Source organism: Rhinichthys klamathensis, unplaced genomic scaffold (genome assembly GCF_029890125.1).
Source record: "Rhinichthys klamathensis goyatoka isolate OS25496 unplaced genomic scaffold, OSU_Roscu_1.1 h1tg000281l_1, whole genome shotgun sequence".
Taxonomy (NCBI): Eukaryota; Metazoa; Chordata; class Actinopteri; order Cypriniformes; family Leuciscidae; genus Rhinichthys; species Rhinichthys klamathensis.
In genome coordinates, this window is record NW_026606800.1 from 5,459,181 (window position 1) to 5,744,538 (window position 285,358).

Consider the following 285,358-nt stretch of genomic DNA (forward strand, 5'->3'; position numbering starts at 1 on the left):
AGGAAAGGGGCAGGTAAAGGGCAGTCCACTCACCCCGGCCACAACCTTGATGCCATCCGGACGGCGCCTCAGAGGCACTAGAACATCTAGACACAGGAACAGTTTCTTCTTACAGACTATTTCCCTCTTGAAAAATGTCAGTGTTATGACGGTGGAAGGTGAACCCAGGCACAGACAGGATGCAGTGACACAAAGTTTATTATAGACAGAAAACAGAGAAAACAAAACCCACGAGGGGGCAAAACATGAACAGCAAAAGAAATAAGACTAGACTAGGACTGAAAAACTAGACCATAAACTAACTACAGAAACAGGATAAGTAATTCTCCAGACAAAACTCTCACAAGGTACTCACAGGTAAGTTTAACACGGGTAGAAATCACACTATGAGAAACAATGAACCGGCACAGGACAGCAAACACAAGGGGATCAAATAGGGAACACTAATGACGAGGACAGGTGAAACTGACTAGACAATAATGACGAGACGAGGATAACAAGGGGGCGGGGTCACGTAACAATACAACACAAGCACATGGCCGAACAGCCATGCGCTTGCACACAAAACATGATTCTGTCATGATCCTGCCTCACGACTAGGAAAAATCAAGGGCAAGAGGGCAGAATCATGACAGTCAGGGGGCGTGGACTTTTGTCTATCGATAACTTATTGGATTGTTGGATAGTTGCTATGATCTCAATCGAGTAGCAGGTTTTGATGAAAGATTACGAGGGCACATTCATTTATATAAAAAAAAAAGATGTGCACGGATAAATCATTTATAATAAATACTTCAATATTCCACAAATTTTGATTTCATGACGACTTTAATTTATATTGGGAGTAATAAATATATACTATTATTTGTGCTGTATGTTTCAGGAAACTTACACTAGAGCAGATCTACATGGCAACATTTACACATTAATAATTAAGTTATTAAACAGGATGCGTGTCTTTGGCTAATAATCCCAGGGTTTACCTGAAAGCAAATGTACGAACAGTGTGACATATCAAACATGATAACCGAGGATTCTGTTTACCCTGGCTTAAGAATGACCAAAGTTAACAATTTCAATTCTGAAAAGGCAATTTGTTTTTTTAGTAGAGCTAATGGAGTTTGACCCGTGATCTACAATACAAGAGTGACGTCTAGTGGTTACAACATTTGTTCACACAATACATAAACCTATTGAACCCAGATTTATTCTTTTGTACCCCCTAATAATAGGTAGTCTACAAATATTTTGTCTTGATAGGATATAACATAGGCCTATATATTATAATTTAACATATGAGTCGCAAATTTCTAGCATAAATAAATAAATATTTAGAAAAGGCCAAACGTTCGAGATGTGACTGGTCCATTGCATTTGCATCTGAAAAGCTTCGCACAAATGTTTTGTAACAACAGCACGAAACCATACGGTCAGAGAAGACAGACAGGGAGACAAGAGACGACAAGCTGAGCATTCCACTGGGTCACCGACAACAATCATTTAATATCTGGATGGATCGAGAGTTCCGCGGTGTGTTTATCGACACTGCTGCATAGTTTTATCTGTAAAATGCACCGGTAAGTGAAACGCTATTTCAACTGCCACAGTGGACGTTTACTTATATATGCGACGCAAATCTTAATGAATAGGCCTATTCTAACGATCAAGCCTTTATATAGCGGCAGTTCCAAGCCCAGGGTTATCATAAGTATGCTCAAAAACAATCAGATGTCTACATTTAACGTTAACGTTACTGTAACTAACAAATTTGCTTGTGGAGGACCGACCGTTCTAGTATTTTGTCACATAATGCTTTCCGTCATGACTAGTTCGAGTCTGAATCCTTTCCGCGAATCGATTCTTTCGATCAGTTTTTTTTGTTTGTTAACAAGTCCAAAACATCAAAGCATTAAGGCAATACAGATAAACATGCAAACAACAAAACAAAGAAGACAAAAAGATACACATACAGATGTGTTGCCTGGGTAATGTAATGTAATAGCTACATTTACACATTAAGAGGAAAAAAGGATGAATATATTGTTCACTGCTTTGGGATTTGCAGAGCTTTGGATAGTTTCCATATAGGCCTACTTGTCTAGATCATCTTTGAATAGAGAAAAAATTGGTTTAGAGCCAGTCAATTGTTGTTTATGTATGGCTAGTAGGAAACAAATTAATTATGTAGCCTAATATTTCCCTATATTCTCTTTTTTGAGTAGTCAAACAATACAAAGAAAACCTCTTTAAAACAGAATGAAAAGTCACTTACAAAATAAGATTGTATAAACATTAACAAATCTGACCAACATTTCTCTCTGTGTGTGAGTGCATTGCCAAAACAAGTGGATTATCATCTTCCTCAGAAGAGTGACAAAAGCAGCAATTAACTTCAATGTCCGACTCATATTTCCTAAGAAAGGCTTTGGTCGGCTAACATTTGTGAATTAATTAAAATGTTATTTCTTTTACTTTATTGATAATGAGGCAAAGACCATACTTTCTCCAAAAATTCTCTACAATATTATTCAAATATGGTATTACACAAGGAATTGTTATTATCTCTCTGGAAGAGAGCTCTTATTTTATAATTATTCTTTTGTCACTCTACAGAAAAGCATATATTGTGTCAGTTAGGTTCAAAGGGTAAGTAGGCCTACATGGCCATGGAAATGTCCCTTGCAAGAGTAAGACACTCCATAGGGAATGGCATTGGAAACAATGGCATATTCATTAGCAGTTATAGGAATTTTATATTTCTTTAAAAAAAATCTGAATAGTTATAAAATCATGCGAGTTAAAAACTAAAAGAAGTTTTTTGAACCAGCTGTCAAAGAAAAGTGATTTATTCTTGTAGAGAATATCCTTAGTTCCATAATTAATATATGTGTGGGGGAAAGTTGTGTTTGTGTATTAGGGACCAGGCCAAAAGCATCTGCTAATGGAAATTTAAAAAAGTTTGATATGGATCTTTGTAACATCCAGGCCACCAACTTTAGAGAAAATATAATTAGGGATAATTCCAAAGTGAAGAGGGATTATTAAGGAAATTTTAAGTCAATTAATTTTAAAGTGTTGTTTAAGGTAGTAAAATAAAATTAGTAGGCTACTGTTTTTCTAATAGGCCTAAAGTAATAATACAATTCTTTTATTTTTCCAAACAAAATTATTTAACATGCTTTCAAGCTTTTTTTAATGTTCCTTTATCAACTTCCAAGGAGAGATCTTCATGCAAGTCTCGACAATCTTTCAGCTTTAGAGAGTAAAATTCTTCGTCTTATATCGACAAGTCTCTCAGCTGAGCTAAGAATTGAGTTTCCTTTGGGTTTTCATTTTTAGGGTCGATATTTAGTTTAGCTAGCCTACATCTTGTTTGTTGGTCTTTATTAATTGTAATTCCTAAGAATGTAAGTTGTGTCATCATCAGCCAGCCCAGCTGGCGAATGATAGTTTGTCAATTGTAACTAACGTTACTAACCTATAGAAATATGCAGAGCTAAAAATTGAGAGGCAAGCAAGAATAAGCATGTCTAACTCCATGTGACAAAATGAATATTGGTGAATATAATAGCACCACTATTATTATTTCTATATAATATCCTGATGGCTCTACAAACTGATTTAGTTACTTACTTTTCGCGCCATCACTCAAATCATCGGTGCACTATTCAATCGTCGGTTCTGGTTCTCGGCTGACAGTAATTCATAGAAAAGATCCGACTCAAAAGAATGATTCATTCACGAGATTCGGACATGGCTGGTGACGTCATATTCAAACGCCATGATCGACACAGTCTCTGTGTGTGTTTGTTGTGTTAGCATGTTTTTGGGTTTCACTCAGCTCAGATGTTGCTAAAAAGAGTCGTTTTACGATAAGAGGACGTTACATGCCTCTACACACTAATTCTAATTATGTCAGACCAGGCATATCTCCAGAGTAAGTTCATATATGGATTATGAGTTTTGACTATGCCGATGACTATCAAAACAAAACGGCATGATACTATTATTATCTATTTGAACATTTTCAGGGTTTTAACAGACTAAATAATGAAATTATTAAATATATCATGGAATGTTTAAATAAATAAATACATTGAAATGTATATCATGTCGAAAATTAGGTCATTTTTAATTAATTTGTACATGTAGTTCATTGTGCTCATTTATTGATTGCAATTGCAGTTTAACTGTGGATTTTTTTATATAACTATTGTAACCACGGGTAAAAGCATGAGTGACTCTTGAGTTCCATGCTTAATTTCTAACTATGATATTAGAAAAAAAATGTAGCATAAACACATTTACAATACAAACCATAATTGCTATAGTAAAAAAAAATCTTAATAAAAATTCTTATTTATAATGATTCTACAATATTTCAGGCAAAGTTAGTGTAATTGTTTCATAGTAAAACCATGGTAAATATTTCTAAAAGTTTGCTCTGTGGTATAATGAATGAGGTTTTCTTTCCTCTTGCAGTCATCCCATGTTTGGCCGTTACCTGAGCACAGTGAGCTTTCCACCAGCTCAGACCGTTTACAACCACTGGAGACACTGGTATCAGCCTAGTTATTTATGGTGGACTCAACCACCTCACCGGCAGCATCCCTCTTCCTCCTTCAGCACTGTCAGACACCTCTCCAACAGGCCCCCGAGACCTCCGGATCCGTACAACTGGAGTTCCTGGAGGCGATCTGAAATATTGCCACACACTCAACCCAGACGAGGCCTTCACCTTTCTGCATTTCTGATGGACCGCTCTGATCGGGAGCCACCTCCAAAGAGGAGGAAGAGCGCGGATGGGAGGCCGGCAGTGGAAAGATCTCAACGCTCACCCGAATGTATACCTCCAAATGGCAGCAGGAGTCCAAAGGGAAGTCCTGAATGGCTACGAAGTGTAACCGGTATTACAGTGCCTCCTGGGAAATTTCCTTCGAGCCCAGAGAGGATTGCAGCCACACCAGGTGAATAATTTGGATGTTCCTTTTAATTCATATTGATGTATTGGTATGTAGTTGTGCATAAAAAGCCAAATCCACAATCTTTTCACTTCACAGAGTTGAAGAGACAATGGGAGGATCTTTCTCAACTTTGTAATGCTGCATCTGCGAAAGGAGGGAAACAAAAAGGGCCATTTGATTTTTCTGTGATGTCCTACAATATCCTCTCGCAAGACCTGCTCTGTGATAACACGTACCTTTACAGACACTGTGATCCTCCCGTTCTGGACTGGCGTCATAGGTTTTCCAACATCATCAAAGAGCTGGAACAACACAGTGCTGATGTGAGTGAATGGGCTTTTCTTGAAATAATCATTTGTCGAATATTGTCATTATTTCTCATTTCCACGTAAAACTTATTTAGGTAAAATTGCTGGATTAAATTTTCTGGCCTTTTGAGTTTAATACCTTACATTGTTACCAGTCACACATCACTGCTAAAATTCCATTCAGAACTGTCTGACTGGCTTGAACTCTTTGCCAGCAAATTTCTTACTTCAGAGTGTACAAACATTATACATTCTAGACTAGAGCCTTTCATATTATTGTTATGTAATGGTAGGGATACACAGATATTAAAATTACGGCTTATTTATATAATATAAATAAGCCGTTCATGTTATGACTGATAACGGTAAATGTCAGGTTGGATACATTGATTTGCTAAAGATTACATTTAGCAGAGTTAAAAAGACTAACTTTAAGTGAGTCTTAAATGCCTAACGATGCTTTGTTGTTATATTCAGTGGACAAGAATGGATGATTTTCTTAAAATATCTGCAATCACTTCTTTTCCTATAGATAATGTGCCTGCAGGAGGTGCAAGAGGACCACTATAAACAACAAATCAAACCCTCGCTAGAATCTTTAGGTACTTGCTTTACTTCCTTGATGACTCTTTATTTCTCTTTAGTTTTGTTTGTTTATTTTGTCTATTTTAATATTTTTTTAAATGTAATTTTTTTTGTGATGGCAAAGCTGATTATTAACATCGGCTACTATGCTGATTTGGTGCTCAAGAAACATTTCTCATTATTAACAAAATGGTAGTGATGCTTATATATATATATATATTTCAGGATTCTTTGATGAATAGATGATTAAAAAGAACAGCATTTATTTGAAAAAGTTTTTGGGATTCCAAATCGTGTGTAAACCTGGCAAGTTTTAGGGATTTTCAAATATTAAAACAAAGAAACATTATGATGATATTGTAAATAATGAAAAAAAAATTAGAACTAGATTGCAAAATAACATTTTCACAAGTGGACTCTTTTTAATCATACTGTATCAAATCAATAGTGAGGAATAGGACTTTTAACGCAGCAATTATCTGCCCTTAAAACAGGCTACCATTGTGAATACAAACGGAGAACGGGACTTAAGCCTGACGGATGTGCTGTGGTCTTCAAACGTGAGCGCTTCTCTTTGGTCTCCTGTCATCCTGTGGAGTATTTCCGGCGTGGCATCCCTCTCCTGGACCGTGATAACGTGGGCCTGATTGTTCTGCTGCGGCCCGTTGACCCTCATAGCTCTCTCACCAACGTCTGTGTGGCCAACACACATTTACTGTACAACCCTAGGCGCGGTGACATTAAACTGGCCCAGCTGGCTATGCTGCTGGCAGAGATAACCCGGGTGGCCCAGTTACCTGACAGCAGCGTTTGTCCTGTGCTGCTCTGTGGGGATTTTAACTCCATTCCCTGGTCTCCCCTGTATCGCTTTATTAAGGACAGCAGACTGGACTATGATGGCATAACTATTGGGAAGGTAGAGAATCTTGGGGCATTTCCTTGCTTTTTAACTTTTCAGATTATGCCTGCGTCCGAAATCGCATACTCTCTTGAGTAGGTACTTAATTTGAATAAGTAATTACTTCACAACCGCTAAAAAGTATGTTCCATATAGTATGAGTGTGTGTAGTATGAATGTTATCTGGACGTACTACATTCGCCATGATGTCATTATCATGTGACCCACCAGCGTCAGTTACGTCGCTTCACCTCCATTCATAATTCCCCTCCCATGGCATCATGGGATAGTAAAGTGTCCATCGTATGCGCACTTCAGAATCTCGCCAGAAGAAGTAGGTCATCCGGGTACTTTTTGTCTACTCTTTTATGAGTACTGTGAATTTGGACATATTTCTTTAGTCAAATACTGTTTTTTGCCTACTATATAGTAGGGAAGTATGCGATTTCGGATGCAGCCACAGTTTTGGCATCTCTTAAATTTCCTGACTTGATTTTGCAGGTGTCAGGACAGGAGGAGAACCCAAGAGGGCAGCGTATTCTAACTGTGCCAATTTGGCCCAAATGTCTGGGCATCTCTCAGCAGTGCCAGTACGAAAGCCAAACAACAGGTCACCTTTCAGCCCTTATTACATATCATATAATGTAAACAGATAATAATCATTTCTAAGAACATTTGAAAACTGTAACAACAAACATTATGTTCCACAGTGTATTTTAAGTGTTATTTCTAATAACCACTGTAAAAACAGTAATATTTTGAAATATTATTACTATTTTAAAAAGCTGTTTTCTATTAAAACAGCATTTATTTGGAATATAAATATTTTATAACAATGTAAATGGCTTAAGTGTGACTTTTGATCAATTTAATGCATCCTTGCTGGATAAGAGTATTTTTATGGGGATACCATTATGGGGATTTTTTTTTTTTTTTTCTGCTCTGTTATTAACAGTTACAGCAAATACAGTAACCCCCAAATATAGTTATGTCATAAATACAAATGTATGATTGTTATCAGATTAGATTCAAAATATCAAACAAAGTGGCATGTGAAAATAAATGATGCCAGACCTTTTCTTAAAAGACAAACATTTTAGTCATTTTTGAAGTGAATTTTAACTAGTTGGTGACATTGAAAAAGGATTTATAATGCATGTATTCTGTAATTTAGGGCAAAGTATGTTACTTCATCTGGTTTATTCTAGTGTCCAAATACATCCAAATATGTATCCAATATATCTATTGTTTTATCATTTAAACTTTAGGCAAATGCCATGCCACTTACTTTGAGATGCAAATACATACATTGGCTTAAGTGTCCAAATACTTTTTGGGGCCACTGTATGCACTTTGAAAGCAACTTTGACACTTAGTGTTACTATACATTACAGTGTAGTATAGTGTAATATTGATATTGGCATTCTGGAATAGCTTTAAATATGCAGCTGCTAACATTTAGATTGAATTATTTTCACAGATTCTGATTTGAAGGATTTGGAGCAAACAGAACTGGATGGGTAAATATAAATCCCAATATATCTCTACAGTGCCTTGCTTGATTTACTCATATAAACCCTTGCCCCTAGTTTCTGTAGCTCCTTTTGTGTTCCTTAGCTGTTGACGTTTTAAAATCTGACAGTCAGTGCTGTTCAGCAAATTTAAGGTGAAGAAATTTGACAGCTCCTGTGATGTCTTTTCTCAGTGTGTCGAACCTAAATGTTTTTAACAGTAATCGTTCTTCTCTCATGTGATCTGTTTAGTAGTTTCACCGAGCCCAGCATAGAGCACGGTTTAAACCTGACCTCTGCGTACTCCCACTATCTTAAAGAGAGCGGTCAATCTGAGATCACCACATGTCACTCACGTACAGCCATCACTGTCGATTACATCTTCTACTCCGCAGCTCTGGGGGATGTGATGGCTCAAGCAGGTTTGACCATTACATTACTATTCTCTTTCCTAGGAAAATACTCAATAGTTGTTGTTTAATGTAACATTTCATTCAGATGATTTATTACTACCCCTATTGCGTTTGCTGTCGCCACATGAATATGTATATCCTCAAAGTAGAAGCTGATGCCACTAGACTATCAATGTAAATGTTACATCACCACTCCTGTAGTCATGTGACCTGTGATGCTGCAGTTTGCTGCAGTGCAGTACAGTACATTCAACAGCAAAATTTCTGCTGCTGCTGCTGGTTACCAACTTACAAACATAGTGTTTTTTCCCCCCCTCACTTACCCAGAATGCAGTGTGCCACCAGAGAAGGGTCTGCAGCTGCTGGGCAGGTTAGCCCTGGTCGGGAAAGATGAACTCCATGAGGTTAATGGCCTTCCCAACCAGCATAACTCCTCTGACCACCTGCCGCTTTTGACACGCTTCCGTCTAAACCCTTGAGCTGATGGCTGACAGAACAAAAAGTGTTTGCGATGATCCTACAGCCTTTAAATCCTTTTGTGGCCAGAAGATAAATTGTTTAACAAACTCACAGTACAATGTAAATCGTTTTTTCACACCAGCAAAGAAATGATTCACAGATTCTCTTAAAGGAATAGTTCATCATTTACTCACCCTCAAGTTGTTTCAAACCTGTATGAATGTCTGTCTTTTGTTGAACATACTCATAGTATGGAAGTCAATGGGGTCCATCAACTGTCTGGTTACCGAATTTAAAAAAAAAAAAATCTTCCTTTGTGTTAAGCAGAAGAAAGAAATTCATACAGGTTTGGAACAATTTGAGTGAGAGTAAATGATGACAAAATTTTCATACCCGATACCTGATTTTTCCAGTTAAAGAGTACCATTTCTTTAATGTCTGTTAATGCAAGGGGTTTAAGAGACATGACAAAGAGGAAAAGTATTTTTTTATTTTGCAAGGGAAAGAAGTCTAATATAATTTTTTTGCAAGAAACGCATTCTAATGTCGATGATATTAGTTTCTGGAGTAAACAATGGGGAGATGAAGCTTACTTTAGCCACGGTTCTTCACGGTCAGCAGGTGTCGCCATCCTCCTAAATAATTTCAAAGGTCATATTGTGTCCCATAAGGCAGATGAGTTTGGTCACTGGCTCATTCTTATTATAAACGTTGATGGTCTGAATTGCATCTTAGTCAACCTTTATGGTTATAACATTAGAAGAGAAAACCGAAACCTACTGGAACAAATTGGCTTACATTTAGATAATCTTAAATTAACTCACTCAACTGATAACATCATAATTGGAGGTGATCTGAACCTAGTTCATGATGAATTTTTTGATAAATATCCTCGCAGACACTCTGCTAGTCACCCAAACACCATATTTACAAACTTTTGCGATAAACATAATTTGGTTGATACTTGGAGACACTTTAACCCAGAAATTTCTCAATACTCCTGGTTTAGCTCAAGTCACAATTTTAAATCCAGAATTGACCACTGGTTAATTACGAATAATTTACTGCTTTATAATATTAGCTCTAATATTTCTGCTGCACCACTAACGGATCATTGTGTTATTTTACTACAGATCAAACCCAATGATAACAATGTTTACTCACACACATATTGGAAGTTCAATTCTAGCCTGCTCAAAAATAATGACTACTGCCAGAAAATCAAACTGTTAATTAAAGAAATTGCCAATTCTGAGGAGCTAACAACTGCTACCAAAAAGTGGGAATTCCTAAAATATAAAATACGCCAATTTACTATCTCATTCAGTATAATAATTAAAAAAGATAATGAAAAACAAGAAGTAGACATTATTAATCAGTTAAATTTTTATTGCAATAGGCCAAACCAAACGGATGACGATAGACAGAAGATATTAAATCTCCAACCTAAATTGGATGAAATTTACAGTCGTAAGGCCCTAGGAGCCTTCATTAGATCAAGGGCTAAGTGGATTGAGGAGGGAGAAAAAAATTCAGCATATTTCTGTGGTCTGGAAAAAAGAAGACAGGGGAAAAATTGCATCAGATCCTTGATAGTTGATGATAATGAAGTCACAGATGAAAAATTGATCTCTTCAGAAATCTGGAATTTTTATAGCCAGCTTTACAGCTCTAAATTTTCTAATGTGGACTGTAAAAACTTTTTTCAGGAAATAGCACAACATATTCCCATAGTAGAGGATAGCTTCAAACAAACATGCGATAACCAAATAACAATTACGGAACTGGATGCAGTAATTGGTCGGCTCTCTCTTAACAAAGCTCCCGGTTCTGATGGTATCACAGGTGACTTTTACAGACATTTTTATGTAGATTTAAGAGACATGCTGCTACAAGTCTTTACTGAAATTTTTGAAACATGCGTGCTTCCACCAACAATGAGACATGGTGTTATCATCTCAATTCCAAAACCTGGGAAAGATCCCAGAATTATAGATAACAGAAGACCCATTACACTTAGAAATTCAGATTACAAACTCCTAACTTACATCTTCACTTATCGTCTTCGAACAGGAATATCAAACCTTATTGCAGACACACAGTCAGGGTTCTTAAAAGGGAGGTCAATCCATAACAATATAAGACTGGTAATGGACATAATTGAGTATAGAAGCCAAATAGAGGATGATGGTTTCCTTCTCTTTCTAGACTTCTATAAAGCATTTGACTCTGTGGAGCACCCATTTATTCTTTCGGTACTAGAACACTTTGGATTTGGAGTCAAATTCAGAGAGTTGGTTGGTGGATTATATAGAGATATTAATAGCTGTGTCCTATTACCTAGTGGTACCACCCCAAGCTTCAAGATTAATGTGGGTATTCCTCAAGGATGCCCCATCTCACCATACCTATTTATTTTAGCCACAGAAATGCTAGCAATTTATATTAAAAACTGTCATGATATTAAAAAACTTAATGTACTTGGCACAGACATAATAATCAGCCAACTAGCAGACGACACAACAATATTCTTAAAAGATAGATACCAAATCTCAACAACTATTGCCAAAATTGAAAAATTTTCCAAAGCCTCAGGCCTAACTTTAAATTTAAAAAAGTGTGAATTGATGGCAATACATGACACTTTACTGAAAGACATCTGTAATATTCCTATTAAATCCGAAATTAAATACCTGGGGATTTATCTAACCAAGGACCAAAAACAAAGCCAACTTCTGAATGTAGAAAGTAAAATTAAAGAATGTAAGTCACGACTAAATATATGGCTACAGAGGGACCTATCAATTCTAGGACGAATTTACCTAACTAAGATGGAATGTTTATCGAGATGTATTTACCCAGCCTATTCCAGTGCCATTCCAAACAAATTAATTAAATCTATCAACCAAATCAACCTAAACTTCGTTTGGAGAAACAGACCACATTATATGAAAAAAAGCAATATGGTTAAAGACACAAAGGATGGAGGACTAAAAGTTATTGATTTTGACTGCCTTAATGGAACCTTAAAAATAAATTGGTTAAAATCTTGGATCAAACACGGCAACTCCTTTTGGTATTGTATTCCAAATACTTTATTCAAGAAAATAGGAGGTTTAGATTTTCTGCTTAGAGCGGACTTTAATGTTGACAAATTACCTATATCCTTATCAGAGTTTCACAGACAAATACTCTTGTATTGGAAAATGTTGTACGTACACAACTTCTCACCCCACACGTCTGTACTATGGAACAACAGATATGTTCTGCACCGCAACAGATCTCTGTTTTTTGAAGATTGGTATGGGAGAAATATATGGTCCATAGCTGACTTAATGGATATCAATGGTCATTTCTTAAATTATGAACAATTTGGCATCAAACATAATTTCCAACCCTTAAAATCAGACTTCACTAAATTACACAGAGCGCTACCCCAACAATTTGTCTTTCTAATAAGAAACACTTTGGCATATTATCCAATACAACCACAATTGGCCTCACTATCAATTCAAGGGATCTGTATTCTAGATAAAAAATGTACTAACCACTTTATTAGAAATTGTTTTACTGAATACCTTTACCCTGAAAGGCAAAATAAAAATAACATCATTCAAAAATTTGATAAAGATTCAATTACTAAACTAAGAACAATGTATCTAACACTCCCTATACCCCCCAAAGTGAAAGAAACTCACTTTAAAGTAATGAACAACATTTATCCCTCCAAGGAATTACTGAGACTTCGCTTTGGTATAGATGATAACACTTGTACATTCTGTGAAAAGGGTGTTGAAACTACGGACCATGTGTTTTTCTCATGTAATGTAATACAGATATTTTGGTGTGATGTACATAAATGGATTAAGCAGCAGATATCTTCATTCCCAACCTTTATATCCAGAGACGACATTACATTTGGTTTGATTCTGCAAAGCAAGGATGTTGAGTTGTGTATTAATACAATTGTATGTCTAGCTAAATTCTTCATTCACAAGTGTAGAATTGTGAAATCATCTCCCAAATTTGTTGTTTTTTTAAATGAATTTAAACTGTATATAAAATCCTTAAAAACTCTGAAAGGTCCTAAAGCTCAAAAAATATATGATACCCTAAAACACTTCCCAACTGAGATAAATGGATGAAAAAGTCTGAATTTACCCCTTATGTCATGGATGTTTTATCTACATACTTATTATTTATTTATTTATTATTATTATTATTTTTTATTATTATTATTATTATTATTTTTTTAATGTTTTATTTTCCTTACCAATATCCTATTTTGTAATTGTCTACATTACATTCGTGTTGTATTAAGTGCTGCTCCCTCTGGCTATATTTTTCTTATATCCTATGTTGTAAAAAAGGAAGTTATGCAGCCATGTTTGTTTGTAAATCTTGATATTCAATAAAAAAAAAAAAAAAAAAAAAAAAAAAAAAAAAAAAAAGTCTGGCTACGCGAGACTACCCTGCACCCAGAGTCCCGCATTCTCAGACCCCTCGTTTTTCGAGACAGCGCCTCCTATCAAATTGTATCGGATAAACATGTGAAGAACATGTGAAGAACTTAAGCCAAAACGTGAGTAGGCTATCTTCAATTTTATTTAGCGAATCGTAGTAGCCTACTCGTTTGATTTATTTTTTAATAAAACTAATTTAGCTCATCGATACAACATATGAATAGTCCATTTAATATTTGTAAAGATAGTTTGTAACAAGATTTGAGCCGTTAATGTATGTTTTTTCGCCCTCTTCCCCCCGAAAATATTTTGATAGCTAACGTTAGCCTATAACCTTGGGCTTTTTGTAGATATGTCATAAATGCTGCAGTGATTTTCACTGCCCATTTTGTGCCCCCATATATTTCAAACCCACAAAGTTGTCCAAAGTTCAAAAACATCTCAAGGGACACTTCAACAGAGCAGTGCAACATGAAGGTAACATTTGCAAACATCTTTTTTCTTTTTCTTTTCTTTCTTTCTTTTTGAAACATCATAAGACATGTGCTATCGGGCCTATACTGTTGTAGGCTATTCCAGGGTACACCATACATCGATGGAGTCGCCCCTGCCGAACCCAGCAACATATCATTTTATGATTATGCAAAGCGACTTATAAATTAGTTTTTTAATGCAATTGAAGACGAAAAGTAAAGTCACGAACACAGTTTTTTCTTCCTTTTTTCTTTACAGCAAGATGATGTTTAGGTGATCATTAAATAAAGTACAGAATTGTTTATTATTGGTGTTTTGTCTATTCTGATTTGTTTTGCTTCGCATTCAAAATATCAAAAAAACAGATTTTGTAATGTTAGCATGGTAATGTTAATTAGACCATTATAGGTTGAACTGAAAGAAAAATTGGAATTTGAATAAAAAAAAATAAAAAAAACATTGTAGCAATATAATATCACATACTATTTTTCAGAAGATAGTTCAATCTGTAATTGTATCCCTTCCATCGCAATTAGTTATACACTATAATGAGTGTTATACGATCTTTCGAACAGCAGGAGGCGCTGTGTTCGAAAAACGAGGGGTCTGAGAATGCGGGACTCTCGGTGGGGGACTGTAGATGCAGGCTCCGAGTCTGCAGCTTCATAATATTGGACAGTAGACAGGCTGAATGAAAACACCTACATTTCTAGATCCAATCAGGTGCTAGTTGGGGAAAAAGCCACGCCCACCATTTTGCCTCATTTAGTATTCCGTTTCTCTCGGAAATACGTCACAACACTGGAGAAAAGTCGTTTGCAACTTCCGGTTCACGGGGACTTTAAAATCCAATTTTTGAAGACAGATTACTGCCATCTGGTGGGAGTAAAAAAATAAAAGCTTATGTAATGCCATGGTGTAACCACTAGATTCCTTTATAGCTTTATATAAAAAGGCTTATACATTCTCTAGTTGATTTTAGACATAAATACTTGTATTTATCAAGTTGTTGATTTGGATATATATTTAGATATTATCAAAGATTACTTTTTGCCATGGTTTAGTTTAGGTTTTTTTTTTAATGTTGATTTTAAGTGTCAGTTTTGCATTATTTCAGTCAAACCCGAACACAGAGAAAGACGTTTTGTTACACATCAAAATTCAATAAAAATGTAACAAAAATGAAAACGAATGCTTTATCAGAGCTTAATCAACCTGATTTTAACCTCCTATTTGAGTCTTCCGTCTCAATTTTGCCATATTGTTACAGCCACACCAGTTCATTTGTGTGTGTGTGTGTGTGTGTTTTGTACTTTTGATGTTTTAGAGTGTAAGCTCTTCCGTGCTGTCCATTTTTTAAAACTACATTGTGGCTGAATGGTAGATTTTACATGAAAAATAAATTTCTATTTTACTATTTTTGCATATTTCCCATTAATTTCCTATATGGGGGGTCATTTTTGACCGCGATCAAAACAAGTGCGATTATTTTTTTTACAATTTAGCTTGTTCTATTCAAGTCCATAATTTGTGTGTGTGTGTGTGGTCACATAGCGAGTTTTGTACCATTCCGATGAAGTAGCGATTTTTAAAATTTCAAAACTTATTTATTTTTTCGGTCCAAAATGGCGGAACAACACCTTAGGGTTAAGAAGACCTTACAAAAACAGACTTCTATGCTAAGTAAGGCATAATGCACATTCAGCCAATCATTATCACAAAATAAACCAGTTTATTATACGGCTACTCAACAAAATACATGGACATGAAATATTAGATTCAAATCATTTTGGAACCTTACCTGTAGGCTATATTATCTCAAAGATTCTGCTAAGGAAAAAACAATCGATTACAGCCATGCAAGTAATAAAATGAACAGTGCTATATTACAGTATTAATACTTATGTCTGATATTATTTTCAATACAATCAAAAACTGATTTATGGGAAGTCTATTCCTCACAGTCTCGCTTTCATACCTGTCATGGCGCTGCTCTGAATAAGGTCTATTCTAGAGATGCATAAATAAGCACAGAGAACCGTGAATCCGACTTCCAGAAAAACAGTTTTATTAAAACATGCTACAGAGGATTAATAAAATTACATGTTTCCTCGTGGGGAAATGGGAGGTGACTCAGAAACACAAATTTATGACAGAAAAAGAGTGCAAGCTCTGGTAAGACTTAGGAAAAATGTGTGTAAAACAATTGAGAGTCAATTGAATTTTATAAAGTCCTTATTTAGGCGGTACATTTAAGCTATATTACAGAAACATGAGGACAAGTTTGAGGTGAGGTCTTCAAAATAGAGAAAGTCACATCAGTAACATTCTTTGAAAAAAAAATATTTGTCAGTCATCAAAATTGATTGTATTTTCAGACAAGACTGCATTTAAGACATGGAAACAAAAATTCCACAAAGGCATTTGTAATTTCATGAATATTAATTTAACCTTTCTTCTTTTTTTTTTTTTGGCAATGCTTACCATCAAACATGTATCTTAATTGAGATTAATTCAGTTCATAATCATTGTGCTACAATAAAAGTCACTTTAATGTGCTCTTTCCTCATAAAAAAGTAAATGCTACAATACCGTAATTGGATTTTATAATATGGGTAAAATGTCTTAGCACCTTTAAGGGGAGATCATTGCATTTCCTTAAAATCAGAAACCCATTTTCAAACAACTAATACTTGTTTTTTTGTCTGCCATAAAAAGGTTTTCACTCACAATTTCACACGCATCTGATCAGTTACCAAACAAGTTATAAATGATAGAAATCTGTAACAATGTAATGTTCTTCCAATAAGCAGCAGACCGCTTCTCTCCCATAAAGGGTCTGAGCAGTTCAACATGATACATCTGATATGTCATTGAAACTCGTGACCTTTCATCTTCATGTGACTGAGAAGAAACCCTCAGCCTTAATGGGATAGGTCGCCCAAAAATGAAAATTTTGTCATCACTCACCCTTATGTTGTTCCAAACCTGTATGAGTTTCTTTCTTCTGTTGAACACAGATATTTTGTAAAAAGGATATTGGTAACCAGACAGTTGAAGGTAGCTATTGACTTCTTTAGTATTTTTTTTCCTACTATGGAAGTCAATGGGTGCCGTCAACAGTCTCGTTACCAACATCCTTCAAAATATCTTTTGTGTTCAACAGAAGAAAGAAACTCATACAGGTTTGGAACAACTTGAGGGCGAGTAAATGATGACAACATTTTCATATTTGGGTGAACTATCCCTTTAAGGATGAGTTTGACATATTCAGTGGTCTGGCACTTGTGTGGTTCAATAGCTTTAGATCGAAAGCTGGTACCAATTACAAGGCAGAATGAGCTATAATGTGGTAGTTTGGTCGACAGCACCCAATAAACAACGATCAGAGAGGAACGGCTCACACAACCCGAAAAATTTGTAACAATGGCATTGCTACAATTTTAAAAACAGGTCTGCTGTCAAGAAGGACGGATCCGCAGACCTTTTCCATGTGCATAGCTTATTCTCACGAGGTGGGAAAGTTTGAAGTGATATGCTGTTGATAAAGAGATGATATTTGGCGTATACTTGAATGAACATAGTAAAAGGTGATTTCTAATATAGTTAGAACTTACTTGAATGAGCCCCTAAAGGGACATGGTGATGAAAAAAAATTGAGATGGGAGGAAAAATTGTATTCAATGTTTTTGCATTCCCTCGCAAAACTTTTGTGCTCTCTGGCAAGTTTTGCATTCCCTCAAGAAACTTTGTGTTTTGACACAAAACTTTCACACCTGGCAAGTTTTTTTGCATTCGCTAATAAACTTTGCTAACTTCGCTAGCAAAACTTCGCTAACAAAACTTCGCTTACACTTTGTTGGCAAAAGCATCAAAATAGAGTTTGCATTCTCTTGCAAATGTTGCATTTCCCCCAAAAACTGCGTTCGTTCACTCACAAAACTTTTGTGCTCTATTGCAAGTTTTGCATTCCCTCAAGAAACTTTATAACTTTAACAGTCTCTTGCAAGTTTTTTTGCATTCCCTAATAAACTTTGCACTTCGCTAACTTCACTAGCAAAAGCATCAAAATATATTTTTTCTTCCCACTTCATATAATAATAATTCTATTTCAATGCTTTTGCATTCGCCCAAGAAACTTTCCCCTGGCAAAACTTTTGCGTTTGTGGCAAAAGTATTGTGTTCCCCCAAGAAACTTTGTGTTCGCTAACTAAAGCATTGAAATGTAGTGGTTTCCTCCCAGTTCATATTATTTCCATCACCAGTTTTGCGTTCGCTCACAGCAAAGTTTCTCAGGGGGTGGCGAACATTTTCTTTCGTTATTTTATTATTTTTAAAATATAATTTTTTCCCATCACCATGTTCCTTTAGGAGCTCCATAAGAACCCACGTATCTGCTTAACTTATATTCATTAGCCAAGCTGATAAGGCTTATAACTATGCGGCTGCAAAAAAAGAAATATATTTATTTTCCTAACAAAAGTGTTGAAATTCAAGGATTATTTGCAATGGATGGTTGCAACCTTCACACCTCTGAGAGATTTTGTTTAAAAAAATAAAATGAAATATCATACCAAAAAACACTGTACTGGTTAAACAACCGGTAAAAACAAGAAATATTTTTTTTTTTAAATAATACACAAATTTTTTTAACTATTTCTCGACAATTACAACCGTAATATTTTTATGAAAAAAAAAAAAAAAAAAAACAGTACAAAGCCTTCAATGTAAGTTAGCCTCAAACCTTCAGTCAATAAATCATGTCCATTCCATCCATATAACAGGAGTGTTTGTGACTGTGTGCAGGTAACAACAACAACAACAACAACAACAAAAAGAAGTAACTTGGATTGAATGCAGTTCATACTTGTGAGCAGAATGGGTAGCTCTCTGATGCTCTGGTCCCTTGCTTCCTTTCGCCTCTGGCAAAAAAAGCTTCTGTCTTCTCCTACAAAAGGGACAGTCAGTCTCCAAAACTACCACCACTACAGCACGAGGCACCGAGGTTTTCATCTCTCTGCCAAACACAATCCATTCACACTCCAGCTCTCACTGCTAGTGAAGATTCTGTCCGAAAATACCCCCCCCCCCCCCCCCAAACACACACATTTTCCATATACGCTTTAATATTTTTTTTTGTCTTCTAAAATGCTTGACGATTATTTGGGTAAAACATTCTTAAGCAAAGCTGATTTTGGTTCCTACTTAAAATTTCCACTAATAAAAATATGCTATGGCATGTTCTTTAAAAAAAAAAAATTGAATCTCTTTTAGGAGAAGGGCACCCAGGTTACCTCTAACACGGAAGTACAACTATAAATATGTTTAATATACTGTACAGTTGACAATGTGCATTAAATGGTGTTTAAGAACATGTTGGGTGGAGGGAGGACGTGTGAAGGATAAAGCTGTAGTGTCTCAGATGCGGATCTGGTAGCCGTCACTGAGAGTGCTGAGCTCTGCTGGCTTTCGGTCCAGTGCTGCTGGCCTGCAAATAAACATGTTTATGTTAGTTTCATTTGGGAGATTATTGTTGCATAATGACAAATATGGCGAACCTTTTGGATCAAGGATTAGTTGTTTTAGAGCAGTATCGACCACCTCTGTGAAAAAAGAGTGTAAAAGGCAAAAAAAATATCAAGATAAATATAAAAAATATGAAATGAATATACTTCTGTTTATCACTGATGTGTGAGTTGATGGATGTTTATATGTGAATAAAAGCCTAAATTAAATCTGTTCATCATATAAAGCAATAGTCTCTTCAGAAAATTTGGCCTAAACCACTCAATTTATAATTTATATGGATTCATTTTAAGGATCTCTTTATGAACTTTTTGAAGTGTCAGTTGTAGTTGTGTAGCTGTCTATGGAGGGACAGAAATCTCTCAGATTTCATCAAAAAGATCTTCATCTGTGTCCCGAAGATGAACGCATGATTACTCATCAATGTCACATGATCCTTCAGAAATTATTTTAATATGCTGATTTGGTGCATTTATTTGAAATAGAAATCGTTCTACTTTCATTATAAATGTCTTTACTGCATGTCACTTTTTATCAATTTAATACAAATGTATGTATTAATGTAATGTAAATGTATTAATTAAAAGAAAAATCTTACTGACCCCAAACGTTTGAAAAGTGGTCTGAAAACACTAAGTAATACAAATATTAAGGCCACAATCTTACATTAAAATCTTTTTGTCAGGCAAATTCATCCTTCCATTTGAAGATATAGTCCCTGACAAATAAACCTACATAGTTTGTTTTTACTATTGAGTAACTGACATAGACCAGCTAATTTCTTTTTTTTTCACCGACAACTGTCTTTCTAACACCAAAACGTGAATTGATACAAGTCGCCACCTTGGAATTGGGTTCTCTCTGCATTCTTTCTGAGCGGTTTTGAGATATTGAGCTTCAAAATGTTTACATTCCATTCAACTTTGTAAATAGAACCTCCAGCACAGCAGTAACTGGTCTATCACATTCTCTCTTCCACCATTCACTTTTATGCTACTACTCTTGTGAATTAATCAATAACCCTCCATGTTCTTTTAACTGATGCTGGTTATTTGAAGCAGGTGCTTCAGCGTCAGGCGATCAAATCGCACAGCAGTGACAAGACAGATCCTCTACAATTTACAAAAGGTATAAACTACCTTTCACAATTCCTTCCTTCATAACAGACTAAGAATGAATGTTTCTTACAGGCAAAAAAAAAAACACAAACAAATGTAAATTGATCAGTCATTGTAGTCACCACGACAACAATAGCCGCTAGTGACTAGTCAAAACAAACTTTTATAACTCAACCTTAAAGCACAAAGCTATATTTATTAGGCCAATATTCAAAATATATAATTATATAGCTTGTTTTTTCACAACGCACTACTTTTTTGACATGGAAACTGAAGAACATCACATTCTGAACAGTCCAAACTCTGCCACTCATGTACTAAGTCGGCATTGAAAGTTTTTGTCCTCATTTTATGTGGACATCTGAGGACGACTGAAAGGAGGAGACACTGTCTGTTCCGAGACAGAGGAGGCGGGGGTGAGCCTGTGGACAAGCGAACATCCTGTGTGTTAGAAATAGCCCTGAGTGGAGATAATGCACTTTGACAGGGAGGGGATTCAGGAAAAGGGCAGGAGCAGATCTGTTGTACCAGAGCTAAATTTAATTTTCCCCGTGGAATTTCCCGTTCACTCAACAGACTTGATGTGGAAAGTCTGGAGAGTATCTTACTTTCTGGGCATTTCATATCTTTATTGATTAGAGATAGACAGGAATAGTATATTATAGTATAGTATATTATACTGATAATATATATTCACTGTATCTATTTTGTAAATGCAAGTTACAGATCTTATTGTGAATGATTCATCAATGTATGTTTCTTATTTTATTTGACCTCATAATTTTTAATCAATGTCCGAATCGGATTTTCCAGTGAAAACGACAGACTTTTCTCTGAAGGCGTATTCCGCCCCTTTCTGATAATCGACTACAAGCTCACATTCAGATCTGCGTCCATACTGTTGCAGAGAACCAAGACTTCGCCCTACATATATTTTTTTGTTAATAATCTGTCTTAATGGAAAATGGAAGAAATTATGTCACTACTTCCATTTTATTGCAACATTTAAGAAATATTCAAATAATACCCAAAATTAAAATGCTCTCATTATTTACTCACCTTCATGTTGTTGCAAAGCCATAGACTGTTATTTCCTCCATAGAACAAAAAATATCTTGCCATACAGTACAATTAAAAACTTTTAGGAAATTTTGGTTTGTTCCGCAAACAAACTTAGCACATGGTTTCAGTAGACTTCATACAGACTACAATAAACAATATACATATATTATATATATATATATATATATATATATATATATATATATATATAGTCCCTTTCGAGTTCCGACAGCAGTGGTCACTATAGTTACTTGAAAAGAGTTACATGACGTTACATCTAAATGAGTTACAGAGAAAAGTTTACAGGAAAACAGTAAATAATTAAATAATAAATCTGATTAGAAAAAAACAAACATAATGGGACTTATTTTCCAAATAATATTTCAGATCCAATTTTTTTTTTTTTTTTACAATACAAGTTGCATGAGGATGATCATATTTGGAAGTCCGTGGCATCTAAAAGACACTGAACACCCCTGTCCTATTGAACAAAATACCCAGAATACAGGTTTGGAACAACATGAGGTTGAGTAAATAATGACAGAATATTCATTTTTGGGAGAACTATCCTTTTAAGAGGTGTATTTGTATTAGAGGTGTTGTATTTGTATAAGATGTTTCCTCTTGAGAGCTACAGGGACTGTCACATGCTGCAGGTTTTATCACAGTGGCAAAACTTCATAATCATCAACTGCAGAACTGAGGGGGTTCATTGGAGAGCAGATTCATTTTGTAACTTCATAATTCTTTTCACTGTAAGTGAATTAACAAACTCATCTGCCAAGAGATGCGTGTGCTGTGCAGTTCTTCTGTGTAATTGAGGGTGATGCTGACGTTAAATGGGTGGTGTGTTTCAGCAGCTGCCTGGCACACTAGTGTATGTGTGGGGCTCAGTAATTAACATCTCAGAGCATGTGACAGGAAGGTGCTATAGAACACAGCAAAAATAGCTTAGATCGGGAAGCCAGAGGGCCACAGATCTGCAGTCTAACCTTTGGTATAATTTCATGGCATGTCATCTGAGAGGTGCATTAGATTAGCTAAGTAATTACAGCATTGTAATACACAACAATCAAGAGTTCTTTTTTAGACAGGTCAACAGCAGCGCTTCAATGCATGCGATTAAACAAAACTCATGGGCTCAAGCTAGAACACAGACGTTGCTGTGGTATTTTTAAATTGCTTAACACAAACATAGCCTATGCTAGATGAGCATCTTTGACGATCATTATCTTTCATCATTTTAAGACTTTCACTTATTTGAGCACTTAAGTAAAAAACGTCTTGATTTAATTAATTTAATTTATGGTGTCAATCCTGAAAGGGTATATTTATACCAAATACAACAAAAACACCCAAATCTACATAACTGAAAATAGTACAGAGACTTGAATCAGAACATATTTTTTCTGAATCTGTTCACTCACATGAACCATCTTAGTGAACCGATTCACTTGAATCAACCGGACTTTCCATCACTTCATTATGATCATTTTAAATTAAGACGAACTGATTCACTAAAATGGAAGGTCGGATTCATTTTAGAGAATTGGTTCATCATAAATGGTCTCATAACTATTATAGAACTTATTCATATTTTGACTTAGCTTTTATTTATATATTTTTAGTTTTCAGTTTGTTTCGAACATTCATATTATTTTGTCATTTTTATTAGTTATTTGGAACCTATTTTTTTCTTTAAAGATTTATTTTTCTTTAAATTTTAGTTTTAGTAATTTTAGTACTTTAACTTCAACTTATTTCTTTTTTTCTTCTCATATTTATATTGTAACTAATTTTATTTCAATTACAGAAAAGGATTTTTAATGGTTTTAGTATTAGTTAACAATAACAACGCTGCTCATAACTCATAAGTATAGCACTGAAAAGTTGAATCAATGCTTCATATGACAGAAAGGACCGTTTAGAACGAACAGATTCACTAGAATGAATAAAACATTTTGTGTTAAATATGCAAGAGAAATGGTTCTACGAATCTACATGACCAACTTGACCCCGTTATGAAATCTGCTCGGGGGAATCACGCGGATTCCTATTGAAAATCCCGGAATTTGCCAGCGAAAATTTGCTGAAAAATGGTAAATGTGACCGCGCCATTAGATACTCCCCAACACACACAAACTAAAGCACACCGGCTTTAACATAATCCATTGCATCAGAGGATAAAGTTACATCATCAGACGCTGAGCTCTGAAACGCTAAAACACAACAGGACTTGCTGATTATCACTGTATGCTCATATGGAAGGATTATACATGGGTTCATTTGAGCGTGACATGTCAGTGAGGCCCGCATCCACCACAGCTGTTGCATTGGACTCACATCCTATTAGAGTGAGTGCCAACCCAGTGTAATGCCTGAAGGCAGTTGTACTGACAGGAGACAGGAGAGGGCCTTTAAAACGCCACTTTGCTTAAATAACTAGTCCAAACTCCCTGCTCTACATCTTTTTTCCACAGCTTAGGGATCCCTTTGTGTCTATGTCTTGCTAAAACAGCCACTTCTTTTTAGAGAGGAAGCTTTGCTATCTATCACTGTCACTTTTTATGACTCTGCTCCTAGTAGATACAGAGCACTGCCAATATTTCCCTAGGGCTGAAATAAGAGGAAAGGAATCTTATTTCCTCAATACCATAAACAAAAGCAGCCTGAGGTCTCCCTTGTAAGGTGATCAGCAGTGCTAAACGGGGTTTTCTGGTCCACTCAGCCTGATAAAAGAGTTTCTCCACTAGTACTTGTGCCGTGCTGCTATAGAGACATTAAAGTCAACTGCCTGGACGAGAGGAACAGGGTCGTGCTTTGGTAACATGAGACCCTGCCAACCGTGTGCTGCTAGAGGGAGATTAGCCAACGAATTACCACCAGCTGTTTCGCAGTGTCACCATCACAACTCTAATGAGAATGGACTGGGTTAAGGCATGAACATGAAACATGAGCAGACAATGTGTCGTCTTCAGTAACCTTAGTGACTGCAACAAAAACTTACGAAGTGTCTACAAATGTCAAGGAGTGTTCACACTGAATGCGATTTGAAGTGGAAAAGTGTCAAAATTACTTATTTTCAAAGAGGAGTTGGAATTCTGTTGTAAAATATACACTGGGAGAGAGCATGAAGAATCATTTCCACACATGAATAAAGATCTTGAGTCTTGACCAAAAAATGATGCACCTCTTGATGGAAATAAATGTTGTGATGTTATTTCCATCAAGACGTGCATACATTTTTGGTCAAGATCTTGTATTGACAACACATCCCAAAGACTTTCAATGAATTTAAGGTCTGGACTCAGTCAGAGGTGCCAATTCATGTGGGAAAATGATTCTTCAAGCTCCCTCCCAACTATTCTTTCACAATTTGATCCTGATCAATCTTGACAATGCCATCGTAGAATATGGCCATGGTGTGTCTTCCTACATGGTTGTTTAAGAAATGAAAAGCTACACACTCCATCAATTAGGGTTAGAAGAACTGTTGCCAAACATACAATAAGCTAGAAACATAATAATCACTGCAATAATGATCCAATCATAGACTCTTAAGCATTTGCCTATTTAAATCCAAACTGCGACTCTTTCTTTTTCTTTTCTTTTTTGCCGAGCAGTGTATATTTCTGTCATGACAACTCTTGGAGTGTTTGGCATGGTAATGGATATGACCGTGTTGATATGCTTGGTCTTGGCGGAATAGATCTTCTAGGCTGCTGCTGCAGAGCAAGTAAGGGACATGGTGTTGCTGTACAATATAGCGTACATGAATTAGACCGTTAGACCTGGTGTTTTTGAGCGGTGAGTGGATTCTGACTAATATTAAACACCTCTGAGAGCCACTGCGTTCAGGGATCAACAAACATGTCTGAGATTGGACACAGTGCAAAAACTAATGTTTATACTTGCTAGCGTGCTTTGCTGTTGATAATATTCGCTAACATTGCAATCTGAATTTGCTATAGGCTACATGCTTCAGCTGAACAGAAGTACTAAGAATTGCTGTAAGCTTTTGAAATATGCGAATACAAAAACCGAACCGAGAGTTCACATGCCAGTAATGTTTTGTCACTGTATCCTCATAGAAACTAGATTTTTTGCTTGCTGCTGCTGCTGCATACATAAACACCCAAAAAATGAAGATGACTAAAAATGTGTCAACATTTAATAAATGAACCCCAAAGTAATTACTTCTAAAGCTTCCATGGCCAGATGCAAGTCATGACGAGTCACTGCCGATAAACCACTAACAGCTTACGACTGCATTTTCTTGACAGAGACTTCTACCAAGTGACTTTTACACAAGTGGATGTATCTTCACAACATCAAAGTGTCCATTACTTACGATTTGTCTCTTCTGTGGACATGTTGGCGTCTTTGGGGACTGCTGGCTGATCGGCGGCGCGGTGATAAAGACTTGCCTCGGCTTCGTTCTTTGATTGGAGACTGAGCGCTGGACGACTTGAGGATCTGTAATAAAACCCAGTTGTTTTAAAACTTTCATAGATTTCATAGATTTTATGTTCATTGTTTTTATATTTGTGAATAAGCTAATATATTATGCAAGTGAAATTAAAAAGTCAAATTATATATAGCGGCATGAGGTAATAGGCCTACAGATCATTTTTATCTTCATGAAATTAGGATTTCAAGGCAATTAGAATGAAAAAAGGCCTCAAAATCTTCAAGGTGGTAAAAGGCAAGCTGAGAAACTAACAGATGAGGAATACTGTCTATCATCAACCCGACAGGGATCCGGTGCAAGAAAACGACAAATCTAGTCAGTTTATTAAACGGGTATGGCTTGAACTTTTTCACACCACAGGGAGCAAACGCTGAATCGCTCTCACTGTGTTTTCTCATTAGTGAGTGCAGCACAAATAAACCTAGCGTTATGAAAGACTCCATATATACGTTCATTAACTTGATGACGTTCATTAACTTCAATATGCTACTAGACAACCGATGTCCCGATCTCTCAGTCGCTCGATATATTGTGCTTTCCCCACATGAGCAGCACAAGCGATGAGAGGTAACTTGACATTGCAATGTTCTCAATTTGTTATAGTTGATTTTTAGAATGAGATTCATAATGAGTGACTCTATCGGCTCCATGCTGATGATGCCAGATGCTGGGTTTTCAGTACATCGAAGAAACTCTTTCAAGATGGATTACCAAGTCGATTTTGATTTCATGTTGTCTATGCACAAGCAGTTTCTGCAAACAGACATATATTTATGTCCTTGACAAAAAAAAAAAAAAATATATATATATATATATATATATATATATATATATATATATATATATATATATATATATATATAGAGAGAGAGAGAGAGAGAGAGAGAGAGAGAGAGAGAGAGAGAGAGAGAGAGAGAGAGAGAGAGAGAGAGAGAGAGAGAGAGAGAGAGAGAGAGAGAGAGAGAGAGAGAGAGAGAGAGAGAGAGAGAGAGAGAGAGAGAGAGATAGGAATATACATTCCTATCACGTCATGCTCTAAGATGTTCATATAGCTTAAACATTAAAGACTAATTGCAAAAACATTTAGGTTTTAAAAACGGTCCCACTTTTTTTTTTTACATCCATAAAAACATGTATTCCTTTCAAACATCCAGAGCGCAATTTCCACTCTCTGCTCACGCCATTCATGGAAACTATGTCACAGCTGACTGCGGTCAAGTCAAGGCCGCATCTGAGAAACTGGGAGCACATGACCTACTTTTTACTGTCTACAAGATAAACATGTCCCATTGTACACTCATACAGATGATCTCAAGCTAGTCCACAACTCTTCAAGAGACATCTAAGGACAAATATGAACTCTGCTGATCCAGTCATAACTGAACCAGGGTAAAACATAAATGTTTACTTTAAAAAAATACCAGTAGGCCTACAGGCAAGCGTGATTTTTTTTTTATTTTTTATGTGGCTCCACCTCCCACAGGAAGTCTGACCTTATTTAGTTCCCACTGAGTTAACTTAGTTTTTGAGATGGACATTAGCGTTGCAACCGAAATCGCGTACTGTCTGAGTAGGTAGGCTACTACATTTGAATTTACTTTGCGACTGTTAAAAAAGTATGCTCTATATAAAGTATGAATATGGGTAGTATGAATGAAATTCGGACGTACTATATCCGCCATGTTGTTACTGTTACGTGACCTACCAGCGTCAGTTGCGTCGCTTCACTTTCATTCATAAATCCCCTCCAACGGCCTGACGAGATAGTAAAGTGTCCATCGAATGCACACTTCTGAATCTTGGTTTCAATAAGTAGGTCATCCAGGGACTTTTCGCCCACTGTTTTTCAAATACTATATGTATTTGGACATACTACTATTTTGGCGTACTGTTTTTTGTATACTATATAGTAGGGAAGTATTCAATTTTGGATGCAGTGTAGGTCTCGGTTCCAAAACCTAAGATATGTCATTTTGGCAAAATTTAAGGCAGCATAAATATGAATATCAATAATATATTCATAAAATATCTCACTAAATATGCTTATAGAAAATATCAATAATATATTATAGTTACGATATTTTGATAAAAAATTAAAAATATTTTTTTTTAAATGAAACATGGGTAGATGGGTAAATCTTAGCCATGTTATTAACTATTAAATAAGTAATTTTAGTAACTAAAACTACTGTTAAGCTAAAACCATAAAAACATTTTCATTACTTAAAATAAAATAAACATTAACATTTAAATAAAATATAACTAAACGTATTTTATTTCAGCTAGTTGCAAGGCAACATTTCTCATTTTCTCTTAGTTTAAGCTGAAGTACTAAAATAACTAAAACTAAATAAACTGACAAAAAAATTTAAAACTATACATACATATTTAACTATATACAATAACTATGTAAAAAAAAAAAAAGAGAGAAAAAAACCCCCAAAATTACTACATTTTAACTGAAATTAAAATGAACACATAATACACAAATGTACACAAATTCAAAATAAACAAAAATATAAAAGTATATCAATGATACAAAAATAACATTTTATTGACTCACCTTCATCCTCATGTCACGGCCGTGTTTCTCCAGCTCTTTGCGCATGTCTTCATGGCCCTGCTTGCAGGCGTTGATCACCAGATAGTTCCACTCAATAGGCTGGAAAACGTGCGGATTATGGGGCACGTACAGGCCGATCTTGATCTTCTTCATGGTGTGCTGGTAGCGGCGGTATGAGTCCTCAAAGTCGAACACCAACTCGCTGAGCGTACGAAAGCTCAAAGATCTGTCCATAAGGTCAGCACGCCGACTCATACCCAGGGTGCCGTAGCGGCCGTTACAGTAAACGCCCAGCACCACGTGATGGAAGTGGTGTCCGGAGAACTGGGTCTTAAAGCTGATGGGGAACCGCTCCACAGAGGTCAGACCGTTCGTTAGGTAGCTAACGGGAATAGGGTCAAGGATTTTATTAACAGTACAGTTTCGTTAACGTTCATTTGTGATTGGTTTACTCAAGACAGGCTGGATACATTCAGAATAATTTTCGAGCCCAGAAAAAGCAGCTGCTTGAGAATGAGGTGATAATTAAATGCCAAATTGATTTTTATCTCTGTTAAAATTCAGGAGGATACCGAAGCGTTTCATGAAAAATACCAAATCCTCTCAACTTAATGTGAACTATTGATTTTTCAAATCTGATTTGTCTTTGTGCTTTCAGTAAGTTTGGTTACGGTCACACTTCCTGAAAATCAATCAGCTACTGTAGGTCAATAAAAAGCTGCAATCAGGCAATGAATTAACAATTCTTTTCATTTAAAACTCACTTAAGATATGTAACAGCTAAAATTTGCGTGTATATTCTCAGAACCGATACCCTGACTGAAAGCTTAAGCTTAATAGCGTTTATTCTTTTAAAATAACGTAAAGAGCTGCTTCCAACGTCATTTTTGGAAATTCAGAGTATAACCATTTGTGCTACAGACATAAACGAGAAAATGTCACATCCAATTATGCGTTTTGTTGAGAAGTGTTTTTTTTTAACAATCAGGTGAAATATGAGAAATAAACCTATAGATTTACAATTAGGCACTCAAATCATATCTAGCCACTCAGAACACTCTAGTAAATACGTAACAACTCGCTACCACACTGAATACCCTAGAAACTGCATAACAATGCCATAGCAACCACTCTAGCATTGTGGTGATGACCACTTTTGCAACAAGAACACCCTAGCACTGGCCTAGCAACCACTCAGAAATCACTAACAACCACATAACACTTTGAAGGCATTAGAAGTTGCATAGCAACACCCTGGCAACCACTCATAACACTCTAGCATGTTGGCAATGACTTCTGCATGTAAAAGCGCCAACAAGAACACCCTAGCAATACCCTAGCAACCATCCAGAACCTCCTAGCAACTACATAACACCCTCTGAAAGGCATTAGAAGCTACATGGGAACAACACTAGCAACCACATAACTCCCTCTAGAATTGTGGCAACAACATTTGCATAGGCAAGCACCAACAATAAAGTCAACTTTATTAATATAGTGCAATTTTTAGAAAGCATAAATAAATAAAACAGTGAAGGAAATTCTAGGTTTAATTGTGGTTGGGAAAAAAATATTTTGAACTATTTGTAAATAATATTATCATTAAAATATGCACACATGTACTTTTATTTGTATGCCTAATGTGTCAAAAATGTTAAATGTTTTTTGTCTTGTCACAGTCAGTTAGGAGTTACAGGAGTCAGCTTTATTTAAATAATGCCTTATACAATACAGATTTTTTTCAAAGCAGCTTTACAGTGCTAACAGGAAAATGATTAAATGATCCAAACAGTTCATTTTGGCTGTCCAGCAGCTCTTAAAAGAAAATAGTGTCATTGTTCAGCTGAAGTCATTTCAAGTGTTGATTTCAGTTCCTTTGTAAAGAAGATCAATTGTTAAACTAGTTCATTTTATCTATAAAGCAGTTCTGCAAAAAAAGGTCGAATAGTTTGCATCACTGGATTTTACTGTCAGTTGTTTAACATTTCACAAACAAAAACCTTCTGATTCCATGAAGTTGCGGGGACGCGATTGAAGCTGGTCAGCAGACACTCGGCTAGACTAGCCTTCCCCTCAGGCTTCCTTCTCTCAGCCTGATCTCTTCTGTAGTCTTATGTAAGCGATCAGTGTTCACTGCGGCATGGCAGGAGTCACCAGGCTGTGAGTCTATTTGCAGGGTTCACACCAGGATTCTTCTGCAACTAGGGACAAAAAAAAGACTACTTTTTGACCTTACTGACATCAATCACAACTGAGTGGTGTTTGTTTTAGGGTATCCATGATCTAATTTAAGAACTAGAGTACAAACAAACTGAAAAGAGATTGTCATGATTCCTGTTCTCCTTTCTGATGCTAATTTTGAATTCATGTGGCCTTGACATTGCTAAAATGAGGAAATGATGCTTTACAACCACTCTTTAAATGAATCATTATCGTCACACTTGTCAGTAAACAGTGTGCCTGTGTCGTTTTGCTGTTGGGTACGGCACAAGCAGCCAAGAGCACATACCGCAGATCTGTTGAACCATGTGTGTCTAACAACACAACGCAACGTCCTGGAACTGCTTCGATTTTTGCCATCTGCCTTTCAAAGACAATAACCAGCACAATATGCGTGTAGTCTATATAACACAACCATATTCATATATTAATCAAAGACTCCAGTGGTCCACAAAAAGAAAATCAGCTTCCTCAGAATAAAACTACAAAAAAAAGGTAGTTTTCACAATTCCACTCTTGGTTTTTTGCTTTTTTTTAAACTTGATTTCCATTAAAATATCTAAAAAAATCCTTTAAAAACATGAAATAAAATAAAACAAGATACATTCAAATTGTTACATTTTAATATACTTTTAATTTACTTTTGTTCAAATTTATCTCGTTTCAAGTTTTGTTTTGTTTTTTTAGATATTTTTATATGGTTCCAGTTTGATTATTATGTAAAGCAAAAATAAAAATTGCCTTAGGAATACTGTGCACTGATGAATCATATAAAAAAATCCAGAGACACTAAGAAAGCAAATAAATTAGATTTTGATCTCTTCAAAAGAAGGATTGTTAACTGTAGCCCTTTATTTAGTCGTATTTTGGTCGATTGAAAATGAACTCTAGGGAGGTTCGGTTGAGGTGAGAAAGCAATCTGACTCAATGGACCAACAAACTAAGAGGTATCATAATTCATAATGGAAAATGTGTTATATAAAAAGCAGCACTGTCTGATTCTGTGAGTTTTTGTGGTTGAAAACCAAAGAGAGATTACTATTATAAGTAATAAACTTATTACTTTAATAACATATTAAAATGTTTTGTAAATGCTTTTCTCCCTGAGATATATATATGAATGAATGAATTTATCAGTCAGAGCGGGAATAAAGGGTACATTTGTATAAGCGAGTGTTTGTCATGACAGCTACAGATACAGATAAAGCCACAATAAGTCCGTGGAGTGAACTTGTCAATCCATCTTGATGGATGACGCAGAGGAACGTAAACAGGTGAACTCTGACCAATAAGAGGACAGTTGTGCTAACATGTGGCTTGCATAAACACATTTTGGTACGCTTTGAAATGTTGCCTTTGTGAAAGTGATCCGAACCAAGAAGAAAACGTTGTAACAAAATGTCCCTGTTTCGGAACAAAGCAAACGATCTACAGGTCTGAAAAGGCCCTTAAAGAAAATACAGGCCCATTCCATACGTTTTGTTCCTCTGCAGCTCTTTTTGAGTTTCGTTCTCTGTGAGTGTGCGTGTGTCTTTACACACACTCACAAAACCCCACACCAGTGTTACAATGAGAAGACACCAGAGGATCACATTACCCATCAGCAGGGCCATGTGATCCTCTCAGCAGCAGTGCCGTGAATTTCAACATTCTTATCTGCAAGGCACGCATTCTGAAACCTGCGGGGATTACTTCTGCTATAGGTCCCAAGAACACACAGTAAGAAGAATGCACTCATTTTGTCTTCATTTGAATATGCAGACAGACTTTTGACGACTTTACAAAACAAGACAATGAAACGGTATTCCAGTGCTCTAGTGTTTTCATATCATTATAAAGCAATTCATTTGTTGACTAGATGTCGCACTAATGGAGAACAGCAGTGTGTTTGCTGTCGAGGCTGAGAAGAACCTCAAGCGGTTAAAACTACGTGACAAAACCCAAATGTTTAATGTCACGATTGTTAGCATCTATTTGCATTAGTTTATATCCAGCTGGTTGCTTTTATGCATTCGTTATGCAGAGAAGTTGCATTTTTAAAGCTAGTGAGTCACGTTAGAAAACAAATTAATATGGTCATGCAGTCACAAATCAGAAACGCATTCGATTACAGTTCTTTTTTATCGTCACTGTTTTTTGCAGCGCTTCTTAGGGCTGTCACAAAAACAAGTGTTATTTTTCAAGACCCCCATTTCAGTGATATTTTATGTGTGGTATTTTTTTTAAAGAAATTGCTTACAGCAACTTTAACTTTACAACAACAATAGCCTCAGTGTTCTCTAAAACTCGAACACTCTTTGTCCGTTGTGATGTTCGAGTCCTTTGCGACTTTTTGAGAACTGCACCGAGAGCTCTGTAGATTAAAAGACGGGTTTTGTACACAAAGATACAAATCTCAAAGTGACGTAAACTGGAACCCTTCATCTTCCCGCTCAACACTACAAATCTGCACGGAGAGAAAGCAGATATTTGCAACTAATGAGCCATGAAGTGCTTAACTCAAAGTGAAGTCTACACTGAGGCTCCTGTGAAACATCACAATCTGCAAAGCAGATCTCCAGAATGTCTCTCTGCAACACTTGGCATTTGCGCGGACGATGATGACCTGCACCTTGTGTTAACCCCTGGCCTGAATTTGTTGAGATAACTGGCATTAATAGTTCCTGAAAGAACACACCCTCCCAGTGGCACTGAATGGCACAGCTGCATCCACTACATGGACAGGAAGCTGTGCCTGCCTTCAAGGAGAATCTACCACTAGTCCTAGTTTCCTAGCAACAGCTGAAAGTAAAAGCTTCGGGCTGAGTTGAGAGGGGGGATCATGAAGAAAGACAGTGATGTGAAGCACATTGCCTTTGATAGAGCGCTTCTTAGTCTTCCATCACAATTTGAGCAATTGAGATATCAAAACAACAATAAAATTAACAGCTAATTAACAGTGTTGCAAGTGCTCAATGGCAATAATTATTTTTATGAGTACTAAATTATAGTTTAGGGTAGGGCTGCATTGAAATTTCGACCACTGAAAATATATGCCGGCCCGCTCCTCAGCTTTCAGCGCTCAGGGTTCGCTCTCGCCATTATCACTGCGTGCTGCGGTGTGATGCTCTGCTCAATATTCCGCTCTATTTGATTGGATTGCATTTAAACATTTCTGTATCATTAAAATGATTGAATTTCATTAAAAAGCAATTTTGGTTTTCAGGCCAAGTGCATCCAGAATTTTCGGTTTCGGCCCAGAATTTTCATTTTGGTGCATCCCTAGTTTAGGGACTAAAAGACGTTCAAGACTAAAACAAAAAACAAACTTTTTTACATTTTCGAAGGAAAGTGCGACTACAAGCCAGTAGCGACAATGCAAGTGTATTATGAGTGTTAAAGTTGGCATGGAATGAAAATCCACCCTATCCGTTTTCTAAAGGCATGTTATTGATCTTATTGTGAATGACTAATCTATGCATGTTTCATTTAAAAAAAAATTCTTGACCTTGTAATTTTACCAGAAATAAGGTCAATTAGAGAATGCCTTTTGTCAATCACTGTTATTTTAGTATTATTTATATACAATTACAAATTTTCATATTTCTATTATTATTAATAATATACTATTTTTTTATTATTAATATACAATTTTTTAAATTATTATTATTTTATTATTCATAATATTAATATATTCTATACATACTATATATATATATATATTCATATAATTATACACAAAAATATGTATTAATATTTCTATTATTATTATTTTATTATTTATTACTATTATTACTATTTTCGTTTTTCTGTTTAGCTTTAATTTATTGGTTTTAGTAAACAAAAAATTCAGTTAAATTTTTCATATAATATTTATACTTTGTTTTATTTCAGCTTTTTTTTTCAATTAATGAAAGCCATTTTTATGTTTTTTGCTAAAATAACCACACTGTTGTCAATAAAGATAAAGGATACATTCCAAGGATAACTGCTTCAAGGCATTTGATGGGAAGTGATTCTCGTATCATCTCTCTGGCAGTCTCCATCAACCTGAAAAGAATATATATATATACACAGGGTCAATGATTTCTTATTTAAAACAAATCTAAAAATTGCGTTCATGTTTGGATAAAAGCTATGCATTTTGTAAAAGAACATGCTAGCACTTTCTAAATGAATATCAAGAGAGTAAAATAAGTGTAAAATAAGAAGGAACAGGAAAAGACTAAAACAGGAAATACAGGGTAGACAGACAGGATGATGAAAATGCCTGAGCGATGGCATCACTTACCCACTCAGAGGTCTGGTTTTCTTAATCTCAAAAAACTGAGTTCCTGTGTGGTTGTATCTGTCAGACGTTAAGGAGCTATGTGAACTTTTATTTTCCTATTTTTTTTCATTGTGACTCATACATCTCAAAATGCACAGCTGCGACCAATGTCCTGTTGAACCCAACATCCTCATTACCCCTCACAGATCTCAATCTATTTGTGGGAAGAGAATCAGACACAGAGATATTAATCACAAACAATGATGAACATAAATATGCGCAAGAGCTGAAGTGATCTAACAATGGCTGCTCAAACCATAAAGTAAGTATCAGTGCATGTCTAAGTATCCGTGTGCCAGAAGTATGCAGGCCCGTGGCTAATATCACTCTACATTAAAGGCACTGACATTCCAAAAAGGCACTTTGAGTGACTCAAGCCAACTGAATAAATTACACGTAGCGAAAAAGCATAACTGACACTCCAAAGGAACGAGTACCAATGAATTCATAATGCATCCAGACCAGAAGAAGCAGAGTTTCCCAGAATGAATGGTTTGTGCAGGGAAAAGGATACTGCAGGTTTCTCATGTAGTTCTGGACGGCATGGAGCCAATCAGGCACTGACATTGATGGCTTAAAGTTTGGAACCAATGGCACAGGGTGCTATGAAAACAGAGAGGATTAGCAAATTGCATCCGTCATAGACAAAGCAATCCCAGAATGCACTGTGACAAGTTCTTTTTTTTTTCAAAGAAATTAATACTTTAATTCAGCGCGGATGCATTAAATTGATCAAAAGCGACAGTATTTTTAGCGGCAGACGTTTATAAGGTTACAAAAGATTTCTGTTTCAAATTAATGCTATTCATTTGAACTTTCTATTCATCAAAAAACCCTGAAAAAATATATCATGGTTTCCACAAGAATATTAAGCACCACAACTGTTTTCAACATTGATAATAAGAAATATTTCTTGAATGGAAAACAAATCAAAACAAAACGTTTCTGTTACACAGACACTACACTTGGCAGTAAGGGAAGGAGTGTAGAATAAAGAAATGGAGGGTGTCACTTATTTTTATCCAGCTAAAGTAAACTAGTCACAAGGTGACTTCCGGATTGCCCTTTCTTCTCAGATTCTGATGTCTCTCAATGGCATGAAAAGTCCTTATCAGAAACAGTGTCTCATTGATCATTTGCACCCTTACAATGACACTTCTAACTGCAAAGGGGCAGCGAAGAGAATTAGCAAAGAACAAAGATCGTCCTCTCGCACACAAGCCCCCATTCATAAGAAAAGAAGCCATTTATGAAAGCTAGAAAAAAGGCTGTCCTCTATCTGAAACAGGCTCTTTACTGCAACACATTGACAGCATTAATCCAAGGCTTGTCCTAAAAAGGCAGGCAGAATTAAGCAAGTGTTGAAGTACAGCTGAGGTCACAGGAGGAAATGAGAAAGGGAATCATCTCCTGTTTCCTCTTTATCTCTCTCTCCCCTGCGTGAGAGAATGAGAGACTGTAGAAATAGTGTAGTATTGTCTGTTTCTGCCGACTTTTGAAGCTTTAAACACATGATAAATGTGTGGTCTAAATATTGAAACATACATAGCCTATATTTTCTTGTTTACGTTCATTATTATTGTAATGTTATGTGCTTTGAGACATTAGGTAATTTAATGCCATCTCTCGTCTTGGGACGCTTTGCAGATGCTGCTATGTGCTTTGCGTTCATGTCTTTTGGAGGAGGCATGGCTTTGGAGACGCTCTGAAGGGAGGGTAGGATCTTATGCTTTCAAAGCTAGCTCGCTATTGCTAGCTAGTCTGAAATTGCCTACCCTACCTTTAAGGAGAGTCTGTTTCGCACCGTACTTTTGACACATTAACCTACAAACTTCAAAATGCAGCTCTGAGTAAGCTAAAGGTATGATTAATTATTTTTTCATGTTAGAAGGCTAGCTAATAAATCGTAGTTAGTTGACTATTTCATTGTATTGTTATTGCTTGTCACCGGTTGCAGTTCAGGTTGTTCTAAAATGATGCATCTGTTACACGCGTTGCAATGAGTGTGTGTTTAGTAATGCTGGTATCATGGTAACTTGTCTGTATTCATGTTAAAACCACTGAAAGTGGTTAAGTGTTTAAATTCATTTTTGGACTGTTTTTATGTCAGGTGGTACAACCAAATAGTTGCATGTGCTGTAGTTGTACCACCTGACATGGAAAGTGTACCAACCTACACAGGCTACTTGAAATTAGCAGTTTTTACCAGTATTTGAGAGAGATCTACAAACCTTTGTACTCTGCCACAAGGATCAGTTGGGCTCTCAGATTATGTATTATCATTACTGTTATTACCTTGTCAATTCATAATGAAAGACCCATGTTTGCAGTTGTGCCACCCTGATACACAAATTGCTGGACAAAAGTTTTTCTATTATCTCAACAGCTTTAAAACTACTGATATTTACACAATTTGTTAAAATGATGCCATAGTATTTACTTTTTCATGTTTTTATTATTAAGACACCATTTTAATTAGTCTGTTCATTTGTTTGGACAGTTGCACAATCTGACATTTTGCAGGTTTAAGATAACAAAACATTAAATAATATGAATTATTTACATGTATGAAAAATGTATTAAAAATAAACAGGTTTATTAGATCAAAGTGATATATGTCATGAATTTATCAATTTATTTTTTTAAGGAAATAATGCACATGGACCCATTTATACACTCTCAGAAATAAAGGTACAAAAGCTGTCACTGGGGTGGTAGGTACCCAAGTTCCTCTAGTCAAAAGTACATAATGCCAAGTGTAGGCCTACATATAAATGGTACTAAAACCTTGTCCTAGTGACAGCTTTTGTACCATTTTTCTGAGAGTGTATGGTTGTTTAAAAGGCGTTTTTTCAAGGATATCGATGAGTCAAAATTTCAAATATGTTGCCCAAGGCAATTTTCCTTTTTGTTTTAGGTAGTAATTATTCAATGCTTGGCTATCTCTGCTTAGTAGCTTTTTGTTTCATAGTTGTAGTAGTGACAGGTTTGTTCACGGTCTGACAAATGTGTGAATAGGCCACATATGTTTTTCTAGCCGGGGATACTTTGTTTTATCGCCCCCATTTGTTACTTTAGACGTCCCCTCTTCGGTACTCCGCTGGCACCGGCTCTGGTACTGTGTCTAAAATCTGCCCCAATGGATTATGATAGCAGAATAACAATGCTGTCGTTCTGAGCAGAATGTCTTTTGAAAAACAGTCGTGCTTCCTGCAAACACACACCTTCTTTCTCAGCACTTAAATATAGAGGTGTTCAGAAACGCGAGGTGTGACAAACCTCATAAGAACTTACACCCTCAATACAATTATTCTGCTTGAAGACTCAAAGGGCAACTCAACATAGTACAAACATTTTTACACTATAAAAGTCAACATAATTATCTTTAAAATCAATTACTAAACTTCCTTTAGTTATGTTTAATTAATAATTCGTACCCTCTGCCAAATGACAGCTGAATTTGCACGCAAATACCAAGTTTAATTGGACACACACACACTTTTATGCCAACAACAAATGTTACGTGAAGCATCCTGGTTCGATTTGACATTCATTTTGCTTTCCTAACTATGCAAGATCATCATTGGTTGCATTTTATTATTTACACTACCATTCAAAATTTTGAGGTTAGTAATAGTATGGTATTTTAAAAATAGATTAATACTTTAATTTTTGATCAAATAACAGCCTTACCAAGTATACGAGACTTAAAAAACAAAACTTTAAATAGCATAGTGACCTTGTCAAGAGAACCATTCTGTATTGTCAGACAAAACACCAATAAAAACTGGAGTAAAAAGCATAGTGTACATTTAACATTATTTTCCAGTGTTCTCCAGACCAGTAACCCAGCAGTTGAGAACCACTGCTCAAAAAGATCTTATCACAGTGCCGGCGTCAGTTTAATTTACATTCAGTCTTTAAATTCAGTATCGATTTCCAAAAAGTGTATCTAAATGACACTCTGAATATTGATTCTGACCATTTGAATTCTCAGAGAGAGGTTTCATTTACGTCTACACTCTACTCCACAGGCTCAACTGGGTCTCTTCTACCCTGAAAGGAGGTCAGCAGCAATAAATAGGGCACAATCCACACTCACAGGGCCGTTAGCTGACCTCTGCCCACCCGTGGGACTGTACAGAAACTTGAAACTCACTAATCAAGCCACCCAGAACATTTGTCCGTCTAAGAGAACAGATGTGGACTCTTCAGTTGTTACATACAGAAACAAAGTCACTGCAGAGTACAAATTCAATTTGATAAAACAATTTTCATTCAAAAACATCTGTGCTGTTTCTATGATGACTCAAAGATGTGAAGGTCCAACTGCTAGACAAAACAACAGGAATTTTGCAGCTTATCCTTAATAACATTCTAGCAAATGGATTATATCAATAACCAAATCCAAAAGATGTTTTTATGTTTTATGTTTTCTATGCATACAGAAATGTAACCGTTCAAAAGTTTGGGGTCTGTAAAATGTTTTTATGTTTTTGAAAGGAGCCTCATCAAGGCTGCATTTATTTTATATTATTACAATTTATTCCTGTGATTTTTCCAGCAGCCATTACTCCAGTGTCACACAATCCTTCAGAAATCACTCTAATATGCTCAATAACAATTTCTTATTATCGTCAACGTTGAAACAGTTTGCTTGTGCTAGCTGCTGTATTTTTGTGCAAACTGTAATACAAAATAACAGGAATTACACAGATTACCCTAATAGCACTCCAATACCTAATAGCACTCCAGCTATCCAGACCCAGTATTATATCAAAAAACAAAGGCGCAAGATGCAAGATGTGCTATGAAATATAATAGGCTCTCTGAATACTCTATTTAGCTTTCAAACATTGTTTAACTGCATCAACATTGACACTGCTACCAGTATGTGCTTTGTTTACATAATAACTGCAGTGTCCTCAGATCCAAGGTTATCACTGGGAGACTCTGATTCTTTATCAATACAGTCATTTATGGGTTCAAAGCTAGGACATTCCCATGGACTGTCACTCCATTTAATGGATCTAACAGGAATGTCTGGCTCGTGTTGCAGTCGTTCAAGTGACTCCTGATCTGGCTGATCTAACGGATTCACTCCACGCACCTGTTCAACACTTGCTGGTGGGGAATGTCCCTAATAAATCACTTTAACATCTGGGGATCCGACTCAACGCTTTTGACCAATCAGGCGCCTATGTTCTGCACGCATCAGCACATATGAGAGTGTGGGATAGCACAATAGTGTTAACTAAAACAAAAGAGCAACTAAACACACATCTCGACCCTGCGAATACTGTCCGTCTGAGCACTGAGGATTAGTCTGTGATAAGACTCGCTTTATCCCCTCTGAGGTCCTTCATTTGCATGCCCTATGAAGCCTGATCAGCCCTGATTGGTTTATGTTTGGAGGTTAGAGCAACATTGTGGTAAAGGGACATGACAGCATCTTTAATCCGAATGAAATTCATACGACGTCCCATGGCATCATTCCTCATATCATGTGCATTAACAGAGGAATGTTTCTGCATAGTTGTCATTGGATCAGATCTTTGACTGGTTTTTAATTCAATTATGACCAGGGACAATGTAGCACAGTGTTGGAAAACACATGGATGAGTAAATCCGCTCACATGTCTCATAGCCTACACTTCCTCTGCTTGAAAACTGACTCACATGCATGCCAGTTTGTAAGAGGCTAAAACACTATTCCTGTAAATACGGCTTCATAAAGACCCGTTTGGAAGTTCAATAGTTTTACCAAAAGATTACTGTATGCATACACTACTTTCCAAAAGTACAGTAAAATGTTATGTTTTCTGAAAGAATCTTCCCATAATATGCTCACCAAGGCTACATTTATTTGATACGGTAAAAACAGTAATATTATTAAATATTATACCCTGTGATGCAGGAGCCATCCAGTCTTCAGTGTCACATGATCCTTCAGAAATCATTCTAATATGCTGATTGGTGCTAAAGAAATATTTATTATTAACATCAATGTTGAGAACAGTTGTGCGGCATTATATTTTTGTGGAAGCTTTTCAGGACTTTTTGATGAATAGAAAATTCAAAAGAACAGCATTTGCCATTTAGGCTACTTGAAATAGCAATATTTTGTAACATTGTAAATGCCATTACTGTCACTTTCACTTCTAGGCCTATTGAATGCTTACTTGCTGAATGGAACTATTAATTTATTTTAAAATCAAATCAAATAAAAACTCACTGACCCCAAACTTAAAATCACTTTTAAAAAAAGTACTGAGGTAATGAATTACTAAGAAAACTTTATAGCCTATATACCAAGGTAAAGATTTGTGTTTTATTCATGTACTATGTAAGCCTACTTCAAAGATGTCCAAAAACATGGTAGGCTAATACCAAGGTATGAACATTGTCCAGTTGAACATTTTTTAACTGACATCTGTACACACAGACACACACACACACAAAATGTTGCTCACTGTTACTCAAAACCTAGTAACTTGCCAAAATGCCAACCAAGAAATCATGTTTGGGCATTGCATTAAATGAGTTGCCTCATATCACATATCAGCATTTTGGGGATCATATTTTTTAGGTGCATACCAAGATCACAGAGATGAGCTTCCAAACAAGACAACATTTTAGGGTGTTATTAAGACAGCATTTCTATATGCTATACCAAAAATGCTTAGATAGGCAGCTTGCCAGGTTTTGAGACACAGACACTAGTCCACTACTTTCAACTTACTTTTGGGAGGTGTGTTGCATTTCGTATTCTATCCACCATCTCATGTCCATCAGGATGAACTTTGGTGACGTGCGACCACATTCTCTCCCAGGTGACATTATCTATGGGAAAGCCCGTCCTGTTCACGAAAAACGGGACCCCGCCGTCTTTCTCGTCTTCCTCACCGGACGACCGACCGGTGTTGTTTGCGGCAGTGGACGAGGAGGATTCCGCAGCGGGTCCCGTAGTGTGACAGTAGGTACTGGTGCTTTTGGACCGACCGTGTCTGCTGATCTTGGCAGTCGAGCCGCCGCTGGTGGCGTTTGGTCCGGTCATTGTTCAGAAGTCTTCCGACGGGGAGTTTCCCCTTGTTGTTCCCCAGATCAGTTATGATTATCCAGCATTCATGCACAAAGACATGTTGCGTCTCCAGCTTGCATATTAATGTGCCAAAACCACACAGTCGTGCTCAAGTATGACAATTCAGGTGGTTTAAAAAAGATCCAGATACAGAACAAATGGTCAGCGATACCATTTCTGTATCAAACTATGAGTGAATGTCATTGTAGGATAGATTAAAATCATAAATAGTCATATTCCCAGTAAGCCGCATACTGTAGTAGTTGGCGGTCAGCTCAGGGTGCCACAGAAACTACTTCATCCTTTCGCTCAAAAACACTGAGTCCTGCGGAAGGGGTCGCTGTCTGAATAATCCACGGTAGAATAAATCATCTAACGTCTGATTGTAAAGTATTAATGAATGATTTGTTTTTCTATGTAGGCGTGTGACCGCTTTCACTCACGGTCTCAACAAATGGTCACTCACTCTAGCGTTTTTGATACTGTTATTGTATCACCATAAACAACAGCCAATCAAGTTCTGGCGGCTTTTTTATTGGATGAAGCAACAAAGCGAGGCGGGTTCAAATCCATATAAGGAAAATAGATTAGCCTGTGATTGGCCACAATGGCGGAAATAGGCGTGAACCTTCGGTGTATTTCCAGCAGGGTTTTTTTTTTGTGAGCTTTTAAATTCTGCATTTAAAGTGATAGTGTATGTCAAACCCATAGACTGTAAAAAGGTCAAACCATTAAAAATATAGCCAATTATAACATTTTCAAACATTTAAAATTTATATTAAGGGTACTAAGCCTTTAACCGTCGCTATTTTTCGCGTCAAATTAAATAATTATTGCACTTTTCATTATTTATGTTAACAAACTGCCATCAACGCATGAAAGTACACTGTTATCGTTTTTATTAATATTTTGAATTAGTTTTTATATTTTTTATATTTTTTAGATTAGATTTTCATATTTTCTATTCTCATTTTAGTTTTAGTTAAAGTTTAGTAATTTTAGTAAAGTGTTTAAAAAAAATTTTTATTAGTCCTAATTTTTATTTCGGATTTTTTTGTTATTTTAGTAGGCAATATAAAGTTAAATGAAAATAAGAAATGTTTCCTTGGCAACTAGCTGAAATAAAATATTTTAAATTAAATTTTATTTCAAGTAGACTAATGACAATGTGTTTTTAAAGGCACACTGTGGAACTTTTCAACCTTTATAATATATTACCAAAACCCATTGAGATGGTACATCGACTTACAATAGGTTGAATGACACGTCTGCCGTAGCCTGAAGGTGTCTGTATCGCTTTTCCTAGCACTATGTAACTTCGGGGTTCGGGTAGGAACCAAGGGGGTAATCCATCGACCGGAAGTTGAAGCCGGCCGGGTGCCGCCATGTTGTAGCAGAACTTCACTTGCGTTAGCATTTCCATTGACTCCCATTCATTTTTGCGTCACTTTGACAGCGAATAACTTTACATCTGAGGCGTTTAAAGACTCCATTTGTCCATTATTTATTTCTAAAGAAACACGACAATGTATAAAGGGCTCCATTACCTTCTATGTTACATTATGGCCCCGTAGAAACAGATTTAGTAAAAATAGGCTAACGATTGCGTCATAACCACTCGACTCTCTGTCGCGCTGTACAGAAATGACCGTACAGACAGGAGGAGAAGCTCGCAGGCAATCGGGGGGACGTCCCGTCAAGGGAGAAGCCCATAGATAATGAGTCCATAAAAGCAACGGAATACTTACTCCTGCTCACTCACGCCAAAGAACTCTTTGCTCAAGTTCCCCGTCTCTGCAAGATTAACGTTGGCAGTTTTCACGCACAGCTACTAGAAGATTAACGTCTGTCAGACAGGTTGCTCACGTCATCAAGCTTAGTTTGAGTCGGTCTGAGTCTGCGCGTCAGGAACGGAAGTTCTCAAAAATCGCTAAAAGTGGGCTTCAACTGTCTCAACTGAGTTCCAATGAGATCGCTCTGTCCATTTCTTTTACTGTCTATGGTAGGAACCCGAGCACAAAAATAACTACAAAATTCGACCGCTTTACGGCATACGTCACTTCCCCCACCACTTCCTCAGATTCTGACGTGAGTGCTCAACTCGCGTTTGATTGCCGTCTGTATGTTTTCGTCATGGCCGAACCAACAGCTACAAGGAAGAAGGCAAAGGTTTTGTCAGAGGACACTAAAAAAAAGAAAAAGGCATAGTGACAAATGAAAAGCCAGGACGAGGATCACCATTGGTCCAGCGTTCGCTCGCTGGCGTGAGCTACAGGAGGAGGATGGGTGCCCGACCGATGCTAACGCTTGCCTGCACACAAATGCCGTTTCCAAGGTGACACAGATAAATCATATAAGCAGTGTAGTATTTTCTGGTATTCCGGCCACAGCCGATGGTGTTATGAGTGTAAAAAATGCCCACAGCCCATTGTTCATTTCTACACACAAACACAGCCCGTCACAGCTCGAACAAATAAAATCGACTCATGTCAAATGTACATTAAATGTAGTGAACGTTCCCACGACTCAGTGCCCACAAACACCACAGACAACATATCCCACGGTTTCTGTAAAACGAAACCAACACACATAAGTTACAGTCAGCTCAGGCCGACGGTGTTTTTAGTGCAGTAAATGTGCCCGGCCCGCCGTCCCGCGCCCACATTCACTCACAGACATGTTAGCACTAAGCCGCTCGCTCTCTCTCAGCAGACTGCTATAACAAGGGAATCGAGCGCGGCCAGGCTGCCCGCCTCAAACACTGCAAGCACACACAATCTAAAGACACGGGAAGCTGACCCACTGTCTATAGGCGGACCGGTTGACTGTTTGTTGACTTTTGCGACAGTGCTGCGGAGCTTGTGGCCTCTAGGGACGCTAGACGTGAAAGTTACAGGTCGAGCGCCACTAGTGGCCAAAAGTTCCGCAGTGTGCCTTTAAGGTTTTCGTTTTAGTTAACTAATAACCCTGACTCATAGTGTAGCTATATCAATAAAGAAGAGATCCCAATAGTGTCCAAAACATTTTTAAAGGGATATTTCACCCCAAAATGAAAATTCTGTCAGTAATTACTCACCCTCATGTTTTTCCAACCCCGTAAGACTTTCGTTCATCTTCTGACCACAAATTAAGATATTTTTTATTAAATCTGAGAGCTGGATCACTCCTCCATAGGCTTCTAAGGGATTGAAACTTGCCGGCCCAGAAAAGTTAAAGACATCGTTAAAATAGTCCGAGTGACTACAGTGGCTCAATCAAAGTTTATCAAGCGACGAGAATACTTTTTGTGCACAAAAAAAATAAAAAAAAATACCGACTTTATTCAACTATTCATTTCCTTCTCTGTGGGCTTAGAGTGAGTTCACATATAACAGTGCAGCGCTTCTGTGTTGTACGTCACACGCACCACACACATGACCAGCGTCGGCCAATAGTGAGCCTACGTGTGACGTACAACACAGAAGCGCTGCGCAGTTACACTACGTGAAATCTCGAGGCCCACAGAGAAGGAAATGAATAGTTGAATAAAGTCGGTATTTTTGTTTGTTTTTTGCGCACAAAAAGTTTGCTCATCACTTGATAAACTTAAGATTGAGCCACTGTAGTCACTCGGACTATTTTAACGATGTCTTTAATAACTTTTCTGGGCCGGCAAGTTTCAATCCCTTAGAAGCCTATGGAGGAGTGATCCAGCTCTCAGATTTAATCAAAAATCTTAATTTGTGTTCCGAAGATGAACGAAAGTCTTACGAAGTTGGAACAACATGAGGGTGAGTAATTACAGAATTTTCATTTTGGGGTGAACTATCCCTTTAAGGGACGGAGTTCATTTATAATTAATTTAATAAGAAAATAAAATATTTCATTACGGTTGTCTTCATATGTGCAGTATAAAGACAATTTTACATATGTGCTAATTGCATCAGTTTTAATAATTTTATATATAAAAATATTCTTATATTTTTTGTATATTTTTATTTTTATATATTTTGTATATTTCTAAATCCTGTTGTTATTTTTGTCTTCTTTGGGTAAAATTAGAAATTGTGCAGAAGATATCCCTACCATATCATTTAAAAAATTTGTTTTAGCTTCTGCTCTCCTTTCAATGTGAAGTTCAAAAGACAAAGAAAAAGTTGCAGTAAAACGTCTACATACTGGTTCTAAACTTTGCCAAATTATTTTGTGTCTCCATGCTGTTAATCAAGGAAAGCCCATAAAGGGATAGTTCATTCACTTCCATAGTATTTTTTTTTCTCCATACTATATGGAAGTCAATGTGGCCCATCAACTGTTTGGTTAACGACAAAAAAACATTATTTTGAGTTCAGCAGAAAAAAGAAATTCATACAGGTTTGAAACACCTTGAGGGTGAGTAAATGATGACAGAATTGTCATTTTGAAGTGAACTACTCCTTTAAGGTTAAAACCGGTTAAAACGCATTGATGAACGAAAAATGTCTTGTATGATCACTAGAGGGCGCTAGAGTTCTAAATGAAACATTTCTCAAATTAAAGGTCTGCATTTCATTCAACCCGAACGTGCTTACAGACTCAACTCAAACTTTGATTTGTAGATAATTTCAGGTTTATCTATTTTATTTTACTTTTTACACTTATTATTAATTGAAAACCACAATCTGTATGTTCGACTTAGTGATATCTGAATTCTGAAATAGTTGCTTTCTAAATCGTGCTTCAAGAAATCTTATTATAGTAGGAAGGGAGCGCTAAGAGGTCCGTGGAGAAAAACAGTTTAGAGAAAAATAGTGTAAAAAAATAGATTAAAAACACAAGATCGAAATAATCAACAGATTAAAATAGATAACTGATTAATCTAACAGTACATTACTATAATGAGTAGTACTCATTATAGGAAAACACGTGAAAATGTGACTTAATAGAAACTAAATATTTTCTGAATAATATTGTAGACATTTATAATAATATAATATTATATCACAATATAAATTGGGCCTTTGTAAAATAAATTATATAGATGCCTTTTAAAATTCAGGAGGGGGTCCCTTGCTAGAGAATGATCATATTTGTGGGTCTGTTGCATCAAAGACTGAAAACCGCTGTATTATGTAACATATTTGCAATAACAAACTGCATATTTTAATTTGAGGAATTTCATTTTTATTTTAAAACAGCAGTGATGGAAACATGAGCCACTTCCAGTCCTTTAAAGCTCAGTGTAATGCAAATGAGTTTTTTACTTTACAGTGAATTTCCCAGCATCATTTGTGACAATAATGTGAAACCCCAGTTTGCAGCTGCCTTCATTATCCAACAAGTAGAAACAGTAGAAATTCAAGCCAGAAATCTATAAATACGAAAACAATCCGGAAAAAGCCATCTTTCTAATAAATATGCATCAAAAGTAAAAAAGAAAATTAGTTAAAAGCAAGTAAACTTAGACTTATAAACCATTAAAATAATAGTGCTCTTTCTTCCACACTTCTGAGGAATGACATATTCATAAAACCTCACTCGTGTCAATATATCACATTCCTTTTTAAACATACCACATTCTTAACGTGGTACAAATGCTGAAAGGTTCATTTGTGCTCTCTGGAAAAGACTAAACAAGCCTTCTCCTAGTATCTGTATGTGTTACACAGGTCAAAAATGTTGCACTTACACATATTTGATTTTATCTTGCAATGACAGCATAAGCACTTGAAATGATTTCACAGTCTCATGATAGGCGATTTTGCTAAAGCACTTACATACAGTATACACTATCATTACATGTAGATATTCTACAATACAACAGCAGACTTTAGAAACGTCCCAGCAACACACAGTCAGACAGGTCCTTTGAGACGAAGCAAACCAACATATGCTGTTCCAGTCACACCAACGTGATTGTGCATTTAGGCCTTACAAGCCATGTTAAAATCCTAATATTTGGTCCACAATTCTTGAAACAATAAATAAATAAAATAATGCTTGCAATGCATGTATAATTAAGAGACAGATTGTATATACAATCAGCCTAGATTCACAGAAATTCATTTAAAGCATATTTGTGAACATTTATCAGTCCGTTTTCACTGAAAATTGTGCTATAACATCATTACATTACAGCAAAATAAGGAGATTTCAAGTCATCTCAGGAGAGTCTGTAATCTCTTGTGATTTTTGATGTGCTGTTGGAAACGTTTAAGACTTAAATTGAAGTCTCGTGAGGTAAGCTAGAGGACTCCAGCTTGACGTCACTGGACGCTTTATCAGAAGGCAGCTCAGTGGGAACCTTCAGGGGAGAGAAACACATGTTCAAATTAAGATCTCATTAAGACATGTCCACATAAAGACATTTTCATGTCCCTTAAGACGGCAATTAATTGATGAAATGGTTATCTTGAAAACCAGGATATCGAAGGCCAAATATACTACCAAACAAAGGTTTGAGATCTGTAAGATTTTTAAAATGTTATTTATTTATCTGATCTAAAATACAGTAAAACCAAATAAAATAATTATTTACCATAGTAATATATTTTAAAATATAATTAATTCCTGAATTTTCAGCATCATTACTCCAGTCTTCAGTGTCACACGATCCTTCACAAATCATTCTAATACCGTATGCTGATTTGCTGCTCAAGAAACATTTCTTATTATTATCAAATGTTGTGCTGCTTACCATTTTTGTGGTAAATCTGATTCATTTTTTACAGGATTATTTGATAAATAAAAAGTTCAAAAGAACAGCTTTTACTTCAAAACAGAAATCTTTTGTAACATTATAAATTAATGCACCATTGCTGAATAAAAGTATTAATTTCTTTACAATTATCTTTTTTTTTTTTTTGCTTTATTTTACATGTAAATACTATGTACTTATTATAGTAATTACAATAACTGAGTAATAACTGGGTAGTAACCTTATATTTCCCAGTACTTCATTAGTTAAGTACAAGCAAGTGCACGTACTGCAAAATAAACTGCCACCAAAAAATCTTATTGAGCCCAAACTTTTGAATGGTAGTGTTGTGTACATTGAAAAACAAAGAACAAAAAAATGCTGTGCCTTGTTTTATATCATAATATTTTTTCCAAAACAATACTAATACAAATAAATAAAAACATAAAAGGTAAAATAACACTTCTTGCCATTACATTTACTTTCAAACACGTCAGGCATAATCCTTGACCTCTCTGTACCTGTCAGGGTTCTGTCACTTCGGTCTGTTTATTCTCGGCTTTGGTGACAGAACTCTGACACTGCTATTGTCTTGTCTTGTCTTGTCATTGTCTTCTGTTCACTTCGGTCTAGTTTAGTTTCGGTTCCGTCTTGGGGGTTCGGACATTCATGCTCCGTGTGTTTGTATTGTATTCTGTTTCGTGTTCACTCGGGCCGTACGCACTTCTGTCTGTGTGTGGTGTTGTTTTCTGTGTAGCACAAGGTTCGTGTTTACATCAGCCATGTGCTTTCTCGTTGTGTTTTCGCACGGCTTGCTTGTCTGGTTCTTTGTGCCATGTGCTTTCATGTCTATTGTGTAACCCCACCCTTCTTGTTATCTGTTTATTGTTTCATTTGCCCCACCTTTTCTCCTTCATTATCTGCCTTGTTTGCTCCGTGTTTATTCTCATTGTGTCAGATCGTCCTGTTCCAGATCGTCCTGTTCCAGATTGTCCAGTGCCAGAATGTTCCCTCTCGTGTGTTTCTGTGCCTTGTTGTTGGTCAAGTCAAGTCAAGTCCTGCTGCCGGTCCTGTTTTCCCCCTCGGGGTAGTTTTTGTTTGTTTTTTTATTACATAAAAGACCATAAAATTCTGCATTCTTGAGTCCTTGACTCATACCTTACCTCAACCTTGACAGTACCAATGAATATTCACTTTGCATAGTTTGTTCTGTTTTCTCAGGCAAACATCTTTTTTATCCTAAAATGTTACTTTGATCTTGAGATATTTTCCACTTCACATTATCAAGATTTGAATGGTTGAGCCTCTGTGTTTGGCATATTTATTTTGCAAATGTGATGAATAGCATAAAAATGAGACTTACTGCTTGTCCTTTGTTTGTATTGCCCACATTGACGTTGTGTCTTTTGAGGTCTGATTTAATCAGAGCTGTAGGAACAACACAAAAGTTTCTTAATGCTGTCTACATACAATACTGATCAATAATAGGAAAGGCCTGTAAATAAGAAAAGTAACCTGTTAGAACAATGCCAAGGAGGATCCAAGCACACAAGAAAATGTTTCCGCTGAGTGGGCCGTAGTCTGTGGTCAGCTTCCCTTGTATGAGAGTAAATATGATGCCGAACACCTAAAAATTAAAGATAGAGTATTAGACAGAAATACTTCAATACCAATGACTTATTTAAGAATAATCTAGACCTGTTCTTCAGCATGTTGGAGATAAACCGAGTAAATGCGGAAGGACTAAGCTTATCAAATTAAATGTGGGTGTGTTCCACCAGGTTAATATCTAAATGTATTCCACTAGGATTCCACATTCCACCAGGCTGTTCAAACTGAAAGTGGTTACCAGGGTGTGCATGGAAAATTAGGGGTGTAATGGTTCTCTATAAACAAAATAGAAAGTACCGTTCTCCACCCAGGGTTCAGCACCCACTTGTTTATCTAAAATCTGATAATGCATACACATCTATAATATGTTATGTTTAAAATAAATAAAACAGACAAACAGAGTTAGGCTAATGTATGACTGTCGATGGATACACAGTCTGCCGTCCACTAAACTTTGTTTAATGCAACAGGACGACCACTAAACTAAACATGCCATATGCTTGAATATGACCAGTCATTTACGCCGTCATCACCCGGCTGTTGATAGCGCGCGAGCACAGGTGAGACCTGAACAGCACACATTGATATCTGTTGTTAAGCTAAACTCATTTAAGCCTTTATGCGCAACATTTAAACATTTAAACATTTTTGCGCATTCATGCGCAAAAATTCACAAATTCACACAAAATTTATGTCAATATACCCGTCTTGTCAAGTATTCTAGCAAACTTAGTAGGTTATATCTTAAGACTTAAGTTAACATTAACAGTCGAGAAAGACAATGCATTTGTTCAGTATCAGTGTCCTGGATCCATGCATTATGTCTAAAAGTAACAGCAGCCTTATATTCCTGCTGTCTGTATGTGTTTTTAATGTTAATCAAACAACAAAAGACAAGGAAATCATCTTTGTATCTTTGCTCTATTTATTTGTGCTGTTGCTTGTAGTTTGATCATTTGTTTTTATTTGACAGTAGTCCTTTTATCCCTGAACATAGCACATATCGAACCATACCGAAACCACAACCCTAAAACCGAACAGTGAGTAATTTGAATTAATGGTCAACTGAAAGCTTATTACAAGAATGAAACAAGTTGAGTGAGCAAGCCACACATACCTGTGCAAAAGCATTCAGAAGACCAGATGACGTTCCCTCAGACTCAGGGTATGTGATTTCAACACCGAATTCAAAGCCAATGGGAAGGTAACCAGTCATAAAAAACCTTTTGAAAAGAATAGTAGTAACATGAGTCAAATGTACCTGGATGGTAGAGAACAATTTTAATGGGAGAAGCTAGACAGCATGTACAAACAACAATGGGAAACCTAAAATATTAAAAACTAAATGTTTTTAATCACGATTAATTACAGAAAAAAAAAAAAAAAAAAACAGAATTAGTTCAGTTTTTTAATCGATTTAATCGACAGCACTAAAAAAAGATAAACAAACTATGCTTGGGAGAGAATAAAGGAATAGTGGTCTGTCTGGACTTCAGAAATACTTCTACTAATTTCAGAAGTTATAGTGACGGGCACAATAAGTTCAACTTTAATGGCAGGCTTACCCTAAGGCCCCAGCAGTAAAGAAGATAACAAGCAGATATCCAGCGTTCAGCGTGAATGTGAACACCACCATTCCAATAAAGGACAGCACGTAGACGATCAATGTTGTCAATCTAAAGGGTGAAAGGAACAATTCAAAACTTTTGACAAGCTGCTCGTCTCAAATCTTTTTTGTGTGGGGACAAAAGTTTTCCCCACGCAGATTTCGCAATGGGTTCAAGTTGGTCCGGTAAATTCGCTGTGTTGACCAACAGAAAGGTGCTTGGCTTGCAAGTGACTTCTGTGTGAGCTGTAATTCATACGTCGCTACACCAGGGTGTCTACAGATTTAACAAGTTAAATTTAAGACTTTGTAAGACCTTTTTAATGCCACTTTGAATGAAATTTAAGACCAAACCTGTGATGGAAATACACATTATATTACATACGTATATGTAATATTTAATGTTTAACCTAAGTCAGTGAAGTAATTTAATATTAACTACTTGTTTATTAAACTAAAATCAATGTTACATTTGCAATCGTGAGAATATTCAGCAAAATAGCTCCTGTAATGTTATGTTACTTAACTATATCATATGTAAATAAAAAACTCAACATTTTGAATTTTTACCTCAGTATGTTTCTTCTGTGATTTTTATTATGTGTGCTGTTATGCTCGTGTGCTCGTTTGTTTTGATTTCTCACAGAGACGGGCGAGTCTCAACAGCGATACCAGAAATACATTATCATTATCAATCGCTGTTTATGTAATAAAATCTGAATCATTCTTGCGATTCGATGCTTCACTGGTTATTTGACCGACATTGGGTCCGTCAGACTGGAGAAATTTTAGCGGTAATGTGACCAGAAATATTTAAGGTCCATCGAATCTGAATTTAAGACATTTTAATACTTTTTAAGGCCTTTTATTAGGAAAAGTTTATTTAAGACATTTTAAGACTTTTTAAGGACCCGCGGCCACCCTGTACACTATTGACAACAGAAAATGGACCTTTTTGCCCACAATATTTTTGTGAAAATGTGGCGGCACCTTAAATTAAAAATTAGAAAGAAAATAAATATACTCAACATAGTCAAAACAATTTATGGATTAGCAGCTGCTAATAATGAAAATCTGGTACTAATATGAGAGCAAGAGCTTAATGTTTCAAAGCCAATACATCAAAATGTTTTTAGACAAAGATTCCACTGGTTTAGCAGATATACATACTTGTAGGTTTTTGTACGATCCAACCAGACTCCACACAGTATTGAGCCGAACATTCCAGCCACCACCAAAGTCAAGCCGATTCTCCCTGTGTTAAGCTCTTCACCCTAAATAAAAAAATGATGGAAGGTTTAAAGGTGATTTTAACATTTCTATCACATTTAAACATGCTAGTGATACTGTCCTCCAGTGAGATTTGATCTCAGGATTTTGGTATAAAGAGCTCAAAAACCAAGTTCAATATGCCTCCAGTTTTTTAACCAGCAGCTGATTGCAACAACCCCCCCCCAAAACCCCTTCTTTGTTTTAGTTGTCAAAAATATTGATATTTCGATATGTATCGATACAGAAATATATGAAACGATTCCAATTCTCATTTTATGCAAGATCGATACACAGATCACTATCTGAATGAAGACTATCCAGTGTTATTTTACATTTGATTAACCTACTTTATTTAATTTTTGTAGCATTTCTTACCCGGATATTACTGTTAGACCCACCTGAAAAACATTTAATTTGGGTTTTTTTTGTTCTATTGTTATTATTTGTGCTATCGTTTGCAATTTGTTTATTTGTTCTTATTTTACTGACTGTTTACTTGCTTTTTTGTAAATTTAGTTCAAAGTTTCAAATAAAACCTCCCTGTGCAGTGTGAATGCTAGTGCAACAAAATCACCTAAATGAATTAATAGAACATTATGAGATAATAATACAAAATATCTATATGGTAGTATTTCCAGATTCCCTGTGGTATTGAGAATAGTCTAAATCAATATTTTTTAAGTTATCATATCGAAGTTAGAAATTTCAGTATCGTGACAACACTAATTTGTTTTATAATTATGGCTAATAATATTCTTAGCTCAAGACGTTTGTTGCAACCAGGCCCAGAATGTATTTTAGGCCTCATCTACTGCAACACTTTTGACTAAAGCCAGGTGCACACTGTACGATTTTGGCCACCATTTGGACGTCTGAGACAACTTTTTCCGAATCCTAAGATTCCTCTGATCCTAAGCCAATATCTGTAGTCTTTGATCACCGACAGCTGACTAATGACCATTACGATCAAATATTACCGCCAGTCTAAGCAGTCGAGTCACAGTCCTGCAGTGTGGCTTCTCCTACAACAACCAGCAAATCAAAAACCAATAGGAGTGCAGAACCTGATGATGCAATTAGTGTGACAACAACAAACCACCACTAGCTCCACATACTGTACATCTTATTTTTCCCTTTTAACAAATCTTGAATGTCGCGCACTGTGACATGGCTTACAGCGGGGATCATGTTTGTACAGTATGACAAGCAAAAATGGTAAAGGACTATTATAAATCGTACAGTGTGCATCTGTCTCAACTTTCATTAATTTGTCAGGGACACCTCTTTTTAAAAGATCTCATGACCAGATATGGAAGTGAAACTATAAACTTAAGCCTTGTGGGAAAGCCTGCAGAACAGATCAAACTTGGGAATGTACACAGAAGAGCTTGTCTTTTCATTTGGGCTCTGTCATGAGTAGCAGGCATGCATGAAAAGCAGCTAATGAACTGGACAATAAATCGGTGACCAGCAGCCCATTCCCGGCAAAGAGTACCGTGGTGCGCCTGAGACGGACCCAGAAAGACCCCTACACACATGCACATGGCATAGTCATGCTGCAGCGGTAAACACAGAGTTTATCAAATGTCACTTACCGGATAGTAAGTAATTATCATTTGATTGAGAAGTGTAGATACAGAGTAGAATGATCCGGTCATGATGCCTAAAAACATTATCAGATATTTTGAAAATTATGCTTTAAAAAAGGTATTGCTGAAGTGCAGAACTTTCTATATAATAAAACTGAAATTGTAGCATTAGAGAAGGTTGATTGATACTGTATAATTACACTATTAATTTAATAAGCCATACACAAGATAAAATGACAGAAATCATCTCATAATAAATGGTGTATGGTGCTCTATTAAAAGCACTGGGAAAATATTAAGATTAAATAAAAGAAACAGTGAAAGTAAAGTTAAAGTATTTAATGAAATATATCATATTTTAAAGAAAAATAAAATATAGCTTTTGAATTCCATGGAAGAAAGAAAGTCATACAGGTTTAAAACAACATACGTGTGAGTTAAGGCTTATTCACATCAAGGACAAAAACTATAAGGATAAGTATATAGTTCTAAAAATTAAAAGAATAGCAGAATCCAAACTACAACTATAACGATAACGGCATAGAGGAACAATATTGCTGGAATCACTATTTTTCCAGTTGATGAATGATAAAAACATTGACAGCCAATCAGAATCCATCCTGCCACCTCAAGCATTTAATGTGTCAGACCGCTTAGAAAAAACAGAATGATGTGGTGCGGTTATCGTATAATTACCGTTCTTGGTGTGAATGGCCTTAAATTATGACAGAATTTTCCATTTTTGTATTGAATAATTCTCACCATAGCTGATGAGGAGCAGAATGAAGGGCTTGCTCCTAAAGAGGTTTATGATTGATCGTTTGTATGAATAGTCTTCAGCTGGACCAGTGGAGAGAACAGCTTGGGCTTTGCTGGGTGGGAGTGGAGGGCTATCCTTAATGACTGAGAAAACAAGTGAGAATGAGACACACATGAACATGTAATTCTGATAATCAGATTACTAAACATGTGGTGAGGGATTAACATACAAGTATTAATTTTGATACTCTTTAAAATATGAATCATTGTTGCATACAACTCTCCTGCCCATGTTTATAAAACAGCCCTTTCCCATATTCTGATGACGGATGACACATCAATATATGCAAAGATAATTTGCAAGTTGTTCCAAGTGAACTAGTTGATTGTGTATTGTTAACCATAATGACAAAAGCATAGCATGGAGAAGAATGAATGAGAGAAGAATATTTTCCATGACCATGATTTGTTTCGACTACATGCATCAGTCGTATTATTATTTTTGTTTATGTTTATTTCTTTATCTCCTTTATCTTAAAAAGTGCTAAGAATGTGAAATGTATACGGATTCTTACCAAATATTGTTAGAAGGAAGAGCAGAGTTGAAACTCCAGCTGTTCCATAGAACATTATGCTGATGTTGTGGCCCATGAGATCTTTGTCGTCTACAGTGTTGGGAACCAGTACAGGGGGGAGCAGGAAACCTATGGCTACACCAAGCTGAATGGAAATAAGCAGACCATTAAGTCACCAAAAATAAGCACATAAAACAATAATAAAACACCACAACCTTTAAGAACAATAAATACAAAATGTTAAATATTTATAGCCTCACTTTAAATGAGTGTTTATATCACTGTGTATTTAAATACTACCTAACAAATATGTATGATGGTTACCATAGTTCCCGCCAAAATAATAATAACAACATATGGAAGTCAATAGGAAACGAAACTGTTTGGTTACTAACATTCTTCCAAATATATGGACCAACTTGTACTTGTTCAATGCATGAAAGCCCTTTTTAGAGCTACTTATGATCATTTTAGACATTCCAAAATGCACCTAAAACTGAATTTTCCAGCAGGTATTTTAGTGGAAACTATTGTAACCATGCCATTTTTGGTAAATGCTACAACATAAGGTGAAATTATTTAATAAAGCTGTCCTGAGGGAACCTATTCGTACTTTTAAATACCAAGGCAAGTGACATTCGTACTGTCATATCAATGTCGAGTAATATTTAACTAGATGTATCTCTAATGACATGTCATTTACAATTCACACCTGGTTGCCCAACACCGCTGTGGCACAAGCCGTGGAAACTTCTTTCGGGCCGAACCAAACCGACGCGATTCTGGAGGGGAGACCAAGGATGAACACCTGTGCCACAGAGCATATGATCTGTGCGGTCATGGTGACCCAGAACAGATTGGGCCCCACACTGGCGCACTTCACCCACGCACCCAGAGCATTCAACCCGGCCCCTAACAACGCAGTCATCCTCAGCCCCTTCTTATCTAACAGCCACGTCGCGGGGAAGATTAAAGGCACATAAGCGACCATATAGACCACGGAGAGCCCGTCAATCATAATGCTTGATACTTCATAATACTCCATGAAGATGTTCGTAATGATGCTGTACTGGATCCACTGAAAGGCGTTGACTAGCGAATAAAGGCTGAACACGGCGAGAACGGCGAACCGGCTCCAGTAGAGTCTCGTCTCGAGCGCATCGTTATTGTGCTCGGCGGGAAGCATCGCCTCTTTTTCATCCGGTGGTGGAAGCTCCTGTTCCAGCACCTTTGGATCCAATATTATATGGACCGATCCATTGGAAAGCTCCTTGTAGCCGCTGTCGTCGTCTGTATTTGCTTCCGTGACAATGCCGTCTGGTGTGTTGTCAAGCCTGTCAGGCAGAACATGCTGCTCTGGAAGAAACTCACCTGCCACCATTTCGGCAAAATTAACCCAGTCACTTAGATTTTAATTCATATCAAATCGTACTAGATGTGTAATTCTCTGACTAAACGTTTCCTGGGGCGGTAACGTTAAGTGCGTGACACAAAGAGACAGGGATGATGTCTTCGGAAGGTCCACTTGATAATAACGCAAATAAAACGCTGTAATTTAAGATGAATTGGCTGAATTGGGACCACGTTTCCTTTCACTACCGGCTTCAGCAGCATGTGAGAGATGATGATGATGATGATGGCGTGATCTGCGCATCCACTCCGGATTTGCTCCCTTTTATTCACTTACAGTAAGCGCAGAGAGTAAGCGGATTTATAGGCTTGGCAAGGACCAATGAGACAGCAGAAGGGGCGGGGCAAGCAGGCGAGCCTTTCTACTGACTACTACTCGCGTCAGGCTTCTCTTTCCCTCTTAATTTGCAAAACAAATTTCTTATTTTTTATAAATTACTTTTAATTCTAGATAAATATTTTAAAGGAAACCAAAAAAAAAAACGTTTTAAAAGTACGGACAGTATATAATTGTTCTTGTGGCAAATAAAATTGTATTTTTTCTATATTCATAAAATGTTTAATTTATTTAATAAGCACACTGTACACAAATTAATATATGTAAAGCCCTTTCATATGGTAAAATACGGTGAAATCTCTGTTCAAACTTGGCTGGTGAACCGAGTAAAATTAAATAAAGCGCGATGATATAAGAAAGAATTATTAATAACACATTTAGGCCTACTGAATTTGACGGTAGTTTTAATTTTGCTTTATAATGATTCTTTCTTAAGTCCGCACTTATATTTTATTCTAAGTGCTAAGTTGTGGCCTGCGTGGAAAACAAACAATTTTGAGTTATACATCTCATGTATACTGCTACACATATTTCTTATACTATATCAGTGAGATATGAATAGGCAGGCTATATATTGATAAAGATACATAGAAAATATTGTTTTTCTTGATATCAAACTTACATGTCTATTCAAACTGAATCATCCGCGACACAAAGCCAACAAAACACGACCTAAATTACAACGAATTCTGACATTTAGATTATTTTTTTAACTAATGGGTAGAAATTACATGCGTGGTTACCATGGTTACTTTCAAAACATTAACGACTGAACTGACTGTTTCGGCCACCGTAATTTCGACTTCATAGGTGTTTCGACTTAACAAGTAGCCTACTACATATAAGTAATACCATGTCGAAATCGAAGCAAGACCAACTGTACGAGTTGAATATGCAGAGAGAGACGTGGTGTTGCGTAGAGGCAACCAGCAGATCTTGGAATTTACCAGAAAGAAAGCACTTCCGTTGTCACCTCAGGAGAAGCTGTGAGTTCAGCGCGCTGCAGACTGCGAGTCCCGAGCAGAGGTGCTCCTGGATGGGCAGCAACAACAACACACATCCCGAGCGAAAGCATTTCGAAGACAGCTGTAAGATGAGCCTCAACTCTCTTTTAAATTTGTTGGGAAACTTATCAAATATACTTCAAATAGCATTATGGTAACATTTTGGTAACATCATGATAAAGTCAAATACGGTCTACTTTTTATCCTTCCAGATAATGCTCACCTGGTGTGAGGAACTGCAATCAACCACTGTGCAGAGCAAATGTTTTCCTCCAGATAGCAATAAACATGTATAATGAACCAATCTGGCAATAAAACATAGTGTTTTATTTTTTTTATTATTTAAACTATTTTACATATAAAAAACAATAATATTATTACAAAGTCATTGGCATACAATTAAAGGAAAAGTTCACCCCAAAAAATAAAATTTGTCATTTGCCCATCATGCTTATATCAAAACCTGTATGAATTTATTTGGAAAGAAACAGAAAAGAAAAACTTTTGAGTAATGTTTTAATGGGAAACATTTTTTCTCAAACCAAAACTGGCCAGAAAGATTTACTCACTAATCTAACATATCCTTGTATGATACTTTTACAGTGATTTTGCATCATTTTTTGAAGCTTAAAAGCTCCAGACTCCATTAATTTTAAGTGCATGGATAAAACCAATTGGTTTTTGAGTGAGCTCTTTATTTACTAAATTAAATAAGATAATATTAACTCTAGATTTTTAACCTCGGAAACAACCGAAGGGCATTTTGTGTTGTGACTTCCATTACTACACCTGGAGATATTCCCTTAACTTTTGCAATATATTCACAGCTGATCGTTATGTTTCCGGGTTCATTTCTAACCTAGAGCAGTAAAATGAAAAGAAAAAAACACAGGCAGTGAGGTTCAAAACATCTCAGTCATACAGAAAATCTGTTTACTATAACAGATTAGGACTTACATGATTGTCAAGCCCCAAGGCTGGAGAGTCTGTCTCAAGGCAAATGTGTTCCAGTGGAATCTGTCTGATTAATTTTGCTCTCTGCATTTAAAGTATAGTATATATATTAAAGAAAACAAAACTATTATGTCTTTCACATATACACTGTCACTGAAGCGGTACCCTTTAAAAGGGTACACCTTTGTACCTAAAGAGTGCATATTAGTACCTCAAAGGTACATATTATTACCTAAATGGTAGAACCCTTTTAAAGTAAATTTTTTCTGAGATTCTACAGTTAAATCATACATAGATTTTCAGTTCAAACTTCAAACATACATTCTGTGTACGGGGATGTGCGACGTGGAACAGGGTCATCTGAGATTCTTTAATATATGTTTCATGTCTTTATTGCATACTTATCATACTTATTTATGACTTTATGGCAGACGAGCAAAGTTATTAAAGGAGAATCCTTATCAAACCTGCTCGGTTTTGCTGACGGCAGGCGGAAAGGAGAAGGAGAATCCAGCCTGAACCCCTTCCATGGCAACCGATGGCTTCCCGGCAAAATTATGCAACAATGCTTGGCTAATCCCTGAAGACATAAAATCAGAATTATGCAAGAAATTGAGAAAGGTCACAGAGACACAATGATTTGCAAGCTGGTAGCTCTTACCTAGTTCTTTCATTGTGGCTATGGTAACCTTGGCTGCTGAGCGGGAATGTACATTCCTTCAAGACAAGAGTTAAGAGCGTCTAAGAGACTGCAAAATGAACTGTCAGTTCAGGATGTACAATTAATGTTGCTATGCCAGGGCTCCAGATTAACATTTGAGGGCAGTAGCACCGGTGCCACTAACTTCTACAGATGGTGGCACCTGATCTGGTAGCAGGAGTTTTTATCATGAAGGTAATTTAATCATAAAATTACTATTATTTTGCATTAATTAGTGCAGTAACTAATAATATTAAACATTTATTTCTTGGAAATGCACATTTGACAGTAAAGCACTGAGCTTGAGTTGAGATGCAGATAAAAATAATTTTTATCAACAAGTCACATGTAAAAAAAAAAAAAAAAACTTGTACTTACAGTGTACATCGTATGTACATGGGGAACAGGACAGTAAAATAAAGTTCTTCCGGAAAACTTTGAATATTTTTGGTAACACTTTATTTTAAGTGTCCTTGTTACAAATATTACATGTAGTTTCTATTGTAATTACTATAAACTAAACCTTAACCAAATCTAATTCTTACCATATACTGTAAGTACATGTAGTAGTTAATTAATATTACTCAGTACTTAAATGTATAATTACACTGTAACAAGGACCCCTTAAAATAAAGTGTAACCATGTTGTTTTTTGTTGTTGTTTTTTTATCACGTTAAAAATAACATTAAAGTTGAATTACATTTAGAGCTTTGAAGTGCTGGAAAAAGTGTGAAGCACTTGAAAAAGTGCCTGAATTTCACTCTCACGAACCCTGACATGAACAATGTACAAACTATTCAACTATTTCTGCCACAATACCATGGTTACAAATTAAATTGGTGATTTATGGACTGAAAAGCCTTCTATAACTCGTTTGTTCATGGAACAATGTTTCTTCTGGATTCCACATCAGCGCTGTTTGATCTGATATCTATGGTTTATAACAGAGAATTCTGCGCCGAATTTAAACGTTTCTCACTAGATCTCGCAGCAATATTATTAATACTGCGGCGAGAAGTGCGGTTTCGTTCTTTGTTTCATTTGATGTTTTCATATGCAACAGAAATTGCAGCTCTTATCAGTTAGGCAACATGGTAGTGGCACCAGTGCCACCTCTAACAACATTTAGTTGCACCAGCAAGAAAAAAGGTCGCAGTCTGGAGCCCTGTGTGCAAAGTAATGTGGCAAATCATGCAACATTTCTGGGCGGCTTGTATGGTTTCCTGTTACTCTCTAGTAAAAAGTAATATTGCCACTCACACGGGCAAATCCAGTTCTTTAGATATTTCAAGTTGTTTTGTAAAGACTTGTATCTGTTCATCACGCTCTTGATTAGTATTTGCATACCAGGGGGTAAAGTCAAGACCAATCTGTTGAGAAAAAAAAAATACTGGTAAGCATACAGTAGATCAAACAAGTAGTTGAACTAGAGAGACTCAAGATTCAAAGTCGACTTAAATGTGAGGCCCATCTCTACTAGTCTCGTACAAACAGTTTCATTATCCCTAGACCAGTGGTTCTCAATCTTTTTGACTCCAAGGCCCTCCATTATATACAACAATATTTGAAGGCCCCATGACTTTTCAAGTTTTAATGATTTACTGGATAAAGATTAAGGATATTGGGGGTTTTTTCCTGCAAATTTCTACCTGATAAAATATGTTAGAGCTTTTCACAACTAGAAAAATCTATTTTCAGTAAAACAAAACAACGTCCATGGTGTTACAAGATTTGACTCATTTACATGATTTTTTCCCCAGGTCTAGAAATCACACTTTTGAAACTAGGCTTGCTATGGGAATTAGATTTCTTCATAGAAAAAAAGAAACAGTTGTTGAGGACATTAATTAAAATAAGAAATATGTATTTAGTTTGTTTTTATATCTTGTGTATATTTACTTGTTTTGGCTTATTTTAATGCTAGTTCTGTCTTATTTTATAATAATTTTAAGTCATATTGAGGCCTCTTTGGAAGTCTCAACTTCTATGCTACAAGACTGTCCATTAAAAAGGTATAACAACTATGTAATTAAAGTAAGCTTAATGTTTTATTTTGGTTTGGTAAATGCTGGGTCAAATAATTCAGAATAATATTCAAATAATATTATAAAAAAATCCCCAATAGTGTCTGTCTAAAATAATTTTCCAAGACACTATCATACTCTACCTCTCCAACGGCAACAATATTATCTCTGTGCTTCTGGAACAAAGGAAGGAATGGCTCCAGGTCCTGTCAAAACAAAACTAATCTTGTTGCGCCAAAAGATCATAATATAGCACATGAAGCACAGTAAAACTATCTTTCTTTGTTATTTTTGTCATATTCACCTGAACCTTGACACTGTGTAAGTCTTTCCCTGACCCTTGAAGGGGATGAATGCCAAAACAAGGGAACACAAAACCAGGATAGCTATAAGAAAAACATTAAATATTAGTAAAGCTGCATGTGTCCGGTGCTCGTCCGGTAAGCATACTATAACTTAAGGTGATGATACACAGGGCAACTTTTTGAGCTGGGCAATGTTGTTGGGCAATCTTGCCGAGTGATTGTTGCTTGGGCACTTTCCCATTGAAAATGGGCAATAAATGAATATCTGGATAATTTATATCGGCCGTGGGCCCTGTGTCTCATCTGGTTGCCCGTTGAGGGCAATGTTGAAAGTTGCCCTGTGTATCATCACCTTTAGTCATTCTAAAGGCAACACGATGCTTTTGAGATTCAGGAAAGTGAGAACGTTCTCGTCCAAAGCTTTTGTTGACACATGAGAGGTTGTGTTCAACTTACGTTTTTGACAACTGAATAACTTTCTCAAACTCACTGGCTCCCTCTGTAACTGCCACAAGAGCTTTCACTCCAGTCTAAAATTACATTAAACAGAAGAGGTCATTGGTGCAACATTTGGATCTAGTTTATTATCAGTTTTTATTTATTTATTTTCAGAGGCTTGACAAAAGCTTACTTTTTTAGCTCTCAGAAGTACATCATCTATGTCCTGGGGAAAAACATGAAAATAACTAACTTCGGTAACTGTATCACTGTGAACTTGATACCTTTATCTGTATAGTAATGTACACAATGATACTGACGACATACATAGCCAGTTTACATAAAACACTATATGAAAACATTTGTCTTTGATTATTGTAACTTTTAGGACAAAAAGTGGCCTACTATAAGTACCTGTACCATGGCAGAATAATTAGATTAGTTGTAAACTACAGTCTGCTAGCTAAACCAGCTGAGACCAGCAAACCTGCTTAGTCTGGTTTAAGTGGGGTTTTTTTTATCTCTCAGTACGGTTGTAACACACATTTATAAAGAGGTGACAGATAAGACCATAAAGACCTTATTACTTTACGATAAGTCTTTCGCAATTAAATTTGATGACTCCATGAGTTTTCTTACCTGTGTAAACTCATTTGCTGAAAGGTGACAGTGGCAGTCAATGAACTCTCTAGCCATGATTTTAGTGTAGCCTCTATAAAATATTTTTCTCTTAAAAAAATAATCTTGTATTTAAACCACTCGTTGTTTTGGTTTTCATGATCACTATTAAAGGCATTTTCCCATCTGTCCGTGTGGCGTCTCTCTATTGCGTGAAGGGTGGAACGTTTCTTCCGCTGAATTGTTGTTCAGGGTTTGTTTCGTAGTAACACATTCTGCTTCCGTTTCCAGTGTTGTTATTTTGAAAAATAAGCGGCAGTCATGGAGGACGACCGTGCGAGTGGGGCGGATTCGAGAGTAAATGTCAAGTCGAAAAAAATTGTTCGTGATCAACTTGAAAAGTATAAAGACTTATTTAAAAAGTTGCTCGAATGCCAATGCCATATTTCTCAGGAAGATAAGGCCAAACTGTTGCAAGAAATGGTTGTGGTAAGTCTAGTAACATAAAAGATATGTCAGTTGGATTATTCTTGTCCATATCAAGTTTACCATGTATTTGTTTTGTTTTTTACTATAGTAACACCATCTGTTTTTCCTGTGGTATTTTTGTGGTAATCATAAGTTACTTATGACATCGACTTTTATTGCAACTGTGGCTGTAACTTAGTTATGCCTTTTTACTACAAATAAAACCAAAAAAACATGGTATTTGTAGTAAAACTGGTTATACAAATGGTAAGCAATCCGCCAAAAATATCATGGTTACTATACTTTTACTATAACAAAACTATGGTACATTTTTGTAATGGTAAATGTATTTAGACTAACGTTAATTAACTCAAAAGGGTTTTTCATCATCTTTGTTTGTTGTCATAGTCTTTGTTTCTTCTTCCATTCACCTTATTTGTCTCTTTTATCTTTTAGAATTTTGAGTTCACAGTACAAGAAAATATAGTTATTGGTGGCTTGTCATGGGACGAGGCGTCAGAGGAATATTGTGAAGGTAAGTTGCTGTCACAGTTTCAGAGAAATTATTTTGCAAACCAAGGCAACGACATAATGAACCCTTTTTTCATATAGATAATGAGAGCACTGTAAATGACATTCTGGATGAGAAGATAGTAGAGACCGCCTGCAAACGCAACTCTTACCCAAAACAAATACGCAAGCAGGTTGTGCGATCATTAAGAGCAGAGAGGAAACTTCTGGTGAGACATGCTGTTTTTCTTTTCATTTAAAACTCCATTACACAAATAATTATGAATTACGAAAGGTTATTAGAAGTCTGTGTGTACTGTGTATATAGGCTATACGCATAGATTTACAAACTTTTATGTTAGATGCGATTAATCGATTTGACAGCACTAATAGTCTATGATTGGATCATTATTGCAGTGATTATTATGCTTCTTGCATGCTGTATGTTTGGCAACAGTTCTTCTAACCCTAATTGATGAAGTGTGACAAATGTAGGGATGGGCAAAAAAATAAATGTTTCTATTAATCTATTAATTCTCAAAGGCCACGAATCGATTTTTATTTATGTTTGTTTTATCTTAAACATAAAATAACCTGATCCTGTTTGATCAAGGCATGCAACTGTTCTGACTTGTCCAATTTTCAGCATCGATTTTTCATCTTGCGTCAAAATCCTGTCTATACATTGTATGCATTTGAAATATAGAGTTGTACCTAAAATAAAAAGTTTAATATACAGGTTTGTGGTTCTTAATTTCTTTTTATTAATTAACCACTTGTAAACTTATGTTCACTGTTCTTTATATATATATATATATATATATATATATATATAAATATAGGATTTGTATTAAATCTATATTCACTGAGTCGAATCGAAATCTAATCGAATTGGAACATCTGAATCGATACCCAGCCCTACAAAAATGAAACATTTTATAAATGTTGTGATGTTATTTCCATCAATGAATTTATGGTCTGGGGACTCAGTCAGAGGTGCCAATTCATGTGTGAAAATGATTCTTCATGCTCCCAACCATTCTTTCACAATTTGATCCTGATGAATCTTGACATTGTCATCCTGGAATATAGCCTTGATGTGTCCTACATGGTTGTTTAAGAAATGAAAAGCTACATACTCCATCAATTAGGGTTAAAAGAACTGTTGCCAAACATATAACATGCTAGAAAGCAGAAACAATCATCACTGCAATAATGATCCAGTCATAGCATTTGCCTGTTTAAATCCAAACTGCGATGTTTCTAAGGAAAACATAATAAATTAATTAATCAATAATAACATTAGAAAATGACTATTAATTTTAATATGATTATATATTTTTATTATTTGTTCATTTTAAACTATTTGGGAACACCCATCATGCTGTAAATGAATTCTGTTAAAATGTTAGATGTTCCGCCTCTGGCCACTAGATGTCCTAATATATTCAAAAATGATCTATTGTGTTTGCTGTAACTCATGAGACACTGGGATAAAAAGTGCAATAAACTTTTAGCTTTTTCTGTGAACAGCTCAGCTTGATTTTTCTAGAAGACTGAATCCCCTGATGTTGCTGTGTGAATGTAGCTCATATGTCTGTACTGTTCATCCATTATTTTAGGGTTTGTATGAACAGGCAGTGAAGACACAAGAGATAAAGCCGGATCCAGCTCAAGGTGTGTGCCCCAATCCTTTTTTTTTTTTTTTTGCAAAAGTACATTGTGATAGAAACAGTGTTTTATCCAATATTAATAAATACCTGTTAAACATTGTATTCACAGACACTATCATCAGAAATGTTTCCGCTGCTGTACCTACAATGTTCAAACAAGCCAGTACGGTTATGAAGGTACAAATCAATGTTATTTACCTTTATACAGTTCTTCTGGATTGCATGTACATCTGAATTGCATGTTACTATGTGATTGTCTATTTAAACTCAAAAATCTTTAAGTATACTAACAAGCTGAAAATCTCAGTAATGGCTATAGACAAAAATACATTTGTATTAACATTCCCCATTTTCCTTCATTCTTTTCAGTCTCTGAAAAGTCTGAAGCAGGCAGCTGAGGGCTTGCGTCAAGTTCTCGACATGCAGACTTCAGCGGAGACGGTGGAAGTCTACAGAGAAGTGTTCGGCAGCTCAGTAGGAGATGTCTGTCCAGACCTTCACCACAGGCTTCCGTCCAGTATCAAAAGAGCTGCTTCTGATTCAGAATACAGTGCAGACTATATTCCTGCTCCAAAAATCATCCAAAAGACTGATGCAAAAGCAATTTAATGTGTATGTGTTTGTGCATTCGTGTGGAAATGGAGAAGGGCAGTATAGGAGTGCATTGACACCTGCTACTAAACAAGTGTTTTGTATGCTGATTCTTACCCATTTAATGTAAATAGATATTCTGGTCAGAAATACTTCATGCATGTAGTTTAGAAGAAAATAAGTGTTTCATCACTTTCTTTTTCCATTAAATCCAATAAATTACATTTTTAGAGAACTGTTGTGATGATGTGGTCCAGGTTCATACCACAAGGTGTTCTTGGTCTACCAGTGTTGGTTTCCAAATTAACTGGCATATTTATTTTATTATACACGTGGACTAATTGAAAGGGTCCCTCTATTGTATCCCTCGTGAACAAAGATGAAAATCTGACACTATATTTTTTTGTCTCATTTTGTCAAAAAGGGTGGAGGAACTTGACAAAATTGTAAAGTAAACGGATTGAAAAGAATATCGGGATTAATTTATATATCAAACCCATAATAGTGTCGTAACTTTGACCACAAGGTTAGTATGGCTAAATTAACTGTCAAACATGTTACCTTATAAGTCATATGCCACCGTAGGGTATTGACGTAACGTAAATGTAACTTATTTGATTAACCCCATAAAATGTTTTAATAATAAATTTAAAAAAGGCACCTTTTCAAAATGGTCATTTCGTGGAATGACCCAAAAGCGAAAACCGACAGAAGTTACTGTGGCGTCCTCGAGAGCACCACGTGACTTCAAAGAACATCCGCCGACGGCATTTGCAAGAAATCACTAAATGTCACTGTAGCACGTTGACTGACAGTTTAAAAATGTCTAACTTTGCGTTAATTAACACGGCCTCTTAATTTGCTGCTTTAATTTTCTATCCAGTTTAGTGGGCGTAAGTCTTCATTGTGCTCGTGCTCTCCTGCACCTGTCATGTCACTTTTCAATGCGACAAGTAACTTTACTCGAAATGATGCTCCAGCTTTACGGTTGTTTCGAAAGAGTGAGGTATGTTACTTTTTATGCTTGTTTCTTTTCTTTAAATTATTACAAACGCATAAACAATGTTATAAATGAATAAAAATGTAGCCTACATAATTTACAAACTACTATCTAACATGTTCATTCTCGTCGATGGATCAGTGCCACCATCCAAAATAATTTTATGGTTTACTAATACGTTAATCCTGTACAGTATTGCAAAATGTTCGAGAAACAACACAGCATAACTTCTACAAAATCTGATTATGATTCAGAGCTCTGATGATGATGAGAAAAGGTTGAAAAGAAGAGAAAAGAACCGAGTTGCTGCACAGAGAAGCCGTAAAAAACAAACCCAGAGAGCTGACGAGTTGCACGAGGTTTGTAACCTGCTTATAATATATAAGTTACTGTATAGAATGTAAAATATGTTGATTTCAGCATTTGTTTTTTTTCTTTCCGGTAAACTGCAGGATTAACAGGTTTTGCCCCATACAGACATGTTGACAATAAGTGGGCAGACATGGGAAGATACACCAAATGCACAGTGATGCGCATGTGATGATTGATGTGGTTTTTGACATACTGAAATTTTGTTTAACCAGGAGTACGAGTGTCTGGAACAGGAGAACAGCCTGCTGAGGAAGGAAGTCCAGCTTTTGATTGAGGAACAGCAATGCTTAACAGATGCCCTCAAAGCCCATGAGCCTTTATGCCCTGTCGTGAACTGTAGTATGACCCCCACAACAAGGTCCACAGGCACAGTGCCACCTGAGTTTATGTCTAGATAAAGACATTCACACCTGATGCTGCTCATGATGTCTGAATTTCCATTTAAGGATAAATTAAGTATCCTAAATGCAAGTGACTTGCGGCATGCAGTTTTTATGCTTTTTATTTTAAAGTATTAACCCGTGAGTTCAGTATGCAGTGTTTTCCGTTAACATGCAGTTGAATGATTAATTCACGCTCAAACATTCTCGTTTGCATTTTGATAGGTTCAGAATACAGATTTTCTGTAGTCGTATGTTACTTTTCCCATGGGGTTATGCCTCGCGTGAATAAATCCACCATATTTACTGTGATTGAGTCCATAACCACTAACTAAACCATCTGTTATACCACAGTTGATGGGCTGTGAATGAACGACATGCGAGAAGGGACTTCTGCTTTATGAGAGCGTATCCGACCAAAATACCTAAGGTCAGTTTCAAAAGTCTGTTACAGCAGTTTTGTTATTGCTGCACTATTAAAAATAACCACAACAGCTTAATTCAAATGTCAGTGTTACTATTCTGTCTTGCATATTCATGTTTTGCTGTGGTGATTGTAAGTATTAGAGGAATTATTTTATTTCAATAAAAAGGAATCACTCTGTTTATAAACTGTATGACGCAGATGCAGGTTGAAATCCAGTATTACTTGCGTAAATTGTAATAGTGATACAATTTCTATTAAAATGAGGTCACTGAATCAGAAAATGACCAAATGTGTAGTTTTTTTTTAACTTTTTTCTCATTTGTGTTGAAACCATATCTGGGGGTGGTTGCGGTAAGATGGTGGTCAGATTTTTTTCTTGTATGTATCACTTCCTCAAACTCCCATGGACTTACCTTCCTAACCAGTGCAGGGTACACACTTCTATATTTCTCTTCCAGTTTTCTCTTCTCTTCTGAAAAGTCCTAGAGTTTGGATCTGTTGACTTTCGTTTTAAAACGTTAAAGGCAAAAACTATTGTTTGAGAATGTAAAATATACTGTGAATATAAACACACTTCTGAGGCGCCTGGAGGAGCTACAGGTGCATCGAACCTTGATCTTATGGATTAATTGTTTTTTAAGGGACCGTCCACAACATGTAATGGTAAATGGCGAAAAGTCAGAGAATGTGGTTTTAAAATCTGGTCTCCCACAAGGATGTGTTTTATCCCCAATGCTTTTCTCTATTTATACAAACGAGATAACCTGTAATAGTGATAACCTGATGCTTATAAAATATGCAGATGATATGGCACTGGTGGGATGTGTGAAGGATATCCAATCACTGGACATTTATTTTGATTTTGTTGATTCTCTCACAGCCTGGATGGAGGAGAGTTCTTTGCAGCTTAATATTAACAAAACCAAGGAAATGTGTTGTGGGGCTAATAATGCAGGTATACTCTTTAAGCCTTTGATACTTAATGGAGAGGAAGTTGAGCAGGTGGGATCTTTTAAATACCTGGGTACAGAGATTGACTCCCAGTTTAAATTTGATAAGCACTCAGAAAATGTTTTTAAGAAGACGTATCAACGTCTAGGTTTATTGAGGAAATTGAGGAGTTTTAATGTTGAAAAGGACATTCTGATAGTGGTGTATAAATCACTTATCGAATCTGTGCTTACTTTCAACATTGTATCCTGGTTTAACTCTCTTTCTGTCAAAAGTAAAAATAGACTGTTAAGGATTGTAATTATGGCTGGTAAAATTATTGGTGAGAAACAAGTAACTCTGTCTGATCTTTACACTGCGGCAGTGAAAAGGAAAGCGTCTGTTATTGTGACAGACTCTACTCATCCCCTGCATAGTTCATTTAATGTACTTCCATCTGGTAGACGATATAAAGTACCTTTGGTGAAAAAGGCCAAGTATAAGAAGACTTTTATTCCGACTGCCATTGATATTTTAAATAGGAAATAGGGGAGCGGAGGGGAGGGGAGGGGAGGAGGGGGGAGGCGTGTCTTAAATAGTGTGGTTGTCTTTTGTATTGTACTGTTTGTTGAGCCCTTGTCTAAAGACAATTTTCTACCCCCCTGTGGGGATAGACAATAAAGCTTTTTTGAATTGAATTTTTGAATTTTTGAATTTGAATTGAAAAAACAAACAAACTTATAAAACAGAAAGTTTAAGTATTTGTTTGTTCATGACTATGCTAGTGCACATGGAATTGTTTAGCATGGGTAAACAATTGTCAACAATTGATGCATAGCCTCATGATACTGTTTGCAACGATAATTTTTTTAATTATTTTATACATGATGCATCACAAAATGGGTCATCTGGTATGTACAGTAGAGTAGAACCATATGAATGCAAATGGCAATGAAACTAACACCTCTATTAACTTTCTGGTCACAAAGTTCTGTATTCCTGGATTTGAACGTTTTACCTCTTCCCCAAAATATCAGAGAGTTTCAGTAACAATAGACAGAGCAAGTTCCGTATAAAAATGTCTAAAAACAAAAAAAATCTATATATATATATATATATATATATAAGTGGTTCTCAACCAGGGATTTGGGGACCACTGGGCCTCAGCAAACTTCCAAGGGTCCCAGTAAGTCTTACAATTATTTACATTTGGGAATGCACTGTAATTAAATCCTAGCAACAACTAATTGAAAGAGGAAAGATTCATATTGGTGAGAGAAAATAATAAATATTAATTTGTTTATTTTTATTGTTGTTGTTTATTTCTTTTCTTCTTCTTTTTTACTTCTCTATCTTGAATGTAGGGTGTGAGTTACTGATTTTACTGTTTTTCTGAATTGCTAAAACACATTTCTCAGAACCATCACCCACTTTCTCAAAACCGTAAACACAAAACCAAATCTTCAAACTACATTCAGAGAACCTCTGACTCTTCTGGCAAAATCAAATAATTGCCTCGAAAACATTTGATCTGCTTTCAGATCATACACACAGCGAGTCAATATTATAAACACTAATGATCATTCGTTAGACACTACATCAAAAAAATGGAGAGCACAGAATCCAGAATGCAGTTACAGAAAAAAAGTAGGCCTATATTGTAACAAAGTAAACAGATTTTGCAATTATGTAAAAAAAAGTATAATCCCAATTTACTGTAGTAAGGTAAATAAATAGTTTACTGTGAAAATAGAGTGACCCAATTGCAAAAGCCAAAAAGTTTGAAAAACTCTAAATTACAGTAAAAGCATGTTACAATACAATCAAAAGAGTTGTGCAACTGCAAAATCAAGGTCAATGAGAGATTCATTCTGCCTCAGCATCGCCTCTTCATGCTGGGTCCGGCCGGAGGACCTTGTCCACATCACAGACAATTTTGTCTCTTGCCAGGCAAAGGGAAACCCCCTCTGTGCCAGATCCAGCCTTGACAACATTCTCCAGCACACCTTGCTCTTTCTCGTCCTCGTCCTCACCCTCTTCCCATTCAACACTTCTTGCACGTACGCTTCCTCCTCTCCCTCTTATATTGTTTACATCCATTGTTGGTATCAACATTCAGTGCACTATTTTCTCTGAACTAATTTGTATTTTGTACAGTTGGTTTGGTCACATCTTTAGAAACACATGTGAACAATTTTGAGTCGTATGTAAACGATGGCAACTGTGTTGCAGTTGTGTTTAACTTTTGCCTGCCTGTGTTTAGCGTTTTGAAACATACTGTAGGCCTACGTGCATCACAGCGCAACACATGTTTTAGTGAGTGAAAATGTGTTTAGAGTTTTGCAAAAAGAGTGCATGAGATTTGCAAAGAGTGTCTTAACTACCTGAACTTGTTTAATGTTTTACAGAAAAGAGTGATTTATTCGACTTATTTGTTGAGAATTTGGTTCAGAGAATGGGATTTAGAGTTTTAGCAATTCAAAAAAACTGTAGGCCTATGTTAATTTGGAAGTTTGAGTAGGGGAGGGAGGGATTTAATATAAGACAATGTGTCGTTTTTTTTCCCTTCTCTTTTTGATTCAATGAATGTACAGTTGTGTTTTGTCTGGTTAATTACCAATAAAAAAAGATTAGGAATAAAATAATTTACATTTAGATAGGCTAATTATATTTAAAAAGCTAAAAAAAAACAGTAGATAGATAGATAGATAGATAGATAGATAGATAGATAGATAGATAGATAGATAGATAGATAGATAGATAGATAGATAGATAGATAGATAGATAGATAGATAGGCTATTATATTTAAAAAGCTAATAAACCCAGTATATTAGATAGATAGATAGATAGATAGATAGATAGATAGATAGATAGATAGATAGATAGATAGATAGATAGATAGATAGATAGATAGATAGATAGATAGATAGATAGATAGATAGATAGATAGATAGATGATAGATAGATAGGCTATTATATTTAAAAAGCTAATAAACCCAGTATATTAGATAGATAGATAGATAGATAGATAGATAGATAGATAGATAGATAGATAGATAGATAGATAGATAGATAGATAGATAGATAGATAGATAGATAGATAGATAGATAGATAGATAGATTGATTTTGTGGCCTATTACAATTCCTTGATTGCCATGCCCTCTAGTGGACACATTGTTAATGAACATGCATCAAAATTTTATTTTATCTAAATATTTTATTTAATCTACGTCTTTGATATAAATATACTGAAAAATAGATATAGTTTGTATATAATCAGTTGTTAATCAATATTTGCAACAAATGTATGTCTTCTACATCGTAAACGTTCAGGCTGCGTCGGAGCTGTAAATGTCTCCTTGTCACAGCACGAAATAGAAGGAAGTAGAAAAGATTATCAGAATCTGTTTTGCATTGCCTTTAAAGTGGACATGTTTTTAAATCTGAAAAGAGGCGAATGCAAATTCCCATTGTGAAATGGGAAATTAGGGGTGTGTCTTAATTCTGTTATGGTAACTTTTCCTTCCTTATCTGTAAGTTCCTGGTAGAGACTGCGGTGGTTGCCCTTGGAACTCGCATCTAAAAACTCTTGGAAGCCTTACAGGAACTTAAAGAAGAATGTGGACATTGAAGTTCCCATTGAACCCACGCTTCCTTGAGCACCCCCATAGTAAAAAGAAGGGACATTTCCATGTTACTGGGCAGGACGTGGTCTAGACTGTTCGATAAATGCATTCATTAATCTAGGAAAAGGAACTACAGGGTATGTGAGGGGTACTTTTAGTTTTTACCCTGAAGGAGTAAAGCTTTCCTGCTATCTTACAGGGTAAAAGCCTGTCAGTCATGAATGCATTACATCAAAACCTTAAAATCATTACAATCATGTTCAAAGGTTATAACACTGGTGTTTGAAATAGCATTACAACACCCTTTTTGACATCTTAAGATTCCATTGCAACAGTTTTAAATGGTTGCATCAGAATGTGAAGTTTCCGCTGATTGCATTTATTGCCAAGGGCTGTGACCATGTTTGTTCACATTCTGACAGGGCAAAGTGCACTTGCGTTACTGTGAAAGTCAGGTCATGGTGTTAGGAACCGGGGTCACTTCCAGCTCACTGTAAGATGTCAAAGGAATGCAATGTATTTTGTATTTAAATAGAAATAAACATTCACAAATAAAAATTAATTTCACATTCAAAATATTTATGTCCCATGTTATGCATTCCGTGAGGTGATCATTTAGTTCCAAAGGTGTATTCATACCTGGCTGAAGTATTTTAATTACAAATAGTGATTCATTTCAGTGCACTGATTGGGAAACAAATATGAACAAAGAGTGTTCGTTTCCTGGTGATGGTAATGCAGTGTTTCTTTATGGGCGCTGTATGTTTTCAGAAAAGAGGTGGAAGTTATTCAAGAGTAATTTCTGAGAGTTTATCATCACATGTCTGACATCAATCTGCATCAGCAATGATGAAGCAATGAGCAGCAGCTCAGACTTGATTGCCCCATAAATATGTTTTTCTACTTTAAGGGATGTGCACAAACATAAGAATGACTCGAGTTCAAACTAAACGAGCATATAGCAAATAAAAAGGCCAAAATCTATGGTTTTTATTGTGGATCACGGAAAGGGTGGAGTGCAAAGCAACGATGGCACGAAGGTTTTTAATTTAGGTTTTCAACAGATTATCTACGGCCATATATGATTTAATATTTAACTCACCTTTGACTCTGGCAGAGAACATCAACCTTGGGAGTCGGAACCTTGTTTTTATTTAGTTATTTAGTGCCATATTCGCATTATAGGGATAGTTCACTTTGAAATTAATTTTTGGTATGTTTTAGCTTACCTCAAGGGCATCCAAGACGTAGGTGTCTTTGTTTCCGCAGTAGTTTCAATTTTGATATTTTTAGGTCAAACCGTTCTTGTCTGTCAGTCATATAATGCAGGTCTATGGTCACCACCTCAAAGAGCATGCACAGAGAAGTCCAAATTAAACATGATTTAATGACTCGTAAATGTAAGTACACATTGATGGCCTAAGACACGAAACGAGCGGTTTGTGTGAGAAAACGAACAGTATTTTATATCGTTTTTACCTCTTGTAACCACAGCCACGTCCAAGTCATCTGAGGGCGCGGGCGCTTCGGTCTGCGCAAGCGCTGGAAGTGATCTCTCGCGCGGTTGTGAAAAAAATTCAACGTTGTCTGTTGATATATCGAAATCGTCTTCCATTGCGATTTCCTGTATATCTAAATATGTTTAGATCTTCACAGTGAAAGGTAACACTTCCGAAACCTCTGTGTAAACAATGAGTGACGTACACGCGCGAGAGATCACTTCCGGCGCTTTCCGGCGCTTGGGCAGACCGAAGCGCCAGCGCCCTCAGATCACTTGGACGTGGCTGTGGTTACAAGAGGTAAAAACGATATAAATACTGTTCGTTTTCTCACACAAACCGCTCGTTTCGTGTCTTAGGCCATCAATGTGTACTTACATTTACGAGTCATTAAATCATGTTTAATTTGGACTTCTCTGTGCATGCTCTTTGAGGTGGTGACCATAGACCTGCATTATATGACTGACAGACAAGAACGGTTTGACCTAAAAATATCAAAATTGAAACTACTGCGGAAACAAAGACACCTACATCTTGGATGCCCTTGGGGTAAGCTAAAACATACCAAAAATTAATTTCAAAGTGAACTATCCCTTTAAAGGCTATTATTGTTTTGTCAGTAGACAAAAAAAACTCTTATAATATAAAAAAAACCCAAGATCTTTTAATTTTATATTTGGTAGAAATTCTACATCATTGCCTGGTTACATCTTGTATTTGCTATTGATAATCAATGAAAGTTAGGCAGTTTCTGTTTGTCTGTGTACTTTTATCCCTATTAAAACCAGTCATGCTACGTAACTCCCTCTCAAAGAGAAATGTTTAAAAGGTACTTTTAGTTCCCGTACAACCACGTTTTTTTTTTTTCTTCTAGAAATTGTTTTTGAAAACGAACCAATTATTTAAAATTCTGAATAATTCCTGAATTTCCCCCCAAAAAGGGAGTTACCAAAACTCAGCCCTAGAGGGCTTTCCAGGGAATTACAGAAGACTTTTTCTAGAAGCCTTCCAATGCCATCATCATCTTTAATCAATTACAAATCATAATACGTGTTTGCCTTGTATTAAACTACCCACTTTAACAGAAATAATCATTTAAATCAGCAGAACATGCTGAATCATTGCTCTCTGGCTGCATGAACTTGATCACCTCAAGGGTTTACAGTCAGCACGTTTCTCAAGTTATACATGTGCGGACTTGCCCTTCAGCAAATATCTCAACACAACTGCTTTTTGAACACCTCAAGTACACTTAAAGTCACAAGGTGTTGCCTCTTCTGATGCAATCAGGTTGATTTAATCATATTTAATCACATTTGACCTCAATAAAACCAGCAAAGCATGACTCAAATGCAAGTGGTATCTTTTTTTATTAATAAAGTATCAAAAACAAACAACAGACAGTCAAAATGAAGCCATATTTTATATAAATATGCAATTGAATGTTACAGCCATATCTTCTCAATCATGACTTCTGGTAGCAAGTGCACTTGAACTCTTTGACGTGGACAGCAATGATGTGATGGATAAAACCTGGTTTAACCACAAATAGAAAGCATAGCTTTGTTTTCATTGCACATTTAATGTCAGTAGTACCACATTTTGTGGCATGCCTATTTGAACAAAAAAAAAAGGAAAAAAAAAAGGAAAAAGCTACCTGACGCCTGCGTCACTTAACCTTTCACTACATGACAGAACACACATTTAGACTATACTCAAAAACAAGAGGCAGAAGTTTGTGAAAAGATTAGGGAGTTTCTGTTTGGTAGAAATGGAGTGATTTAAAAAAAAAATTCTAACACCTTTCTGTAATATTAGGCAATGCAGTCACAGGGCCTGATCAGATGTCTTGTGGTATGTGTTTCTTCACTAACAACATGGCGTGACATTAAAAGTGCTAGACACATGACCCAGGAACATTACGTTGAATATTTCAAGCTTTACATTGAATATTTTAAGCTTCTTTTTTTCCTTTAGGATAAGCCTAGCTAACAATAATATTCTAAGAACGTTTTGCTAACATTCCCATTAAGTTACGAAAACGTTATTTCTGAATGTTCTCTGAAAATTTAAAACGTCCAATAAAAAAAAAAAATTCAAAGCATTTTTTGGTTATGCAAACGTTAAAGAAAACATTAAGGGAATGTTCGATTAAAACATTTTTGCAAACATTATGAGAATGTTACTTTTGAATGTTCTCTGATTGTTCTGAAACAAGTAGTAGCTAGTAATATTAAAAAAATATATATAACAGAAAAATATGTTGCATGAACAATGTATTAACGTTTTGAGAACATCATTAAAAACCACATAACTTTGAAGGAACATTCTATTAATGTTACTGGAAGAACGTTTGCTCATGACTTTAAGAGAACCTTGTCAGAACGTTCTGAGATTGTTCGCTGTTAGCTGGGAGTGTAGAGGTTTGTGCATCTAGACAATAACAACACACAGCTACAGTATACATCAGAAAATAAGTATGTCCTTGCTAAAAGCACAAAAACACTTTCTTTTTTTTTCTCCTTTTTTTTTTACAGTGGGCTGATAAATGCAGACCCTCCTGCTCACAGCATTGTAACAACAATATAGTCAGATGGTTGAGGTTATAGGCAGGCTTTCAGTGGTGAAGGGGTAGAGACTTCCTTGTAAGTGGTGTCTCAAAGTCCACTCCTCGTCGACTTCTCTGTTATTTTATCTGTTTTAGCATGAGTTTCCTGTAATATACATAGCCCAAGTCCTGAGAGATTAGTAGCAGCTTGAAATACTTCACATGGCATGTTATGTGGACACTTAACAAGACAGAGGCCACAGATAGCCTACATTTGTAACTAAACTAAACAACTTCATTCATCACCCTGTATGTCTGCCAAAAAAATGAAAAAGATACACACAAATCACTAGGTCTCCCCCCTCACTAGAATAGTACTTGCTGTCAAACCCACCGCCAGGGTTTAATTTAACCAACAAGCCGATAAATAAACGAAATCATGTTGTTCTAGCATCAACATGACATCAAGCTTTGGTGCATACAAAAAGCATATCATGTTAAACATACATTTACGAACACATTTAAATAAGAGAAAAACGCATCAGACGTCCTTCAACACTTTAGTGCTTTAACAGTCTCTTTCTTTCAGTGTACATCAGACCGACCTTGAGTGGCATCATGGCAGGCACCCGTGTTTAGTCCTTTATAACGTGGGTGAACCTTCCAATGTTCCTTGGCGAGGATTGCGGAGCCATTAGCTTCTTGCCTGGACAGTTTGTGATTCAGAGATGCCCACAGCTAGTTGGTATCGCGGTGTGTGTTGGTCCACTTATGGTTAGATTCAGACCCTGCAGGGTGGTCTCTTTGATTTGCTGGATGAAGAGCTTCCTTTCATCTTCAGGGGTCTGGCCGTTCTGAGCACGGACAATGCAGGTGGGCCTGTGCAGGTTGAGCATGTAAACTAGCTGCTGCTTTTGGTTCTTCAGCTCCTCAATCTGGGCTTTCAACTCGGCATTGATGGACTCCAACTTCTCGGACTCCTGAATCAAAAAACAAAAGCCATTCATTGAATACAAATGAGTGTAAAATGTTTGTAATATTTTAGAAATATATATATATATATATATACATTTTATATATATATATATATATATATAATTTAAATTATACATAATTTAATATATATATATATATATATATATATATATTAAATTATGTATAATTTAAATTATATATATATATATATATATTATTCAATTAATTAATTCATATTAATGTAATTAATATGATATATATACACACACATTTAGTAAATATATCTAAATATCTTCATATTAAATGTAATCAATTATATTAATAAATTATATAAATGTATTGTGTGTGTATATATATATATAACAATTATATTCAATTGATTAATATTAATGTAATCAATTATATTATTATATATATACAGTATATAAAGAGGAAATAAAGACTACCTTTTGTAAATGATCGGTTTTCTCCTTTTTCTTGTTTCGGCATTTTGCTGCTGCAACTTTGTTTCTTTCCCTCCTTCTTTTTCTTCGGTCACTCTCCTCTGGAGTGGCCTAAAATTATAATATTCATCACATACATTAAAAACATATGCCCACATTGTGTAATGAATATGGATTTTATGAAATATCTAATGATTCTGAATTCGATCCACAAGTGGATGAACAATGAATTGTGCAAGCATGGCTTTTCTACGTGTGTGTTACTCAATATAACCAATGTGAAATACAAGAAATTACATTCGTTTTAAATGCTATAACTGTAAATGAGTCATTCTTACCAGTCGCTTCATTACAGGTTGTTCAGTGGGTCGTTCGCTGTTCATACACGCTCGATCAGTGGTCAAGGTGCTCATGCCGTTGGACATGCGTTTGTTCTGGATGGCGTAGCGCAGCTCCTCTTTCACTAATGGAGTGAAGTTGGTGAAGTCGTCCAGTGTGAGAGAGCCTGGCGGGGAGAGGCAGGGAACCAAAGCCGATGCACTGATCTCCAAGGAACCCAAACCAGGATGCTGAAGCATCATTCCGAAATCTAAAACATATGAAGTAAGATTTAAGTCATGGTCTTAATCAGATAAGATCATATCATAAGTTTTTGTAGTCAGTTAGAAACTATCAACCCCCCACTCCCCTTCTCTATAAAATATTAGACTACCAACTTAACTGTAAAAAAGTTAGTTGGTAAAATAGTTAGAATGTAAAATTGCTACTGTAAAAACATATTGAATGATTAACTGTAAAAAAGTATTTTTTTTAATCAATACATGTAATTGCACTGTAAAATAGTGTACAAATGTATTATAGAAATAAAAAGTATGAATTTATATAACTGTATTAAATATATTTATACATTTATTATTTCAATATATTATTTACAATTGAAAAATATATTTAACAAGTCCATAAATACACCTTTAAAGTAAAATACTGTTATTATTTAATGAGAAAGGGTATTCCCAGACTCTCATGTTTAGTTCATTTTTTAGAATAACTTTAAGGCTATGGGTTACACTTAAGGTGCTTTGTGTTTGTAAATCTGTGCCATGTCTTATTATTATATTACATGGACACAGTTGCTACAGAGGCAAATTTTCATCAAAGTTAAATTCATTAAAGCCTTAAATTGTACCACATATTCTCATTCTCAGTACATTTACAATGGCAAACAGATTTGAATAGCTCAAGTTAGTAATTTAACACAATATAATTTAATGACATGTAGCCTACACATAGAAAGTGTAACATAATTATAGTAATACTTTTAACATCACATTATTTTTTAAAGGATTTCTTTTAAAGGTTCTGGCAACCACAGTTGTCAATATTTTACCGTATTTTTTACAGTCACGGTGACGTAGTACATTTAGCTTAGTCAATAACACACTTTTTTATGTTATCGCTTTATTCAAAAGTTATGCTACTACATTCAATTACCATACTCAAATGTAAAACGTATGCTCGAATTATATGCATAGCAGGTCTACAATCATAATCAGTATAATCTTGTAAAATCATCATCTTTAACTGTTTAATAAACTCTAATCCGGTGACACTGTAGCCGAAGTGTTGGTCGCTAATGTAAACAGTTATTGATGTAAATATTTTTCACAGTTGCCTATAAAGAATTTGCCAACAGAATATCATAAATCAGTTATTATACAAATATTACAACACGAGTTAGCGCAGTTCCGCACGTTTTGCAACTAGTCTTGAGAACAAGATCATTTAGATTATAAGATAAAAAAAAATGGAATTATATATAAATACATATAGCAAAATATAAGATAACGTTTTGAATAGCCTATAAAGTATTATAAACAATCGATTTACCCAAAAACACAATGATATTGAATTCAGTCACCGGCTGAGTTGATTTATTAGCTACAACCACAACATAGCCTCGACATTTTCCAGAGTGTGTTCTAGAACAGGTAAGTTACAACAAAACCCATAAATAACAAGAGAAAGAATGTTGTCACTCACCTTGTTTTGGCTGAATAAAACGCGCGTGTTGTGATGCTCTCCACCGGCTGGAGTGCTCTCGCTCTCAGCTGGTAAAGTTACTGTTGTCGCCCGGCTCGTTGCATCACCCCTTTTAATGGCTGGAGGACGTGAACTACTACTAGAGGCGGAGCGAGTGACGTCACCCTATTTATAGTATGTCTTTGCGATGATGCAATCAGGCAACCCTCTGCGCGCACCATAACTGGGCATGCTCAGCCCCCCGCCCTGTCTGTACAATGGAGTAATCGAAATCGTAGCAGGATGACATGTTAACCTAATGAGCAAATAAAGACATACCCGTATAATGACATGGGATCTCTGGTATGCTCTAATGTCATGTACTGAATAGTTATGAAAAAAAGACTTGGGAGAGGAGAGATTGACTGGCTTGGTCAGAATGAGACCAGAAAAGCCTTCTCACTCTGTTAAACACACTCTTTTTTGTCTGTTAATGGAGAATTGTATGAAGATGGAGAGTTGATCCCAAGGTCAGTGTATTGCTGTGTTTTATTTAGTCCATCCATCAATGAACATTTTGTTATCAAATAATATCATTTGGGTTTGCGGCAGTAAGCATGTGTTCACCATTTAACATGTTCGTGTTCAACCATTTAACTTGTACTAGTAATTTCTGTGGTTTATACATCATTTTTATGGGTTTTTTAGAGTTTGGTTCATGTTATTTTTCTTCATTAAATTCATAGATTGAAAAGGTGTAATTATCAGTGTAACTTTGGCACCACTTCGAATTTACAAAGAACAAACGTTTCAGTTTTAGTGAGTTGACATTTTACAGTGTGTTCAACTTTTAAAATATAATTCAAGGTTGTAAATAACCCTGGCTTTATCATGTTTTATTTTGATTGTTTTGAACCTCTTCTAATGTCCTGTTTTATCTGTGGGTTAATCAATGTTAAAGGGATAGTTTTGAATTTCTGTCTTCTGCTGAACACAAAAGAAGATATTTAGAAGAATATGGGTAACTAACACTTGATGGATCCCATTGACTTTAGTATGGGGGAAAATACTATGGAAGTCAATGGGACCCATCAACTGTTTGGTTACCGACATTCTTCGAAATATCTTCTTTTCATTTTGGGGTGAAATATCCATTTAAGCTAGTGGAAATGTTGTTTATGTTCCATTAAAGCGGCATTTAATTTTCATTGTTAATACAAATGTAGTTGTTTTAGAACAGATATGGATATTATTTATGTAATATTAGAATAAATGATAAAAAAAACAACAACAACATCTACAAAACATATGACTGAAGTAATCATATAAAGACAAAAGGTGGTGAAATAAACATTTGAGCTCATAGCTTTTGTCTGTTTATTTTGAGTTGTGGATGGATATTAAACGGAATCATTTTGGAGTGATTTTAGGGAGTGGGCAGTCTCTCTGCATTCCTCTCCTGGACGTGAAGCGCAGCTTTCTTGCTCTGGTTGGGTCATTACCCACCCCAGTACACGCTAGTGTTCTAGAAATTTCCAATGATCTCCTTTTACCAGTCCTGGTGCAATCACTAAAACACTCCCTTATTACATTCAATTGTGCTTGAACACAAAATAATGTTACCAAGGAGCTGTGTGTAAACCTGACACAAAGTAAAAACATGGCAATATTTATTTTTCCCAAGAGAAATTTTGACTGTCTGGCTCAAAAACTATTTTATCCGAATTAATGAATGTAATGAAGGAGTTATATGGACAGATAAGCATTTGAATAATTATAAATCTTTTTAAATCCAAACCAAATAGCATTATTATACGTTACCATTTTTTTTTTTTTTTTTTTTTTTTGAAAAAGAAGTTTGTCAGATTTAAAAACAATAAATGTACTGTTCAATATTAAGATAAACAGCATGTCCATATAATGCACTCTGTGGTTATTCTGCTAGACAGTGTGTGAACTTGAGGAGGAACTGACTTTATACATTCACTATCACCTTGACGCCAGTTGTTATAGAAAAGGGAAGTTAGTTCTGAGAAAATGTCTTGTATCAATTGTTTGCAGATGCATTTGATTTTATGTTGCCCAACGCATTATTAAACGTGGCTTATGTGTCCAAAAGTTTCTAAATAATTGTTGATGATATATGTCAGATAATTACAGACATAATATCGTATGAAATGTATTAATTTACAATGTAAAAAATTGATGTGTATTACATTTTTCAATTGATTTAAATTCTGAAGTACAATCAACTTAAATGTTTGCAATTTCAACTTAAATTACATTAAACTGACTTAAATAGTTGAATCTTGTATAACCTATATAAAAGTTGAAAATGGCTTAACTTTGATGAGTTAAAACAATGTAAAAACGTATGTTGAAATAACTTATTAATCAAATAATATTTTAGAGTGCAAGTTTAAATCAAAATCACAAAAACAACAGGTGCTGCTGAAACTAAAATGGTGCTTGTGATCAAATGTGTCCATAATTAAATATTTTAAAGAGTCACTCCACAATTTACAAATTATTGAGATAGATATTAAGATGAATTTTATACTAATATGCTGTTTAGCGGACATGTGTGGACTCCGAATGATCTATATCTAAAACCTTACACAGAGCTTAATATAGAAGTATTCACCATCTTATCATCTCGTTATCATATCTGGCAGGGCAGAGTCACGTAGTGCTTACGCTCCATCGTATAAAGTCAAACAGGTGTTTAAAGGCCATTTTGTGTCTGGGACATGGATACAGCTGTTATGATGTCAATATTGACCTGTTAGCTATTAATACACTGTGAAGTTTCAGGAGAAGGGATTTCACTCTTCCATCTGTTGTAACTTGTTAATTGTTGTCTTGTTGATCTCCAAAAATGTGAAAAGTTTGAGTAAAAGAAAAGGCATTTGTACAAATTGTGTTTCAGATAAAGGTCCTCGAACAATATTCAGACAGTTTCCTTTCCATTCTTCTTTAGGATGTGAAGAGCAATTTACAGTTATATGTCTTTCAGTTTTGTTTTTATGACACATCCTCAAACTATCTAGGTTATTGCAGGTCTGAGTTTAATCAGTTTTTTGATAAGAATTCTTATCAAAATTCCGTGTTAACACAGTCACGTTTTTAAAAGAAGTAATTGATATGTTTGCATGTATTTATTTCATTATTTAAAACATCATTAAACCACATTAGAATAACTTTGTGAACATTTTACATGTGGTTTATAAATATTATTATAATAATGTTGTATGTATCTTTCATTTAATAATGATTAAATATGATAATGTTGCATACATCTTTCATTTCACTTTACACAAAGTGTTTATCTATTCCATATATGGTAAAAACAAAAGTGATAGATAAACACTTTGTGTGAAGTGAAATGAAAGATATATGCAACATTATTAATATGATAATTATAATGATGTTGATTATAATGCTGATTGTTAAGATCTAAATACATTTGGATCTTCACAATCAGCATTATAATCATCATCATTATAATTAACATTTAAATATATAATATGTCCTAATTCATATCTAGTCTCTCTGTACCATTTATGTACTATTTTCTGCAATACAAAGAATTTTGAATTTATACTGTATGTATATATATATATATAAATATAAATATATAAATTTCTTCAGAATTGGAAGGAATTTCTCCTTCCAATTCGGTTCAAATGTACTTGCACATAAGTTTAAAACGCCCATTGGGGCATGATGAAAAACCAAGGCTTGTCGTTTTAAAGCAATATGACAATATTGCAATATTCAAACATTAATTACAATATTACAATACTCCTTTCCATTCAAAGTTTTTTTTTATGATGTAAAGAGCATCATAAAGACATTTACTTCCATTTATTTTTTTCCCCCTCCATACTATGGAAGTCTGTTTGGTTACCCATATTCTTCAAAATATCTTCTTTTGTGCTCAGCAGACGAAAGGGTAACGCTAGATTACAGCCCAGAAAGTACTGCGTAATTAAAGCAATTTTACAGCGTAACCTTCGGTAATTATAGTGTACCTATAATGTACTTACAATATAAGTATAAGGGAACAATATTTTAAGTTTGGGGATTAAAGGGGTAACAACCAGGAGAATAAAAAAAATATTTATACTGTAAGTATTATAGAACTAAGGGGTACTTATTCTATTATTATGATACAACAATCTTACATTTGGGATCAATTTAGCAAGAACATACACTGCGTACCTTTTTGAAATAATGGTGAACCAGTACATACTGTATAGGCTTTATAAATGCATAGATATACCCTGTAATTTTTAAAATGTAATCTTTTTAACAAAAGTGCACTGAAAACGAAAACTATTGCAACTTTTGCTTAAATATTGGGGAAAGATACTCTTGTTTCATGTAGCTTGTTACCCTCTTGTTCGATGTAGTTACAGGGTAAGTATGACATTGCGGGCCGTAAATTAAAGTGGTGCTTGTTACCCTCTTGTTCCATGTAGTTACAGGGTAACAATAAAAATGCATACACACAATCTGACTCGGAAACCTTTATTTATTATACAAGTAGGCTACCACTTACCCTGTAACCAGATGAAACAAGATATATTTCCCAGTATTTAAAAAAATTGCAATAGTCTTAGCGTTTCTTGCCTTGAAACATGTTAGCCCAACTTAAACGTCTGCACTTTTGCTATCAAAAAATAAATAAATAAAAGTATAAATGCATATGTACCCTGTAATTTAAAAAAAGTCTACAGTATGTATTGGTACACAATTATTACAAAAAGGTACGCAGTGTTCTCGCTAAATTGCTCCTAAGATTGTTGTATCATAATAGTAGAATACCCTTAGTTCTATAATACTTACAGTATAAATATTTTTTTTAATTCTCCTGGTTGTTACCCCTTTATTCCCCAAACTTTACATATTGTTCCCTTATACTTACATGCAAGTACTTTATAGGTACACTATATTTACCGAAAGTTACTCTGTAAATTCCTCTTAATTACACAGTTTCCGGGCTGTAATCTAAAGCGTTACCGACGAAAGCAATTCATACTGTAGGTTTGGACCAACTTGAGGGCGAGTAAATGATGACAGAATTTTCATTTTTGGAGAGGTTCAGACAAGAATATATTCAGGCCTTTAGTTTGTTCAAAATGTAACAGTCAGATTATTTTGATATTTCATATACTTTCATTTATTTATTTATTATTTATTTCTAACACCAGGTGATGTGGCCTTTATGTCACAGACACAGGTTAAGTGGTGCACAAAGCACTTTCATAAAAAGAAGCACAGAGTGTGCATTGTTTCTTTAACACTAGCCTACTCGAGTATTCTCGCCTGGGGAGAATACGTCACCCTTCCGGGAAGTTGAGACTACAGTAATCCTGAGACTGTCCGTTCGTTGTTTTCTAGGTTTGAAGGTGAGAAGTCAAATCATCCTTTTCCCAAAAACACCACGCGTTTGAAACGAAACGTATATTGCTGGAATAGAAAGGTCGGGATCGATATTTTGATTTGCACTTTCGGTCTGACACATCGCATTCCAGTCAAACGTTAGTCATCGAGAATGCCTGATGGTTTCTCTCTCTAGATGTTATTAAACTTACAAATCTAATGAACGAGTAGGGCCAACAGTATATATATATATATATATATATATATATATATATATATATATATATATATATATATATATATATATATATATATATATATATTAGTATACTATGTAGCACACGGTACAAGGTAAATGCATTTACAAACATAGTTAAGCTGAAAACAGTGGTAGCCTGGTATTATTGTCAACCACATATTATTAGGCAATTATTTAAATTAAGGTTTTACAATTTCAACAATAACTACGCTATTTTGGTGAAACTACACCTATATAGTATACCGTTTTTTTTATATAAAGGTTTAATGTATTTGCCTCACCCTTTAGATTTATACATCACCAGACTGCAGTTTCATAATAATATAATCAAAAATATCAAATGAATCCATATTGAAAAGTATCCGAATTGTTTTATGTTACATTGAAACTAAAATGAAATAGTTGTTTTCATATAACATTTATTTTTAATAATGTGGCAAGATGTGGTGATGCACATTGAACTCTGGTTTCGTTTTTGTTTATTCCAGAGCTAATAACAAATATTTACACGTAAATAAATGTAGTATTTGTGGACCAAACCCTATCAGTGATTCTCAACTGTGTCGTGACCCAAAAATTGGTCCCTGTGTTTGTTCTGTGTCACACTTTTGCTTATGTGTTGCTTATGCATGGCTATGGTCACTTTAAAAAATGTGTTATTTTTAGATTTGACATAGACATTGATTATATAAGTGTAGCGGATTAGTAGACGCACAATTTATTCCTGTGATCAAAGCAAAATTTTCAGCATCATTACTCCAGTGTTCAGTGTCACGTGATCATTCAGAAATCACTCTTATATCCTGATTTAGTGCTTAATTATGAACAATTATTATTGATGCTCAGAATTTTAAAAAAAGTTTAAAAGAACAGCATGTATGAGAAATAGATTTTTTTACATTATAAATGTCCTTACTGTCAATTGAATCAATTTAATGTGTCCTTTATGAATTAAGAGTATTCATTTCTTTTTTTTTTTTAAATAAAAGAACTTACCCCAAACTTTTAAATGATAAAGTATCACGGTTTCCACAGCACAGCTGTTTTTAACATTGATGATAATAATAAGAAATGCTTCTTGAGCACCAAATCAGCATATTAGAATGATTTCTGATAATGGACAACATCAAAAGGTAAATTGTATTAAATGACTCAACAGCAATGGGGCCAAAATATTCATAGCATCACTTGCTCAGTATAAATGTTGACACTGCTTTCTCTAAATAATGGTTTATATAGCTTTCCTTTTACATATGTGACATAGACAGCTGACTCATAGTTATTTATAAAGTCCCAGTTAACTCAGTGCTACCTTCACACCGCTCTAACCCTGCCACACGCACCAGAGCACTGTGTACATGTTTACACTGGCTGTGTCCATAGTGACGGACTCCCGCCCAAAGGACTTTCGTCGCAGACTGGCAAAGTAAGGAAAGCCAGGATTCCCATTCCGTCACGGGCCGTGACCTCATTTCTTACTCCACCAGGCCTCCTAGGTTTTGTTATTTCTGTCTTATGTGCAAACAGCATGTAGGATAGGAGCAAATACCTAAAGGTCATTCCCCACTGAACCATAAATGCCTTACGTAATTCATAAGGAAACCAAATTGAATCACGCTCAGAACGTAGTACATGTAGGCTAATGAAACACATTTAGCGCGGACTTCCTCTTTTTCACGGCCACTCGTTTTCCTTTCTTCGGTTTCTGGATTTCGTTCACAACGAAACTTCTTTGTATGGTAATGTAAACTACGCTCTACTATCTACTTCCTGCAGATGTGAAAGTAAAATGCTGCTCTACATATTAGGCCGTTCTGTGACTAAGGAAGTTTCTATGATTTTTGTTCTCATTCCACATCCAGTCAGCATCCGAGCAATACCTCAGGCAAACCTCATTTTCATCATTCATTTCCCATTCCTCACTTCTTCAATTTGCTGTAAATTCTAAGAACTGCGTTAATTGGGACTCTTGGCTTCTTACTGGCACATAGAATGTAACAGCCTATAATTTCTGGTATTTTATTTCAAGCAGGGAATTGAAACAACAGGCCTCCTATAAAAAAAAAAACACACACTGCACTTTAAGGACCACGTCATATTTAAGAAGTCATGTGACTGCCTGTAAAGGATCTTAGAGTGATATAAAATTGATACGGTGAGCACAGAGCTGCGAGAAAGGCTTTAGCCAATCAGCTTGCTAAGGTGAGGTGACATCATCTCACTGCTCTGTGGTGTGACTACAGAGCATTGCTGCATATAGGATTAATAGTTAATGATAATCCCTTGAGATCAGCCAATCAGAGCGAAGGAGAAGGACATGGTCAGGGCATGTCCACAACCATCAATTCAGTGCAGGACTGGAGCCAAATCACTACGTGTGATATCTACATAATAATAGTCTGTTATAAATATATACACTGTATATATATATATATATATATATATACACTGTATATATTTATATATATATATATATATATATATATATATATATATATATATTACTGTATATCTTAATCAAGTTTATACATGCTTATTTTTTAAAAGAGCTTCAGCAAAGGTGACATGATATCAAGGACAAAGATTTTGTTTTTAGATTTTAGATTTCAAACCATAATAATATTCTATATTGATTATTAATCAGCATTCAGCACATATTGTTTTCAAACCTGCTTATGTCATAAACCACAATTTGGTTGAATATTAACTCATGTGATGATGACTTCAGTGTTTTGGAGTCTGACATCAGGATGAGTCAGAGAGTAACAGGACTCTGGAAATGCAGGTAGAGGCAGATGAGTCATAATCTTAAAGACCAGCAGCAAAACAAAAACACCCTGTCCCAGCATTTCCTGATTATTATATCAAATAGAAATGCAAACGTATGTATGAATATGCACATTCACAATGTCTTTAACTGTTTATTTATTTTAATGATCAATTTATATAGCTTTTTTTCTATTCAGGTGCAGTGAGGTGACTGAATTAGAGGTACACTTTCCCTTTATTAAGGGGAGTTTTGCATTTTAAAATATGTTTAATATCATGTACACTCACATAGAACTCCATGTCATATGAGTAGTAACTTAATAGATGATTTATTATTTTACATTTTTACATGTTGCAATCACATGATGAATGAAAAGGGATTGTTGCTGCATTTAAGTTCAAGTGAGTTTATTTGGGGAAAAAACTATTGGGCAATTTCATATTTCTTTCCCCCTTAATTTACTGACAAACATATGAAGATTTTCATAACACTACTGCACCACAATGAAGTGCATAGATGTGTAAATTATGTTTTATCAAGGATTTATGGGAAGTTTGGTTGCAGAAGCCAAAGAGAGTCATGAGAGTCTGTAGAAATGCACGTTTTAAAAAACAGTTTGAAAATTGTAAAAAAAAAAAAAAAAAAAGATTGTATAGCTATATATATATATATATATATATATATATACGGTATATATAAGTAAATTAAAATGAGATTAAAATAAGCACATGAGTAAATAAATAAATTTATATATATATATATATATATATATATATAGCTATACAATCTTTTATTTTTATTTTTACAATTTTCAATATATATATATATAAGTAAATTAAAATTAGATTAAAATAAGCACATGAGTAAATAAATAAATTTATATATATGTATATATATATATATATATATATATATATATTAAAACTATATAGATGCCTTTTAAATTTTGTCCCATGCACAAGGATGATCATATTTAGGGGTCTTTGGCATCTAAAAATTGAAACCCACCACAGTTATAAACCAGTTAAATGTGTCATATTTCTCGACAATTTATGTTCTTTATTAACAATACGCAAAAAGCATACACATTGTAGCCTACTGTCAACATTCATTACTACAGTTTATACGACCATGGCTTTTTAAAAGATGAAGTGTGTAATTTCTGAACTGAATTGCAAAAATATCTGTTTTCAAACATATAAAACACTCGTCCCATTCTTTTATATTCTTTGTCTGGCACTGTAAAAAACAAAAAAATATTTGCCCAAATGTTATATAAATGTTTGAGTATTTTATTCACAAGACGAGACCAAAAACTTACAACCTTTTAGAGAGCACTGTAAAACCCATAAGTGAACCATAAATTGCTCAGTCCTGGAGTATTATGTAGGCTATCATAACAGATATGTTATTCAATCATTTAATGATTACAAGAAGATGTTTCCATTATATTCCTGGACTTGATGTAAACAGTTTCGGTAAAAAGGTCACGGGGCAGAACCAAAGACCCAAGTCATGTGATGAAGGGGAATTTCCTGTTTGCTGGTGCACAACAAAGAGCACGCTGAGCACAGCGAGTCATGTGACTGGAGGTTGTACATGTGCAGTGTGCAGTGGAAAACACCCACTAGTTATTCAGCACATTCAAGCGGCTTATGCAACAATGAGCCTATTTTGCTCTTTACTCTATATATAGCTCATCCCTTGTCAAACAAACTGTCAGAAGCACTAAACCAATGCAGTTTCAGTTGTCTAGCCCATAATCATTGGCGAATTGACGTCATACTTTTCATCACTACCTATTAGATCCTTTATTTAACTTGTCTGTAGGTATCGGTAGTGTATTAGCCACAAGCTGACCTACATAGCTGTCCAAATGATGCCTCAATCTGATGTAATGTACTTGTTTTCTCCAAATGCTTGTGGTCTGCACTGTTGACTGGTCCTTTCACAAGACAGCTGACCTCTGACATTACAGTCCACAAACTTATATAATGCAATTTACAATTTCAACCTGTAGTTAAACCAAAAATAAGATTTCTGTCATAATTTACTCAGCCTCATGTCATTCCAAACCTTTTTTCCGTGGAAGACAAAATAAGATTTTTATTTTTTTAATGTTGGTGACCATAGACAAAAAAACAAAAACATTTCCACAGAAGAAAGAAAGTCATACAGGTTTGAAACAACAAACTATTCCTTTAATTGCTTCAGGGTAATTATTGTTAACTAAAACTAAAACCGAAACTAAAATTATATAATAAAAACGTTAACAGATAACAAACTCTAACTGAAAAATATAATCAAATATTAAAGACTTGATGTCCTAAAATAACTAAAACTAAAATAAAAACGGCTAGACATATTTTAAAATGACAAAAACACAACAAAATGTCTAAAACTTTAAAATTAAATTGGAAAATATAAAAATGAAATCTGATTCAAAATATTAATAAAAACTATAGAAAGGATGCATTAAATTGATCAAAATTGCCAGTAAGGCTGTCCTTTTGAACTTTCTATCCATCAAAGTATTCTGGAAAAAAGTGTCAGTGAAAAAAACTGTTTCAAGGTTGATGATAAGAAATGTTTCTTGAGCAGCAAATCAGCACATTAAAATGATTTCTGAAGGATCATGAGTAATGTCTGCTGAAAATTCAGCTTTGCTGTCACATTTTAAAATAGCACTTAGTTTAAATTATTATAATCTTTCACAATATTACTGTTTTACTGTATTTTTGATCAAATAAACGCAACCTTGGTGAGAGAGACTCAGAGACATCTTCAAAGACATAACAAATAAATAATTGTTGCCTGACCCTAAACGTTTGCCCCTGGTGGTCTCACAGACAAGGCTTCAGCTAGTCCCAGACTTAAATGCATGTTTGAGCTGCATGTTTTAACTGTGAAAGCAACTTGCTAAGTTGTCTTAAAATATGTCAGAGCCATTGTTTCGTCTCGAGATGCAAACCACCAGTAATATATATATATTTTTTTTGTAAGGCACGTTTATAAAAGCAATGCTCTTCTGGCTGGACTTCCATCATGTGCAACTAAACCTCTACAAATGATCCAGAATGCTGCAGCTCGTCGGGTCTTCATCGAGCCCAAAAGGGCCCACGTCACTCCTCTGTTCATCTCTCTGCACTGGCTACCACTCGCTGCTCGCATCAAGTTCAAGGTGTTGACACTTGCTTACAGATTGACCACAGGATCAGCTCCCTCCTACTTCCACTCACTACTACAAGTCTACATCCCTACCAGAAGCCTACGATCAGTCAATGAGCGACGACACGTGGTACCATCACAGAGAGCCTCAAAATCACTCTCCAGAACATTCTCATTCACGGTACCATGCTGGTGGAATGATCTGCCCACCCTCATCCGGAATGCAGAATCCCTGACAGCATTCAAAAGACAACTGAAAACTCATCTCTTCCGTGAGCACTTAACATAAAAAAAAAAATTTCCTTTTCCTTTAAATCCTTGCTTACCTGGCTTATGCTACTCCGAGCAATGTCTGAACTTTGTATTTTGAGCACTTCTTGCGTTGTTTTTGTCTCTTCACGATGACTCGCTTGGTTTAGTCCTCAGTTGTAAGTCGCTTTGGCGTCTGCTAAATGACTAAATGTATGTAAATGTAAAAATGTAAATGTAAATGCCCTAATTGAACTAAGGCCTAATCCTGGCTTAATCTAAACCCTGTTTTTTCATATGTTTCATATGTAAATGAACAAATTCTTGATTTAGTGGCATACATTTATACAAATATGATAATGATATGAATTGACAAATAATAAAAAGATTGTGCAGTGTCATGATGTGAACAATTAGTTATTCTTTCTGAATGTATTCATTCATTTATTTCCATTACATGACGCAAGGAGTGGCATATACTCTCATCCAAAGCAGATTAAATGACAACATTTTTTTTTTGAGTGTATAAGGAAGCTGCTTAAAAAGGGTGGTGTTTTGTGCAAGAGCATTCGTCATATGCTTCCCTCAAGTTTAGGCACCTCATTGTGTCATATTACTTCATTTTTTCCTTTTTTATTTTTGTACTTTTACTGGTGAGAATGTTTTTTGTTAGACCACAATGTGACCTAATTGTTTAGTTGCTATGAGCTCAATTGTAGATATGTGCTGCCCTCTAGAGGAACCCGGGACATTTACTTAACATACGAGGAAGAGTAGTACAAAAACAACATTTATTTTACTGTAATATAGCAGCCTGTTGGGACAATTTCAATTTTTAAAAGCCAAACCAACATGCAGTAAATATTGTGTGTCATTCCAATGAATAGTTCCAGTATTATTACTCACATTATTTATTAACATTCATGGGTCATTTTACAAAAAGAATAATAGCATACTACAACCTGTAAAAATTTGCCAAACAGAAATGTCAGTCCAACAATTCCTTTATCAATTAGTAGAACTGTCAATACAAGTCAAAATACTCCCAAAATATGCATTTGTTAACCAGTACCAGTGCAAATATCATGCATTGATACTGTTGCAAAGGTGGGCATGACGGAGTTTTGATCCAGCATCTGCAACATCAGATTCAGAGATATATTAAACAAAATGTCCACAATTTACTCTTTGAAGTCCATACTGCAGATACTGCGTTCCAATTTTTTCGCTAGCCATGTTGTGATAAGTTATTAATGAGTTATATAATGAGAATGTTATGCTACAGGGATTAAAAAAATAAATAAAATGTACTACAGTTTATTAGCCTGTAAAAACCTTGGCATGCCTGGGACAAGGTTAAGGGGGTCACAACATACAGACAGGACAGCTAGCAGGTCATGAGCAGCTATCTGAACTCCATCACACCCTCGTCTCTCAGAACAGCTTCGAGTTCCTTTCCCCGGGTCGATGTTAGTGTGTGCACGGAGAACAATTCTGTGCTGCACAGCATGAGAGTTTCTTAAAAGTAGGTTTGTAAGGTGTTCGACTTTCACAAGTTCACATTTTTTCCTCAGTCTCGTGCTCACTTCTGAAGTTCCTGAGGGGTGCTGAACGTTTCGTACACGTTGGCGGCAAACTCTTTCACCTGGTCTATCAACAGGAGATCCTAAAACATGAAAGAAAACAATATACATTGGTGTGTGTGTGTGGGGGCAGCTTTTATGCCACATGGAAGTCAAAATGTGTCAATGCATATGAAGGTTCTCACCTGGACAAAGTGACTTGGTATTTCACTGCATATTGAATGTATCTGTCCGTTGATGATGGGAATGATTTTGGCTAGCGGTAGGCTTACATGCGATAGTCTGGAAGACAGGCATGAAAAGCAGGACTCATTATCTCTTTTTTAGAGAGATGTAAACTCGTAAACACATTTTGAAATGTGGCTTAATTGTGCAAATTTAACACTTTTTGGGGTAACTGTATATACCTTCTTGAATAAAAATAAATGCATGTACACTGACCGATCAGGTGTACTGGAGGGGGTGGTGTCTCCCTGGGGGGGTCGGAAAAACTCTGCCATGTTGTCTAAGAATCGGATAAAGCCTCTGCTCAAGCAAGTATGGAGTACAGTATTGAAGTCTGGACTGAAAAAAAAAGTTTAGATGTAATTAATACCCAGCTACAGAGCTCAATAATGTGCCTATGCTGAAGAGATCTGTTAAAGATGCACTGTTTAATTTTGAGCGGCATCTAGTGGTGAGGTTGTGAATTGCAACCTACAGAAGTTACGGTGGCCAACAGGAAAAGATGTCGTCGTCTGAGACAGCAGAGAGTAGCCATAGACAGTAAAAGAAATGGACACAGCGACCCCGTTGATTTCAACGGAGAGAGTTGAAGCCCAACATGGGCACTCACTTCCTGATAGCCAAGCATACTGCGCAGGCTCAAACTGAGCTTGACGACGTAGTTGTCACGTGAGCAACCGTTCTGACCTTCTAGTAGCTGTGCCGAGACAAATCTGAATTGAAATCTGAAACAAATCTGTTGTTGAAATATTTTGTCCCGTTGCTTTTATGAACTCTCTATCTATGGGCTTCTCCCTTGACTTTATGCCTCCATGTCCACCCGATTGCCTCATAGACAGTAAACGATTGCCTACGAGCTTCTACTTCTGTCTATACGGTAATTTCTCTACTGTGCGACAGAGCGTCCCGTGGTTATGACGCAATCGTTAGCCTATTTATACAAGAATGGCTTCTACGGGGCCATAACGTAAGATACAAAGCAATGGAGCCTTTTATACATTGTCGTGTTTCTTTAGAAATAAAAAATGGACAAATGGAGTCTTTGGACGCCTCAGATGTAAAGTTATTCGCTGTCAAAGTGACGCCAAAATGAATGGGAGTCAATGGGATGCTAACAGCAGGTGATAGCCAGCTACAATGGCGGCCCCCGGAGGCAGCTTCAACTTCCGGCTGATGGATTACCCCCTTGAGAGTAGCCAGTTAAGCAATGAGGTTTCTTTACAAAGATAAGTTAGGAAATTAGGTTTACTTAATTATTCCGAAAAACTGTTATTGCGGATATTATTGTTACTTGTTCATCATTGTGTCAGTGTTTTATTCACTGACTTTAGCTAGCTTCTTTGCACAAAGAACAACGTAGTGACGAAACGCGTTTGTCCGTTTAGGGCCACTGTAGAAACATGTCGGCGCATTTCAATGTAAGGGGACCCGCAGTGTATGTAGGTAGAAATGGCTTATTCTAAGGTAATAAAAACAACGGTTCATTATGTAAGTTTTTATACACCACAGAAACCATAGTTATGTATATGATATTACATTTGTCAACAGATCCTCCTAAATATTACACAATGCACCTTTATCCTATTCATTTCAACCAATTTAATCTCGTCTGCTTCATTTTTTTTCGTTTATCATAAATGCTCTTTGAATTCAGAACTGTGTTTCTTATAACTCATATAATACTGTATAAAATGAACTGAATGTGTAAAGGAGTTCAGTACAAAAATAAATCATGAGATTAATTGTGATTAATTACTTTAAACTTTTTAAAGTCCTAACCTTGTTATTTTTAACTATATAGGTTTATATCGGTGCCTTGATTTCCCTCACCTTTCAAGCATATCTCTGGTTTCATTCAGCAGCTTTATTGTTGTGACATCATTTTCTGTGAGACCACAGGCCTGGGATAGAAAAAAAAGAAAGAAAAAAAAGGAAAATAATTATATATATATATATATATATATATATATATATATATATACAGACAAAAAAAGAATAACTGATACTTATTATATATATTTATAAAATATTTAAATTATTTATATATATATATATATATAATATATATATGAGAAAAGGTAAAAAATGACAGTTCAAAAAGCTATGTTAACTCTATCATTTTTGTTTTTTATATAAATTAGCGCTGCATGATTCTAGACAAATTGAGAATCACATTTTTTGTTTAAAATAGAGATCATTATTCTGCCACAATTCTGAATAGACAACTAAACAAAATAACATGTAATTTACTAGAGGTTCTGACAAAATATCAAATATATATATATTTAATTAATATGAAAGAATTGTTACTTTTTTGTATAAATCAGTTTTGAATGATTGATTCAATGATTCACTCGTTTCATTACTGGATGAATCAGTGTTCTTGAAAGTCTCTTAAATTAATAATTCTATGACAAATACATTTTTTAACAGTCACTTGTCGCCACCTAGTGGCTTAATTATGTAATTGACAACATTTATCTGAAGCATCAAGTTACTTTAATTATTATTCTTTTTTATTGCTTCCGTTGACCAGTGTGTAGATTCGAACTGTAAACTTTTACCCCAGTACTTTTGTGATAATATGAATCACTGTAACAGAAATAATGATACTGTGTGGTTGGAAACACTGTTTCAGATTTGATTGTTCCGATCTGATCGTACTTGTCAAAGCTTTATTAGACAGAGCCGAATCGTTGTCTTTTAGGAATAAAATTGTGTCTGTTTGAATCGAGATTGTGATCTTTTAACGATTAATCGTGCAGCTCTAATACTAATAAATTATATAAATAATCATAATAAATGACTAATCATTCACAAATAAATGATATATTATATATATGTACCTGTGAGGCTAGCGTGTTCTCTTCATCAGGCATCATGTACCAGGAAAGACTTTTGTGTTTAGAGGAAGCACAGCCCTCCTCCACTAACTGTCTGATCTGAGTTAACTGTTGCTCCAACTCTTGTAGGGACAGACTCTGCTTCAGAGACACCCTGAGGAGACATGAACAGCATTTAGCAGAGGATAACTGACACGGCTCAAAGACACAAGTATGGGATGACTAGATTCATTCATCATCCAATCAAACACTCAGCGTACAGTCCGAGAACTTCCTGGACAGCTTTCTTCACCACAGTTATCAGTTCAATGAGCCCTGAAAAGACAGAAAAAAAGGAACATCGGTATAAACTATAGAGCATATGGCCTGTATGAACAGAGGATTAAACTATAATACAGATTAGACGCTCTTATACAGATCTGACATTGTCCTCACCTTCTCCAAGAAGGTGTTGGATACTTGATAGATATTGTTGTTGAACATCAGGAGGGGCGAAAGGGGTCTAAAGTAGCAGTATAAGAGAAATGTGGTAAAAATGGCACGCGATAACATAATAAAATGACGTTGCTTTGCCATTAAAACACCAAGCCCTGACATACCGTTCCATTCTTTGTCACAGAGTTGTCCAGGTAAAGGTAGCCACCAATTATGTTGAGCTGAACTCTGAGTAACACCACCAGCATGCAAGTGCTGTAAACCGCCACAATGCTGCGGGTAAAACCTGCAGGGCGGAGATCATTTCTGTTCATAACCCATTTGACTGCCATAATGTGATGTATTGGCAAACAGGACATTCAATAATAAATTGTAGGGTGGGAATTTATCTGATTGTGAGAAGAGGGTGTTCCAAATCAGAATCATCGAATCACAATTCAGCCAAAACAATCCCATAATTCTTTGGTCATTGCTCAACTTTTTCCAGTAATCCTCATGACATCAATGGAAAAGAAAATTTGTTATTTGTTTATTACATTTAGCAAAAAACATAAATAATAATAATTACACTGCCATTCAAAATTATGGGGTCGGTATAAGTTTTATTAATGTTTTTGTTCGAAAGAAGTCTTTATTTGTTTGATCGAAAATACAGTTAGAAAATATTGTGAAATGTTCTTACGATTTAAAATAACTGTTTGATATTTTAACATATATTAAAATGTAATTTATTCCTGTGATGGCAAAGCTGAATTTTCAGCAGCCATTGTTCCAGTCTTCAGTATATTGATAAATATTGCTGATTTATGCTGCGTTCACTCCATGCCATAATTACAAAATGAACGTGACGTTATATTTGGAGCAATTATTTGTTTTTATATGGCAACACCATCAACGACAATATGAATCTGCAGCGGTCAGGTGGTACATCGGTCACGTGGTTCAAGTCGAAGCTCTCCGAAAATTCCCAGTTTACAAGTTGGAATTACGATTTCTTCGAGGACATAAAGTCGTAATTCCTATAATTACGACATGGCATGAAGCACCGTTGGTGCTCAAGAAACAATACTTATTATTATCAATGTTGAAAACAGTTGTGCTGCTGAATATTTTTGTGGAAACCAAGATTATTATTTTTTCAGGATTCTTTGATGAACAGAAAATTCAAACCATTTATTTAAAATCGAATTTTTTTGTAATAATGTAAATGTGTTTACTGACACTTTTGATCAACTGTTGTGTTTTTTTCTTCAGAAAAAGCTACATTGAATTGCCATTACTCTTCTATATATTTAAACAACAAAAACTATAGTTATATCAATAAAATGATTAATAAATTACAGACATTTTTTTTTCTTAGGAATAAAGTACACACATCGATAGTTCACAATAAGATTAAAAATGAGCATTAACAAATAAATAGGGTCAATTTTGAGTTCATATTGAATACATCTAGAATACTATTACAGTAAAGAAACTTCTTGAACTCACTAATAATCTTTAGATCCTCCCAGATTTCAAGTTTATTGGCTGGCCTGTGTGGGAAGACATGATGACTTAATGTCAGTTATATTCTTTTATATTATAATGTAGATAATCATCTATAATTTCCATGAAGCATGACTCACTTGGTCTTCAGCAAAGCAGTGAGGCTCTCTGAGTTCAGGTGATGTATGATTGCCTCTCGGAGAGTGGGGAGCATTGATAACACTACAGATAAAAGACACAATTACATACATCAGGCAGAAGAAACATCACTTTCATGAACTGATCATGTAATTGTTTTATTTTACCGGTCATGTTACATGTCCTCTGGTTGCTTTCGAAATGAAACTGTCTCCGAGCTTGAGCGATGTATTCGGCTGCCTCTCGCTCCTGCATCTGCTGAATTTTTCTTTGTGCATATTTACCAAGTAGATAGACACCTGTGCATGAAGTATGAGGATACATTACAATATAATACACAAGAAAGTGATATGCAATATGCAAGATCTATTCAGTAATATAAAATCTTTCTTAAGGCAAAAAATACCAGGGTAAAGTCCATATCGATTTTGCTATGACTGTGCCAATAGAAAATCTAGGTGACAGGTGAGCTGAGATTAATTAGTTTAATGTGGAAATAAGAACTAATGCTTGGCAACACTGTAATAACATGCTAAACTATATACAAGATATTACAGATAAGTATTTTTATTCATCTATTAAAACAATAAATATTTAATGCACAGTCACTAGCTAAATATGTCTGAACTATAAGCATGCAGGTGGTCTAGTTGCCCACGTACCTCCAACAAAAACCCCAGTGAAGATGAATTTCCTCTTATGGCGTTTGATGAAATTCCATGTAGAACTCAACATTTTTAAACCAGACTTGCCACCACAAAAACCACAAACGAAAACCTAGATGCAAGAGCGTGTTTGGACGTAACTTACTAGCTAGCACAATGCTACATGGCAATAACTTCTCATGGTAGCAGCAAGCAGGCGAACTACACATAACAGATCGAGTCGATTGATCGATTATCCGCTCGATCCACCGCCCTGGAAGGTCCATCCAGTATTACGCTCCCCGTAAACACGTGCGCGTGTAAACAAAACACTACTTTCCCCCAGATTTGTGCTGCTTTTTTTGTACGGTTATTCTTTTTGTTGAGGATACTGATAGATATGCAAACAGATAGTTTTGATCCCGAGAAGAGTGAATTTCTGCAGCCATCAGAAAGTGAGATACAGACATGGATGTCAAAGGCGTTTGATATGGTAAAGACTCTCTAATGTTCACTGTTTCTCGTATTTACCATAAGTGTCATTTCCCCTCCAATACCTAGTAAAGTGTGTATGTAAGTGTATATTGTGTGTGTGTGTGTGTGTGACTGTGTGTATTAACTGTAGTTGCTGTGGTATTTTCATTGCCATAAATGTGTGTATGATAATGGTGAATTGTACTTTGGGTTGTTTTGAGAAAATAATATTAACATGTGACATATTAATATGACACATGAATTACTTTTAAAGGCAATTGAAGCCCTTGAGAATGGTGAGGTTCCAGTTGGCTGTTTGATGGTTTATAACAATGAGATTATTGGAAAAGGAAGAAATGAGGTGAATGAAACAAAAAATGTAAGTGACTTCACAATACGACTTCATTTAAATAATCATCATTTATTATTATTACATTTATTACGGTAACTGAAATGATGTCTAAGCTAACAATACTTAATCTAGCTGACTATAGCCCCTATGCTCCAGTATGTATCTCCAAATGATAATTGATCAATTTACAGGACAATCATATTTTTTGGATCTGTTAAGTTATTCAGAAATACATAAACAATGCGGTTCATATAGAGCATGATGTGAATACACCTCCTCTATGATGGACACGTTTAATTTCTGAATCTAAATTAATTGTGATATTTTTTTAAGGCTGAAAGGTGGTGTAATAGTTTACCGATTGTAAAAAATAAAAGTCTCATTAGAAGGCTTATATGATTCATGATTAAGATGTCTACACTCAAGGTGTAAGGAAAATATTTGAGTATGTTTCACTTTAGGGGTTGCATAATGTCAGTTTCTAAGAACATTACTTACGAACTATATTTTTAAAATAATTTCTACTTTTTGTCATCTTAAACAAACATCCTTATTTGCCATTGACCCATATATTATAGTTTATGTCAAGGCATTTTGATTAACGGTTCTTCCTAGTAAAGCTAAGTAAAGTTCTTCCTGCTTTGCCCAAGGCTACCCGGCATGCAGAAATGGTGGCACTGGATCAAGTGCTGGATTGGTGCCGTTTTAGAGAGAAGGACCCGAAGGAAGTGTGTGAACAGACTGTACTGTATGTGACAGTGGAGCCATGTATCATGTGTGCAGCTGCTCTGCGCCTGCTTTGTATCCTTTGAAGCCAAAATGTGGTTAATTATTATTTAAATGACATTTACACAAACACTACCATTTAAAAGTTTGGAGTGGCTAAGATTTTTTATGTTTTTGTAATGAAGACTCTCTTATGCTCACCAAGTCTGCATTTATTTGATCAGAAATACAGTACAATTTTGACTATTATTACAATTTAAAATAACAGTTTTCTATGTGAATATATTTTAAAATGTAATTTACTTCTATGATGGATTGTCAGCATTATTACTCTAGTCTTCAGTCTTCACGATTCTTCAGAAATTCTAATATGCTGCATGATTTGGTGCTCTTATTTTATTAATGTTGCAAATGTATTATTATTGTTAATGTTGAAAACATTTGTGCTCCGTATTATTTTTGTGGAAATCATTTTTTCTCTCTGATTCTTTAAAGTTCAAAAGCACCACATTTATTTGAAATAGAAATCGTGTGTAACGTTAGAAATGTCTTTACTGTCACTTTCAATCAATTTAAAGCATCCTTGCTGCATAAAACTATTAATTTTTAATTTCTTTTAAAATCCTACCAAACTTTTGAACTGTAGTGTAGATCTTTGTGTCAGTCACAGGCCTTCCTTTTATAAAACAATTACTATCAAAAGTAGATTTTGAAAGTGTTATTGTGTTTACCACAGGATTTTATTGTCTAGTATTCATGTCATCGCTAAAAGAATACCTTAACATTTAGACAGACTTTCCTCTTGTTGTATATGGGTGCAAAAATGAGCGGTTTGGAGGCTGTGGCTCCGTCCTGGACATCTCATCAGATCATTTACCACACACTGGAACTACATTTAAGGTAAAAGTATTCCCTCCAATTCCTATCCAGTTAAATATAAATTCCAGCTCATGCTCCAATTCAAAAGAAAGCCAGTTCCTTAAATTCTGAATTTTGCCCAACCGTTCTGTGTGGCTAGAATATTTTTCTTGTAGTAACTTCCACATTCCCTCGATTTTAGACCAGACCACATTGCATATTTTTGCTGTAGCACATGCTTATTTGCTTATTACAGTGCATCGCAGGCTATAGAGCGGAAGAGGCGGTTGAAATGCTCAAGACATTTTATAAACAAGAAAACCCAAATGGTAAGGGAAGTCTTTTTAATGTATGCATGTTAATTGTTAATCTCCATTGATGTTTTCATCGACATGTTTCTGAAACATGATGTTTTTTCTCCCGTTTGTTAGCTCCCAAACCTAAAGTGAGGAAAGATTTGGTTAGTCCACCAGGTGGCGCTGTAGTCATTCAGGCAAAACAAGGACCACAAGATTGAGGAGAGAGAAACAATTGGTCCTTTGAGCTGAAATGGAAAATATTTGAACATTCAGACGATTACATGACCTCGTATCTCAATGATTTTGCCATCTTTTTGAGATCATTGATTTAATCTACTTCTATTTGAGGAACCACATTGTCTCATTAGCCAGACCACATCGCTCGTAAACCTCCAGGCCTCTTCTTCTCTGTGGCTGGACGCTGTGAGTGTCTTCACAGCATGTGGAAGCATAAGACTAGGCCTGTTCTGCATTAAAGTGCAGGTTCTTCTCCAGCTCTTGCTCTCTATGTGTCCTTATATAACCCAGAACACTGGTTCTGAACTCTCCATGATCTCAGTCTTGGGCTCACTCGCAGATGCAGGGCAGACCCAGGTGGAGTTTCCACTTACTTCATTGCCAGAAACTTTAAAGGGATAGTTAAAAATGAATGTCTATCATTACTTTCTCACCCTACATTTTCTTCCATAGTGCAAAAAGGTGAATTTCATGAAGATTTTTTTTTTTTTTTATGAATACCAACCTAGTTTTTTTCAATATCTTTTAAAAGTGAATGAAGACGGAGGCTGTAAAAAATACAATAAAAGTATCATAAAGCATAGCTTTGTGTTGTCCTTTTGTGTTCCCTGGAAGATGGTTTGGTATGACATTAGGGTGAGTAAATAATGACTAAATCATTAATTTTGGGTGAAATATTCGAAGATCTTGATTCGGTTTGCCTGTAATTTATCTTTTTTTGTAATACCTCTCACACACTACCTTTCAAATACACTGAACCTTTGTTGCGTCCTCACCAGTGTTGTTTTAGTATTATTTCTATACTGTTATATTTTTTATTAATAATTTCAGTTAACCTTTTTTTATATTTTCAGCTTTCATTTTCTTTTTAGTTTGATTTTTTTGTTATGTGCTTTTGTCATTTGTATTAGTTTTTGTTTATTTCAAGATAGTAACTTTAGTGCGCCAACTTAAACTTATTTCAGTTAGTTGCCAAAGCAAATTTTCTAAAGTTGTTTTCATTTTATGTTTTCGTGAGTCAAAATGACCCGAAGCCCTAAAATTATACTTTTTTTGCCCAGAAAGCTTATATAATTTCATTTTTATAATATATTTCTCTATTTTTCTATTTATTTACCTTTAAATGACTAGATTTCTATCAATAAATAATATAATTTAAGCACATTTTTCACATTCTTTGAACTTAAATTCAAGTGCGACAAAATTCATACGGTCTTGGACCACTCCGATGAACACTCAATTTAAAAAAAAAAAATCTTCAGTTCAAAATGACCCGAGTGAGGTTAATTCCATAGTTAACAAAAAAAAGTTTTTAATAGTTTTAGTTAATAATAACCCTGATCTGCTCACTTCCACTCGTGAAAGTATTCATGTTATGTTGCATTTCTGGCTATTAAAGTATAGCGTATCTCTCATGAGGGGTATTATAATGGTTTCTAAACCCCACATTATTAAATTGCCATGTAATGTGTTATTAGTGGCTGGAAGTGGGTTTCTGTGGGTACGTATGTTTTGGAAGTAGATATGAGGTGTCTGAGATCTTAAGGTCTGTCATTTTTCAGGCCCTGTCGTCTTACATGGTTATGGGTTCTGCCGGCCATATCATAATATGAATTTGAAACATTTCAGTTGCTCTGTTATTGTCTTTGTAAGTAGAGAACCCATGGGTTTAATTGTTTAGTGACGAATGATCAGACATTGAGCTCACAGCTGGCTTTTTAATACGAATGTCCTATCTTGATGTTGAAATGACAGAAGCTGTCATTAATAAATAAAAATAATCATTTAGATTCATTGTGTAAGTAGTATGATCTTAGTAACCGATTCAAAACAACAGAGCGCTGCCGCACACCTGGTAAGCATTTGACAGGTGTTATGGCCTGGCAGTGTTACGCCATGAGTCAGTGCGAATAAAGAACATCGTAAAACAAGCTGCACCCACCTACGCGGCCCCTGTTCACATGGAACGAGAACGATATTTTGTCTCTAACTCTTTATCCATAGACGGTATTTCATAATGCTTCATTCATAGAGTGAATAGAACTTTTTTTTTTTTTTTTTTACAAACAAGCAAGCCCAACCCAGGGTGAGAAAAAGTAACGGAAAAGTAATGTAACGCGTTACTTTCCATAAAAAGTAACTCAATTAGTTTCTTTTTTAAGGGAGTAACATAATGTTGTAATGCATTACTTTTAAAAGTAACTTTACCAAACACTGCTGGTATATTTCATAATATATTTTCCAATGTTATTATTTAGAAAATTGAGGTGAAATTGTAGTTTTGTATATACCCACAGCGGTCTTAGGAAAGCTCACTGAGATGGTGAAGACACAAGGCGTTTTATTCTATAACCAATCAAGTATTATCTTTAAATATTAAGGGGTAATTTCATTATTATTTACAGAAGGAAAGGTTACATGAAAATTTGAGCCTTTCTTTCCAGTTCACTTTTTTCTTAGTCAACATGTATGGCCATTCGCAACATTTTTTCTTTTCTCTATCGACTTATTTATGAGAGAAACAAGATATTCATTGATAAAAAGAACATAGGATGAATTGAATTGTGAAAAGTTAGTGTTTCATATCCGAATAAAAAGCTGTTGGTTTACATTATCCAGTTGCATTACTGTGGCAGGCACAGTTTAACCTTAAATAACCATGAACTCTATTTTCACAGCATTTATTATTCCTGGATAATGTTTATTTCTATATACACCTCCATTCAAAAGTTTGTTTTTTTAAGATTTTTAAAATGCTCACTTGGGGTGGATTTATTTGATCAAAGTTAGATATTATATTATTTAAAACAATTCTATTTTTTTCCTATAATAGCAAAGCGGAATTTTCTGCATTATTACTCCAGACTTCAGTGTCACATGATCCTTCAGAAATATGATTTGCTGCTCAAGAAGCATTTCTTATACCATCAATGTTGAAAACAGTTGTGCTGCTTTATATTTTTGTGGAAATAATGATCATTTTTTTCAGGAATCTGATGAATACAATGTTCAATAGAACAGCATTTTTAGCATATTCTTTTTACAATATAAATGTCTTTACGGTCGTCTTTACTGAATAAAAGAATTTCTTTCAAAAAATAAAAATGCTGACCCCAAACCACAAATTGTAGTGTATGCTAAAACGTTTTTAACATTAATTAAATTAAAAGGATGTCACCTCAAAAAAAAAAAAATTCATACAACGACAATCCAGTTCGTTGCTGTTTTGGACCCCTTCTTTCATAAAAAACACTTTCATAAAAATTTCATCTTTTGTATTTCACAGATGTCAGTCATATAGGTTTGGAGCGACACACGAAGATGAGTGATGCCAGAAATATTCCTTTAATAACAAATAATAACCTATGTTAATTCTGTTAAAATTGTAAGTTTATGATACTTAATGCTTTAACCAATATCAAATTAAACTACATTAGAAAGTGTTACCAAAGTAACATGAGTGGTTCACAAGACCAGGATTAAGAAAGTAAACGAACCTTAGAGAATGTGATCCAAAGTGTTAAAAGTTGTAGTCATTTATAGATTTGTGAAGTCCAGGCCAGTTCATTTATCATTGAGCTGTCCTTCAAATGCATCCATTTGCACTGCACAAAATCAGCTGTATCACCTCATTTACATTTTTTTTTGTTAAGGTTGTTAATGCACATTAGGGAACCGTTCAGTTTGGTACTTCTACGTGCAGGAGAGGCAGTGTTAATGAGGAGACTGAAGTGTCTTGACGGAGAATTTAAGCACGCACACACTTTCACTCTCTCCACACGCTGCCAAACACACAGCGCCCAGACTAAATTGTCAACAAGACTGTTGTCAGGCAGACCTATCTGAATTTTAAGTGTAATATTTATGATGGATCATAATGAAGTTCAATTGCGATCTATTTTTTGACGATTCCTCCGAGAATAAAAATGATGCATGATAGGGTGTGAACATGAAACAGGAGAGTATTTTGACAGTTTTGTCTGAAAATTTAGATGTGATAATACAAGGTTTCTCATTATCGCTTTTCTTTGCTCCTCGCATATCCGCTTTTATCCCATGGCATTTCACTTTTCTGTTGCACCAAATTCTTTTTCTTGGCTGTTCGGGACACATTTTGGACTTTAAGTTGTAGCCTACTTTAAGGGGACGAGGTTCAGCAGGGCCTGGTTATTTGGACTTGTCCATCAAAAGGTGATTGTTATTCCTTGTCGAGCAAACTTTTTCCTCAGGCCTGAAATGTGTGTGTTTCTCATTAAAAGAATGTCCAGCTCTGCACAAAGGAATTGTTATGTTTGGGTAACATCTGTGTCTTAAAAGTCCAGGGCGAAAAGGCCAGAGAAAATATAGGACAAACATTAAATCATAAGTACAACAATTTTTTCCTCTGTAATTGAACGGTTGGCTCTACTTTTCCCACAGAATTGTGGTGCGTCTGTCTGTGTGTAAGGGGAGAAAGAAAATAGCTGAGTGAAGACTGTAGTTTTCATTTCACCATTCTTCTGCATCCACAGCTTCGGAAGAACATAAAAACGACTGTGAGAAAATGTGATTTTCAAAAGTTTTTTATTAATAAAAGAAGAAAATAAAACATATTAGAGAAGTAAACTAAAAAAAAGGCTGGTCTTATCCATGAGATATAAAGAATTTCGCCCCTTTAAGATTAAAAAAAGTTATTGAATTTGGAAGAAACACTTTACAATAAGGTTCCATTTGTTAACATGAACTAACATGAACAAAAATTAACAATTGTATTTTATTAACCTGTTACCTGTCGCACGTCTTGATTTTGCCAAGTTAGACATGATACTGGAACAACATTCCTGTCTGAAAATGTCATTCATAACCACCCATATCCCTAAAATCAGAGGGAAATGATAAGCGAATAACACTGATAGGAGCACCTAACCTGGTTGTAAGCCCAAACCAAACTGTAAACTTGTCCCTCAAATCTGATTGGTTGATTGGAATGTTGTTCCAGGATCAACAAAGATGTTCATCCAGAAACATGTTGCACGTGGTGAAATCTGATTCTGCATTACCTGTCACCCCCCTTTTTGAGCATAGATCTGAAAAGGTTGTAATTTATAAATGCTAAAAGAAGACACTTTACAGATTATTCCAGAAGTGAAATAAGCTTTTAAAAAAGCAGGGTTTCTGCAAGTCTTAAAAAGTCTTAATTTGCCCTTACACAAATGAAGGCCTTAAAATGGTCTTAAATCAGAGCAGGAAGTCATATTTCATAAAGTCATGGCATTAAATGTATGTTGCATACATTGCAAAAAATAAATAAGATATTTATAAGTTATTTTTGTCCAATACAAAAATATAAACATATAAACAAGTCTTGAAAAATGTAATAAAATTTAAGTGAGTTTATGCTTAAAACAAGAACAAATATCTGTCAAAACTTCTATAAGCAGATTTTTTTCTGAGCCCATTGGCAGATATTTGTTCTGGTTTTAGTCATACATTTCATTTTGATCAATTTCACAGAAAACAAGACTGAAGTAAATGTATCTTGTTTTAGGAATCTTTAGATATTTGTACTGGAAAAAAACGAGAAATACTGAAGGAAACATCAGAAGGTACAGTTTGTTCAGAAGGTACAGTAAAAGTTATTTCCATATTGTAGTGGTTTTAAGCAAAATGATTCAAGCTTCTTCTTTTTTTTTTATAAAAAAAAAAAAAGTAACAGATATTTATTGGTCGTTGTATTTTCAAATTCTATAGCATTTCTCCTTAAACAATTTAAATTTAGAGAACATAATTGATATATTTTGTTCCCTTCAATTTATTTATTAAATTTTCATTACTTGGTCTTACAAAGGTCTTAAATAAGTCTTAAATTTACCTTCATAAAATCTGCAGAAACCCTGAAAATTAAAGTGCAAAAAAGTTGCAATAAAGCACGCCAAGCGTTCTGCTAACAGGCAACTAACATTTACAAAAAATTTACAGTCAGCATGAAAGGGAAGTTGTGATCGTCGTTCCTTCCCTATAGTGACGTATATCTGAGTAAAAGGGAAAAAATGTGAGGCGGGACTTGATTTTGCCCATTGGAAATTGATTGGATGGTTGTGATTTGCTATTGCTGGGATCTCATGTGAGTGACAGGTTGTCCCGCCCTCGTGATAGAAAACACGTCACTGCATGAGGGAGAGGAAGTTATTTTAGAATGATGTGCACAAATAAATAATTTTTAATAAATACTGCAATATTGCATAAAAAAAACAAGAATTCATGGTGATCATATATTATATATTGCTTACTGTTCATCTAACCTATAATGTTAACAAATGAGGCCTTATTGTAAGACGTTATCAAATAGGGAAAGGCCTTTCCAACAAGCAAGTTTTCTCTTCTGACAATGTTTGGATTTCATGCGGCAATATCTGCTCAGCTTAATCTCAAAACTTCTATGGCTTCAGAATGACCACAAACAGCCCATGTGATCAAATTATCTTGTGCTCATTGTCGTTTGCCATATGCTAGTGTGAATATAAAAGTGTTGCTTATTTGTTTTACTGGGGCATATAATGACACAATCCCTCATAAATCATCCCTTGGTAAATAAATAATACCTGACATGAGTTCTATATGTAATGTGGTTTTTCGTAACATTGGCTTTGAACACACGAATAGAGCATGTGTATTCAGTGCTCACACAATGCTTGAGGTATTCTGAAATACGGTAACATTCATACCATAAATTAAATACATGAATTATTCAATTTAATGTTCAAGCCAATACAGGTATGTGCTTTATTTAATTAAGGGGCAGTAATGAGGATGAGATTTAAAAAATAGTTTGGAACAGAACGAGCCAGTGGTCTTCAGTCAGTTTTGGTCTTGTCTGATTCCAGAGTGCCTAGAAAAAAGAAAAAAAAAAGTTTTTTATATAGATATCATTAGGCATGTAACCACCATTAAAATCATGTGGTTTTCAATGGTTCTTTTTTTATTTTTATTTTTTATTGGTAACTTCACAACAAGGTTCAATTTAGAATTGGTTAATCTTCTTAACCAATCAATAATCAATAGGTCAATAATCTTTTTTTAATTAATACTTTTATTCAGCAATGATGCATTACATTGATCAAAAGTGACAGTAAAGACAATAAAAACTGTATATTTCAAATAAATAATGTTCTTTTGAACTTTGTATTTATTAAAGTATCCTGAAAAATGTATCATAGTTTAAGCAGCACAACTGTTTTCAACATTAATAATCAAAATAAATGTTTCTTGAGCAGCAAATCAGCATATTATAATGATTTCTGAAAGATCATATGACTGAAGACTGAAGTAATGATGCTGAAAATTCAGCTCTGCCATCACGGGAATAAATTAAAATATATTAAAATAGAATATTATTTTAAATTGTAATAATATTTCACAGTATCACTGTTTAACTATATTGATCAAATAAATACAGCCAATGACTTCTTACCGACCCCAAACTTTTTGAACAGTAGTGTACTTTTGTACTTTTTAAAATAAATATACCATTGTGCATTGTTAAATCATGTTAGTAAATAATACATTAGCTAATGTTAATTTATTCGACATGACATGTTAAAAATGTATTAGTATAATGTATGTAGAAATTAACCAAGATTAATAAATGTTATAGAAGTCCGACACCTAATGCATTCACTAATTATAACACATTGAACCTTATTATAAAGATTTGCCATTAAATGATCAAATTTAATTATTAAATTTCAATTAGTAATAATCATTATCAGTATGTGGTTACATTCTTCAGCATAATGCTGATAAAGCAGTAACTGTAGCCGATGCCATATACTAAGCATCACAAAATATTAGTATTCTCATCAATGGTTCCTTTAGTATTTGTCTTTAATATTTGAGCGTAATTGTTGCATACTGCAGTGACATATTCAAGATCTGTGATCTCTTGGCAAACGGTTGTGCATTTCAACAAGCTGTTCAAACCGTGAGTCAGAGTGAACAACAGCACACAGCATTAGTGACGGAAGTGTTCATGGTTAGTTTATCTGGAGGGGCTGTTGGACATTACAATATCGCTGCTTTAGACATAAGAGGGAGATCTTGTACTGAGGACAAAGGGACAAAGATCAGCTCCATAGGAGAGAGAGAGAGACTGTGTGTGTGTGTATGCATTGTGTGTGATTTGCAGGTCAGTGTCAAACAGGTGGGAGGAAGAGAAGCCTTCGCCGTCTGCTGCTCTCAGACTGCTCACGGGCTCTGTTCCCATCTGCTGTGCACTACACCCACGATGCACTGCTCTCAGTCTATAGCGTTAACAGGTGGAGGAGTGTGCGTGGGCGCATCAGGAAGCTAAGCGGGATGTATATGTACCTGAGGGGAAGTGTATAATGTTTCTAGCCGTTATCCCGGCGTGGGTTGGGGAGCAAGAATATTTGTAGCTAGACATCATAAACATTCAACTCACACATGTAGCCAGTCAATGCAATGGTGGAATACACAAAATCAGAAACACACAATCACTTAAAGGGGCCGTCCTGAAAATCATCTGTAATCGATATAAAACACACAAGCCAAATAGATTTTTCTATGGTGTTTTATTGTGCTTTTTTCCTTGCTCACTTTCTATGGACAAGAGCAGTGTAGACACCATCCTTTTGTGTCCCTAAATAAAGCTAAATAAAGTCATACAGGTTTGGAATGGAAGTCTTCTGCAAACACACAATACATTATTGTGAGGAAAAGACTGTAATTTAAGTTGTTATTTACTGAAAATCCTCTCCAGTAAGGCTGAGCCTCCATGGTATGAAAATATATATTGTGGGAACGCTATAAAGTGTCTATCATTAGAGATTATGAGTCAACACTTTAGTTTAGAGTCCATTCCTCACATAGTTGCTTTTTAGCATGCATATTACTGGGATATTGGCTGTTTTTTTAGTACTTATAAAGCACATGCCTTATTCTGCATGACCATATTTTACATCCCTTAATCCACCTAATAGCTAAACTTAACTACTAACTATTAATAAGCAGTAATTAGGAGTTTATTGAGGCAAACGTCGTAGTTAATAGTTAAAATTGGACCCTAAACTAAAGTGTGACCAATTTTGCTATATGGCTTATATCACAGTATGTAAATATATCCACGTAGCGCAGTGCTACTTTAAAGTTATAGACACTTTAGAGTGATAAACATGGAAGCTTGTTTTCACCACGGTAAAAAAAAAGAGGACATTGCGGATTTTTATCACGCAATTCGGACTTTATAACTTGCAATTGCAAGTTTATATCTCACAAATTTGAATTGCGAGATATAAACAAAAAAAAAGTTAGAACTGTAAGATAAAAAGTCACAATTACCTTTTTTTTCTGTGGCGAAAACAAGCATTCATACTTCCATTATTATCATCTATAAGATAAAAATACATATTGGCTTATCAGCAGTGGTTAAATTGGGCCGGGGCTCTCCGGGGCTCAGCCCCGGCACATAAGCCTGCTCGTTTGCAGTCAGTTGCCTACTGGAAATTATGTCACACACAATTTGATGAAAGTGATGCTTTTGAAAACATATTTCTGACAATAAATGAAAGATTTTTGAAATGGCATGTCTATTTTGTCTCGGCGGAGCTGAGATGAGAACAATCGGAACACGGCCGTATTTTTGTTCAGCTGCTTAATCTCGTTGTCAGTCGACCATGATCGCGCACCGCTCGCGCATGCGCATCTGACACGGATAAATGTACGCAGCAATAATGAATGTTCCTGGGAGACCGTGGTTGCGCGGGATGTGGATGTTCCAGAAATGTAAAAAAAAAAGTGCCCTGGCCTTGAATGACAAGGTAAGGAAAATAAGACTAAATCAAAATTAAATAACCAGGACTAGGTTGACCATGTGATTTTTCTCAGGAGATGTTTTGAGCATTTTACTTCAGATACCGGATTATCAGCAAACTGCCAAGAGAACTGCTAATTTAACGTTAGCTGGCTACTTAAAATAAACTAGCAATCTATTCAGTCAGCATATTTGTATTTGATCTGTGTGAATTACAGAAATATAAGACTTGCTAGACCTCGCCATCTCTGTTCGAAATCTGCAATTGCAGTTATTCGCGGAATTATCAACTTTACGTGGGTTGTGTAATGAGGCAACCACTGGAGCCAGAAATCAAAACTTTGCCTTTTTATGTGTGTGTGTGTGTGTGTGTTGTCGTAGTAAAGAGAGAGAATGGGAGAAGGAAGTTTGTATGAGGTGGACCTGGTCACCACAGACCCAAATCTTCTCAGCTGTTGCTACTGTCATATGCTGCACTGTCTCTCCATGTGGCACATTATGTTTGGCACATTGTATGGGTCACTCACTATATCATAACAAGGTAATACAACGTGTAATCAAGTGATGACTGATTAACAGTAATGTAAATGCTAAATGTCCTAATACCTGTTGCAAAGTAAATGCTCTTAACCTTGCAGTTTTTCACATATCATGTAATACTCAATTTCTCCATTTCTTTGCACAAAACTCTCCAGAAAGTGCTATTTAATGGTTTATTTTTCAACAAAAAAAATCCCTGGGGGGCATGCCCCCGGACCCCCCTAGGGAGAGCACCCCCACATAATAAATCCCAATTTAACCCCTGCTTATCAGTATCAGCCAGATTTTAATAATTAGCGCATTCTGTTCCTCACACAAAACCATCGTATAGCTTCATACGACTCATAAGAGCATGAATCATAAGGACAACTTTTATGGTGTGTTTTTGTGTGTGTGTGTGTGCGTGTTCCACAGTAGATACAGGTTTGGACTGACATGAGGGTGAATAAATGATTTTTAGGTGAACTATCGCTTTAACTTACTCTTTGAGGAATCCCAGATGTAGCTGTTCAGGATTTCTCCCAAGACGTAGTAGACATTGATCAGAGCGGTGAGGCAGATGAAGAAGAAAATTCTGGCCATGGGCCCGATGTGCTCCAGCAAAGGATAAACCCACACCCCCGTCACGCTGTGCACCCAGCACATCCTATGAGAGCGAGACAGAGAAAATCTGTTACCTTTGCACCCGTGATCTGTCTAATGTGTTTGTCCTTCTGTCTGCTAAAGCCAGCGTTTGCAAGGCTGCAGAAGCAGTCACCACACTGTCAATGTGTCTACCATTCATGTCTGTGAATGCTAGACACTGCTCTTTTTGTTACGATGGAGTGCTGCTTCAATCCTTTTTTTGTTGCTAGAGCAATTTGAATGCAGTCACATGGTTATAATCTACAGCCTGACAGTCCGTTTATGTAATGGATTGTGTCCGTTTAATCTACTCCTGCACTCATAACCTTAGCTTTAATATTTGATGAATATTAAAGAAGGCCCATCTACCTACTTTTCAAATGCCTTGTTTTCTCAGACTGTATCTGGAAGGTAATCCTCATGTAAAGCTGCCTATGGATTTAACAACTGCAGGCAAGTCTTATTCCCGGACTAAATAAAAAGCAATGCCTAATCAGCTTAATTTAGGGAAGGGAAATAAGACAGAGGTGTGTGCTGATAATCTTGTACTAAAGGTGATTTTGACAGACGCCTCCTACGTGCCGTCAGACTAGTTTAGTTTGGCTCCAAGCACTTTCTTAACATTGCTAATTAATCTGTTATATGCAAGACTAAATAAATCCTAGGCGGTTTATTTTCCAAAGGTTTCTGGGGCACTGAAACTGGGGTTGTATCTTTCCATGAATTGTGTACAAAACAGGGCTTGAAACTCTTAAAATATAGCCTCAGGAGGTCTGTTTTATTAACTGTTACCATTTATTAAATGTACAATTTTTTCCAACCCTGTTGCCAATTTGAGACTAATTGGGTCTAAATGTAAAAGTCCTGATTTATGTGATCTTGTTAATTTTTTTTGGCCAAAAAATGATGATTATATTATATACTGTGCATATAATGATTATGAATATGTATGATTCGTCTTATTTATTATGTATTAAATATAACAACCTTATATTATATTTATTAATCATAATGATTAATATTTATTATTATTGATGATGATAATATATTTATTAAAATATAAAATAACTATTAGCTATTATTCATCTTGTTTATAAATTTTTACATTTATTATTAAAACTGTTTCATATTAATATTATAACATATTATTAATAATAATATTAACAACAATAACAATTTAAATACACATTTTTTGTTTAGTGCTTTTCACAATACATGGGTGATTCTATAATTGCAGGTACATTTGGTGTCCAAAGTCATTATTTTTTCTGCTTTTTTAAATGGTTATATTTTACATTATTTTAATAATTTGTTACTCATTGTCATGGATCACAAGATGTTACATGCCATAACAATATACTATTTTCTGTAAAAAAGTGTCTTATAGCTGAAAATCATGATTTATAACGTAATATTTCATTTATTTTATTTATAAAAGCCCGAAATAGTCATTTTCCCTAATCCTAATTCTAGCCTAAAGCTAGTTAACCAACTGTTGGTTTGTAGTTATTGATAAACTTTAATGTTTTATAAGGGGAAAAACCATTTTACAGGGACACGTCTCCATTTTAAGTGGGGATACAGACATTTCATGCGTTTAAAACTACCTCCCTTTGCTAGGTTCATTTCATGTTAAATGATAGTTTACATGGGATTTGTGCCTCTAATGCTTTTACAATGTAATGTGAGACCAAAGTTTACCCTATTCATGGAAAGTGCCAGAATTCAAGCAAATTAATTACTGTGCAGAAAGACGTAAGGGAATGATTTGGAGGTCATGAAGATCAGGTGACCAGATGTAATCTATCTTTTGATTGACACTGTGCTAGAACAATGCAAAGTCAATTTCCCCTGATCATCGTACCTTCAGGGAGTCCTTTGTAAATTAACCCAGTGTGATATTAAAAATGACTGTGCTGGAAGGAGAGATTTACCACACAACATATCCCACAGCAAATGTGCACACCGCCAAGAGTCCACAGGACCTGCTGGGATATCGATGGTGTGTTGTTCTCATCTCAATTATGATGAAAGGAAGAACTGTTGTGTGCTGAAAAGGACATAAATACAGCACAGTTAGCTTTACAAATGATTCTAAAGCACAGAATCTCATCAAATTTCAATGCACTGGCTCTTGCAAAGACAAATTGTCTGGGAAGTTTTGAAATGTTCACTTTCTAAATGCCCTTTCACTGTAGATTGATAGTTTTTATATGCAGTATCTGTCTTTTCTCTGTTACTCTGATATGCTATATTGATTAGCTTATAAATAAGACATAAGTTTGAAGCTCTTAACAAATAACCACCTGCAATCAAACTGCAGCTCTATACAGAAAATAAGTCATTTCTAGGATACTCCATTACGTAGTTCCTTTAATAACGCCAACGGATTCTAAGATGGTTAATGCGAGAGGGCCAATGATAATCATTACAAACTCAATTGTTAAAATGTAATTTACAAGTGGAATGGGGTCACCTTTACATCCGAATGCTAATGAATCTGCACAGAATGAAACCCAAATCACAAAGTGTTGCAATAATCTGCTTAAATCATCTGATTTTAGTCAGATTTACTGAATCAATAGTTCTGTCTGTCACTGCGCCTGTATCGCATCTTGATCAAACCCAATTGACATCTTTTTCCAAACAATGGATAATTCTTTCTATTATTTTATGTTGCTTCACAAAAGCCTAGATCACAAACTCTTGTTGATGAGGACATTTACAGTACATAGCAGAATAGCAGAACTAAGCAAGTGGTGTATGGCAAAAAAAAAAAAAAGTCTATGACCATCTATGCAATAGAGCTGTCAAACAGCAATTTTTTTTCAGCCATCCCGACTAACTCGCCGTTCCACCCATCCGATCACCTGTGGACCAAGAATAGAACGGTTACACAACTTCAAGCAAATTGCTCATCAAATAAGATACAAGAAGTGAAAAGGAAGCTGGGTGTGGACTGAAGCCGAGTGTTTGACAAACAAGCTGACATGGTTTCATGCAGCTGAAAAGATGGAGGAATGCTAGGCGAGCCAGGCCTGGGCGGGAGCTTCTTTACCATGTGAGTGATGAGAATGGGTGAGCTATCATCATTATAACCATTACTACCATTATGCAAGCCAATACAAACATTTCAAGTCAAGGATGGTTTCATTTTTACGAGAGTGCTACCATGTGCATCGTGCATGAGACAATATGCAGACTGATTGCTAAAAGTTGAGATGATGACATAACATTTTACATTAGGTCAGTATTAAAGGCTAATCATTTTAAAACAGACGTTTATTGTGTCCTTAAACGGATAGTTCACTCAAAAATGAAAAGTCTGTCATAATTTACTCACACTCATGTCGTTCCAAACCCATTAGACACAAATTAAGATATTTTTAAGATATGTCTCTCCATTGAAAACTTAAAAGCTCCAAAGATGTTCATAAAGGCGTTGTAAAATTAATCCATTAGAGGTTTAAGTCTTGTGAAGAGGTATGATCGCTTTATATGATGAACAGATTTAAGGCTTTTATTTACATCTAGTGTTTAAGGCTTTTATTTACACTGTTTATAACAGTGATCGACTTATACATAGAGCACATCACATATGGTAAACAGAAACTCAATGTATGTATTGATCATTGCTGAAATGCACTCTTAAAAATAAAGGTTCTTTATAGGCATTGAAGAAGATATTTTAAAGAATGTTGGTAATCAAACAGGTGATGGTAGCCATTAACGATTGCCATTGCCAATGGCTACCGTCAACTGTTTGATTACCAACATTCTTTAAAATATCTTCTTTTGTGTTCACCAGAAGAAAGAAACTCATACAGGTTTGGAACAACTAGAGGGTGAGTAAATGATGACAGAATTTTAATTTTTGGTGAACTATCCCTTTAATGTTAGCTATCATGGGGTTCCTTTCATTGCATGTTCACTTCCACTGTTAGTCAGCAGATGGCAACCTTCTTACATGAAGACAGTCAAAAGTCTCGTTCCCTGCAGATTTGGCCTCATTCGACCCCACGTCTGTGCTGGAAACGCCATCCAAAAGAAAGACTTATGAGCCTTACCGAAATTACATGACATGTTGATATTCTGATATGCTTTTAACATGCCACCACAGCTCTTATTGAACCCGCTTTTGCAACACATAATCATATTTCCACACTAAATAAAAAGCAGACCACATTTACTGGGCTTTCCCTAGATATGAATGTGCCAACCCGCTTAAAACTGGGATGCTGGTTGTTTCAGTCCTTAGCGTGTTGACGTCTCATCAGATCGGCAGGTCTGAACTTGTCTTTGACAAGTGTCGGGAGTGAGATGTAGTCAGTGAGAAAGCAGCTTTTTTTGTGTGTGTGTGTGTGTGTGTGTGTGTGTGTGTGTGTGTGTGTGTGTGTGTGTGTGTGTGTGTGTGTGTGTGTGTGTGTGTGTGTGTGTGTGTGTGTGTGTGTCATCCTGTGACTGAACCCATGAGCTAGTTGCCAGTTATGAGTCACATTACTGCTAACCAAACAGATACTGTAATGTTCTAGAAAAGCAGCCACTGTCAATCAGAATTCATATACTGTAAGTTGGTTGATCAGCTCTGATTCACTTTGACTCAGTTTTCAGCATGTAGTGTAGTTGGTGTCTTCACCAGTGTTGCTCATGTTTACAGAGTATCATAAGCACCTCACTGTAAAAAATCAAGGCAGTGTGATGCATTTTGAGTCTTAATATCTGTTCTCAGTGTCGCTATTTTTTAAAAGTCTACCAGTTTAGGCTACTTGTTTCGACTAGTTTATCCAAGTTTAATTTGTTTGTTTGCTAAAGACAAAATGTCCCAAATAGCATATAAATGTATGTAAGTGTCAAAAAGTACTTTATGTATAGCACATATCAGTGGTCAAAAAAGATTTTCAAAATGATTCTTCTGTTACTTCCTCCTAAACCTAAGACCTGTTTGACGACTATCATCGTCATTGAGGTTTGTGTGTAAGTGTTGCGGTCTATGTGCATCCTTGTGCAACTTTAGCACCTAATGCCTTTGCTTTGCAATATGTTTTCTTTAGATTGTATATATATATATAGTGATGAAAAGTGTGAAATAAAATGTTTTTCTCCAAAGCACATTGGGAACAATTATTTGCCCCCTTTTATTAAATATTTTTTGTAACCTCCTTTTTCCAAGATAACACCTCTGAGTTTTCTCCTATAATGCCTGGTGAGTTTGGAGAACAACTGACAAGAGATCAGAGACCATTCCTCCATACAGAATCTCTACAGATCCTTCAGATTCCCAGATCCATGTTGGCACTTCTTCTCTTCAGTTCACTCCACTCATTTTCTATAGGGTTTAGGTCTGTGGACTGGGATGGTCATTGCAGATGCTTGGTTTTGTGCTCACTGCTCAGTGACCCATTTTTGTTTTGATTTTGATGTTTGTTTTTGGATCACTGTCCAGTTGGAAGATCCAAACATGGCCCGTTATAAGATTTCTAGCAGAGGTTGTCAGGTTTTGATTTTTTATCTGTTGGTATTTGATCGAATCCATGATGCCATGTATCTGAACAAGATGTCCAGGACCTCTTGCAGAAAATTAAAACCACAGCATTAAAGACACAGCAGAGTATTTCATTTTACACATGGGGGACTTTTTTATCCCTGTATGAACCAAACCCATATTAAGTGTTTGCTGGCAAAAACCTATTTTTTTTGTTTGGATCTTCCAACTGGACAGTGATCCAAAAACAAACATCAAAATCAAAACAAAAATGGGTCCCTGAGCACAAAACCAAGCATATGCAATGGCCATCCCAGTCCACAGACCTAAACCCTATAGAAAATGAGTGGGCTGAACTGAAGAGAAGAAGTGCCAACATGGATCTGGGAATCTGAAGGATGTGGAGAGATTCTGTATGGAGGAATGGTCTCTGATCTCTTGTCAGGTGTTCTCCAAACTCATCAGGCATTATAGGAGAAAACTCACAGATGTTATCTTGGAAAAAGGAGGTTGCAAAAAGTATTCAATAAAAGGGGGCAAATAATTGTTCCCAATGTGTTTTGGAGAAAACCATTTATTTCATAATCTGATTTTCCCCCCACTTTCAAATATTTTGCTTCAATAAAAGACCATCTTTGACCATATTTATCAAGGGGGCAAATAATTCTGACCAGCACTGTATATAGGGCTTGACATTAACTTTTTTGCTCACCCACTGTGGCAATATATATATATATATATATATATATATTTGTGTGTGTGTGTGTGTGTGTGTATCTATCTATATCTTTATATGAAGACTTCAGATGCAAAAACCTCTAAGTGCCATCTGAAATTTTCTGCATTTTTATCCAGCTCGTATATTAGGTTCAGTAATTTCACTTTAATAACAATTAATAGGTAATTGTCATTGCCATTAAAGTGAAATAACTGAACATAAACATACAAGCTTGATAAAAAATGATCATTCTAGAAGAAAATTTCAGATGGCACTTAGAGGCTTTTGTATCTGAAGTCTTCATATATATATATATATATATTAGTGCTATCAAGTCGATTAATTGCGATTAATCACATCTAACAGAAGACAAGAGGCTTAAGCCTTGTCAGTATAACCAGGCATAAAGATGGTTTTACAAACGTGTTGTGAGACCCCTGCATTCTGTTCCCCAACACATCCTGTGTGAATGAGTTTATGACTCATTTTGTGCTGTCTGCTCTCAGTAAGTCTGGTTTGACACGGTGCATTTAGTGGCTGCTAGTCTGACTGCAGGCTAAAAAGACATTAAGTTGGTACATGAGATGTTTATTGTATAAAGATTACTTTGTCATTAAGATTGATAATATAAAATAGCGTGCTAATTAAATTTTATATGTACATTCAAAGGATAATCAAGCTGTACACAATGTACTTACTTTTACCTTCTTCTTTTTTTTTTTTTTACCAGTGCAGTAATATTGGATACTCTCTCTAAACCTTTGTGTTCTCTATTCTTTTTGTGTGTGCATGTGTACGTCTTTCTTCACCATAATGATTTTTCCCTAATCGTTAATTGCCCTCAAATATTTACAAAACATGTTAGCGACAAGTTTGAAAGGTTCAGAAAACCTTTTCATCGGTTCCCAGAAGCAAGTCAGGGAGTCGAAGTTGGCACTTGGATAATAGATGGTTATTCTGTTCATTACGGTGATTATAGTCTAATTGCTATAATGCCAAACCTCTGCAGAAAAACAAAGAACGTATGCTTCTAGAGGTGTGGAGATGTGTCTCGGCACGCATGTAACATTGAAGTATTCTCGAAGGAGCTCATTCACCCACACACATTCCATCCAACAAATCACAGTGAGGGCTAATCATTAATGCCCCGCTATCAAAACTCCTCATGATCTGCTGGAATGGCTCTCAACCTCTCCAGGCTGATCCTGAGAGACTTGTGGCTGTACTTGAGCACTTGAGCAGGCAGCAGAGATTGCCGTGGGTTTTGAATCTGCATACCAATAAGTGAATTGTAACTAGCAAAAACATTTTTACACAAAGATGACAACAAAGAAGGCCAAAAATGTTTAATCGGACACAGTATGAGGCCTAACTTGTTAAGGATTTGCCATTGCTCTTTAGAGTTCTTTATAAAATTCACCCTAGTGGCTGATGCTTTTTCAAAACGTTTGTGTTAAGTATTAATATATTTTAAAATGTAATTTATTCCTGTGACGGCAAAGCTGAATTTTAAGAGTCGTCAGAGTCACAGAGTCGTTTTTGTCACTGCTTAATATTTTTGTGGAAACTGAGATACATTTTATTTCAGGATTTTTTGATTAATATAAAGTTCAAAAGTGGGTGGATGGATGGATGGATGGATGGAAGGACGGACGAACGGACGGAAGGCCCAGAGTGGCATGTTGTTACTAGTGTTATTATTTTTAAATTTAATAATGATTGTAATTAATGGGGTTTTTATTCCATGAATTAGATGTACATTTCAGGCATCTTCACTTTAATTAAAACCTATAGGTTAGATGAGTGAAATCATTCAATTTGCATTCATAGTGTTGCTATTATGACATGTTATCTTCAATTAAAATACGGGCAAATAAATATATAAATACTCATATGCCTATAAGTCTCAGAATAATTTTACCTTTCAGATAAATCTCTTTTACAGGGATTCTGCATTATCTGTCATTGGTTATTCAATTATTCAACTAAATTGCCAAAATTAATTTAGAATAGCTTAGTTGATTATGTACATTGTTCTTAAGGGGGGCATCTTCCCCCATGTTACTCTGTTATTAATGTTATTGGCTCCACATGACCTCTGGCATAAACCACACTACTATCGCTTCACTTTATTAGTTTCTTACTACTTGACTATCTTCATCATAAAACGTCTCTCACACTTTCCTTCACAGACCGAGCGCAGCCTTGCTTCTGGGAATAGTGTTCGGCTTGACCCCAGGACCCTATCTTCACATACATTGTGTCTGTTTCATTGGAAATTACCATAATCATAACCTCACATGCAATTATAAGTTGTGGTTATGGATGCATAACCTGCCAGATCTCAGAATAGACCAAATTTGGCCAATGTGGGAAAAGCGAGACTAAGAGAGATTATATCTGTGGGTGCAAAAAGCTAAAGCTCCAAGAACAGCCCTCTGCCTGCACGGTGATCGCACTTAATCCTTTGTGATCAATGATAAGCTATACTTTAATGCTCACTGACACTGATAGTTATTTCATGATATGGAGAGCTCCAGATGAATATGCTCATTGGCAGAACCTTTGCCCAAACCTCCCAGCTCCCGGAGTCTGTTAAGCAGCACAATTCCTTGGTTTTGTTTTCTGACAGTGGTGAGACGGCGTATGCGAGGATTTGATTCACAGCTGCGTCTTGGTTGGGAATCAACTCAACACTCTGTGGTCAAAGTGTCAAGGCTTCAGCTACTGCCATTAGCATTTGGCTCTGGTTTGCCATTTTGTACTTGAACCAAGGACATAGGTTGTCATGAGGGGTATAAATATATATCATGATGCATTGATTTGGTAATAAAAACTCAATGCATTGATTACGGAATTTAATAATCGATTATGATGACTATAATAATACCCTATGTTTTACAGACGCCGCCTCAGATTACTTTCACTGAGTTTGGGTTTCTGCATACCTTTTTATTCATACATGTCTGAATCCATTTGACCAAGCAGTTGTAGTTTTCTTTCTCAAATGTGATTTATTTATTTATTATGTTTATTCTGGAATATTTGCACTATATACTTAGAAATTTGCTGTAAATTGCCAGTAATATATAGTTATTAATTCTACAATGTAGCTTGAATTAGCGACACAATATTAACTTTTTTATTAGATTAACATAAAATTACACTACCATTCAAAAGTTTGGGGTTGGTGAGAATAGGCTGCATTTATTTGATCAAAAATACAGTAACTCAATAATATTGTAAAATATTGTTGCAATTTTAAATAAAATTTCTATTTTAATATATTTTAAAATGAAATGGATTCTTATGATGACAAAGCTGAATTTTCAGCATCATTACTCCATTCTTCAGTGTCACATGATCCTTCAGAAATCATTCTAATATGCTGATTTGCTGCTCAGGAAACATTTCTTATTATTATCAATTTTGAAAACAAGTGCAGCTTAATATTTCTTGAAAGTACAGAAAATGTTACTGTCCCTAAACGTTTGAACGGTAGAGTACATTTTTGGTGTATTATTTTGTCTACATTCGACTGCTTTGTGAGTATTTATATATTCAGCAGCATATTTTTGAAAATAATCATGAATCATTCAATAATCAAATGGGACTGAATCGGATTGAATGATTTTTCATGATGTATAAGGAAAACAATCGTAATCAAATTGAATCAGTGTCAACCATTTACATCCCCTTTTGTCATTACTAATCATTGCTGACAAAAAAAAAAAAAAAAGCATATAGGATATAGAAAATAAGCCAAAAAATGCTCTTCTTGGAAATCCAGAGTGATTATTATTTGTGTAAAGAAAGCAGACTTGTTCTTTTTGAAAAGACAAGACAAATATGATTAATGGGATGTCATAAATACACATACTACAGCTTGTTTGGTATTGTGGATAGAGTTACTTGTGGCAGATGAGCCAGTTGGTTTAGGGCCCATGATTCACTTTGCACTGCCGTCTTATCACAGACCAGCTTGCCCCGACCTGTCAAAGCATCAGAGCCCAGTGGAATCCGAACGGGAGATATGCGTGCTAACTGTGCAGCGGGCCGCCTGATAGAAGGCTCACAGAGGGTATAGTGTGACGGAGAGAATGCTCCCAAGGTCGGGTGTTGGGTTTCCCTGCTTAACCTCCCAGGCTGGTTGTGACATACTCCCCACGGTTCCCAGTCAACATGGGCTCACATGACCTCTTAGCCCTTCTCCCCTTGGCAGCGTGAATCCCCACTAAATACCTCCCTGAGCTGCACCGCAAACAGCCACTACCACAAGCAGAGCCTGTTTAGGTCCCCGCTCAGCTGGATGGGTATCAGTAGATTTGACCTGACGGTGCATTTTTTTCCCGCTTGAATGTGACCCAGACTTGTTTTATTTTAGCTTGTGTTTGTGGGCCCTTGTCTTAATTTAACATGGCAGCTCTCTTTCTCTGACCACCAGGCTAAGAAGCTCTTGGAGTCTTGTGGTTTTGGCAAGCGTGCCTGGACTGTCTGCGGAAAATCCCCTCCAACAAAACAGCACAACTCACTCAGAGGACCCTGAACTATAAGCAAGACAGGCCTTTTTCAAACACTCCCAGGATTGACTCCATATCCTCTCGTTCCAGTGAAAGTGTTGCATGCACTTCAGATTGATGCCGCTCGAGTGTCAAACACTCGCTCTCTGATAGCAGAACGAATGGTGAGATACAATTACAGATTGACAAAGGTAGTATTTTTATGATATGTAATCTATTATGTTATTATTATTTATTCAGTCTTAATTGTACAATTAATATCATTCATCACCAATAATCAATATGCATAAATGATTTATGCTTTAAATAAATGATAATTAGACTGCAAAATATATGAATGAGTTTATTATTATGAATCAACAATCACAGTTATTGTTATTTATTTAAAATATTAATAATACAATTATTAATAATAATATATTAATTTTAATATAATTGATAATCAATATGCAGAAATGATTTGTATTTGTTTTAAATAAATTAGCATGAAAAAATATGAGTATAAGTTTCTTCTTCTTCTTCTTCTTCTTAATATTACTTTCTATTAATTCATTTTCCAAACCGCTTTAACCTTTGCTGGGTCACAATGATTCTGGTGCCATATTATTATTATTAATAATAATAATAATAAACATAATCTCTGTGGTATTTTTTATTCAGTGTCTTACTTATTACAGTGTCTTATTATTCATAAATAATAATTATTATTAATATTTATTTATAATGCATGTTGTTATTTGTTGCAATTGAATGATTTAGATAAACAATAATTTAAAATGACCAATTAACATTTATTATTATTATTATTATTATTATTATTATTTATACAAAGTTGTTTTGCAATGTATGTTTTTCATCTTTGTTTTGGGGTATATAATTTTTAAGCTACATTTCTTTCTTGTAAATGAGAGTATTTATCAAAACAATAAATACATTATGTTACTTATAAATACTGTTGTTGTCACCTTGTCCATGATAACAGAACAACAAGCCAGAAAATAACAGAATTACAAGCCAGAAAACTATGAGCAAGTTTTGAGCAAGACCAAGTGCAGAAGACTCCAGCAGCGTAATGCGTGAGACTACTTTTCGATGTGAGGAATATGACGAGATTTCACAAGCTCATTATGCACTGCTGATCGCACTTCACTGGCAGCCTGCTATACCAAAACTGGTGTGAACACAGATGTTTCTATGCACAAATTAAAAGCAGGGGTTACTGTCGAATATACTCCAAGAATTCTGAGCTAGAGATGTTTTCCAGCTCCTCCAATGTCAAAACTTCTTTGCCAACTTTGTCAACAATGGGCAAGAAAGCAAACTAATGGCCGTCTTTCACTGGTTTGAGATGGGTAAATATTTTCCCAGTTGTTAAGGATGAGCTAGCGAGCCAGCTATGCACTCGTTTTAATGACGGGGTTTGGATGGAGGAACTTCACCTAGTAACTTTTCCAGGCTCAACATGGCAACTCAATCATGAGTGCAAGGGTGACATTGTACACCGCCATGCCTTGAAATATTAGCGTCCAGAAAAATGGACCGGCAATTATTGATCTTTATAAAGTAATCCGCCAGCACTTACGGAAACCAAAGGAAATAAATTAACAGAAAGCACTTCACAAGACTATTTGCCAGTAGAGAATCAATATCATTGAAAATAGTAGTATTTGCCTCTTTGCACCAGTTGTTTAACACTTTGGGTTTGTTCTGTGAAAACCCAATCTGTCTCTTGATCTTAGCACAATAACACATCTGTTTCCTCTGCTCCATCCATGTAAAACCAGTTCAGACCACATTGAATCCCATTGACTGTCAGCTGAAACCTCCCGGTTCACCCTGATGATACGCACATGCACAGCTAATAATTTGAAAGAATTCACCACTGACCTAAGTGTCTGCTTTTACTCAGAAAGGTCAAGGTCAAGCCAAAAATGTAAGTGCATGATATTTTTAGTTGGAGTAGGGCTACAATGTAAATATTTAAACATCCTTATAAGGCTATGTTTACACGGAAACGATCTGAAGAGAAAACGCAAAAGTGGCGCTGCGTTATCACTTTTTATTCTGCGTTTAGACGAGCGTTATGGGTGGGAAATCCGTGTGCATATGGTGACGCAAAAGTGTGTGAAATTCGATGTAGTATGCACTCCAGGCGGCTAGGTGGCAATGTGAAGCACAACACCAACACCAAGTCCGCGCCCTTGCGTACAACCTTCACTGTCTACAGAGACCATTTCTAGCAGACTTTTGCGTGGAGCGTTTTTAAGATTTCCACTCTGGAGGGTGGTTTCACTTTTTTTGCGTTTTTAAGCCCCAAAAACGCCTTCGCTGTGTAAACGAACGGCACATCCGACAAAATATTTTTACATTTTCACCCGGGAGCGTTCACGTGTAAACAGGGCCTAAGTCTTGTTTTCAGAGAAATCCATCTAAATAATAGTGTAATTTTTAATGCTTAAAAAAAGAAGGAACAAAAATATAATGGGGTAAGGAACAAAAATTAAACAAGTTTTATTTTTCTCACTGGCAAATTATTTATTTATTTTTTAAGCATAAATCTCACTAAAGTTACATTTATCTGAAAACAAGACTACGGCTATGCTCAGACTGCCTGCAAAAATCAGATTTTTTGCATATCTAGATTTTTTCCAGAAGTGTTTTTTAAAAGTCTGGATTGCAAAAAAAATTTAAAATCTGATTCAAAACTGTGTAGCCATTCTGGATTGCAGAAGAATAGGATGCATAAGAAGGCCCTGTCCCAGATGGCACCCAAAGCACTCACGGTATTCCTACGTGTCCACACTTTCGTGACGTAACTCAGCTTTGACTGTCGGGAAGAAGTCTGCTGCGGAGCTCGCTTCAGTGCGGGTTCGGCAAAAGTGCACAACGAGGGCGCATATCGACCGCAAAGGGGGCGCTTGGGAGCAACCTTCTTAAACCTAAAATGACAAATGGGACACACTACGGTCTCATGGACTTAACGCGCACACGGCAGCCATTGCAAGTCCACAAGACCTTAAGTGCATTGAAGTGTGCCATTTGGGAAAGTTCAACATTCTTACTCAAGCAATAAAAAAAAGAAACAGAAATATGATGTTTATCTAGTCATTTTTGCTTATTAGTATGGTTGAATTAGATAGCAGCAAAGACATTGGATAATAAAGTGAGATTAAATACATGAAGTATATTTGTGTTATTTTAATATTGATAAATAAGAATTTGTGCACATTTGTATGTTTAAAAGTTGTTCATATGTAAATAATTGACATTTTACTGCTGTCAATATGTCTATATTGAACGTTTCAGTGTGTATGAAAACGTAAGTAAATGTATGGTTGGTAGAACCACAACTTTACGTAGAAAATACACACAAAAACTCATGAGATCACATTGAACAATTTGTAAAAATAAATCATAATATGTTTTTTCCCTGTCTGCTTGATGAGAGGCAGTTGTGTTTTTGCGTTTGAACAGAACGCTGGATTCTGCTGGCAGTCTCTAGGGGAGATGATCTCTTGTTATGACAGGCTATTTTGGCTCAGTATATGCCTGGCACAGCTGCAGGGATGCTCTCTGGCAAGCGTGGATACACTGCTGGCATGATGGGCCTTTTTATTTCCCTGTGCCAAGAAGTGTGTGTTGGTTTGGTAGCTGCTCTTTGGCCTATCACATGACAGGATGCTGATCTAGGCTTAATTTGTCCCTCAACACTCTAATGCAGAGCACTGATCCTGCTTTAATTTGCTCTCCATCACGGCTTGCTTTAATTTAATCCATAACGCATTAGGACCTGACCATTGTAATCAGATATAATCAAATAGCATTTGCAAAAATCCAGCTTAAGAGCCCTTCAAAAAAAGCCTGTCAAAGCCCTTCGATGTTGCATGTCTTTTTGGTTTTCAGACAAAATGTAACAGGTCTGTGAAAACATCAGGATATTATATTAATTTGACTTCACTATGCTAGGTTACTTGCAACGCAGCCTCATTGCATAAGACCTTAGCACATTATGTCCTTAGTAAGTGGCTGGAGGCTTGCCAGACAAAACAACCAGATCCCTCCTGTCAATCTAGAGCTTTAGTGAGTGAGATGGTTGCCAAGCAAATAGATAACGCTAACACCACAGCACAATGACAGAGAAAACAAGAGCGGCAGCTCTTTAATGCGGAACAGCGTACATGGTTAAATCACAATGAGGGGAATTTACAGAGATGCTGTCATGTCAATAGAATGCTTTTTTAAAGTGTTCTAACAAGCATTCGTGACCAATACAGCATTTGCATTAACAGACACACTTGAGACGTACCACCCTTTTCACTGTTTCATTGTTGTTACGTTTTTTTTTTTTTTACTTTTTTTTTTTTTTTTTAATTGTAGGGCTGCCAAAGACGCTAATGCACTAGCTAGTATCATTTAAAACTCTGTAACAGCTTACTTTTTTCAGGACAGTATTATTGGTATTTAGTGGCATTTTCACATTAAAATAATGTATTAGTTATTTTTATTTGATATTAGATAGTATTGAAATAATAGTCGTTCATGTTTTCTGGTTTTGTATTTAGTTGCACTGTTTTTTATTATAGTACTACGTTTTTTTTAGGGCTGCCAAAGTTAATATGCAAGCTAAAATGTTTGTTCTAAAATGTTCTAGTATTATTGCAGTCTCGTGTAATGTAAGAGAGTTGTAAAGGTTTCAAGGTGTATCAAAAAGTTGTATCAAAAAGTAATATTGAAATAATTTCTTTGTTATTTTTATTATATTTTAGTTAGTCTTAAAGTAATTTTCTAGTTTCTTATTTAGTTGCACTTTTTTTTAGTGTTTCGTTTCTATTTTAGTCCTTAGTTAAAAAACATTTACGGCCGCCAAGGTTAATATGCTAATTTGTATCATTAAAAAAAAATGTTTGACACTGTGTTTTTTCAGCACAGTCTAGAATTATTGCTATAGAGTAGCATTTTCATATTTAATGTAGAGCTTTATAATCTATGTATTTAAAACTAATCCTGAAATGATGTATTAGTTATTTTTATTTTATTTTAGTTAGCATTTAAGTCATGTAAAGTTTTTTTTTTTCATTTATTTTTTTATTTCAGTTAAGAAAAAAAGTTTTCCCTCAGTTTGTTAACAATAATAATACTGACCTCTCCTTTGTGTTCAACAGTGCAACCAGTGACTGCACTACGCTCTTTGCAACAAAACTGAGACACTGTTTTTCTCTGCCAGCCTGATATAAGCGTGCGTCCTCCGGCGATGCATGAAAGAATCGTTCTATGGAAGATGACGGTGGCACTCTACTGTGGAAAATGCCACAAAAATGATGATTTATTTTGCTTCACTTTACTTCATTGCCTATGAGGAATGGCAAGCCATGGGACAAAGGCTTTTGCAGGGAAACCTCAATAGCCATAATGAAGGGGAGCCTTGTTTTAACATGTCATTAAAATGATTCTGCATCTTGCAGCATTCTGGGGAATTGCAGTCTGAGCTTGTACGCTACCAGTACCCAAGTTGGCAACGACCACCAGGTGGCAATCTGTCAACAGCCTGACTTATTTTTACATGAATGGAGACTAATACATTCAATAATACACATATGAATCAGGGTCTGGCCATTGCAAGTGATTACTAGCCTGCGTAAATTGTAATTTCTAGTTGTCAGGCAGCCATTTTGGTTGGTATACTTGGCCAGTTTAATAATTGTGGGTAGTTTTCATCCAGTTTATGCCAGAATAATATTGAATTTAGGTGTATTTTATCATCACTTACTCCATTGACTTGGTTTGGACAAAAACAGTAGAATTTTTTTGTTTTTTTGGGGGGGTTTCACAAAAGTCATACAGGTTTGGATTGACATGGAGGTGAGTAAATGATGAAAGATTTTACCAATATTTACCAAAGTACCAATATACATAATTTACAGTTAGATAAGGTAATAAGTGACAACTTGTCCAAGTGACTTGTCCCAGTACTAAAGCACTGTTTGCATTTTTTTGTAATTATTTTTTATAAAAGCGTAAAGTGTAACATCCTGAAAAATGTCTAATATGCTCTGACATCTGGTTCTTATCCCTGCGGTATCCTAAAGACGGTCTGGGTAATACCATGGTTAAGCAGAAACTAGTCTGTCTGAGGTTCCTCTGACAGTGGGAAACCAAACATGTTATTAGATGCAGAGAAAACACCACTGGAGTGCATCAGTTTAGCGCAGCCATGGACTGTGGCATTGATCGATTTCAATCACATGGATGCATTTCTCCTCTCTCTCTCGGAGGATGGATTCTTGTTACTGTAAATGGTGAAACACTTATCCCCACAGTCTAAACAGTGGGAGCATACAGTTAGAGACAATTTTCGGAGGAGAGCACTCTTCAAATTGGCCTGTGGGCACAGCTATTTTCAATTCTAAACAACATCCCACAAATCCAGAAGAAGGAATTGTTGAGAAATGCCACTGACAGGTTGAGACAATTAGAAAAAGAGAGAGGCTGTGAAGTCTGGTTCCTCCTCTCAGTGTGAGTTTTTCTTTACAGGCCAAGGGAAGCTGGAATTGCAACTGGAATTCATCCGTCCATCCGTCCGTCCGTCAGTCAGTCCGTCAGTCAGACAGTCAATCAATCAATCACATTTATTCATATAGCACATTTAAAAACAACACATTGGCCAAAATGCTTTACATACCAGGACCTAATGTAACGGACGTAGGTCAGAAAGAGCTGTGCACGTAAACCTCACTCCTCTGGCCTCAAGAGGCGCGTTAGCGTTTAGCGTCCTTGTTAGCGTGCCCGCCTCCCACACATGTTCGAGCGGTTCGAATCCCGCTCAGGGGTGCGTTTCCCGTACAACGATGTAACTCGCTGCTTAACTACCATAGTATGATGCACCATTGAAGAAATCAACTAGCTGGTCACAACTGTTTCCCGAAAAATTGTATTGTCGCAAAAAAAACAGTATTGTTGCAAATTGGTCGTTCAACCACGTTGGTGAATGATGTCACGCAGTTGGTGGAGTAGTAACTACTTTTAATGAATCTGTTTGAGATCGAATTAATGCTAGATGTTTTGCTATAAATTACGGACATGGCATCTGAGGACTACTTCTAATTTTTCTCAGTTAGTTTGGATTATTTCCATATTCAATCATAGGCTCGGTCTTACATACTAAAGCACGTACACACATGCATACTCTTCAAAAACGGTGCTTTAAATTTCTTGATAAACTAAAATACATAAATTACATTTGTAATTTGTAATTCTAAATAAAATATACAGATTGTACTGAATGTCAGCTTGCTTATTTTGCTAAAGATAAAGATTTATTGAGTCCAAATGTCATGCTAACAAGAAACTATGCGTCTAACGATAGCTCGAGAGCTGTCATTCCAAACACACAACTTTGTGATGCTGTTTGCGAGTGTTCGTTAGAACTATGGTTTCGGGAAACACCAACTCGTTGAACTATACTGATAACGACGGAAATTGCGACCATAGTTGGCTAACGATGCTTTTGGGAAACGCACCCCTGATATTGACGGAACTTGCGAATATAGTTGGCGAACGATGCTTTTGGGAAACGCACCCCTGATAACGACGGAACTTGCAAATATAGTTGGCGAACGATGCTTTTGGGAAACGCACCCCTGATAACGACGGAACTTGCAAATATAGTTGGCGAACGATGCTTTTGGGAAACGCACCCCTGATAACGACGGAACTTGCGAATATAGTTGGCGAACGATGCTTTTGGGAAACGCACCCCTGATAACGACGGAACTTGCAAATATAGTTGGCGAACGATGCTTTTGGGAAACGCACCCCTGATAACGACGGAACTTGCGAATATAGTTGGCGAACGATGCTTTTGGGAAACGCACCCCTGATAACGACGGAACTTGCGAATATAGTTGGCGAACGATGCTTTTGGGAAACGCACCCCTGATAACGACGGAACTTGCAAATATAGTTGGCGAACGATGCTTTTGGGAAACGCACCCCTGATAACGACGGAACTTGCGAATATAGTTGGCGAACGATGCTTTTGGGAAACGCACCCCTGATAACGACGGAACTTGCGAATATAGTTGGCGAACGATGCTTTTGGGAAACGCACCCCTGATAACGACGGAACTTGCAAATATAGTTGGCGAACGATGCTTTTGGGAAACACAACCCAGAACGGGTCGAGTTGGACTGGTTACATTTGGTGCCGTGACCGGGATGGGAGTGAGGTTTACACTACAATCTAGGATAATGAAACCAAGTATAAGACAAATACAAAATGACACAAAATTAAGTACAGTCGAATGCAAGTGAGAAAATACTTTTTCAATAAGCGATGAGCTGCAACAGAGAACCTCCTTTCGATTTTAGACGAGACTAGGGAATAGTTAACTGAAACCTTTGTACAGATCTTAATGGCCTAGAGGATCTATGTTGCTGAAGAAGTTAACTAATATAACTGGGTGCCAACTGACCTAAAATGGGATACTTGCATAAAAAATCCTGTTCTCTGTTGCAGCAATGGTTTTGAAACTGTTAGTCAGTCATAAATATTGATGACATTCTCTTTGAACTTACTGCATGATTAATTAGCAGAACGAAGTGCGTTCAAGGTCACGCTGTGGAAAACGAATTGCTGTGTATCGTATTTGTTTCCCTCGAACAATTAGCAGTGTGAATAAAAGAGCGACGGAGAACTTGGGGTTGTTTACCACAGGTAATCAGTCATAAAAGCCCCCGTGCACAATGACCTGTATCGTTTAAAAGCTACCGTGAACCTACCCGCTGAATTAAATATGAGGAAAGTTAACGCTAAGAGCTCAGACTGAGCAATACGTAGGCTAGTCCAGAAAATACCTTCACGTGGGAAGTCGGCCTCTCAGGTTCTTTTGTACTTTTATTTTGAGATGTGCAGAAGTGGTGTTTTTTCTAAGTAGGTGTAAGATGTTTATTTGTGGTACGCATTTGGAGCGAGTGGCTTTGAACGTGGGGGCTGCTCAGCGGGAGGCCACTGGCATTAACATTAGAGCAGCGCAACGCTCTTCTGACAGGCCTCTCTCTGCAGGCGGAGTAATCACAAAGCAGAGACAGGATTATTGTCACAGATACTTTGACGCAGGTAAACTGCCTCCCGATGATGCCATGAAAGTTTAGTAGTGGCCTCTTTAAGTCCTATTGAAGTGGCTCTGTTTTGATTGTTATCACCACATTATGAGTCTTGATAGGCTTGCCAAATATACAACAACGCTGTTGACAGCTTCAAAACAGGGAAAATGTCCTTTCCCTTGTCACTTGGGGGAAAGTATTGTTTTTTTGTTTTATCTTTTCATGTCACTTCCTGTCTGCACTTACAGAGGCAAAGTTTTTAAATTCTAGTGATGTGATTAATATTCACAAATTTTTGCATGTGTCTACATATATCTAGAGAGTCCCTGACAGTTTCAAAGGACTTTGTAGCTATGAGCTGTATGCACCCGCATAAATATAAATATGTCTAGTGTATTCAAATACAGTGACTTAAAAGGAGCAGTCACCCATCTCTATTATAGTCTGTTGTGGCCTAATTTCTAAGGAAGCCTATGCAAAGCAGCCTCTCTCTCTTTCAGTGCATCAAGGTGTAAATGATTCATAAATGCCCTGCAGTGGGGGTTTCACTGACAGGCACAGGTATAAATTAAAAATAGATTGATATATCCAAGTTTTTGATACCAATATGCCAAATCGATATTATATATTATTATATATTTGTGTTTTTTTGACACAATAACTAAATGATCATTAGACTACAACGATAAAAAAACATAATAATAATAATTATCATATAAATATTGTAATCTATTAATCATTTAGTTAATATTATAATTTTGTTGTTATAATTTATAATAGTTCAAATATCAATATACCGGTAATAATTTTAAGAATATTATTAAATTATTATCTATGCAAAGTTGTTTTGCAGTCTAAATGGTCTTCATTTTCTATGTTTTAATATTCTACATTTTATTGTTATAATATATGTTAGTTGACAAATTGTATAATTTTAAGAAAATTATTATTATTATCATTTTTATTATTATTTCTATTTATGAAAAAGTTGTTTTGCAGTCTAAATGGTCTTCATTTTTAAAAAGATTTGTAATATGTATGTTTTAATATTATAGGCCTAATTGTATTGTTATGATGTGAGTAAGTTAATAAATTGTACAATTAAGAAAATTATTATTATTTCTATTTATTTAAAGTTGTTTTGCAGTCTAAATGGGCTTCATTTAAAAAAAATTCTCACATTTATTTTTTGTATAATTTATGTAAGTTAATAATTGTATCATTTTAAGAAAAGTATTATTATTATTTATATTTCTGCAAAGTTGTTTTGCAGTCTAAATGGTGCTCATTTTTTAAATATTTATTTTTTCATGTGAATATCTGCAAAGAATATCTGTCACATTCATAATCTATCTCTAAAACAAATGTTTAGGCCACAGCTTTTGATTGTGCTTGATTCTGCCTGAAACAGTAACAAGGCTTAATCACTGTTTCTTTGTCAGAGCAGCCAGTGAACAGAAGGCAGTTGCCATGGCAGCATGGGTAAACAAACAAATGTGGTACCATGGAATGCTTCAAAATATTTACAATGGAGTAACCCTCTTTCAGTCGCAGGCGGGATAATCTGGAACGTTTTGCATAGCACAAATTGTTCTCAGCTGGAAGGTAGTTCTCTCCCCGTCCCGTGGGTCAACCCTCAGCAGCCCAACTGTACCGATCTCTGGCTGGAGAAAACCACTGACTAGCAGGAAAGAGCATTCTCTTCATTGAAAACACCCAATTAGCATTATCAGCTCAACCAATGATGTAAATTTGGGGTTGAACCATTGTTTTCCCTATCCTAACAATGTGATCATATAGCTTTTATGTTTGCATTTAGTTTTTATTATTTGCATTGCTTTTTCCCTGCTGTCTTTGACCAGAACAGACTCTCAACCCATTTCTGAGTCACAATCTACCAGTTGATAATCACTGATCTAACCTTAGGGAAGAATGAAGCAAAGAAATGTAAGTTTTTAGCACATACCTAACAACCAAACCTAAAAAAAGCATACTCTCTAATGTGTATTAATGACAAATGTTGAAAGGTTTAAAAACCCTGCGTAAAATCCAATTGCATTTGATTTCACAATGCCACTGCACATTAAAGATAGAGGCAATTTCTGATTAGGCTCAAAGGTTACATTCATTTTGATTAATAACCGAGACATGTTTCCCTAGCAACTGCTGCGTGTGTTGTCACTGGCCCCGGGCTATACCCAAGTCAACTGAATACATCCTGTGATTAGCGACGACTGAGACATCCAACCACGTTTCCAGTAATAGCCTCATTCTGAGCTGTATTTCCTATCAATCTATCAGAAGCCTCTAGGTCCCAAAACCTCTTTCGTCAAGGCCCCTTCAGCAGATTAAAGAAGGATTCAATATGGAAGCATTTAGGTTATTAAATATCTCTTGTGGAGACTCAAGAGACTAATTGCAGTGAAGTCTTTTCAGTTCTGTAGATCCTTTAATGATGCATTCATAACAATATGTTTATGTTAACATTCTTGCTCATTGATGCCAAGAGAGCCACATTTGCTATTTGCTTCTGAAATTACACACCAGACAATAATGCAGCCACACTTCAATTCAGAACACTCACCTGTCATAAAAACAAGACCTGCCACTTTTTGACCCCACCTTAGAGCTTTTGTTCCAGCTGATTGAAATGAACGATTGCACAACAACCGCCATTTTCACATCTGATGTCAATGTGGCCCAAGAGATTATAATAAAAAAAAAAGTGCTTTTTCATTTGTTCCTGTCTGGGAGTGAATTATATATACAGGCTTGCACTTTCTAGAAGAAAAAAAGCAATTGCCCACTCACCATGCCATGGTTTAGCCACTGTGGTATAAAGTTGTCCAGGAGTCTTGGGTAAACCAAATCTCTGTCATATAGGTAAAGAGCCCAGAACATAGTCACCACAAACTGCAAAACGAAAGGAAAGAAGAAACTGATAAATAATCATCAAATCAAAAAAAAAAAAAAACATATTCCGTTAGCAGATTGAGTTCATTTTATCACGATATAATTTTTACTTTTTATAGTAATTTTTTATAGCAATCCCTTAATATTAATGAGATGAGTAGACTAGATATGTGATATGACGATATGTGATATGAAGTATTTTTATATCATGATATATGATGTAGTTGTTTTTGCTGAAAGTTCACCCCAAAATTGTTTTATTTATTACTAGATTGTGTAGTACTACTTATTTTTGGATAATTCAGTGAACTAAATAGACTCTTCTTCTTGTTTTTTTTTAATCATGCTACAGATATATATATAAAACATATACTTATTTTCTGTCAATTTTATTTATAAAAAATAATATTAATGTGTATATATATATATATTATATTTGTATTTAATTTTTAATATTTATTATGAATAAAATGTGAATATACATACACCTGTGAATGCTGTTTTCTTTCTTTTCTTTTTAAATCATGCTGCAGATATAGTGTGGGATAAACAGTAAAGCAGTCTCTAATTCTACTGTCAATTTGCCAACACCACACAGCTCTGCTCCTAAACATGCTAAGTGGACATGTTTGTGATTATTCCTGAGCTCTATGGCCAAGAATCAACACTTCTAAAGCTCTTTCATATGACTCAATAGCATTATATGATTCAGCACAGGCTTTACAATAGAACTTGATTCTTGTATGTCAGGTGTCGTGTCAGCCATCTCAGGCATGGATTTTCTTGAAATGAGCTCAAAAAGGGAAACTGCAACTATATATTATCTTCAGAGGAACTTCATAACTTTTTAAGACCTCACTCCCCACAAAGACTTTAAATTGAGCCCATTCCTCGCCCCCAGATTCCCAGCAGGTCTTCGGGCAGACTGCCTAACTCCTGCCTCATGCCGGCACATCTCATTATGCTGAAAAGTCTAACTTGTCTAATATCCTCTTTCATTCCCCATCTACAGGACACAATCTCTGCGCAAAAACCTGACAAGCACTAAAACCAGCCATGAGAACAGCGAACCAACACACAGAGCTCATATTTTCATATCAGTAGTATACCATAATTAATCCCTGAGAGCTGACTTCTTCCTTGCTTTTATCCAGCACTTACTTGGAGCTACAGATGCTTTCTGTGAAAAAGGACAGTGTTAAGATGATGAGGGCATCACACACGCTGTTAAATAACAGGCACGTTGGTGTGGAGCGTGCAGGCCTTGTGAAAGAGCGTTTGAAGTCCAAGGCTCTCCGAGAAGGAATTTCACTTCCCCTGCTGTAATCCTGAACTGCTCAAACGTATTTGCATTAATAGGTCTCATTTATGGGCGTGACAGATTTCTGTTTGGTTTGGGTGTCTCCGATTATTTTGCAGGATTCTTGTTTCCAGTAAGGGCTTGGATGATGCTCACCGTACCCAAATAAACGGGCGGCACTGTGAGGATAGGCCTCGTGAAAGGATCTGTTGTGCTTTTGAAGCGTATTTCTAGTAAACGTTGGGCTTCATTTTGAAAGCGCAAGTTAAACAAGTTCACTGCCGGACAGGTGGTTTATTTGGATTTGCCCGTTCCATGCACTCTCATTGGACACTGTGGATGAACCACATAGCACACGGCAAACCTTCTCTATTATCCAGCCAACCTAGCTGGACTGGGAGACTTCATCCTGTGGCCTGACATACAGTATATACTAAGGTTGTTAGGCAGATGGAGCAGAATTCGGTCCCATTGTATCACACACGCCACTAATAGGTGTCACGAAATGACCTGGCTAAAGCTAACAAAGTATGCATATCACTCAAACACAGTAGAGCCCGTTTCTCAACGTCAACAGTAATGATGCTCATTGTGATGGCTGTAAGCTGAGCCTGCCCACTGCCCAGCTCTTACACCAAGGGCCAGGGCAAAGTCAAGCATCTATTTCGTCTTTGTATCATGGCAGTCTGGCTTCTAAGTTTTTTACAAGCTAACAAGGAAGCATCCTCTGTCTGCCATCTCGTTAAGCCCCGCTGAGAATCTGCAACCGCAAGTTCAGCAAATATCCACAGAATGATGCAACAGTCAAAGCTGCATGTCTATGTTGATTATATTTAAAATCGTATATTTAAAAATAAAAATATATTAAAATATATATTACATACACTGCCGGTGTCACAAAGTGTCATATGACCTTTCAGGAATCCTTCATATACAGTGAATGCTGTTGTTTTGAACTTTCCATTCTTCAAAGAACCCTGAAAAAATTAATCATGGTTTCCAGCAAAAAGCAGTTTTCAACATTGATAATAATAAGAGCCGTTATTAATAATTGAGCACCAATAATAATTGAGAATTGAGAAGCAAATCGGCATATAACAATGATTTCTGAAGTATCATGTGAGTAACAGCTTTTGAAAATTCAACTTTGCCATTACAAGAATAAATGACATTTTGAAATATAATAAAATAGAAAAAGTTATTTTAAATTCAGTAATAATATTTCACAATATTACTGTTTTTACTGTATTTCTGTATTTTTTGACCAAATAAATGCAGCCATTTAGACTTCCTATTCTAATTTTTTTTAAACGTGTAGAGTTTATTTTTAAATATAATATAAACACACACAGATGACCTTTAATAGAAACATAAAAATAAATCATTTAAAATTAACATTATTTTTAAATGTTTAGCAGAACCTCCCCTCAAAAACAGTATGATGCTCTAAAATGATGAAAAAAGTGCTGATTCAGTCTGGTCATCAGATACTTGCACACTTTTTTGCTTTATTTATATTAAGAGAAAAGTTATATTATTAGTGCTCCCTTGCAACGTAAGGAGATTGCTTGTGTCTCTTTCATTAAAATAAAATGAGCAGAGTCGATTTTCTTTGACACTGTCATTTGACATCTTAAACTCTTCACTAACATTGTGCCATGCAATATTAAAAGATCTTTAGCCAGCCAGAGACATTTGTGAGCCCAATTTAAATATTTTACATGTAATTATCTGATGGTCATCACGGACACACACACAAAACAGAAACAACACAGTGTTTCCTTCTCCACTTTGCAGGACGGGATTTTATTGCACAGCTGATTTTGTGGCAGTGTCAGCTAGATGACTGGGGATTTGCAAAGCAAATGAGATGTACATTTAAGACAATGTGTATTGGTGTCTGTATAGTCCCCTAATGCAAAGCAGCATGTGTTGATGTGTCCAGATATATAGTGGTATGTGGTAAGAGAATACAGATGCTGTCTGACCTGACCTGCAGGTTTATACCTTTTAAGGAATGCGATGATTCACAGTTTTGATGCTCTAAATACAGATCTAAAGGCAGTCACGTAGTGTTTATTCTGCCCTACAAAACACAGTAAATGTTTGAACTGAATTGCACATATGCTAATCCATAACTCTGGACAATGCTGTTGATTTTATGTAATATGTATCTTGTGTTTGTTATTATTTTTACATTTTGGGGTTAATAGGATTTTTTTTAAAGAAAAGTAATACTTTTATTCAACAAGAATTCTCTGGCACTAGTTTTGGATGAAGAGATGTGTTATCATTGTACAAGCAGGATGTGGCATTTGGTCATTGTCCCACCCCTTCTCCACTGTGATTCGACGGCTGGGTAAAAAGTGACAGTGATGAGCGCTGTGTTTTACCCAAAGTTGAACATTCTTCAACTTCAAAAAATGCCTCGTCCTGCTACTGGTGTTTTAAAAACACTGCGCTCCCATTGAAAACAATCGGGGAAAAATACACTAGCCTCGGGGAAAAAATGCTTTGGTGGACACACGGCCTAAAAGATGTTCTTTTGAACTTTCTATTCATTGAAGAGTCCTGAAAAAATGTATCATGGTTTCCACAGAAATATTAAGAGGTAAAACTGGTTTTCAACATTGATAATAATAAATGTTTGATGTTTGAATGATTTGATCACCAAATCAGCATATATTTAATAATGTATTAAATATATATATATATTTAAAAATGTATTGTAATAATTTCCCAATATTACTGTATTTTTGATCAAATACAGGCAGCCTTGGTGAGTATATGATACTTTTTTCAAAAACATTGAAAAATGTTACCGACCCCAAACGGTTGAAACAAAGTGGCATTGAAAATCGCTAAGTTGCAAAAATATTAAAACATTGGTCATGCATTTGCAGCAAGCAGTGTTTTACCTTTAGCACACTCTATAAATGTGCTCAATACACAACCCTCCTTTCTTAGATCCAGTGAAGGATTTCTTGAAACAAGTTTTGAACAGTGGCCTCTGTTTTCCTGTGGTTTCAGACATCTTAATGTCAATGACATGTGTGGGAGGGGAAGGGCAGCTTCAGACAAAGTATTGCATTCATGTTCCGTTACAGTACTGTTTTTTTCTTTCCCACACATTAACAATTGAACTTGATGGCTCAAAGAGTTTACAGGAGGTTCACACACTTTAAACTAACCACACCATAAGTCACTGCCAGCCAATTACTTTTTCTGATTTTCTTTTTACAAAAACTGCAATGTTTGCATATATGTACGGGCTTAAAAGCTGAAACATTTCCAAACTTTAGTTTAGAAAAAGCTAAAACGCTAGGCTAGATTGTTTTTGCACTGAAATAATCGGGATCACTGCATTATCTTACTTTGAAAATTGGCCCTATTGGTATTTCAATCCAATTTTCAGTGTTGATTCTAAGCATTGATGTTATCTGAACATCAACATATCCTTACTGAGCCAGCACCACTGCTCATAATCTCCAAATGTAGGTCTAACAAACACAAATAAAGTGTGTTTTTATGGATATACTCGGTCAGTTAGTGTACATATGCAAAATGAGAAATCTGATTGGTGATTTATACGTACCACACCAACGGGAAAGGCCAGAACAGCCATCATCCAGTCTCGTAAGCCAATCAGCTTCCTCAACTGTCTCTCTTGCTCCATACTGGCACTGCCTTTTGTTAAAAGGCTTGAGAGGTCCGTCAGGACACACACTCCAAAGAACACTGCCTGAATGACCTGAGATAGAGAATCATAAAATACTGGTTAGGAAAGCGACAGCGTAATGTAGTATACTTAAGAAAGGGGCAGATTTGTAAGGTGTAAAGAGTACCTAAAAAAACATAGTTAAGTAAAAGTAGAGATACCTTACAGCAAAAATGACTTCATTACAAGTTACAAGTCACCAATTCCAATACGACTTGAGTAAAAGTCTTGGGCCTGTCTTTACAGACAGGACTTAGATTGAGCCAGGATTAGGCCTTAGTTCAATTAGAACATTTAAGTAGCATTTATAAACGTGCCTTAGGAAAAAAAACATTACTGGTATGCATCTTGATTTTAACAGTACTTTTACTTGTACTGAATGTAGGCTCAAAGATACAATAGTCCTCAACATCTAAGAGACATGCCAATGAAAAATAAGAAATAGTTGATTTGTGAGGAGAGCAATCATATGTTTATTTGCTAAAATCAAAATCAAAATAAACACCTCAATATTGCAATAAATCAAGGTCGACAACAGCTTCTTAAAAGTCTACAAACACTCAAGTCTCAGTTAAGCTAAAAAAGGACATAAGTAAACCAATATCCTTCAAAAAGGTCTCTTCAATATAACAGATAAATTAAATATTAAGTAAAATTAAATATTCAAAGCCTACTTTCACTGGGTGTGCTGATTTCGGCCTCACCCCCGGCTGCAGCAATGTTCTCATCTCATATGTGAAACACCTGCGATTCAGTTACTACTCACTAATACACTCACATTCACATAAAGTAGCCGTGTTGACAAGTTTGGATGAGTAAGGGCTAAACGCACAAGATATAGTACATTCAATGCTCTGTAGATGGCAATATCACCACTTTTAGCTGAAATAAACTGCTGCAGAAAAAGTTAGGTGCCATGCGAAATGTAATGAGTAATTGCATTATGCCTGCTCCAAACTTGGGTATGACATTTGTGTAGACTGTTGTGATGATGTCACCCATTGAATCGTAGGCTACGACGCAAGTTAGAATAGAGGAATAAAAAGTCATGTGCTAGTGGTAAACAAATAGAGCAAGATGAATCACACTTTGGCAATTGTGGTTTTTATGTGCGTTGAAAAAAAGAGGAGGAAGCGAAAGAGGAGAATATGGACGCTTGAGGTAAGTAGTTTTAAGTTGTAGCACCATGTCGCATTGATCAATACGCCATTTCATGTTGCATTTTTAGTAGCTTGTCAGTAAACGTAGCTCGTAGCAGCAAACACACTGTGAGATGATCATGATACATTTATGACACTGTCAGAAAATGATCGCAGGCTGTCTTTGGTCGCAGGACCGTGACAACGGCTGTCTTTAAACCTCTCTCACTGTACGACGTATGACCACCGTTTAGGAGCCATGACCACAGAAATCACCACGATTGGTCATCTTTCATCTGGGACAGCCCAAAATCGTATATTTACCGGGCATAACTCATTACAAATGTATTGGAGTACATATACTTATTTAAAATTTTTAGCAGTGGTACTTGAGAACATTTTTCAAGTTTATCTTTACTTTTCCTTCACTATACATTCCAAAGCATAATATCGAACTTTTAACTCCACTACATTTCATAAAAACGTGTCATTTTAGTTCGGTTTGCAAATCTCAAAGAATAATTAATTTGTGAATTGGACCAATCCGATTGCATCTGTTCTTTACTCAACAACTCACTGAAATAAGAAGTCTTGATCAAAATGAGCCAAGAATGGCAGTTTGTAGAAAATTAACTTTTTATTTTGGTTTAAGGAAATGCAAACTGTATATTTAGAGGCCCTAACTGAGAAGAACAGGTAAAGCTTTTTTATAAATAAATAAATAAATACAATTTCCTTTTTTTTTGAAGGCCTCTCATTGACATACAAATCAAAGCTGTCTTTTAAAAGCAAAAGAGAAACTTGATGAAAGCCATGCATTCATCTTTGGTAGTCTGAAAATAGAATATGAGTATTTCTAAGTGCCATCATTTTTCAAGAGCAAACAAACTCACATCACAGAAAACAGAACAATATAAAGATATAGTTGACATGCTTTAAAATGTTACAATGCATGACAGGCCGCAAGAAAACTGGCATTGAAATGAATAATACACAACCTTTCCTCCATAACCTATTTCTCGTCTTAAGCTAATATGTCTTTTTTTAGTCCATTTTCCATTAGTGAACATTCGTGATGAGAGTGTTAGGAGATTGCTTTGACATTAATTTACGATGGAAAGACATTATGGAATTATGAGGGTTTCTTTATTATATCTCCTCCACAGATATCCAACATGCAAAAAAGTCTCCCATTAATACACTCTTTAATATTTCATTCCTCATTATCTTTCTGCTCCTAAATTTGTTTCCTGGTGTCTGAAGGCAGGAGAAACCCTGCTAAGGCTTCATATAAATGTTCGATTTGTCCAAAACCAATCTTTTATTGGAAAAGTCTTAAATCCCTATAACCAGCCCCCTAAAATGATCTATTTTTCTTACTCGACCCTAACTAATGCTTTCGATCTTTAGTTTAGCTGAGCTAAAAATGGACGTCGTTCCTTTTCTCACATTTTAAACACAGTTTTAAACAAAGCCTCGGTACCAGGACATGAAGCCAAAAGAAGCATAAAATCATTTATTAGCTATACAAAGCCTTCATTTCTGCTTATAAACAACCACAAGGATTCCTGGACTGAGCTTCAAGTCCCCATGAAATCTAGTGAATTGCTTGTTTGAGGCTGTGAATAATAATAATTGGGCTAGGAAACCTCACTTCTTATCAAACAACAGACTGCTAATATACTGCAGAAAGTAGCTTGCAAAACAGTCCTACTAGTCCTGCATTCACGTTAAAATAAATGTCATAAAACTATGCACTTGTATTTGTTCAGACGCTTATCCATTCAAATGCATCCTTTCAATTTATAATTAGTTGCAAAGGCATTTGCAACATAGCAACTGCTCTCATAAAAATATAGACTGCCTTTCATCACAGTAATGATACACTCAGAAAACCTGTGCATCTGTGCTAATTAAACTCTGCTAATTAATCCATGGGTATCTCATTGTCAGATCACTGAAAGCTTTCGGCCACACTTGACCAGACACTTTATGTTCAACACCAAGAGCTCAACTCTATGCCAGGCTCCTCGAGTGTCCTATAGTGACAATGGAAAGCCAAATCTAAACCCCTAAATTTAATAATTAATGAGGCCTGATGAAAACATAAATGGCTTAAATCAAAGTGGCACAGTTAGCACAATGGTAGTTAGAGTGTTAATAAATATAACAATGCCACACTGGAGTGTGGATATACAGTGCAAGTATTTGATCCAGACGTACTTGCATTTCTTGTGCCAAAATGAGATAATCTGCTTTTCTGAATGTGACATGTGTTTATCGTCTGTTCTAATATTAGTTTCACACAGCCAGGTTGATTGGTGCCAGAGGACCTTAAATGCTGTCATAATTAATCTTTACACTATAACACAAAGCAGCACAAACAATAAATCACTTCTTTATCTCTCTATGGTTGTGGTGTAAGTGAGTGTTCGGTGTTCACACAGTGAACATGCCTCCAATGAAAGAGTTGTTAAATTAATATAAGTGTCATTGTGTTATTAAAAGTATGAACATAATGTATTTTCAATGTATAAAACTATTTTATAGTGTACATGGAATTTGAACAGTAATGGTACATTAAAGTTGGGGGTCAGTAAGATTTTTTAAATGTTTTTCAAAGAAGTTTCTTCTGCAGGCTGCATTTATTTGATCAAAATAGGGTAAAAACAGCAATATTATGAAATATAGTTTATATATTTTAATTTTAGTGCAGTCACTAGAGAGCTAGAGAAAACATCATAACAAGTGTTATGAAACAGCATAAATTTTAAAAAGCTCCATCTACAATAATCCGAACACATCTGTACGTGAGATTATTCCCAGACAAGAAGGGGAAAAAAAACAGCAAACAGTGCACTCGAACAGATGTGCAAATGTGAAGTGTATAACAAAACAACTTTTATTGCTATTAAAAATCACTGTTCGAAAAAAGGGGGAGAAAATGGGCTGTTTATGTGGAAAACATGAGTCACTGGCTCACAGACTGTCATAACAGTCAATGTGTAGTATGTGTGTGTGTGTTCAGATGCTGGTGCAGACTGCCATAACAAAAGACAAGGTTGCTGCTATTTATACTTCAAAACTGTATGCATCCTTAAATTTGTACTCCTAATTGCTCAGAGAACAGATCATAATTCAGCACAGCCCTTCAAAATAATATTCATTATTAATGAGGACATGAGATATGAAAATCATGACATCATCGTTAGAGACTTAAAAAGTCATTAGGTCATGTGATTAACGTCTAATGATCAGTAAATATGACGTAAGACAATTTGTGGTGGCGTTTGTACTCCTTTTTGTAGGAACCTGGCATATTTCAGCATAACATGGGGCCTGTCTACGAATGTAATGCATTATGGAGATCTCACTCATACTGTATATATAATCAGGCACTGCATGGGAACGATGCACATGCACTTACCAAATCTATGAACGTAAGAAACTTCCAGCTACCGCCGTATGTTTGATGCGCGGGCATGTCTATGGCTTTGTAATTGCAGAGGATAGAAAAATAAGAGAGGAGTATCGCTACTCTGAGGATCTGTGATGGGATGAGCGCCATTTTCCTTCCCCCGTCGTATTTCCGTGTCAGGGAAATATCCTGTTGACAGAGGGATGCTGTTATTCGGTGGGGAGGAGGAGAGGGTCGCGCGGATCCGTGCGAGACGTTGGTGGAGGCGGCGGATGTGCGCGAGAGGTTGTTGCTATAGGAACAAGCATCGCTGCCTTGCATAGCAGCTCGTGCGTCGCTGTTCTTTGTGCTCGCGCATGCCCATTGTGTTTGTGTAGTAGAGGGTTTGGGGGGATTTGGTGTTTTTCGTTTGTCTCTCACTTGGCGAATCAATGTCTGGATTTATTTATTGGCCTAATATAGTGTAAAATATTTAGATGAAACGTATAGCTTACTATTTATTCAAGGTCATTTTTATGTCACATTTTATATAGCCTACTCTGTGACTATTTCGCAGGTTTGTTTTTATAAGCCTACTGTCAAAAATAAAATAAAATAAATTACACAAGTGATTGCAAATTTCCACCATTATTGGCTGAAATAAAAGATGGGCTTAATTTAATATATGGTGATCAAGTAAAATGGTCCTAGCTTTTAGTTAAAAACAAAATCAGAAAAATGTTTTTAAAAAACACTTATTACATTTTCAATATCAGGCATAGAAGTTATGAGAATAGGCCTATGTTTAATGTTTTTGAAAGAGGTCTTTTAGGTTTAAAGTCTGCCTTTATTTGATCAAAAATACAGAAAAAAAACGAATATTGTGAAAATTAGGCTATTACAATTTAAAATAATGTTTTTCTATTTTAATATACTTTAAAATATATATTTTTTTCTGTGATGCAAAGCTGAATCTTCATCAGCCATTACTCCAGTCTTCAGTTTCACATGATCATTCAGAAATCATTCTTATATACTGATTTGATACTCAGTTATTATCAATGTTGGAAACAATTGGGCTTCTTAATTTTTTTTTTTTATGACCTGTGATTCTTTTTTCAGGATCCATTGATGAATACAATTTTTTAAAGAACAGCATTTATTCAAAATAGAAATCTTTTCTAACAATATAAATCTTTACTATCATTTTTTAAAATCAATTTAACACATCCTTGCTGAATAATAGTATTGATTTTTTTCAAAAAAAGAAAGAAAAACAAATGCTAACCCCAAACTTTTGAAAGGTACTGTATATTGTACAAACAATTTATGTTTAGAATAAATGCTGTTCTTTAAAAAAATATATACATATATATTTGTCAAAGAATCCTGAAAAAAGTATCACAGATTATTAAAAACATATTAAGCAGCACAACATTCCAACATTGATAATAAATCGGCATATTAGAATGATTTCTGAAGGATTATGTGACTGAAGACCGACTCGGTTACTAACGTAACCTCGGTTCCCTGAGAGGAGGGAACGAGTATTGCGTAAGCTTACGCTATGGGAAAACTCCTTTTCTCGAGAAATATTGAAGTCTTTATGTAAAACGCATTGCAGCTGCACAGCATACAGCAATGAGCGAGGCAGCTCGGTCATTGGCTGTGCTGCGGCAACTTGCACGAACCAATGACGGGGCGACTCTGAACCCGCTTCCAATGAGCGTGCTTCGCGCCCACGCGCGTCAGAGCCCGCCAAGATGGGCGTGGCCAAGGGCTATATATTGGGCGCCCCGTCGTCTGAGTTCTTTAGGTTCAATCGACTGAAGCAAACTTTTTTTTTTTTTTTTTTTTTTTTTTTTTTTTTTTTTTTTTTTTTTTTTTTTTTTTTTTTATTATGCTTGAGAACAGTACAGAGATGACAAACATGGTATACAAATTTGTATCAGAATTACACAAATGTCACTACAAAATATAATATATAGAATGTCATCTGAACATACAAAATAGCAGTGCAAAACTAAGACAAATAAAAAAATTAAAAAGAAGAGATATGGAGAAGAAAGAAAAAAAAGAGAAAAAAATAAAAGTAATAACCATGAGGGTAAAACATCTTATACATCATTTAGTGTACACAAATTAAAGTCACTACAATTTGAAATAGTTTTAATTGCTTTCTTATTTACTGAGGATGAAATAGTGTTAAGATACATTTTAAATTCTTTCAAAAAAACAATAAAAATTGGTTTGTTATTGGTGAATTTACATTTATGAATGTAAAATTTGCCAATAAAATAAAGTAAATTAATAACAAAGCAGGCTTTTTTTTTATTGGGGTCAGACTCAAAGTATCCAAAAATAATGTCTTTAAAGGTTACTGATATATCTTGCTGGATATTATCTTTAATAAATATTTCAATATTTTTCCATAGTTGTTCAGTATAGAAACATGACCAAAATAAATGATAAATAGTTTCTGTGTGAACTTGACAAAATGAGCACCTTGTGTCAATATTACTTTTATATTTAATCATAAAATATTTAACAGGGTAGAATTTATTTATTATTTTGAAGGACACTTCTTTTACTTTATTGGTTAGAAAATATTTTTGTTGTAAGGACCAAATCTTTTTCCAATTTAAATTTTTAAATAAATTACTCCAATAAGAGATTACAGGAGAAACAGAAATTATATTTTCAAGAAAAAGGGATCTAACTTTATTATTTCTATCTCTTTTTCCTGAAAAACATATTTTACCTATTTGAGTATCAGTTGGCTCAGGAAAAGTAGCGATTATAGTAGGAGAGTGAATGCAGTTTTTAAAGAGGACACAGATTCCTGTTGGTATTGCTCCCATGACTGTGGCAAACTCTTTGGGGGTGACTGGCATATTGTATTCAGAAAGAAATTCAGTGTAAGTCATTAAAAAACCTTGGTTGTTAAATAGTTGACATACTAAAAGTAAGCCGCTATTAAACCATTTATCAAAAAATAAAGATCTATTTTTGTATAAAATATTTTGATTATTCCAAATAAAGAATTTATGGGGGGAGAAATTGTGTTTATATATTAAAGCCCATGCCAAAAGTACCTGTTGGTGGAAATTTGAAAGTTTGATGGGAATTTTAGATATGTTGTAATTGCACATTAATAAAAATCTTATACCCCCAAATTTTGAAAAAGCTTGTTGTGGGAAGATATTCCAGATGGAGTCTTGATTTTTTAAATACCGATGAAGCCAATTTATTTTAAAAGTATAATTTAAAGAGCTAAAATCAATCAAATTTAAACCACCTTTGTTATAATTGTTTAGAATAACCGATTTCTTCATATAGTGGTTCTTATTTTTCCAGACAAAATCTGTCAGATCTCTATCAATCAATTTACATGTAGACTTATCAACATAAAGAGATTGGGCCGCATAAGAGAGACGTGAAAGTCCCTCAGCCTTAGTGAGCAAAACTCTTCCTTTAATAGATAGATCCCTTTGAAGCCAGCAATTAAGTTTTTTCTTTGTTTTAGCAATAATCGGATTAAAGTTTGTTGCACATCTATTTTTATCTTTAGTTATTTCTATGCCAAGATATTGTACAGTACTTTTAACAGCTATGCCACATATTGAAGAAACATTACAATTTTTAATGGGTAATAATTCACATTTATCATTATTCAAACTTAGACCAGAAGCTCTAGAGAATGACTGAAGGATATTTAAGGCTACGGGGATTTGAGAGGAGTCTTCTAAAAACAACGCTGTGTCATCAGCTAATTGACTTATGATTAATTTTTTAGTTCCTACAGTGATGCCTTTTAGGTTGCTCCTTGTAATATGCAAATTAAGAAATTGCACTGCAATTAAAAATAAATAAGGGGACACTGGACAACCCTGTCGAACACCACGATTAAGGAAAAATCTGGGAGAGGTACCGTTTTTTAGTTTAATAGAACTATTTCCATTTACATATAACATTTTAACCATCTTACAGAAAAAATCACCAAATCCTATTTTTTTAAGAGCTTGAAATACAAAGCTGTGTTCTAAAGTATCAAAAGCTTTATAATAATCTAAGAAGAAAATTAAGCTGTCATTATTAATTATATCAGAATAATCTAAAATGTCTAATATTAATCTTATATTGTTAGATATGTGTCTATTTTGCATAAAGCCAGACTGTGCTTCGTCAATAATAGAATGTAATACTCCTTTTAATCTTTTGGCTAATACTAAAGCAATTATTTTATAATCATTGTTTAGTAACGTTATAGGACGCCAATTATCTATTAAATTAATATTTTTATTTGGTTTGGGAATTAAAGTGATCAGCCCTTGGCATAATGTAGGAGGGAGAGACGATTTGTTTATGCTTTCCTTAAAGACATTTAATAAGAAAGGAGCTATATTTTCACTGAATATATGATAGAATTCTGACGTTAGTCCGTCTGTACCAGGGGATTTGTTTATTTTTAAAGATTGAATTGCTTCATCAATTTCTTTTAAAGTAATGGGAGAATCGCAGAAGGCTTGATCAGCATTACCCAATTGATCAATGGAAGATAACGAATCAAAAAAAATATGAGCATGTTGCTTGCTAAATTTAGATGTGTATAAATCATGATAGAATTTGGCACAAAAATTAGCAATGACTCTTTGGTCTTCACAGAGAATTCCATCAATCATAAGCTTTTCAATCTGATTTTTTTTCATTTGTTGTCTTTCCAATCTGAAGTAGTAAGAAGAGTTTTGCTCACCTTCCTCAATCCATATTTTTCGTGATCTAATAAATGCCCCCTCAGCTTTTTGTTTATAAATCTCATCCAACGCATTTTGATGATGAGCAAGCTCAACCTTTTCAACATCAGATAGAACCAATTTAGATAGAAGATTTGAAATTTTACATATTATATTATTCTCATCACTGTTTTTCTTTTTAGCCAATTTGCTTCCAAAAGAACGTATGTATTTACCAATTTCAAATTTCACTAATTCCCAATTACTGCAAAAATTGTTTTCCTTATTTGCTTTTTCCCAATAACTAGTGATTATACATTTAATTGTATCATTTACTTCTTTATATTTAAGCAATGAATTGTTCAATTTCCAAAAGGAGGTAAATCTTTGCAAGTTAGCAGTATCTGAAAGAGGAATAAATATGGATATGCATTTGTGATCAGAGAGAGGCGATGGAGTAATATCAGAGGATGCATTATTTAGATCACTAGAGACAAGCCACATATCGATACGAGACTGGTTTGAAAGAGAATTGTTGCTCCATGTAAATTGTTTTTGAGAAGGATGAGTTTCTCTCCAACTGTCGAGTAAAGAAAATCTCTGCATAAACCTCTTTAAGTACAGACTTGAGTTATCTGGTGACTTTGGAGGCCATCTATCTAAGATGTTATCCAAAGCCACGTTAAAATCTCCTCCAAAAACTAAAAAAGAATTAGGATATTTAGTTAGTAATTTCAACACATGTTCTTCTATTTGATCAATAAGTTTTTCGTTGTCTTTTTGTTGATTAAAACCATAAATATTAACAATAATACCCGTTAAATTCGAAATATCCAGTACGAGACAGACATATCGACCACCTGGATCACAGTAAGAACATATAATCTTCCCATTAAAACGGTTTTTGAGAATACAAACACCAGCTGAGTTACTTGTTCCATGAGCCATCCACAAGTCGGATCCCCATTGAGATCTCCAAAAAACATAATCCTCTTTGGTTGAATGGCTTTCTTGCAAAAAACAAAAGTCAGATTTAAATTGTTTAAGAAACAGAAAAATTGCTTTCCTTTTTGTAATGTTTCTTAACCCTCTAGTATTAAAAGAAATTATAGAAAGAGACATAAAGTGAGAAAAAAAAACCTATAAGCTATAACCTATAGTCCTATAGAGCTAGATTTAACCGGTTTCTGAAAATGTGTTAAATATACACACAGAACGATGGGAACAGCAAACTCTATATATACTAGTACAAATCAGAATTTAGATTTCAATATTAACAACACAAGAATAATCTCTTTTCTTGTAGTAAAAATATAATTTCTACAGTGCAAATGAATGCAGTCTATAATAACATAACTAACAAGAGCTAACTTCCTTGTTTTTTTGGGGGGGTGGGTGGGTGGGGGGTTCTCTTTCTTTCTTTTTTTTTTTTTTTCTCCAACCCCCCCCCACCCCACCCCACCCCACCCCCACCCCACCCCCACCCCACACCCCACACCCACAAGGAGCGAGATTGAAAAGAACTAACTCCTGAGATTAGGATGCCTGTCAAAAAATTAAAATAAAATATAAAAAATATGCTATATCAATAGCATCGCAATCACATAACTGTATAAATTATAACTTAGGATGGCATTAGTATATTCGTTCAAAATATCAACTAGCCTAAATTATATTTTTCTTTCGCCTCTTTTCGTACTAAAAAAATAAAAAATAAGAACTTAAGGCAGGCAACAATCTCGAGGTTGAACAGACTCTCGTTAGCCCACTGTCTCAGTGCAAGTTACAATCTGGCATCATGTAACGTTAGATCCATATCAGCTAGGCTACATAAAGTTTCAGGCAGGAGGGAATATTTCGACTCCATCTACAAACGCCCTACCTCCAATAAAGTAAGCACGTTTGTTGTTTTGTCTTGCCTTTTCTACTACTGGCCACAGTTTGTTCCTCCTCTCTTTATCTGCAGGAGACAAATCCTCTGATATCTTCAATCCATTTTCCCTGAGAAACGTAGACTCCTTTGCTGCACGCCACACAGCGTCGCGATAGAAACGGGAGGCAAATTGAAAAATAATACCTCTTGGTTTATTCGGTTGCTTGCGACCAAGCCGGTGTACAGTATCTATGGCGTTCGGAAGTTTATCTTTGTCCTCTGGCAGGAGTTGCTGACACACCTGGATGACCTGTTGTCGAACATCTTCTTTCTCCTTCTCTGGGACTCCGTAGATTCTTAAATTCCATCGTCGCGAATAACTTTCCAGATGCGCTAGTCTTCTCTCTTGTTCAATGGTAGTCTGATCCACTTTGCCGACCTTGGACTCAACCGCGCCATACTTGAGTTTCAGACTGTTAACTTCCTCGCTCATGAATTCGATGGCTTCCTTGACACACGTGATTTGCTTGGTGTTTTCGTTTATTACCTCCTTCATGTTAGTAATCGCGCGTGTATTTTCTCCTATCATTTTTTCCAGGGAATCAGACCGAGTGTTTATTAATTGCGAGAGTGCACCAAGTTGTGAGAGAACGTTAGCCATGTCAGAACGCTCAGTCTTCCGTTGTTTGGCGGCAGGAGATTTGCTCGGCGTATTTAAAAGTGCAGGAAATTCCTCCTCGCACAACATGAATTCGTCAGAAATTGAATCCAGGTCTGTCTTGACATAATCATGTAGATTCACTGAATCGGGAACTTTGGAAACATGCAGCGTTTCACTATCGGCAACGTTAGCAGGAGTAGCAATCGCCTGCGGAGGGCTCTTGTTTTTTCTTTTTTCGGTTTTGCCCATTGTGTCACTCTCTAAAAGAGGGATGCTTATCAACTGATAGATATTAGAAGTTGAAAGAGATTGATAAAGTGTTTCTCTGACTGCACTAAAAGCCAATTATACAGTTTGAGTTTGCAGAGCACATCAACTTACATGTTGCTAGAGCGCCATCTTGAACCGCCCCCTCGACTGAAGCAAACTGACCAAGCACAAGCACGGCAGATTACGCAATACTCGTTCCCTCCTCTCAGGGAACCGAGGTTACGTTAGTAACCGAGTCGTTCCCTTTCGAGAGGTTCCTCCTATTGCGTAAGCTTACGCTATGGGAACGCCATGTAAAATGCCGTGCGTGCTGACTTCGCTCTATTAAGCCGGAGGCAGATGCCTGAGCCTTCGAGCAAAGTAATTATCCAACGAGCCAGCCGAAGGCGGGCTTTATAAAAGGACAACTTGGAACGGCCCGATGGGCGTCCAGAGACACACACACAAGCACATTTTCATGTACTGTTATGTATGAAAATTCCTCTACATCAGTCAAAGACGGATTCTATAAGGGAGGAGACAATGCTCAGCATGTACACACCTCAGCCTATGCATAGTTAGACCGACAGTATGTTAGAGTGCAATGAGGGGACCTGTAGGTTATAAAACCTGATAAATGTGGACGGTGAGGCCCAGCCTGCAGCCGCACAAATATCTTGAATGGGTATCCCACTCGACCACGCCCACGAGGAAGCCATGCCTCTCGTAGAGTGAGCTCTGATGCCCAAGGGGCACTGAAGGCCCTTGGCTTCATAAGCCAGCGCTATAGCATCAACTATCCAGCGCGATATTCTTTGCTTTGACACAGCCAGACCTTTAGTGCGGCCGCCAAAGCATACGAACAACTGCTCTGTCTGTCTGAACAGGGCAGAACGTTCCAAATATACTCTGAGTGCCCTGACCGGGCAGAGTAAATTGGCGTCACTTTCGTCTGCTGGGGACGATAGCGCGGCCAGAGATATCACCTGTGCTCTGAAGGGAGTAGAGAGCACCTTAGGAATATACCCGTGTTTTGGCCTGAGGACAACCCTGCTGTCGTTAGGTCCAAACTCCAGGCAGGTAGCGCTTGATGACAGCGCGTGCAGGTCGCCCACTCTCTTGACCGAGGCGAGAGCCAGCAAGAGAGCAGTTTTGAGCGAAAGCTGTTTAAGGTGCACAGTTCGGAGGGGTTCGAACGGGGCATGCTTAAGTGCGTCCAGGACCGTGGCCAGGTCCCAAATCGGCACCGAGGGGGGGCGTGGGGGATTCATCCTCCTGGCGCCCCTCAGGAAACGAACAACTAGGTAGTTTTTCCCTAGTGTGCGTCCTTCGACCGGCTCATGTGATGCTGCTATGGCAGCCACATATACTTTGAGCGTGGAGGGGGTGCGGCCTGCCTCCAACAGCTCTTGTAAGAAAACGAGCACACTCGGCACTTCGCATGTCTCAGGATTCAGGTTCCTGGATTTACACCAGTCACTGAACACCTTCCATTTCTGGGCATATAAGCGCCTCAGTGATGGTTCTCAATACTCCACTGGGGAGGTTCCCGGGAATCCGTTGAGGGGCCACGCATGGAGGGCCCACAGATCGGGGCGGGGATGGAGGATCATCCCGTTGGCCTGCCTGAGGAGATCTAGCCTCAGTGGAATCGGCCATGGGGCAGATTGCGTCATCTGCATCAGTTCTGGAAACCACGTCTGGTTCTTCCAGAGTGGGGCTACCAGGAGCACTGCACATTTTTCCTCCCTGATCCGACTGATGACCTGAGGTAGCATCGCGACCGGAGGGAAGGCATACAGCGGTCGGCTCGGCCAGACTTGGGCGAGCGCGTCTGTGCTCTTTGAAAAGAAGAGAGGGCAGTGCGCATTTTCCTTGGAGGCAAAGAGGTCGACCTCTGCTCTGCCAAAGGTTTGCCATAACCACTGAATCGTCAGGGGGTGGAGAGACCATTCTCCTGGGAGAACTTTGTCTCTGGACAGCATGTCCGCTCCCTGGTTCAGAACACCTGGCACATGCGCTGCTCTCAGCGAGCGCAGGTTGCGCTGGGACCATAGTAGGAGCTCCCTGGCCATCGAGTGCAGGGAGCTCGATCTGAGTCCACCCTGACGATTTATATGCGAGACTACCGTCATGTTGTCCGTTCGGACTAGGACGTGCTCGTCCTTCAGGTACGGGAGCAGGGCTCTGAGAGCCAAAGCGACCGCTTTCAATTCCAGACAGTTTATATGTAGGCGCTTCTCCGGGTTTGACCACAAGCCGGAGACAGGCCTGCCCTCATAAAGGGCCCCCCAACCTATTTTGGAGGCATCTGTCGTGATCATTTTTCTCCTTGTGTTCACGCCCAAACTCACGCCGGACTGATACCAGTCGACAGCTTTCCAGGGCGTCAGGGCTTTTATGCAGCGCCATGCGTGAGTGGGGACACGGCTCTTGAGCCAGCATTGGAGAGGACGCATGTGCAACAATCCTAGCTGGAGTACAGCTGATGCTGAGGCCATGAGACCGAGCATCCTCTGAAATCGCTTGACGGGGGCGCGAGCACCCGCTCTGTACGATGTTGCAAGGCGCCGAATAGTGAGCGCGCGCTCTGATGAGAGGCGTGCTGTCATCTGCACTGAGTCTAGCACTATTCCCAGAAAAGAAATATTCTGGCTGGGGGATAGCATGCTCTTTGCAAAATTGATTTTTAGACCTAGGCACTCTAGATGACTGATAATCCAAGACCTGTGTGTCACTAACTGGCTCTCTGATTGTGCTAGTATTAGCCAATCGTCGAGATAATTTAGTATTCGCACTCCCCGCTGTCTCAGGGGGGAAAGTGCTGCATCCATACATTTCGTAAATGTACGGGGTGCCAGTGACAGGCCGAATGGTAGTACTGTGTACTGGTATGACTGTCCCTCGAAAGCGAATCTCAGAAATGGCCTGTGATGAGGCGCTATTGGAATGTGAAAGTAAGCGTCTTTCAGATCCACTGACAGAAACCAATCCCCCGGGCGAACTTGCGCGAGGATATGCTTGGTTGTTAACATTCTGAACGAGCGAATCATTAAAGCTTTGTTCAGATGTCTGAGATCTAGGATGGGGCGGAGACCGCCATCCTTTTTCGGGACGAGAAAATAGCGGCTGTAAAAACCTGCCTCGCTCATAGAGGGGGGCACTGTTTCTATAGCGCCTTTCTCTATCAGTTTGAGCATCTCGGTGCGTAGAACATGTGAAACATCTTTTCTCACTTTCGTCTCTACCACTGCTGTGAAGCGGGGCGGTCTGCGAGCGAATTGGAGCGAGTAACTGTGTTTTATTATGTTCAAAACCCATTTCGGCATGTCGGGGATATTTTCCCAAGCTTTCGCTCGCACAGATATGGGCTGAATGCTGGCCGGGGGCGTGTCGCAGTGACGTATGGCTCCCGCCAGCGAATCGTTCTGTGTAAATACCGAGCTCACAGCTGTCAGCGGCGCGGGCGCGCGCTGAGCAGCTTTGTTGAATGCCGAGTGCAGGGGTGCGTGTGAGATTACAGGCACGCTCGCTGTAATGCTCACAGAGTGAGATGGGGAAATGTTTAACACTGTGTGTATAGTGCTTATGGGTGGGGGTGCATAGACTGTGGTAGGCACGCGCGCCACTTTCATAAAACTTCCCGCTCGTGGCGGGAGGTTTTTGGCCATATAAACAGTGTTTGTGAGATGGGGTGCGTGCATAACAGCGGGCACACGCGCTACTCTTATACAACTTCCCGCTTTTACTGGGGAAGTGTTTATAACTGTGGGAACAGTGCTTGTGTGTAGTGGTGCATACGTAACAGTTGGCACACAATCTTTATTTATGGGGCGTCCAGCCTGAGCTGGGAAAACATTTGGCACTGAGTTTACAGTTTTGATATGTGGGAATGCGCACTTTGGTGTGGACACGTGACCCTTTAATGACACAGGCAGAAAATAGCTCTTTATGTGATTTCTGTGTGTCGCCGTAAAAACGGCGTTTGTTTGCAGGTGGGCGAGCTGTGTGGCTGGCACATTGGCTGCTGTATAGACATTTCCAGCCGCCTGTGAGGGGACTGGGTAATGCTTTAAACGTTTTGGAGAGAACGGTCCGGCTCTTGCGAGACACGCGCTCTCCCTTTTCCTCCCTGTCGCTCGGGCGGCTGTTTCCTGTTGGCGGAGCGCGAGCGGCGTCGAAAATCCGTTTCAGGTTTGGGCTGAGAAACGGGGGGCGCCGTCTTAGCTCGCTGCTGCTGAGGCGGCCGTTGGCGGCTCTGCGATGAGCTAGATCGCTTGGGCAGGAAGTGACGCATAGCCTGTGAGTCCTTACGGGCTTCGGTGAAGCGCTCGGCGAACTCCTTCACCGCTGGTCCAAACAGGCCGCTTTGGGAGATAGGCGCGTCGAGAAATGACGCCTTATCTGCATCCTTCATTTCTGTTAGCGTCAGCCACAGATGGCGCTCAAGGACAGTCAGGTTAGCCATAGCACGGCCGATGGATTGGGCGGTGGCTTTTGTAGCTCGCAGCGCTATGTCAGTGGCGCTGCGTAGGTCCTTAAATGCCTCAGGATCGGGTCCAGACTCGTCCATACTGCGGAGAAGTTTGGCTTGAAATACCTGGAGGACAGCCATAGAGTGAAGCGCTGATGCAGCTTGGCCGGCGGCGGCGTATGCGCGACCGGCGAGAGCTGAAGTAGATCGGCAAGGCTTCGAGGGATGAGAAGCTTTAGCTTTCCATCCAGCGTTGGAGGGTGGACACAGATGATTGGCCACAGCTTCCTCGAGGGGCGGAGTCCCCTCATAGCCTCTTTCTTTTGCGCCGTCCACAGAGGAGAGCGACAAAGAAAAAGAAGGCTTCAGGCGAGCGGAGTGCGGGGCTTTCCACGACTTCGTGAGTTCGTCGTGAACTTCCGGGAAGAAGGGGGAGGGTCTTTGTCGAGGGGCCTGTCGGCGCCCCTGCAGGAACCACTCGTCCAGTCGGCTGCGGGCGGGTTCTTCCGGGGAAGACCAATCGAGCCCGAGGTCTTCCACGGCCTTAGAGAGAATGCGGACGATCTCAGAGTCCATGCTGGAGCCCGCGCTCGTGCCCGCTAATGTCGATGGCGCGGGGTCGAAGGACGAGCCCGGCCAATCGTCGGATGCAGCATTACAGGAAAAACTGTCATCCTTATCATCGTCATCCCCTGACGCGCCAAACGAGACGAGCCCCATCGCTCCGCTGGAGGGGTGCTGGTCCGCCTGTGTGAACTGGACTGGCGGCGGGGAGTCTTCGGCTGGTGGTGAAGCACGCGGGGATTGGCCCGGCGTGACATCACTGCAAACCGCGTGCTCCGGCGGCCTCTGTGAGCGGCGTTTTTTCTTTCGCGGCTCGACTAGAGGAGATGGCAGCACGGAAGAGGTGGGCTCTTTCGCGGTGAAAACGGCGAAGCGAGCGCGCAGCTCGGTGAGGCCCAGGGCGTCACACTCGGGACATCCGCCTCGAGTAAGGGCAGCCTCTGCGTGGTCCGCTCCCAAGCAGCGGGCGCAGATGATGTGACGATCCCCGTCCTGAAGAGGGCCTCGACACGAGGCGCAGGAAGGCATTTGAAACAACGCCTTGAGAAATTTGACTCTTTTAGAAAAAGTGTCGCGGGGGCGAACACTGATAGCTTTGAAAAAGGATATAGATGGTGCGCGCCGGATGGCTTAGCAGAAGGGCGATCGAAGGCGGCTGAAGGCGCCGGCGTCCTCGAAGCAGTCCTGCTGTAGGCTTGTCGACGGCGGCGGCGAAAAGACTCCAACAAATCCGGAGGATCCAGCGAAGAGAAGGTTCTTTGCTGAAAGAGATTAAATCTAAAGAACTCAGACGACGGGGCGCCCAATATATAGCCCTTGGCCACGCCCATCTTGGCGGGCTCTGGGCGCGAAGCACGCTCATTGGAAGCGGGTTCAGAGTCGCCCCGTCATTGGTTCGTGCAAGTTGCCGCAGCACAGCCAATGACCGAGCTGCCTCGCTCATTGCTGTATGCTGTGCAGCTGCAATGCGTTTTACATAAAGACTTCAATATTTCTCGAGAAAAGGAGTTTTCCCATAGCGTAAGCTTACGCAATAGGAGGAACCTCTCGAAAGGGAATGGAGTAATGGCTGATGAAAATTCAGCTTTGCATCACAGAAATAAATTATATTTTAAAGTATATTAAAATAGAAAACCATTATTTTAAATTGTAATAATATAATCATATTTTTCTGTATTTTTGATCAAATAAATGCAGGCTTGATGATGAGCATAAAAGACTTCTTTCAAAAACATTAAATATAGTAATGTTTCCAAATGACCGGTACTAACCCTTTCTCACCTAGCCATTTTGAACACTGTAACCTATAATTGCCCATTTGAGTCCATCACTGTTTAAGAGATGTCATACAGTAGCAGACACAAAAAAATTGCCCTCGTAAAACTTACATGATGATACAACAAGGCAGCCAAAGAGGTTTACAGTGGAAAATCCCTTGCCACAGACACACAAATGGTTCCCAGAACTAGCCATTAAGAGGATGGAGGAATGAGGATTAAAAAACGACTGCCTCCACTTAAAGCAGCATTGCAGGGGCCAGTGTGATTCCTGTGACCTGGACTATACGTTCTCGTCTAAGTTCATCCCTATACTATTTAAGACAGTTTAATGTTTTTTTTTTTTTTTTTAGATCAAGGGATAACCTGCATAAAATACACAATTTTATTCATCACATTTCAAATAGCGTTATGAAACTGGACAATTTCATGTTTGGACTTACTGTCACTCACATATTATCTCAGCCAAATCCACTTATTTTCAGCATGTTATTGCTTTTTTATATATATTTTAAGCACACCAGGTCACTGAAGATGATGTGTGTACATTACAATCCTATTTTTTTCCTCTGAAATATTCAAAACCTCATATTTATCTAACTCGACCTAAGCCCCATGAGCAAAATGAAAAAAATGCAAAGAAAATATAAGGCACACTGACTGCTGTGCAGGCTCTTCACCTACTGTGGGGTTTGATGGGGTCTGCCAGAGTGCAGGAGAGCTCCGCAGTGTGTGGTTAGCTGTGGGAGCGTCCAAGAGTTTCCAGAGCTGAGGAAGCTTGTTCACAGTGAGTGCACTTGAGTGAGATGTGTGTGGTTCTAGATGAGTGCGCCCACCAGCAACCCAAAACTTCATCTCATTCCGTTGGCCCCAAGCTCTCTGACATAGGAAGCTCAGATTTCATGTCCAAAATATGTGCAAGAGTAGATCTCATTGAAATGTGTTTATTAGCATGCCAAAAGTCTTGAAAACACAGATTATGTGGCCCATCTCACACTTGAAAAACATGCTTGCTAAGTAAATAAGGGTAGTGTACAGTTAGTCAGCCCAGCCAATCTATTTTATTTTGGTTTTGGTTTTCTTGGGGTTTATTTTGCGATAATGACTGGATGATTGTACATTATACGACTTCTCCTCAAATAAATAAATAAAATACACAAACATCAAATATAGATTTGAGTTGAAATTATATATTTTTACCTGTATATTATCTTGAGACTTCCACTAAGAAAAAACTCAGTTAATGTGCAGCCTAGCAACAAGACAAACAATATTACTGTAATTGTCTACCAAAGCCCTCTTCAGTGTTACTAATGAATAATCTATTTTTCAATACAATCAGTGAACATAAAATAACACAATTTGCGCTTGGATTAAACAAGAGTGTGCCTGCGGTGTGATGCAAGAGATATGAAAGTAGCACCGGTTCAGTTATTATAAGAGCGGTCTGAAAAAGCAAACAGAAGTCATTAGGCCATACATACACAAGTACGCGAGTGGTCCTACTCGACCCGCTCCGAGTGGGATTCGAACGGTCTCCGGCGTCCTATGGATTCTAAATGCCACAGCAACTAGCGCATCTTTTGAAGCAAGGGGAGTGAAGTTAACACACACCGCTCTAGCTAGTCTACGTCCTTTACACTCACCCCCCTAATCCTCACTCCCATCCGGGTCACGGCACCAAATCGACCCACTCCGAGCGGGATTCGAACCATGGTCTTTGGTGTGGAAGACGGGCGTGCTAACAAGGATGCTAAAGATTGTAGCCGCTAGCATCAGTCGCTAGTGTGCCTATTGAGGCCAGGGGAGTGAGGTTTACTTTACACCACAGCTCTTACTGGCCTACGTCCGTTACACTGGCATGCAGTTCGTAACCAAAAGCGAGTACAGTATGTGCTGGCTAAACGCTTGCGGCTACATTCGCATGCTCGCTTTAACTATGCTGCCTTGTACCGACAGACGGTTTCCCGATTCTAATTAAAAAAAGCTACTTCTGACAACACGGCAAATGGATGAGGACAGAATTATCATGAATGAGGTGATCTTTTTGGAACATTCTAGATCATTGAATGCCACAATTGACCAATCATGTGTCCCACAGAGCTGCGTAAAACTTTGTATTTTTCAAAGTAATGCAACACCAAACATGTGTATAATGAATTAATGAGGAAATACTGCCTTTTTTGAATGCAATTGAAAAAAACAAGCAGTGACTGTGGAGAGGCCTTCTGAGGTGAAGGAGTTGTGGCTTGTAAGGCTGGCCTACTCTGGTTTCTATATGTCTCTTTAGATTTTCTATTAACTTAAGAAAGTTCATAGCCTTGGTTATAGCCAATAAATGTGCAATGGCAACCATCATTCAGCCACATTTGAAAAGAGAGTTTAAGGCACTGAACCGCAAGTTTTAATGCAGTTCACAGGCGTCGCGTAGAGCAATATATCCGTCTTTTGGATACACTATCATCATGGTTGGAGTTGTGTGGGGAAAGTGATGTTAATCTCTTTCCCCCTTATCAATCTCTGGTCAGGTCTGCAACAAGATCCCATGTAATTAGGTTGAGTTGCCCTTACGTACGTATACCAGCATGACATTGTAGCAAAGTGCACTGTAGCAGACTATATCAGTGTCTCATTAAAATGTTGTTTTGTTTACAACAACATAATGCTATGGACTAAATACTGGAGTGGGCACTGATGTTTGGACTTGTTTGCCGACATCAAAGTCTGCTCAATCAATCTAATGAAGAGAGAGCGAACGCACACATCTGCTCGCTCACCCGCCTCCTATACCTTTGTCCTGGTTCTGCCAATTAGATGTCCCTTCTCAGAAACCTCCCACTCTAATCCCACGGATAATGAGGAAATATTATTCATTCATTACAATTGCTTCCAGATTCAAATTTGGTTTCATAACTGACCTATGGTTTATCAGAAAACTATTTGGAACAAGATTATGAGCTTTTTGGATGGAGGATGGCAGTCTCGGCGTCACATTGTGCACATTGAGGGCTCAAAGAGAATTTGAATTTGAATATAAATAAGTATTAAAATGGATTAAAATTCGATTGAGCAACACTGTTTTCAACTCTGATAATAAAAAGAACCAAAATAAGATATAAGAATTATTAAAATATGTTCAAATTAAATGCAGTTATTTTAAATTGTAATAACATTTCACAATATTACAGTTTTTACTTTATTTATGATTTTAAAAAAGGCCCTCTTTTTGAGTACAAGAAACTTCTTTCTTTTGGATATGTTAGATATGTTTGAAATGCCACCTATAGAAATTTGGGTAACGCATTAGATTACAGCCCGGAAAGTACTGCGTAATTAAAGCAATTTTACAGCGTAACCTTCGGTAATTATAGTGTACCTATAACGTACAATTACAATATAGCCTAAGTATAAGGGAACAATATTTTAAGTTTGGGGAATAAAGGGGTAACAACCAGGAGAATTAAACAATTATTTATATTGTAAGTATTATAGAACTAAGGGGTACTTATTCTACTATTATGATATAACAATCTTACATTTGTGATCAATTTAGCGAGAACATACACTGCGTTTTGAAATAATGGTGAACCAGTACATACTGTATAGGCTTTATAAATGCATAGATATGTACCCTGTAATTTTTAAAATGTAATCTTTTTAACAAAAGTGCACTGAAAACGAAAACTATTGCAACTTTTGCTTAAATATTGGGGAAAGATACTCTTGTTCCATGTATTACAGGGAAAGTGTGACATTGCGGGCTGTAAATTAAAGTGGTGCTTGTTACCCTCTTGTTCCATGTAGTTACAGAGTAAGAACAATAAAAATGCATACACAGAATATAATATCACTGACTCGGAAACCTTTATTTATTATACAAGCACCACTTACCCTGTAACCATATGAAACCAGATATATTTCCCAGTATTTAAAAAAATTGCAATAGTCTTAGCGTTTCTTGCCTTGAAACATGTTAGCCCAAACTTAAACGTCTGCACTTTTCCTATAAAAAAATAAATAAAATAAAAGTATAAATGCATAGATATGTAACCTGTAATTTTAAAAAAGCCTATACAGTATGTATTGGTACACAATTATTACAAAAAGGTACGCAGTGTATAGTTCTCGCTAAATTGCTCCCAAATGTAAGATTGTTGTATCATAATAGTAGAATAAGAACCCCTTCTATAATACTTACAGTATAATTATTTTTTTATTTCTCCTGGTTGTTACCCCTTTATTCCCCAAACTTTACATATTGTTCCCTTATACTTACATGCAAGTACTTTATAGGTACACTATAATTACCGAAAGTTACTCTGTAAATTCCTCTTAATTACACAGTACTTTCCGGGCTGTAATCTAAAGCGTTACCGAAATTTGTACGTCATCATAAAAAAAATTGTGGAACAAGTCGGAAGAACACTTTATTTCCCAGAATGCATCAGCTGTGTTGAATTTCTTTGAACAACAATTTAGAAAATTCCTCTTCCTGTTACTCCAATTCCAATTCAACTTCCTGTGATATGTTGCTAATTCAAATTCCCATTTATGATTTTGAAAAAGGTGCCAGTTCTTCGATTCTGATTTTCTCCACAACCCTGCAGGTCTGCATCCTGTATCTTCCCTCTTTCTCATGGCCCATTTGCTTGAGAATGAATGATGCATGTGGTGTGGTTTATGATGGTCCCTGGACTTCGAGATTTGAGTGTTGTTTACTGTGCCGGTGGCTTTCATCATCATCTTAACATGCAATAAATGATACGGTGTGTAGCCTATATAAAACGGTTACCAAAAGCAATGGGGTTTCCATAGTCACACCACACATTCCATATCATTACTGTTTATGGTCTACGGTCACAGTCTGTCCAAATATATTACACATACACACCTGCTGATGGAGAGGTGTGAAGGAAAAGACAGATGGTCGATGAGAGGTGTGCAAACACTGTACTTTCGCTGGTTTGGTGATGAAAGTGAGTAAAAAAGACAAACATCCAAAATGAAAGCCTAAGAGCTGGGCAAACAGAATTATGAGCTATAATAACATGCAGATGCTCTTGGATGTGATGACCGAATAAGAATAACTCACCTAACTCACCAAGTATTTCCATTACCTGTTCTCAACAGGTCACTCGCCAGTTTAGAAATAAAGCAAAAATGTTTTTTAAATGCATTTATTGGCTTTTATTTTAGGCCCCGGAAATCATTCAGGCCGTTAGACTGTTAACTGAAAGTGCGAATAAATCATTCAACTATTAAATGAAATGTTGGGTTGTCTGGGGAGAGAGATATTTATGATCTTGTGAACTCCTGTGTGGTTATATTATTGTCTTGTTTTATATCAGATGCATGCACAATATTTTCATTTAGCCTAATTAATTTGGTGTTCAGCCAAGAGTGTTATTTTTCTTCATGTATACCTTTTGAATAATATCAGCAGTCACACTTCACTACGACTGTTGTCTTTCATTAAAAGACTTTATTAGATAACATTCCTTTTCATTGACTGTATTCAATGAATCTCACTGCATACAGACAACTAAAAGTAAAAAATGAGGCAATGGCTGTCCTTCCTGATCTGTGGGAAAACATGAGGACAGGATCCATGTGTGCCGCCAAGTCCACCATGGAAAACATTTGCACTGCCAGGCATCAATGTATTACCGCTTTCTGTCAGTTGTCAACATCAAACGCAAAGCTTCGGTCTCACGGGAGAGAGGAGTCTGCAATCACTGCTTTTATCTCATGGAAACATGTTAACCGCCTTTTTGCCCTGTGTGGTTTCCAGGGTCCTGGAAAATGAGATTCTGGGATGAGGTAGCACACACTGAAAGTCATATTGACCATGAAAAAGAATGGAGATAGGCACCAATCTACAGCTACACAATTAGGGGTCAAACAGAATGCCAAGGCATGGCATAATATCATGAGGTGACACACATTATATTATATTATATTATATTATATTATATTATATTATATTATATTATATTATATTATATTATATTATATTATATTATATTATATTATATTATTAATATTTTTGAATGAAGTTTTTTTACTCTCGACAAGGTTGCATTTATTTCATTAAAAAATTAACATGGTGAAATATTATAATTTGAAATAACTTTTCTCTGTTTTTATATATTTTTTATTACTGTGATGGCAAAGCTGAATTTTCAGCAGCCTCTATTTCAGTCTTTAGTGTCATGTGATCCTTCAGAAATCATTTTAATATGCTGATTTGGTGCACAAGAAACATTTCTTATTCAGCCCAGCGTTGAATGATACTGCTTAAATGTTTTTTGTCGAAACCTGTTTTTGTTTGATTGTTTGATCAATACAAAGTTCAAAAGAACAGCATTTATTTGAAATAGACATCTTTTGTAACCTTATAAATGTCTTTACTGTTACTTTTAATACATTTATTGCATCCTTGCTGACAAAAATGTAAATTCTTTCAAATAAACAAAAAAATCTTACTGACCCCAAATTTTGAACTGTAGTGCTTTATGTGACAGCCAATACTTTATGTTATCATTTAGTTATTAATAATATAGTAAAATATAAACATTATAATAAAATAAAATGTAATTAAGGTAATCAGCCCAAATTTGATCGATGATAATGCAATATCATTCTCAACCACCAGAGGTCTTGAGGTAGCTCCTCAAACTAGAAAGAACACATGACTGCCATTGAAAATGACCTTGAAAACTTATTTCCAAACTACTATTTTTCACATTTTCAAACAGATAAAATCTTAGTAACTGAATTTTTTTTTTAAAGATTAATTTAATGGTCCCGATGGTGTAATTTCAACAGATATTTATTTAAGAAGTATGTGATTCATTATAAATCATCCAGGTGACCTCTTCAATTGAACAAACGACGGCATTCTCTTTTATAGTCAGCAGACCCAAGGAGTATTTGAAATGGAATGGACTTTTGAGACTTTAGGTGTGTCTGCTCACCAGGCCTTTGTCAAATTTATATGGTGGTTTTACGGCTTTACTGCAAGAGATGAAAGGAGTTATTTGGCAAGGATTCACACATTAGTGCCCTGCCTTATCACAGAGACAACCTGACCTTTGTCAAGTGTAACATATTCTTATGTAATTTCCTTACAGTGCTAAGAACAGAAAGAAAGCTCTGGGATTCCTGAGAATGACGTGTTACTGAGTATGGTTCATCGCAGGGATGTGAAAGCCGCACAATAGTTGCAGATTACCGGGGGTAAAACTAGGAGTGGAAAAGGGAGAGGCAGATCTCTGTGTGTAAGCTCTGCTGTGCTGTCGAAGGAATATTACACCATTTATACTGGAGAAACAGATTCAGCCTTGGGCTATATTCCTCTGTGTCATATATAGGCGAGAATGTGTACGTGACATCTCTCAGATTATTGAAGTGAGACTGTGTGTCTTTAAGAAAGCATGAGGAAGTTCACCACTGTCTGGTTGTTTTGAAATCTTGATTACAAAGAATGTGGCTTTAGATGAGCTATTTTTATGCTAAATATTTCAGATCTGCTTTATTTCAGAAAGGAATAGTTCTATAAGACAAAACACAAAGACAGAAAGAAGTTTTTGAAAGAAGTCTCTTATGCTGCATTTATTTGATCAAAAATACATTACATTAAATATTATTACAATTTAACTTATATTATTATATATTTTAAAATGTAATTTAATCCTCTGATAGCAAAACTGAATTTACAGCAGCCATTTCTCCAGTCTTCAGTATCACATGATCCTTCATTTAAACATGCTGATTTGGTGCTTAAATAGCTATCATCAATGTTGAAACCAGTTGCTTAAAGGGGACCTATTATGCCTTTTTTTTTTAAGTCTCAGGGTGTATCCACACCAGGAAAGTCCGATAGTTCACTTGCTTTGGTCCGGACCAAATCAAATGTTTTTTTTTTTTTTTTTTTGGTACGGTTGGCTTTCACACTGCTCTTTTTGCAAGTGAACCAACATTTGTAAACAAAACCACACGTATGCTAAGGTCGTCCATTCATTGGACAAGGATTCTCGAGTAGGGAAATCAGGAAGTGCAAAAAAAAGGCTCAGCATGGAGATATTTCGTACTGCAATATTTGTTCTTTTACTAATTTTGTGTTATGCTACATGGGCAGCTGTGCTACATGGGCATCTGCCCAAATGTTAATAAGGCAGCTCGTCTCTTCGAAGCTCCAGGTCAAACCACGACTCATTTTATCAAATGTAGTAGGCTACAACAGATCACTTTCCCATGACGCAACTCCGACTACGGAAGCCTGTTAACTCAAAGGCACAGTGCTTTCTTGCAATTGGGTCGGTTCATGTTCACACCGTAAAAGAACCGTACCAGAGTTCGTTTGGAACCGTACCGAGACCACCTCTTCAGCTGGGTCTCGGTTCGGTTGTTTGGTCCGCACCCGAGTTCGATTGCTGTATTCACACCTGCCCAAAAGGTCCGCACCAAGGGGGGAAACGAACTAGAGTTCGATTCAATCGAACCAAACAAGGCAGGTGTGAATACACCCTCAGTTAACCCCAGAATGTGTCTGTAAATACCCCACAGATAATTTATCATACCATGTTGTTGTGCCATTAAGTTGAAGCAAAAAAGCCTGTCTTCGTGCATGTATCTTTAAATGCAAATGAGCAACCCTGCTTTCCAGAAGAGGGCGGAACCTTTACAGCAAATACTCTTTCAAAAACTAACAACACATCTGTTTGGTTTTGATTATCATATTGCAGTCACGCTCACGTGACATTGCAGTTCTTTGTCATAATGAAAGTTATTATTTGCATGCGTTTTAAAGCCATATCAGTTTAAACTTCTGATATATGGTTTTCTGAGCACACACAACTGAAGCACGCGCACAGAAAGCTGGCTGTCAGACGGCGCAGGCTGTTGTCAAGTGAACGGCACATGAGCAGCGTGTATCTTTTTGGTGTGTATGTTAACCAATAAGTGCATTACCTACATATGCATTTACACTGGGAGCAGGAGCAACTCTGGAGCGTCAAGCATTACATCGGGTGAGCAGCAGTGAAGCGGGGGTTTCGGTGCTGAGTCTATTTTTGATGCGCTGCTCATGCTCGATTAAAGTGAAAGCACACTTTTGATGGACAAACTAAACATGATTTCACACAAAAAGTGCTCAAAATGCACAGAATAAGCATAGTGTGTTTTAACAAGAACTGGACTTTAGAAAAGAAAATGAAGAATCAAAAATATTTATATAAGATTTACACATTTAAACTTGTTTTTAAGTATTCACTTTGGGTGAAAGTATGGCGTATTATAAAAACTTAAGTAAACCAGAAAATATGATATATAAACCTTCTTTTAGTTTACACCGACAGATATAGGCACTACCCAAATCAAACACGATTTTTTTCCCCGCCAAATTTTCTGTCTTGTAAGCATGTGCACGCGGCAGATGACGTAAACACAAAGCTGACCTCATTTGTGTGCAGCAGTGGATGACACGAGGATTTTTTTGTTTGTTGTTTACCATTTACATGCGAGTGTTGTACACCTCCCCATGTTAAAAAATGTCAAGACTTTTAAGTTTTTAAATTACCAACTTCTAAAAACAAATTTATAATTGTCTTTGTAAAAAAAACTCCCCTGTATATGTTGCTTTAGAGTTGCTTCTGTGACGCTGAACAAAAGCTACCAGTGTAAATAATCTAGCGAGTATGCAGGTGCAGTGACAATATGATTATTCATAAGCTCAAGCTTGCGGTGTGAAACGGCCGTTAAACAAAGTTCTCTTTCATGTTTTATTGCATGCGCTAAAAACAGTCAAATACACACAAGGTTATTTGGTAATGGTTCCTTTTACAGTACAGTACTTACGTGTACTTATAGTGTACTTACCTAGAAAGTACTGGCTAATATAAGGTAAGTATGGGTTAGGGGTAGGTTTAGGGGTAGGTTCAGGGTTAGTACCTAGTTATTACCCAGTAATTGTAATTACTATAATAAGTACATAGTATGTACATGGGTAACAAGACTCTAAAAGGAAGCGTTGCCGGTTATTTCAAAAACACTCAATGTTCACTTTAAAGACAGTCAGTTCTGTCTGTGAACGTAAACAGCAGGGAAAGAAAGTGCATGTGTATATTAGATCTGTGTATTAAAGTGAACGCAAAATATGCTGATAATATGAGTTAAACAACAAAAGAAAAACAGAAAATCTCTCACTGCTCTTGATTGAATAACTAGAATAACAAAAATATATTTCATACTTGAATGTTGCTGTTAAATGCTCTAGCAAGGCGATAAACATGGCGGACAACCAAGGAACTTTTGGTACTTTGGTCACTCATTTTGCATAATAGGTCCCTTTTAATGTTGTTGTGGAAACCATAATACATTTTCATATGAATTGAAAGTTCAAAAGAACAGCATTTATTTGAAATATAAATCTTTTGTAAAAAATGCTTTTACTGTCACTTTTGATCAATTTAATGGACCCCTGCAGAATATAATATACTGACCCCAAAATATATCTATGGTCTTTTTTTGACTATTTTATTTTTTATTGCCCAACTGTTAACATTGATCTAAACTATAACACTGAAGCCTTAAACCTACGTTGAAACCTGCTCTTAGTGCAAATCTGGAAAATGAAAGAGACAAAGTAATACACACATACACACACACACACACATACACACACACACACACACACACACACACACACACGCACACATTCACAAACAAAGATCTGTGGCACAACAGCACATACAGATATACGTACAAGGCCCTCCCTTCATTCCCTTGCTTGTAAACAAAAGCTACGACTTCTGTATTTGAGGATGCAGAGAAGGATAAATATATTCAGTCATAAGATATATGTTTTGCTTCTAGGAGTGGTGATCACTTCTGGGAAACAAGAGTGCATTGTGATTCATGACACATTCATACGCTTATAATAGCACGGAGCAGTGTTTTTATCCGGTCCACCGATAATTAACTGAGAACAGCTCTGTGCTGCTGGGAACACCCTTGGTGTCCTTGAGCAAATGACTCTGCACACTGAATGCAGACACCTGCACAGCCGCTCACGAGAAGCAAACGCCAACCAGTGCAACAAGATGACTTGATAAATGTTGATGAAACATGCCCTCTGTGTCAAGCACAGACATTTCCATTTACACTTCATTTCCTGTGGGAATGCGCCATTGACTGTGATGTCTAAGCTTGTCCGGCAACTCTGATTTGTGTCTGTGCGCTGTCAATTATGCTTGAGTGACTCAGATGCCAGTGCTTCTTTGGGGATGCCCTTGCTGAGGATTACAGAGGAGATCCCTTTTGCCATTGTGATGGGAACTCCAGGTCACAGCTGATGTGATCACAAGCTTCTTAAAGGAAACATAAGCCAAGCCACTCTAACCTAGCCAGTAATCCATTTAACAAAATACAGAACAGATGCACCGCTCCTGACAAGACAATACACATGTTTAATATCACAAACAGGAGTTTCCCTTTATTTCTAGTGACTTTATAAGGAGCTAATGCTATTTTCTATATCCTACCCCTAAACTCAAGCCTCAAACAAGTCTTCCTGCATTTTGGCTTCCCACAATATAGATGACTTCAGATTTTTATGGTCCTTATGATGACATTTGGTCCTCCCTACAATATAGGCAAAAGCTGATTTCACACACGAATTGAACAGCCACAGGTCCTTGAATAACTAAGAAATCATCCCAGTTTACTTTAATAATCCATGTTTATTTAGGGCCAAAGAAGACCTACATACACGTGAACAATGACCATGTATATAATTTTCCAATTCTGGTTAAGACTTTACTCAGAAAAAGACTGTAAGTTGTGCTGCATTCAAGTAATATAGGACAGCAATTAATGTATTCTCAATTGTGTCTTTAACAATAACACCGAAATTTGTGATGGCTATGACGTTTCCTTTAATTTTTACAAAATGTTGAAGCACCGCCTTTCTCTAAAACGTCTACTACCCAGAATTACCGTTGTTTGGATATTAAAGGGGTTGTTCACCCAAATATGAAAATTCTGTCATCATTTACTCACCCTCAAGTTGTTCCAAACCTGAATGAGTTTCTTTCTTCTGTTCAACACAAAATACGTTATTTTGCAGAATGTTGGTAACCAAACAGTTGATGGTCCCAATTGACTTCCATAGTATGGAAAAAATATGGGGCCCACCAACTGTTTGGTTACTGGCAGTTTTCAAAACATCTTCTTTTGTGTTCAGCAGAAGAAAGAAATACATACAGGTTTTGAGGGTAAGTAAAGTGTTTCCATGACCCAAAATTAATTATTGATAAAGGGATATGCCAGCTACTCAGATTTTGAGAAAGTGAAATTTTGTCCTCTAAATTATGGCAATCAGATTAATGCATTTACATAACACTTATATAATCAAAACATGAACAAATTCTCATTAATAGCTATTAGAATATTCTGTATTTTTTTCTTCCTTAACATTAACAAAATGTGTGATGGCCATGACGTTTGTTTTAATGTTTATCAAATGTCTTTCTTTCTACCATGCACTTTGTTTGGACATTAAGGTGTTTTCATGATCTAAAATTAACAATTAGTATAGGTATAGCCTATGCCAGCTGTACTCAGATTTCGATATTGATTTAAAGTATGGCAATCAAATGACACGTACTTGACACTTACAGTCAGTGGTGGAGTAGGCCTACTTATTAAAAGTACAAATAACCACAGACATATTTACTTTAGTAAAAGTAGAAGTACCACAATGACAACCATACTTAAGTAAAAAGTACCTGATTTTAAATGTAGCCTATAATATACTAATCCTAACCAAATTTATCATTCACACGCACCCAACACCACTTCTAAACCTACCCATGCGTATCCTATGCACGTAAAAAACTAATTTTCGCGTATAAATTGCACGATAAACACACTGCGTGCTATAGAGACGCATTTAGTGTGACCGGGTTGATATCATAGACTGTAAAAAATATACTGGTTGATATATATATCTATGGCAACCAAACTTTGGTGAGACAAACGTGCGACGAACGGAAGGTCAGGATGACGTTTTGGCAGGGGAAAAACTGATCAGAAAATGTAACGAAAATGTAACAGAACGTTGAAATGTAGTGGAGTAAAAAGTATAATAATTGCTGCAAAATTTAACGAAGTAAAAGTAAAAAGTATGCACTATTTATTCTACTTAAGTAAAGTACAGATACGTGAAAAATGTACTTAAGTAAAGAAGTATTTGTACTTGGTTACATTCCACCACTGCTTTCAAATGAAATGACCCATCATACCACTGATCAGCTCTACCAAACTTGGATGTCTTTTTCCAGTAATAAACAAACACTGTTAAGTTGTTTTGATTGATACTGTGAAGCAGCTTTCCCAGCCAACCCACCCATGTGGGGCCCAAAGGGGTTGTACTTGGGCTGATATCTGGGGCCCACCTGGGCTACCCAACTGGGACCCAGGTAATTTTGTCCTCAGTTTCCATGGAGGCCCCACATGTCAGGGTTCCTGCACACTTTTGAAAGTCAAATTTAAGGCTTTTTAAGACCTTTTTAAGACCTGAAGAAATCAAAATTAATACCATACATTAGGGCTGTGCAGTATTGATAAAAAAATATCTTGATATTTTCAACGTTTTGTTGATAATAATTAGATGATATTTTACTGATTGTGTTTTTGTGCTGGTGCCATGGCTGGTTTAGGTCTGTTGTTGACAGCTGACTCACGAAGATATTCATATTTTTCATATTCTATGCAGTGGTCAGTTCACAGCAGTGACAGAAATTAATATTTTAATTAAGGGGCAATATTTGCCACCTTAAATTGATTTTTTCAGGGGCATTTTCACCTATATATGGACATTTTTTCTAAACTTATTTAGAGTTATGCATCACCTTTAATGTCAAATACTATCATTCAAATTAAATTATACAGTAATTATACAATAATACTTAATTATATAATAATCATACAGTACCACTGTTACCAGTCAAATTAGATCATTCAATCAAAATCCATCTTTGCAGTGCAGAGGTGACAGAAGCAGCATCAGAAGTGGCATTAATATATTTACACTCCATTTACAACTGCATAAATAAAGCTATGAGATATATATTTTTAAATCAATATTCAATATTTAAATATGAAATGATTTCTAATTTTAACATTTTATTTAAAGGGCACTTTAAATATGAAACCGCAGCGGCAAATCACTGTCTTAATAAGTGAGTTGAGGGAGTCATTCATTCAACCGATTCGTTCAAACGGCTGATTCATTCGGGAAAGAAGCAAGTGATTCGTTCAAAACGCGGATATCAGTCAAGATTCAAGAAATCATCGCTGTGTTGCATTGAGGCTACGGTTTCATTTTGAAATTATAGTCGGCGAAATAAAGGGAAAACAAACAATATTGACAATATTGTGTCTAAAAAGTAACTCAATGTTAACTTATTGTTAATTTTACTGTTGTACAACATAAATATCACACTTGGAATTGTGCATGGGAAAACGGCACTCTTTCTGATGTGATATTCTAATATAAGAACATAATATGATATAAATATAAGACAAAAACTAATTTGGGGACATAACAGTTACACTGCACACATCACGCAGTGAAAGCACGAGAGACAAATGCGATGTCAGCTCGCAGTGCCTCGTACATCGTTAAAACAATGATTAATATCATAAAAGACAATACACATCGCACACCATACGCACATAAAGAATGAACTTACAACTGAACTGACATTTACGACCTTTCTTCTCCTTCTCTCCTCTCGCGTGCAGGAGACAGTTATGCTGCCGCGACTCGCGAGTGACGCGAAATGTCACGTGAACTAGCAAATCCACAAAGAAAGAATAATAAAGAAATAAAAATACGTACGCTAATTAGATAGTTTTAATTTGGAAATCTTTTAGATATGTCTAAGTCAAAGTGTCATCTAAAATTTAAGACCTTTCATAAGTAAAAATAAGACTTTATAAGACTTTTTATGGCCTTATATTTTAAAAATCTAATTTAAGACTTTTTAAGACTTTTTAAGGATCCGCGGGAACCCTGGGTTAGCCCAGATGGGTTGATGATGGGATCTTGATGGGCTCCATATCGGGCCCATATGGGTAACCTAGGTAGCTCCCATTTAGGGCCTACAGGAGTCTGCCCACATGGGTTGATGATGGGACCCAGATAGGTCTTATCTAGGGCTCTTATGGGCCACAACAGGTATATATATGGGCTACTATATTTGTTTGGGTTACCTTATTTTACAGTAAACCCCTAAATACAAACATTACATGTAATCCACTAAACTACACTAAAATGTTAAAGGTATTCAATGAACAGAAGCAGTAGTTCATGCTTTACTTTATTAAGCAAGTTATAATAACAATTTTAACATGACTATTAGAACATTGCACATTTACAACTTTATAAAACACAAGTATCAAAATGTTAACTATAAAAAAAGTTAAAGCTCCTGACAATTTCCAAAACAGCTTCTCACTCCTCTGTCGTCGCTCTCCCAACGGTCCTTTGAAAAGAGAAAATAAATGAATGAATCAACCATTATGCCACTTTTTTTAATTCCTTTTCACAGTTCAAACAGATGTGTCAGGTTAGCCTTTTGGTGCCCCACATCAAGTTTATCAAGATAAGGGGGTTTGCAAACCTGTCCTGGAACACCATCTGCACATATTGAATGCACAAAATGTACATTTTGACCCATTTTTACCTCTTTTGAAGTAATTTCAATATTCAAGTCATTAAATGTTCACTTTGTTGTTAAACCATTATGCTGCCTCATACGTCTGTCTAAAATCAGTTTTGTGAGGCACCTTAGTGTGTAAACGCTGCCTGCTAAGACATTGCCTGATAAGGCAGCAAGGCAATGAGTCAGCTGCCTAAGTTTTCGGATGCAGACTTTGTATGTCTCCCACATCTAATACACCTGATTCATCACATTAGCTCATTAGTAGAAACTGCTAGATCTGAAGTGGGTGTGCAGTGCTGAGGTTTCCCAGGACAAGTTTGAAAACCCCTGATTCAATATCTTTTGGCTACAATCATTCTTGTCTTTTTAAAGTTTGTATTTCCATATAAAAACAAGCATATCTTAAGACTTTTACCCATCTTGCTCTCCACCATGTGCCCTCGCAGTACGCTTTCTTCCCCAGTCCCTGGCACCGATTAGCCACTTTGACACTGCCTTTTCTGCGTCTCTTCTGGCAATTTGGTTTGTAAGGGCATTTTTTTTCAAGCCTCCTGAAAAATACATAAAAGAGCATTAGAGTGAGATTAAATTCCATATTTGAGCCCTTGCAGCAAAGCAGTTATCTCCACCTTGACATTTTTCACTCCACATCTGACACGATTTCTGTTCAGCAATCAACGATTGTTGTTATGCACTGGGCTAATGTTAGTTAGTTACCGAACTAAACTGCCAGTGTGAAAGCACCCTCAGTCACTTAGCCTGCGAATTCCTAGCGTAAACAAATAGGCGCTAACGTGTACAGTAGGCTACTTCAGTTGGCTTACTTGAAAAGTCTAGGGTGCTTTCACACTGGCAGTTTAGTTCGGAACGGAGCACTGTTTGCATGAAAAATCGCTAATGTGAACGCTGTCATGCGGACCCGGGTGCGCACTGGGGTACCGAACCCGAGACTGCCTGGAGGAGGCGCTCTGAGTTCGGTTGCACTTGATCCGTGCTGCGGTTCGCGTGAATGTGAAAGCAACACGGACTCGGCTACGCACTTGTTCAGGAAGTAAAGTGACCTGCGCATGCTTTTTAGCTGATTATGATGTATTTAGTTAAATAAAACACATTTAAGGGGTGATAGTGTTGATAATTTACCTTGGATAACAGCGAGAGTGAGTCCACCATGCCAACCTAAGGAAAAACAAGATTATCATTATGGGGGAGACAACACAAAAAAATTAACCTGAATAATCACAATTACATTTCCTCCCAAATCGTGCAGCCATAGGTTAATCGATGGCTATTTTACATCAGAAGTAGTAATCTATGTGTATTGTGTATCGAGTCATACACTAGATAGATACACAATACATACAATACAATACACTGACATTATGGATTCAGAAGGCAATAAAATCACGACTTACCCCTGTAAACGTTTAAAATACTGTACATGTGTGTTACCAAATCCATCAAAAGGAATTACTAATTATTTGAAACAGTATTCTAAAGTGTAACTATATTGGGTATCTTTTGTGCAGTTGTTTTTGAATTAGCACTAAATAAAGAAAGGAAAAAATAGCACAGGAATCCAAAGGGTTGCCGAGATGGTGTTAACCTGTTAACTGGCACCCCCCTTTTTTTTGCATAGACATAAAAATCACTATCCAAACTTAAATGGTTGTAATTCAGGAATGCTTTGGAATATAGACCTACGGCTGGTCTTGTTTTAAAGAAGACATTTTCCAGATTATTGTAGAAGTCCAGAAATTGTAAAAAATGAAACAGAAAAAAAGTTATATAAGTTTGAGTTTATGAAATTGTGTAATGTAAAAATATAATGATTAATATTTTATATAAAATATATATATTACAAAATATATTTTACTCTAAAACTGCAAGAAAAATAAAGTCAAATATCTGAACAAGTTGTATTCCAAATTTTAGGTTGATATCTCAAAAAATGAGCTTTCAGTAAGATTTTATTCGGGCGCAGTACCCAACTTTTTCACTAGGTGAACACCAGAATCCATTACTGCCCATATAAGGGCGCCTCCATTTTCATATGTTTTGAGTGATCTGAACCATGTATTTCCATAATTTTCATACAATTTATGAAGTAGACATCCTATTCAGAAGTAGTAGGGGTGGTTTGGCAGTATTTGATTTGAATTAAACCTCTAATAAATGCATAAAGACTACGTTATAGCGTTATAGCTCGCAGCCGCATTACAAATCGAGAATCCATAAATTTTTCTTTATATTTAAAACATTTTCAGACCTTTTTTTCTCATAAAATGGAATTGGTGTTATCTTTTGAACTCATGGCATGAAAACAAACTGAGGTTTCTACCAATCTTTCATGATTTTTCATGTTTATTGTTATTTCAAAATAAAGGCCTAAATACTCCTAATGAATATGAAATATTCTTGTTGCAAATTGATAAATTTCTGCTCCTCTGTAATATATTTTAGATAACAGCCACCAAATATGAAAACTAGAGATTTTAAGCTTTCAAATGATATATAGTTTGGCAATATTACTTTAGGTTTTTACTAAGATATTATTGTTTTAAACATGCAATGGCAAATGGGCCCGCCGGCTATTTTGTCTGTGACAAAATAGACATTTATTAAAGATTTATTTAAAATTAAACATCAAGAATGTAGCCTATATATTTAATTGAATGTGCACACTTTTAGAATAAAAGCTAAAATGGTCGCTGTATGACGCTGTTCTGTGATCACAATATAGACGGTAGCAGACAGATTAAACAGGCTTGTCGGGTAACGTTAATTAAATTCGAAATATTAATAAGTCCTGCTTTCATTTTGGGTGTTTAATGTGCACATCTTATAAAAATTAAGAAACTGCTGCCATTGTGGGATTTATATTGTAAAACAGTGGTACAATTTTTATGCTGGAGTCTCAACTCCAATCAACTTGTTATAATACACAGTTCAAATAGTATTTTTTCGACTATTTTTGACTGACAAGAAACCGGCGGCCGGAAACAACAACAGCTAAAATACGGTCAATCTTAATACTGGCGTTTCCATCATAATTATGCTTTTAAACAAAGGTCTGCCTCGGGTAGATTCACAAAAAGGCCCTAGGTTGCATTTTTTGGGAGAGTTGACCTTTAACAATTATAAGAAACTAAGAATATTACTTGCTATAATAGCGTGCAGAGCGCCAGAAATAAGGGAAAATGGCGCGATCTGAGGGAACTCGAAATTCTAACTGAAATTCTAACGTGACAATAAGCTTTTGGTTAACATTATGTTTTGAAAACAATGTATTTTAATTAACATTTCAGTTTTTAAAAGATTGTAGTTCTTACCTTGAATACAGCAAGAATCTCCTCCCGAAAATTACAGCAGAATGAGTGAGAGTGCAATGGCGCCCGCGCGGTTCAGGGCGTGGAGTGGGGGATGGGAATTGCTGAATGAAATCTCGCGAGATCCATCCTGCCAAAGATTTGTACACTTTCAAGTCTTTTTTTTTTCTTTTCTTTTTTTCTCTGTATCCGAAGTTTCTTGGTCGTTTTAATTTGCAAAAATTGGGTACAATTGCAATTGTGTTGGCATTTATAGATTTTTAATAGATTAAAGTCACATGTTAAAGTGTCAAAACAACAATACTTTCTTTTTCAAAGGTGCAGTGTAATCAATCTTTGGGATTGACTTTTTGCACTTGTCTTGGTAAACTGAATTAGTCCCCTTGTAGCCCATTTTTAACCCATGTACTCAATTTCCCATTAGTGAACCAACTAGGTCCCATATGGGGAGCCCACCTGGGTTTGCCCATGTTGGACCTACTTAGTTGACCCAAGTGGGCCCCAGATAAGATGCCCATTTTGAGCCCATGCCCACTCTGTACCCACGTAGCCCATGTGTAACCCATGTGGGCCCCCCACATACACGTGTTTGCTCAATCTGTATTGTGAAAAGCGCCATATAAATATATTTGACTTGACTTGACTATTTGACTTACATAAGCTATTGCAAAATATGACCAAATTCTCATTATTTGCAGAATATTCTGCATGTAAACAGTCATTGATGCAGACAACCGAGTCTCATTTACCACTTACAGTTTTTTCCCCTTTAACATGTTTCATGGAGGCAGGTTAAACAGGTCACTGTGAAATTTGATGTTGAAATAAGGCACGTCTTGTGCAATAGTTCATAGATGATAACATATACGTCTTGGTAGATAAATAAATATAAATCTGTAATTTAATAGCAACTCCACTTACATTATGAAAGGGCATTTCAAACTGAAATATTGAGCAATTCAAGTAGACCTAATAATGTCCCTGCGCGTTCTCGCCGTGCCCTGATGCATCAAACTGCAGGAACACAAGACATCTGTCGCGGTTTGGAGTCAGAGGAGCTCGTTCTGGAGAAATTTCACCAAGGGAGTTCCCCTCTCCAATCAAGACAAGGAAAGAGGCCGGGCGGGTAGTCTCGGTCAACCCCACTCCCCCCTCCCTCCCCCCCTGCAGCTTCACGGGGACGCGCGCTGGGGGATCCGATGACGTCACAATCACACTGACACACGCGCGCGCAGATTCTCTCTCTACATCTCCCTCTCTCCCGTGTCTATTCTGGGAAGCGACGCTAGGAATAACCCCGTCTACCCCCCCCCCCCCCCCCCCGCCCCCCCCGAAGCGGACTAACTCACTTTCATCTCTTCCTGAAGCAAAGAGCACCACATTGCACTCCAACACCTGCGTCTGCAGCATTGTAGTTGTGTCACAATTCGAGTTTAACTGATATTTTGTGTCAGCCTGGAAGCGACAGTGGCGTTTGACACTCTTCTGGAATGTTGTGGGCGGATTTGAAAACGTTTTACCGGTAAGTGCTAGTACACCTTGTTCTTACCCTATGTCAGGGAGTGACAATTCTTTTGAAAGCGTGATTAAGTAAAATGCCTTGCGGACGGGTCTCCTCCGGTTATTGGGACATGTGGGGAATACCCAGTTTGCTTGGTTTGCAGATAGGGAATATTGCGTAATATTCTAAGGAATTTGCTCGGCTGGTGCGAAAAGCGAAATAAATCTCTATCCTAAGAGCGACTGTCATTAATGTTGAAGGGTCTGTGCTGTTTGTGTTGTTGTAGAGCGTTGGTTTTTTCAGCATGGGTAATGTTGTGATCTGTATTTTCATGTACACACCGCCAGTGCGCGTGTATGTGTATGAGCAGAAGAGAAGGTGGGTGGGACTTTGGCTCGTTCCGGGAATGTTCCATGACGCGCTCGCAGTCAGTGAAGGGCCCTTTTAGGGAGACTCTCGATGTGCGATTGTTGCTGAAGTCAGGTTGCACTTGCTATAAAGGACCATGTTGTGATATGATAGAACAATTAGCCTACTACATTACATACAATGTCTTTAATTTACATGTAATTAGAGAAGTTAAATAATTAAAGGGATGCTAAAGTATATATGAAGAGAAGACCTCCGATGCAAAAGCCTCTAAAAGCCACCTCTGTCAAAAATGAGATAATAATATTGAGTGAATGCTCTCCGCACATATACATGATTAACTAACTGTATTTTTTTATGTACATTTCTGAAATGCACTTTCTGTAAAGCTGCTTTGAAACAATATGTATTGTGAAAAGCGCTATACAAATAAATTTGAATTGAAATTTGAATTGAACATAGTATACGCTCATCAAATACTTTCACTTCAAACTCACTAAATCCCAGACTCAGCCCATTCAGAAATGCCGGTACTTGGGTAGAAACCTATACATAGGAGCCTGATAAAAATGTTAATATTAAACAAAGATTTTAGACGGACTTAGAGGCTTTTGCATCTGAAGTCTTCATATATATATATATATACACTCACCGGCCACTTTATTAGGTACCCCATGCTAGTAACGGGTTGGACCCCCTTTTGCCTTCAGAACTGCCTCAATTCTTCGTGGCATAGATTCAACAAGGTGCTGGAAGCATTCCTCAGGGAGTTTGGTCCATATTGACATGATGGCATCACACAGTTGCCGCAGATTTGTCGGCTGCACATCCATGATGCGAATCTCCCGTTCCACCACATCCCAAAGATGCTCTATTGGGTTGAGATCTGGTGACTGTGGAGGCCATTTTAGTACAGTGAACTCATTGTCATGTTCAAGAAACCAATTTGAAATGATTAGAGCTTTGTGACATGGTGGAAGTAGCCATCAGAGGATGGGTACATGGTGGCCATAAAGGGATGGACATGGTCAGAAACAATGCTCAGGTAGGCCGTGGCATTTAAACGATGCCCAATTGGCACTAAGGGGCCTAAAGTGTGCCAGGAAAACATCCCCCACACCATTACACCACCACCACCAGCCTGCACAGTGGTAACAAGGCATGATGGTTCCATGTTCTCATTCTGTTTACGCCAAATTCTGACTCTAACATCTGAATGTCTCAACAGAAATCGAGACTCATCAGACCAGGCAACATTTTTCCAGTCTTCAACTGTTCAATTTTGGTGAGCTCTTGCAAATTGTAGCCTCTTTTTCCTATTTGTAGTGGAGATGAGTGGTACCCAGTGGAGTCTTCTGCTGTTGTAGCCCATCCGCCTCAAGGTTGTGCGTGTTGTGGCTTCACAAATGCTTTGCTGCATACCTCGGTTGTAACGAGTGGTTATTTCAGTCACTGTTGCCCTTCTATCAGCTCGAACCAGTCTGGCCATTCTCCTCTGACCTCTGGCATCAACAAGGCATTTCCGCCCACAGAACTGCCGCTCACTGGATGTTTTTTCTTTTTCGGACCATTCTCTGTAAACCCTAGAGATGGTTGTGCGTGAAAATCCCAGTAGATTAGCAGTTTCTGAAATACTCAGACCAGCCCTTCTGGCACCAACAATCATGCCACGTTCAAAGTCACTCAAATCAACTTTCTTCCCCATACTGATGCTCGGTTTGAACTGCAGGAGATTGTCTTGACCATGTCTACATGCCTAAATGCACTGAGTTGCCGCCATGTGATTGGCTGCTTAGAAATTAAGTGTTAACGAGCAGTTGGACAGGTGTACCTAATAAAGTGGCCGGTGAGTGTATATATATATATATATATATATATATATATATATATATATTATACACTCATACGTACGTACATGTACATACACACACACGCACACATGTATATATGTCCTTATTCATATATGTGTGCTGGGCAACGATTAATCGCGATTAATCGCATCCAAAATAAAAGTTTGTGTTTACATAACATATGTGTGTGTAGCTACTATAATTATTTAGTATAAATACACACACATGCATGTATATATTTAAGAAAAAATTGTTATTTATATATAAAATATTATATTTATATGTAATATAAATTATATATAAATATATATACTGTATATACATGCAAATATGTCTTATACATGCATGTGTGTGTATTTATATACAATTATAAAATAGTTATACACATACACACATATTAAAGGCATAGGCAGTAAGGTTATGTAACAGCGAGAATCATCAGCATCATAGCAAGCGCAGAAGTAAAGCTGGGTCAAGGGTGTAGCTAAGTATTTACAGCCCATCAGGCAAATTAGTTTATTTGACTATGCCAAACAGATGAGCCAATGCCCTTTGCTCTGGCTTGATATATATGTCCAGGGTAAATGCATAAACACACCCACAGTATCTCTTCCTGACACTGACATATGATACATAAACATCATTTTGTTTTCCATCACCTGGGTTCTATCCATCAAGAAGCAACAGACAGAGTTGGAGGTTTGACAAATGTCCTTACGCATTTTTTCCACAACAGAATCAATCACATTGATTCCATGTTGAGCTTTGACACATCTAGGCTTTCTGGCAATTTGTTTGTAATTGTTTCTGTTGGAAAGTCACTTTTAAAGGTAAAGTGACCCACCTTTATGTTCTCACTTTAAACACACGCATACACGCACACATTTATGATTCACCTCTAGAAATGGCTTTCATTCCGTAATCCCAACATAAACAAATGGGTTCCTGGAAGCAGAGAAGCATATTCATAGGCTTCAAATTCTTAAGTGCCAAATTTGAATAAGCGTTCTTTGTGACGGCCTGTTCCTCTGTGCCATTAAATGCATTAAATGCAGAGAACCATCAGCACAATTTTAGGAAGGTAAAGGTCACTCTTCTACACTTACTCAAACCACAGCAGTGTCAATTGTTACAGAGGGCACTGCTTTCATGTCTTTTAGAGCTCATACCATTTTGAAGGAACAAACTGCACACTTTAATTGTATTTACAATTTAGCAGATATGAATATATGAATAAATATATGAATAAATGAAAAATAAAATACATTATTTAGTAAAATACAATATTTGGGACAGAGTGTAAGCATATTTGTCTAACATAATTCTGTATTGTTAGCTAAGCAGAATCATAAATATTTCAATTCTGGAGTCACCATTGTCCTGTTCTTGGGGGAGAAGGAAAACGGCCAAACCTATTATATTCCTGATAAAATACCAAATTTACCATTTTAATCACCAGTACTTTTTGTTAACTGTTATCATATTTCTTAATTATACGAAAAATATATCCATTTTTAACTCTATTTTGGCTTTGTTTGAGATCAGTATCATGTATCGAACCAAATCCTGACATAAATGTATTGTTACACCCCTAATTTAAGGTAGGCCTACATTTAATCGCTTGAAGTGAACTCATGACCTTGGGGTTGTTTGAGCTACAAGAAAACTGGCATGCACCAGTTGTGGTTAAATGCTGAATTGTGCAGTGAGCCACTGTTGTTTTCTGTTTGCATGATGAGGGGAAGGATTTGTTCTCATGGTGCTGGTATGGAAGGAAACAGTTGAGGCGTATCACCGCTTACACAGTGTGACAGAATGGATGCCTGCATCTGGGCTGTGCTTTTCCACCTGTTGCCTTAGGTTACATAATTGCATTTCTTGTTGAAAATACAAGGTTAAGAAGTAAGATAGCAATCTGGGGTGGCCACGTACTTGGGGGCCGATTCCTTATCGAGGGCAATCAGAGATGAGTGATGTGTGGATGCGCTTCTTTTAATGTGGTTTTAACAGTTAGTACAGCATACATACAGCCAATACTCACTATTTCATGGCAGTATTAAAACACTAGATCTAGCCCTCTAACTCGCATTGCAGTGTTAAATTGAATCTGGTAAGGATGCTGGGAAGAATCTGCATATGTGTGTTGTAATCCCGAGGTCGTCTTGAGAGTGTCGAGATGAGCCGGCGTCTGTGTTGACACCCCGCCAGAGTGAGAATGCTTCACGTGACGTCCTCGCTCGCTTCAGCTGCACACAACAGGAAATACTCACGGCCTCCCCTCCTTCCTGCTTTGAAAAAGAGGTAGTCTCTTGCTCGCGCTCACTCTCCTGCCCTTCTTTTCTTTCGTTTTGAGCAGCACCACCAGGGCAAGGCGAGACCTATTTTAATGCCTGCAGCCATTGCCCGTGTGCCTTCGCCGTGGTTGACGCCTCCTCCGGACCGTCCGGCCAATCAGAGTGTAGCTGCTTACGCCGAAGAAACTTGATCGTTTTTTTCACTCTTTTGCTCCTTTCTCTGAGCAAGTGAAGGTAGCAAGAGTGGGAGCAACCAAAGAGTGTGCGAAAGAGGAGGAGGGAGAGAGAGAGAGAGAGAGAGAGAGAGAGAGAGACAGGGAGTGAGGGAGAGCGAGAAGGCTGCAGACAGCGGTAGGGAAATAGCTTCTCGCACAGAAAGTGAGCGAATGGTGATTGTACGAGCTTGCACGATTGCCACAGCAGAGAGGAAGGAGGTTTGGAGCCCTTGAGGATCTGAAGGATGCCATGCCATGTCGGGTGAGCAACTGACCTGGGCAGGGGGAGATAGTAGATAGGTAGATAGGAGCGGTGGAAAAAAATGAGAATAAAAGTAAAGAAAAGCTGGTTGTGTTGTGGATCGTGGTTTTGTGCTGCTTTGCTGCTTGTTTTTAACTCCTATATGGAGTCTGGATGAAGTGACAGCTGGCTAGCGGGCATTGGCAGGGGATCTGACCCATGATGGACACATTCGCACAAGTTTAGTGGCTTACGGGAACAAGTTTTTAACCCACTGTCATACCTTTGCTGATAATGTGTAGTGTTAAAATACAAAATATCTTACTTGATTATTGATAACTTATGCACTAGAGATGACATGGCATAATGAATATTGCTGTACATATTTTTTGTCGGTATGTGTGTGTGTACTTTAATAAAAAACAGTTTTGCATGCACTAATGACATTATCTATTTCTGAACAGGGTGTGTGAGGAGGGTGTGTACCTGGATTAGATTCCCGGGACCGTCAGGAGAAGAAAACCAAACACTGGGTACAGTATGTTTGAGATATGTTATGTTTAAGACTGTGCCAACAAACATGTCGATTTGCATAAATTAGCACAGGTGTTTATGCTATGCTCATAGCTGTATCAATCAGAAGTTCATAAAGTGGCGACGTCATCAGTTTCTGTGTATTTGGTAAAGCATCCCCTGAAACGCTTGTGTAAGGGTGTATGACTTGAAACCTATCACACTTTTTTAAACTGCAGTTTCCGAGCTTTGTTAATAGGACTGAATAATTAATATGCAGGTAATTGAGTTGGGCTAATTATTCATTATAAGAATGATGAATATCATCGCAACAGACTGATTTAGGAAGTATTTCTCGGCTCTCATTATTTTCAGTCACTTTTGATGAACCTGTATTCAACTTTTTCAGGGATGAGTTTAAGATAACAGAGAATGAATTAGTTGGACTAGAATCTGAAAGAGGAACTGAAAATAGTAAAAGTAGAATGCATTTTCTAATATATTCTTGAATTTAGTCATCTTCAGTGCATGGATTGTTTTAGCGGAGGTTTTTGAGGTAGGCCTGATAGACTGTATTTGTCCTGTTGTGTGCCACTCTTTGTGTAGGCCAGACCTCTTCTGTTTTTCTTTCTTTCAGTCTCCCTCGACCATATGCTCTGTATACAAAGAGCTGTTTGTGACTGTACATAATTTGCACCATAAAAATAGATGTATAAAATGTTGATAACCATCAGGCAACACACAAGCCTGTCAGTGGATCAACAAAATTGAGGCACCAGCTTCACTGAGCAAATTGTACAAGAGTGTGTATAAAGGTAAATTGAACGTGTGTTGGTTGATTCAGGGTGTGGTGAAGTCATGTCTGTTATAGTGTGTGTTTGTCGGTGTGAAGCTCGTGGTTAGCACCGGGCCGTAGGTAGTGTGAACTGTTGTGTCTGTCTGAACCGGAGTATTGTGGGTGGCGAATGTTGATCCATGCCTGAAGCAATCCAGTGATGTAACCACAGTTTGCTCGAGGCGGTGGAAAAGGCAAGCCGTTGGACTTTTCTGTTTGTGTTTAGTCTGTAAAGTTCAGGTTATGTTGAGCAACAATTTTAAATAGTTTGATCGATAGGCTGAGAGGTTTTGTCATGCTGATGTGTATCACTGTGGGTTAAATGCCATTTGATTGTTCTTGACTCCAATTCGCTAGAAGTGTTGTGATGCTTTTTGCTGATTTGAGTTGACGGCAAAGGGCCCTCTGGTTATCATTCGCTGTGCTAATTGGAAAAACATGCTGCCTCTGGAAGAGAGACAGCTGTACGACAGTAAGGCATTCATATGTCCTCTTCTGAGTGGCAAATGCTCTTACCCTTGTTTACCTCAGGGAGCGTGAGCGTGGTGGGCATTAAGAGGTCAAAAGGTCATTCTGCCAATCCTCTTTGAGTGAGGGGTTGGGTTATATTTGGGTCAAAATGATAAAGGTGATGAGTGGAACTTTGGTATTGGTGCTTTTGTGTATGGAAAATACTTTTTATGCTCTAAAATGCAACCTGTTGAAGTGAATCATCATGCCAGATAATATGTTAACTTGAACATTGGTATGCTGAGTATGACTACCTGTAGTGTAGATATTGATACAGATCTCCTGAGCTCTTTGATTCTATGTCTGTCATGACAACTCTCGGAGTGATTGGCATGGTAATGGGTATGACAATGTTGTATGTTTGGTCTTGGCGGAATAGATCTGCTACACTGCCGCTGCTGCTTTTATTGCTGCTGTAGGTTATTGCTGCTGCTGCTGCGGCAGAGCAAGTACAGGACTTGCTACTGCCAATACATACACGACACGCCGCTGTGAGCAAGTAAGACATGCTGCTGTGCTGCTGTACAATATAGTGTACATGAATTACCCGCAGCAGATCTATACAGATGGAGCTGGGGAAGGCGGAGGGTTTTTGAAAGCGCACTGCACTGCTAAGGCAAATGCTACCCAAGTATTTGAAGGTTGAGTATGCAGCTCATTGGCTGCTGATATGGCAGGAACCAATCAGCTGCGTCCTATAGATAACGATGTGACAAGTCAGTAACTTGTCTTTTTGAACTCAAGTGATTAACCGGCTCAAGTGATTAATTTGTTTCGGGATTCAGGCCACATTGGTCATGCTGTATTTTTCTGATTCACTAAAAAGTACCGACTCGTAGAGTCATTTGGTTGTGTGAATCAGACTACTCTGGTCACACTGTATGTTTGTTTTGTGTGAAGCCCCAGGACATCTCAATAGAAAGATGTTTTTATTGACAATATTTATATGTAGTCTTTTCATTTCAAATTTACAGCACACTGTACATTTAATGATATAACTAATATTATCTCCGGTGTTTTATGATGAAATTCTGACCCATTATTCAGCCCATTATTGTCATCAGCACGTTGTCTTTGGCATTTTAGTGTGTTACTAAAATGACTTTTGGTGTAGTAAATAATGCATTTTGAAAATGCCTAAAATGTTTTTTATATCACATTTTTTGTGACATTATTGCCACCCATGAATACCGGTTGAACTTTTAACCAGCACGAACATGATGTCATTCACTAAGGTCAGCAACAGTCCAGTAATAACAGCAATAAGTCAGGACTGAGTAATGCTTCTCACCTTCTCAGCTTTCCAGCTCAATGTGGCTGGCGATGGAGGATTTTTGTTATGGATTATATCGTTCATAAAATGGTCATGGTCAGGGCATTTCCTGACCTGTGTGTGTATAAGTAGATGTTTGTCCCTATAGTGCATGACACTTTTCACCCTATTAAGGGGCTGTCAGGTCAGGCATCTTACATCCCAGGCAAAAAGGTCAAAGCTGCCAATGCAATGACCACAGTCCTCTGGAGAGAGACATGCTTCCTGTCTTACAGTTCTTTAATGTTAAGCCTCTGATTGCTGCCAACTCAGAGCGCAAGCTGTTTAAAATCTCTCTGAATAGTCGTCAAATGTACATTCTCTCCCAAACAGGGAGAAAGCAATAAACAACTGAATGAAATCGTGCATGGAGAGTGACTCTGAGAGTGACTGACTGTTCAAATCTGTGCAAAAACATTTGCAAGCCAAGTTTCAAGTTTCAGATTCTTAAAATGCAATTTTCTGTATTTTAAGGAATATTCCCTGTTTACTTCCATGTTGGGCTGCACAATTTGGGGTGCATACATTTTAGGGCTGCACGAAACTGGAAAAAACTGACATTGCGATATTTATATTTTCTGTGACATACGTAAATTTCAATATGAAAACAGATGACTTGAATAGCTTTATTTGGAAAGAATTAATCATTTTAGAATGATTGAGGTGATTTTGTAGGGGAGTGAATCTGAAAATAAACAAACTACAAGCATTAGATAAAGACAATAGAACAAAAATACAGTGCTTTATGTTTTTCAGGTCAAGTCTAACAGTATCCAGTTACAGAATTTGAATAATCAAATGCAAATAACACTGCACTGTCTGCACTGTATAAATAAAATATAATTAATCTTTGTTAAAGCTACAAAAATGACACAGTCAGCAGCGGGTATATTAGGCTGCTGTCACTTTAAAAGCTAATGCACAAATCCAATACAATGATACGTATACATTTTATTTTTCAATTGTTTTCTGTTCACATAAGCCATATGTGACTGTGTTTACTAGTATGCTTGCCGAGGCTGGTATTTTAACAGTGTTGTGCTTGTATGTGTCTGTTCAAGCTCAAACAGAGGTGGGTGAGAAGTGTGTGTGCACAGAAAATGGGGTGCAAGCTCGAAATGAGTTCTCTTTCGCATCTTCTTGTGCTCGAATGGCTTAAAATCGCTTGAATGTTTAAACTGACAGATCCTAAAACACGTGCAAATGATAAACTTTCACTCTATGATGGTTAAACTTTGCAATTAATCCGATAATCACGTGCCTGGTCCGTACGGATCACAGATCAACTACGATTCACTTGACATCGCACATACTGCGATGCGACAATCACGGATGCGCACATCGCAATATCGATGCTAAAATGATTTATTGCGCAGCCCTAAACAAAACAATTTATTTGATTAAATTGCAGATTATTGCGATTTTGGTTTTACTTATGCCTCACAAGAACTCATATTCTTGCTTTTTTAAGATAATACATTTTATCATGGACATACATTTTTCTGGTACACAAAACATGATGGCACCAATGCTGTCGATTTGAGCCCAGCTAGTATCAAACCTTAAATTTCTTTTAAAAATATGCTTTTTTGAGTATGCACTATGAAATAAACTCCATAAATCAGACGTAGTGTGATGGTAGTACAGCATAATTTACCCAGATGCACTGCCTGTTTACAGTTCCTTTATGCTATCTGATATTACTTAAATCCTTCCTTGATACATTTAGTCGTCCATTAGCCCTTAAGTGGAGGAGGTGGTCTATGAGCGATTGACTTAGTAAAACACACAGCATGGCAAAAACACTATGCATGATGATTATACGAATATTTCCCTGTCAGCAGTTGCATGTAATATGCTAATGGTGGATCTTGCTCATCAGAAGAACACAAACCTCCTTGATATACAACACTGAGATGACTGTTTATGATATGAACAACAGCAGGGGTTCCAGGTCACGCCGACGGCTCGAGGTTGAGGAAAACGAGAGCTATTGGTCAGCCCGCCGCTTTTGTGTGAATCCCGATGAAGACAATGCACAAAAGCCCCCTAAAGCAGAAACACATACTTTGTTACTATGGGAACCTACCAGAACTGTGCTTTGTCCTTGATGGAATCAGATGGATAGAGAAGCTGTATTAGTGGAGCTTAGAAGAGAGAGGAACAGACAGAGAAAGGATGAATGATACAGTACATCTTCCTTCGAGTGAATTTCAGCACGGTGGGGAGACGCTTGACCCTCAACCCTTGCTCTGATTGATCTGTCTGTATTGATTCAGTACATTAAGAATTTATTATGCTGCTAGAAGTGTCACTAGATTACATGAGCTCTTTGCTGACTAATTAGGTAACAGTAAAAAATGACAACAGTGTATCGGCGAAAGGTTCTACACACACATACACATGTAAAGAATGAAGCACATGCCGCACAGGGACCAAAACCAGTCTCATCTTTCCCAAGCAGAACAATAGTAAGTGCAGGTGTTTCATCTGATCAGAAATAGAGCACCCACCCACCCACACACACATACAGTTATTCAAAGACACACGGAAACTTGTACGTACGCATCAACGATCACACACATACAGTCTCATTCACCTAAACCGTTTACGAGTAACCACGTATGGAGCGCACCTTTCTCTAACAGACAATGTTACATTAGATACAGTGTCTGTGGGTCGGAAAATAGGTTAACGGAGTTGTTACCCAAAAATGAAAATTCTGTCATCATTTATTCACCCTCATGTCGTTCCAAACCTCTATGGCTTATGTCTTCCATGGACTGCAAAAGGAGATTTTTTTTTTTACTAATGTCTTGGTCACTCTCTTTTCAACTGAAAGGAATGAGGAGCTTTCAAGCTTCGACAAAGGACCATAACTATCAGAAAATATCATAAATGTAGTCCATACAACTTGTGTACTATATTAGAGAGTCTAGAGTCTATGGGACTGAAATTTAAATTGTTATTCACTGATCTTTCTTCCAATCCAGTGGGTCTGCTACAAATTGATTATTGAGATAGTGAGTAAGAAAGTCTGATTCATGAACGAATCTGGTTTTGGGATCTGGATAAACCAATCAATTGAAAAAGATTTGATTCAAACGAATCGTTTGTTAATGAATCGTTTGTTCAGTGATTTTTCTCTCATAAAGTCTTGCATAATCTTGGGCAGATGTGAAGTTTTTTCAGTTAATAACAATTTTCAAATAGCTCTTCACACAAATTGTATTGCTTTACTTGTTATGTAGCGCATTTGTCGTATGGACCACTTTTATGATTGTTCAAATTCTGGACCCCATTCACCTTTACTGTATTGAAAGAATATTTATAAATGATTAAAATGCCTTTTGTGTTGCAGTGAAGACAGACAATTATACAGGATGACATGAGTGTGCGTGAATGATGACAGAATTTTCTATCCCTAGGACTATCCCTTTAAATAACTGTATTTTGGGCCCTGTTTTACTGCCAGGCTGTACAGTAGACATTCAGCACCGCACAGCCCCTCAGTTGTTCTATTCTTCCTCATGCCACTTCCAGATAACAGAGCATTTGAATTTGAATAGCCCAGGATTGGACAACAAGCGTGCGCGCTGCTGTTTCCTGTAGCCGGGCAGAGACAAGGCGAGCGGCGTGTGTCCGTAGGCAAAGCACATGGAAAGCAGCGAGAGAGTGAGCAGGAACTGTCCTGCCTTGCTCTCCCACACACCGCGCCGCACACTATATTCGGCGTGCTGGCAGAGAGCTGAAATACGCCCTCCTTTCGTTTCCTTCTCTTTGTCAATGCAAATCGCACACCGTCCAAAAGCTGCACAGCTGCAACGGAGCACGCTTCCTGTTTGACAAGGTGCATGCGTGAGCTTCTGCAGAGGTGGAGGGATGCGTGCTGGAGATGAAGCCGGGCCTGTGGTTTTCATGCCCACTCGGTTGCCACATGCAAGTGCGTGTGCGGGCGCTCAGCTGTCTCGATAAGGTCAGATGGCGATGCTGTTTCTGGCGTGGTATTGCATCACAGTAAGAGACCCATTACATTTGCGGCAGTTTCACGAGTTGAACCCCGGGTTCTAGTGATGCATATCTCCCTATCTCGCAGACTCCCCTGTGCACTGCTATCTCTCCCCGGATGTGTGTGGAGTCAAAGGCGGACAAAGAAGCACTTATATGACACCTCTTTGACTTAATCCTCTATTTTAATCATGCTTAATCTAGTAACCCAGCATCTGCAGATGACCAGCAGAATGCGTCGCTAATTTGCATGAAAATCCGTCATTAGATTACTAACATCATTACATTACTAATACCCAGTATGCAGATTACTAGAAGGATGATGATAGCACCAGATGGCAATGAAATCAGAGACCGTAAGATAATTGTTTTATTTCTTCACACATTCAGTTTTAAATATATGGATTTTTTTATTTTATTTGAATATTTCCATTGAGGTTCACTTATAATGTTAATAAAGTTTGTTGTTGCGCATCAAATACAAATACATATCTGGAAAAATTATTTTTCAACCCTCATTCTGACCCTCTGTCTGGAATAAACCCTTTTTGAGGGTTTCAGTATCCGGTCACTGTTATGATTGGCTAACGTCATTGAATTGAAAAAAGTATCAACGCCCACTCGCTATTGCACATGAGAAAATGTTTTGAAAACATTATCCATATAATATAATGAGGATGTTGTTGTAAATATGCAAGATATTGTAATGGTAAAAATACCTCTTATATGTCAAAAGGTCAAGGAAAATTGTATTTCTCACGTCATGAACACAGTTGGTTTACTTTAAGATCCCAGGCTTTTTTAGTTTTTACCCTTTTCTCAATTTTTGTTGTTGTTGATCACATATTCCTGGATGTAGGAATAAGTTTATGTATTATCATATTACTGGCTAATACATTCATCGACTGTTATTATTGCTCATTATAATGACTTTTTGGCAGTGGTTTGTCAGAAAGCTGGAGAAAATAGGAAACCCTGATTGGGGGTTATTCAAGGAGAGCTCTGTTTTCACTCTCTATTTTCCTGTGGTGCTTGTTGAGCAGGTGGTGAGCTGAGCTCGGTAGGATTGGTTGGCAGAGGCTGTTTGTTGAGTTGGTGAGGTGGCAGCTGCGTTGAGCACCGAGCAAAAAGTAGCGCTTTCCTCCCTCCCCGCCTCACTTTCAGCACACCCACGTGCCACCCGCATGCCGAAAAGAGCTGCTCTCGCCCCACTCTCACTGCGACGGGATGAGGGTGTAGCGAGGGGGTGGTGGTGTTGCAATCAGTGCAACGGAGTAATGAAGAAAGATTTCAGTATAGATCAATGTCGTTAATTTTTTTTTGTTTTGTCAATGATAACGAAGACATAAAAACTGCACATTTTAATTAAACAATTTAACCTATTGTTTTCAAAAAATATAAAAAATACTAGATATTAACTGCACCAATGTTTCATTTGTTAAAATATATATATACCGGTATATATATTTTAATATTTTGTTTACATTTTTTTTTTGTAAACTAAAGCATTATTTTTCTTTTCTTTTTTTTATTTGAAGCAGTGTTATTTTAATATTATTTATATACTATTATAGTATTTGTTAATCATTTGAATTTAGCTTTTATTTTTATATTTCCATTTTTCAGTTTAATTTTATTTTACACCACAAGTTTTTTTTGTAATTTTGTTATGTGCTTTTGTTGTTTTTATTATTATTATTTTTTTTAACACAACTTCTAGCCTTAATTTCTTTTATTTATATTTAAGTTTTAGTTTTAGTAATTTTGGTATTTCAGTTAGTTGCCTTTATTTCAATGAAGGAAAATAATTTTTGATATTTTTAGTTAAAAATAACAACACTGACACTTTTAACACTTTTAGTGTAAAATAAATTATTATAATATGATACAAATATGGACTAGATTTAAACAATCTAGTCAATATTTTTGTCATATTATAATCATTTATTTTGACTAGATTTAAAGACAAAAACTAAAACTAAAACTAAAAAGGACCAATGCTATGGACAGGGATTTAATCCTGCATTCAGGGGTAATTGTTTGCCTTTTTGTCTGTTTTTAGTATCTGCACACTATCTAGTCATTGTTTTGCTCATTTTGTCAGTCTTCATAATAAGATTTACTTCCTATCTCTATCATATATTCTCGATATTTGTTCACTGGTGCAACAGCAATCTCATCTATCTCCTCTTTTTGAAGGTGACCTACTTATAAGTAGACGTGGAGTATTTTCCCCATTGTGTGGTATAAGGCAGGTAATCCCATAATGTATGTCATCTGTCATCAAACACTCTTGCATATGGAGGATTTGGCTGGTGATGAGGGGGTAGGCCACCCCCCTACCCGCACGATAAGTGCCCTGCTGGGAATGGAGCACCTCCGACACTGGCCTGTTGGCTCAACTTCCCAGGTCAATAATCCAACATTCTGTCATTAGCAGTCCCACGCTGTTCCTCAGCAGCTGTCCTTCACACTTGATAGCAGTACATTGAAGTGCTTATTAAACAGAGCAAAGGCTGGACAGTGTGCTTCTATTGACATAAATGAGTGGCGGACTCAGCCTCAGCCTCTCTGCAATCAGGAAGGGTGCTTGCGATTAATTAGCGGCGGTTGTCTCTTCAGCGGAAGATGCAGCCAAGAGTGCACCTAAGATGTTTGTCAGGAGACTAACAACAGCTCACATGGGAATCAAGAAGCTGTTACTTAATTCTGCGTCAAACCAAATTCCTAGGTTTGTGTGAGATAAACCGAATCTGATAACCAACAACAACATCAAATTGAAATGATTTCATTTTCTGTAAAGCTGCTTTGAAACAATATGTATTGTTAAAAGCGCTATACAAATAAATGTGAATTGAATTGAATATATTTGAGGCCAATTATTGCATTTATGCCACCTCTAAAGAAAAGTCCTTTTAAGCTATAATTTTTAAAATATTTGAATTATCTCAACATTTCCAATTAATTATAGCTTAAAAGTACTAAAATAATTGTTAATGTTATCAAGGAGACAGAATTAAGAGGAATCGGAACTGGAATCGCTAAATTAACCCTTTTTTATTGTAATCGTACAGTATTAGAAATGAGCCACCCTATTTTTTCAATAGCCATTGAAAAAAAGAAAAAAAAACCCACACACATTGGTTGACCACAATTGGACATCTGTTATCCATCAATGGGTTTAATTACGTTAATGAAGTTTTACGAGGTGAGAGACAGAAAAGAACATTTCTGGATGTCCAGTATATGTGGTTCTGATCTTTAGGCATTTGTGATGGAGGACAACCATGAATCTAGATCTGTGTTAAATTAATAATTCCTATCTTGCCCTCCTCGTAGCTTTTGACTGATCCATGCAGGATTGCCAACATTTTATATACTCAGGAGTGTTCATTTTGTTTCCTAATGAGACATTTTGTCATGACATGGCCTCCTATAATTTGTTGTTCTTCCTGGCTAAATAAGAAAACTCTGGACTCTGGACTACCCAATAGACTGCTTGGAATGTTTTTATTAAAACTGCCATCTTCACGTAGTCTGGTGATGAATAGCCTGCTAAATCTTTCCCTTGCTCCAATTTACTGCTGGGATTAATAGAAGCCAAAGTTTAATTAGGGCATGCGAGCGGAGACACATATTAAAGCTCTTTGTTCTCCCTGTACATGAAAGGTGATTACAGGTAGTACAGATCTATGTATCACTGCCTTGGAAATACACCTTTAGTAAGTCACCTTTACTAATACTCAAAATGCCGGTTATTTTGGGTATATCAGTTGATTTGGTTGTGATTAGGTTTTAAAGGCCAGTAAATTAATTTACTGTATGTGTTAACATTTCTCTGATATTATTGAGTATGTATACAGAGAGGGCTACTTTTAGTCTTGATGTATAATATCCTCTTGCTGTTATTTCTTAGCCATTGTATTGGGATACAGCCTTGTTTTATACCTGATGAGGTTGGATTTTGGTTCTGGCTAAGGACACTCTTACTATATCTCACACCGTTGAGGCAGGGAGTTACAGACGTTATGAATCAAAGCTAGCAAAGTGCTGACAGAACCCTCGACTTATTACTCACCTGACGTCTCTGTCACAGAATTTCTTTTTCCACCAAAACAGTCCCTCCAGACAAGTTGGAGAGAGATGTTGGAAACAACAGCATCATGGGATTGGGTTTTTCTAATGTGCCTCACAAATTAACTTGATATTTGTCTCTAGCTAGACAAAAACGTTATGACATTTCATATATTTGTATGTACTCTAAATCAGGGCTGTAACGACCCTAGACACCATACACATAATATGGCCAAATTGTCCCCCTCAAATCCATCATGCATCGCTCTGTTTGACGAAAAGATTCAAAAGTTACATTTTTAGGCTGGTCTGCCTCAGTGGTCTAACACTCGTCAATATCAAAATGACTGAGATGGTCAATCAATTTGAAGAAGGCGGGATTTACTGTTCATAGAAGCCGAATATGAATTACAGCATGATGCTTCAGTTTTAACGGTGCAAGAATGCGAGGTAAGATGTAAGTAGCTAAATATTTAATATTCAACAACTGTTTTATAGAAATGTTTAAATGACCAACAGTATACAGTGATGCAACACTACTCTGCGTTTTTGTAAAATTTCACTGTTTTGAAATGAAAATATATCATTTATGTGATTCATTAATTCATAACATAATGTGAAGAGACGAAAAGCATTAACAGGGCTCTTTTTAGCACATTAAGCATACGATTAAGAGTGAATGTGTGCATGTTTTAAAATAAAAATATTATTTCAAGTTCAAACTGTTTGTAGTTCTTTTGCTGTTGTTATTTCTTTTTCTTTATTACCTTAAAGGGATAGTTCACCCAAAAATGAGAATTCGGAACACAAATAAAGATCTTCATTTATGTTCCGGAGATGAACGAAAGTCTTATGGGTTTGGATCGAAATGAGGGTTAGTAACTAATGACAGATTTTTCATTTTTGGGTGAACTAACCCTTTAAATCCATTTTTAAATCCTTAAAATGTTTAAGACATGTTTACGGCCTTGCTCTGAATCGCTGTATATTTTGAGTGAAAAATTGAACAAAACTGAAGTAGCAAAACTTTTGGTGTGCTGCCCAGCGTGTTTCTGAGGCATTTAGATGCATGCGGGCTACTGATGTACATGCCTTTGAGTCTTTGCATTTGATTTGTGTTAAGCTCCTCTTCATCACAGGAGGACGGAGGAAGGGACGGAAGGGCCGCCACTCCTCCTCCTTTGAGCCCGGATCCCTTGATCAGCGCATTCAGAGGCTTTACAGCCGCCTGCACCGCCAAACACGCAACCGCTCAACGTACAGTATGTGTGGCGCACGCCGCTTCAAAGTCCCGAGCTGTCTGCCTAGGAGCATTGATCCCAGTCTCTCTGAAAAAAAAAGAAGTAAAAACACTGACAATATTAGCAAAAGAGATGAGCCCTCAACTTGACGTGTGTCGAAACATGCTCTGCTTTGAGAGCCCACTGAGCAAGCAAGGGAGTCTTGAATAAGACGAGTGAGGGGGGTAACTACGCTTCATGTCATGCTTTTTTAAACACTTTTGGCTGTGAATGTTTCTTCATGCGGTGGAAGAAACGGTGGCTTTATTTTTGCTTGAGCGACATGTTCAACCAGCTTGTCTGGTGACAGGAAGCATTGCAAACAGAGATATTATTACGCTGACAGCCAAAAAAAAAAAAAAAAAAAACATTATTAGATGTCTTACCAGATGTGTGAAGTTTGTGATGAGATAAAATAGACCTGTGGTATCATTATTTGAGTGTTTTTACTTTTGTTTAATCCATCTGGTCATCTTCACAACTGACCCCATTAGCATGGTTTGTTTCATTATGCCAGCCTTGTCTCCTGTTGCCAGACTTTTGACTGTGCCATAAAGTCAGGTCTTCATTGCAGCTTTATTCTGGCCATTTTAAAGCACAGTTTTTTTTAGGTGCTGCAAAATGTTGAGGGTCAGTAGTACCCATTCCTCTTTTTTTTTTAAATGACTAAATTAATACTTTTATTCAGCAATGATGCATTAAATTGATCAAAATTGAGAGTAAAGGCTTTCTATTTCAAATAAATGCTGTTATTTTGAACTTTTCTCTTCGTCAAAAAATTGTATCAGTTCCCACAAGAAATATAAAGCATAATGTTTTCAACATTGATAATAATAATACATTTCATGAGCACCAAATCAGCATGTTAGAATGATTTCTAAAGGATCACATGACACTAAAGACTGAAGTAAAGATGCTGACAATTCAGCTTTGTCATCACAATTATAAATTTAAATTGAACATTTATTCAAATAGAAAGAATTTATTTTAAATTGTAGTAATATTCTGTTTAAATAAATGCAGTCTTGGTTAGCATAAGAGACATAATAGTCAAAAACATTAAAATAATCTAAACCCCAAACCTTTGAACATTTGTGTATATGATGAATCTTTATTTCTGAAATCATTTATTATTATTATTTTTTTCTCTCGTGCTATTTTCATTGTTATTGCTTTTTTTTCATTGTGCAATATGCATCAGATGGTCATTAAATCGTTCATGGGCAGTCAGTGGTCATGCCTCTGAGTTTGGGACTATTGCCCAGATTTCAAATGCTATTTTATTTTAATTGTATGGTCACTCAAAACACAAAACCTGATGATAAAAATCAGTATTTGATCACTTTCCAAGCCTCAATGTTTTTTTTTTTTTTTTTTTTTTGTGGTCATGAGATGGATGGAAGATTACACAGTCGTTTAGCGAAGCGCACTCGTTTAGCTGGATGACTTTGTGATCTTTGTTTCCTCTTCTATCAGGGGTAGCCACCTGCTCAGTGAGATGTCAGTGATGTCTGCTTTTCCTTGCTCAACATGTGGTGTTATGTTGGGTGGTTGAGTGAGAGGAGGTGTTGCTGGTGCACGCGCACACACGCACGCTCACACATGCACACACCGTACTGGGAAGGCTTAGGAAGTGTGAGCTGCCACAGTGTCAGGTCTCTGGTGCTCCCAGCAACCCACTCTGAATACACTCAGCTTCCTGCCTGAGCTGACAATCTGCTCTCTTCTGACTGCTTGTGCGAGCATGTGTGTGCATTTGTGCGTGCAAGTGCAAACACTGTGAAATTCTGTTCCTTTGAAATGTCAGGTGCGCAGACCTAATGCAAAACTGTGTTAGTCACAAGGCGTCTAACTGTTCCCTGAAAAGACTTTACTAGCCTTGAAAGCTTTGGAGGAATAACATAAGAAAGTGACTTTACTTTCTCTGGAAATTGTAACCTGCTAGTACGATGTCCATTTAAATGGAACCAAAATATCTCAACCCTTGCTCACTTTCTCCCTCCAGTCACCCTCTGGCCAAAACAAATTGTGTGGCAAAGCAGGAACATTTTAAGTGAGACTCGAGGCGCTGTTCCTGGAGGACTGGATCTTGGCAGGGCTGTATACCGGTAGCGTGGCAGGAGGGGGGTTTCGCTTTATCTCAATTCTGTCTGTTTCCTCATCCCATCTGTGAGTTTGGCAGCCTTGTTAAACTGACATTGCTAGTCTTCTATCTCACCTTCTAATTTTTGCCCTGCAGCCCATCCAAGAATCGCAAGTGCATCCGTTCTCCCGTGCTGCTGGTTTCCATGGCGTTGAGGAAACGTGGTCTGTGGTGGCATGCCATGTTTGGTGTATACTGTGCACCAGTGGTCCTCCTTCCTGAAGTACTGTACAGGTTTTTTTTTTTTTTTTTTTTTTAAACGGACTGTCCTCAAGCTGTTGTTTGAAACAATAATATCTCTGGTCATGATTTAAAGGGATAGGTCAACCAAAAATACAAATTATGTTATTGATAACTCACCCTCATGTTGTTACAAACCTGCATGTAAAAAAAATTAAGAAACATTTCTTGGCTTTTGTTTCAAAAATCATACAGGTTTGGAATAGTATGCAAGGGATTTAGTAATAGAAACCTGTGGAATTATGAATAAAAAATACAAATAAAATAAAATAAAAAATAAAAATATTTTTTATTTATTTATTTAAATTAAATATTTAATATTCACATAACATAATTCAATTATAAAAGTATATAAAACTATAATAACTTTTTAAATATAATTATATATTAATAATTATGAGTACATAATAGAAACCTTCAATAAATATAGATTTTTGTTATTGTAGTCACACCATTATGGAATGATTTTACAGCAAAGTGTATTTTATTTTATTATTTTATTTTATTATTTCAACACTGTAATTCTTCTGTCAGAGATTGTTGCATTTTTGGTTCCTTTCCACAAATATATGCAGCGGCCATCTGAGGGTTTCATAGCCAACATTTAACACTGTCACGGGCTGGCAGTTTGCAGCACGGTGAGTAATGTTTTGAAGATCCAGAGAGGGATGTGTCCAAGTTTTGGACACAGAAAGCTTTGCTGTGTTTACCACAACTGTATGTGGCTCCCAATGAGACCGGGGCTTGGCACAGGAAGCTGAACTGTGTTAATTTAATTAGCACTAAATAGGTATGACAGTGTTCTGCCCAAGCCGTTTGGGATTGTAGGGACCCAGTTCATTCCCATTTGAGAGGGGAACTCCCAATTAGCCTACTATGTAGAGCTTTGAATTTTGATGTGTGAAATATTTTGGTCTTTCTTTACGGATGTTCAGTCTTGGATTGGCATGGCCTGAGTAGATGGAAGAGAATCGTTGTCTGGATTTTACAAATATCGTGCTGAGGGAAGCACTTTATTGGCTTAGACTATCTGCTTTGTGTAAATACACAGCACTGGAAGCCCTGGCAGTGGCGGGGTGAATTGATTTCCTCTGGTGGGACAGACCCTGGATTTGTGTGCAGAGGAGTGACACAGCTGCACTTTTCTCTCTCTCTCTCTCTCTCTCTCTCTCTCTCTCTCTCTCTCTCTCTCTCTCTCTCTCTCTCTCTCTCTCTCTCTCTCTCTCTCTCTCTCTCTCTCTCTCTCTCTCTCTCTCTCTCTCTCTCTCTCTCTCTCTCTCTCTCTCTCTCTCTCTCTCTGTCACTTCTCTGCTGCATCAAGGCCACTTTCAACCCTAGTCCTTCCCCCCTTTACTGTTTACTACTCCCTCCCTCTCCCTCCCTCACACTCTCTGCCGCTCCTACACTTTATCATGTTTTTTTTCCTTCTGACACTCAGTTTTTTTCCCTTCTATCTCTGAATATATTGTCGCATCTGGCTGTGAGTGTGCTTTAAGCACATGCTGCAACCTTGATAGATGTTCTCTTCCTCTTTCTCTCTATCTCTCTCTCTCTCCCTCCCTACTTGTCCTCCTCTATTTCTGCATCCTGGCTGTTGTAGGTCTGTATTTCTCTCCCCCAGCGAGCTCAGGATCTTTCCCCTGTGTGATGTCAGATGCGGATCTGGGTGAGCGAATGGGCATCCGTTCATGTATCTCTCGTTCTGCGGATGGGCTCTGGGAGAAACCTAAATTTAGCAGCTCCTCGCTCTCTCTGTTGTGTTTGCTGTGCATGGCTTAATTAGCACACAGCATGGCACAGTACGTTTTGGATGCATTATATAATGCGTTATATAATTGGATGCATATTTCATGTTGAATGTTGGAGAGGGAGGCTCTTTTCAGTCCCATCCTATAGTTGAAGATGAGTGCTAGTGTCAAGAAGAAAGTACAAGCTTATGTTCCTTTTGGAGATATGAGGCAGCTTGAGGGGAAACTGCTGCTGTCATTAACCTGGGAAATTCTATGCCAGTTCTGTCAAATCTGAGCTGCTAATCAAAAGGTTGCAAAAGGTAATAATTATCAAATTATACTGGCTTTGGATTTAGTACAGTGACAATATATTAAAATAGATTAATTGATAAATATATATTAAAAAAAAAAGATATCAGTATCAGGAGTCACTGTTCCTGCAAAAACTGCACTGAAATCTCTTTGGATTGTTTTATCGTTTTATAATTGACTGATAAACTACTAATGTAAAAAAAAATTATTTTCAGCTAACATAAACCTTTTTGCATTAAACATGTTTTTGAAGTTATTGTATAGTTGGCATCTTGTCTTTGTTGTGCGTGATTAGCCTGTCAGAATCTCTCTATGAGAGATCAATTCAAGATGTTTTCTAGTACAACGTTCTTTGTAAACGAACAGGTCTTGTTGATTGTTGGAGTAATTGCTGAAAGCCTCAATGAGTCATTTCTTTTCCCAAAAGCAGAGAGGTTTACAATAGATGTTAACAAGCTCATGGCATGGCACCAGCTTACAAATATCTGACTGGAAACGGGCTGCAACATAATAACCCCTCAGGAGAGGAACATTTGTGTAGTTTACAACTGGAACGTTAAGTGTCATGACCTGGCCGTGATATGGTAATGTAACGTGAGTTAACACAGATACACCCAACTGAGTCATTCCTTCACAAAGTCTTACAAGGCAGATTTGATGGTTGCGTTTGTTTCCCACTGCAGGAAACAATGTCACGGCATGTTGAGGTTTTCCTGGAGCAAACGGACGTTCTCGAACTGCTAACTGATTGCGATGCAATGCCCGTGGATGATAGTGACATCTGGGGGGGGGGGGGGGGGGGTGCTCGGAGGGGGCCCTTGTGGACAGGCCACCGCAGCGTGAGTGGATCACATTTCCAGAGAGACAGATATACTGTTGCCCAGCTCATTGACAGAAATTCATTTATTCGTCCTCTCCAGCAAACTATTCACGTTCACTAACCTCTCTGCTTAGCCTTGGAATAAATCGTCCCTCTGAAGAAAATTTACTTTATTAACCATCTGTCCAGTCCTGCCAGCTTTTATAACCACTGGTCTTAGTTCTTTACCTCTATTTTTATACTACAGTGGTATCTTTGTGATATTTTTTTAAGATATGTCTACATTAATCCAGATACATTTGAAAACGGCGTTTTCATTTCAAAACGCTCTACGCTCAAAAGTTTCACATCCACACTGAAACGTCGGAAAACAAAAAAATTCACCTACATGCGTAAAACCTAATAAACTCTCACTGAGATGATACAGGCAGAACAGATTTCACCATTCACTGATACGTCCAGGTCACACTCAGTCACCATTATATGTTTGGTATAAAATGCTCCATCTCAGATGTGAAAGATGCGTTTTCAAATGAAAACGTATTAATGTGGACAAGGTCTAAAATAGTTATTAAAAAAATTCACAGTGGAGAGACATATGTTTCTGTTACCGCTGATTTACATTTAGAGAATATGAGTGGCTCATGCACTTACTCTTAGAATGTTCCAGAGTCTTTCAGGGACATCCACCGGACAGCCTAGCATATTTTGAGAGTCCAACAATATGTCCAATGTGCCCTACTGTTCATCCAGGATCAAGGGCCAAGTTTAGACCTGCCACACAACAGGGTTGTGCACCATTCAGAATTGAGAATGCCTTTTAAATTCGATTTAAATTCCTGGATTTGAATTGATGTTGACGTACGGTAGCCAACACAATGCAGAATTGTAATTTGGATTTGAGTAGAATAAGTAGAATAAAATAAATGAAAATGAAATTTTAAATTGAATAAGAAAAGCATAGATAGATAGATTGTAAAATGGATATTTTTTTAAAGATCTGACTTTTAATAAATGTTTTAGAAAGAATGAAAATAGCTTAAATTCAGTCATGAAAACATGTAGAGCAAAACAGAAAACAGAGAAATTGCTATAAAATCTAGAGTTCGATGCATAAGCATCACCCAAACATGAAAATTCATGTTGTTCCAAAACAGTCTTCATCTTCGGAACACAAATGAAGTTCTTTTTTGATCAAATCTGAGAGCTTTCTATCCCTCCATAGACAGCTACACAACTACCACTGACACTTCAAAAAGTTCATAAAGAGATCGATAAAACCAATACATATGAATCGAGCGATTTAGTCTAAAATTTTCTGAAGAGACACGATCGCTTTATATGATGAACAGATTGAATTTAGGCTTTTATTCACATAAACATTCATCAACTCACACATCAGTTGTGGTAAACGGAAGCTCAGGCATGTTGACAGAATTGTATAATTCAGTGCCTTTAGCTTTTGTGCTTGAAATTTCTTTTTAATGTTGTAGAAACGTGTTGTCTGAGCAATTGAGTGAATTTCATCGGCTAATGTTCTATTCACAGTAATTGTTCAGAGGTGAAAAATATAATTTCTCAAATTACCCTCATCTGAGGTCCTTTTTCCATTCCCCGGTGGACTGCATCCGGTCCTTGGCGCTGAATAAGAGGTGGGCGGCATATACAAAGCCCGAATCTGTTTGCTGTGTGTGCACTTTAATAGAACTCTTGTTCTTGCATCGGCCAGGCGGCAGCGGGTGAATCACCTGCGCCGCAATGTGTTATGGTTCGGGCAAGCGGAGGGGAATTGGACGCAACAGGGGGTCTTCTGTTTGGGAAGCCCCCGGTGTTCATTCCCAACATCAGCCAGCTGATCTGACTATAGGGCTAAAATTGGCCGTGCTTGTCTGGGCGATTTTTGTTAACTGACACTGCGGACAAGGGGTCTCTTTTGGGGTGGCCTTGCCCCCTCCGTGCCTTGCCTCTGAACGCAACAGGTGCAGCGGGGCAACTTGAGCTTTGTGGAAGGACAGACTGCTGAGAGAGCAGCACTGGGGAGTATGCTCAGAGGGGTATTCGCTCCAGAAGGTTTCTTTCCCCCGTTTTTTTCCTTCGGGCAAAATTGGAGACAGCTGCCGGGGAGTGGCGCAGATAGGAAAACACGCTCCTGGGTTGCATAACAGGAGAAAGCAGGTCCCCGATGGTGCACGGAGTGTGAGCCACTGCCTTGCACTCCAGTGAGCAATTGTGTAGCCCTCGCTTGAGAGCCTGTTTGTTTTGGAATGGCTGCTGAGTGACTGTTTTCATCAGACTACACACGCACCCCCCTGAACTCCCACCGGGCCTCCTAGATCGGAGAATCACTCCTGCCGCGAGTCACGCCGGGGTTAAGAGGTCAAATGGTATACTGACACGAATTTGTGCACAGTTTAACAAGGCCAGAAGTGAGATGTCAGAAATCTGTGACTGTGACCTTGCAGTGTGTTGAATGAAAAGCTAATTTAATCTTGATTTTAATGAGCCCTTGAGCTTGGAATGTGGGGGTTTAAGGATGCTTGGCCTGAAAGTTGTATGATGCAAATCACAAAATGGTTTTCCCTCATGTCATAAGCTGTTTTTTGAATGCACAATTGTGATGGAGTTAAATGGTCAGGATGGTTAGATAGTTTTCTCCTCATGATCAATTTGTATTTACAGTTGAATTACCACTTTCCTGTATGGAGGAACATTTTGTAGGCATTGATAGCTGTGATGTTTTGTGTTAAGTGCTTTTGGTGCTCTGTGCCTCAGTTCCAACCTATCTTCAGGTTAATCACTTACTGAATCTGCAAACCCCTCTGTACTGTTAAACATGTTAACATGCTCTAATTGTGTGATTCATTTGTGCGTAAGCTCTTGTTTTTGAGCAGTTGGCTGTGCCCTGTTCTCTTGCGCTTGAGGGATCTGATGGAAAGTACTGTGCAGCGTTACAAATGAGACCCAGCACAGGTTGCCTCCCAATTTTCTCTGCTCTAGTTATCCACTATTGCAGGATTTTTCCTCTTTTTAGCATATTTTCACAACCCTAGTACTTCCAGAAAATATGAATGAATGACTTTTAAAGTAACGCAGGCTCAGGAGAAGTGATTTTAGGATGTACCCTGCTGATTTGGCTGCTAGTTATATACAATTGTACGCTCCCTTGACAAACACCACTCTGGAGGATTGATGGTTCCTGAAGGCATAAACTTCTGTTGTCAGCTATGCATGGAAACAAAACATCCCTCATTTCCATTCTAAACAGACGCTTTTTCATTACAGCTCCACAAATAGATTATGATGCAAACACATTGTTATAGAGAAATGTTCAATTATTCAGTATTAAATGAAACACTTTGATACAGATATCAGAAGTTGTCTTTCTTGTACACCTACTTGGGAAAACAATACATTTAGCAATACGTAATATTAATCATTGATTCGGGAAAGGAGTACTGAGAGAATTAATGTTCCAAATTAGCATTGGGTCTGTAAAAAAAAAAGCAAAAACAATAACCAATATAATTTTTAAAAAATTTTGTGTCTTGAACTGAAATGTCAAATTAAGAAATACTGCATGAAATGCCCTGAGGGTAGATGGCGATTGATTTGGCTCATAAATACAATCCTCCACTTATGACATAGTTTTGAACAGATCCATCTAATCTTAGCATTGTTACATGCTAAATATACAAGAAAAAGAGGTGGACATGTCTTGCATCTTGTTTTGCAAGATGTCTAACTTCACTGAGTTCTCAGTGGCTGCTGATGAAGTGATAATCCTATGAATACCATGACTAATCAGTTGCAATATATCAATGTCAAAAAGTTCAAAGGTTTGGTACGGTAACAGTAATCACACCACAGTGGCAGTTGGACAGTGAGGTCACTTCTCAAGGAGGTAGTTTGCACAGTAGATTTGTCATTAACGTCAAAGAGGGAAAACTTCCATGAGAAGGGGAAAAATAAAGGCCAATCCCAGCTAGGGCTTGGTGAGGTAAGCAGAGTGTACTGTGGTGATGGGAGGATCCTTCAGTTCCCTTGAGTCCCTCCCCACATCGCAGCCTGCTGATTAGAGGAGTGCTCACAGCTTGGCAAAGGCCCAGAGCCTCACCTCAGCCATTAAACTTGTTCATTCAGCACTAATGCCAGCTGAGATCTTGTTCCTGTCCTCTTGTCCCTTAGCCACAGACCTGTCAGGCTGCTTACTTGCTGAGGATGATGCAAAGAAACAGCCAGACGTCCATCCTGCCCTAGATCGTGTCCTAAACCGTTATCTCTTCTCTGACCATTACCGTGAACATGACAGGCCAGTACCTGTCTGCACAGATGGCATTGCAGCCTTTTTATTTGCTCTCACACTCAGCACATTGTCTCATCAGCAATGACTCGGGCTAAGAGGCACCTACATGTAGGCAGAATGTGGACTGACACTGTTTTTAGATCAAGGGCAATCACATTCTGAGCAGTTAAATATTAATGAAACTTCACCTGCCTAGTTTAGCAAGAAATGCACTATTATGTGTTGCTGTATGTAGTAGGAGTTTGTGTATATTTGTATGCATGTGGGCATAGGTGGATAAATAATTAATTTGTGCAACAAAACAGTGGAACATATGAAGCCTGCTCTGTATTTCTCCACAGTAAGCAGATGGCATTCTTTATGATGTACGCCTGTAGTGAATACCACCTGATCGTTGAGTAAAACAGGAAAAGATTGATTTAGATTCATAGATATTGATAGCGATATCAGTATCTGGAAATCCTTTTCCATCTCTACAGCATAAGTTTGCAATGTGGATTTTTCTTTGTTTGCCCTCAACTTTGCAGTTAAAATCAACGTTAAATGACAAAGATTTGTAAATAATATTTTATGAAAGAAATTTGTGCATTGTGATTAAAAAAATAAAAAAATACTTTTATTCAGCAAGGGTGCATAAAATTGATTAAAAGTGAGAGTAAAGACTTATATATTGTTACAAAAAAATACATTTCAAATAAATGCTTTTCTTTTGAACTTTCTATTTATCAAAGAATCCTGAAAGAAATATAATGTATCATAAAAATAGCTGTTTTTAACATGTTTAAATGTTTCTTGAGCACCAATTCAGCATATTATCATGATTTCTGAAAAAAAATCTGCTTTGCCATCACAGGAATAAATTACATCTTAAAATATATTAAAATAGTTATTTTAAATTGTAATATTTCACAATATTACTGTATTTTGATCAAATAAAATACAGCCTTGCTGAGCATAATAATTCTTCTTTTAAAAACTTTTTAAAAATCTTACCAGCTTCAAAATTTTGAAAGGTATTGTACATTTTAATAAATTTATTAATATTTCTAAAATATCCTGTGACCTTGAAACTATCACAATGGTAGATTTGTGAGAATCAGACCATGAAATACAGTGACAACCTATACAAAGTGATTGTCACTAGTATTTTATTAAAATGAAAAGATAAATGCTGTGCAAGCTTCCATTTTACTGGATATACCATAATAAACTGTTTTTAAATGCATAGCCAGAAATAATGTTTATTATTAAAAAACAAGTATTTTGACAAATTCCTGCCTCTCGTTTGCTACTCCAGTTAAAGAATGACCCATCTAAAATAGTGCAAATCAGACTCTATCAAAAACAATCCAACACATTTTAATGCGGTGCCCTATTGGATATCTATCGGTAGCTAAACCAACAGAGTGGCTTACAGAGAGACTTGTTCAGACAGTGAGTGAGAACCTCCAGGGAACTGGTTTGGGTCGTTTTCTTTTTTCTTTTGTTTTCTGCGTCTCTGAGTGGGCGATGTCATGGGGGATACTGGCTCCCAGTTGGCCAGATTCTCGGTTTGTCACTGAGTCGCTCTCTAGAGGTCAGACCTGGTCAAATATATTTAGCGGTGTAAATTGAATTCTGTGGTAAGGGCAAAAGTCTGCTGAATAGCTGTGTAGGTTTAGCTCGCAGATGTGATTAACTGATTCATCTTTGGGATAACCGGGATGGTCGTTATCATGGTGACTCCTGACAGCTTGATGCCATCCCGTAGGTTGATTAAATGCTCCCTGGAACAGCGCCGCAGCTGTGGGCCGATGTGGCCATAACTCTTGAGCCGACAGCTCATTCAGGTGACCCTCAGAAGGGCTGTATTGCTGTCACTCATGACACAGAGTGGTGGAGGTAAATATATTAGCATAAGTTTGAATTAATCTTCTCTGTAGTGAAGGGGGTGGCCGGAAGTCTCCGCTCAGCAGCCTGGTTCACCCATAAAAAAACCTCTCTCTTCGGGATTGTCGCAGTGCACACCTGTCCAATGTCACCGTTTATTCTGTTACAATGAAATAACCCTTACTAAATGCATACACGCTCGCACAGGCTCGCAATTACATGCCGTGATCTAAACGCTAATCATATCAGTGCCTAGGCCTGGCCGAGAGTGATCAGTGAAAGCACATCTATAAAGGGATTTTGTAAGAATTAGCCTGGTGAGCTATTTATAGCCCTGCGGGAGGTGGGGAGGGAGGGGTGAGCGGTGATACCGTGTTGTTATACACCGCACTCTGTGGACAATCCCAGGGTCAAAGGCACTGAGACCAGACTGCAATTAAGTCGCTGTCCGATAAGACCAGAGCGCCGTTGCGCACAAATGCAAGCAAACGTTCAAAAGGTCGTCTGTGATTTTTTTTCATGAAGTACTTTCTTTGCCCCATCTATTTGTGTTCATGTCAAGCTTTTTTAGAGATTAAAAAAGCACCAAAACAGCCCAGAAGAGCAGGCACTGCGAAAGTACCTCTCAGCGTAGTCTGTTGTATAATCCCTCTAGGGGCCCCAATGCTATTTTTGTTCCTGGATATGCGTCATGACTGGGTATTTTCTCTGGTGACTAGCTTACATCAGTAGGTCTCCTAGTATACGCTCTATCAGCGAGAGCCTTCTGATTGATGGGAGTTTCGGCTGGGGCTGGCTGGCGTTTTATCCTGACCTCCTAGAATGGACAAGGAGAATTTGACATCGGCGGAATGTTGTGGATAACCAAGGACCTTGAGAAGCCAGGTTGGTTCACAAATCCATTTCTTTACCTTCTCGTGTTCTCTCTACTAATGCATCTAGCGTTGATCAGAGAGGTGATATCCCCGTCTGGGCTTGTAAACTGACGGGGCTGATGCGACCCACGATGACGGGTATGGGAGCGGAGGAGCGTGTGTTAGCTGTTTATCTGTGGGTTGCAGCAAGCTGTCAGTGACTGTCTCTGCTTGCTCGATTTCCCCGTACAGCTTGCATGCTGCCGTAACATTAACAGAGACATAACCTTGGGTTTTTGTTAGGAATCTTTTTCCTGTGCATGTCCCTTTCTTTTAACGTTCTCTCATGCGTTTATTCTCTCCTGGCGATGCACTTGTTGTTGTTATGCCATGGATTGTACGTAGCTAGCTGTTATACTTCCATTGATACTGATGCATCCTTAGTGTCTGTGTGCAGAGGAATGTCAGTTCCCTTCTCGGTCGAGGGATACCCCTCTCATACCCCCACCGAATTCCCCCTGGGTTCACATGCCTCATGTCATCCATCAATTGCACCAGGAATTATTGAAAAAAAATGCTTGTTTGCGTCTCATCTGTCTCTGGATATGCAATCCCCCTCATACAGCTGTCTGACTTATCAGCATGGCATAATTCATTATGTGAGGGAAGGCTCCGGCAATAACGCAGGGGAACACCACGCAGACACCAGGCGAATGTCACAGCGCATCTATCCCAGTCTTAGTTAAACGTCACAAATTTAAAGACGCAGCGATTTCTTTCGCATAGAGCCCACACTAATATGCATACACCATTCAGAAATGCTGAACGTTTTCAACAGTGACCTTGAAATGCAGGTCAGGAGAGCACATCCTCCTCGTTTTCTTCCATTCTCCTCCTCCTGTTGTGTGTCTGCTTGCATAGAGAAAGAATTGTAAGAGTCTGTCTGATAGCAGCGGAATGATCCCCCCTGCCAAGTGTGCTAAAGCATTTTCCATTCAAAAATACTCTTTGCTCTGGATTCGTCTGCTGCACTGTAGCTCAGAGAGGTGTCTCTGTGACAGGGTTCGGGAAATGCCCCGTTCAAGGAGTTCCGTCAAGGAATATCAAGTATTTTTTGTGTACAGATTGATTTTCATAGATGATTTGTTGTGTGCTTGGAGTTTCCACTCTTCCCTTGGGTTCTTAACATCTAAAGTGTGTCAGTGGAGGGAAGCCTGCCACGGCGGATCTTTTTGACCTGCCGGCATGAAAGCAATTAATGAGCGGTGCGGAAGCTCTGCCCGCTTGTGAGCATGAGAGTAATGCAATGTTAGCCTGCCACCGCTGCACTCACGGGATTACAGCAGACCCTTGTGCGAAACAACCCGATACAGACCCCGCTTCATCAATTGCTCTGTCTTGGCAGTGGGACATGAAGTAATTGTGTCCAGGTTTGGGCACTGCATTCTTTACCGCTTGTTTTCTGCTTGTCATTATTTGATTAGCCCAAAGTCTTGTTTTTCTGGATTTGTGTGTGTCACACATAACAGATCTATGCACCGAGAAGTCCTTGTAATGGGTCTACTAGTTTGTTTTCCCAATTTACTTATCGATTTTAAAGGAATTATTTAAATTAATTTAAGGAATAGTTCACCAAAAAAGACAACATTTACTCGCCCTCATGTCATTCCAAACCTGTAGGACTTTTTTCTTCTTCTTGTGGAACACAAAGGGAGACATTTTTTATAATGTGCTCTTTTCCATATAATTGAATTAAATTGGACTAAAGATTTCAAGCTTTACAGAGAATGCAAAAGAATCATAAAAGGATCATAAAAGTCCATATAATTCAGTGGACAAGCCTATTGAAGACTGGATACATTTGTTTCAGAAACGGACCATAATTTCAGCTGATAATCTTCAGGTTTTGTGAATCAGATCAGATAGTTGATTCATTAAAAAGAACAGTTTGCCGGGTATTATCTATATACTTTTATAGTATTTATGAATATTTTGAAATAAGTTTATTTTTATATTTTTAGTTTTCATTCTAATTTTATTCTTTGCACTTTGACATTTTTTTTTCTAATATTTCTGTTTAGCTGTAATTAAGCAATTTTTATTTCAGTTGTTCTATAGTTTTAGTAATTGCAGTACTTCAACTTTAACTTATGTTATTTCAGTTAGTTGCTAAAGGCAACATTTCTAATTTTTATTTAGACTGTGTACGTTTTTGCCTAATATTTATATTTCATCCTTACTTCAATTACTGAAAACAATTTTTAATAGTTTGAGTTTTAGTTAATGATAACACTGATCGTTCACGAATCGTACATCAGTACATCTCTCAAGAAAAGGCAAAGGTGAGCTAGGGCAGATAATGACTTGATCTGTTCATCACACAAATGCTTCAGCTTCACCATGGCTTCAGAAAACTCGGAATATGGTGCATGAGTCATATAGACCACTTTATCATAATGATATATGGTACTTAGTGTTTTTTTTTTCTGAAGCTTGAAAGCTCCGTTCTCAGTTCATTGTAACTGCAAAGAAAAGAGCGACCAGTATAATATTTTAAAAAAATTGTATCCTTTGCATTTCAAAGTCATTCAAATTTGCAATGACAAGAGGGTGAGTATGATGAGTGAAAGTGAACTAGTTCTTTAAAACCATAAAAATGCTAGATAAATATTTGACTAGCCATCAAGAATCTTTCAGCCTTCGAAGAGCACAACGAGATGGCATTTAATTCAGCAGCTGACCTTGTCTTCCTTTGTGTGTCCTAAACAGTGTTCCTGCATGTTCTGTCTTTGTACACTTCCTCTTTTCACAGTTTACTTGAATGAAACTATTTCTCCGCCGAAACAAGGCTCGCCACTAATTTTCACACATTAGTATGCCTTTTCCTCATAATCATGACTCATTTTCATTCCCTTTCCAGGCAGAAGTGGATGTTTTGCATCTTCGCATGCTGATTAGAATCAGCCGTTCACAGTTAAGGACCTGATTTCTTAGGAGTATAGAAAATAGTGTTTTAATGATGAATTCCTGCATTCAGTGGCTAAGCTGAAAGCAGCTTCATTTGGAGACTAAAAGTCTGAAATGAAGAGAAACATAGAGTACAGATGGCAGGAGGAGGCCACCTGTACACCTGAGAGGAATGCTTCTCTATGACCTTGCGCCATGTTGCTCCTCCCTCTGATGAAGAGGAGTGAAATAGACAATCAGTACATCCACACTCACTCACTCCCACATGATTTCCTTTTTCCACAAGAATCTCTGTGCTGACACAGAGGTCCCTTTTTGTCATGTGTTGACAGATACCGATGAAATAGCTTCGCTTTTTGTTGTGTCTTGACAACGGATTTGGCATCTGCAGTCTTGAATGATTCTGTAGTGACCATCAGTGTGGGTTAAAAGTCAAGACTGCAACCTGAGCAGCATGAGAGGGATGCACAGGAGAGAGGCAGTGTGTCCGTGGAGACACGACTGGCATTTTGCCCCTATTAACTTCTCCGACCTTTGTGTGTGTAAATGTGGCTATTCTATCAATTAATTATGCTGACGTGTAGATGGTTTGCATATTTTGTGGCTGCTTCCTGTTCACTATTCATTCATTTCTTTTTGGTTAATAATTTTCTTGATTATTTAGGTTTTAGTGCATTCATTTTATTTTCTATATTATATTATATTATATTATATTATATTATATTATATTATATTATATTATATTATATTATATTATATTATATTATATTATATTATATTATATTATATTATGAATATATCTGAAAGGCAGATTATTCATTTTATTTTATTATTATTATTATTATTACCAAAACTGAAATGTACCGCTTCTTTTATTTGGTAAATCATTTTCTTGATTATTTATGTTTTAGTGCATTCATTTTATTTTCAATATTTCATATTATATTATATTATATTATATTATATGACAGATGACCCATTTTATTTTATTATTATTATTTAGTCTTTAGTCTAATATTAGTCTTTTTTTTTAATACCAAAGCTGAAATGTACTTCTGCTGTTATTTGGTTGATCATTTTCTTGATTATTTCTGTTGTATTCATATTTTTGAAATTTATTTTCCATATATATTCTATTAGTTCATTATAGTTAGAACATACCAAATTAAATATTGTATTATATATTTACAATTTGTACAGTAGCTGTATTAATATATAATATATAATAGGGCTGTCAAACGATTAATCACGATTAATCGCATCCAAAATAAAAGTTTGTGTTTACATAATATATGTGTGTGTACTGTGTATAATTATTTTGTATATAAATGCACACATGTATATATTTAAGAAAAATATGTTATTATATATAAAATGTTTATATATATATATAATATACATTATATATAGGCTACATTCAGTCTATATACAGTATATACATGCAAATATTTCTTAAATACACATGCATGTGTGGGTATTTATGTATTAAAAACAATTATACACAGTACACACACATATATTATGTAAACACAAACTTTTATTTTGGATGCGATTAATCGTCTGACAGCCCTAATATATAATCATATTTTATAAGTACACAATTTTATTTAATTATATTTTTATACAGTAGCTAAAAGACAGATGGCCCATATAAATCATATTTTTATTTTGAAGGTACAATATGTAAGATTTTTGTATTAAAATATCCAGAAATCACTTGCACAGTGTGATATATTTCCTGCAGTTGTGTACTTACAATATCCCAAAAGTTCCCAAAGATTTTTAATTTCAGAGAAATTCCCATTTTAAATAATGTCTCGTCCCTGACTCCCTGTTCACTTGTCGCCTGTCAATGACGTAATATCCGCGTTATCCCAGGTTTCCGCTCGTACTGCCATAGTAACCATGGCGACAGACGTGGACAACTGCGTTACGTCTAGCGGCACGCTCACGCTGTTGTTGTTTTGTTCAAACATTATGGTTCATGGCAAGCAGACTTTGGGACAAAAGGAGAACTAAAACGAGGATCAATATCAGCAGATGTTTTCAAGATGCCGAGAGCTTCACGTCCGGGACTAACTTTGACTTGACGAGACGCCGCTCTTGCATGTACTTTATTAGACAGCTGAGCAAATGTACAAAAAAATTAATCAATGTTATATAGCTCAACATGATGAAATGTTAGAATATGATCAGTATGTTATTCTAATGTTGATCTAGCTTACTGCTAGTCTCATACAGCCAACAAACTAACACCTAGAATAACATTATAACTTTCAACACACTCAAATGCAGTTTAGTGTGATAGTGTAACGTTAGACCAAGTGAAACAGCGCTGCGTTACCTTACAAGTTTCATTCGTCTAATAAACTGACCTGTGTGAGTAATAATTCTGCACTTGCGGGTAGAATAAAAATTTCCTTATTACTTTATATCCGCAGGACTCGCGTGTGGCGCTGATATCTGTCTTTTATTAGCAATCGCGCCCTGCTTCCGTCATGTTAAAAACATCAATGTATTCACTCATCCATAAACATTATTAGATCCATCAGCTTGACGACAAGTTCCATAATTCCGCTTATGCGTCATCAACCTACGCCTTTGTTATTGTAAAAGGTTAGCGACCCCTAGCAGCGAAAAAAATTACATATTGTTGCTTTGACCAAAACTGTAAGTAATCAAATCTAGAAGAAAGAAACATTGCTGAAATGCACAGCTGCCGTCATTAGAAACCACAGATAAGCAACTAGAGGGCGAATGCAGCAGGGTCCGATCGAAACAGCATGGCCAGGTTTTCATAATGAATGCTTAGGCTTTCATTCAAACCTACTCTAGCTGTGCCTTGTGACGCAAATGTCACTGATCCGAGTGCCAGAAGAGTGTGGAGGTGTGTGTATGGAGGTTGGACAGACCCTGACTACGTCCCTTCTCTGTGTCTGTGGCCTAGGCTCCGACTGGGCTAAGCTCTCCATACCTTCTGTTCGGTCCTGGCCAATGCCAGATCTGTAGCAAACAGTGAGACCTGGATTCTCAACCTGAGCCAAATGGGCAAGCACACAGTGACTCACACTTCAATGAGAGAGAGAGAGAGAGAGAGAGAAGGTGGAAAAGATGCGATCCAATGTTGACATTCAAAATCGGACAAAAAATGATTTGTTTTTAACATTATTTGTGATCTCCTGACTTGATGACCAGATGGTTGTATAGTTCTTTATGCTGTGTATGGCTTGAAATGCATAATGTGAGCACAAGTGAAGCAGTTGAGAGTGGGCAGGAAGTTCAGTCATGCTGACCCCTTGGCTTATAGTATGTTAATGTAGATTTCAGTGTTTGACTGTGTGCTGTGTATTGCCGGCAGCATTTTTTTGTGTCTGTGTATGTTTGTATGCATCATACTGTATGTGTGTGTGCAGGCATTGCAATGGCCAGGCCCAGTGTGTGGGCTGAACTCAGGAAGTGGGTAGGCAGGCATGTGGCCCTTCGCCACTTGGGCCCCAGGGCTCCTATCACAGATGGCCCACTGACATTAGCCCAGGCCTGGGGTCAGCTAAGACATCATATGGAGAGAAAGAGAGCGCGAGACTCATGACATGACAGCCCGAAAGGATGAAAAGACAACAGCGTAAGACTCTCGCACGAAGACACTTTACCTTTGCTCAGGTGAGGCGGCTTGCAGGGTTGACGAATTTGAGCGGAGATACAGAGTTGAGAGAGATGCTTGAGAACAGCCAGGAAAATGGTGGGTTTATTCCATGGAATCACAGGTGAGACCTCCTGTCTCTACTGGCCTGAATCAACCACATTCCTGGCAGCTTTCACGCCGGAAAATCAGTTATCTACAATCGAGATTCACATAAAAGCAATTTACAGTCCCAGGTACAGGTTTGATAGAATATATTCAAAGACTTTTATTGCACAGGCATAAATTTATCAGACAACCTTGCCTGAACCCACCTGTACGGCATGGTTTAATGGTAAAAGTTTGAGGTTGAACGTCAGACGATTTTTTTGAAATTAGGGTCTTTTTTATCTTTTCTTATTTCAAACAGCCTTGTCAGACAGATCATAGTTTTTATTCCCCCCCTTTTTTTCTCCTCATCCAGACTCCCTTTGCTCTCTGAGAGTCTGTGGCCTCCATTATTAATGTTGAAAAAAATCTGCCTTTACACACCAGGCTGGTGGACCTATAAAACATATCATCCAGCATATGAGTCACTCCAGGCTGGACGCAAGATTTTATAGGCAATCGTTTCAACAAATCCTTTTTTTGGAGGGCAAGCATATGTTGTATTTTAGTAGCTGGTATTTCAACCAGTGTTGTTTTATTATCATTACTATAATATCTTAGTATTTACTCATATTTTAAAGGTACTCTTTGTAAAAAATTTTGTTGTTTAAAATTTAAATTATGAATGAGTACATCATGAATCCATCTTCCAAACTGTGTTTTTGTCTTATCCTGAATCACTACGGTACGCCTATATAATACGTGTTTATATTCAGACTATTTTAGACCAGGTGGGATGACAAAAATTATCCCAGTACCTGTAGGACTGTCATAGACATAAAAAGAGAGAAGTAGCTACAATGTTCTTCCGCAAGTTCTGTTTATTAACTGCTAGAGTGCCAAAGGTACATAGTGTACCTTTAAAGTACAGTTTTTTTTTATTTTCCATGTCCATTTTAATCTTAGTTAAATATTTTGTCAGATTGTTTTGATTTAGTTGTTTTATTTATAGATTTTTTTTTAAATATGTCTATTTAGTGTTTATAAATTTTTAGTTTTTCAACATTTTTTAGGACTTAGGCTACACAAATTTTTTTAAATGTTACCTTTGCAACTAACTGAAATAGGATAATAAAACATTTAGTTAATGTTTATTTTGTCAACTATCATAAATGTAAATATTTTTTTATATTTTTAGTTTTAGTTAACAACTACACTGATGAGTAGATACACTCCAATGAGCCTTCTTGACTAGATTAACCAGCTAGACCAGCATGAACCAGCCTGGATAAACATGGGAATCATTCTGGTGTATACTGGTCTTTTCAGCAAGGAGCTGACAGGATTCGAACTTTCAAGACTCGATCACCTTCATGAGCACCACAGCTAAATGTGTGGAACATGTGTTTGCATGAAAACCACTTCACCAGCTTTTTAGTGCTGCAACACAGATTTTAAATATTAAAAATGGTAAAAGAATGATGTAAGAGGAGGATGTTGGTAATGCATCATCTGTCTCTATCTGTCAGACTTAGATATGCAAAATCCCTGTGCCCTGTGTGACACATCCTATGGGAATCATACAGAGTTTTCAGAACAGAGTAGAATCAGAATAATGGAGAAAAAGAGAGGTTATTCTAATGGAACCCACCTGAATTCTCAACCACTAAAGAGAAGAGAGCAGCTGACGTTTATTCAGCCTACTGACGCTCTGACGTGCTGACACCGAGGCAAGGTGAGGGCCTCACTTATATTTTTAGCCTGTGAATGGAAGGAGCCATGAATTGAGTCAGAGGGAAGAATAGACAGAAAAGAAATGAAAGGAAGCAGGAAAAAAATCTGCAGGCAGATGGAGAGGCAGCAGCCGTGGGTTGCTGTGACTGAGATTGTGCTGCTCTATTTAAAAACCACAGGAGTTTGTTAATGCTGCCGTGGGGTACATGTTATGTGTGTGGAGAGACAGGAGTGTGTAAGTAAGTGGGAGGACACAGGGTAGGAAATAGAAAAACTGCCGCAAGCATTACAGCCCTCATTACAGTGCGACACAGATCTGGCCACATACTGCTGTGGGCATGAGACTTATCTATAAACGTTATAGAATGACCGTTTACAGTTTGACATCCCTGTCTTTTGACCCCTGTTCTTGGTGAGCACTGAAGTGATTGATTTTTTTTTTTTCAGTTTTCATAGCAGAATTTACAGCCATTACTCCAGTCTTCAGTGTCACATGATCCTTCAGAAATCATTCTAATATGCTGATTTTTTTCTTATGATTATAAATGTTGAAAACTGATGTACTGCTAAATATTTTTGTGGAAATCGTGATGGAGATTTCAAAAGAAGAGCATGTTATTTAAGATAGTTTTTTTTTTTGTAACTGTACATGTCTTTACTGTCACTTTTGATCAGTGTCCTTGTAAATACAATTATTCATTTCATTTAAAAAACCTTACTAACCCCAAACTTTTGAATGGTGGTTTTGTTGAAGTAAACAGTAATTAATAAAATATAAAATACTCAATACTTAAACTCACTTAAATTATCTCAGAAAAAAATAACTTTGCTGAAACATTGTAACAGAGAGAGCGGATCCCAATATGCCCACTGTGCAGAGTGTGGTTCAAGTTGTTCGACTCTCATTGCCAGTTAAGGGAGACCGCTCTGTGATTCCGAGGAGAGGAGACTTCCACTTGTCCATCTGCGTACATTCACACCAAACAAAAGCTGAGCTGGAAGCCATTTACCAATGGAAAAAAATAGATCTTTATTTGGTTTCTGTCTGCATTTGTCATGATGGCTGAAGCTTCCTGGGTTGGAAGTAAAAATGTGCATTCTTTGAGAAAATAAGTGTCAGTTTTTAGCCTTACTATTGGACTGTATTAATATAGCAGTTTGGTGGAGCCAGTCATTGGTTGCATCAGTCAGGATGTGGCCTTAAAGAATGAAACCTCAGCTGCCATTAGCGCCATTGTTGGGTGAGTGTGATATAGTGTATATACACTGCCCTTGAAAAGCTTGAGGTCAGTAGGATATATATATATTTTTTTTTAAGAAATTAATACTTTCAGCAAGGATGCATTAAATAGATGGAGAGTGACAATTAAGACATTTATGTTACAAAAGGTTTCCATTTCAAATAAATACTTTTGTTTTTGTTGAACTTTCTATTCGTCAAAGAATCCTGAAAAAAAAATGTTTCACGGTTTCCACAAAAATATTAAGCAGCATAACTGTTTTTAACATTTATAATAATGATACATTTTTTCTTGGGCACTAAAGCAGCATATTAGAATGATTTCTGTAGAAAATTCTGCGTTGACATCACTGGAATAAATGACATTTTAAAGTATATTAAAATATAAAACAAAAGATGTCAATACATTTGTTTCTGTTCATCAAAGAGTCATCACAACAAAAATGATCACGGCTTCCACAAAAATATTTTCAAAAAAATATTTTGCATCTAATAAGCACATTAGAATTATTTCTGAAGGATCAAGACTGCTGAAAATTCCATCACAGAAATAAATAACATTTTAAAATAGATGTTTTTATTTTAAATAAATGTAGCCTTGGTGAGCATAAAGAGGCTTCTTTTAAAATGTTCTTTTTGAAAATCTTACCGTCCCCAGACTTTTGAATGGTAGTGTGTATATCTTTAAATGTTCTAGACTTGATTCGGTCTGCATGTTCAGAAATAAAAATGCCCTATAGCATTCCAAGTCCATTATAGGTTTTCCAGTGTATATGCAGAAACTCTGTCTGTGTTAAACAACACCAGCGGATGCCTGTGGGGATATCCCATCAGCAGGTAGACATAAACACACCGAGAGATCCTCAAACACTCAGACTCCAGCATATGCAGGGCACACATGTCTGGCCCATGGAGAGGGAGGAATGTGTAAAACCTTGTAACGCACCTCTGATTTTCCACTCCTGCTGCGTACACATCCCATTATCAGTTTTATAAGAACGCTGGAAATTCCTCCGTTGAGGTGGTACAGATGCGCTGGGCGGCACGACCGCTACATTCCTGACTGGGGGGCCTCTTTCCAGGACAACTTAGGGTGGCCCCTTCATGGCTCGTTTAATTGTGGCATAAAAATCTGGTATGCTCCTTTTCCCCACTTCTCCAGTCATCAACATGCAACGCAACACTACATAATGTGTGTTTATAGTTGCATACTGCATGTTTTTGTGCGTGCAATATACTGTGACCTCATGAGCTTGGCAGGTCAGGCAGTCATTTGCTCAGCGTTTGTTGATCCAAAAGTAATTAAATACCAGTTAAGTGTTTTTAGCGACGGAAAATTGAAAAGGAAATGTTGATAGATTTCAAATGTGTCATGGAATAGAACTGGTTGTATAATATGCAGGGTGGACAAAGGAGTTCTAAGCCAGACTTTGAATGTTATTGCATTCTTGTTAGTGCTTGAAATGGGTGGATTTATGGTTGTCAGAACATATTTTGACAAGAATGAGACCAGAAAATCACGTCCTGTAGATGCAATACAGACAGCACAATGCATAATGTTATGTAGGAATACCTGCTCTTACCTTCTAGAAGTCATATGCTTGTATCAGCTGTGCTAGATATATTAATAAAGTTCACGTACAGTGCAGTGGATATTGAATCAGGGTTATTCAGCAAATAAATGATCATGCCTGGAATTCTATTTTACACAGTAACAATGGTATCTGGGATTTAGTTTTCTTTGAAATCCATATTAAACACTTGTTGTGTTGGAATGTGTGACGTCTACAACTACGTGTGAGATTCTTGAACGGATTTGACGTAGTCGCATTTCACTACAACTCCACAATAGAGGGTACATGAACGGCTAATCGGGTTTAAAATGGGATCAGCCTTGTTTTGCTTGAAGTGTTACAATCCATTTTTGGTATTATTTGGGTGTTCTGTTCTAAATTTACCTCAGAACTACTTTTAGATTATAGCAACACATGTTAATCAGGTGCAGCTGTGACGTGGCAGGTTTAGTTCATTTTCGTAAAGCATCATAGATTACGTAGTATTTGGGTGTCCTTTTTATATTAATCTAAACCTGCATCTCAATAATCAGGTGCTGCACTGACGTGGGAGTTTTAGCTGTTTACAGTTTTCGTAAATGTGACCGATTACATTATTTAGATGTTCCATTCTATATTTACCCCAGAACTATTGTTAGACGACTTAAGCAGTTTTTGGTTCCTGGATCGCAAATATTACCGACTACTTGCTGACAACAGTTTAGTGAAACTGTGAACCCAAAAGAGATGCTTTTTTTAGAGACTAGTGGCATTACGTTCAGTGATACATATCCCATGGAATCCTGTTTATTGGCTGATATTAGATGGATATTTAATTTATTAGTATGGATCGACGACATTGAATATTGAATTGTGCATGTTTATTTCAACTATTTTTACATTTCGATTACCTTTACCATCATCTACCTCTCACTTAAAGTTTTAAAAAAAACCTCTAATAATTTAATCATTAAGTACTATCACTGTAATCTTTAGCAAATCTCGAAATTAATATACTCTTTGTATTGTACTGTAAATTTTAATGTTGTGATGCGAAAATGACTTGTAGCATTTAAAACTATGGATTTTAATTGTTTCATTTTGATTTTTTTTAGACTAAATAGAATAAAATCTTAATGACATGCACTTCAAAAGTTCGATTTAAGTCAGACTCATCATTTGTCAAACTTACAGACAGGGATAATATGAGTGTAGCTTGGCTTCATCCAGCATGTATACATGTTAATTGGATGACATTTGGTCTCAACGTTGATAAAGACTAACTCGATTATAACTGCACATGTAAATGTATTTCGTGGGGCAGGAAGACCTCAGCTGTGAGACAGCGTTTCATAAAAAACAACAACAACAACCGTGATTTGCATATGCGGTTTGTTTATGTGTTTATTTACTTCTATTACCCCTGGTCTGATGTGTCTCCAGGGATAAATGTAAATACACGTGTGCAAACAAGCTCTCCTGGGCTGCGTACACACCCTTAAGAGACGTACACAAACAGCATACGTACACACTTAAACATTCAAGAGGCCTCATGTGTGTGTTCCTGCTCGAGGCCAGATGATGAGGACTTGTTTGCGATGGGGGCCAGCAGTGACCTCAGACGCTTAACAGAGAAGCTAGTGTACCCCTCCACCCCTCTGACACACACACACACACACACAGACTCGCACAGCACAGTTTGCATACCCCTCCGCCCCAGCGAGACAGCACAGCATCTGTTATGTAAGTCACATACACGCATTGCCAGAGTTCATAGCGAGGTTCTCAACAGAGTTAGGCAGTGGACCTCAGTGACACCTCGTCCCCTCCATCTGTGAGGAGCTCTGCATTGTCAGACACAAAAGAGGGCATCCTGAGTTTTACATAACAGACTCGCATCTCAGGATTTTGGAGGCTCATTCCTCTTTTCGTCTTTTTTTGCACTGAATTGTATTTGCTCCACACTTACCTCAGATCTCTGAGGACGAAAGTGCTTCATTGTCTGGATCTGATCCTTTAAGACAAGGCTTTCCCCTTGAGAGCCAACTTATGACATCAACTGAACTTTCCTCTCATCCACAGTTACACTTTCCTGCACGCAGAGAACTGAAAAAAGGGTTTTGTGTCTGTACGGTGATGTGAATGTTCAGGTTGTTTGAGAGTGTCAGATGTGTTTTTAAGACCGAAATCGGAGGGGGAAATGCCTGTTGAAATAGCAATGGCCAGTCAGACTGGAGCACTTGATTTGTGTCTGGACATGGATGTTGTTTTCACTTTGACAGGTGCTGATAGACAATACTTTGCTTTTAGAATGACTCACACACTCAATGTTGTTTTGAAAGTTATTAAAACATTTTTTTAAAGTAAATTAAATCATATGAGGCACATAGGGGTTGAAAATTGTTGAAAAAGGATTTACATTTTACCCGAGTTGTGAATTAGAGTTTGTAGTCTGAATTATCCATATCTATCTATCTATCTATCTATCTATCTATCTATCTATCTATCTATCTATCTATCTATCTATCTATCTATCTATCTATCTATCTATCTATCTATCTATCTATCTATCTATCTATCTATCTATCTATCTATCTATCTATCTATCTATCTATCTATCTATCTATCTATCTATCTATCTATCTATCTATCTATCTATCTATCTATCTATCTATCTGTGACTCAGCTGAATGCGGCCATGGTACAGACATGATACGGAACAAGCTGAGTGGGAAACATGGGCACATGGAAAGGCTTAGCTCCATGTCAATGGAACTGGAAAAACAATTATCTTAATTTCGTATTGAGGGGATTCGTCCCAGTGCAAGGAGAGGCTGAGAAATTGTGAATGAGCGGTTCCATCCCCACTCTGCTGCCTTTGTAATGTAGTTGTGTCTTTTAGAAATGGAAATTCATGGTCAGATTCCACTACGGACCTGTCTCTGGAAATGAACATGCCCAGGGAGAGGACTCGTCACGTTATGACAGATGTGGAAAACGGAAGAGCGCTGTTTGATTTTCCACTTTCCAAAAAGCTTGGAAAAATGATTTTTCGAAGAGTCTCACAACAAGGGAAAGAAAAAAACAATAATGCCATCAAAAAGCGCTTCACGCTTGTTTGCACAAATATGTGTGTTAGCGTGCTAGTGCTTAGTTTTTCCATGGGTAATATTTGGTATGGGGAAATCTGGCCTGTTTCTGGCCTCCATTTCTTTTTCCTTCAGTGATAGCCAGAGTTTCCAAGCCTGGAACTGTTAATAAGTGTTTGTTCTCAGCCCAAGTGCATGTGGCAGACCCCAATTCCATGGCCGGAAAACCTGGGGCCTGCCCCTCTAGTCAGAGCAAACTTAAAAACAAAAAAACAATTCTTTACCATTCTTTACACTTCCTTTGTCTCCTCACTCAAAGAGAGCTAGAGATTTGCATGTGGGCGAATGTGTACGTGTGTGTGAGCGAGTCAGTCAGTCGCCTGCACTGTTGTGGTGTTGTAGCTACAGTCTTGTGGGAGTTGAGTTCACACCTTTACATTACCACTTCCTCCAACGTCACTGACACAGTTCCGGCCTCAACAGTAGTAGTCGCTGTGTGGATCTGAGCGTTGCAACCTGGGATGCCACCCAAGATTTTAAATTCACTGACTTTCTGTGATTGTAATTTTAGTGCTAAAATCTTCTCCGTTACCATGAACCTTCAGTATCATCTTGAACATCAATGCATAACTGGACAGAAAGTATTATTAAATGCATCAAAATCACAGGTCACACTTGTTCATTCTATTAATATAATATCTCCTATTTCTCTCTGATTTTAGCAGCTCCTCAGAGGTCCAAAGCCACTTGAGAAATGTCGGAAAAATCTGTCCCCACTGAGCACACACTTGAGGCCCTTTCAGGGATAGAGACAGGCAGATTTAGATAAGAAGACAGAATTAATATACTGTTGCAGTGGCGTAGGCAGAAATTGTATTTTGGGTGGGCCAGTGAAAATATGACTGGGCCTATTGTTTTTCCTAGAAAAAATGACTTCAATAACAATGAACATTAATAGACAAACTAAAAAAACAGTTACACCTTTATATTCGGCAAATCATCATGTTCAACCAACAGAGCTCAATAAAGGCTGGACAAACCAGTAGCCTATAGACAATAACCTGTCTATTTTATTCAGGCTATTCAGCAGTGCAAATACAGTTCACCCGAAAATAAAGTAAGCAAAAATAATAATATCACAGTTAGATCAGCGGATAAACACGCGTCAGGCTGACGGGGAGAGAGGGAGCAAGAAGCGGCCGGCGCCAGCACCTGACTAGCCTTCTCCTGGGGTAATGAGTCGGAAGAACTGGCCTGGGTGGACTCGGTAGATGAAGGCAGTGGTGTGTCTTCTTCCTCAACTCCTGTTTTTTTTTTTAAATAGCACATTAAAGAAAGTTGTTTAGCCATTATTGTGGCGCCGACGCCGCTGAGAGTTTTCCTGTCGGAACCCCCAGCAACCATTGCAACCAATAACGTTCCGGAGGGAGGCTTTCTACAACTTGCTTCACCAGTTAAATTTTATTCGGAAAATAAATTAAACGCACACAGCAGTCAACAATAAATCAGGTATATCTTAATATATTTTCATAAATACATTTGAATAATAAAAATAAACTAAAAATGAATTTATCAAACTTGCCTGGGCGGGCCAGTGAGTAATGTGGGCGGGCCAGTGCCGCCCTGGCCCAATACTGGCTACGCCCCTGTACTGTTGTCTGACTCTTCTTATATCTCACGATCTGATTTTTTTTCGTATTTCAATTTTTATCTCATAATTACCTGTTTTATTTTTTACTTTGAGGTGAAAACAGGCTTCCATAGATGGATACCCATTTTTGAGGCATTGAAAACATTGTTGCAGCCGCTCTGTCAAAAGATGTTGAATAATAATTATTTTAGCCACCTCTTGCATGCTGAAAAGGACTGGATGGAATGGTTGCAATTATAGCTGTACAATTAAAATAATTTTCCGGCGACAGTCTGTATAAATGTATTCCATTTACAGGAATAAACAGAAAAAAAACACGTGAAAAGAGTGAAAATTCATCTTGTATTGGCCAGTCGATGTGTTAAAGGCACAAAGCCAGGGGTAAAGAGCAGCCGTGTACAGGAAATGGAGATGCTGTTATTTGACTGAAGATGCCATAATTATGATGCCACAGTGGCTTCCTCTCCTTCCTCACACAGCTGTGACAGTTCCACCCTCAGCACTTCAGCCAGACACCAAAGACACTTTGTCTCTCTGTCAGATTCCTGGAAGTAAAGGCTTTAATCGCATTACACAGATAGGCCCAATTTGTGAAAAAGGCTTTACTCTGATAAAGATCTTAGCATCAAGAATTGTTTGCGGTTGGTGTCGGTAGAGCAAGACTGACAGTGGGAAATGGAAATATGGCAATTCCTGGGAAAGTTGGCACCTGGACAACGTGACGAGGTGTGACTCTGGCTCTGTTATTGTGTGTGTGGGACACAGGCTACTTTACAAGCTCTTCCCACAAGCACAGCATAAAGACAGGGTCCTGTTTTTGGAAACACAACCATGTCCTTAGGACTCAAGTTGCTTAAAAAGCTCTCCCTCCCTCTCTGTTTCCGCTGGATTATGTGGCCTTGACTGCCGGGCTTGACTGTAGTGGGCCACTTCAGTCCTGCACTTCAATATTAATGCACCAGGAGGCTTGCGGAGGGGGCTGTTATTATCTCCCGTGCATGTCTGTCTCCAGCAGAGTGACAGTTAAAGGGACAGGCGCCACAGAGCAAACAGGCTCGTTTTCTCTATGATGTGGGCCAGCTAGCAGAGCCCAGAGAAACACTGTGGAGTGACTGATTGATTTTCTTGGCCCCCAGGATTGTCCCCCGTGGCCTGTATTCACTCTTAATTATAGGAGTGGTTGGAGGGCAGGGCACTCTCTTTCCAGTTATAATATTATTCTATCGGGTCTTAGGGGAGAGCCGCAAAATGTCAAACTTTCTCAGCTCCGTTAATGGCTTTGCGATGCACTCTGATCATGGGTAAAATCCTCCTGTGTAGTTGGAAATGGAGCACGGTCGAGGTTGAATCAGCATATTGCACTGTCTGCTTCACTTTTGCTGTGTGTGAGTGACTCGTTTGTGTTAACCACCATAGGCTCTTCTCAGGAAACTCTTTGTCTTGACGAAGGGCTTTCAGTAGCGGCACAGTCTCCTTGACGCTGGTGTTGGTTTAAAAACAGCTCAGTGCAGACACAGCAGAGTGGATATCAAAGGCCAGAGAATAGTATGACCACGGCACTGTTATCCCTGCAGTGGTGAATCAGCACTTCACCCCGTCGAAACAGCGTTCCTCTGTGTTTGTGGTATAGCAATGCTAGATCCACTTTTCAGAAAGACAACAGGAAGTTTAATATATACTTTTTGTGTTCCCTTAAGTGCTGTTAAGTAGGCCCACAACTCTTTCTTACTTTTAACAGCTGTGATACTCCTTTTCCTGGAAGCGTCTCTTGCTAAAAGTGTGATCATGAGTGATGAGTGTCAGAAGAACTCTTGCATTAGTTCCTGGACTAGAAACTAGTGTCACCTTTGACCTATTTGTGTCACTGAGGTTTGTTCATTGGAAATGTCATTGGGGTTATGGAAAAGTCTTATGAGCAACTCCCCTTGAGTGTGAAACTCCTTGACTATCTATCTATCTATCTATCTATCTATCTATCTATCTATCTATCTATCTATCTATCTATCTATCTATCTATCTATCTATCTTCATTTTATTTAAGAGAAAAAGGGAAAAATTATGAATGAAACGTACTTAATAACAACCGTTTTTATATTGATAGCCTAACAAATAGAATAAACTGATGTAGAGTTTGACTAATTAATAGTTTGTGACCAATGATAAACAAACCTAACTGAGGTTGAGGTTTAGTTTTAATCTGCTATTTAATCATTTTAATTCTACTTTCTTACATTCAAAGTTGACTTGCAATCCTGCATCCTGTTTGCTACCTAATTCAAATTAAATTTAAATTTACAAATTGAATTGGAACTTAAAATGCATTCATTGTGCATAAACCTTTTTGTTTAATATTTTTTTATTTTACACATACTGAGACACTGATTTCACTCTTGTTGCTTTTTTCTTTTTCTAGATATATTCTGGATATAGTTAGGTTAAAATAGAAGTTCAGAACCTGTTCTGGCAGTGACGGATTCTTTCTAGAAATACAGAAAGTTGTGCTTTGGAGATACAAAACTCATTTCTCATGGAAACTCGTCTATAAAGCTGTATTGAAATGTTTCTGGACACCCTCGTTGACTGTGAGTTCATCCTGATGTATAGAAGGAAATATTATATACTCATTCTTCACTGAGTTGTGTATTGCAGGTTTCAGGAAATTTCATCATAAATCAAGACTGAAAGTCAGAGTTAGGTTTGCGGGTATGGAAGGAGTGGCGCCGTGTTATGAGACTGCAGCACAGGAAGTGCTGTTTACCCCCCTAGGAGAAAGCAATGGGTTATTGGTTAGAGGATACTGGTGAAAGCAGCTTGTTTCTCACTACAGGTCTATCAAAGACCATTACAGGAAGACCCTCTTCCTGCTGCAATACTTAATATCCCAAAAAAAAAAAAGCCCTGCATCGCCTCAGATAATTTAGCAAGGGATTGTACAGTATTTATTCTCCCATTACTTTCTAGCCAGTCATCTTGAATGATGTATTTTCAGTGAAAACTAAAACCATGAAAGTTTCATTTTGACTGGTGCCAATGCTGATTGGGTGTTAATAGCCATTGCTGCCTCAAGTCTCCTGACACCTCAACCTTGAGTTGGTATGTTTATATATGGTGGGCTTCTATAAAAAAAGAAGCGTATGACTCTCGCAAGGTAATGGCACTGTGCGGTTGTGCTGCCCAAGCCCATCAATTACATAGCCGTAAAGCTCTCATTTCAGCCCCATAAGCTGCCATTGCTGTCAAAGTCCCCACCAAACTGCTGAAGTAAATTGGTGAAAAGGCATGTTAGAGAGAAAATGAGTGGAAACTGGACAGACGGGGCCTGGATGTACATGTATTTTACAGACTGACTCAGACACCAGCTCAGCGCCAGCTTCTTGACTTGTATAACAGTGTGGAGATTGGAACAGATAGAGCGAGCTTGACTCACGGTGTTATCATGGAGAATCTGCTCTTGTTTTTCTTTAGTAGAGAAAGGAGAGAGAAGAACAGAAGGACAAGTGGGTGGACTTGCCTTACATGGCAAAAGGTAGTTGAACCCAGTGACCTTGGTGTGGTCCTCGAGGAGAGGTTCTTCTTTGGCCCTCGGCCAGCGTGGATGCCGGGATGGGGTGTTCTACTAGCGGGTTCCTCTAGCTGTTCTCTCGTGTGCTAGTTACGGTTCAGTGTTACTATCACACCCAATGTAATGTGCTCAGCTTGTGTGATATGTCACACTTTCCCCGTTTCAATCTCAGGGGAGGATTCTCTTGGCAGCGGATGGACTCGAGCTGACGCTGGCACGGGTCCTTCGACACGGCCCCCCTCTTATCCAAAAAGAGTGTGCTGCTTGTGAAAGGGCTGACAGGGATGGTAACCGGTCCACTCATCCCCCAATGACGTAAATGTCACCTTCCCCTTTCAGTCTGGGCCTTAGAGTCAGATGAACTGCAAAGGGAAGGGTTGGAGAAGATGACACTGATTAGCTCACTCTGGGGGCGACTGTTGTGGCATGTGCAGGATGGCCGTGGCACTCTGTGATTTAATGCCCATTAAACACCATGTGGCACCAATTTGTTGCAGCCCAAATCCTGTCTCCCAATGTGCTGATTACAGAGCGAAAGCCCAGCTATTCTACACCTGCTTGATTGAGGAGATGCTCATTGTGTATTCTTGGTCATGTGGCTCCACTGACTCTTTAGATAAACAAGCAATGAAGAGACAGCACTCCCTCTGTAACTTTGCCTAATCAACATTGTGTGATCAGGGCTTTATAGCTCGTCTAAATTACAACAAACCATGAAACTTAAATATTTTTGTTTCAGCAGTTTTGTTTGACTAGGAAACCTCTCGAGGTATTTGCCTCACGATGTTTCAAATTAGTCGTGAGCAATGAATCAATTTCTCGCCTTTTAAGACTGGACCACTTGTAAATCATTGAATACCTAACATAATTTTCCACTGGGGCATCTGGCTTGTTCTGTTATGTGTGTCTTTTATTATCTTGAAATTCTTGCAAGGCATTTAAATTGTTCTTGACATTGGAGTTGTGATATAATGGTTGCTGTACACACAACCCACTGACCAGAAGTGAACCCTTCCTTAGTCTGCTGTAAAGATCAGACATATTAGTTAAAAGCACAGAGAGCCATTCTTGCCACTTTTATTTCAGATCTTGATTTCAGCCCATCATTGGGGCTAATTCGAGTACAAGTCAGCCTGTGCCGTCAGGAAATCCACTTAGCCCGATTTCCCGGCTCTTGTGAGGGGTAACATGACACTGGACCCCGGCTGTCAGGGGAACACTCACCGCCCAACAATAAAACAAGTGACTCTGATGTCATGACCGCAACTATGCGCCGAATTCCTCACTGATGCACTCATCTATCAGAGGTGCTCTTTCCATTAGAACGCCCTGTCATGAAGAGACATGGGAATCAAAGGGTGGAAGGAACCAGAGGGAAAGATCGAAAGGGGGAGGGAGGGAGGGAGGGGTGGTTTCGGTGGGGGATTGTGTGCAGCTGGGGCTGGAGGAGAACAACAGAGCCTACTGATTTGTTTGTTTGCGCTGGGAGACATGTGAGGGTTTAACAGGATCCTTTCCTTTTTTCTGCCTTCTTTTTTAAGACTAAGCTAAAGGAGGGAGCTGTCACCTTTGTTGCTTGTGTCATTTGTCATATGTACTTTCCAGGTTCCTTCCATAAATTTTTAAGTCGGCCCATAAAATATAAGGTAATTGCATTGTCTCTATATGGTGCCTGGAGCTACTAGTCCTATTAAAGAGAGACAAAGGCAGTGAGTGTTAAGAGTATTTAATAAAAAGTATGGAATTAATTATGGAGGAGGAGGAGGAGAGCGCAAGATGAGGAGAACTTGCGATGCTGCGAGGGTCACGGGTGGCATTTTAACGTTAGCGCCATTTGCTCAAGAAGCTGTTAATGCTGTGCATATCGATGATTTGACTGCTGTCGGGCCGATCTATTCTTGGTAGCAACCGTTCCTCCTCACCCTATTATTTGTCCCCAGCTGGGCTTCATTAAACCGACTTCCTCAAGTAAAAAGAGTCTCGGTTTTAGAAAGGATGGCGTCATGGTTTGTCAGACATCCTAGAGAATGCAATATGATACACAGGCAGAGGGAAAGAGATTTAAAAGAGAATGAATACAAGAGCAAATGAAAGAGAGTGGTGAGTGCAGTGGAGGTGTCAGGCTGAGGCAGGTGCACCTGACAGAGTGCTCATTGGTTCCCATGGTTGCAGGGCTGGTACGATGAGTGGCGAGTCAGAATGATGACAGCTCCACTAGCCCCAGGGCCCTTTCTCCTCCGTGATACATTTAGCTTCTTAATGCCACCTCAAATGATCCTGCTAACTTTCCTGTATTACTCTGCATTAATTTTTTAGCACCCTGAATAATGTTGTGGAAGTGAGGCAACAGGAAGGCTTGTCGCCCTGACAAATTTTATTTAAAGGATGTGGTCACTGACCACGTGCAACATTAGAGCCGGGTCAATGTAAATAAGGCTAAATGCACTAAGCTACACTCAGCTGCTTGGTTTTTGAGCAGGATATGCTCGATAAACTGCCTGTATAAATCGGTATCTGAAATTCTGTGACTCATGTACTGCAGACCTCTTGAAAGAAGTACATAAATAAAAGACAAATCTGGCATTGTGCCTGTACATCTTAGCATGCAACACGCATTAAAAATATAACTAGAATATTTAAATAAAGAACTGTTTAAATGTTTTGATATTACATAAGATGCAACTGAACAAGTAGGACTTCCTCCTGGTTTACCAGGAGTTTGTGTTCTCTCACTGAAGTAAATGAAATGGATTAGGGTAGAAAAAGCTTCATAATAATATATATTTCCTGTGTCAGTTCTGTAATCCAATTCACTTTAAGACAAAGAGGCAGAAAATGGTTTGAGGATGTTGTGAAGGGGGTTGGAAACTCATTTATGGCATGACATTATATGGCGCTTTTCCTCTGAAATCGGTTTGCAGAAATTACTCAGACCATTGAAATAGAAAATATGCATTCACTTGTCACTCTTTACATTTTAATTCACACGCTGTGGAGTAGCACAGAGCATAGTGTATGAGAGCTTTGACAAAATGTGCCACATGTCCTCAAGTACTTTCAAATGATAATTTCCAGGGAAAAAAGTGGAGGCATATAATTACAGGCAGTTATTTATACCCTGTACATCTCCAATTCATCGCCTGTTCATTTAGCTAACAGCCCTATGTTGGATCTCTATTTTGGATGCTTTTTTTAAGAAATCATAATTGCCCCATCACAGCACATCTCCGTGGCAAGAATAATTTCTTCTTGCGAGTTCACCCACAACAGGTCGTTGTGGGTGAGCTCCTTGGTAAAGTGTTTTGAGCAAGTGATCAAAAGCATCATAAGCCTACATACTGTAGGTCGTAGAAACCATTGGCACCAGTGGTCTCTAAGATCTATGGATAACAATGCTTTTGGGAAGAGCAGCCCAGAAATTCAAGCTACTTGCTCAAAAAACCCTTTACCAAGGAGCTCCTTCACTTAATGTGCATATGTAGAGACACATCTCTGCTTTTTTAAAGAATTTTGAAGGAATTGTCATTTCTACAATTTGGATAATTTATAGTTTAGTTCTTAGAGTTTGTTGAGTGGTAGACAAAGAATGACAATAAAAACATATTTTAAATTGTGTTCATTCAGCACAGTTCAGTAAATACATCAGTTCCTGCTCTTATTAATATGCTTTGGGGCCTGCTGTGGGTTTACGGGCCTAGAAAGTCCTAGAAAGCTATTTCATTAACCAACATATACTTCATTTTATGCATACTCTTTAAGGTTGATTATTTGTACCTTTTAAGAAACATATTTTGTTATAAAGACATACTAAACCTCCCTTATACTGGCATCAAAAGATGTTGAAAGTCTGAGGTCTTGATTTGGTGTACAGTGCGACATATGTGAGTCCTAGAGAAAAGTTTTTTTTTTCTGTGTTTTTGCGGGTGAGAGGAAGTGTTGCCTGTGTTTACCCTGGGTGAGCTCCACTGCAGATTGTGATGCAACCTCACGGAAATGTCTTGTTTTTCTGGGTTAGCTGAGCTTGTCTTAGTGCAGCAGAGCAGCATAATGGTGTTTGTAATATCTCCAGCCCTGGGGCACATTTTAGATTGCGGGGCTGAAGAGCACAGCTTGGCTGCATTCACTCCAAGACAGGGAGCATAAAAACACGGTGAAGCATGCTTCTCTAGATGGGCTTTTGGAGAGCAGGCCTCAAAAGCACTACAAAGGCCAAGCAAATTGTTTAACTAAAAACTAAAACTATAAGGCCTTTGTCAGGGAGGCTTTTTCTGTTATCTTTTTTTCTCATCATAGAATAAAGGATGTGCAATGCAATGTTGTTTTAAGAGAAAGGCTATACATGTATATAACAATTAGTATTTATGCTATATATATATATTAGGGGTGTAACGATACACGTATTCGTATTGAACCATTTTTTCGTTGGACCATTTTTCCTGGCGACCAAAATTTCGTTATTTCAAATGTAGGCGCGTCTCGCGTGGCAAGCGCGCTCATAATGTAAGAGACGCTGGCATGACCACAACATTACCCAACATCAAATGGAAAATGTAATGCAAGCGGAACGAAACTGAGCTACTCGTTATTGTGTGGTTGACGGACCGTTTATCAGTTTGGATCAATGCAGCGCGAGCCGATCTTAATCAAGCAGCACTGTTACTACACAGCCAAATCCAGTAAAGAAAACATTTGAATTCGTCACTGAAGTAATAACATCGCTGCGAGATCTAGTGAGAAACATTCACATTTCTCCGTTATTAACGGATCAAACAGCGCTGACGTGGAAACCAGGAAGAAACATTGTGCCATGAATGAACTATCCAGTGTCCACAGATCAGCAGCATTCACCATGGATTTACTGTAGGAACACTACTAACTGTAACCATTGAAGTTTGGCAGAATTAGTAGGCTATAATGCTTTCAAGTAACATTACATTGGTTTTATTTTGACATTATGAATACAATTGCTGCCCCCAAATGTTAATCTGAACTAAAATAAACCTTTGTTTATTACTACTACAATATTACATTTCATTTTGTCCAAGGAGCTGTTTTGTTTTATATGCTCCTAAGAAAAGTCAAGTATAGCTCCATCATTACTATACATCATTCATATATTAGGGGTGTAACGGTTCACAAAATTCAAGGTTCGGTTCGATACGATACACTTGTGTCACGGTATCGTATCGAACCGAACCTTGAATTTTGTGAACCGTTACACCCCTAATATATATATATATATATATATATATATATACAGTTGAAACCAGATATTTACATACACTTCAGAAATAAACACAAAAACTTTTATTTCTTTACTGTCATACATTAAATCAGATTAAACTTTTTCTGTTTTAGATCAATAAATATTAACATATTTTTTGCATTTGTTAAATGTCAGAATCGAGCGAGGGATAATTTTTATGTAATTTTTTTATCACTTTCATCAAAGTCAGAAGTATACATACACTTCCTTAGTATTTGGTAGAATTGTCCCGAAACTGTTTCACTTGGGCCAAACGTTTTGGGTATCCTTTCACAAGCTTCCTACAATAGTTTGCTGGAATTTTGGCCCACTCCTCTTGACAGAACTGGTGTAACTGGGTCAGGTTTGTAGGCCTTCTTGCTCGCACTCGCCTTTTTAGTGCCGCCCACAAATTTTCTATGGGATTGAGATCAGGGCTTTGTGATGGCCACTCCAATACCTTCACTTTGTTGTCCTTAAGCCACTTCGTAACTAATTTGGAGGTATGCTTGGGGTCATTGTCCATTTGGAAGACCCATTTGCGCCCAAGCTTTAACTTCCTGGCTGATGTCTTCAGATGTTGCTTCAATATATCCACAAAATTCTCTTTTCTCATGATGCCATCTATTTTGTGAAGTGCACCAGTCCCTTCTGCAGCAAAGCAGCCCCACAGCATTATACTACCACCCCCATACTTCACAGTTGGGATGGTGTTCTGAGGCTTCAAAGCTTCGCCCTTTTTCCTCCAAATATACCGTTTATCATTATGGCCGAACAGTTCAATTTTTGTTCCATCAGACCACAGGACATGTCTCCAGAAATTAAGATTTTTGTCTCCATGTGCAGTTGCAAACTGTAGTCTGGCTTTTTTATGGTGGTTTTGAAGTAATGGCTTTCTTCTCCCAGAGTAACCTTTTAGCTCATGGTGGTACAGGACTCGTTTTACTGTGGATAATGACACCGTCTTACCAGTTTCAGCTAGCATCTTCACAAGGTCTTTTGCTGTTGTCCTGGGATTGATTCGCACATTTCGCACCAAAAAACATTCCTCTCTGGGACTCAGAATCCGTCTCCTTCCTGAGCGGTATGATGGTTGTACATTCCCATGTTTTTTATACTTGCGTATTATTGTCTGAACAGATGAACGTGGGACCTTCAGGCATCTGGAAATTGCACCTAAGGATGAGCCACACTTGTGGAGGTCCACAATTCTTTTCCTGATGTCTTGGTTGATTTCTCTTGATTTTCCCATGATGTCAAAGAAAGAAGCTCTGTGTTTGAGGTGTGCCTTTATATGCATCCACAGGTGTGCCACCAATTAACTCAAATGGAATCAATTAACCTATCAGAAGCTTCTTAAGCTCAGAATGGAATCATCTGGAGTTTTCTTTTTGTTTAAAGACACAATAAACTTAGTGTATGTATACTTCTGACTTTGATGAAAGTGATAAAAAAATTACATAAAAATTATCCCTCACTCGATTCTGACATTTAACAAATGCAAAAAATATGTTAATATTTATTGATCTAAAACAGAAAAAGTTTACTTTGATTTAATGTATGAAAGTAAAGAAATAAAAGTTTTTGTGTTTTTTTCTGAAGTGTATGTAAATATCTGGTTTCAACTGTATATATATATATATAAATTACAGCAAATTTCTTTCTCAATCATAGACTGCTGGCCAAGGTTCAGTCTTGTCCAGGCACAATGGAGTCCTATGGTTGTCGTTTGGGTTCTTTGCTATTTTATTATCTTTAACGCCTTTTTTGCTATTTTAATGTCTGTGTAGTTGAAGGCAACACATTTTGTCTGAGATTTTTCTATTTATGACAAGGAATTTTTTATTCTGTCAGATTACCAATCAATATAATTATGCCTAGTGTTTGACTATGGTCAGAGTAATGTGCAAGATACACTGTACCACCATTCAGATGTCAAAGGAAATGCTAAACATTTTGAATTTGTACCGCCATGTGTCATAATACTTTGCCTATATTATCCCACAGACAAGCTCTTTGTTCCAATATGGTTTGTGCATAAACACATCAGAGGATTCATATTAATAGAGCAGGATTGCTCCAAGGGGAGTGGAAATATTGTTCTAGCAGATGCTCAGTTCCAGTATATTTATTCAATATGAAGAGCCTTCAGCTACTGATAGTGTCTATATGGTTTCATATCACACATTATCATTAAACTTGTTTCGTTTTATTGTCTCTACAGTGGTCTGCATAATCTCAGCACCCTGGCCAGGGGATCTTACTTGTCACCCCACTGCCCAGCCTTCACCTGCCTAACCCAACTACCATAGAGGAAGCAGCGCGAGGCCTTTACCCTGAGAAACAAACAGATCCCAAACTTACAGAGAACCTTTGGGTGAGTTTACAATGTCACACCACACAAGAGCAAAGACAGCAGGATGCAGAATATCTGGGAGCCCATGAAGGACCCAGGTGTTTAATATGGAAAAAGTGGAAAAGCGAGGTTAGGGAGACACATGTTCTGCGGGCTGTACATCTGGCGGGACTGTGTGCTGAGGTTGCATGCCTCACAGATGCAGTAGGAAGATAAAAGTGCATCGCTGATGATATCTGATTTACTATGGCTAATAAAACTCTTGATTAGCATCTAAGTGGAATCATATAGATGCATCATTATTTAAGAGTGCCTTTATTAAGATTAAAGATCATAGGTTATTTTGGTATCAATTATTCCAGTTTTTAGTCCTCTAAATGTAATGCCTAATGTCCATTTTTGATGGATAGTGTAGGCTAGAATACACTACATGACTTTTAAATCCTGAACAGATTTTAAAACACTTGCGTATTTGGTAAATGGTTACAGAGAAAAACTAAACATTATACACTTAGCGACTGAGGATTTACATACTACGAGACTTTCAAACCATTTTAAGCACAACAAACTCACTCAGAATCATACACCTCATTGCTAGTGTTCTAGAATAGCTCAAAAGTGTTGTAAAATCGCTCAAAATAAAAACGTTTGATATCCTCTGACTGAATAGAACCAGTCTGAAGCTAAAAGAAATCAGAGTCTGTGCACATCATACACAACCCCCTTTTCTGCTAAGTCTGTCAACTCTGACTGGCCAAAACCTACAGATTGGCTCTGAGTTTAGGCAACTATCATCAACGAGTCCAGACTGTAAAATTCTGGGTATAAGTCGTGCAGTGTATTCCAGCTTTAAGTCCCCTATAACAGAACAAAGATCAGACCATTGAATCTTTTCCACAGTTCTATGATGTGTTTGTGGACACCAGAAATGCCGGTGCTTCAAAGCCTGAGCCGCAAACAGTGACGATTTATTTTCAGTGGTGCTCAGAGTAGGGGCAGCCAGACGTCCCAATCGTGCATGCTCGCCCACCAGTTATTAAGCTTTTAACCTCGGACAGTGAATAGAGTCATTTATTTGTTTTACTCCAAGAGGCCAGGGCACACTTGTGGCAGATGTTTCAACTCTTCCACTCGGGATCACAACCTCCAGATGGTCTCTCTCTTGTTTTGCACCTTCTCTTTATAGAATTTTGGCAGTGGATATACTTATGAGGTATACTGTTCCACTTGCTTTGGCCTAGTCCTGTGCAGCACCTTCTTTTTTGATGTGCTTGTGTCCAGTTAGCTGTGGGGAGACCTTCATGTGGCTGAAGGGTCGACGTGTGTTAGTTTACATGATCCAAGCTGTGTCCAAACCCCTTTAAAGGTAGAGCCAAGCTAAGACCTCCTTTGGAGGCAGTCATTTCCCTTTGGGTTTTGTGATTTTAAATGTCAACAACTGGCCACAGCTTTTACATTTATACATGCTTCAGTCTACTTTCTAATGTAGGTAAGAGGAAGTGAAAAAAAACAAGGATACATTTCAATGTAGCATAATGTTGTAAGTGGGGAACCAGTAAGAAAGAGAATTAATCAGTGCCTACACAGCTGTTTCCTGACATTTCTGCAAAATGTTGTGGAAAATTTAATGAAGGCTAGCTTGTAATGGTTTCAAGCTTACCCGGTGGAAAATATGACAGTCTTTCCATAGACAATTAAGACCAACATGAAGCCCTGTTTTTCACTTTTTTTTAGTCCGTCTTTCCTTCCATCGGGCAGTGTTCTGTGTTGAAGCCAAGGCTAAATGGAAACATGTACATTAAAACAGATACAGCTGTGGAGTCTGAAAAACCCCTAGGATTGTTGGCGCTTTGCTAAGCAATCTAAGCAATGGCACCTACAGGAAGATTTAGTTTCAAATCACCCCCCACCCCCCCTCGACAGTCTGCAAGGCGGCCATGTTTTTAAACACCACCTCCAGGAATGTGTCATAAATCCATCTAATGACCAATACATGGTGCTGATGATCTTTTCTCCATTTAATTCCATGACGTTTTCCTGCGTTGCACCAGTCCACAAATATGCAGCTCTTGTTTTGGGACCTGGTTATTCATAGAGAATGTTTTCATCTGTGCCGTTTTCAATTATCGAGCTATTCTGTAATTAGGTTGCTTTGCATTATACTGCTGCTGTGCCTAAGAGTCCTGGGTCAGACCTCTATGCCAGACCGGGGTACATTTTTCCTTCCAGGTCCCCACTTTCTCTACTGGCCAGTCTGGTCACTAATATGATTGGTAACAGTATCTCGTGCTGGGGGATAGTGCTTGGGCTTTCAGAGTGGCACTTAAATTAGACATGACCTCATGTTGAAAGGGATTTATTCTTTCCTTAATAGCTGTTGTGTTTTCTATCAGCAGGCACTGCCTTTTGACCCGACACCCACAGCAGCACTTTGATTGTGGTATTGTCCCAATGTAGACCTCTTTGGTGACAGAGAAAGAAGATAGAAAGAACCGCTGCTTGACTGTGATAGGTTTATTCGGGGCTTCCCATCAGACCCCTTCAAATGGTTGTTGGCTTGTATCAAATAGATATCAGTAGCTTTTTCAATATCAGGATGTAAATGGTGGAAATAATAACTGGGCACTTTCTTAACTGCTGTTACGTGTTCATCAAGATAAATCGCAACATTTCCTAAACTGAGACAGTGCTAATGTCTTATTTAATGACTGATGTCAAGGCCCAGTCAAATTTTAGCGCATAGCAATTTGTTGAGAGAGCAGCCGTCTGGACAGATGATGTTATTTAAATAATCACCATTGATATGATTATAATGACAAGCTAATGGATAATGTGTCCTTTCCGCTGTCGTATCTCAAAACTAATCAGAGCCAGCGAGCGTTTTCTCCCTCTTCTTTATGCCGTGATATTGTCCTTATGAAAGAATTGCCCATCATTTCCATGAATGTGAGTCTGTTGATGCTTGATTTTTCCGGTACATTCACTCTCTCACTCTCGCTGAGTCGCTGGCATCACAGCTGTTAGATAATTACACATTCGACCAAATGTCTTGAAGGGTTGTATGCACCTCGTTTCCGGCTGCGCACGGATCACAGCAGCTCTGCCATCCCTCTCGGCCCACACAGGCAAAGAATTGGATGGGCTGGGTTGTGTAACTGAAGCCCCTTTCATAACGCAATTCATCAACACCATAACTCTGCATGGTATTCATGCCTTCTCCACCCACACAGGAACAGTCACCCACTCTCCTCACCCCGTCTCGAGATGGCTGTAGATGCTTCCCACGCATGCTTTCTCTCTCCAGTGCACACATAAATGCAGGCTCTCCTGTAAATAGTTTTAAAAATACTTCTCCTGTGCTTTAATGGCTTTTTCCTCTGCTACATATAGCTTTCAAAGACTGGTTTATCTGTCTGAATTTAATATTGTTATCGTGTTAATTAGGGATGTCGCAATATACCGGTATTGGCATTAACCGTAAAATTTAAAACGAATTGTACACATTATTATATGACATAAACAATCCAGCACCATTATCAACATCCCAAAGTACAGTAGGTGGCGGTATTGCAACTTAACGCTGGTTGCCACCTGTCGTAAAACACAAACAGACACAGCGCGTAGCTGCTACTACTACTGTGTAAAAGCAGGTAGTCGGATATGACAGGATATGCGACGCTATACTCGCATTTCAAGAAAGTTAGCATGCGAGTGTGGAATTTTTTTGGATTCCTCAAAAATGACCTGTTAATCACCCCAGTCAGCAGGACTTGCTGAACAACAAAGGGGGTAATACTACCAACCTGTTCACCCACCTCCGCTATTTTGCAGATTTGGCCACTGTACAGAGAGTAAGTTGCAATTATTTTGCTAGTCCTGAAATGCGAAATGTTGCATTAACCTGTTAACTGCTGATGCCTTTCTGTGTTTTTATAAAATGTACATCCCTCGGGGCTTTTAGTCCAAAAGTGTGCTGATTCGGATAAAAACGTATGGCTTATTCTCGGCTTTACTTCAAATGTTTTTAGAGAGCAGTATTTTTTTTTATCTATTTTTACCCAAAACAGGCAATAGGCCTACATCTATGTTCTTCAATTATATGTATAATGTAATGCCAATCGACATGCCTTTATCACTGTATTAAATAAAATAATATTCTGTGATGATAAGCCACATCAGTTCAAAGAAGAAAGTTATTTCAAACTGGTTGCCATTAAGTGTAATTGTTGCTTTTGTATTCAACGGTGTGAAAAACACACACAAAAGAAACAAAGTAAGTAAAGATACATTTTTTATATTTTTTTAATATATGTTCTATATCGATATCGCAATATATCATTATCAAATTATTTTGGCCATGATAATCGTGTAGTGAAAAATCTGATATTGTGAGAGCCCTTGTCTGAACTGCAAGTACGGCTGTATTTTTATAAACTCCTATCGATCCTACTATTTCCTACTTTCAGAAGGCTTTGAAGGCATCGTAGCTATTGTTGAGTAGCGAGTTATGGAAGTCCTGTGCCCTTGGAATGTGATTGTGATATTGCCGATGTGTAGAACTCCTCTATGCTGACCATCTGGACATGATTTTAGCAGGCCTGTGTCTCTGCACTGGCCTCTCACCCGGCTGCATGTGGAGTTGGATGAGTCGCCTGCCCAAGATTCAACTTTGGAGTCTTAATGAGGAGTCAGTATGACACTCCAGGGGGCTGACTCGCACACATTTTGGGTGATACATCCTCTGGTCCTGCTAACACAGACCAAAATCACACCGTAAAAGTTGCTGGATTAGCAAAAAGTGAATCTTGCGGGGAGCTGAGATAAACTGCAAAGACGAAAGTTCTGTGCGAGTGAAGGAAAAGGTAATGTGAGGATAGCATTAGTGTGCCATAATTCAGGATTGTCAAAGAAATTTCCTTTATTTGAGCAAATGGACGGTGGATTTATTCAGTTATAGGAAGTTAAATAAAAGAACAGCAATTGAGATCCTTCCAGCATGCAGTCGAGGTTGCTTGAATAATTGCTTTGAATAGACATGTGCCAGTTCCTTTGAAACAGAAGACTTTATTGTGGTGTCCATACTTCAATCTATTTTCAGACTCATTCTCAACTGCTCTGTGCCAGATGATAAAGCTCAGTTGGAGTAGTAAAAGTTGCCTCCATCACTAATGAGTTGGGATAGCTGGAACAAGAGCCATGGAAAATCAACTCAGCAACCTCTCCTCCTCTGCAAGAGTAGTGGTATTCGTGCACACTTGAAATTCCCTTATGGCAGTAAAGTTCCTCCTGAGACAACCAAGCAAGGTTTAAGCAAAATTTAGATGCATGACAACAAGACAAATACAAATAAGGTGCAAAATAAAGTTTAAGTGATTGACCACCATTTCTTTAGCAGCAGGAATTTGTCACTATAACCTCTATAACCACTGAATTGAAACAATTAGCAACTTGTTGAATTATTCAGTGTCTGTCCTACAAGGAACAAAAATTGTCCCACTTTGGACTCGAAATGAGATATGGCTTGTGTACCTCCCCAGCATCATGGCTGTGATGTCATGGGGGAGTAGACAAAAGGTGGAACCCAATCTCTGGAACATACCGCTCAGTGTCCAGGTGCACCTCAGTGAACTACATGATCTAGTAACACTGTCTGCCTCCAAAGAGTCCATTAGCTTAAGTATGTAAACTACAGTCACATACATATTTCCTAATTCTTTGAGTCATTTGAACTACTGAATTTTCAGATCTTTGTGTACTTCTTTTGTATCTTTGTACCAACATATCACACCATAAGGGCTTTGGACTGCAAAACCTCCCTTTAAAAGTGGGGAGCGGTAAATGGACAAGCTTGACTGAATTACTCTAGTTGTTTATTGCTATAACCCTGTAACTTTGGCAGGAGCTAAACAGCCAGGCAGCTGATAATCACAATGCCTATTAAAGAGTATGACTCAGAATATTTTAAGAACATACTTTGGCGAAATACCTTTTTTATTTATTTTTTTAGGTCTGCTTCTATTTTATTCTTTATTTAGTTGTTCATTTATATATTTATTTGTTTCCTGATGGTGTCCTGTGGTGAACTTCTGGGAGATTAGGCATTTCCACTGCATAATGGCTCTAAATTCGATGGCACTAAAAAGACAGGGAGTCTCCCTTCAGCTGAAAAGGATATCCAAATGGCTTAGAATGTGACATAATGCTGCTCCAAATCCTTTTAGGACTGCTGCACCATGCAGCACTCCTTGACAAACAGACTTTGAAGAAGACTGATGTTAATCCTCTCACTGGAATCTGACAGCAGAACTGTAAAATGCATAATCCTTGCATTAGATTAGGTGGTGTATTTTTATTCATGAGCAAGTGTCCTCATAAAAGTTTTTATGTTCTTTATTATACTGGTATTGTGCATCCAGTGTGGAGGCCTTGCTGTGGCCCCAGGCTACAAACCTCCTACACTTTGTATGTTAAAATGGGGTAGAAAGATGAGTGGCACGGCAGACAGCAGTGTACTGATCTCAGCCATGCAAGGATCACAATAATCTTTGGGTATAAACAAGTTTCATAATCATCTAACAACATGGGGTGGTTGAAAAATATGTTTTGAGCTATGTGTGTAGAACAGGACATACAGTACTGTAGATTCACAGGGTCACAGTAGCAGATAACTTCATGCCATGTCATGTTAGATTTTTGTAACCTCTTTTGGTTTATATAATATGACTTAGTCATGCTATTCCAAATTCTGATGGATTTCCTGTGAATAGAGGCACTGCTCTTATCCTCTTCACAGTGTGTCCCACACATGTGCTCTCAAATTGTAAGCACATCCTTTTGCCTCTTAAAAATTTGATTAAAAATATTTTTAACCTCCCTTAAAAACATAGATTATCTGATTCATTCAGTAGATATCCCGCCACCACAAAATCAATCATGTCACGAAAGTCAGGAAAAAAAGTGGGAAAAGCACGAGCAATAGGGGTGGACGGTATGACGATATGTATCACGGCAACGATATAAAGTTTCTATCGAAAGAGGTTTTTCTATATTGTTTATATTGGTAAATATCTGTGCAGCACAGTACTGCTTAAATGTATTGACACTTTAGAGTGATATAAGAAACAAGCATGAATGAGAAAATAAAGTGCATGATGTTAAAAAAAAAGTTAAGTGCAATAAGCAGCAAAATAGAACGCATTATTGAATGCAGTACTGTCTTGACAGTTGACACACAACCATAGATCAAGCAAAAGATAAAGGCTTATTGTACATGAATTATGTCAAAACTTCCGTCTTGGTGAGTATTCATGAAAACTTTTTTTTTGGTCGGTTTTGTCTTAAGTGAATGTAAACATTTGGGAGAAGACCGGATGTATGTCAATATATTGGATCCTTGCAGTAGGTCTTAAATTGACATCAGCTATATCTATTATGTGCTTTTAGGCTGTCAGTAGTATCTGTAGTTCCTGTGTCGATGTTCTAAAAGCCTTACTACTATACATAATTGGGCAGAAATTTTGTTGTGCATGTTGTTGTTGGAAACAATGCCTGACAAGGCTGCTATACATTTAAAATCACTGCTTTTAACAACAACTGAGGAGTTCAACTCATGGTTTGTCTTGGTTTGTGAACACATACTTTCCTGAGTCAGGCATGGAAGAAATATGAAAACAAAATTAACCAAAAGTTAATGTTTCAAGTGCTATAAATACCAGTGGTTTTTCTGCCCTGCTATTTTTAGTGCTCACATTGCCTTCCAGACACCAGCGTCACACAGTTTCCTCACTCATACTCAGGCAGCGCTGTCTGTTGCAATCAGAGTGAGCCTGAGATTAAGATACACATCATACAACGTATTCCCTTTAAAAACACATTCATGTTCTATTTATTGCTTTTACTGCTGTAAAGTTGTACAAAAAGTTGTCCAAAGTTGTACTGTATATTGGTGCTGTATTTTGGTCTGTAATGCTCCCACCTTTGTCCTTAAGTGTTCAGTGTTAATGTTTTTAAAAGCTTAGAAAACTCTTAAGGAAGAAAATGCTTAGAGTTTGCCCTTTAAACACCCACCCACACTACTTCGAATGTCATTTGCATTCCTTGGGCTATTTTTATATGTTTGTGTCACTTTAGGAAATGAGTGGGCAATGTTGTTAATGATGACTCACGAGCAGAGGGAGGTGGCAGCTCCTCTGCATCAGTTCATTGAAAACTCTCGACACACTTGCTAGGCAAGAAGTGCACATCTGTGCAGCTGCCTAGATATCAAACTAAAATAAATAAAACAAGAAAGCAAGATGTAATTGTAGTATGATGAGCAAGAGTCACATGATCAACCACCATACTGTCTTGTTTAGATATAGTATGATTTCCCCCCATCTTTTTTAGAAATCAACTTTCAAAATCTTAAGGTAGTAGTGTTAAATGTAGTATTTACTTTAATACATGTAGAATCTTTGTCTAAAAAGCAATATTTAAACTTTGGTTTTATTTTTTCTCTCTTATAGATACTGAAACATCAGAGGTCTTTAAACAGAAAAGGAACAAGCTTGGATGTAACAAAAAGTGAACGGACTGCTGAAATGAGTGATGGAAAGCTACTGGCCTGATTGTCACAGAGGGACATAATTTACATTTTAAAGTGGAGCGACACTTGAACTATGGAAGTGGAAGGACCTTTTATTTAGGAGTCACTTAAGTAACTCATCTGGCATGACAGCGTACATGAATGAAATTTAGCAAACAGCCATCTTAAGAAACCCCATTGAAGTACTAATAAAAATGGAGCCACATGAACCTGCCATTGGCCAAAAATGCACCAAGGAGCAACGGGACAAGAACCTCTTACAAAGAAAATGGGTCTCTGAGCCTTCTGCTGTAACGAAAAGAAGTACCTTCGCAGATCCAGATGTTAAAAGACACTCGCATCGTGAGCAAAGTCTTACAAGTGGGACAAGCCTTGCAAGCTCAACTCAAAAGTTTAGCTCTGGAAAGCTGATGTCATCTGCAGTGACACACTCATCACAAGAAAGTCAATTTCAACAGGTTTTCCCTCGGCCTTACTCCTACCAATTGCCACATTCATACCCGCAAGAGCCTTTCCTTGGCGGTGCAAAGCCACAACCTGGGTTAGAGGCCTGGCCTTTCTCTGGTCAACTGCAACCAGATGATATGTTTCCTATTCACTCCCGCTCTCATGGAGTATTTCCCCGTCAGAAGTCTCCAGCTGGTTTTGGCCAGTTTCCCCAATCTGGACCCGAGCAGCCAGATGAAAGTCATAAGAAGGAACAAAAACCCAAGAAACCAGGAAAGTACATATGTCACTACTGTGGCAGGGCATGTGCTAAACCCAGTGTGCTCAAAAAACACATCCGGTCCCACACAGGGGAGCGTCCTTATCCCTGTGTTCCATGTGGTTTCTCATTCAAAACCAAGAGTAATTTGTATAAACATAGAAAGTCTCATGCTCATGCTATCAAAGCAGGACTTGTTCCATTCTCTGAGCTAGCAACTCGAACAGACACTGATCAGGCATCTTCAGTTGGGGAAGCAGAAGCACACTCTGACGGTGAACAAAGCACAGACACTGATGAAGAAACTGCAGAAGGGGCAATGTTCCCTGAAAAACGTAGCCCACAGATATCATTCGAGTCTGACAAGAGCCAAATGGAAAGGGGACCAGCATATGCAGACCCAGCAGAGGAACTGTCCGTGGCATCTATGAAAGTGCCTATCTTAATTGTTCCAAAACAAGGGGTTCCATCACCTGCCACAGACTGTCCCCAGTTTACAGACATTAAAGGTTCCGTTATTGGTGGACAGATGGGCAGAGGAGATGAGTCTCATACAGTTAAACAGAAACTTGCCTTAAGACTCACTGAGAAAAAGGACCAGGATTCAGAGCAGTCACAAAATCTCTTAAGCCCCCACAGCAAAGGTAGCACTGATTCTGGCTATTTTTCCCGCTCAGAGAGCGCTGAACAGCAGATCAGTCCACCCAACACCAATGTAAAGACATATGAAGAGATAATGTTTGGAAGAACTTGGTACCACAGAACCAACTCCAGATCTAGACAATCAGTCACAGTTGGGATGGTAGCTATTGCTAGTCAAGACACTAATATCAACAAGTCTAGTGCCATGCAGGAGTTGGCCATGGGAAAGATATCAGAGGGTCATGTATTTTATCAAAGTGATTGTGCAGAATTAGTTGCTGGATGTGACCCAAAGCATTATCATGTTGGCTCTTGCCAAACTAACACAGGTCTTCTTGAAGCACCCTCCGATTCAGGGCCACTTATTAGAAGCAACTCAATGCCAACACCTTCCCCTACCAACCTCAATGTCCCACCAAGTCTAAGAGGGAGTCACTCATTTGATGAGATGATGACCCAAGATGACGTCTTTTACACAGCAGCTGTGGGTTTAAAGAGGTTAAGGAGACAGGGTGCATTTGAACACTCTGCCCAAGAAGGACATGGAGAGTCTGAGAACTATGGGAAGATCCCAGGTCTGATCTCAAGTTTGAAAATGGGAGAGAGGGGGTCTTTGATGCCAGAGTTCAAAGGCTCTGGCTCAGAAATGGCTTGCCCAGAAGTACGTACAGCATACCCTTCATATGGTACAACCACAAGAAAACGGCGCATGAAAAAGAGTGTTGGTGAAGAGGAAGATTGCCTTGGACAAGATGATGGCAGTCGGAGTGGCTCTACTGAAATGACAGGGGACTATGACCTAAGACAAGGAAGTCAAGATTCTGCCAAGGCTGGTCCTGCTAGTAAGGGATCCATGTTTAGAGCACACAGTCCATCAGACAGTTTTGACAGAGGCTCGTGTATAACTCCAGAGGATGTGGTACTTGTTCAAGATTCAGACACAAAGACTGCTGGAAATGTAATATCTGTCATTCAACATACTAATTCGCTGAGCAGGCCAAACTCATTTGAGAAGACTGAATCAATTGAACATCCATTTTATCAGCCAGAAAAGCATGCTGGACATCTTTCTGAGCAATCAGACACAGACAACATTGATGATGTGCAGAGCCCTGAATCTCATCATAGATCAGAAAGCATGGAACATCAGCTGCAGGGTGACAATGAGCATGGATCTTTCTCTTCTAACCCATTGTATCATATGCCCCACAAACTTGTACGACAACCCAACATTCAAGTGCCTGAAATAAGAGTTACAGAAGAGCCTGACAAACCAGAAAAAGAACCTGAAGTACCAGTGAAAGAACCAGAGAAACATGTTGAGGAATTTCAGTGGCCACAAAGGAGTGAAACATTGTCCCAGCTTCCTGCAGAGAAGCTACCCCCAAAGAAGAAACGTCTGCGTCTCGCCGATATGGAGCACTCTTCTGGGGAGTCAAGCTTTGAGTCCACTTGTACTAGCCTTTCAAGAAGCCCTAGTCAAGATAGTAACTTATCTCATAGCTCAAGTTTTTCAATGTCATTTGACCGAGAGGAAAGCATCAAATCTGTGTCCCCAACCAAACAAGATGACTTTGCTAAGCAGTCTGAGTACTTAACTGTTCCAGGCAGTGGCCATTCTCTGTCTATACCAGGCCATCATCAAAGAGAGATGCGACGCTCCTCATCAGAGCAGGCACCCTGTGCTTTGCCCACTGAAGTACCAGAAATACGTAGTAAGTCATTTGATTATGGAAGTCTTTCAACCGGTTCAAGACAAGGAGAAGTATATGCAAGTGCTTCAGCTATGAAGGAGCGTAGACGAGGTTACTTGGTTAGACAGGCATCTCTCAGTGTTTATCCTGAAGTAGTGGTTCAAGAGCCAATCTCAGAGTTGAATATCAAACAAGAGCATACTGACCATGTTTCTCAAGCTGCTTTAATTGGTACATCCTATTGTGTAACTAGTGATATGGCAAGACCCAGAAGAGCTACACAGTCAGTTCTAGGATCGCATCACTTGCTGCAACAAAGCATCAGTGAGGACAGCCAATCTGAGGATCTTTTCCAGAACGCTCCTCGTTTGCCTGCACAGCTTTCATCAGATAGTGAGCATTCAGTGCATGAGCACATGACCCAGGATATAATTCAGCACTCCTCACTTCAGAGCAACCTGGCAACCTCACCCTTTTTGCCATTTCAGCCTATGCTCTGGCATCCTGAATCAAAACAAAGAAATAAGCAGCACCTGGCGTTCCAGACACATCAGTTACAGAAACTACATATCAAACAGCCAAATCTACAGCCCATTCTACAGAAACCATACCAACCTCCTCATCAAATTCAAGTGCAAACAGACTCAAAAACCGATGGGGCAAGTCACAACTATCCATATCCCTCAAGAGCCTCCCCACAGCAGCTTGGGGTCTTGTCATCTAAAGTGCTGACTACAAGCTTCTTACAACAAGTTCAGCCTATCTTTGCTACTCAAAGTGCAGGTTCACAACCATCACTCCCTGGAATGCTGGTCCCAGTCAGGATCCAGACAAATGTGCCATCGTATAGTAGTGTTATGTATACAAGTGTTTCACAAATTCTTGTCACTCATGCTCAGAGCACAAATTCTATCAGAGTTCTGTGCACAGACAATATGTCGACAGCTTCACTTACAGGCACTGCATCAAAGCACCAAGTTGGCATCAATTTATCCAAAATATTAGGACATTCAGAAGGGCCCTTAAATTTTCCAATATGGAAAGTTCCTGAATATTTACCTGGGAGCCTTAATACAGGAATTCCTTTGTCTCTGACGTCAGGAACTATCTCTACTACAGATGCTTCTTCTAGTATCGGGGGAAGCAAGAGAATGTTGTCGCCAGCTAGCAGTCTTGAGCTTTTTATTGAAACCAAACAACAGAAACGGGTTAAGGAAGAGAAGATGTATGGACAGATTGTGAAAGAGCTTAGTGCAGTTGAGCTGAGCAATTCTTGTGCACCGAAAGATAAGTCCCCCAAACCTGAATTTTCAAAGAGAGATGACTCCATAGATGAACAAGAGAGGATGTCCTCATCTCCTCCCACTGATTTCTTGTCATCTAAATTCCTTGGGTACCCATCTGCACCTCATTTACCCGACGTGCCTCCAAAAGACAACTTCATTCCACCCTTGCAAATTATTACAAATGTGGCTAGCAGAGCAGATTCCCCAGAAGAGCTTGATGTAGATGAGTCTACCCCAGAGGCAAGCTCAAGCCCACAGTCAGTAATTTCCTCAAGTGATTCTCCAGAAGAATCCAAGCAGAACATGGGTAACAAGTTCCCAGTAAACATGCTGGTGCAGCTAGCTGCCAATCAGGGTGGTGGAGCTGTTGGTAGCACTCTCCTACTCACTGACCTGGCAGATGTCCATCAGTTTTTTCAATTCCCAAGTCTTCGCACACCAACTAGTGTCAGCTGGTGCTTCTTAAATTATACCAAGCCAAATTATGCACATACAACTCCCCTAACCTCTGTGTATGGTTCTTGGTGTGTCAGCTCTTACAACCCCAACCCACTCAACCTCAGCACCAAGGCCACCCTGGCACTTCTTCGGTCCAAACAGAGGAATAACACAGAGATGTATACAATGGCTGCTATGCATCAACCTGGCACTGGAAAACTTGTTTCATCCCTCCGGTGGAAACAGAAGTTTGAGCAGGTAGTCCTGACTTTCCTAAAATATACATGAACAGTTGTTTGTTTTAAGTAATTCAAATTTAATTTAATAAATATATATTTACACATAACCATATACATTTAATTAAATACATGTTTGTGAATAAATACCCATTCTAGAGCATTTAAACAGTAATTTGTATAGACAGATAATACAGTGATATATTGTGGAAAAATGTTGAGTTTACAACTTTCAAACTGTAAAATTAGGAAATGCTATATATTTTGCTAGCAAAATATGGATGGGTGACTTCACTGACTCAGTTTGGTTTGGGTCAGCCCAACCTAAAGTAACTATATAAAGTTAAAGAAACAATACAAATTTCAGCAAATTTTCCCTATTCTTTAGTTCTCACAAATCATTTTAGGGAAAGCAGACTATTGTAATTATTAATATAATTTGTTATTGTCGAAACATTAAAGTTGCCAGTTGCTCATTTTTAAATTTCTCAGATAATAATTAAAAATTAATGACAAGAAAATGCACCGAAAAACTTGTTGCTTATGTTTTATGCTAATGGTTTTAGGGTTCATTATTCAAACTGTTTTCTGTTTACAATTCCAGTTAAAGCCTGAGCTTATACAGTTTGATGTTGGAAAATTTGGGAAGAAAATGAAGGGAATTAGCTCAAGAGACAGGGGAAAAGAGGACCATGGAGAAAAAGAAGCTTCTTCAAAGCAGGCTGAACCCACTCGCATCAAAATCTTTGAAGGAGGGTATGTGAAGATGTATAGTTATTTTTGAACATCTATCTGAGTGTTCTTTATAGAAGATGAGACTCCCCCTTTTCTAAAATCCAATTAAATTTTAATACTGCTGGGAAACAAATATTAGGAGCTGAGGAATCAAAACATCTATCAACATACAAATTCATTTAATGGTGCCTAAATCAGTTAAAACTGAAGCAGCTGAAATGTGTATGACTACAACATGGTATTTATTAGACAGCGTTATTTGATTCGTAGTAATATTATTGTTTTGTGTTTTTGTATCATAATATAGATTACACACGTATTCTGTACATGCATGTGCCTTTGAAATATATTAAAAATGAAACTCATACTTTTAAAATATTTGGTATATAATATTATCCTGTGCTGGAGCAAAAACTTAAATCGATACAGCTGTGAAAATAAAAGAATCATGTCTTCCAAATATATTACATGAGCTTTTTGATGTGTGTGATTTCATTTCTCATCAGCAACATTCACCAATATATTTGATGCCTTCAAATAATGTTAATAACCCTTGCCTTGTTTTTATTTCAGGTACAAATCCAATGAAGACTATGTTTATGTGCGTGGCCGAGGCCGAGGAAAGTACATCTGTGAGGAGTGCGGGATACGCTGCAAAAAGCCAAGCATGCTGAAGAAACATATTCGCACACACACAGATGTCAGGCCATATGTCTGCAAGTTTTGCAACTTTGCTTTTAAAACAAAAGGTGGGTTTTCTTATCCATTTCCAATAACAACACATACAAATTAGGGGTGGTGAAAAAAATCGATTATTGATTAATCGCGATTATGTTATGGACGAGTATGAATCGATTATTACATTTTCAAAAATCGATTTTTTATTATAAAAAATTTTTTTGCATTATTTTATTTTGTAAAAAATGTTATACCGGAAGTTGAACGTCACGAACGCGCCCAGTTCCAGTAGCAAGCGCGTGTAACGGCAGCCAGAGCGAGTGAGAGCAGGTGTGCCGGAGACACACTGGCTGCGTGGCGTGAGCGTCTCAGCTGCGTGGTGTGTCCGTTTTTATTTCGGCTCCCATGTTAACAGGTTAGAGCTTGCATGAGCCGCGCGGAAAACGCGTGCATGCTAGAAATAGAACCGACGCCTATTTTTCACGCGACACGCAAGCGTGTTGGAAGCATTTCCAGGCAAAATAGAATAGGAAACGATGTTTATATGTCATTTTGTACACGAATACATATTAATAAATTACATTTTGATGTTTGAAAGTCTAGGTTTTGATATAAATTCAGATATCAATGTAATTTAAACAAATAATAATAATAATTATCGATTTTCAAATATTGCCATTATTTTTGCCTATATACAAATTTATTTCATTTTTATTTTTTAAACAATCGAGTCCTGGTGTTCACTACAGAGGTCATAGCATAACATATGAATAAAATATCTCTTTTTTTTTCATTTGTTTCTTATGGTCTTAACAATGTGATTACATGAAAAAGAAAAAAAACTTTAGAAAAAAAAAACGTTCTGGGCCTCAGGAGGATATAATGATAATAAGCTACAATAACAACATAGTGTGTCTTCTGAGTGACGGTCCATCATCAGGCTAAATATAGGCTCTTTAAAGCTACACAAAATTTATAAATGTTATTGAAATAAACAGACAGCCCACTTCCCTATTTTTCGGATTTTGGAAGATGTGTGATAACAGTTGAAATTGTTGTCGTAAAGGCAAGAGGCAAGAGTTGAAATTGTTGTAGTAAGGATTAACACACCGCTAACCCAAATGTAGACTGTCCCTCTATGTCACCTAGCAGCAGCGGCGCCGCGTCAGACACGTTTCTGGTGTGCAAAGACACAGAAAACGCGACGCAGCTGACACGCAACAGAAACGCCACGCTCACGCCACGCAGCCAGTGTGTCTCCGGCCTAACGAGCGTTGCTTGCTACAACACCTTGTCTTTCAAGAAGAAAATTGTCCAATTTCTACAGTATGTTGGTTCTGATCTACTTCCTAAAGGAAATAAGCCTTTCATTTATTTGTTATTGTTTAGTTCAACTTGATGAGTCACAACACAATGTGATGTATTCATTTCTGTGTTCTACAGAACATAAGCTACATACAAATAATTTTGAAGTTATAACTACACGACACAGAAAGTGCTTTGAGTTGTTGTTACTCAATAAAAGAGTTAAGTAATTCAGCAGCTGACTTTTTTAATACTGCAAACACTTTGTAGTGTATTTTTGTTTACTGTTGTGAAATGGAAAATCAATAATCGCTAATCGAGAATCGTTAATAATCGAAAATCGACTGTAATCGAATCGGGACTTCAATAATCGTAATCGAATCGAATCGGGAAATCAGACCGATTAACCACCCCTAATACAAATACCGTAATTCCTCAAATAAAGGCCGGGGCCTTTATTTACCTGAACTGCAGATGGTAGCCGGCTTTTATTTGAAGCAGGCTTTTATTAGAGGCAGGCCTTTATTTCTAATTCGCGATCCCCGCCCGCCCGCCAGCCAAGTTTCCATGGTGACGCGTCATGCTTGGCACGTGTTCACCACAGCCAAAATAGCGCTGTATGACAGATGTAGCGCTTTTATTTCTAAATATTAACAAACTTGCTTACCATGTCATCAACTATCTTCTATTCTGACTCTCAAATCCGTGTAAGTGAGTTTTGAGATGGGCACCGCAGTTCGGAGATTCCTGTTGTATTTATTAAGTTACAGCGCGTGAATTCTTCAGTTTCTCCCGAAATACATGAAAGTAAGTGGCCGGTGAACTGGGAGAAGAATAGAGTAAACTTTATAGTTACTTACACACTGTGTATCTGATATGAATAAAACACGTCGCCAAATATATTTGAATGGATTGTTATTGCTGCTTCCATAGACACCATTGTGTATTTTACAAACTATAAATTTATTGTTTTGCTATAAATCATATCTATTTAAATGTCTGAAACCTAAAATAAACATGTGGTTAAAAACACTGAATAGTTGTGATATATGACAAGCGCTGAGCGCGTCCGTCTTTGAGTGTACACTCATTTAAAGTGTACCTATTCACACTATTTTTTCCCCGGCCTTTATTTGTCCGCGTTGACCACGCCCCCGGCCACTATCAGAGGCCCGGCGTTTATTTGAATACCGGTCTTTATTTGAGGAATTACGGTACACACATAGTGTCTTATAGTTTGAATAAAACCATGATTCATATAAATTGTAAGAAATGTAAAAAAAAAATAATGTCTGTACCACAATGAACAACATAAGATCTCTGTACTATTTTATTAGAATAAATTGAGGGTTAGACATAATTTTGGGTATGCCAATGCAAGTAATTCAAACACTTTAAAATCTGTTTTCAGGAAACCTTACGAAACATATGAAGTCAAAAGCTCACATGAAAAAGTGCTTAGAGCTTGGTGTGTCAGTGACATCTGTGGATGAGGCGGAGGCAGAAGAACCAGGTATGATTTTATTGAGAGGAGGACCCAATATTGCAATATATTTCAAGCCGAAAGTAGTACCAGTACGCCATTTCTGCCAGTTTTAAATAACTAAAAATGTCCTTATTTTGAGCACAAGAGGCAAAAAAACCCAGTAACCTTTTTAGGCCAATATTTATGCATTTTTGTTCAAAGGAATAAATGAAACGCTATTTGATTTCACCACACCTCAAACAATGTTGACCTGTTGAAGTCATTTGAGAAACTGTGCTACTGTTCATGTTTTCCCAGACACCACTGAAGAGGTCCAAAGAGCATCAGAGAAGATGGGCATGTCAGAGATAATGGCAGAGCACCAATTCTCTGACGCTGATGACTCAGAGGGTGCTGAAGAGGATGGTGATGAAGTTGATGAAGATGAGGATGAGGATGACGAGTATGATGGGGATTCAACACCGAAAACACGGTCTCGAAGCACCAGCCCACAGCCATGTGCCATCCCCTCACACTCCATTACTGTTGCTGCTTCACAAGAATCCACCCCAGAGCCTCTGGCCTCCGTCTCCAAACAGCCTCTTTTCACTTATTTCACTAGTCTGCCCAGTATTCAGATCACCCAACTCATGGCACCCAGTGAGAAAGCTGGAGAGGCCCAGATGGCTGAATACCAGAAGCTCCTTCAAGGGGCTCTGGGTGAAGATCACAAAAACAGACTGGATGTGCCTAGCTCTATGGATGAAGACCTGGAACACAGCTCATCCTCCTTTGACTTCTCCTGCTCCCGCCTGTCTTCACCAGGCTGTGATTCCTCCCCTCTCCGAGAAAGCTCACCTTCCTCTAGGCGGTATCTGTCCCCTCGAAGGGACCTCTCCCCACGTGGCCGTTTGTCACCAAGGCGAGAAGCATCTCCCCTTAGGCATATCTCCCCCAGGCGGGATGTTTATAGAAGGGATCTGTCACCAAGGAGGGACCTTTCTCCTAGAGGACATCTCTCTCCCATCTCCCAGACAGGACGGCCGACATCCCCAGGAAGGGATCTCTCGGGTAGACTTTCTCCCAGAAGCCGCAGGGGCATGATCAGGCCTGTGTCCCCCAGGAGGGCTCTGCATTATCAAAGTGGCCAATGGGCGCTCAGCCCCAGTCCACATGCAGAGATGATATCATTAAGCCAAAAGACCAAGGGCCATGCAGAATTGGAGATGGTAAGTTATTGTACATGCCTCATAAACAGATAAAACATTATAGCTCCAGTCATTATTTAACTGTTTTTTACATTCAATTTGCTTTAGAAAATTAATATAGCAGTAAACAGTGCACTAGCTAGGCAACCATATCCAGTCCATCTCAAAATTACTTTGGCGAGTTTTCACTTTAGGGATAAAAAGTCATTGCTGTTCAAAATAAGTAATAATAATCAGGGCTTGAATTTCGGCGCGGGATTGCTGGTATTGCGCATAATTCTAATCATTCCCGCAGGTCTCCCATTTATAATGCGGGGAATTCTTTTAACAACTATCTGCCAGACGCAATTTCACAAACAGCGTGAGTGTTCAGCGGTGCCGCGACTTCTATCTCTTCTCTCAAAATGTGTTGTGCAAGGCAAGCATCAAGCGCTGCGGCGACACACTCGCGTTTAGGAGTCGGGACATGACGGAATATTCACTTGCACAATCGGGCCAGCAGTGCATCGTGACTGAAGTTTACCATTTGCACGTCTTTTTAAGTCTTACCAGTTTAAACATTCAAGCGATTTTAAACTAATCAGTGCTCGCGCGCTCTCTGAGAGATTATTTTCTATGCGCACATTCATAGAAAATCCGCCTCAAAAACAGCTGGCCAATAACAAGTTATTTTTCGCGGATTATATTGCGGTCTTCGTGAGTATACTCTAAACATAGTCGCTTTTGTCTTTAATGAGCATAAAACGCATGCCAGTATAATGAACACAGGATCCGTGTGATCCGAGCTCTTAAAGTGACGGCAGCCATATGTGTCTGTCATTAATTTTGTTGTCAAAACAACAAAAGATAGCTTTAAGTTAAAGGAATCAGAATTAATAGCCTATGTATTTAATATATTCAGGACTAAAATACTACCCAGTGTTATTTTCCATTTGATTACTTTATTCAGTTTCTGTATATAAATACTAGTGTTAGACCTATTCAAAAACTTTTCTCTTTATTTGTATTTATTTGTGCTACTTTTTTCAATTTAATTAAACAATTTAAATCAAGCTTGTGTTGTGTAAATTTACAACCTCATTGTAAAAATGCAATGAGCACAAACATTTAGGCAATATAAATGTAATAATTTTGTTTGAACAAGACAATCCCCCCCCCCCCCCCCCCTTTTCTCCCCCTCTTCTCCCCCTCAAACAAAAAAAATCCCCCCCATGAGAATCATCTAAGGGGGGATTTCCCCCCCATTTTCCAAAACGAAATTCCGGCCCTGATAATAATAGTAATATGCCAAAGGAAAGGCAATACGAATTCAGTATATTTTGGGTTCTGAATGAAATATAGAAGGCTCAAGTATACAATTGCAAGACAAGTGTGGACAATTGCAGTGATAGCCAGTTATGTCTCAAACAGGGCCCAACAAACAAATTGCCATGATACAACAGAATGGAGCATTTCTATTTATACTGTGTACTACAGTAGTTAATTAAGAACCCTCTGGAGAAAATGGGAAACTGCAGTGTTCATACAGTGTATGCAGTGTAGTAATTCATTTCAATGCTACTTGTCTTGTTACCATGAAGCTAGGGGGATAATAAGACAAATGAGCAAGGTCTATTATCTAAGCTAAGCTTGGCCCTTTTTACTGGCAACTGTTGTTTTTGTTCTTTGTGGTCTTGTTAAATTTTCCAACCTTTCCAAGAGGTCCAGTTTAAATAACTGTGAAACAGGCCGATGTTTCTGTGAAACAGATAAGCAGAATAAATATTTCAAGAATTCTTTGCTACTCTTATCATCTAACGTGAATTTAGCTTCACAAGGATTTATTTGAACACTGCATATTGTCAAAATTCCAGAAAAAAGCAATGTAAATGAACCATGTCTTCCAACTGTTTAGGACCAGCGAAAGACATCTTATCTTCAAGGGGATGCTCGCAACACAGATGCCTCCAGCATCCACCAGGGATTATTTAGCCACCTTCCCCTGCACTCCCAGCAACAGATCCGCACTCCGTTCTCCATGATACCCATTGGCGGCATCCAGATGGTCCATTCTGTGCCTGCTTCTGTCACAGGTCATCCCCACCCTACACGCCTTCCCCTGCAGAAGAGCACCTCGGAGGAGTCCAGCACCAGTGAGGTGTCCTACCACCTTTCTGAGGGCAGAGGGCCCTCCAGCAGAGGCCCAGAAGACTCACCTCAACCCCATGAAAAATCCATGTCCCCCAAGGCTCCATCACCTTCCTCCCAAAAGTCACGAGAGGACAGCACTGACATGTCTGACAAGGAAAGCAAGCAAGAAGAGTGTATCCAAACATGCACTAAGGCAATTGCATCGCTGTGCATCGCCTCTGAGGAAACCTCAGAAAAATCGTCAGCTCCCGTTGATCCTTACCATCAGCACACATTATCTCACTCACCCGCAGTTCAGCAAGACTGTACGCAGAGAGTGCAGCACTATTGCAGCTCAGAGATCAGTCACCTCCTACACTCCAGAGCAGAGAGCAGTATGTCTGCCACATCAAAGACTCCCACAGCAAGCCATCCCACTCTCTACAACACAGAGACAGCAGAGCGAGTGTCTGGCCAACAGGGCCGTGAAAAGAGGCCAGCGACCATAAAGAAAGGCAAAGATTTAAAGGATGCTATTAACAACAGGTGAACAAGGTCGAAGGGAGAGTGGTAAATTATGCTAACACAAATTTTATATTTACAAATGTACATCCATGCGCGCACACACAAAATCAGTCTTGAAAAAAACAAGTGCACTGATTCCGTGGTTTCAATGTACATGTATAGCATGCCTTTTATAACATGGTTTGCTATCTCAACTATAATTACTTTCTTATTTAAAGTTTTAAAGAATACATATATATATATATATATACATACATATATATATATATATATATATATATATATATATATTAAGTTATATATGAGCCTGACCAAAATGGACTTTGTCTGGTACTTTTAAAAAATGTACAGATGTGTGTGCCTTTTCTTTACTTTTTGCTTATATTCTTATAAGCATTAAACAGGAAGACATGTAAATATATATATCGATTTTTGTGTACCCCGCTTTGTAATAAATGCAATTTACCGTCTTTTTGGACACTTTAGGTCTGAATGATGTGAAGTATCAATACATGTAAGGTTGCACTAAAACATATTTTTATATGTGTGAAATTAAATGGCTTTTGTGTACAGCAGCGATTCTATAATACTATTTATTGTATCTTGTTTCATAAATTGTACATTTTTCTTAATGTTGTGGATGCCTTTTCTATGTAAAGCATGGGTTTTGCTATTGCATAATTAGAGCAAAAATTATGTACATGTAATATGGCTTTATATATTAGAAGTATGTGTGCATATACTTCTCAGTAAACTGGCTTTATTTAGAATTCTATATAATTTAAGTAAATGTTTATATACCTAGTATACAGAAGAAAAAAAAAACAATATATCTGCACATATGTTTTAGATTGACACCCGCATACAGTATGGTAGTTGGTTCTAAGTGCTTGTACCCTTCTCTTTCCTATTGGCTGGTAGGCTACACTAGTTGTGATTTCATCGTTCACATTTTAAATGTAGAACTGTTAAGCATTAAGCAAGTGAATCAACTTTCGCACTTCTGCATTTCCTCCACCACTTACTGAGGTAGATGTGAAAGGTATTTTGATCTTCTGTGAATTATGTTGCTTGAAGTACTTGACTTGTTGATGATTAGTATGGGAACATTCCAACAGATGTAAATATTGGATGCCTACGGTTCTGTACGCTCATAGCCATACATATTCATACATTGAAGGAGTTCGTCATGGGCCATGTCATCAGTCCTCAAACACTTTTATAACTATACATACAAAAACTCCAATACTGAGAACTCCTAAAATGCACCTTATGTTTCCTAAACCTTCCTAAATAATCCCTAATTATATCACCTTTAGTACTGGGATTGGAATTGGTTTTTATTTTTATTTTTTATACAGGTTTTGAGTTGAAGCAACCTAACTGAACTGGAGTATGGAGCCAGTGCACTCTTGTGTGTATATCTGTATTTTGTATTGTGTGTATATGATCTATGTAATTGACTCCTTTGACATTTTTGTCAGTAGTCCCTGCTATCCACTTAACTGTATTAACATGTCTTTAAAACCTAAGGTATCAAAAGCACAAATCATTGTATTGAAACAAACAAAAAAGAATAAAAGACAAACATAATAAAAAATTATAAAAAGGGTATCTTTGTGATTTTCAGTGGAAAAACTATGTACAATATCGGTTTTGACGAATCACAGCACAGGTGAAAAAATTACAGATTGCTGTTTTCAAATAAATACAACTATGGCAACTTTGCATGTCCGTGATGTCTTAATGCTTTTCAAAAATGCAAATGCTCAAATTCTCTTTCAACTTCTGTAAAAAGAGAGGTGAAGAGAGCAGAAGACAAAACAAAGAATTTGAAAGGGATCAGATACATGATCAGATGGATGTCAGTACACAAAGATGTGTCTCGCATTGCTAATTTTAGCAGTCTGACTGTACATAAAAACCGTTAATACATGTTGACAAAAGTAGGTTGATGTGACATCTTTTGTGCATTTACCAATAAGATTAACCTATCAATCTTTGCTTTTTTATTTATTTGTCTGATCTTATCGGTCTTTCAAATTATTTTTAATCTCAACAGCAAGACAAGTAGTTGTAAACTTCTAATAATCATTGACGTTATCATTTGCGTTCTCTGAATTTTTTTTATTTTTTAAGACAATGTTTTAAAATAAGATTGACCTTGAACTTTTTAAAATATTTCCTATATCTAAACCTTTGCTCCCCAAAATTTCACCACATCTAAAGTATTACAAAATCAGAAAACATCTACACATTTTTTGTCCATTTAACATTTTTACATGAGCTGAACATATTCTGGAGTCTCCGATTAGAAATACGTTGTACCAAGTCCTCCAAAAGCTGATCAAGTGCACAGATTATTGGGAAAAATCCAGTGTATTATACGTCACAGTACTTTTGAAATAGTATTATCATTAACGTTACACAAGTTTTCCTTTGTTTTCTATTCTTGGTTATTGCCAAAATAAGACATCATCCATTTATCATTAACTATGTGGTCACATGATGCATCCATTACTGTTTAACTGAAGAAGGGAATTGTGCTTCCTGGACAATGCGAGGAAATCTTAAGTTTTAAGAAATGTGACATAGGTCTCACTCCCTATTCTACATAACGAACCATTTCCCGCGCCTCCATCTATAGAATGATTGCGCAATATAGTCTTATGCAGCTGAATCATTTTATTGGGCAAGAAGAAACTTGATTGCAGTCATACAAATCATGTGTAGCAGAATTCTGTACAAGTGCACAAATACCAAAAGTCCCAACAAATAGAGGCAACCTTGTTCAAACTGATGGTGATTAGAATTAACTGGGACACACAAGCTACAATAAATGTGTGTGATCTATTTAACCAGACTGGCATATTTTCCTTGGCTGTTTTATATCTAAACAGCCTCTATACAGACTGATTGTGGAGGAAATAATTGCTAAGTATGTTAGGCCTGTACATAGGTTGGGGGACCAACCAAAAGTGCTGCCCCCTTCCATGGGAACATGTGTTTGGAACAGTTAACATTTTTTCCTCATTTTTTTTTTTTTTTTTTACTAAGGCAGCCTCTTGCCAAGAAGAGAAGAAAACCACAGCCCACATTTTCCATGTGTAGTCAATGTTCCTACACAGCTTTATTCAAGGGCGACAACAGTGCCTGTCCTGCAGGAGGTGACCGGGTGTCATCTCTGACAAATTCTGAGAAAAAGATCATGTCTGGATATCATTCCATAGAAATTTACTGAGAGGCCTCAAGCTCTATTTAGTGTAATTTTAAACTTGTCACAGTACGTCATAGGCACATGCTGCAGTGTTACAGTGTGTGTATGTGTGTGTGTGTAAAACCAAGTATGAGTCTTAGGTCTTTTCTTAAAGACATACTGCCATCTGTTGGTTTAGGATATAACTGTGTTTTTTCACTATACATGAGCAATAATACAGTGCAGAGCACACACGTGTGACTTGCAATATTTTCAAGAAGTAATTCTAACATCAATAAAAAAATTGACAGATCTACTGATCTTTGAAATATGCAATAACAGGAAGCAAACAGTATTTCATGAAGGTCACCATGTCTTTTCTTATCTGTGCAGTAGTACACACTGTAGAGCAGGATGTCAAATTTCAATTTCCCAATTCATGTAGAATTTGATTCACTTCGATTATATATTTTCATTAATAAGATTTTTTTATTTTTAGAAAGTACTACTTTGTCACTTTTGTTCAAATTAATGTGTCATTAATGTGAAATTTTTAATGTTACATTTATTTCAAATAAATGCAGCTTTTTATTTCTATTTATCAAAGAATCCAAGGGGGGGGGGGGGGGGGGGTGGTATCACGGTTTCCACAAAAAATTTAAGCAGCACACCATTGATAAGAAATATTAGAGTGATTTCTGAGCAGAGTCATCCTGTGACATTGAAGACTGGAGTCATGACTGCTGAAAATTCAGCAGGAATAAATTACATTTTAGAATATATTCAAATGCAAAACTGCTACTTTAAATTTTAATCATATTTCCGAAAATTGCTGTATTTTTGATCAATAAATACAACCAAGTGAGAATTAGAGACTTCTTTCAAAAACACATGTTGAACGGTAATAAACAAGTGCTGTATTTTGTAATATTTTACATTACAAAAAAATGTAATTGATCAATTTAAAAATAATAATAATAATAATTGATAAATTAACAATAGGTGCAATTCAGTTGCTATTTATTTATACATTATTATTAATATGGTTGCCTCTATTTCAATAGGACAGAGATTTGGAAGCATTTGGGGGAGGGGGGAGGAGGAGAATATGTTCAGGAAAGGACCTCGGGATGGGACTTGCACTTGGTTCGCCCAAAGCGCAACATGTTGGTTGTATTGCTATATAACAGATATCATAAACAACACACTTAATGTATACATAAACATGATTTATTAAAAGATCAACTCAGAGACAGACGGTACACAAAAATCCTCAGAAAATTAACATTTTTACCCAGCTCCACTATACAGGCCTGAACTATAAATAAAAAAATTATCTGAGTGACCAAGTGCAACTTATGTCTCCAGTATGTTTGCTATCAGTGCTCATTAAGGCACACGTATAAGATATGTAAGCACTGAAGGAGTGCATTGTTAAATGATGTGGTTCACTATACTGACCATGTTTGTCTGGGCCTGTCTGTATATTGAGAGGGACAGTCATATATGGCTTGGCGGGAACTTCTGAGCCATAATAAGAACCAGATGTAAAGGAGACAGCGACGGTCTCAAAGTCAGACTTATAGCACTGTTTATGGCCTGTTCCCTCCAGCGTTCTCTTGTGCTGAAGGGCTTCTGTAAAACTTTCCAAAATCAATTCACAGGCAATCATTTTCCCCTCTTATCACGGAAGAATACTTACTCAGAGATTTTCTTGCTGTGATAACTAATTGCTTCTGTGCTGACATGTATCATGTATTTCATGTCATGACAGTAACGTATTTGATGGAATGTTACTGTCACTTATATAAGTCAATGAATTTCTGTACAGTCATCTATTAACCATGGCAGATGAAGCATCTGCAGGGTACATGTAGGCTAAAAGACAACTTTATTGGAACATTTCCATTGCACAAAAGGTTCTTTATAGTGAGAAAAGGTTCTTTAGATTATTGAAATATTCCTCACAATAAGAAAAATAGTTGTTTTAAAAAGGTTCTGTTGCATCGCTATGAAAACCCCCTTTTGGAACCTTTATTTATAAAGGTGCACAACAAATCCTACAGTTGCCCATCCACCATTTCACATTTAAATTTGTATTTTTAGCAATGAACTTCTATATTTTTAGAAATATCTTTTTCATTAAATGTTGAAGTCCCCATGAAATCAAAATGTAAGTATTTTGGCTTTTAGTATGAATATGCTGTATATGTTGTATATGAATGTTATATGCCTTACTGCTATCTATAAGCTAATCTGCTTCAAACCAACAACAACAACAAAAAACGCATTTAGCATTCAAAACTTACAGTCTCTCACTTCTGCCAATGTGGATCAATGATTTTGATGACATTACTCTGCACTTCTAACCTGGGAAAACCCAGACAACTTCTGGCAAATTTAGATTTGCTCTGAAAGTTAGTCTGGCAAAGAGCTCATTCAAGCTCATTTCCAATCCGTCGAAATCGAGGCACTATTCAGAAACGTTGGGGCGGGCTTTACACAATGACGACAGCACTGGGATTTTGAAGCAGATTTTGTAGCCTACATTACAAAGATGGATGCCGCCGTCGAACATCACTCGTTCGAATCAGCTATCACGTCTGTTTTAAGCGATTAATGTTTCCTTTTGGTTAAAACCCGAGCAAAGAACAACACTCGGAGATGTTTCTCCGCCGCTCTGCATACGTCATCTCCTTCATCGCTCTGATTGGTTTTAAGCCCCGTTCACACTACACGCGACGCGATACCATTCATTTCAATGGTGAGCGGGCGACTTCCGGCGACACGCGCGACAGCGACCGTTGGCGACTAGATGGGGCGTGTCTGGCTGATGGGGCGTGTCTTTATGCAAATGAAGAGCGATTTTCGCGAGCGACAACCAATAGGAGCGGAGCACACGTGATCCTTCTCCTCAGCCCCTGAAGTACTGCTGGAACCGGACTTCATCCAGCCGCAGTTCCTGCACCAGCCGGTGGTACTCGCCGTGCTGTCTCCGAGCCCGAATGGTCTCGTGAACCCAGATAGAACGGCGTTTGCGCTTATGCCGTAGATAAACGGCCGCAACGAGAAAAATCGACTTCTGTGTCTCGTTCATCTTCATGCTTCACTACAGACGTTTTTATGTACGGAGTATATTTATATTTAGTATTTTCCCTCCAGAAATTGTGTTTTTTAGCGGCAAGAAAGCTGATTCGCTGTCTTTTGGATGTCATACTAGTCAACCAGTAGTGGGAACGCCCACTAGCGATCTCATCGCCAGCGACTGGCGACTTGCAGCGACAAAGTCGCGTGTAGTGTGAACGGGGCTTTAGGTCTATCCGCGACGTCCGTTGGTGACGCCCCTCTGGAAATGATTTGTCTATGACGCTTTGCCAGACCATAACTCAGTTACAACTGAGAATGGTCTGGTTTTAACCAGGCTACTGCACTTCAGCTTCTCATCAGATTTTCTGTCCAATCAAATGCTCTCTAGGTTCTAAATCATCCCACCCCCTGCATTATAAATAGATGCTGAAGCTGCAGCTAAAATTGGTCACTTGTTCACACATTTACTATTTTCTAAATGGTGAATGGCACATAGTGCACTATATAGGGGAAAGGGAAAGATTCAGACAGTGTAAATATGCTTTACATTGGGGCGAATGAAGTCTGGTTTCACGTTAGTGTTACGTGAACCACCACAGCGTTACACACAGTCTGCTCCGGTTCAGACACAATAGCACAATGGATCATATGCGCGATTTGGCGCATACTGGAAAATGTATTTGAATTCTGCACAGAATGCTATATTTTAAAGTGATATGGAGAAGAAACAGTTAGAGATTAGGAGGAAACTGTGGCTTTACCAAGGTTAAAGGTGCTAAATCTAAAATGAATCCTTTTTTAATTGCCTGTGTGTGAAGGGGTTGTAATCACACATTACAATGATCCACTTGTCGGGTTTTGCTATTACCTCTGAAGGCCAGTATTCCTATTTCTATGTGAAGTGTCCGGGTCGGATTTTCTGCGAAATCCATCGGATGTGACGTGCATGCGCGCTCCCGAGCTTCTCTCGGAGAGTCTCTCCTTTTTATATACAGTCTATGCGACGGCACTGCAGCTAACGACATGGAGTCTGATAACACCAAAAAACGACCTGCCTCCAGCACAACACACACTCCAACACAAACTCCACATAAATATAAAAAACAAAACAAAAATGTATCTGCTGAAGCTCGTCAGGCCAAACGTGAATCGGATCGACTTAGGACGAAAACACGGATCAACATCGGCAGAGCGTTTGAATTATGGAGAGACCTCCGCTATTTTTATTGTGATAAATTACAAGTTTTCAGATATGCTGAAATAATGTTAAACTGTAATGAAATAGCAAGGTAAACTACAACATATATGAGACATGAAATGAATACAAAAGACTGTTCCAGGATAACAAAAAGTAGGTGTTTTAGGATGTAACTTTTATTTTATGTACTAGATCTACTGTCTAACGTCACTCATCCCACTACTATCATATTGTTTATAATACACATTTCCAGACACGTTCAGTACAGTAATGTTACTTCCTACGATCTTACTGTTACACTGAAATTGTTCAGTCTAGTTCACTAACCGTTTTCGTTATCATATTATACATTCACCTATGTTGACATTGCTGATTGTGAAAGATGCACGAATAGTTAGTGAAATGCCTTCTGCTTTAACACCACATGTCGGCTAAATGCATTATCATGGTACAAGCATGGAGCATTAGTTCAACGTCAAGCTGATAGAAGTAGCCTATTATTGTAACCATGCAGTGGGAGTTTACATGAGTTTCCAGCATGTTGCGTGATGCTTTCTCCGTTGTGTTGAAAGTCTCAGACCAGTGTGGCCGTGTACCATGAGTGTGGCCGTGTACCATGAGTGCTCGCTCTTGTGTTCGAGCACGCGCAAGAGCACGAGCGCTCTTGTAAAAATTGGTTGCAATCTGAAACATCACAGATAGAGGCCGCTAGAAAATACATATAGCTACATATAATACATTTAATGGCTCTGGCCGAGCTGTGATATAAACTAAACGCTATTGGCTATTTAAAAAAAAAAGTGTGAGGAGGTGTTCGATATGTCCCGCCTTTAAAAAATATATATTTTCCAAAGAAAATTACATCAGACTGTAAAATGATACAGCTATTATGTAACTCCATGCACCAAAAAACAAAAAACAAAAAAACAACGACTGGAATACATTGGCATACAGTACAATGCAAAACATTCCTGATTACTGATTGGTTTGTAGTTTTCAACACATTCCAAAATCTCAATGGGGCTCTGGCATAAGCATATGAATATTTTCACCATCTATTATCCACAATTCTAAATGGTGAATAAAGTGTGGCAGTCTCCTGACAAAGTAACGTTACAAAGTACAATACAAACATCAGGAGGAAGGACGAGACAGAGGAGAGCTTTCTAGTCAGAGGAGTTTAAACTATGATCACCGCTGCCACCTTTAAAAGTGATTCATTTGGAAACACTTGGGGAAAGAACAACATCAGTTTTGCTATGGTGGCTTGTGGAAAAGCTGGAGGCGTGCAGGTACATACAAAGAGGTTAATTTCCATCCATAGACTAAGGCCAAGCAGACAGAGCAGGAGTCCGGCCAACAGCAGGAGAACCTTTCCATCAATGCGGAACTCTAAATCACTCCACCGACGGCCTCAAAGGCATCATGTTCTTGCAGGACAGGAGCCAGGAGAGGATGTTTAGCCGTGCTTAAGGATTAAACTCCTGGAAGTTTGACTTTGATCGTATCTTGTACATTATGGACATACAATTCCACACCCGAGCAGAAGAGAGACATGTAATGTACAGTGGCAGGGAGGAAGTGATCAGCCAGGCAGACAGTAGAATAGAAGGGCTAGATGCAAGCCCAGCAAGACCTACATGGCATATGGTGAAAAATCTGTTCTTCGCTGTTATTAAGTGGCTCTCAGGCTGCCTTCGGCCAAGGCATACCCAGTAAGCCATGGCAGACTCAGAATACTGTTCTTGTAGAGCTGACGCATTTTGATCCAGTTGAGCACTGTAGGGCTGCCCACCCTCTGATAGTCCATTATATTTAGAACGCTTTGTCGTCATCTTGCCGTACACTGATGCTCTCATAAATTGCAAACTGCCAAATGCACTCACAGTACACACAGTACTAAATATCTAGCACGTTGTTTACATATTTAGTACTGCATGTTCTTACAGTATACTGTATATACAAACTGTGCAAATGCACATATGCTTCACACTATTTGTTTTAATAGGGTTATTTATCCTATGCCAGAAAGAAATATTCCAACATAATTCCAAATATTCCTTTTGAAAATATTGTAATAGTTGCGAGAATTTTTGCATCTACTGTGCCTAAGACTTTAGGACAGTATTGTATGTATAACTAATAAAATAAAGCAACACACACACACACACACTGAAAAAAATCTACAGAGTTAAGTTATCAGACAAAATTTGCATTTGTAAACACTACTTTCAATGTTTGCCTCAGAGAAATTGCCCAATAACTCTAAAAGGCCTTTGCCTGAGCCCAATTATCTAAATATAGCCTCAAAACCTTTTTGGTATTTCAAGTTGCAGTTGCCCAACATGTGTTTTTCTGGTTGCATAATTACCGTGATTCGTCACAAAAATAGCATAATTATCATTTACTTAACCTTTAATTAGTTTTGTTGTCTTATCTAATTCTTATGCTCCATAATTGGTTCTTAGATTTATCAGAACAATTAAAATGCTGATGTAGAGTACAGATTGCCACAAATAAAAGCATTAGTCGAGCCAGCGGGATGTGTACAAGTGCTATTTTCAGTTCACCATGCATTCGAATTATTGCACATTATTTTGTAATACACTAAAAAAAAAGAATTGGTGGAGGATTTACTTAGAAACAATTTTTAAAAATTGCTAGGATTTTTCACAGATAATCAAAAAGAAACGGCAAGTAACCCATTGAATTAAACGTGAAATGTTGTAGTAGTCTGAAATAGTATTTTCTTGTAAAGCATACTCCAGTAATCTTTGTTTTATTTACAACCTTTTATATTTTTATACAGTGTATGATCCCTAAATACTACACATTTTGTCAAATCAATGATAGTTCCACAAAATTAGGGGCCATCGTAAAAGAATAATTCATTCAAAAATGGAAATTCTGTCATCATTCATGACTGTCACATCATATATATATGACTTAATTTCTTCGTTTAGCAGAATGTTTATGCTGTTCTTTTTCATACAATGAACGTGAATGGTGACCAGGGGCTGTCAAGCTTCTTAAATGTTAGTCTGTTTCACACACAAAGTTATCGGATGACTTTAGAAGACTTGAAATATAGTAGTTCACAATGGGCTATATGCACGCATAACTTCCGCGTTTGATGCAAGGATGCTCTTGCTTTTCCGGTTGGGGAGATTTAAAGCGGAGGAAAACCGAGGAAAACGGGATTATGGCAGAGTCTTCAAAATGTACTGTCCTCTCGTCTTTGAAACGAAACTTTAATACGTTTAGATGTAATTTTATATATAGTTATGTTTATTTAATATAATAAACAAAGAAGCATAAACAAAATGAGGGGTGTCTGTTTTGTCTGTTTTTGTGACTAACGTTTCTTTAGTATAGCAATAGAGTATAAAACCAATTTAAATTCTCGGTATAGCATTGGACTCTACGATCGGCGGAAGTAATCCAGCATCCTAAGACCTTCACCGGAAATACCGCCGTGCATAGAGCCCATTATTATGGACTAACTTTTATGATACTTTTACAGTGTTGTTTGCCATTCTTGGAGCTTAACAACCTCTGATTATCGTTCACTTTCATTGCACACACAAAAAAATCTTTTTGTGATCTATGAAAGAAATTATTTACTTAAAGCTGAAATAACTGAAAGCAAGAGGTTTGGTTAAACGTAAAACAAAATATTGGCCCCAGGGCTGTAGAGAAATGAACAGAAAAGTTCTAGCAAAGCAGAGGACAAAATCTGTACCTGACAAGCTCTCATTCTAACTGAGATCAAATTGATGGCTGACAGCCGACAGCAACGATTAAAGTCACCTCTGCTCCATTAGCTGCCTGGAACAGTCACCCAACCGGCCCGTGGGGAACAGTCAGCATTCATTCTGTAATCAAAGGTAAAAAGTATGGTTTTCAGAAAGTGTCTCAGATTGATGCATCCGGCTCCCTGGTTTCCTGCTGGGATAATCGATGATAAATCACATTTAATTTCCCTGCATATGTGTGTCCAAGCCCAGCTCTTGAATATGAGACAGGATGTGGTGGACCTGTGCTAGCAGGACTTCCTATAAGATTATCATCCCCTCATACATTATGCTTCATCCTGGTAAGAAGAAAGCATTAGCCCTTCCTGAAATTTTATAATCTGGTGTATTTGTAAATATTAGGCTACATGGTTTTCTGACCAAGTAAAAAAAAAAAAAAAAAAAAAAAAAAAAAAAAAACACGCGTAAGCCCACCTTATCTTAAAATAATCTTATAAATAATCATAATTTATGATTCTTTCAAAACAGATGTAATGAAGAAGTTTTGCTGTGCAATTTTTTTAGTATAAAACTGATAATACAAATACAAATAATTTGGAAATACAAAATCCTAATAATAATAAATCGGGAACGACAACAGACTCAGGCTTTATTTATTTTATGCAATACTGGCGTTAAAGTGACTGCTCAGGCGGCAGGCCTACTGTATACTGCCAGTGTCTACAATTTTTCAAAAGTAATATGCTTTATAAAGTTAATATAATATTTAAGCATATAACGATACTGTTAGCCAGTCATCATCAGAACTTTTTGCTTTTCGAAATACGTACACTTTTGCTGTATAACAATGTGGACATTAATGACTGACTCTGAAGTGCAGCTTTGAGCGGGAATCTCTCACATTGTTTCTATAGGGAAACGCTCGACAACCATTTCTTATCCATTGTGTTGCCCAATGGGTGAGAAATGGTTGTCGAGTTTGGAAAAGCAGTCTAATTTAGTGATTTAAATTTGATTAACGTGTTACTTACCTTAAAAATTGTCCTAGAAATGAGATTGTAGTTTGACTTTGAACGCTTCATGTAATTCCCACATCTGAGCACTAGGTGGAGTTGTAGTGCACATTTTTTTCTGTCATACCTTGTGTGAAATGACATCACCTTCATTATCTATGCCTGGAATCGTTGATTATTATTTAATTAAAGCAGAATCTGTAGCTATAACAAATCATAATTTACATTTTATAGTAATTATTTTAGTTTTTATAATAATAATTTGTTACATTTATATAGCGCTTTTCTGGGTAGCCTACTCAAAGTGCTTCACATATGGAAGGGGGGAATCTCCTCAACCACCACCAATGTGTAGCATCCACCTGGATGCAAATACATAGACACTCACAAATACATTGTTGTGTGTGTGTGTGTGTGTGTGTGTGTGTGTGTGTGTGCGTGTGCGTGTGCGTGTGTGTGTGTGTGTGTGTGTGTGTGTGTGTGTGTGTGTGTGTGTGTGTGTGTGTGTGTGTGTGTGTGTGTGTGTGTGCGTGCGTGCGTGTGTGTGTGTGTGTGTGTTGCCATTGGCCTGGTAAAGCCTAAATTATTGGGGCAAAATGTCCCCACAAAGATGGCAATATCCGAAATCCTTGTAGGGAAATTTTTTGTCCTCATGAGGAAAACAGCTTATAAATCATACTAAGTGGATTTTTGAAAATATAAAAATGCAGAAAGTTTTCAACGTGCTAGATATACTAACAAATACAAATACACTACTACACATAGGAGTAAACGTGTGTTTGTGCTACATTCACATTTACCTATCGATCTTACATATTTATAGCCTATTTACATAGGCTACATCTATCTGTCTGTCCATATCTACACAAACATACATGTTGTGTTTACATGTTTTATGGGGACTCTCCATAAACATAAGGATTTTTATACTGTACAACTATCCCCTTACACGAACCCTACCCCTAAACCTACCCGTCACAGAAAACTTTCTGCATTTTTACATTTTCAAAAAACATCACTTAGTATGATTCATAAGCTGTTTTCCCCACAGATTTTAGATATTGCCATCTTTGTCCCCATAGGGTTTAAAGCTAGTCTGCTTTATCATTGTCTTCTCTCAATATTAAAATTTGTATGTATTTGCTGGTTCCAGGATGGATAATCATGAACAGATTGTTTCATTTCAGGCTAGCTTGGCGAGCTGACAATAATTCTTTTGAAAAGTTTACGAAGATTTTTTTTTCTTGTATTGTTCTATGAAAACAGATAAAGTTATTTACTGATTGATTTAGTGAACTGAACGATTCCACATGCCTTTGTATTTTTATTTTATTTATTTTTTTGTACTTGGAGCAGTTAGCCATATTTATTAGTTTAATAAATACTTATTCAGCACATGGTCATAGCTATGAAAGATAAAACTATCTTTAATCAATTAAAAACATAAGCGCTGGCACAATGTGATGTGAAATTCCATACAGCAACAAAGACTTGCATAAAGAATCCAAAAACTTTCCTGTCCCTTTCCACCCTGTCCCATTCTCTTCCAAAGACCAAGACTACAAGTCTTAAAAAAAAGAACAAATCAAAGAAGTTAGATGCACATAAAAAAATCAGTATAACTTGTAAAGTGGCACGGTGTCCCATAGTTCACATTTCAATTCAAGAGCGTGAGCATTTTTTCAGACAGTCGGTCAAACTGTTCATTAAGTCTCTCCCGCAGCTGCAGGAAGAATCCGTTTGCAGCTCTGAAGTTCTCCTTCCTTCTCCACAGCACCTCACCTCACAGATCTAATTGCTGTAGCCAGGGGCTCTGTGACCAAATATGTTGTTTTGTGTTGTGCCCAGCCTTTAATTATCTCTCCTGAATGCAAAACTAAGCCTAATCTGGACTAATGAGAAGTCAAAAAGTGAGCTAAATAGAACTACGGGTGGGAAAAAATAACCCCTGTGGCGCTCCATAGAATACATCAGTTTGCCCCCACTGTGATTAAATGACAGGCCCCATTAAAGACCATTCTCAACAACTTTCACGCAATATCTCTTACATCTCTTGTTAGCCTGTTTGGATAGTGGAGCTCTTGTTATATTTATCATTTTCACAAAGTTTGAGTTGATAGTATAATTGCCCAAAAATGAGAGCAAGAACTGTTTTTGAACTTTAGAAAATGTTTAACCAGTTAGAGGAACCCTCCACAGTTAATAGAGTCTGGCACGCAGATGCTTATATTGAGATGTTTCAATTGGCTTTTTATTGTTTTAATTAAGATGGAGGTTTACCACAATGGGCTTCCCTTGGTTTGGGGAAAAAAACCTTGTCTGTCTAGGCTTTCCACTTTGAAAAAGCTGGGTTTCCTCTCCAGGCTGTAGTTTTGACTTTGTTCTTCAAACCTCCATTCCTATCAGCATCAGGAAGGCAAAAACAAAGAGTGCGAAAAAAAATTCCCATGAGATGCCAGCTCACCTAATTCGTCCATACGATAAACATCTGACCTTGCTGGAAGCACTTGATGAAAACAGACAAAGTTGAGAAACCCTGCTTTCACAAGTGCTTTCATATGGAATTAGAGCATCTCCAAACAAAGAGAACAAGGTCTCTCTCTCTCTCTCTCTCTCTCTTTCTCTCCCATTGACACTCCCATACAATGTGTCTTGTCAAACACCTGTCGCCAGCATTGTGAAGAACAAGTTGGCAGGCTGATCCAAAGACGGAGATGGGGGGAGGAGGGTGTGGTAGGCTGGAGGTGTCGAGAGAGTGGCAGGAGTTTGAGAAACTCTCTCTCCACACAGCTTTGCTCTCCGAGTGTGGATAGACATCCAGGAGACAGGCTGGCCAAATTAAAGCACTGTGCATCATGGATTTTTCCTTCTTATTTGTAATAGGTGTGGTTGTTTTCATATTGGAGCAACAAGGTAAATGGCTACCATCTTTCTTATATATAATTCTGTCTTTCTGTTCAAATCTTTAACAATGTGAATATTTTCCTATCTGAAAAATGTCAATTAAAAATGCTAATTCAGTTTACATGAGATTTTGTCTAGCACAGCAGTTAAAACATATTGCTGTCAAAACTTCATTGTCAGATTCTCTCTGGTTTGTTCTTTGCAATTCGGATGTATTTTCACATCAAATTTGATATTAAAAAGATTTGTTTAGCAACTTTCTTGTAATTTGAAAGGATGTTCTAATTTACTTCACTATATTAGATTAAATCCTAATCTAATCATGACAAACTATATATCGTTGGAAAGGTCTAAGACTCCTAAATAGATATTTTAGCACTGTTTTTTGTTACAAATTATGTAGGAACAGTAATAGATGCATAAATGACAAGAGTGCACCTCAAAAAATCTACATCATAACAGGAGTTCTGACCTTTGTCTCAAAAAGTCGACGCACACTTTTAATAATTGAAACTTTTGTTTTCATGCTAAAAGTTTAAGCATAATAAAACATATAATCTAATATAAAATAATACTATCCTCTAAAAAGTATAATATATATATATTATCCTCTAAACTATAATATTATCTTTTTATCGCCTTTTTTATTACATCACATACTTTAGCAGTTATCATAAATTAGGTATCATTTGAAAGCTTACAAACTCAGAATTCAACCGTTTTGAAATTGGACGTTGCGTTACCATAGAAACGGTACTCTAAATTCTTTTATCGGGCTCCTCCCCTTTTGGGTGTCATCATGTTTCATAATTTATGATCAAAACCTTTTTTAATCTTTCTAGTCTGAGTCTCAAGGTTCCATATTTTGTGACAGAAGTGATATTTGGACAGAAATGTATTCATTTGTAACGGCAGAATGCATACAATGGGCTCTATGCACGGCGGTATTTCCGGTGAAGGTCTAAGGATGCTGGATTACTTCCGCCGATCGTAGAGTCCAATGCTATACCGAGAATTTATATTGGTTTTTATACTCTATTGCTATAATAAAGAAACGTTAGTCACAAAAACAGACACCCCTCATTTTGTTTATGCTTCTTTGTTTATTATATTAAATAAACATAACTATATATAAAATTACATCTAAACGTATTAAAGTTTCGTTTCAAAGACGAGAGGACAGTAAATTTTGAAGACTCTGCCATAATCCCGTTTTCCTCGGTTTTCCTCCGCTTTAAATCTCCCCAACCGGAAACGCAAGAGCATCCTTGCATCAAACGCAGAAGTTATGCGTGCATATAGCCCATAAAATTTAATGGAATGTATGTCACCTGGTGGCTATTTATGGTATTACGCCTAACAAAATCTCATGGGAACTTCAATATTTGCAAAAATCAACTTCAAATTTGGAACACAACTTGGTTAGATATATGGCTTTGATTTGATAGTAATTTTATAGTAAAACATATTTTGTAAAATATATATTTTATATAAAAGAAAATATATTAAGTAGGCTACAGTATATTTGATTTACTGTAAATTTAAACTTCCATAACTTTTTCATACTTTCATTTTTTGAAGTGCTTTCACTTCAGCAATAATCTGCTGAGTGTTTTCTTTAAAACACGACAACACTCTATATTCCAAAGCATTCTTGAATTACAACCATTTAAGTTTGAATAGTGCATTTTAATGTCCATTCTCAAAAAGGGGGGTGACAGTTAAGGGGTTAAAGAAAAAAGGGTAAAGGGATAGTTCACCCAAAAATAAGAATTCTGTCATCATTTACTCACCTTCATGTCATTGCAAAACTGACTTTGGAACATTTTAAGAAATTATTTGGTTACCAACATTCTTTAAAATATCTACTTTTGTGTTTCCTATAGAAGACAAAGCAATGCAGATTTGGAACAACATGAGTAAATGATAGATTCTTTTTCTTTAACTCTCATTGTCTAATAGTCAGCTTTTCACAACCATGTAGATTTCGGTTATCAAATGTCTTTGCTTTTATAACACCAGTCACAATATGCAGTTGTAAAAGTGTAAAAGATTGAACGGATGAATTAGGGTTAAATGTGGCGTAAAATGCTTCGTAATCCGTCTGGTTTGGGTGTAAACTATGCATGTGTAGGCCATCTCCTACCACTTCTATGGACCACACATAACTTCCCTCATGGTGGAGCAAAAGCATGAGTTTGCCTCAGAATGGTCTAGCTGGAGGAAATAAAGCTTTTGCACTGTGGGCTTCACTTTAATAGCATTTCATTTAAAAATGAAATCTTCATCTCCATAAAGCTTTTCAGCAGATGGAAGCATGAAGTGCTCCAAAATCTCCTGATAGCTAGCTGCATTGACCCTGCCCTTGATAAAACACAGTGCACCAACACTAGCAGCTGACATGGCACCCCAGACCATCACTGACTGTGGGTACTTGACACTGGACTTCAGGCATTTTGGCATTTCCTTCTCCCCAGTCTTCCTCCAGACTCTGGCACCTTGATTTCCGAATGACATGCAAAACTGAGCAAAAGTCCAGTGCTGCTTCTCTGTAGCCCAGGTCAGGTGCTTCTGCCGCTGTTTCTGGTTCAAAACTGGCTTGACCTGGGGAATGCAGCACCTGTAGCCCATTTCCTGCACACGCCTGTGCACGGTGGCTCTGGATGTTTCTACTCCAGACTCAGTCCACTGCTTCCGCAGGTCCCCCAAGGTCTGGAATCGGTCCTTCTCCACAATCTTCCTCAGGGTCCGGTCACCTCTTCTTGTTGTGCAGCGTTTTTTGTCACACTTTTTGCTTCCCACAGACTTCCCACTGAGGTGCCTTGATACAGCACTCTGGGAACAGCCTATTTGTTCAGAAATTTCTTTCTGTCTTACCCTCTTGCTTGAGGGTGTCAATGATGGCCTTCTGGACAGCAGTCAGGTCGGCAGTCTTACCCATGATTGCGGTTTTGAGTAATGAAACAGGCTTGGAGTTTTTAAAAGCCTCAGGAATCTTTTGCAGGTGTTTAGAGTTAATTAGTTGATTCAGATGATTAGGTTAATAGCTTGTTTAGAGACCCTTTTCATGATATGCTAATTTTTTGAGACAGGAATTTTGGGTTTTCATGAGCTGTATGCCAAAATCATCAGTATTAAAACAAAATTAAAAGACCTGAAATGTTTCAGTTGGTGTGCAATGAATCTAAAATATATGAAAGTTTAATTTTTATCATTACATTATGGAAAATAATGAACTTTATCACAATATGCTAATTTTTCGAGAAGGACCTGTATATATTATCCTCTGAAATATAATATTATCTTTTTTCATCGCCTTTTTTTATTACATCACATATTTTAGTAGTTATCATAAATTAGGTATCATTTGAAAGCTTACAAACTCAGAATTCATCCTGTGAAAACCGTTTTGAAATTGAGAGTTGCGTTACCATAGAAACGGTACTCTAAATTATTTTATCAGGTCCCTCCCCTTTTGGGCATCATTATATTTCATAATTTATGATCAAAACCTTTTCTAATCCTGACAAAACACATATTGTCAGAAAGGTCTAAGTCTCAAGGTTCCAAATTTTGTGACAGAATTGACATTTGGACAGAAATTTATTAATTTGTTAAGGCAGAATGTATACAGCTAAATTCAATGGAATGTATGTCACCCGGTGGCTATTGTTGGTACTACGCCTAAACAAAATCTCATGGGAACTTCAATTTGTGTGATATCAACTTCAAATTTGGAACACAACTTGGTTAGATATATGGCTTTGATTTTATAGTAATTTTAGAATAAAAAATATTTTGTAAAATGTATATTTTTTATAAAATAAAAAATATATAGTACAGTATATTTGATTTAGTGTCAATTTAAACTTCCATAACTTTTTCATACTTTCATTTTTTGCAATAATCTGCTCAGTGTTTCCTTTAAAACAAGACCAAACTTAGGTCTATGTTCCAAATAGACAAATGAATATTATTATGGTTAATTGCTGAAACTTCAGAGCCACGTTCCTCCGAAGTTTTGAATTTCAAGGCCGGTCTCACACAGGGTGGAAATAATCACAGCTTTTCATTTTAATAACAGCAGTCAAACTATTTTATCACTATCTTATTGCTAACAACAGAAAAGCTTTTGCTGCTTCTTCATAGGTGAGATGGTCTGGTTTAACTGGTGGTTATGGATTTATGTAATCCTCCCTCGCCTGTCCTTTACAATTCTACACTGATCCAACTTGGCAGTCATGTCTCTCTTCAGGGCACGGGTCATAAAATAATTTTTTTCTTGGGAAAACAAAATGTGCTGAGGAGTACAGAGCTTGCCTTAGGTTTCACAGTCTCATACCAGTGTCGAGTTAGAAAAGTCTAGTCTGGTAAAATATTACTGGGATAAAGAAAACTTTTCCTGATTGTCTTTCTCACGATTAAGGGTATGATGGTATAAAGTCAGTTGTATGTGAATTATGTAAGGCATTTTTAGCAGACGTTCCAATGGATTTGGAACAAATTCCAAGCTCTAAATCCAAGCTACTTGTTGTGATTCAGTATCCTTACCTGTTATATGAAAACTAGCCCAAATGCTTCACTGGGAAACCTCAACTGACGCCTTGAGGACATGGATGACAACTGATTTCCAGCATCAGAACAAAAGTCAGACCATTGTTGTGTATTCCACATCAAACTTATATAGTTAGACCCCCACAGCTTTGTGATAGTGATGGATTACTGTGATCACTCCCAGATCGCTTTCCACAAGACCGGGGCATGCAATTTCATCCGTTTCTATAAGGTCTTAGAGCCTTAGGCTCTGTTCACCTGATTGAGCACCTTAGATGTCATTCGGGTTACTGAGGTCCAACTAAAACACCTCTTCCATGTTCCAAAAGTCACCACTGCTGAGCCTTCAAGAGAGCGAGACCTCCTGCAGCCTAGTTCCTACTTCATCTATCTTACCTCATTAAAGAAATTATCCTCTTATAGGGGTGTAACAATATATCATGTCATAATATATCGCAATAGAAAAATGAAACAATATGTATTGTGGATAGTTAACCAAAATAAAAATTACTATGCGAGAAGAAATTCACGTTTTCAGAGTAGTGTCAGTGCTACATTAAACTACTATATAATGTATAATAATGCAATGGGGAAATATTGTTATGTTTGTTATACATATTAATATTGTTTTTGTCTTATGTTACCAGTAAAAAGTGGCCTACATTATTTTAAATATATCTAATCAGTGACAGAGTGAAAGCATATTCGTCTAAAATAATTCTGTATTTTCAGCTTCAGAATCATGAATATTTTTATTCTGGTGTCACTTTTGTCCTGTGCATTGGGTTATCAGCAAGTCCAAGCCTATTCATACACCCACAATGTAATACCAAATTTAGCATTTTAATCAACAGTACATTTTGTGTTAACCTTTTATCATATGTCTTGAAGTATCGCAATAATATCGTATCGTGAGTTCAGTATCGTGATGTGTATCGAACCGTGACATGAGGATATTGTTGCACCCCTATCCTCTTACTTTCCTGGCAATCAAATGTACCATGGTATTCTTTAAAAGCAGCTACTTTGATGTTTCATGTATACATTTCTTGTTCTTTTGTATTTACTTTGAGATTTGTTTTTCTGTTAAAGAGTTACCATGTCGCCGATGAACAAGAGATCTGTTTTTGATTCAACTTTTAAAACCCCAACCATCGGAAGCTGTAGTGGTGGTTTGCTTTGTACCATCTACATGCGCTGCTGGAATCCTAGAGGCATTAAATGTGGTTGGCCACAGATTCGTATTTGCTGTCTTCTTTAAACATGGTCCACATGGCTTTTCATTTCCCACAACCTTAATGAAGTTCATGCAACCTAAGCCATTTTGTTTGTAGGTTTCCTTTTTATTGTGTAACATGATTTTATTATTTTTTACTGAGGTTGCGTGGAAATTCACTTCTGAACTGATAACCTGTTAGATCATAGTTATGAAAACTGGATCTGAGAATCCTCTGGATTAAAGGCCTAAAACAAAGAGGATCTCAGAGACACAACATTGCTGAAATGTTTAGACAGCAGCAAGAGCTTAGACATGTTATGTCTTACATCGCCGAGCGAAGATGCCGCACTGACTAATATTTTGACACATTTTTAGGTTTTGTCTCAAGTGTTACACACATCAAAGCAAAAAACAAAACAAAACATAGGCTTGGGAAAAAGGAAAGTATTTGCTAGAAATCCATGAATTAGCTGTGATTCAGCATTCTGAAGGCTGTATTTGATAGTCTTACCTCGTTTTTTTTTTTACTGCATCTATTTATTAAAAAATACAGTAAAAAATATATATATTTTGATGTGAATATATTTTAAAATGTATTGATTTGTGTGATGTCTTGCAGTGTTCTTCAGAAATCATTATAATATGCTGATTTGTTGCTCAAGAAACATTTCTAATCATTATCAATATTAAAAACAGTTGTGCTGGTTAATATTTTTGTGGAAACCGTATAGAAAGAACCAAAGCTATCTCACTACCAATTCGTCCGAATTTGACGAGTGATTAAAAGTGACGTCATGCGTAGGTTTAGGGGGAGGGTGGGGTTGGGGGGGGGGGGGCAGGGTTAGGTCATTCGTACGAATTCATACGAATTGGGCAACTCGTCAAATATGTACGATTTAGCAAAAATCGTACTAATTGTTACGAATTAGCCATCTTTTAATCACTCGTCAAATTCGGACGAATTGGTCGTGAGATCGGGTTGAAAGAACAGAATTTATTTGAAATAGAGTCTTTTGTAACATGTCTTTCCTGATTTTGATCGTTTCTTTTGTCACTGTACCTGTTGTTTAAACTTTGTATTTGTTCAGTCCCAGGGTCACATGCCAACATTAGTCCATCTGTGAATGTTCCTCCAGAAATTCACCATCGCGAGAGACGCTGCTCCTGTGAAAACCTGAAGGACAAAGAATGCGTGTACTTTTGCCACATAGGAATCGTCTGGGTCGATACACCCAGGTACATCATCCAAATATTGATCTGTCTGTGTCTGTTCCTATAGAGATCTCTTTGAGCAATACAAAAAAAAGAGAGAGAGAAGTGGAGGTTGAAATCTGTTGGGGACTGAAGCTGGTAACCTGTACACTGAAAGCACGTGTCTGGTTGTATTTAAGTGTGTGGTCTCATTAATGTGGCCCACGCATGGAGACCCGAGGACAGGCAGACTGCCTTTGGTGAAAAACAACCAAGAAACTAAAGATTGAGGGTCTGGCTCTCGGGAAGTGAAATTAGTGTGAAGTCTTATATCTTGAAAATTCAAAGCACAAGTCTTTTTATTCAGTTCATGAATTTGAAAATAACTCTTTGTGCAAAAAAAACCCTAAACAGGATAAATAGGATAGATAACAGGAAAATAATGCATTTTGGCTGTTGTTCAGCTGAAGTCAGTTCTGGCTTGATTCAGTTCCATTGTAAAGATCATCGATTATTAAATTAGGTAATTTCATCTATATAGCATTTCTGTTTATTAGTACTTATAAAGCACATTTATTGATCATTCTGCGTGACCATATTCTACATCCCTTAATCTACCCAATACCTAAACTTAAAGGGATAGTTCACCCAAAAATGAAAATTGTGTCATCATTTACTCACCATCATGTCGTTCCAAAGCTGTATGAGTTTCTTTCTTCTGTTGAACACAAAAGCAGATATTTTGAAGAATGTTGGTAACCAGATGGGGTCCATCAACTATCTTACCAATATTCTTCAAAATATCGTATACAGGTTTGGAACAACATGTTGAGTAAAGGATGACAACATTTTCATTTTTGGGTGAACTATCCCTTTAACAACTACCTTACTAACTATCAATAAGCAGTGATTAGGAGTTTATTAAGGCAAAAGTCATAGTTAATTGTGAGTTAATAGTGAGAATTGGACCCTAATCTAAAGTGTGAACGAGTTTTTTTTCCCAATAATTTATTACATTTGATTTTTTTTAAAAATCACATGTTAAATATTGATATGTTTGTAATGCACTTAAAAATATCAGCTGTTCTCTTTCAGTCAGGTCATTCCCTATGGTGTAGGTTCACTCCAAATGCGTCTAAGACGAGATATGGAACGATGCCACTGCGCACATAGAAGAGACACGAAATGTGTGCGGTTTTGCTCTTACTTGGATCTCCAGCAAAAGTGAGTGTCATTATTAAAATATTGCACATTGCGGCAGTTGCATTGCATTTTACAGATGCCTGACTTGGTATATTTTTCAGAGATGAAAATTCCTCAGTCAAAAGTTACCATCCCAGAAACTACAAAGAACGATACAAGTCTAGATTCTCCCAGAGACAGAGGAGGCATAATCCAACACAAACCTGAGAGGGATGGGGAAAAAAACTACACAGTAACTTCGTGTATATTATTGCTATTTGGGCAGCAAGCCTGGCTGTATATCTGAATATGTGTGCTGTGAATGGTTTACAAAGTATAGTATTATACTTATTGGGCTTGTCATGAAATGCTCAATAGTGAATAGTGACAGTATGAAGCAAATATGAGTGATATATTATCTAACTGTCAGTATTTTGCGAAATACTGTAAAACCGGATTGCTTCTAATTGACGTGTAATATACTATATCATCTGATGTTTCCAATTTTGTTTCCATATAGTGAATACATTTTGAATATTTATTAAGGGCAATAGTGGTTTGTGGGCACTAGGTTTGACATTAAACATATTAGTTTTTCTTGGGTAAAGATCACTCTGTCATCCAAGGTTCCGAGTTTTAATATCATGTCTAGCTTTCTGTAAATTAAATTGTGGATGTTTGTTAATGAATAATAAAAAATGCCTGTGTATGTACAGAACTAGGACAAGCAGTTCACATTTATCAGTGGATTTACAGTAGTTTGATTTTTCAGACAGTTGAAACTTGCAATCAATTTGTAATCGAATGAATGAGCTGAATATTTATTGTAATGTGAAAAGGCAAAGAAATAAAAACCTAACACCCAGTCATTGGTGAAATGCACATAGACCATCTTTCTTGATGGAATACGGCTGCGGTATCTAATTTTGGTTTTTGTCACTACTTTGTGGATTTTAAACTTGCAATGACATGAAAATTGCTTATAAACGTACCTACAATGAAAGTGAGGTTAAGTGCACAGAAAAAGTGGACGACAGTTAAGCAGAAAATAGCTTCAGAAAGGTATACTGTAGTGTGAGAGAAACTGATAAAACTGTCACCATGGCCGGAGATCAAACAGGGAGAGGGTAATGGCAAAGCTAAATGTTTCCACAGTGCTAGAGGCTAGCAATTTTCTGAATAACTGCACTCGCTCTTTCTTTTCCTGTTGTTGTTTTCCATGAAGTGGTGTAAAGCCTTTCTGGTGTAAACCGATATTGTTAGTTGCTTTGGTCGCCGAGTGATTTACCATGTAAGTTAAGGTGAATAGCATAGTAGTGCCTGCATCTTTATATAAGGATGGCTACTTATCTCCATTCATTTTTGGCATCATCAGGAATGCTGGTTTACCTCACAGGAAGGCTTTCACAAGAAACTTCTGGAAGGAATTTGTGGTGCTCTCATTTACTACCGGGACAAAGGAACAAACACACTCTATTCCTGTCCCCCTGTTACAGTCAGACGCATTGAGCCAGCCACTAACCACCCTGTTAGGTTCTGGGAAACACCCTGACAAAACCCAACAAATGATTAAAAGTGAGCTAAAAACAGATGATTAAGATTATCAAGATATGATGGTATCACATAAGCCTAAACGTCTCAATTCATCATGATCTTTTTAATTAGGCAACCTCTTTAATATTGATTAGTTGGGAATTTAAATGTAATGTGAATATTTAATATCAAACAACCAGTATATAGTTTTACATAACTTGCTCTATATCCATATTATTTACTGTGCTATATCCCAGCTAACAACAATATGTTCTAAAAAGGTTTTTGTTCCCATTAAGTTATGTAAACTGTATTTTGGAATGTTCTGTGAACGTTCGAAAGTTCCAGTTCTTTAAATGTTTTGTGCAAAGGTTTCTGTTAGCAAAAACATTAAAGGAATGTTCCATTTGAAAGTTCTCTGGACATTTTGAAACAACGTCCAACTAAAACATTTCGGGGGAAAAAAACATTCTATGAACGATTGTAT

The 285,358-nt window shown here is 37.4% G+C and overlaps 12 protein-coding genes and 1 long non-coding RNA gene across 21 annotated transcripts; 7 read left to right on the top strand and 6 right to left on the bottom strand.

The window, feature by feature from the left end:
• Positions 1 to 3,828: 3,828 nt before the first annotated feature.
• Positions 3,829 to 9,314, top strand: angel2 (angel homolog 2 (Drosophila)). The gene is made up of 9 exons (XM_056269363.1): positions 3,829 to 3,937; positions 4,483 to 4,967; positions 5,061 to 5,287; positions 5,805 to 5,874; positions 6,352 to 6,773; positions 7,257 to 7,365; positions 8,236 to 8,275; positions 8,522 to 8,688; positions 9,007 to 9,314. The coding sequence occupies exons 1-9, from the start codon at positions 3,888 to 3,890 to the stop codon at positions 9,156 to 9,158; spliced, it is 1,722 nt and encodes a 573-aa protein (XP_056125338.1). The 5' UTR covers positions 3,829 to 3,887; the 3' UTR covers positions 9,159 to 9,314.
• A 2,851-nt stretch (positions 9,315 to 12,165) lies between these two features.
• On the bottom strand, positions 12,166 to 147,521 carry aig1 (androgen-induced 1 (H. sapiens)). 4 transcript variants are annotated; one of them, XM_056269286.1, is made up of 7 exons: positions 147,174 to 147,519; positions 142,485 to 142,640; positions 137,488 to 137,589; positions 116,789 to 116,904; positions 114,713 to 114,876; positions 110,703 to 110,750; positions 12,166 to 12,186 (listed from the first exon to the last, which is right to left on the bottom strand). In XM_056269286.1, the coding sequence occupies exons 1-6, from the start codon at positions 147,483 to 147,485 to the stop codon at positions 110,716 to 110,718; spliced, it is 885 nt and encodes a 294-aa protein (XP_056125261.1). In that variant the 5' UTR covers positions 147,486 to 147,519; the 3' UTR covers positions 12,166 to 12,186; positions 110,703 to 110,715. The 4 variants fall into 4 exon arrangements, with proteins under 4 accessions (XP_056125261.1, XP_056125263.1, XP_056125262.1 ...); XM_056269288.1 differs by lacking the exon at positions 116,789 to 116,904 and having other exon boundaries at positions 147,174 to 147,521; XM_056269285.1 differs by lacking the exon at positions 12,166 to 12,186 and having other exon boundaries at positions 110,517 to 110,750.
• Positions 19,384 to 42,894, bottom strand: vash2 (vasohibin 2). The gene is made up of 7 exons (XM_056269283.1): positions 42,087 to 42,894; positions 35,859 to 35,947; positions 35,306 to 35,362; positions 34,990 to 35,064; positions 28,816 to 29,197; positions 26,133 to 26,257; positions 19,384 to 19,563 (listed from the first exon to the last, which is right to left on the bottom strand). Exons 1-7 carry the CDS (start codon positions 42,399 to 42,401, stop codon positions 19,494 to 19,496), a joined length of 1,113 nt encoding a protein of 370 aa, XP_056125258.1. The 5' UTR covers positions 42,402 to 42,894; the 3' UTR covers positions 19,384 to 19,493.
• Positions 48,174 to 58,162, bottom strand: flvcr1 (FLVCR heme transporter 1). The gene is made up of 10 exons (XM_056269282.1): positions 57,205 to 58,162; positions 56,493 to 56,637; positions 55,921 to 56,061; positions 55,165 to 55,232; positions 53,468 to 53,571; positions 52,257 to 52,367; positions 51,809 to 51,914; positions 50,596 to 50,707; positions 50,444 to 50,508; positions 48,174 to 48,687 (listed from the first exon to the last, which is right to left on the bottom strand). The coding sequence occupies exons 1-10, from the start codon at positions 57,871 to 57,873 to the stop codon at positions 48,604 to 48,606; spliced, it is 1,605 nt and encodes a 534-aa protein (XP_056125257.1). The 5' UTR covers positions 57,874 to 58,162; the 3' UTR covers positions 48,174 to 48,603.
• LOC130103101 (uncharacterized) lies at positions 59,041 to 59,547 on the top strand. Its single transcript, XR_008809322.1, has 2 exons — positions 59,041 to 59,327; positions 59,456 to 59,547. It is a non-coding gene; the product is annotated as an uncharacterized LOC130103101 (long non-coding RNA).
• tatdn3 (TatD DNase domain containing 3) lies at positions 59,563 to 64,473 on the bottom strand. 2 transcript variants are annotated; one of them, XM_056269290.1, is made up of 10 exons: positions 64,305 to 64,473; positions 63,859 to 63,891; positions 63,684 to 63,757; positions 63,227 to 63,308; positions 63,066 to 63,128; positions 62,246 to 62,268; positions 60,859 to 60,914; positions 60,665 to 60,777; positions 60,201 to 60,281; positions 59,563 to 60,102 (listed from the first exon to the last, which is right to left on the bottom strand). In XM_056269290.1, the coding sequence occupies exons 1-10, from the start codon at positions 64,359 to 64,361 to the stop codon at positions 59,971 to 59,973; spliced, it is 714 nt and encodes a 237-aa protein (XP_056125265.1). In that variant the 5' UTR covers positions 64,362 to 64,473; the 3' UTR covers positions 59,563 to 59,970. The 2 variants fall into 2 exon arrangements, with proteins under 2 accessions (XP_056125265.1, XP_056125264.1); XM_056269289.1 differs by having other exon boundaries at positions 62,159 to 62,268.
• Positions 64,563 to 67,760, top strand: nsl1 (NSL1 component of MIS12 kinetochore complex). The gene is made up of 6 exons (XM_056269291.1): positions 64,563 to 64,772; positions 65,208 to 65,286; positions 65,364 to 65,491; positions 66,884 to 66,938; positions 67,044 to 67,111; positions 67,304 to 67,760. Exons 1-6 carry the CDS (start codon positions 64,605 to 64,607, stop codon positions 67,541 to 67,543), a joined length of 738 nt encoding a protein of 245 aa, XP_056125266.1. The 5' UTR covers positions 64,563 to 64,604; the 3' UTR covers positions 67,544 to 67,760.
• batf3 (basic leucine zipper transcription factor, ATF-like 3) lies at positions 68,200 to 69,777 on the top strand. The gene is made up of 3 exons (XM_056269294.1): positions 68,200 to 68,531; positions 68,780 to 68,884; positions 69,110 to 69,777. Exons 1-3 carry the CDS (start codon positions 68,457 to 68,459, stop codon positions 69,293 to 69,295), a joined length of 366 nt encoding a protein of 121 aa, XP_056125269.1. The 5' UTR covers positions 68,200 to 68,456; the 3' UTR covers positions 69,296 to 69,777.
• Positions 77,970 to 81,911, bottom strand: atf3 (activating transcription factor 3). The gene is made up of 4 exons (XM_056269293.1): positions 81,768 to 81,911; positions 80,066 to 80,316; positions 79,731 to 79,838; positions 77,970 to 79,289 (listed from the first exon to the last, which is right to left on the bottom strand). Exons 2-4 carry the CDS (start codon positions 80,306 to 80,308, stop codon positions 79,032 to 79,034), a joined length of 609 nt encoding a protein of 202 aa, XP_056125268.1. The 5' UTR covers positions 80,309 to 80,316; positions 81,768 to 81,911; the 3' UTR covers positions 77,970 to 79,031.
• pex3 (peroxisomal biogenesis factor 3) lies at positions 94,476 to 101,153 on the bottom strand. The gene is made up of 12 exons (XM_056269284.1): positions 100,955 to 101,153; positions 100,460 to 100,591; positions 100,295 to 100,376; positions 100,158 to 100,201; positions 98,831 to 98,952; positions 98,667 to 98,733; positions 98,492 to 98,546; positions 98,235 to 98,385; positions 97,219 to 97,289; positions 95,605 to 95,727; positions 95,349 to 95,445; positions 94,476 to 95,246 (listed from the first exon to the last, which is right to left on the bottom strand). Exons 1-12 carry the CDS (start codon positions 101,025 to 101,027, stop codon positions 95,163 to 95,165), a joined length of 1,101 nt encoding a protein of 366 aa, XP_056125259.1. The 5' UTR covers positions 101,028 to 101,153; the 3' UTR covers positions 94,476 to 95,162.
• Positions 101,208 to 104,386, top strand: adat2 (adenosine deaminase tRNA specific 2). The gene is made up of 6 exons (XM_056269292.1): positions 101,208 to 101,429; positions 101,685 to 101,789; positions 102,413 to 102,563; positions 103,282 to 103,388; positions 103,603 to 103,675; positions 103,778 to 104,386. The coding sequence occupies exons 1-6, from the start codon at positions 101,337 to 101,339 to the stop codon at positions 103,861 to 103,863; spliced, it is 615 nt and encodes a 204-aa protein (XP_056125267.1). The 5' UTR covers positions 101,208 to 101,336; the 3' UTR covers positions 103,864 to 104,386.
• Positions 147,522 to 181,408: 33,887 nt separating the features above from the next.
• On the top strand, positions 181,409 to 261,639 carry hivep2a (HIVEP zinc finger 2a). Of its 5 annotated transcripts, none has more exons than XM_056269466.1 (9): positions 181,409 to 181,553; positions 186,966 to 187,043; positions 238,297 to 238,449; positions 246,933 to 252,036; positions 252,619 to 252,770; positions 253,323 to 253,498; positions 256,144 to 256,245; positions 256,516 to 257,426; positions 259,300 to 261,639. In XM_056269466.1, the coding sequence occupies exons 4-9, from the start codon at positions 247,207 to 247,209 to the stop codon at positions 260,062 to 260,064; spliced, it is 6,936 nt and encodes a 2,311-aa protein (XP_056125441.1). In that variant the 5' UTR covers positions 181,409 to 181,553; positions 186,966 to 187,043; positions 238,297 to 238,449; positions 246,933 to 247,206; the 3' UTR covers positions 260,065 to 261,639. The 5 variants fall into 5 exon arrangements, with proteins under 5 accessions (XP_056125441.1, XP_056125443.1, XP_056125440.1 ...); XM_056269468.1 differs by having other exon boundaries at positions 186,966 to 187,034; XM_056269465.1 differs by lacking the exon at positions 181,409 to 181,553 and adding an exon at positions 186,137 to 186,517.
• A 13,415-nt stretch (positions 261,640 to 275,054) lies between these two features.
• si:ch211-202p1.5 (uncharacterized protein LOC103909337 homolog) lies at positions 275,055 to 283,566 on the top strand. The gene is made up of 4 exons (XM_056269440.1): positions 275,055 to 275,201; positions 282,054 to 282,201; positions 283,252 to 283,380; positions 283,461 to 283,566. Exons 1-4 carry the CDS (start codon positions 275,144 to 275,146, stop codon positions 283,564 to 283,566), a joined length of 441 nt encoding a protein of 146 aa, XP_056125415.1. The 5' UTR covers positions 275,055 to 275,143.
• Positions 283,567 to 285,358: the final 1,792 nt, after the last annotated feature.

Excerpts from the sequence above, each read along its gene's own strand:
- angel2 (XM_056269363.1), top strand. The coding sequence starts at position 3,888 with ATGCCTCTACACACTAATTCTAATTATGTCAGACCAGGCATATCTCCA. Across the intron at positions 5,288-5,804 it reads TGGAACAACACAGTGCTGAT|ATAATGTGCCTGCAGGAGGT; the intron begins GTGAGTGAATGG and ends CTTTTCCTATAG. Across the intron at positions 5,875-6,351 it reads ACCCTCGCTAGAATCTTTAG|GCTACCATTGTGAATACAAA; the intron begins GTACTTGCTTTA and ends CCCTTAAAACAG.
- vash2 (XM_056269283.1), bottom strand. The coding sequence starts at position 42,401 with ATGACCGGACCAAACGCCACCAGCGGCGGCTCGACTGCCAAGATCAGC. Across the intron at positions 35,948-42,086 it reads ATGCAACACACCTCCCAAAA|CACCCTGTGCCATTGGTTCC; the intron begins GTAAGTTGAAAG and ends CTGTTTTCATAG. Across the intron at positions 35,363-35,858 it reads AACTACATGAGAAACCTGCA|ATACAACCACACAGGAACTC; the intron begins GTATCCTTTTCC and ends AACGTCTGACAG.
- flvcr1 (XM_056269282.1), bottom strand. The coding sequence starts at position 57,873 with ATGGTGGCAGGTGAGTTTCTTCCAGAGCAGCATGTTCTGCCTGACAGG. Across the intron at positions 50,708-51,808 it reads TTCTGAATGCTTTTGCACAG|GTGTTCGGCATCATATTTAC; the intron begins GTATGTGTGGCT and ends TTTAATTTTTAG. Across the intron at positions 50,509-50,595 it reads CCTTGGCATTGTTCTAACAG|CTCTGATTAAATCAGACCTC; the intron begins GTTACTTTTCTT and ends TTGTTCCTACAG.
- tatdn3 (XM_056269289.1), bottom strand. The coding sequence starts at position 64,361 with ATGGCTAGAGAGTTCATTGACTGCCACTGTCACCTTTCAGCAAATGAG. Across the intron at positions 63,758-63,858 it reads TACTTCTGAGAGCTAAAAAA|ACTGGAGTGAAAGCTCTTGT; the intron begins GTAAGCTTTTGT and ends ATGTAATTTTAG. Across the intron at positions 62,269-63,065 it reads ATATTGTTGCCGTTGGAGAG|ATTGGTCTTGACTTTACCCC; the intron begins GTAGAGTATGAT and ends TTTTCTCAACAG.
- nsl1 (XM_056269291.1), top strand. The coding sequence starts at position 64,605 with ATGGAGGACGACCGTGCGAGTGGGGCGGATTCGAGAGTAAATGTCAAG. Across the intron at positions 64,773-65,207 it reads TGTTGCAAGAAATGGTTGTG|AATTTTGAGTTCACAGTACA; the intron begins GTAAGTCTAGTA and ends TTTATCTTTTAG. Across the intron at positions 66,939-67,043 it reads AAAGCCGGATCCAGCTCAAG|ACACTATCATCAGAAATGTT; the intron begins GTGTGTGCCCCA and ends TTGTATTCACAG.
- batf3 (XM_056269294.1), top strand. The coding sequence starts at position 68,457 with ATGTCACTTTTCAATGCGACAAGTAACTTTACTCGAAATGATGCTCCA. Across the intron at positions 68,532-68,779 it reads GGTTGTTTCGAAAGAGTGAG|AGCTCTGATGATGATGAGAA; the intron begins GTATGTTACTTT and ends ATTATGATTCAG. Across the intron at positions 68,885-69,109 it reads GAGCTGACGAGTTGCACGAG|GAGTACGAGTGTCTGGAACA; the intron begins GTTTGTAACCTG and ends TTGTTTAACCAG.
- atf3 (XM_056269293.1), bottom strand. The coding sequence starts at position 80,308 with ATGATGCTTCAGCATCCTGGTTTGGGTTCCTTGGAGATCAGTGCATCG. Across the intron at positions 79,839-80,065 it reads AACCTGTAATGAAGCGACTG|GCCACTCCAGAGGAGAGTGA; the intron begins GTAAGAATGACT and ends TTATAATTTTAG. Across the intron at positions 79,290-79,730 it reads AAACCGATCATTTACAAAAG|GAGTCCGAGAAGTTGGAGTC; the intron begins GTAGTCTTTATT and ends TTTTTGATTCAG.
- pex3 (XM_056269284.1), bottom strand. The coding sequence starts at position 101,027 with ATGTTGAGTTCTACATGGAATTTCATCAAACGCCATAAGAGGAAATTC. Across the intron at positions 98,953-100,157 it reads GGAGGATCTAAAGATTATTA|GTTTTACCCGCAGCATTGTG; the intron begins GTGAGTTCAAGA and ends TCCGCCCTGCAG. Across the intron at positions 95,446-95,604 it reads CCCTCCAGTACACCTGATCG|ACTATCGCATGTAAGCCTAC; the intron begins GTCAGTGTACAT and ends CCTGTCTTCCAG.
- adat2 (XM_056269292.1), top strand. The coding sequence starts at position 101,337 with ATGCAAACAGATAGTTTTGATCCCGAGAAGAGTGAATTTCTGCAGCCA. Across the intron at positions 101,790-102,412 it reads AGGTGAATGAAACAAAAAAT|GCTACCCGGCATGCAGAAAT; the intron begins GTAAGTGACTTC and ends GCTTTGCCCAAG. Across the intron at positions 103,389-103,602 it reads ACACTGGAACTACATTTAAG|TGCATCGCAGGCTATAGAGC; the intron begins GTAAAAGTATTC and ends TGCTTATTACAG.
- aig1 (XM_056269286.1), bottom strand. The coding sequence starts at position 147,485 with ATGCAAGGCAGCGATGCTTGTTCCTATAGCAACAACCTCTCGCGCACA. Across the intron at positions 116,905-137,487 it reads AGTGGCTAAACCATGGCATG|CACACAACAGTTCTTCCTTT; the intron begins GTGAGTGGGCAA and ends TGTCCTTTTCAG. Across the intron at positions 110,751-114,712 it reads CATCTGGGATTCCTCAAAGA|GCACTCTGGAATCAGACAAG; the intron begins GTAAGTTAAAGC and ends TCTTTTTTCTAG.
- hivep2a (XM_056269466.1), top strand. The coding sequence starts at position 247,207 with ATGGAGCCACATGAACCTGCCATTGGCCAAAAATGCACCAAGGAGCAA. Across the intron at positions 252,037-252,618 it reads GGAAACAGAAGTTTGAGCAG|TTAAAGCCTGAGCTTATACA; the intron begins GTAGTCCTGACT and ends TTACAATTCCAG. Across the intron at positions 252,771-253,322 it reads ATCAAAATCTTTGAAGGAGG|GTACAAATCCAATGAAGACT; the intron begins GTATGTGAAGAT and ends TTTTTATTTCAG.
- si:ch211-202p1.5 (XM_056269440.1), top strand. The coding sequence starts at position 275,144 with ATGGATTTTTCCTTCTTATTTGTAATAGGTGTGGTTGTTTTCATATTG. Across the intron at positions 282,202-283,251 it reads GTCTGGGTCGATACACCCAG|TCAGGTCATTCCCTATGGTG; the intron begins GTACATCATCCA and ends GTTCTCTTTCAG. Across the intron at positions 283,381-283,460 it reads TACTTGGATCTCCAGCAAAA|AGATGAAAATTCCTCAGTCA; the intron begins GTGAGTGTCATT and ends TATATTTTTCAG.